Source organism: Acanthopagrus latus, chromosome 18, assembly GCF_904848185.1.
Source record: "Acanthopagrus latus isolate v.2019 chromosome 18, fAcaLat1.1, whole genome shotgun sequence".
NCBI lineage: Eukaryota > Metazoa > Chordata > Actinopteri > Spariformes > Sparidae > Acanthopagrus > Acanthopagrus latus.
In genome coordinates, this window is record NC_051056.1 from 15,287,160 (window position 1) to 15,523,860 (window position 236,701).

The window sequence follows — 236,701 nt, forward strand, 5'->3', positions numbered from 1 at the left end:
TTGACCTAAACTATCGCCACAGATTTTAGCCCGATCATCCACCCGGTGTTTGTCTGCTGGACGTGATGTGTCTTTTGTTTGTCAGTCACACTCAGGCCATGTGCCCGCTATCAGTCGCACCGATCAGCAATATGCTGCATTCTTCACTAACCCTCACAATCCTTGCCCTTTGTCCAGCCACACGGCCAGGGGAAAGTACACACACACACACACACACACACACACACACACACACACACACACTCACCATCCGCCCTGTAACGCTACGCTGCTATCTCCACCCATTCCTGCCTACCTCTGTTCCGTTTAGACCCACATTCCCCTCTGTTTTCTCTGCCTTGCACACACTGGTTTTCGCAGAAACAGAGCAGAATAAATGTTCTGTGTCCTTCAGCCCTCGCACAGCCAATTGCATGATCATATGTGCGGGGCAGGGCGGATATCAGGGTGACTTTGTCATGGTGCACTGCGGGGGATGGGGATACACAATCAGTTCCAGAGTTTATATTTAACTAAACAGGCAAAAACACACACACACACACACACACACACACACACACACACACACACACACACACCTCCCAAAGAAACCAAAGCAACACTGGCAACACGGGGGATGTTTATCTGCCAGATGGAGATGGATGTGACCCAGAAAGAGGGAAAATGTGAATGAGAGGTCACTCACACAGGTGAGGGCGTTACAGTGCACTCGGTGGATTGCTGTGCGAACTGTTGGGCAGGACTGTGACGGCTCTGCACCTGTGGAATGAACATGAGCGATGTATCAGGTATGGACCCGACAATACAAGCCAGCTGATTGTTGGCACTCCAGATCTTCTTGTTACCTCGCGGGTATGTCAGACCAAACTGGTGCGACTGGTGTTGAAGAATGGGGAAATAGACCACGATTAGTTCTGACAGAGTGACGGAGAGTGTGTGTGTGTGTGTGTGTGTGTGTGAGGAGGAAAGAGAGGGAAGAGAGAGAGAGGAGTGTGGAGGAGGAGGAGTTAACAGCAAAAAGAAAAAAAGAAAAACTTCCTCAGTCAGTCAGCGACATGCCATCTGGGATAGCCTCTCTCTCCCTCTCTCTCTCTCTCTCTCTCACACACACACACACACACACACACTCTCATTGACTTTGCACATTCATACTTTCTTTTCTCTTTTTCCTCTCCTCTTCGCTCCTTACGGGCTGATGGCTGAGAATGTCGGCAGCTGTCATGGGACGCAGCTCAGCAGCTAAATGCTGAAACCACACGCACACACACACACACACACACACACACACACATAGGTACATAGATACACACACACTCTGCCACGCACATGAGGAATGAATTGAGAGGGGAGAGCTGGCAGCAGCACAGAGGTAAGAGCTGTTTTCTTTTTCTGCTCTCAGTTGCCGCTAACTGCTCTGTTCCTGTGGATTTCTCGTGTTTGGCAGGTTTAACCCTGCTGTACTTTGTACTCAGGCGCAGGACCGTAAAAGTTGCTGTCACTCCACAGTGTGTAGGAACTGTCATGCAGTGATTGCAGTTCCTTATTCTGTTCACTATTCAGTGGAGAATGCCTCTGAATGCCTCCAAAGTAGCAGAAAAGAACTGACTTATACATGACAATCTTCAGTCTTCTTCTACTAAAGGAAAGAAGAATTAAGTCTTGATCTGAATGCTTCAGTGCCACAGTGTGGGAATCTCCCTGCAGGGAGCTCTGCCGCAGACACACAGGCATGTGAGTGAGCTAACAGGGGGTTAGTCTAAACTTAGAGACCATAGCCCCTGTCTCACGTTACTGTCCGCTAACTCCTGTACCGCATTTTCCAAAAATCTACAAACCCAGACTGCACACACACACACACACACAGAGTCACAAACAACCCCCTCTTGTCATGCCTTCGAACACTGCTGACACCATATGTTTCTCATTAGATTGAATGCTATTGTCACGGACTGCCGAGTGTCACAATCGCAGTCCGCGCTCTCGCTGAGGGCTCAGGCCGCGTGGAGGTCGTTTATGGTACGCGGTCCCTGGACTCTGTCATTACAGGCGACGCGTGCTGTGTCTGTGGCTCAGATCGTCTCTAATCAGACGCGCTGTTTGTGTGACACTTGAGTAATGCTGTCCACACTGTGGCTGCTGTTCAGAGGGAGAAGGGGCGTGACGCTCACAGGTGCTCTGATTCACTTCAACGCAGCCAAACCGCATTACATTACACTGATTTTATTGACAGTCTGTGTGTGTGTGTGTGTGTGTGTGTGTGTGTTTTAAAGTGGACGTCAATGGAGACAGCCGCTGCCCCTTGTGCAGCTTTCAGTGCAAACAAAGGGCCGAGCATGTGACCGCACATATCAGCCTTGAACAGCCCTGTGTTTATTAGATTAGGCAGAATCTGTCGCACTATGGGGAAAAACAAGCAGGGGAGGCTAAAGAGCGTCAGGATATGCCCCGACACGCCTACATTCAGCCTGTTTACGGCTCTCCGCTTCACAAGACACACACGCCTCAGATTCAATCATGACCGCTCGGCCCGCCACATAAACAAGATGCAGAGGCCCGTTTCAGACACGGATGGCAGCATGTTCAGGCAGGGGAGTTGTTGGGGTGGGGTAGGTGGAGGCACTTTAAGGAGGCTAACAAACGTCACATAGTGCATCATTCTGAGAGCATCTCTCCATCTGTGATGCAGCGCTTAATTGTTTTCTCCATCGGTTCAGCTGACTTGCCCTCCTGCTGTGTCTAATTAGATATGTGTGATATGAGATATATTCATATACCGGCCATCAGTGTTTTGGAGGTAGTAAGTAGAAGTTTGAAAGTTCTTATTGTGCAGAGACTCAGAAGTCCCAAGAGTTTTTCCCACATAAGCATTAAAAAAATCTCCCAAATCTCATGTAATAAAGTTTGAGGATGGCAGCAGGAGTTGCAGACTTACAAGTTTTAAAGGTTTGGGGATTTATTTGGCTGCCGGAGTCGAAGAAAAGAAGCTTTGGAGATGCATTGTGGGGAATGTAGGCATCACAGGTTTTGGGGGCAACTGTTTAGGACAGCTCTGCCTCCGTGACCTCAGTTTAGAGTGTTCTTTTATTTGTTTTAACCACAACTTTAACAAACTGCAATACTGAGTAGGCCTTTATAGGGAAATACGCTATAGCGAAAGTCAGGAAGTCCGATATGATCGTAGAGAAAAGATAGTTGTATAAAAATAAGGTGTCCTGTACCTATCTACAGTGTTGTGTATCTTAAGAGGCTTGTTCATCCAAATTCAGTTCCCTTTTATGTATAAAGGAATACGCAATAAGTGATACATAAACTAAGCAACTGAAAAGTAGTGAAGTATTTAAACACACACATGTTGACTTAATGATCAACGGTCAAACATTTCAAGCTCAGGAATATTCTGATGCTGAATCTATACAGACGTAGAGTTTAGATAACCTTCAGTAACATTATAGGCTCTGCTAATGTTCTATTTTAAATCATTACGTTACATTCCAAAACTTTTTGCTCATGAAATGCACATCGTTACAGCCAGTGTAACAGGAAGTGTAATAAGTTACTCTTTACTTATTACTCTAATAAAAAGTAATAATAATACTTGCTTATACTAATTATTTACGTTGCATATAATATGTCTATATGACTTTAAAATAGCTAAAATCTCCTCCTTGATATACCCAGTGATGAGCTTCGTTAGATCTTGTTCACTCGACATCTCCTCAACCGTGTTCCTTTTCTGAAATCCAGTGTGAGAGAGTGTTTTGCTGCTCGCTTGAATTTTGCAACTAACTAAGATTGTTCTGTGACTGAGACAAACTCAAAATAATGACAATTCTTCCGGCTGTTGAACGTGTACCTCTCCCCCTCATCCTGAACTCTTTGGTTCATATGTTGTCAGCTATTTAGCCGATAGATGACGTGACCTGTCACGCCTACCGGGGACAAAAAACATTGCGTTCTGGCAACACAGTAATGCTGCATTAGTACAGTTACTCTAATATAGTATAGGAATATAGGAATACCTTAGATGTCTCGTTATTAGGAAGAGTAATACATTATAGTAGCAAGTTACTGAGTAATATGTTACTGCCCAGCTCTGGTTACAGTCCAGTCTAAATGATTTAGTAACCTCTTGTATTTATATATTATGATTGAATCCATCTTAAATAGACTGATTATTTAGGTTTAACTGATCATTCTGAAGTTAATGTTGATTTCACAATTTAATGCTGATACTATCACGACACCATCAGCTTTAGGTTGGTTACCTTTAGCGTTCACGATGCTATTTTGTCGACCACTGGGCATGAAATCACCTGCTAAAATGAAGCTGACGGTATCCTCGGCACGACACTTGAAGAATGTTTAAATTGATGTCGAAGTCATCATCTTGTGTTGATTCTACAGGATTTATTAGATAAGTGAGCATTAGTCGGTAATCTGTAATTATGGCACAGCCGGATCAGAAACGCCGCACCCAACAAATCCGGCACCACTGAGGCACTTTGTCACCGCCTGAATGAGCACATTGTGCCGAGGCATCACCGACCAATTATGCCAGTTCTCCGACAAACCATAGGGCCCTGACTGCACCGTGTGTGAACTCAGAAGAAGAAGTAGTCAGGGAGCCACTGCTGCTTTACTTCTCCCTGGAGGTAAGGGGTCACGCGAGGTCAACGACTCTGACCTGCCAATGACAGCACAGTTTGTAGTGAACACATCCCTCTCCAGTGTCCACATCGTGACAAAGCCCTGCACTGTCAAAAAAAAAAAACGTTCACAGACTCTCTCGCCATCCGGTCTCCGACTTCGATCTCCTTTTCTCTCCCTCGTGGTGACCCGACAGCGCAGGGTGGTGCTGTCGTATCGTCTGTCCGTTACCCGTCCGAAGGCAGAGGGCAAGAGCTGTGTTGAGCTGTGGACAGAGGAGTGATCCGTGATCTATGCCACCGGGCCGCTCTCGACCCCGCCTCGCTCTGACCTTGCAGCCCGTCCCTGTGTGGCATTGCCTTACAGCGCCTCAGCAGTTTGCTCTCCCAGCAACACGCACAAAAACACACACACACGCATTGTCTCTGTGACACACATTCTGTGCATATTTTCACCGACCTGGACTCACACACGCACACAGTCACACACATACCGTGGGGAAAGGCACGGGGAAACTCTCACCCCCCCCCCCCCCCACACACTCCATACCAATAGCAGAGAGTGCTTTGTGCATTCACTGACTGACTGGGCAGCTAGTGAAGAGAGGGAGAGAGAAAGAGAGAGAGAGAGAGAGAGAGAGAGGCTGGTGGGGTGGGTGGGAGGAGGGAGATGGAGACAGCAAGAGACAGAGGGATTACAAAGAGAAGCCAGACAGATACAGAAGAAGAAGAAGAAGAAGAGGAAGAAGAAGAGATAAGGCTCGCAAGAGGGACAGAGGAAGGGGACACGTCCGGTGAACACTGGCTGCTGGAAAGACACAGTGAAACGGGGCAGGAAAGGGAAAATACAGGAATAGGAAGGGAAGCGGGGCTCGTCCACCAGAGAGGAAAAGAGTGAGTGAGTTGTTGTGAAAAGAGGCTGAGGGGGAAACTGATGGGATGGCATTGATCTGTGGGAGCTGCCGGCTCCTGGGCCAGATGGCGTCTTGTTGCTGCAGACCGCTGCTCAACTCCTCCTGCTGTGGACCGTTCATCAAAGTGTGCCTCTCCTCCTTCACAGGTCTGTCCCAGCCCCGCGCTACTCTGCTACGCTTCCCCCTGCGCCGTCATGAGACGGGCCGCTGCGCTCAGATAGACAGGAGCTTATAGGTGTAGACACAACATGGGTAACACGCTTAGCCAAGAAGGTAACCGGGGGGCATGGTGTGCTTCTGTGGCAGCATGACTGTGCTTGTCTCGAGCAGTCCTGCTGGTGCTAACTGCGCTCTGTGCTGTGGGGCGGAGAAGAATAGGCTTCTGTCCTCTTTGGCCCTAATGTCATGTTGCATTGTGTTGCCAAGTCGTCCGCCCTGTTGTGTTGTCGTGAATGCATCAACATAATACTGCTCTGTTGTGTGTTTTGTTTTTCTTGGGTTTTTTTTTTTCCCACACTGACAAAGCATGGAAGAAAAAGTGACAGTTTCGTTAGTTATTACTTTTTTGTTTGTTTGTTTGTTTGTTTACTACACCACCTTCCTTTTTCATTTTTTTATGGTGTATGACTGCAAACATGTGACGGCGCTGACATAGAAAGTGGAGGAGTCAGGGGCAGGACGGCTGTGTGAGCCTGGAAGGTTTTAACGTGATGTCGGAGCAGCTGAGTGTCTCTGCCTGTGTTTGATCACCGTATCCTCCCCCAACCCGATTAACTCCTCACACTAACCAGTGGCTTGAACTTGACATTTGAACTGCTTCACCCGTCTCCCCCCCCCCCAAGTGACGTTACCTTACCCGCTCCCCAACCTAGAAGCCCGTTGTTGACATTTTGGCAAATTTTTTGCTTTCGTGCAAAGACGAGAAGATTGAAACCAACTGGACGCAGACTGAAAGCTAGAACCACATCTAAAGCTCAATAATTGACATGTTACATCTTTGATTCTTAATCCACACAAACCTAAGTGCCATAATTACAATCGCTTTTAAACAGAGGCTTATTGGCTGAACTTTTTCTTTAGTCAGGAGCAGAGGCTTCACGGATTATCTGCTGAGATCTGCTGAGAAATAGTCTTGTAAGCCTGTATAATCCTGTAAAATGGCGAAAATGCTGTTGCACTTCGGTTTTCATAGTAAAACACGCTCATCTGTGAGCTGCAGCCGTGCTGGTAGTCTTGTGTTTTTCTTTTGGGCCAGAGCCAGGCTGCCCACAGGTGGACTAACAGGGGGAGCAGTCGGGGAAATTGTTTCCTCCTGGTGCCCATGGTCAAAGAAATGAAAACTAAAATAAAGTTTGCTTTGAGTCCGCCACTGAGGCCAGCCATTTCCCACTGATCTAAGCCTCAGTGCTAAGCGAAGCTAACTGGCCGCTGACTCAAGCTACATATTCACCAGACAGTTTGTAGCAGGGTATCAATCTACTCTTCTACGTCTTGGCATGAATGCAAAATTTGCGTGTTGCTCAAAATGACAAATGATTCCTGTCACGCAGTTTAAACTGCATAACACCTTTTGAAGAAGTTGATGATTACTGTAACTGACTGAAGTGGAGCATAAATGGGGGCTGAATTAGTATTTGTTGTTTACGTTCAGGTCCACAAACTGATTTTCTTTCCTTACTTACAGACATCTCTCCTGCTGAGCTGGATGCTCTCTGGAGGGAACCACCGTATACCCTTGGTGGTGCGAACGAGCACTTCTCCGGACATGACATCATGACTCAAGGTAGGCTATTGTGTCGCTCGACGCCTACATCTCTCTGAAGTCGTGTTATTTTTTTCAAATTCCTCCGTAAAAGTTTGAGCTGTGCGGCTGTCCGTGTGGTCACAAAACTGGAGGAAGTGTTTGGGACATCCTTTCTGCACAATGGAACAAACCCGAGGGGAAGCCCGTCACCACAACTGCAGTAGCAAGCTATTTCGCATCCATCTGGCTGATATTTATAGGTTTATTAGGATCCTGTTTATGTGCTGACATAAAGTTAAGAGTACTAACGCCAGTGATTCCCAACCAGGGGCTATTTTTTCAGTTGCCAGGGGATCTGTGGAAAAATTATGGGGGACTGACTGAGCTGAAACATCTAAAGAAAAAAAATACATGTTGTGACTGAGAGTGTGAGAAATCTAGCTAGCAGGCACGTAAGGAAGTCCAAAAGGTTAGCTGAAATTTAATGGATCATTGGTTGGCAAAGAGAGCTACAAGCATGGATAAGTGGCAGTGGACAATTTCTCGAACCAGCTTAAAAGTAGCAGATAAACAGGTGAAATTGTTAGGTAAAGGGTTTAGATTACTGGTGAAAAGCTAATGGATAAATGGATAAAAAGGATATTTTGTTGCTAGGTTGGCTCATCAGCCTTCCAGACAAACCAGACGGTTTTGTTTCCCCCGCTATACCAGAATAATACCAGCGAGACATCCCTCTGCTGTAGTCTGGAAGCAAACTTAGCCAAATCCACCTATAATTGACAGTCTAGTCTTAGAATCAAATTATATCTCTGACGGTCTTTTACCACTGAGCCATTTCCAGCCTCTCAGGCCATCAGGTGGGTGTGAACTGTCCCCAGAGTTCGAACTAAGCACGCTGGAGCAGCATTTAGTTACCAGTCACCACAAAACTGGTACAACTCCCGAGGGATATCAGACTTGTGAAAACACCGTCCACCTTTAAATCCAGGTTAAATACTCCCCATGAGCCATCTCGCCCTCCAGTCGTGTATTTAAGTTTCTCCTCTAACTGTTTGATTTCCTTTTAAACTGCTTTTCAGGCATTTCCTTTATGCTTGCATGTTATAATTCTTTGGTTCTTTTCTTTTTTAAATGTTTTAAATGAATTATGCAAAACATGTTTGATTGCCTTTGCGTATGAAATTTGCTGTAGGCTTACAGATTTTTAAAAAAAAAAAATTGCCTCACTTTGCCTGTAAAATAAATATTGTAGAATTTAATAGGGTCCAGTCCATTTTGAAATTAAATTAAATTCACGCGGTTGGAATTAGTGTCACGTACGGATTCTGATAAAGGGACGTTTGAGTTCGTATGAAAACTCTGTTCGGATTCACATGTTCAACCTTGAACCACATGACTTCATACTGGCCACAGATGTGTTTTTCTTTCAGGGCATATCTGTGATTGTCATCTTGTGTCAGCTGGTAACACTCCCAGTTAACATCTCCACCGCAGTTGGAGACTTGCATCGTAATTGCTGCTTATCAGAAGAGTCCTTTTGATGACCCTTTGTGATAAAGCTGTCTCCGCACACGCACCTGTCTTTATCGCGTGGTTGCTGTTTAGCACACACGGGCGTAACCAACACCGGATTAAGTTTTTGTACCGCAAAAAGTCACGTATGCTCCCCTTTCGCCATCTAATCAGAGGAGAGGAGAATCTGAACTCGGTCCAGCCAGCACTTTTATTTCCAGACTTTGCTCCTTCTTCCAGGCGCAGGTGAGGAGGAGGGCGGTCCGGCGGTGGAGTCGGGTGAAGGAGGGGTGGAGCCCGACAGCTACTGGAAGAAGAAGGAGGCCTTCCTCAGAGGAAGCACCGTGTCGCTGGGAGACAAGTTCTCCTCAGGTACATTAAAGATGCATCACCGTAAACCAGAGTGTGTTTCTCCCGAAAAGGCTTTCACATTAGCCAGTCCAAACTTGTTATCTTTTACATGCAGCAGCATTTCCCATGCATTATATTTACGCATACTGATGAGGCACATTTCCCTGTCTACTAATGTTTTACCCGGTCAGCAGTTTGGCTCCATCCATCACGTTCCCCCAGGTTTCTTCCCCTCAAATGGATTCAAATGGCCACACTGAGAGTCCAATAAGAGGCCCTAATAGCTCTGTTATTCCTCCGGGGACAAACATTGTGCTCTCACTGAAATATGAGCCTTCGCAGGAAAATCTTTAATGAACTCTTGAAAGTTTTGTCTGTCTTGCTTGTAGAGACCAGACATTTCATTCCTGCTTCTGTTTCGATGTGCATTTCCCTTTCTGCTCACCGACTACAGCCAGAAAAACACGACGACTAATTAGTGCAAGTGTGATGAATTAGTGAAAAGTGTTATGAATACATCATTCGTTGTGTTCCTTTACTGGTTAATTCTGGCAGACAACGGGTGAAGAATCCTCCCTCCCGCTGTATAAACTCATTTTCCCTCTAAGCTCATTTGCATTGGATTTGTTTGGGTTCCATATTGTTCCACCAGAAGAGACAATCGAATCTGAGAGTGAATAATCAAGGCATTCTTCTTGTTTCTTTTTTTCTTTTTAAATCTGCCTAGAAATTGTGCTGCTGTTCACGGGGCGGAGGCGCTCCAGTGCGGATCCTGACCGGGCCCTGCAGGAGGCGCTGCGCACCCGGCTCAGAGTGGTGGAGAGCAACAGCCAGGACGTCATCCAGCTCTTTAAAGTGAGTCAGACCTGACGACCTGCAGAGACTGCACAGGCGTCACTGCACTTACTGATCAACCCCTCTGATAACATAACGAAGAGTCCATAAAATGCACCGTGATGTATCATAATGTATACGCTGGGCACTGTTTCCTGAAACATGAGACTTTGTTTTTGCAGGACTTGTCTGCGCGCCTGGTGTCTGTCCACGCTGAGAAGGACAGCTTCGTGCTCACATTCAAGACTGTGGAGGAAATCTGGAAGTTTTCAACCTATCTAGCATTAGGTAACAAACTATGAGCGTATTATATCTTAACGGCCCTGAAAACAACAAGAGAGTTTTCTGTGTTTCTTCTGACTGGTCTAAAGCGAGCACCAATCCAGATTTAGCAATATTTCAGTAAATCTTAAAGGAGACCTATTATGCTTTTATGTCTTTTTCGTTTCCTTCAGTGTTTCAGGTTCTTGTGCATGTGAAAGACCATGAAAGTTAAAGTCAGCATCAACAGAAGCTTCTCTCTCACACAGAACACACTGTTCCTGAAACACCTCGTCAGTAGCCAAGCCTTTATTACTGTGACTTTGTGACATCACGCCACACATAGTTTGGCACAGAAGACTTGATTTGGCACAACTGCTCTGTTGTTGTTGGCAGTGCTGGCTCAGGCGTGTGCGAGCTGACCAGTTAGAGCAAGCCTAACCAGGCCTTAAAGAGACAGGAGCTAAAACAGAGCGTCTCAGACAGAGGGTGGGGAATAAAGGACTTGAGCATTAAAAAGCATATAAACCTATTCTAGCAGTAACCCAAAATAAAATGATGAGCATAATGTCTTTAAACTCAGTGACAACACTACCTTAAGACTCTAAAGATTGTTGCTTATTTAGAACATTTAATGTGCAGAAACCTATTTTTGAGGTGCTTTAACATCACAAACACACACACTCACTCTTTGCTTTGCCTTCTTGTTGAGGATGCAGTGATATTAGCATAAGGAGTGTAAGTAGTATTTATACATGAGCTGCATGTGCTCTGTCTCAGGTTACGTGGCTCGCTGCCTGGAGAACTTCCTGTGTGATCAGTCCTTCTGGCTGGACCCAGAGCTGCTCAGCGACCTGCAGATCAATGTGACCGTGGATGAGGAACATCTGGCAACCCTTTACCTGGGACTCGTACTACAGGAGGGTCAGTTAACCTCTTATCTACTGTTATTACGCAACTTCCCCCCCCACGCTGGGATAAATAAAGTGTTTCCGATTCTGAGTTTATGGAAGCTTGGAAGTGGAAGTTCACCTTTTATAAACAGTTTGATGATTAACAGTGAGGTTCAGAAAGTGAAAAAAAGGTTGTGCACAATATACTTTACTATACCACCATAAGGACTGATAAATTCTAACTTTGTTAGAGTTAAATGTGAGGTATTCTTGCCCTTGAAAGAATATTTGACGTATTTATTGTCAGGGGGGTCTTGAGTCATGTCACTGCAATTATAAAGTAACGGACAGCAGCTGCCATTTGATGCCACTCTAATCCATTTCCACTGACCCCAATTAACACTGTGAAAGCTTAAAGTAATACACTTCCACACATGACTTTGGGCAAATATTTAATATAACAATGGATGCTTCGCTACCATTAGTAGAGTTTACGTGCATCAGTGTGCACAGCCAATGTCTGAAGCATAATGGACTTCTGACTTTAAGGCAGAGGGATGATCTAATTCCCATTTATGGCCCATTTTTGTGGCGTTCAAGTGAATCAAGTTAAAAGTGGACATTGTAGCAATCTACTTGAATTCTTTTGCGCACTTATTGTTCTGCAAAGAAGCAAAAGTATTACGCTACCTCCATCCAGAATGTGTATTGATTTCCTGTGGCTGGTACACACAGACCCTCTCCTGAGGCAACAAGCTTCACGGAAACATATAATAGGACTGCAGTGCTGGCAAATGAGAATTACATTAACTTAATAAGGCTGGATATAAAACATCCATCATTTGCCGTGACTGAATGAGGGCGCACTTGCTGGAGCACTTCTGCTGATCTTTAACTTAAGTGTGGCGACTTTTATCAACAAAAGTGCTGACTGGAAACACTTTGCGTGTCTGGATTCACACTTGCTTCTTTCCACAGGTTTTTTTTTCTCTCTCTGTTCGCTAATGAGCCGATCTCTCTGCAGGGTCCTTCTTCGCTAAGGCGCTGTTCACAAGGAGTGAGGAGGATGAAGACGATGAAGAACAGCTGTCCTTCAAGAAGAACGACCTGCTGATGGTGAGGGACACGGGGCAGGACGACACGTGGGAGGGCACCCTGCTGTCCACCGGAAACCACGGCCAGGTGCCGGTCAACGCCATGCAGCCGCTGCCTTACCCCTTCTATCAGTGAGCCACTGTATTCTCCTCAGATGTTACAAAATGCTTGGTCTACACTGCGCGCAAAAGCGTGATTAACACACTCTCTTGGTAAAACACATGTGGTGGTGGACATTCGGGCACGTGAGCTGGTTAAACTTTACTTCCTGTTTGGCCAGGTGGTTCCTGAGGAAGTACCCGGGCAACGCTGGATGCTCGCCAACAGAAAAGGAAGCATTCGAACACTCGATCGGTAAAGCCATTCTGCCTATTGCACAAATTCACACATACAAGATCCTGTAGCGTCATACACTCGCATGTGGTTCAATGAAGTCAGGCACACATACTTTCCACTGAATGTGGGAAGCTGAGACGAGCTGGCTGAAAACTTCTCCCGTCGGAATCAGAATATTTTATAATCTCCTCAAAATGTGTTCCTATATACGTATAATGTGGGTCTTGTCATAATATTATTCATTATTGTACACAGAAGAAGAAGTTGCTCCTAATGATGATCCTACAGAGAATGTTTCACCTAAATCTGCTGCTCTCTTAGGCTTGACAGTGATTTATAGAGAGCTTCAGGTTGTTCAGATGTGCAGCCCACGGCTTTACTGTTGATTCACTCTCACCGCTAATAGTGTCATTTTCAGACACAGCAGGCAGCTGAATTCAGTCCAAAAAACCCACTTTACACTACCTGCTCAGCACCACACAGCCGACAGGCAAAAATCATACAGAAATGAGAGCGAATGTTAGAAGTGGACACAAACGGAACGTCAGGCGAATGCTAATGTCGCTCGATGCCAGATGTGTAAAAACATAAATGGAGCGGATGGTTGTAGTGATAGTTTCTTACAGATTCTTTTCAACTTCTGCTGGACAAACTCAAGGAGGCTTTTATTATCGGCTTTCTGTTGTGTGAGATGAAGAAGAGGCTCCTCACAAAAGTCAGGAGAGTTGGTTAATCTGTACATATTGCTCTGGCAGACAGGCGTTTTTCAACATTAAATTAAAATGTAGAGTTTGGCTGTTGACTGTTGGGCCTAGGGCGGAGGTATGCTCTCTGAGTGCTGCTCTCATATCCTGTGATTCCCTGGCAAGACGTTTTTTTAAAAATACTTTCAATTTGAAGATATTATCCCATCATAATATTCATGACAATGTTCTTGCATATTGATCTCAATACTCTCATGTCTTCTGCCTGTCCTCCTCCTCCTCCTCCTCCTCCTCCCCATCAACCCCCTCAGTGACGGGTTCCTGTGTAGCAGTGGCCGACTACAGTCCAGTGGGCCCAGATGAGCTTCAGCTGAGACAAGGCGATGTTGTGGGGATCCAGGGTCTGCTGGTCCGAGGCCTGGGCGTGTTCGTAGGAAAACACGCCTCCACAGGGCACACTGGTTTCGTTCACAAGGCCCATGTCAAACCTCTGGACGCTGAACCTCTGTAAGAAGTTACTCTTTCTTTCAGCTGTGTGATGCCTGTCTCGGTCTGATGATATTGTTTATCCCGATCAGATCGACACTGGTCAACTCTTGTTTATACCGCTGTGCTACTTGTATGAAATCCTGTTTAGTGTGTCTGCAGTCTGGACAGGGCGGATGGGGCTGAGGAGTCAGACGGAATAATGCTGCCTTTGTTTCCCACGCACAGAGACGGACAATTGGTCTTTCTGACTGAGGAGGAGAGGGCCAGCCTGGCTCAGGTTAACCCGGGCAGCTCTGAGCCGAGTGACAGTGGCCTGCTGGAGAGACTCTTCTCGTCTGACATCAGCTCCGTGTACAGGCTAGGTAACCGGGCAGAGCAGGAGGCGGCGTAATTTATGTAGCTCAGGGAGGGGCTGTGTCGCCACTTAGCCATGATAGAAATATAGGTCATGTTTTGATGTGTTTGTTTCCTAAATAGCGGCGCTGTTAGTGATCCAATCTGGGGAAATTTGTTTTCCATCCCTCTCCCCAGCTGGAAAATTGATGCTTAAATTGATTTACCTTGTGTGTTTCCAGATAGACTGGACGAGAGTGACTTCATGTACATCAGGAGTCGGCCAAAACACGGTAATGATTTATAACTCGAGGAAAACAGCTGTTTAAAAACTTCTCCAAAAAGTCAAATGTGTTCATCGACTGTGTCCTGCCTACCTCCAAGATCACAACGTCCCCGGGAGCACCCGCCAGAGCGCCGTGTCAGAGAGGAGCGGAGGGACGCCCCCGTACCACTCCTCTCCACGCTCCTCTCTCTCCCACTCCCATCCTCGCCTGTCCCTCTACCACTCCCACAATCCTCTGCCTCAGGAGGGAGAGCGCCTGTCCTTCACGCTGGATGACACATTCAGAGAGCTGGACGAGTTCCAGGAAGACCCTCCCCTCTTCTTGGAGGAGAACAGCTGGGAGGGGGAGGACCCGGAGCGCAGTGACCCCACACTGACCCTGCTCAACTGCCAACACTTCCAGGTCAGCAGAGGCACGCTTCAGAATTTGATTTATTTATTACGGCGGACAAGCACAGAAGCAGAGCAACAGATTGTCAGCTGTTATGTCACCCTGTTTCTATTTTGCTTTTTATTCTACGCATATGGTGTACTATTTCATTTTGATATTCTTTTGAGGTTGTTAAAATAAAATAATGTTTGTTTCACGAAAGTGAAAAAAAGTTCTCTTTAATTAGATGTTTTTTCAAAGTAACTACTAGCCGTGGCTTCCGTTAGCTAGTTAGCTCAGTTAGCCGTGCAGGTAGCGGCCTGGACTGGCAGCTGTGTCAAAATTCTAATTTCTTCACATTCTGTCAATAATCTTTATTCATTTTTGAACGTTTTAAACTTTAGTTCTTATATTTTGCACCTTGAATAAATATGTGCTGCTGTTTTTACTCACATTATTCTAATCTATCAAAAGAGAGACCTTTGACATGCTGTTACCTTATTATGACTAATCAACGTAAGTCTGATCACTACACACATCATAACCAACATTTCCCAGCCTTTTTTTTGTTTTGGGGTTTTTTCCTCTTGTATGTGTACAAATGTGGGAATTGTCTATGTGTGCACAGACAATAAGGATAAATCAAAACCAAACTCATCCTCACGTGATACATAAACAAAATGCTTCAGACCCCTGACTTACTGCTTAAAGATGGATGAGGCTTCTCTCCTTTCTACAACTGTACAGAAACGAAGCCAAAATATCGCAATATGAGCGCTGCACTATTGTGATCGTGACATCATTTGAAGCCAGAGGCTGCACAGTATTGATCAGGTTGTGGAGCCGCAGTGTCGAGTTCCCGTCCAGACACCCTCTCGTCTCTCTTGCAAGCAGCGTTCACCCCCTTCGATAGCTTCAAACAAAAAGAATAACATTTGAACACGCATTTGAAGAAAATGTCAAAAAGAAAAGTACATCTATAAAAAAAAATTTTTATTGAAGTTTTTAGTTCATGTCCTATCTGCTGACAAGGAGGGGGCTGGATTTTGACCTATACTGTAGATGTCCACCAGGGGGCATCAGGAAGTTCTGTTTTCTCTCATGTAGAGCTCATGTTGTCCACCCTGCCATGCGTGAAAGATGCTTGCATATTTTCCAGCTTTCGCCACTTTTCACACGTTTGACACTTGAACTAGAATCCATTTTTAAACACTGAAGACACATTAGTTATATTTAGTTCCCATATGTCTTATTAACTCTTCTTCTTGATTCTTTTGTTCGTTGTTTCTTCTAGGAGGACTTCCTGCCTCTGTACGACCTGCAGTATTCCTTCCTGTGGGTGACCTTCAGTGGTAAGACTGAGGATGAGCTACCGGGGCACCTGGAGAGTGTCAGGGAGTGTGCCAAGAGGATGGGCATGCACTGGGCACATCGACGGGCCTGCTTCCTCCTGGGAAGACTCTGCGCCCGGAGGCTGAAGTTCTCCCAGGTTTGTGCTTCATGACTTGCATTAATATGTGTTTAGTGTTGATTTTGATCTGCTTCATTCGCCCCGAAAGCGGCTGTTTAATGCATGTAACCATACTTCCACAATATTCATTCTTAATTCTTTTCATTCCACTTCCTCTTCCCTCCTCTCCTCAGGCTCGGGTGTACTACGAGGAGGCTCTGAGTGTTCAGGTGGACAGTTTCTCTGACACGCCGCTCCTCGTCGCTCTCTTCACCAACCTCACCGCTGTCTACCTGAAGCAGCGTATGACGGACAAACTGCCTCAGACTCTGGAGAAGGCCGGCGCTCTGCTCCTCTGCCTCCCTTGCCACGCCTTCACCTCCACGGACGAGGTCGAACTGCTGAATCTGCTCCTGAGGAGATCGGTGGTGATGGGGGACAAGCACCTGGAGGCTCGCGTCTGCTACCTCACCTCCAGCCTCTTCCTGCAGCTCAAGAAGACGGACGATGCCCTTCCGTTTGTTGAGCGACTCCAGTTCCTCTCGGCGACCCTCTCTGCCACCGACGGGCATCCTATAGCTCCCGTGGACCTCAACTGGCTCCTGAGCTGGCTCTATCATCGTAAATACATGCCGTACTTGGCGCTGGCCTCTCTGAGCCTGGACACGAGACAAGACCACTCCCTTAGCGATGCTTTCCAGAGGATCGGGCTGTTTATCAAGAACTCTGTTCGCCTCAACCCACGCTGGAAGGAAGGAACCTCCCTGCTCCCTGCACAGATTGTGGTTTACCTTCAGCAGGCCCTGGCTGTCGCCGAGCGAGGGGAGGACATAAAGACCCAGAGGGACCTGTGCCAGGGCTTGGCCTCTGTCTACCAGCAGTACAACGCCCTGGATAATGCAGTGCGCTGTGCTCAGCAAGCTGTGGAGACGGGGGGCCACATCAATGAGGAGGAGGGCTTCGAGGCCTCCGTGCTGCTCGGGTGGCTGCTGGTGTTGACGGGCCAGGCTGAGAGGGCCCAGAGCATCCTACAGCCACTGCTCACATCACTCCAGGTACGGCAGACACTGCAGATCCCCCAGATAGAGGCTCTTCAACTTGTGAAAACTCTTAGCTATATGAGTTCCACTATATGAATATCATGTACACCTTTCTCAGGGCACAGACAGTCCCACGCAGCGAGGAGTGATCCACAACCTCTTGGCTTTGTGTCTGAGGCGGCAGGATCGCATCCCAGAGGCAGGCTGGCACCTCCATTCCGCCCTGGTGATCTCCAGGGAAAGTGGAAACCAGAGGAACCAGGCCCTGGCACTGGCCAACCTGGGCTGCCTGGCACTGGATGCGGGAGCGTCTCTGATGGCGGAGCGCTTCCTGGTCAGGTTAGATAGCCGTCTTATTGTGAAAACATTCCCCCAGGGAAGTTTGAACAAAATAAATGTAGGGTTTACAAAGGGTTGTTTATTCTGGTGATGATTGTGTCACCAGATCCCTCCGTCTTTTCCTGGAGCTGTGGGAAAGCCCCACGGACGAGGAGCACGTTCAGACCTACCTCTGGCTGGGGCGGAGCTACAAAGACAGGGGGCGGAGGCAGGACAGCAGGGCGTGCTTCGAAATGGGGCTACTTATTGCACTACATGCCAGAAACCTACACAGTGAGTACAAGTTAACACATTAAAAGCAACATTATGTTCCTGTCTTGCGGTCATTTTTAAAGCTAAGCTAGTTGGCTGCTGCTGGTAAAGTGGCATCAGTATTTTCATGTGACTCTTTGCATTTCAAAGAAAAGGTTGAAGTATACTTTTAGAACTGTGACATAACGTAAAATCACTTATCAAAAGCAACACGATCTTCTGTCTCTGTTTGCATTTTTACTCCTGACTAAGAGTAAAAGCAATACTCAGTTAGTGAGGTTGATATTTGTGATATTTTTATTGATATTGATATTTCTTACAAATGTTGGTCCCGTGGTGGATAAATGATTTAATGGCAACTGTGTTTCTAAACAGTCTCAAATATACCCTGTCATTTCTTATGATGATAAGCTGAGAAATAATAGCAGCCATGTCTGTGTACAGACAAGTTCAGGCTTTTTTTTTTTTTTTTTTTATAGTTTTGCATCAATATCATAAAAGCTATGAGTTAAGTGTCTCTCTTCGCTGTATTTTCTCACAGGTCAGATGGTGGTGGCCAAAGTGCTGAGTCGGCTGTACGCTGACATGCTGCTGTACGGCCAGAGCATCGTCTACAATGAGCACTGTGTGTCCGTATCCAGAGAGCTGAAGGACAAGAGGCTGGAGGGAGAGCATCTGGAAATCCTCAGCAGCCTCTACCTCTCACTCAACACTGAAAAGTCAGTTTCTGCCTCTCCCTCCCCCCTCGCCCTTATTCTCCATCGATATCTTCCATAAATCTTTCTTTCTTTCTTTTTTTTTTTTTTTGATTAAGAACCAAAACAGTTTCAATTATGGGTTGCGTGTTGCAGATCGTCTCGTAAATCTCTGGACTATACGAAGCAGAGCCTGAGGATTTCTATCGATCTGGGCAAGAGGGAGGAGGAGTCGGAGACCTGGCTGCAGGTGGGACGCATCTATTACCTGGTCCAGGAGGACGAGCTGGCTGACATGTACCTGCAGGTGAGGACGACAGTGGTTAAAGTCTCTTTGTTGTCATTGTTCTTCCCTTTGCTCCTCCTCGAAACTGGCATTTATTGTACGTGATCACCCTTTATTCCTAATCAGCAAAGATCACGTCCTCACCGGGCTGCCAGCGTTTCAGTATCCTGTTAGATATGTCTTCAGTATTGACTGACCGTTCGTTATGACTCATAGGCAGCAGTGAAGACAGCCCTGAGGATGAATGACGCTCACTTTGCCATGAGCATCTACGAGGAGGCAGGAGACGTCTACTTCAAGGGCCACAGGAACCGGATGGCCTCCCTGCCTTTCTACAGGGTAAGAGGACGTGAAATAAAATACATCTAAATGCATTTTTTTTTTTCCATGATGAACTGTAGTAAGTTTGATTTTGATTACAGTATTTTTTTTTTCTCAATCAAATGATGAATGTCTGGTCTTCAGGACGGCAGTCTGCCATTTGCACGGAGCATCAAGGACATCCACTCAGAGTTCCGTTTGCTGAGTAAACTGACGGAGCTGCTGATGAAGCAGGGCGAGCAGGAGGAGGCGCTGCAGTACGCCACGCTGGCCGTCCAGATCGCCAGCAAAACAGGTAAGAGCGTCACCTGTAGCAGAGTGAGTGCTTTATGACTGCTAGTTAACTTTCAATGAGGACGTGAAGCCAGTTCTAATGAGCGCAGGCTGACTTAAAAACTGCTGTGTCAGCAGATACCACTGTTGTTTTTTTTTCCTCAGGCGTGCTTGCAAACGAGAGGACAGCCTACCACCGGCTGGCTACAGTCTACTACAGCCTGCAGCAGTATGAGATGGCGGAAAACTACTACCTCAAGTCCCTGTCGCTCTGTCCGCCCGTCATGCAGCACCCCAGGGAGGCTCGATACTACACCAAGATCTACTGCAGACTGGGCAATCTCACGCTGCACAAACTGAAGGTACAGCAGATGAATGGATGCGTGTTAGTGTGGCATGAGCCTACACCGCAGGTTAACACAAGATTTAAAGGCATAATAACTCCTCTTGGATGTTAACAGTTTTAGTAACGCATGGCTTAAAGTAAACAAAGTCTTATGTTCAATAACGATTATGCTAAAATAAATAATTTACTTTCAATTTCTGAAAGCACAATTATTTTTCTTTCCCATGTGTTTTCATTTTAGCTTTTTAGAACAGTAAAATACAAAAAAAAAGTCAACAAAAGACAAAGATAGTCTCCATTTTGGCATTATGATCCCTCCTACACATCTGTTATCTTTTGCCTTTTATCACGCAGTCCATCGCACATATCATCACAGCAGTCAGGTACTTGTTACTGTCTGGGTCATGTTGTGAAGTGCTTACTTCAAATCATCATAATTGTCCTGGCATTCATTACGGATCACATTTTCCAAAGCTCTCATTATAGAAGAGCCGCAGCCATCAGTCGATATAAAACAAACTTTTATATAGAAGATTCTCAAAATGTGGCTCTGGCTGCAAGTGAAAGTATTGGCATATTTTGAAAATCTGTCCCGTCAAAAAAGGTCTTCAGACCATGGCAGAGCAACAGAAACATCGGCTTTGCCTTCTTCGTCATGTCCAGCTAAAATGATCAGATCAGATCAGAATCCAGCCTTCAGATGTGAGGACACTGTGTTTAATTCAGAGGAGACCTGTGCTGACCTCCGTTCTGTTCACCCTCTCCAGGACGCCTTTGATGCAGTGGGCTACTTCCACTTAGCTCTGGCGGCAGCCCTGGAGGACCGAGCCAACCCCGAGGCCCTGTACGTGGTGTACATGAAGCTGGCCGAGATCCACGGCAACCACATGCCCGACGCTCAGCTGTGCCAAGTTTACAGAGACAGAGCCCAGACTCTGAAGAGAGTTCTGGCTGGAGAGGACGGAAACGTGGACGATGGAGACACGGGGCCCGGCCACAAGACGGAAAAGGACTCCAATGTGGAGCGTGCAGAAATCGCGGTGAGGAGAAATGGTGTTCTCACTTCCACACCTGACAATAACAACTCATTTCCAAGAACTTGTGTAATGCGTGGAGACACAGAGGACGCGCGCAGAGACGCTAACACTGGAGATTCGAATGGGAGAGAAAGTCACAGCACGAGTCCTCCTGACGCCGACGGCCCTTTTGTGGACGCCGAGACGGATTTCATCACCAGTCGGTCGTACAGCGAGAGCATCTTTACAGAGTCCTTCGACACGGCGAAGGAGCAGATCTCAGACTCCAGCAGCTCCACGGACACTTTACAGACCCACCACAATCAAACAGGCGGGGGAGACTGTGATACCGCCCGCAGCAGAGCGCCCGCTCATATTAATCACGCGAGTGAGATCACGAGACACGCAGGCGCTCCAAACACAGATTCTGAAATCCGGGACGAAGAAAACAGCCTCTCTAAGGAAACGGACGCTCCGGCTGATCAGTCCGACGCTGACCAATCAGACACTGTTAGCATGAGCACTGACAAAGCAGAACACATGGACCTGGATGACGTCTACACATAGTCTCCCAGTGGCACTTTGTACTTTGTACATTTCCTCCGGCCGGTCACGTATTTTCTTCCCGACCAGCAAACCGACCCCGACGTTCCAGCCACGTGGCACTTATTGTAGGAAAAAGATTTCAGAGATGTAGTGACTTTAAAGCATGTGCCTTTCATTTTGTATAATATATTATGTGACTAGTACAGTGCACTGTGCTCGGAATATATGTTTTTTCTAAGTGTATTTGTTTTGTATCTCTGGAAGATATGACTCAAAACATAAAGAATGTTATTTTGTTCGCCGAGTGTTTATTGGTGCTTTTGTTTACGGATACTTATGGGTGACATACTGTGGCCTCTGGGTGCCAAACAGGACAAAACTAATCAGAACTTTAAAGAACTGGATTAATGCCACTGTGCAAAAAATTGGAGCTCTGACTTTTCTCTCAGAATTCAGAGATTAAAATCGGAATTAGAATAATAATAATATAATCTTTTTACAGTGACTGTTATCCTCATCCATAGAACAGGGTATCAGGAGAAGGAAATGTGTGAAAAGACACGATGGGATTTTATTTTTTATTTCACTTTTGCTTTATTTCCTTTAATCAAGTGCAATCGTACAGTGAAGTCAATTCACAGACGCAGCTCATGCATGGACGTCTTCAGAAATGTCAGGTGAAAAACCCCTGAAATATGCTGCAGACTAACAGTGGCAAGACAAGACGTCTGTTTTTAAACAATGGGATTTTCAAGAAACACATGAAAAATGTTTTTTACTTGCTGTCAATCAGAAAAATGATAGTTCAACTTTTTTTTTTTTTTTTTGGCTTTTTTTTTTTAACCAAACCATCTGCGGCTCTCAGTCTTTTGAAAAACAAGCCACTGTTAAATATTCAACACAGCTGGTCACTGTCATTTTAAGCACCGTATTCATCAGGTTTGTTGTGCCAGTGAGTGTTTCAGTGAGCAAAGCAGAGAGCATCAGGCAGAGCAACAATCCGCGAGGGGCTCACTGGTTCTGAGTCACCTTCAAATTTGTTTTACATAAAACACAAAAAAAGGTTCGGAAGGATTTGAATTTCTTTCCACACTGAACAGCCCTGCGCCCCCGGAGCTCTGATTGGATGTCCAATGTTTAGTGAGCTTTTTTCGTACTTGTTGTTGCACCTCAGAGCCACCACACACAGAAAAAAAGACGAGGCAGTGAATATGTTGGGGGCTTTAGTTCTGTGTCTTCAGAGCGCCGCCAGAGAGAGCCACCCTGCTGATTTTGTGCTTGGCCGTGAGAACCATCACGCTGCTGTTGTTCCTCAGTTCGGCCACATGTGGGCAGTCAAAGACAACAGCTCAGCTCGCATCAGCTGCAGCAGCCACCTCCAACAGGTGAGAGAGAGACGGGAGGATAGGAGAGGAAGTTTTCCATCGTCTGTCCGGCAGTGGCGGCAATCCAAGCTGCGCACGACGGAAAGTGTCCTCGAGTTACACGTTTGGCTGAGGTTTACATAAAAATCCAGTGATGACGTCCATTTTTCCAGGAAGGCGCTCGTGTGTCACTGTGAGAAGAGAAGAATCAGGTGTGGATTTAATATTGAAATGCATTTCCTTGACATAGTATCTACTGATTTTGAGGAAGCCACACTTTTGGAGGGAGAGCGTGCCTAAAGGCGCGGTCTCCAGTTACAGTAATAAGATATTAACTAGCGCACGTTTTATGGACCCAGCGGAATGGAAAATGGCAGAGGGATAGCATGAGTGGACGTTCAGGCAAGGCCAAACAAAGGAGAGCTGCTCGGGATTGGCTTGTTGTAAAGCAGAGAGCAAAAAGGAAGAACTGTGAGCGCACATGGTCTGCATGCTGAATACTGTCGCAGCACTCCCCCCCCTTGAGTTTAGCACGAGTTCAAAACACATCCAATTGTGCCAAAACAAGCACTGGATTGTTCTCCCTTTTTAAGTATTCCCAGGGTTACTCTCAAATGATCTTTGGGGACTTTTCCCCCTAACGAGTTTGTGCTCGTCGCGCCGCCAAACACTCATGTGGAGCCACGGACGCTCATTAAAATGAACAGCAGAGGTAAACACGAGGTTCAGTGATCTCATGCGACCCAAAAACATTCCGCCAAACAATAAGTGAAACCCTGAGGGCACGGATGTATTATTCTCATTGTCCAATTCATTCGGCGTAGGAGGGAGCGAAGGTTGAAAATTGAATTAAATAGGAACTGCTCATTAACGGGTCCTTCAGGCCATCAGTGATGCTTATGAAGGATGGCTATGAAGGTGACCTGCTGTTGATGTTATGAGCTGTATACGGTACTATAAAGTACTTTAGAGTACTCTAAAACAAGATCGCCAACGCTCCTTTGTCGCAGATGATCGTCTCAGGCCGTGAAAAAAAAAAAGAACAGCGCCACTCGGAAACCCAGAGAGCGATAAACTGCAGGAGGGCTCCGTAACCTTTACTGCAGGAAAATGCCAAAGTAATTCAGAACGCAGCGTGTGTGTTGTCGTAACTGTGACACACATATTAGTCAGCTGGGAGCACGAGTGAGCAAAATATTTCTAGAAAATAGAACATTGTGATACGAAAGCCTTCTTTTCACGTCGCTTCTGAACAAACACTGTGTCCAAAGCCCTTGCGGCAAAACCAAAACTAGAAGCTCCACAAGTACTTTAAAATGTGAATCGAAGAGTAACTATTAAAGCCTCGGAACAATGTAAGTGCAGAGCAGGGATGCTGGAAGTCGGTCACAGTTGGAAGAGCTGAGAGCCGGTCTATGCGATCACATCATGTGAAGGTGCATGACATTCATGTTTTTTCTGTCAGGATGACATATCTGATAGCTATTAACAGCAATTTATGACAATTTGAGGATGCTTTGCACAACAGCAAACTTGAGCACGAACATCGCGTAGGTCAAAGCAGCTAAATCAACCATGGTAAAAAGCAGGGGGTTGCAGAGGGAGGGGAAGTCACCAGACTCCCTCGTGAAATTGCTCAATTTTGTGAATTTTTCTGTTTCGAGGACGTTAACAGACTTTATAAAACGCTGTCACTGACGAATTCTTGATTATTTTGACCTTCTTGTAAATTCGGCATTGAACATAAGACATTAAGTCATTTCTTCTTGCTCCCTCTTGCTCACTCATGAGCTTTCTCTCTCGCACTCTCTGTCACACACGTGGTCAGTTAATGTTTCTTACAAAGCCCCGTTTCGGGAGGTGCTGCAGCCCCCTCAGCACCCCTGCTTCACTGTGCTCGTGGTGTAGGGACAGTGTGCGCGTGTGTGTCTAACTTCTGCATATTCACCCTGATATGACGAGGACTCTGGGACCCAAAACAAAGGAGGGGGCACAGAGATGCTGAAGCTGCTTTGAGTTCAGCTGAACTGAATTACAATAAGCAGTGGACGGTGGATATTTCAGTGTGAGGAGTTATATTGTCATCAAATATTCTGTTTGAACAAAATACTTCAAAAGACAGCGAGGAGACAAATGCAGCAGACTAAAACAGAAGCTAATGGCTAATTACAGTGGCTGGTGAGTTTAGTTGCGTAGCTCAATGACTGCATGTACATGAAAACAGTGTAAATACATACATATACTGAACATGCAAACATACAAGTACGCATATGCATGTACTTATACAACATGTGTACATTTTAGTGTCAGTGGATAACTCTGATTTACATACATGTAATAAAACAAGAACAAGAGAACCACAAATAGCAACAAAAGTATATTTCATGGTTCTCAGGGAAGCATCGTGATTCTTGGACCTATCAATCATTTGTGGAGAAGTAACCCTTCAAGAATTATTGTCCGCATTATCAGTTTGCAAAAATAACCAGGAAGGATGTTGGAGAGAGAGAACACCAGAGCCAAACCGAGTCCTCAGGACGGCCGAGACGCTGCCTTTTTTGGGGAACTTTTTTTTGTTTTCGTGACTTTGATCCACTCACAGAGGAGGAGTTATTTGTCTTGTTCACACAGCATAAACAGGCTTTTACAAATAAAATGCCGACGCTCACTTAGTCATCTTAGCGTAAGGAACGGAGTGTTAAACATCTCTGGGAACATAGTGGGCTGATTTGCCACGGTTTAGTTTCAGCACCATGCTTTGACAAAGATGCACTCTTCATAATGATCCTGAATGTCTGAAAATGTTTCAATACTCATTTTCTGCACCGCTGGTACAGAAACTGCAGTGCCCACAAAGCTGGTCCTGCCTCCTCACTCACTCACTCACTGCTTTTCATCTTCTCTTTACTCATCTCGCTTGTCTCACGGTAAGCTCACAGTTTTAGCTCATGAAACATGGTAGGTGCGGAGCCTCCCTGAAAGACTTTTGGTTGACGGAGAGAGAACGTCAGTGCTGTTTGGAAACACTTTGCATTTGAGACAAATGAACAAAGACATTCAAAGGAAACAAGCAAGTCAGTATGCAAGCAACGCTACAGAGCGGCGCTGACACAGCACCTGAAGGACGACCAGTCAGCGCCTATGAAGAGTTTGGCAACAGCTCCTGATTCAACATCACTGAAGCGTTGAACAAGATGGTACTGAATGTTGCTATTTTTAAAAGCATTGTATCAAAGTTAGACGCTCCAGTGCCATGACAGCACTACTTTAATGTACACCTCAGGCCGTCCTTCTCCAGCACACCTTACATTCACCGCGACCATAACTCTCTTCCAAGGCTTCATTATCCTTCACTGTTTTAACAGGCAGGAGAGTTTCTCATATCTGCCATGACCAATGTCCCACACTGTCTATCACGCAGTGCTATCGTGCAACCACAATAAGGTCAAGGTGAATAAGTAGAGCAGCCTGTGATGGAGGTCTGGCCAGCAGGATTAACTGTGGTTTCAATCCGTACAGTTTTTCATTATAGAAGGATCATTTTGGCAGGAACTGACGCTTCACACTCCTGACCCAAGTATGAAGTTGTAAATGTCAGGGATGGTTTATTGTTCCCACAACAGGTCTTTCAAGTTTCCTTGCTTTTGAACTTGTTTGAACATAGTTTTCTTCACACAAGAGGATGTTTGTCAAGGTTTCCTCAAGGCTCAAGTTTCATTTATTCCCCATAATACAATGCAGGGTTGTACAATTGAAACGTTTGGTAGCGTCCAGAGAATGAATTGAGTAGTGTCACAGCATGAGGAAAAGAAGCTGCTCTGTAGTCTGGTGATACGGAAGCAGATACTTCTGCGTCAATTGGCAGCCGGTCGAATGGGATGTTGCCAGGGCAGGTAGTTTTGGTTGCTGATGCACACCACATTTCATCTGATTTCTCAGTTCCCGAGTATGTTTGAAAATTATATTCAAAAACATGGGGCCTTTCAAGACAGGCCAGTCACCGGACTATAATGTAGGAATCATGGTGGCGGTGCTACAGCAAGGACAGGTGGCTGCCAAACCAGAGCCCAGTGTACACGATTTTTAAGCATGAACGCACTGGGTATTTCTGACAAGAGATTTTCCAACATGATCTATAACGAGCCCGTCTTCATCAGAAATCGAACAGCTGAACACCCTCTGGGGGCTGCAGTAATTATCACAGCTACGAAAGAGGAAGAGAGTTTAAGCCATATAAAGAATCCAGTGAGTAAAATCACATACGTAACGTAATGTAGGAAGTAGTATAGGTACATTTGTAATGGGAGTTACAGACGTAACGTAGGCATTTCCACCCAACCCAGAATGTTTTCATAAACCTAACTGTGAAGTTTCCTTGTCTAAATCTAATCAAACAGCAACCGCGCAACAATGGTCCTCTGTGTGTCACTGCAACAATCGTGTTGTTTTGAAAGACGCTGACAATTGACCTATTCAGTCACTGAGTTATGTGGATGTGTAGCCTCATGACCATAACCAAGAGGTGTATTTTTTTTTTCCTTAACCCTAACCAGAGCGTAAGCCAGAGCGCTGTCACATCATAAAATTTAAAGCTGTTGAAAGACATTCTGGAGTTTATTCTTGTGTTGTGCACGATTCAGACATTTGGTCAGGCTTTCAAAATAACAAATACATAGCAACTTTATTCATTTTTGCTCCTTTTTGCCACAGAATTACTAAGACTATGTCCATTGATTGATCAGATTGAAAAAAAGCTCCCTATGTGAAGTATTTGTTGTGTTTTGAATTCAATTCATAGCTTCCACACGCCTTCGACTGCTGCGCTCCTCGCGGTTTACTCTTGGATATTTCCTTGCCACAGGACATTAACCATAAGCCCATAAAACCCCACACACGCACACTTGGACACACTTGTTAGTTTCCTCTACGCTCCGGTATCTCACTTCATCCGTATCTGTAGCTCCTTATTAGGCATCTGTTTACTCTACTGACAAGCATCTTTACTTCGGAGCATGTCATGAATGCCGGGGTACGTAATTCTGGTGTCAAAGGGATAAAGAGAGCGGTGACGAGGCCTGACAAGTCTGGCCGTGACAGGTCCGAACAAGGAATTTCCACTCCTGTTAGGACACTACAAAAATGTGACAGTCACTCCTTCCTGCGTTTGTGTTTCTTGTTGGTTGATTTACAACCTGCGAGACTTCCAGTTATTCGACAAGAGGAACATTTTATAAATGGATGTTTACGCACATCCACCTGTGAGTGACAGCCTGCCCTTCGTCACGCCGCTCCGACTCATCAGTCCCGGGTACGGAGCGGTCTTGTGAGCCGTGATAACAAAGTGGCGTATGATTGATGTGAGCTTTCCATTTTAGCCGTCTCGCTGATGAGCGTGCGACGGGGGGGTGGGGACAAATATGTGTTCAAAAGTCAATCCCTGCGGCTCTCAGCCATACGACCCCAGACAGAACCACAATGCAGCGTTCCATCCGGCAGCAGGGTAGCTTCAGAAAAGTGGCAAAAGCGATGCTTTAACAGAGCCATCAACAAACACAACTGAAGAATACAATAAACTGGAACTGACGTCTCAGAGTCAAATTGATTATTTGGAAGCAAATCATGACGGTTATTTTGTCAGATAATTGAGCTGTTAGGAGAGAACAGGAGGAGAAAAAAAAGACAGCTTAGGCACATTTAAATGGCGTCATTAGGCTGCATCCTTGCTGGCCTGCGTCTGTGTGCCAATGTATTCAGATTTGAAACCAAAAGTCAGCCGCCGCAAGTGGAAGAAAGAGACGAATATAGCCCAAATCGCGAGGCTGACACTTGAAATTAAGTCACACAACACTCTCTGCTGACCATTATTGTTGCTGTGTGCGACCACCCGTACGCGCACTTCTGTAAACGAAAGCCAGAATGACTTTTTTTTTTTTTTCATCACAGAAAACCACAAACAGATGTATGCAGTTTGCAGGCAGTCTGTTCAGAGGAGCTGCTCTGTACATACCGCAGGAGAGTGCACTGGGCGGGCTGTTGTGTTATCCTCATTTGGTCTCTGGGAGAGAGGGGGAAAAAAAAAAAAATCAGGAACCAATAAAACCTCCCAGTCAGTAACGAGGAAAGCAGCAGGCACGAGATCGTATTAGAAAAGAAGAAGAAAGATACTTTATAAAGTCCTCGAGGGAGAGTGACATTTTTCTCAGAGCATTTGACATTTTGTTTCATAAGAATTTCAACATATACAGTGTACGTAAAAATTTAATAAAATGCCTCAAAAATACATTACTTGCTGTAGCTTCAAATAGAAGAAGTAGAAAATAGCGCAACAAGAGTAACAGATAATGAAAGCATGCTGTTTGGACCGCTGTGACATAACATTTGTGTTGATGTGTCCCAGAGAGCTATGGAGGGAACATCCATCTTGTGATTAACCCTTAACCTCCCTCCATCCTATATTGGCTTCACATCGCTAATGTCACATTCATCCCATTTATATCTTGGTATCCGCCAATTGATTTGCACTGCATGGCATGTGAACGTGGATTTTGTTTCTTTAGCTGTGATCTATTTTGTCACCAAGGGGACCCAGGGAAAAGAGCTGATACGGCAAAAATCCAGAGTCTCCGGTCTTATAGAACAGGACATGAATCACTGTCAGAGGAAGTATTCTATTATATATTCTAAGTACATACGTCCGGCTGAGGAAAATGAGTACGATATAGTGACAAATGAGAACAAATAAGTGTGGTTTGTGGTATAGCAACAAGCGGAGTAAAGTGCGTTTCGAGAAGTGAAATATTTTTGAAGACGTGCTTTATTGCATTTTCTTTGGCCTTGAAAACAGTATGAAGCACATCTTTTGAGTTCATGTTTGCTCTCATAACCTCAAGTCGGGTGGGGCACGTTTTTTCAAATGCACGCGCATACGTCCACATGCTCGCGAACACACACACACACACATCTTATTAAAGCCCTTGGGAGCGAGGGGTCTGCAGACATCGTGGTGCCTCGGTCACTACAGTCACCAAAGTGCCAGGGGACTTATCGATCTATCAGAGACAATGTTTTCTTACGCAATATGTCGTGGCCATGATTAACATATCTGAGAAAATATTCATCCTGTGCCAAAACAGACAGAGTTTCCCTCCCCGTTCTTTACAGCTGACAACATGGTAGGTCTAGATATGGGAAATTGGCCTTTCTTCTATCTTGCGTTTAAGGACGTGAGTCCTTGAAGAATAAGAATAAATATTACAATTTGAAAGCCTGAGCAGACTATTGGCAACAGAAAGTTGGAGGCGAGTTCTTTTAGTTTCAAAAAAACATCTGCCATCAAGCTCCAGAGAGCATCTGCAAGATCTCTCATATTCAAGTCTGCACGCATTCTCAGCGCATGTCTAAACCCCTGAAAGACACGGAGCATTTGACTCGAGTTGAACTGACGCTGCGGGGGAAAACTGAGATTAGAGGGCAACGGGCAGTGAAGAGCTCTTTTGTGCAGCAGCGGATGCATTTACATTAGGGATGCCTATTGAAGGCGGAAACAGCAGCGAGAAAGTATGAATAATGAGTTGATATGTTGGAGACCATTTACATAATCATAAGTAGGTCTTGGGCTGATACTTGAGCGCTTACGTTACTCCATAGATCACTGCATTGCCCTTCCCACCATTTTACAGTGATAACAGTGCCATTTTTTTAACAAACAGACAAAGTGTTGATAGCAGTTTTTAGAAAAATGAGTCATGAATGATGAAATCATCAACAGAGTGGGAAGGAACAGCAGTTTTGATATCATGTACGGTGTTTGCGAAGACGTCAGCTGAAATTAGCATGTTTACCAGCTAGCACTGACAATTTATTCATGTTATCATGATATCAGTTCATGTGAATTGATAACACTACCCCTCCCCTAACTCTAACCTTCGTGTCTAAGCAGATGTAATTGCTTATCTTCATAGGCATCACATGTTGACAGCAAGAGGCCACAGTTTGATAGCCCAGCAGTTTCAGCAGGCAGACATATATGCTAGCTGTTAGCGTAAGAAAATAACCAAAATCAATGTCAAGACATGAAAGGCTCTACTTCTATTTCCCTTACTAAACAGAAAAATACAACCATCCACCTCCTGAATTCAGGTTTCTCTCTAGAGCCAGGAGCTAATTAGCTAACAGTAGCTAGCTACAACCAAGGCTACAGTAGGCTACCTAGCATGCTACTAAGTTGTCAGCTACTCTGGTGATATGCTGTCAGTTATGTTTATGTTCATATTCTACAAATTACATCTTCAGTGTTTGTAACGGCAGGATACTGTCAAGAAGTTTGGTTGTGTTAGCTCGAGTTTTAACCCATATCTAATGAAGAGCAGGACAGAGCGAAGGTTAGCCTGAACTCTGATAACCAAGAGTGCACCCACACAGTGGATGGTCTATTGTGAATGGGCCTTTTTTTTTTAATGTGACCTGACAAACTAATGTGCCATAGCATTTCTTGTCCCTGAAAGTAATGCTAGCTAGATGTGACTAAACATATGAAACAGTCTCATTGATCCTCACAGCCGGCTGACACAGTAATTTCACAATAATTTGGCAGAATGAGCAATTTGGAGACGGAAAATGCAGGTGACCCAGTCATGCAAAGTACGACTTGTCATATGGATTATATTGGTAAATGACCTCACTGTGTCATATGAAGAAAAAATAAAATACTGTGCCTGATAAAAGCACAATGTCATTTAAAAATACTGTTTATTGTCCCATGCCTTTGTTTGCAATGAAATCCAACCGTATTAACTGATTAACAAAACCTTTTAGATGTTTAACTGCTGTTAAAGTTTTTAAACTTTACTCAACATATGAACACATGAGAAGAAAGAAACATGAAAAGTCCTCTCCACTCCGGCCGACTGAGTGCCAAATATTAAGACATTTTTATGGCTCTATATATCTCTACAGTCCTCCTCCCATGGATTTCTGGGATCAAATTAGGTGCTCAGGATGATATATGATAACTTGAAGCACTAAGCAGTTTCAAAAGGGGGATGGAGACATTTTCATAAAATCCAGATCTCCCCTCTGTCCATCAATCATTCTGGATTGCTCGCTGATGATTGGTTAACCCAAACTGAAACATGCTTAACTGTTGTGTCAGATGCACTCAAATGACCCAACTTATCCTTCATATTTTTTATATTTAGTTGGGATCTACCACTCACTGTTGTACTATTCAGTGATCATAAAGGACACGGCAATGAGAGAACATGAGGTGCAACATGTACATAATTTATTTCAATACAAATGTTACAGCACATACACATTGCTTTTTTCATAAATATCACAGGACACCACATCTCGTAACTGGCTTCATTTACCTCAACAACAGTGACAAAAACTTGTGCGAAAATAGCTTGCAAACATTTAGTAAACATTCAGCTGAGTGACCGTTTTCTTTCCACTCTGGCCATGAAAAAAAGGTTCACATACGATAGGTTTACTTTTTGACAGCTAAAGCAATATTTAAGTTCCATAGAAAATTCACATTCACGTACATCGATTTGTCAGAATAATCCACCTTCAGCCGCGTCCGTGCGGAGGTTCTGCAGCCATCGCCTCCCTGTCTCTCCTCAGTCTCAAACAGGAAAGACGACTTCCACAAAAATATTATGGTACAAGAGAACAGGCCCGATTCTCCGGCCGTCAATTGTTTACAGTTCATGAACTCGAACACGGATTCAGTTGTTCATAAAAGTCGACAAGTGTGTCATGAAAGTGCTATACAGTGCTGCTTGAAGTCCAACATGGGGAGTTAAGTGACTTATTTCAAATCTTGAAGCCATGATCAGGTCAAAAGTGGTCCGTCTGAATCTCTTACAGTGAAAATAGCTCTTCTAAGACTTGTTTGTCAGCCAAAATGAACTTTTAAAGAACCTTTGATGTTTTGCAGGGTTGACTTGAATATCGTTGGCAGAACCAGACGTTCGTTGAATGCATCAGTAGACATGGTTTATGGCTCTTAACCACCAGCTGTACTTGGAATGGAATGTTTGTAGTGTCAGCTAATCATCTGAGACTCATTGCACGTAACTGTGTTGTGTCCTCCAGCGTGAGGAGGTGAAGACATGAATTACATTCCTTATTATACAGGCGTATTGATGAAACAGTAACCGTTAATAACTCTGAGACAGATGAGGTGCAAGGAGAGACCACTGCCAGGAGGGAGCAGTGTGGATATACAGTTCACAACCTGCTCCACGTGGGCTAAAACAGATCGCTTTGAAAAGGAAAAGGCACCACAGTCCACAGGTACATCACCACGAACACATAGCAGACATGCAAACCATCACATGTGAATCAACTCTAAAAAAAAAAAAAAGGCAGATGTGTTAAATACAGACTGTTTTTGTTTTTGTTTTTTTTTAAATCCAGCTGTGACTCATCGATTAAGTGCAGTAACTGTGAATGAATAAATACATATATCAAAATCTTGGTCTTGATTCTGTCTCTGTTTTGTGCTTTGAGCATGCTGTACAGCAAAAATGTGGAAATAAATTTTTTTTTAAAAAAAGCCCTGGAGTCCCTCTGACATCCAACCCCTGCATTTACTTTGCTGTAAATCCATGGAAAAGAAAAACAGGAAAAAGATCAACACACATGAAAGAGTTTGTTTTTCACATGGCAAACATTGACGTATGGTGACAGCGTGACTACGCCGATTCCTGACATCTGGGACAACAGTGCCGACCAAACCTGGCGGATACAGTACATGGAGATTCCTCTGAGGGAACAAAGTTCACAGTTTTGACGGTGTCAGCCGACCTCATTCCAGAGGCGACGCTACATGAACTAAAACACAGGTCACTGACACCGATTTAGACTGGTGGAGAATCCCTGCGCTCCCCCCTCCGTCTTCAGTAGCCACATTTAGCGTGCTGTCACTTTGATTAGAACATGTGCAAGATTGCCAAACAGACTTCAGAACGGGGGTTACATCTGCAACAACACCTCGGTTCCTGCCCTTCAGTTTAATGGTCTTACAGTGCAGCTATTTAGTGGGGGAAAAGTCATCTGATGAAAGCCGTGCACTGCTGCTCACCTGCTCACCTTTCATTAATGCTTGCCGCAGTCAAAGGACGACATTCCTGTGACAAAAGCATGTGATCTTAAAGCTGCACTATGTATTTCTGGGGAGGAAACTTTAATCAGAGAGAAATATCTCCATTGACCTTAAAGGGCGACACAGTTTCATACTGATTCACTGTTTATATTTGGACCCTGCCACCTTTCCAGCTTCAAACTGGGGAGCTTATTGTGTAGTGTATTAAAACATGTATACTTATGAGCTTGTATTACTACCTCATTAATATTGTAAATATTCAAATTCAGAGCTTTCATTTCTTTCTGCAAAAATACATAGTGCCCCTTTACAATGGGTGATAAAATTAGTGAGTCTCATTTCAGGTCAGCCAGTTGGACCTCGTAACAACCTGTAAATCGGTGACTTTTGTTATCAGCCAACCTATTTCCGGCGTTGTTTTTGCAACGGCGCTATCTGATGCCCCAGCAAACCAGAAGAGATAATGGATTTGTTCGTGTTTATCGGGCTGGGCTCAGCATTTCCTGGAGACCGCAAACCAAGCAGGCTGAAGTAAATTGACTGAAACAACTGGAACAGCTGAGGCACCGTCTCCTCAAAATGTGACACGGATTTCATAGAGATGGAGACATCCGTTTACAGTGAGGGGACTCTGGGAAATGTCAGGGAGCGGTGAGAAAGGTGCGCGGCTCAGGACCGTTTTATCATCTCGGCCTGGAACTTTGTTATCACTCGGCTATTTTGACACACTGTTTATTATTGTGTGTGTGGTTTGTACCCTTGTGCCATGACTGAGGAAACTGCCTCTCCGGTTTCAGTAAACACAGCAGATGCTGAAACGCAGCGACCACATAACGTAATAAACAAACACGGCCTGTGCAACAAAGGGGATCCATAGAGCGGGGACAGAGGGTGAATAGTTTGCGTTTTGCTTACGTGATGGCTACATAATGTACTAAAAACTGATTTTGTGTTGCACAGATGAACCCAAGGACCGAGTGCAAGACAGGACTTGCGGGTTGTGCAGTTGCAAACTTTCAAAGAAATTCATTTGAATTCACTCATATGACAGCTGCAAGCTTTAAAACCCAGGATTAACCACATTAACCATCCGCAGAGAAGGATATCAGATATCATCTTCAGGGCTGATAATGGAATCTGGCTGAGTATATAATGTATATGAACTTGCACATTTTACTATTTCACTAGCAGAGGATAACCCCAGGCGTTTCTCATTGCTCAGCAGTGGCATGCAGAAAAGTTCATATCTCAGGTGCTATCTGCTGGCAACAGAAACTCCCAAGCAACAGGTTGTAAAACACTAGAGCACGGAGGAGGGCCTCGCAGCATTGCTGAGCAGCGAGGGGAGAGACAGACAGACAGACAGACAGCACGAGAGAGAGGGAGAGAGACAGGTTCTGCCACACCTGTTGTTGATCATCTTTCACACTGAGGCAGCACATCAAAGAAAAATGAAACCAAAATGAAGCCAATTTACATTTTTTTTTCTTTGATTTGGAATGTGTTCCATCGAAACAAAAGCACCAAAGAGGCATTAAGTTTGACCCTTCCGTGCTCCTCGTGCATATTCTGATGGAAATAAGAGCTCACTGTCCGCGCCGAATGGAATTCATGGCCTCCGACAACAGTGACTTTGAATTTTAAAAACTATTTTTTATGTTAGTGTGTTCCGAGACAGTTGACCAAGAGATAAAAACACATGCTCACAAATTCAATTGGAGCCAGATCATTAGCAGTTATAACAATGCACAGACCATTTAGTAGCATAAATACCCAGCTGAGATATTGTCCTCCTGTGGACAGTGAGTTTATGTGATCTATTTTGACAGCCAGTCTAGAAAAACAAATTTAAAATAAAAGAAAAGTGCAATGAGGTAGATGGAAATTAAACATTAAATGTAACAAAAGGAAAAGGGCTCTACCTACAGTATTAGAAAGAGGAATACTCTCCTTAGCTGATCATGATTATTTTTTAAAGCAGTCTTCAGAGACGCCACCAGTCACGTCGACTGGTCTTACCTTCACGGGTCAATTTGAAAAAACCTTTATGATAGCAGTGTAAACACATCTGGATTGGCCTTCTTAGGGATCCTAGTTTAAAGGACAGTAGTTACAGTCGACAGGCCTTTGCTGCAATTCCCGTTGGGGTCCACCGTTCTGTCCACACTGCAGACCCCCGCTCCCTTCCCCAGACACCCTTCATTGGTGTCGCTGTCCTCCGAGCTGCCTTTACTCCTCCCTTGCTGCTCGCTTTGCCAGCTGTGCCGGCTGTAGATGTATCCGTTCACGGGCCCCGGGTTGCTGAGGCGGTTCCTCTTCATGCAGAGGATTTCCTTGAAAGCATACCTGAACTCTGGACTCCGACAGTAAATGAGCGGGTTGAAGGCAGAGTTTGCGTATCCTATCCAGTTCAGTATCCTGAAGGCGAGGTCGTTGTGCTGCTCCTTCCATATGGCCACCACCACGTTGAGCAGGAAGAAGGGCAGCCAGCACAGAGTGAAGATCCCCATGATGATGCCCAGGGTCTTTAGGGCTTTGTGCTCTCGCAGGCAGAACTTGGCCTTCTTCTGGCCACGCCCATTGTTGGCCTCCAGAGAGTTGAGGTTGCTATTGTCGCTGTTATGGAAACGTCCAACGCTTTGGTCAATCTTCTTGAGCTGGCGCTTCGCCTCCTGGAAAACACGGCTGTAGACAAAAACCATGATGACCAATGGGATGTAGAAGGAAATGATGGAGGAGGTGATGGCGTAAGCCATGTTGGTGGAGAACTCGCAGCAGTTAATGTCCTTTATGCACTTCTTAGCATCGTCATCATCTGATATCCACCACTTCATGTGGATGGGCAGGAAAGATATCAAGGCGGCTATCACCCACACCAGCACCACCACAATGCGGGCTCTGCACTTGGTCAGCATGGACTGGTAGCGGAAGGGAGAAGTGATGGCCAAGTAACGGTCTATAGCTATGACGCACAGGGTCTCGATGCTTGCCGTCACGCAGAGCACGTCGGTCGCAGTCCAGAACTCACACCAGAAACTACCAAAGTGCCAAGTCTTGAAGATGATGTAACAGGCACCAAAAGGAATCACAATAAGACCCATGACCAGGTCAGCGCAGGCCAAGGATGTGATGAAACAGTTGGTAACATTTTGGAGACGCTGGAAGCGGGCGATGGCTGTAATGACCAGGATGTTCCCAAAGACGATGCACAAGACGAGTAAGGACATGATCATGCCCAGCAGGATCATTGTTGCCTCGCTGTAACTCTCCTCTTGCTTTGCCGGGGCTGGTGTGGTGACCATCTCTGTGCTCAGATTAAGGTACCCTGGGGGGGTTGCACTTCCCATCTGATGAGACCATATGTGGATAACACACACAAACACGGAGTCACAATTTAAATCTATGAAAGTGGCCTGATAAGAACAGATGACAAAAGACTGTTCATAGACATGATATACATGTAAAACTAGCCCTAACAAATATGCACAGATGTGAGTGTTGTTGGATTTCTTCTCACAAAGAAAGAGAAAAGAAATGACACCACAAAACAAACTCATTACATATTGTAGGCTTCAGCAAGCACAGCTTATGAAACATGTTAAACAAGCTGACAAAAAATAAAAGAACAAACCTCCACAGGTTGCTGTTTGCTTTCCTGCCTCCCATAAAAAGTAGAAATGTCACTGTTCAGGTACTTCCTGACAAGTATTCACTGTCACATGTCCTTCTGCCGGCCGACTGTTATTCTTAATCTCCGTGAGCCCCCTCACTCAGTCCCTCAGTGGAGCAGTGTTTCTTCTAATGTGTCTCCCGGGCTATTTGTCAGAGCCCTTATAACATGCAGTGATGACATCATGGTCAGGGCTCAGCCAATCACACAGCCCGCCTGCGGAGGGTGCTGAGAGCTCCCAAGAGTTTGAACACATTGTCCCTGCAGCCGCTGCTGCAGGGCAGCAGGAGTCGAAGGCTGCAAACACAAGTAAAGGTTTTGTTTTGACTTATAGATCCAACATGGAATCTTTTCAAAATATAAATGATCTTAAATGTACTGTGCATACACACTTATTTAGAATGCATTTTGTCCAAAGTCGAGTTAAAAACATTTAGTCCAGCAGAGCAGTATCTTCCTGTTCGTCTGGATCAAACAAAAAACAGGTGAAGCTTTTTCTGTGAATCCCTGTAAAGTGAAGAGAAAGTTAACCTGACCTCTGCGTATCAGTGTGACCTGATTCTCCTGCCATGTAGTTTTACACAGAAAATATAGACCACAGCATTCACTAAAAAGTGAGAGTTCCTGAGCCTTTTCAGATGCATGAAATCAAAAACATTTGTGTTTATGTAATGCTGCAGTGATAAATATCTAAAGGTTACAGACTACAGAAATGTCCCTCTTATTTCTGTTGCAGTCCTGAGAGTCTGCCCTGCAGGACACAAACACACTCTCACGCTATCTCGCGTCAATGCGGAACAGTGTTTCTTATGATCCAGGACAAATTTGCATGAATGAAAAGCTTTGAAAGTTGTGCCTTTTTCCGACTGACAGGCACCATCCTCCGCTTGTACTGAGTCAGCATGTTGGACTAACACTTAACAACTAGTCCTGAGTCCCGACACCACAAAGCTCTCCAAAATCTGACAGGCACGCACTGTAGGTTGAGAGTCATTGATTCTGTATTTACTGCATGTACATCCTCGTCGTGGGCTCCACTGTTTTTGCGTTTGCTCTGCTTAGGATTTAGACGCCCTCACCCTCACACTAGATCGCTGCAGTAAAATGATCAATGCTCTTTCAGACACCCTTCATCAATAGATAGAACACACACACATATATATATATATATATATATATATATATATATATATATATATATATATATATATATATATATATATATATATAATTTATTTTATTTTTTTGTTAGGCATTTCTCGTTATATAATGATTTTAGTGCAGTTCTCTCTGATAATAATCACGAGTCGAGGCAATTCAGATGAAATACAGTCCTGTGGGAGGTCGCTGAGATTGTGAATAATATAACCATTATGATGGAGTGTGGATCATAAACAGGCTTTTGAGTTAAGTAGGTGTGTTTAGTTCTGTGTGCATGTGTGTGCATGTGTGTGTGCACTCAGCTCTGAATAAAAATAAATAAATAGAGAATGAATGCTTCAATGAGTGCAGATGCCACAGGCTCTGTGCAGCGTCCATGTACTGTACGTCACAATGAGCTCTCTCATACAAGTCCAAATGCCTGCTAATGATGCAACAACACATCGGACCAGTAAATCCACATGTTCAGCTCAATACCCAGCATTCATGCAGATCAGGAAAATCACTTTTATGATCTGCTTTAGCTCAGATGCATGCATCGACTCCTGCTTTGAAACTCAAATTGCTCCGGGGTCTGATAGAATTTTAACTTGTGTTCCTTACTTTTGGTCCATCACAAAGTCTCACTAACTAAGGAAACATTACCATTAAATGTGCTTTAGATATTCATGGCGCCCACTGAAAGACCCTGTACTTACTCACTTTGATGCTCCTTGGCAGGTTTCCATGAACATGGACATTCATGATTTCAGATTTAATTCAAATGTACTGATGACCTTTCTTCTGGCGCTACTGTTGGTCTGAAATGTTTCCACTTGTGCCACAAAAATACCAAACATCTCATGCACACTTTGTTCTGAAATTGAGAGAGCACATCTCTGCTCTCTCTAAAGGATAAATGTCAACACTGCTGCTAAGATTAACTTGAAATTGTCTGAGTACATTAAAGCTCCCAATTGAATCATGCCTGGAGATCTCACTGTCTCCCACGGCCTTATCTGTTGCACTTCGTACAGGACAAGCCCCACATGTTCAGCCTCAATCCTGATCAAGCTCAAAGAGCGAAAAAAGGGTCTGTAGGTTGTCTGCACTTACATTACACTTACAGTATATTGTGTGGCCTAATCAACATTTCTTTGGATTAGGCGTACTTTAAAGAGACATTTCACATGTCTGCTGATACTGAAAGGTGTTACTGATAACATTCATTCATGTGGTATTTCATTGCCCTTCTTCCATTCCATTCCCGTCACAACACCGCTGCCATTCGAATCATCTGACAATTTGCTGCAGTACTTATCTTGGCTACCACTGACTAGCGAGCGTTAATGTCACTAACGCGAGCTAGCAAGCATTAATGTCAATGCCACGATGTAGCTAACGTAAACGTTGCACACACTAGCTAGCTAACATTAACATCGCTAACGCTATAGTTAACATTAGCGTAGCCAACAGTAGCCAGCAAGTGTTAAAGTTGGTGATACAAGCTAACGTGAATGCTGCTAACACCAGCTAGTGAATGTTAACGCTACTAATGCGAGTGAGCTAGCGTTTACATTGCAAGCTGACTTGTATTATGGTATGCTGGCTGCATAGAACTGTGCGCAGAGCTATAAAATTATTCATTCACAATCATAATAATGTTTTTTTTATGGAAAACACTCATCTTAAATGAATTGTCCACTTAAATTTTTAAGGCATATTTGCATTTCACCTTAAAAATAGATTCTATGGATGAACAAAAAAAACGTTATGACTAACCTGGTTGATCACATGATTTTATTTTCTGAAAGTGATAAACGACATATTTATCTGGGAATGCTGGCTTTGAGCCCTGAACTCACTTCATACTGGTTACTTTAAATAAACCTCAGTGGACTACTGCACTTGTTGAACGTCCCTGCTTTGCTCTACAAACCCTAAATGTTGTGTAAATGTAAATTCTGCTCAGTGCCCTGTTTCAGTCTGCTGTTGGATTAATCATGACTGGTTTCCTCAGCCTGTGACATCTGTCTTCCTGTATCCTCTCACTCGCAGCCAGAGCCAAATCACATTCGGATAACCCTCTAACTGTCTCGGGTCCTGTCTCCTGTTAGATACAGTACACCGCTCTGTTTAGTCAAACACTGTTACTGTACAATAAATCTTTCTCCCCTGCACACCGTGTCTTCTTGGATTCCCACTTCATAGAAAGTGGTGATGTTGACCTGATGACCTGGGCTGCACCTCCCACCTCCCCACTCTATATTTTTCCGGTTTGCTCCGAGGAACAATACATGGAGACATTGTTCCTCCAGGGAAAGCTTTCAGGAGCATGAGAGGAAATGAGAGAAAACTAGACACTCTCTCTAACTTGTTCTCCTAAATGTCAAAATACTCTATTATACGCCCTGTTGTCACATGTCTGTGAAAATAGACAACACCAAAGAAAACACGTATTCAGTTTCTTGCTGAGAGTTGGATGAGAAGATTGATCACATGCTCTTATTATGGTCACTAGTTAGCTAGTGCTACAGAATAGGTATGTAAAAACAGCAAGTTGCAGTTTTATGGCAAAAACTAGTAGAACAATTGGCCTCACAGATTTTGCCTTGCAAGGCAACTGGATAGTAAGATCACAAGAGTCCACCTTGCCAGGCTTCAAACTTTGCGCTTGTGGCAGATGTCCTGGCAGTGACTCAGGTGTGACGACAGAAAGAGAAGGAACTTTTTGCTTTAAAAAAAAAACAATGGCATCACCTCAAGGGGTTAGCAGTGCTGCTAAAGCAACAGGCTGCATACAACAAAAGACTCCTGAAAACCCTTAGTTTGTTTCCTGAATGACAGCTTGTTGTGGTTTTGTTTTGTGTTCAGCAAACTGCTCAAAAAACTTGCCCCTCCTGGGATTGATAAAGTCAGTCTCTGTAGATGTCCTTAAAAAGCCATGTTTCAGTCTGCATCAGAGCATCTGACTTGAAGATATTGTTTTAGGAGGACCATACCATTTAATGCAGACACAGGGGGGTGGTCAATATGGATGTTATCTTTTTGCCCAAAACAAAAAGTAAACAACTAACTAAAAACAAAAAGTAAACAACTTACTAAGACCATTAGCTTCAATACTATTTTTGTTTACCTAAATATTATGTGAAATATGATGGCTTGATAATTTGATATTGTTCTTCTTGTATTTATTTAATTTTTGGCTTTATTTTGAATCTATTTAATGGACAAGAGGCTTGTGCTGGTGACAGCGTGGGATGTAAACAGAGGCAGCGTCCTCAGAGGCTAAGCTGCAATGTTAGCTAGCTAAGTAAGCCTAGTTAGCTTGCATGTTGTCCATGAGTGAGCCAGTTCCATTATATTTGGGAACAGCAAATATGTCTAAAAGTCACATCTAGATGGACAAATAGCTCTACAGCTTAAGGGAAACATGTATATACTATTGATTTAAGGGTGAACTGTCCCTTTAAGTGCACTAGATTTCCACTAGATTTGAAAAAAAAAAAAAAAACAACTTACATTTTACTGAAAAAAAGACAAATAGACACAATGACATCATCAAAAAAAAATGCATTTCTAATTGAATGTGATGCTGCATATTCTTCCGCTGCTGACTGTCCAGCCATGTCTAATCCACTCAATCTCTGACTCAAGGAATTACAGTCCAGGCCATTAACTCATTGGAACAAAGACATTCCCCCTGGGATTAATTCAGACCCTGAGCCACTAATTGGGTCTTTGGTAAAGGCCCCTAGGGGTTATGGGTGAGGTCCACCCATATACAAATGGGAGTATAAACATTAAAGACCAAACACCCTCCACTGTTTGCACTGCCATGAACCTGTAGAGGCAGAGTGCGTTCTTGTTGCGAGTGGAAAGCATCCAAGTCGGTATTTTCAGTTGGACAAAGCTAAATGTACATTTCGGACGGATCGGACCGGAGTTGAGTCATTGTTCATTCACTTCACTCCTGATGAAGTTCAGACAGAGGAAGAGGTCGTAAAAACAATTTACTGAACTATTCAACAAACATTTGGGCTCCAGACAGAGTTCGACATGCACAAAAGATGAAAAAAAAATCGCGCTGGGGGTCCGACCAATGTAACACATGCAGTATTTTACACATGATGCTGTCGTATTTTACAGTTTTAATTTCTGAATGCGTAAGCTTGAGTTTGTTTCACCCACACTCTCCTCCAGTCTTGTATTTCCAAGCAGGAATTCCCCGACATTTGTCCACCACAAATCAACAAACATTTCCCTGCATGATATTTATGGTTATGAAAATAATGTCTACCCCGCTGCACAGTAAACCCTACAGTCAATGAGAGAGGGCAGAACGGCTACCCAAAGCTTTCCTTCGCTTGGCAGAAAAATTGCTGCTCTCACGGGAGTCACTTTGTTTGTCTGTCTTATTGATCGTGACACACACAAAGAGAAACACTCACAGCGGGGATTAGATTTATTATTATACATGTTTGAGAAGGTCAGAGGTTGAAATGCTGGGACTGACCTATTATGCTAACCAACATTTCCTGCTGGACGTTTCTGCCCAAACTCTGAGACTTAATGCAGGATTTATAGGGTGAATTATGCAGGCTGGGCCCGTGCTGATTATTACCTTCGTTTAACCCTATGGGAAGAAAAGTAATTCATTACTGTCCTTGAGAAGATTTAATTAATCTGCACTAATTTGCACCATTCAGCAGAAAGGTCCCTGTAGACCTTCAGTCAACATAGAGAGGAATTATAATCCGTCTTTGCTCAGAAAAACTCCAGTGATCCAGACCTGTACTACTTTAAACACACAGTGTGTAAAGCTCCGCTGCTGAGGGTCTCTCAATCGAAAACAAGACACAAGTGGCGCGGGATCATGGGAGTTTGCTGTCTTCAGTGTCAAACAACCACGATTGCTAATGATCTACCTTCATGACTAAGGCAGAAATGTTAATGGACGCAGAAACGTTTTAAAGTCTTGTTCGAGTTACTTTATGTTTTCTGTGGAGGGCTGTTTGTTTAGTTCGAATGCAAACTGAGCATGTTCTTCTGCTGCATCTTCAAATTATAAGCATTTACCTCACGAAAAATGACTTGACTTTTATTTTGAAGTAGGCTAATCACGAGAAATGCAATATTTCCAGTGAGCATAGCACTTCTAACTTCTGTCATAAGTAAAAAAAATAAATGCAGCTACTGAGCAAAACAACTGTATGTTTAAGTAAGTTAATTTCAGAGTGAAGGAACAAGGAGGAGCTGTTTGATGAAGAGCTGCATATTGACACTGCAACTGTGATATTTAAATAACTAAATATTGATATTGTTTTAATAATAAACCTTGATAATCCAGTCCACTGGAAATCTGTTACTGTGACAGCCTTATTTAAACATTGTTGCAAACAGTACATGCAACAACGAAGTCCTTTGTCTAATAGTTCAAGAAATCTCGACAGCATCCACTGACACGCTTGTGGTCTTACGCTCCCTGATCATTATGTTATCATATGTTCTCACTCACTGTTAATGCATATAGGCAGCAGTGAATGTCAGGTGATGGTGGTACAGTAAATAGAGATATAAATAAATGAATAGCCACCATTTTGTCCCGCAAACAGGCTGAATATAAGTGATGCGTGAGCGGCCAGTCCCAGAGCTGCCGAAGATATGAAACATCTGCATAAATTTCTGGACACCATTTAGTATTAATGGAATGGAAATTAGGATGCAAGCTGTTTTATCCTCCTGACCCTACGGTATGATCCTTAATCCAGTCCAAAAGAGATTTATAACTTCTGTGCTGTTGTAACCCACAACTTGTAACTTTTTAGTGTTGTCTGCACTAAAAATTGAGAACTTTCATATCTACAAGAGTGTATTCACTTTCCTAATCGAGAGACCTGGGAATAGAGTAGCCGACCCCTCGAATTACAGATCTTTGTTCTCCCCACTTCCACAACGATTTAGGTGAGAATAAACGGGGCAGTGGCTAATTTCTTTCTCTTTACCACTTAAGGAAGCTACCACTCCCGTCCTGTCTCTGTCCCCTTCAAAGCTCTGTGACGATCTCACCCATTCCATACCAAGTGAGAGAGACGTTCAAAGCCAGCGACCATTCCTGGTTTTGTTAGTTGCCATAACTTTGGCAGACAACCAGCTTGTATAAATAGCTGCAGACTTGGATGGTTTCTGTCCGCCGAAGTCATGCGATGGAATGAGACATATTCACAAGAAGTGTTTACAGCGAAAGCAAAAGGCAAAGGGCACACCAGTCATGACGGGATCTTTATGTTTCAGTGACAGTACGTAGGAGGAGTGTCACTGTGTAAGCTGAAAACATTCACTCAGTCATTTATCCCTTATCTATCACTCCGTTAGAACCTATCACCCTTCAACATATTCTGTACAAGTAGATGTAAGACTGGTAGTGATTAACAAAGATGCCTCTCAGTGCTAGTCTTATATTTACAGCCTCGAATTAGAGGAGCAGAGCAGAACAGAGCACATAATCAACCCCAGAAGAAAGTGAGAAATGAAAAAGCCCCATTTAAATTAACTGTAAGAGATTTCATAATAACTCTGCACATGACCCAGAATTACCTTCTGGTGCTACAATTGCTGTGTGTGTGTGTGTGTGTGCAGCTGCAAACATAAAACTGTACTGGTCTTTTGAATTGTTATCCTGACAACTTCTGCTGGCAATTTAAACACCTTCATGTGCATACACAGGATCTACAGTGATATTTACAAGTTAACTGAGGTTAAAGGAATTCATATATATATATATATATATATATATAATTTTTTTATTTTATTTTATTTTATTTTTTTTTGCCTTTTTTTCCCCAGCAAGAAATATAGATGGCCCTGTGTTCCCTGCAGCTTGTGTTGTTTCGGGCTAATGAGATTAAATTAGATGGGGGCTAAATGAATGGGGAGAGAGGAAATAATTTACTTTCAGTAGTTGCCTGAACAGAAAACAATTGCACGTATACAATCGGAAGTATACAATCTTGTGAAAAGTTCAGTGACCTTGTCCAAAAATGAGGTTTTAAAAGTCATAATTATGCTACGCATGTGCAGGTTTCACGGCACCATTTACCTGCAGCGACGTGACGTCGGCGGCTCGTCCCACTGGATCACGTGAACAACTGCGAGTTTAATGTCTAGTGTTTGGATAACCTCACCTTGCTTGGTAATCCTGTGCATTAGAGTGATATCCTCTTCCCTCATGCCTATTAGGAGTTGACTTATCACTTTTAAAGCCCTTCACGGCCTGGCCCCAGAGTATATATCGGAGCTGCTATCCCCTGACCGCCCTGTGTGCAGCGTAGGATCCTCAGGCAGGAACCTGATGACTGTTGCCAGCTCACGACTTTAAATAAGAGGGAACCAATTGCTTGCCGTCAGGGCAACTCGGCAGTGTCCTCTTTAAATCACTTCAGTCAAGGCTTGATTTTATCGGGTAGCCTTCCCATAATGTATGTTTAAAAAATGATGATGATGTTAGAAGTCCGTGTGTAGCTGCACTAAAACTGTTGAAACTGTTGTGAATCTCAGCTTTGCGCTCACGTCAGTAATACCTTTACCCGGCTCCTAAGATTAGCTTTTGGGGGAAAGCGGTATGGCGTCACAGACTTTCTTTATTCACAATGCCTTAGGTGGTCTATCTCTTTCTTACACTGTCCCTGAAGCAGCATCCTAACTTGGAACTTCACCCTGAATCAAGAAATTAAAAGATGGTGTTTTCCAAAAGTCCGGGCCAGCTATTAAACCCCGAATGATTTATCTTTACTCTGTTACACTGTAAGTTTTTATTCATTTCTTTTACAGGCTGCATTTTATCACACTGTTCTACTTTTCTAGACATAGTTACAGTTGAGTGGAGGCACATACTGTATTTTCTCTAAAACAGACCGGATAGTCCCTGAAAGTTCAAATTAGAGGTAAATTGTTGAATTTAGCAAATTAGCTGCTAATCTCACTCTGAAGAGAGGAGGTGGAGATTTTTTTCTTTGGATGTTCTCAACATTTTGTTTCTACAATCTTACACTACCAGCTTTGAGTCACTAATCCTGTCTAAAGTTATCTATATAAATCATGATCTTTATATAATTCAGGTTCCTTGTATTTGTTGCTTTTGCATCTGCAACAAAATCGAGTGCTTGCACCGTTGGAAGTAAAATGCGGTGCATCATATTTACATTTATCTTTTCAGGAGGCTTCAAATGTAATTTCTTTGCAATGAATGTTGCCTATATGACTCTGCAGATCAGCCCAGTGAAGCATGAAATTGCAGATGCTGCTGGCAATCCACTCATTTCTTTTGAATGAAGAGTAATGCGCCAGAAGAAGCATGAAATTCACGACAAATGTGGAATTAATAGATTGAATCGAGACATTAACTAAAACATAAACAAGTAGCTTTTTAGTAGCGATTACTTCTTATGAGCCGCAAGCTTTTGCATTTGTAGCAAACAGAAGTTTTTTTTATGTTTTTTTAAATCTCTGATAAAGTTTTACGCTCCACATAAATGGTCTGAAAGAACTCAGAAGGTTTCTATCTCGTAAAATAGGCCAAACTGAAGAGGACAGCCATATATAAACAATACAGCTATTATCTGATCAGTGCTTATTTTCAGATACATCCACAGTTTATCCACTTCTGCTTTCACAGTGTGTCTTTATTAGATAAAGACCTCTAACACAGCTGTCTTGGATCAGCCATATTGCGACGTATTCTCCATGTTCAAGAACAACAAATCTGATTCACTAATCAGATTTAAGCGGCTCCACTAAAATAACTTGTGTTTTTTATGACATGACAAGTGCCATTGTTGGATAATGTATCAAACAATAGCATATAAACTGCACTCCATGAAAATAAGCATGGTAATCAAAGAAACCTACAATCCAAATAAGGAAGAAGAGAATGTCTGTATACTGGTATTTCTCTCCGAAGGATTGCTTTTTCTTCTTGGCTGCTTTTGTCTCAGATTTGTGGTGTTATGGCTCAAACACTTTGACGTAACCAATGTCACTCCCTTGTTGGATTTAACTGCTGCAGTGCAGCACCACTGGCCACTTTGGGAGTGTATTTGTGATGAGACAGCACACTATGATAGATCGGTATCAGAGATAGCTCACAGGGATCCTGTGGTGATGGACGGAGATGTGCGTTGCAAACTTTGTTATTCATACTTGTCTGTTTTTCAGTTCAGCGTTTTTCTTTCACTCTGAACCTTCATCTTAAGGATAACAGAAAACTTGATTCATGCCCAGAAGAATATTACCATATAAAGTCCTCTTAGGTCGCCTCATCTGATCGGTTGTCATTACTTGACAATTTTGGACTTGGAGGACTGTTTTCAGTCTGTCTTTACACAATGAGCTGCTGCTGCCAGTGGGTCACGCTCCTGTCTAGCATTCAGATGAAAATAAACGATCAGGTCCTGCCCCTATGAAATATAAATATACTCAGTAGCTGCTGGAATTGAAAAACATACATTTGGTTGTTGACTCTGAAGGTTACAAAACTTGAGTCATGCAAAACCTAAAGGTATAATACATCAATGCAGATTAAAGTCAAAACCAACAGCTTCCAGTTTGACTATTGACCTCCTGGGGATGATGTAAGCTAACAATGCCACTGAAACCAGGAAGTTGTAATGGTTCAAACAGAGGACATTTAAGGCGGTAAAGGAATGTGACCAATGTGTAATTCACTGCTCAATCTATGCCATGTCGACAACGATGAATGCATGAGTGATTTTATTGGCAGTCACACTACATTCACTTCATGTAGCAAGACTGCGAGGCTCATGTAAGCCGCTGATAGAGAGGCCTAAAGCCTACAACAATAAAAATGCAACCTGTACTTCTACAGGTTTCTGCACTGCCATGTGGGACAGTACTATTTCTGGCCGACATGATATCTGATGTTTTTAATGAAATAATTGCTTTACTCGTTCGTAATAAGTTCTTTAATGTCACTGCCATATTGCAATGAATTGTGGGTAATTAAATCAGTTTGGTGAAGTCAATGGTAGAATGAAATATGAAGTTCTCCCGTCATCAGTGTGACGCAGGACTGATGTTTTTTATTTCTACTGACAGCGGTCACAGGGTCAGAAGGTCCTGTTGGCTGTGTGGAGCGGCTCACAGGGGTTAACACTGGCCAACAACGTGCGAGAGACCGGTTCAAATCCAATCTGAATAAAGCCGGCGTAATCATCCTGTGATATCGTGTGAGAGATGAGGTCTCTGACAGCGTTAACGATTGTAAAACCAACCGAGTGACCAGAATATTTGATTGCTGCATTGCAAGTGCGTTCTCGTGTTGGGACACAAGACAACAGCGCTGTCGTCACAAACCATCTGCCGTCTGTGTTTGTGTTCATCCTGCAGATGTGAGCGACAATGAATTAGCATTGCCTCTGCAGCCTTGATTAGTTGTGCTTTGCTGACTACCGATCAGGCACTCAACTGCACCAGCCACGAGAGAGGCTCAGAATCGGCTGAGCGGTAAACATGCATCAGAACGAGCCCCGACCCTGAAATCGCAGGTCAACAACCTCATACTGCCTTTGAGCCCACGGTGGAGCCGCCTCACTTCGCTGACCCTGTCTGCGTGACGTAATGGAGATAAATTGCGTCTTAGCCGTCCTCCCACCGATGAACCCCTGTAATCTTGGCATGAGAAGGATGGGACGAGCCTGCAGGATGAGGCTAATTAGAGGTCATTATCACGCTAATGACTTTACGGCACAATAAAACAGCCTCGCAAAACTGTGCAAAAATCACAGGTTAAACCCGACGGCACTTGTGTCCTTTGATTTTCTTTTCTTTCTTTTTCAACACAGCTAAGTGCAGTCACTCATTCTGGTAAATTTATGTTAATGTTTCCAGGACACAGCTCTTTCATTTCCTCGTCAGGCTCAGCCTCGGCACTAAACGTGGGAACATCATGTTGTCGTCCTCATCAGAGATACCATCAATTAATCTCTGACCCTTCTTCTGCAAATCTGACAGCAGACACACACACACAGATGAGGAGAAGGCAAAGCATTTATTTGGTTATATTTGAGGCAATAAGACAGTCTGGGTCATGATGAAAGAATAAATGAAAGGAAAATGGTTAAAAAATGTTTGCCTCACAGCCAAACAACATATGAGCTCTGAAGGTCCCCAGACAGACTAAAAAGATTAATTTACTGCGTGAATAGCTACTGTATAGTCACAGATGTGGAAACAATCTTGTTTTATTCCATGCATTCAGTTGCAGTAACAACTGAAGGAGGTTAACCCCTCCTGGCCGCCTGTGACGCAACTTATGACTTAATGGAGAAGAGCGACTACTGGGATTGAACAGTTGAGCACCAGAGAATCAGAAAAACACACTCTTGTTACTCTCTCATTTTGACAAAACAACAAACATAATCATCGACCGACTTGGCAGAGTAAGGTGCTACTTCAACTGCTGAGAGAGATCAGTTAGCTCGATGACCGCCAAATATCAAGTCACTGGCCCATCACTGCCTCCTGTGTGAGCTGTCTCGGGAGATCCAGCTGCGTTCAGAGCTGTAATGTTGCAAAAAAGCTTGAATTTACAGTCTTGATTCGCATGTGCACAAAGTCATTAGAGGCTACATTATAGAAAGTATAGGTGTGTTGTGTTTCATATGAGTGAGCCGACAAGTAAAAATATTTATTCCTGCCTCATAATATATCAGACTTTGATCCTTTGTCCGTCTGCTCATCCCCGTGTCCCAGGCAACTTGTTTTTTTTAAAAAGGTCCCACCCATTTTATTGTTCTATAGATTATTTGGTGTTTTGTTTTTAAGTTACAAAAAAATATCACTCTACGCAGACTGTAACATCAACAAAATATATTACTTTGAAATGAAGGTAACTAGTGATTTTCAAAGTAACTTGCCCAACACTGATGAGAAAGAAAAGGATCACAGTTTGCCCGTGGGACCGAACAAATTCTGTGTCATCCTCATGACTCACAAGTGGTTTGAAAGGTAAATTGACTGTTATTATATCAACGCAACGTCTGTCAGCATTCTCTAATAGCTGACGCTGGTGTCAAGGGCTATTCTGCCTTTGTCATCCGCTCATTCTAAGCAATAAACGCACTCAAACACCGATTGAGGAGCCACTGGCAGCTAATTGATTTTTGTAATGACGAACGTGACGCATGAAGGGGAAAAACAGGAAGGCAATCTTGTCCGCAGATAAAAGGAAAAGGAGTCAGACATCTATTGTGAGCAGGTTTGTTGACGTTTTAGATGCCTGTATTGATTAATGTGTGTTTAGTTAATTTCAGTTAATTGAGCTCAGTGTGGGCATGCTAACATTCTGCATGGTAGCATGCTAACATTTGGCAATTAGCCCTAAACTAAAAGTACAGCTGAGGCTCATGGCTGATGTCTTTAGCTTTGCTGGCATCATAAACCGTATTATAAGAGGAACTGAAATGCTGATCTGATAGTGGTGCTCGAGGTCTGTCTGTATAAACTCACTGCAACTCATCCAACTCTTGAGATATTTGAGTCTGGGGCGAAGTGGTGACCTGACAAATGGACGCTGCCACACCGCTACCCTGGTTTACTGATCTAACACAATGTAATCAAAGTGAAAGGTGAGTCATAAAAGAGGGGAGGACCATGATGTGCATGAGTGTGTGTGCGATCACCCTTGGGAACAATGTGTGTTGAGTTGCTGGAGTGAAAACATGTCACACATGTTTTATTCTGTGACATTTTATATCTCTCTCACCCATTTTATTTAAGGTTGGATGTGCTGTGTTAAAGCACGTTATATAACACTCACTTTATTGGTGCGCAACTGAAAAAAACTGTGCGACAGGGAAACAGTTTTTCTCCCTTAAAGCACACTCCGGAAGTGTTGATTACTAATCTTAGGCTGCTAAACTGTGTGACTGGGAGGTGTTTCTTTATTTTTTCTGCCTCACCCTCACTTCTAGTTCCTCTTTTCTGCTGCCAGGAGACACACAGTTCAGCACTTATCAGATACCACCCAGAGGAAAAGGCAAATTGAGGTTACATAACCATTTTTCGCAGGGCCTGGGTTAGCATGGGTGCTGCGGTCGCTGCCGTATCCGCCGGTGGAAATATGTCAAGCTGCAGACATGCACAGCAGACGCACAGATACCAGACACTTAAACATACTAAAACATTCTGAATACTTCTCCTCCTGTTATTCTTTACCTGATAATTGAATGCTTGAGGAATTTCTAACACATTATCAATATTGAATGATTAGTATATTAATGCCAAGCATCATGGTCAACGGACATTAGCATAATATAAATTGTTTCACACACTCTTTATATTATATGTATTTGGACTATTTGAACTTGTCTCGAACACCCACACAGAGGTTCTAAAATGTTTGATAACTTTTAACTGCTAATTCTATCTGTATAAACGTGTATAAAGCAGAGTTTCTCAGCCGTTGGGTGATATCACTAACATCTTTCTTTCATTCAGGTGAGCCTGCAATCGTCCCATTGTTTAAGACTTGTTGTCTTTCTTTGTTTTGGGCTGTTTTTCCAAACTCCCTAAAAGCCTAATTGCAGGGGATTCAGATCACCTGTGTGCAGGGTGGAGAGAATGACTCCTGATGTCTGTAGTTTGTGACAGCTTTTGTTGTCCATGTTCAACGGATACACCTTTCTCTCTGAAAAAGTAAAGAAAATACAGGATTACACCTCCGTTTCACTGGAAAACACCTCGAGTGATGTCACATTGAATAGGTATAACTTCCTCAGGTTCACAGTAAAAAAAAACAAAAAAAGTTCTGGTAAATTCATCTACTCTCTGACAAAGCAAATGTAAAACTGGCAATTAAAATTCAGCTAGACAACAGTGTGTGTGTGTGTGTGTGCATGCCTTAAGTCAGCATCCTGTCACAGACCCAGATCTTTAAAATAATCCTAAAACACTTTAAACCAAAATGAAATAAACCTTAAATAATTTTGCGCTGTTAAAATATTGTGCAAATTTAAAATGCGTGTGCTGCACTTAAACTGTGCCTCGGCTATTTATACGCTCTTTCCGTAGCCCGTGTTGTGTAACAGTGTGACCATATGGATGGAATTTTCACATAAAACATTCACTCACAGCCATTAAATACAAATCAATGACTGTATGAAGTGTACCCCCGCCACCCTTCCCCCCAAAACCCCCACCACACCGAGCATGTACACATGGCCTCTTCCCACGGCTCCGCACTACGGAGACATGAATGAGGTCAGTGACTTGCCGCTATTGCTCGGCTTGGGTCAGTCACCCGTGTTTTGTTAAACATTGTATGGATCCAAGTCTTTCATGTAACGATGAGTGATAACAGACAGGCCAATGCATCACAAGGCTCACAGACAGATTGGGAATGTTCACCACGTTGCGTGTACCCAACATTTCCCATCAAAGTGAGAACACCGCATGTACGGCATATTTAGGGATGTTTGAGCGTTTGATGTGTGACATGCGGAACAGCCGGACTCTCTGCTCTTCACCCAGAATAAACATGTCGGCTCACTGGCAGGTTGGTGCCTGGTGAAGAAGAAGAAACGGTGCAACCGCAGTAATACGCTGACCTCAGGACACAAAACTGGGCAACACAACTCCATAAAAATGACTGCAATTAAATGAAGTCTAATGCTCTTAATTATCGTATTGAAAGAGCACCAAAGATTTGTGTGAACTACATCCATTCTCTGCTTGTATGGGCAGATCTCCATGTGTACTTACCTTTCTCACTGGGTTGCCACAGATCCCAGTATCCACAATTGCTTTCACCTGATCACTGGGGTTGGTCAAGCTGATTCCCCTTTTGCGTCAACATGTTCCTCATCATTATATTCTTATTGAGTGTGTCACATATTGCAGTAAAACCACCACCTCTCTGCGTCATGTCAGTCTTCCCTGACACTTAATCGACCACTTGAAGAGCTCCTCTCTTGTCGCTTCCACGGTCAGAGCCCGGGTTCAGAGAGCGCTGTTTCCGCTCAGCTGATGAAGATTTAATGTGTTTCTCAAGGATACTTCAACTGAATGGAGTTTATGCACGAGGACAGATTGGTCTTGCTCCCGTTGAACATCTTCTTCTTCTCTCTCTTTCTATTTTTTTTTTTTTTTTTATCATCTTTGATATTTCATCAAAGTACCATAAGTGATATACTGTGTCTAACACGAGGACAGAGTATTGAAAGGATTTTAAAGAAGCTGAGACATGAGTGCCCAGGTACACACACTGTTCAAGTTGTTAACTATATGGAGGGCCATGAATGTGGGTCTAATATAATAAGACAAACTGTCTGCAGCCATGCTGGCAGCTCTTTGAGGCGGTGAGGCAGTGTCTTGGCATCAACTTCAACTTCAGCTTTATTTATTTATGTAGCACCTTTCATACAGGAATGCAGCCCAAAGTGCTTCACATATATATATTATATAAAGCTAAGAGTCAGGACATAAAAACTGAGAACTGAGTGACAGAAAAATAAATAACATAAAAAAGATTTTTTAAAAACAAACTAAATGATGAGGCACCCTAATTAAAAGCAAAAAGATGCCAGATGTTTAAAAATCTCCACAGAGGTCATGCTTACAATGACACTGTTAACATGCTGGTGTTTGGCTAGCTTACATGTTTGTTAATTGTGTAATGCCAACAAATTCTTATCAGCACTTTATACAATATACATCTGAGGTCAATGCTTGAAACTATGGGAAAAACTGACCTGGTGATGGCACAAGAGGAAAAGTCAGCTCAGCTCATAATAATCCCTCCTATAGTTAAGAAAAATACCTATAGCGAAGCAAAGACGTGGACTGATCGACAGGCCGACATTGCTATTGTGAGATTAAAAATAACAAGTAACGTCTAGTTATGCGTTTTCCAAACCAATATCAGGCCATAATGAACAGATAAACACAGTATGTCACAAGTTTACTTGACAACCAGGAAGCATCAGGTTATGACATGACAGACGGGAACCACTGGGAAACTGAGCTGTACAGGTGTGTGGTAATATGTCATTATTCTGAAAACCCCACCGAAAAATATCCCAATGGACTGAAAGCCCCTTACTCCGAAAACACAGATTGCACTGATATTCTGAAAATTCACACTTTGTAGTTTATCGACTTGTGTACGTACGTAAATTAACTTTAACCCAAAACGTGATCTTTTCCTCAGCCTTCAGAACAATGTGCAATCCCCTGATGTACAGGGCCGACTGCAAAAAAGAAGCTAAGAAAATGTTTGTCTGAGTTCACATCATACGTCTTCATAATCCTGCGCGGTCTTCGACATTTTCTGCGATACTCCTCCACCGGTTGCATCATAAACTTTGCATTCTTGGATGTGAAAATCACCTCAACAGCAATGAAATCTAACAATGTATATTCATCTCAAAATCTCTTCTTGAGGGACTTCCTGTTTCAAAGGCAGACCATAACAACATCCCTCTGTATACTGACACAGTTTGTACCATTTGATTCCTGTTTGTAAGCTTCTCATTTCCTTATTTTTGCATTACTGCTGCCACAGTTTGTGCACGACTAATCATACTCTGATCTCCTATCCAGCCCCACAAATGTTCCCTGGTCAGAAAAAGCAGAAGTGAAAATCCTGGAAAAGCATGTGTTGCTAGAGTATGCATGCAAGTGCTGTATGGGTGCGTGTGAAAAACAGTGATAGTTGGAGAGAGAATGATACACAAAAGAAAAGAATGGATACCACGTCAGGTTTTGGCACTCAGAGGCACCAACACATACACATATTTGTTCCTGTAATCCCTGGGGAAGGGGAGGAATACTTGCTGTTCATACAGTGATGGCTTGCTGTTCGCTGACACAACTTCAATCTGTGTTTCACCCTCTTTTTGTGTTCCTCTGTACCAGTGCAGCTGCTGGTTTGTACACTGACCACAGCACTGATTGTTCTCCTTGTTTGGAGAGAGATAGGGTGCAGCCGGAGCCACGCATTAAACTTTGACTGTAGCCAACAGCTTGGGTAATTGGAAACCTCATTTAGCAGAATGGTGACATACAACTCTGACGTGCCTCGGAAATATTCACACATGGGCACGCATCTGCCAAGACACACACACAGTTGTAAATCCACCCACGAGGATCACAGGCCCTGCTATGTTCAGTCTGGTCAATGGCTGTGTGGAAGTGCACTGACCAAGATCCAGGAGGAGGTTTCAAAACGTAACTTCTTGTCAGTCAGTCATGCCTATTCTTTGAACATATAGTAGTATGTAATTACAGTTCCTCTACCAGTGAATAAGCAAGCAAGGAAAACTTTTATGTTGCGTACTTCTACTCCACTGCATCCCTGAGGCAAATATTGTCCTGTTACTCCCCAACATTTGTCTGCTGTCGTGTCGTGTATGTGTATGCTAACCACTTCACGTCGGACTGCTTCAGTAACGAGGGTCAGTACAAACCTGGTTTTGCCTCGACACTGACCCTTGTAAAAGTATCAGTCCCAACCATACCAGGCCCAGCAACTGCCTCCAAGCCACAGGTGAGTGTCGCCGCGGTTTGATAGTATTTACAGTCGCCTACGAGTATGGTGAAGTCAGCTGGAAACTGGCTAACTGGTTAGCTCCACTTCAGTCTGCTATGCAATGGCGTTTGAAGCGAGTTTAATGTTAATGATATTACGAGGGAGCTCGGTTGTCACGGTAAAAAGTCTGGAAACGTGCAGACTGGAGACAGAGACGATGCTATAACTGTAACAACACATAGAACAAACTAACATTATTCTCTTCTTCAGGAGCCTCTCCTTCTGGGTCTGATTCTGGGTCAAACTGGTTCAGTTGAACAAATAGCGATACATGCATATTGAATACAGTGTTGTTGGACCTCTGACAGCTGTGTGAAATTGATGAAAAACAGTACAATATGGGACCTTTAATGTTACTGCTAACTGCTGATATCTATCTAATGTTTTATTTTTCACAATCATTGTAAAATACCAGTCTAAATGTCTGTGTACACAGATGTTGCCCCTTCTGTTAAAAAAACACATTTGTATGTATGCAATGTCTTACAAACACTTCGATAAAGTCAGCTTTTCTCCACAACCCCCTCCCTGAATAACTACTGAGTACAAGGGAAGCTGTAGATTAAATGCTCATTTCAGCTCATCCTGCTGACCTCAGAGGAAAAAAAAGTTAATTTACGCAAAGAGAAATCCCTCGGCAGTCTCTTCAGACAAGGACAAACAAAGTGAGCTTCTACTAATTAAAAAAAAAAGAAAAAGATCCCTCTGACCTTCTTCCACAGGTTCAGATTGGCAGGAAGGGAAAAAAAACTGGTTCTGTCTGGTCTTGCAAGGAACAATGGAGCCCTTTGATTTTACTCATTGAGAGATAGACTATCATTCTTTACAGCACACTGATCAATATTGCTCTATGAGACGGAGCTTTAATACAACTCCTAGCCACGTATCAGATACTGTGGCCTTTCATCCTCCCTAAAAACTCATCTCTCCTCATTACAGAGAGAGCGTGCGTGAGTTTGGACCTTTTAGTGATTAGTCAGAGCATTGATATTAATTTTTAAATGGGCCCTAAGAGCTGCACTGCAAATGTTCAGCTACAGTAATCTTTAGGATTTAGAATCAAATGCCACATGAGTTTGTATCAACACATGTTGTACAAATGTATTCATATTTCATGAAAATTTTCCAAAGTCAGTGCTTCTTTTACGTAGACTTATTTGAGCAAAACACTCAAAATTAAGTTGTTTTTTTTTAACTATACAGATTTCAAAAGCACCTACAATATAGTTATGTAAAATGATATGACTGTAATCTTCTGTGGTTTTGTCAAATAAAATAAAGGGTAGACGTGACAAAAAAGAAAAACCTAGTTTGCCATTGTTGATTTCTTATTACACTCTGACACCAATAATATCGATACTACCAAGGCTAATGCTGAAAAGTTTGAATAGTAGGACAGTTGCCCAAATTAGCTTTTCCTAGAGAGCCACGGTTCATTAAGCAAGTTCTTCAGGTGCATGCTTCTCACGAAAGAACACACTATCTAAGTATGCCATGTACACGCAATTGTCACTCAATGACTGTGGGTGACACCAACGCCCACAAATGTATGGAATTTTGGAACTGCACAGAGCTGTACTCGTGAGCTCAGATGTTCAAGTTTCTATATTTAGGTTGGATGCAAGCAGTGTTTAACAAGTGTGTATACTCAGGGGTAAGCTTTAATGCATTTAAATCTATACATATATACTTTTTAAGGCCATGATTACAAAGTTTCTTCAACAAGATGGGCAAAAAAGGTGTGTGCATGACGTCTGCCCATCTGTGTGATCACAGCAGGTTCACTGTGCAGTGCAGTTAAGTTCAGACTGCTATGTAAAAGTAAAAGCGGGTCAGTAAGAGAAAGGACAACAGACCTTCTAATGTCCTTTGTCTTACTGACAATGATTTGATAATGTTGGTTTTCATCATGTAACATTTTACATACCCTATACTGTAGTTCCCTACAGAAGCCAAGCAGTTGTGCTTTCAATTATTACTTCATGCTGATATCTTGGGATCACAAGTTAATAATTTGGTCAACTCAAGAAAGTTTTTTAGAGAAAACAAAAGGCCATTTCTTGAGCTAACGAGATCATTTATTACGAGATAATAACTTTTGTTATCATGGGAAATGAGTGTCTGGTGCATCGATAAACACCAGACTGTGACTGTCAGGGACGATTCATAACTGAAGTTATAGCACTTAAGTGTTGACTAAGGTGTACTAGTCTGTGAAGTTGTAGCGGGGCTAGCATTATAAGTAAAACGAGGAAACAACCTTTGGTTTTCGTGCAATAACAAGTTAATTATCTCATCATCTTAAGATGACAAAATGATTTACTAATGAACTTGAAACAAGGGCATTAAAAGATCATTGCAAGCACAACAGACTCGCGTCCAATTGTTCACTTAATCTGAATATCTTGCCGTGTTTAAAGACAAGTTCATTAAGAAATATAACTTTGCTGTAATTAACCCTATTTTGGGCCAAATGACCTACTTCCTACTTATCGAAAGGCCGTAATGATTACACAGCTCATGTTTTGTCTGTCACACTGACATTCTTTTTTCTGTCTGGTGTGCCTGTCTGTCAGTGAGTACATGGCATAGTTGTGAGTAGCTGCACAGGTTAGTGTTAAACAGCCTTTGAAATGTGTTGGGAATGTCCGACCAGATAGTCTGTTGTAGATATAAGTGATAACGGTGGTTTCTCTTCCAAACCATGGTGGTAAGACGGTAACAGGGTCTGCACAAATATGTATTTAAGACTGTGAGAATAGTGGTCACCCCATTGTTGACCCTATCATTTTCTCATCAATTTTTCCATAACCTTATTTCCTTTAGGCCACAGTCAGTTCCTCTACCCACCCTCTTCTCTTGTTTTCTAGCTCTCACCACTCACACCCTCGACCAGGTCACGGTTCCTGTCCGGTCCGACATTGTGAATGGGGAAATACAAGACATGAACTACACATGACTGGGTCAAAAAAAGTAAGTGCATGAGATGGACAAGGCAGATAGTACTGACAATACTTAAACTCCAAAATAATCTTTTCTGGTTTTGACAGTTAAAGCAGCTTTTTTGTTGCGTCTGCACACTCAGGAAAGCTAGGATCATGATCATTGGTTGATCCAGGCCAAAGTGTGTTTACGCCTTTACTCCAGTTTTTCAGAGGTCTAATTGCTGCCTCGGGCATCATCAGCCCGACCGAACAAATTAGCAATTCAAAATGTGCGAACCTGATGTCCTGATGCCGCAGAACAGAACTCCTGGGTTCTTGGAAACCTGTGAATTAGGAGCCATCGCCAGATGTACTGCATCCAGGCCCGGTCCCATCATACTAATTTAAAATAAGGATAATGCACGTAATCAATTTGTCACAGTTACAGACGGGGTCTCACACATCGTGGAGCAAGACGGTGAAAAAGCAAAGCTCATAATTAACTGATGATAATCAATTATCCTCGAGCTGTAACATGACATCAAATGTATTGAATTACAAGAGCAGTTATTGTTTTGACAATTTCACGCTCAAGGAGAAGCATGTACAAAGGAAACTAAAGGAGAACATTGCCTTAATACATTGTTTATTCAAAGCCTATATGATAACATCACTTTCCCTAAGTGAAAACAGGCCACACAGACACTGTGATATGCATCGCACTTCCTATGTTTTTCTGTAGTAATACAGAGACTGTGATCCTCTTCCTCTTACGCAGTTACAGGCTTTCATCAAGTCCTGACTATGAACCATTACTACATTTCACCCCTGCGCCCTATATCAATCATATTTTCAACTCAACCGATAAAGACTTATTGAATGGATGTATGGATCGGGGGAAACGGCTTATCCTGAACAATTTGTTTCATATGTCATTAACCTTTTCACTTGTTTCGCAGCAAATGTCACAGCAAGGTGATTGGCAATTATGCAGTAAACAGTTGGTCAATACCTGTGATGACTGATAGCACCTGAACTTTCTCCCATAAGAAGAAATTATTTCAAGTCCAGATGACCGGAAGCGTGTTAAAGCCCTTAAGATATCATGCTGAATGTGGGTAGATATGGTGACGCTTTTAGGCAGGAAATTTGTGTTGTATGGTGCATGTAAGTAGTATTATCTTACACTAAAAAAATATTGTTGTTAACATGTAAATTGTTAAAATTACAAAACTTTCTAAGGTGTACAAACATAAGGCTTTGACATGTTTAAATGATTTACTGCTTTGATACCATTTAAAGGGGCTCAATGTAACACTTTGTAGCAGTTAATGTGTATTTTTTGTCTTGGCTCCTGACATTGTACAAGCTTGCAGATGTTTAGTTTAAGGCAGAGAGCAGCAGTAGCTAAAGTGAGTTCCACAGAGCACCTTTAATGAAGAATAACATCAAGCTGACAGGACTAACGGTGCAATCATTTGTTGTCATATTTGTCAAATCTCTCTCAGGGTGATGAGCAGCGGCAGCATGAGCCGTCTGATTGCTGATGTCATCGTTCCATTGAAACCCCAGCTGCCGCCTTCCACCTCTGCCACTTCAAACGACTGAGGCAGCATTTAACTCTTTGCACAATTCAGTTAGTTTCTAAAAGTAGAGAAGAAGCTTTCTGGTTTCTTGTCTTAGTTATAATTGCCGATTTGTAATATATGTTTGAATATATGTTGTGCGTTGGAGCAGTAATAGCAGCAGTTCAGCAGGAATGGGAAGGCATTTTTCTCATGTTACAGATTTTTTTCAGTTAAAGGCATGTCATTTATTTCACTTTTCCTTTTCAATGGGGAAATGTTGCACTTAGTGTTGTTGGGACGATGTTCATCTCTGGTGTTGTTAATAATGAAACTGCTGCTTTGAACTTCGAATCATACTGTGCAGCGACCATTTGAGAGTCGTTGGAGTGGGCGAGTCGCACAGCAGGGTATTGTCTAGGTTGTTGTCTAGACAAGACTGAGAACATAACAACCTTCTTACTTCCTATGACACAACAGTCTAAATGTATGTGACATGAATGGATGCCAAGAGATTACACAGATACATGGTCACAGAAACAATAATGTTGAATTTGGTCATTTTCTACGTATCTTCAATACTTTCAAACAACCCTAAATTCTTAATGAGCTAAAAAGCTTGAAGCATATTCTCACCTTTGCTGTGGGGTTCATCAAATCTAATCAACCAATTACTATGACTATAGTCACTTCCCCTCCACCTGTCAAGTTTGCATTCTAGCACAACATATCTATTTTCAATGCTAACCGTGGCACATTTGACCCTCAAAATTACTTGTGATTTATAAACAATGGGTCAATGATTTAAGATTCATTTTTAGAAAGATGTTAGCTTCTGTGGCGGGCTAATTATTTAACATTAAGTCAGTGAGTTGGACACAAGTATCACTTATTAGAGCCTCATCCACATTGCTTTGATTTATTGAGAAATCCCAATTTTTACAGCCTAGCTGCAGTTGCTAAGCTATGATTCAGTTCTTTGGCTTTAGCAGTCTATCAGTTATGAGACCTATTGGCAATAACTACAGGTAATGAGAGAGCATCTGACAGAGAAATCCTCCTCTCATCCTGGTCTCCTCTGTCACTCTCTTGCCCCTATCCTTTTATCCCATGAGGGCCAAGAGGAAACACGCCCACAAGCCTCAGCGGATGGAAATAACCTTTCCAGATTGTCCCCACTGGAGATATAATTATCACAACAGGCCTGGCAGTGGAAGCGCTCCACTGGCCCCTGAATACCTTGCCAGGTCCCTCTGTGACGCTGGTTTCCCATGGCCGCCCATCATAACCGGAACATACAAACCTTGAACAGGAAAGAAATGAAATGAGGTTCCTGCCTCACATACACTCTTATGGTCAACCTACATGATGGCAAAAGAACAATTTTTGTCTCTGATTAGGGCCCGGCAAAAGTACTGAATCACTTTGTTCCACTTGTTTTGCTTGGTGCTGACTCACCACTCTGACTCTGATCAGTCTTTTACTTGGCAGAGGAAAAAAGAAAAACAGTGAGATCTGTGCTCGTCCACTGAACCCTGGATCTGGAGGTGAACATTTGGTGAGAGCAATGTGCCAAGCAGCAAGAAGGAAGCATGACAAGCACGCATAAAGATGCTAGCAGATGGGTGGGCAGCTTTTAATCAACTCTTATGGTCACAGGGGCCAAAATGAGCTTTGTTGTGGGAATCACATGGATAGTGAGTCCGAGTGAAGGGTGAATGGGTCTTTTTCTTTCGCTGAGGAGAGAAAAAAGTTCTGTCAATTTGAAAAACAGTAAGAGACTGAGAGAGGAAAAGAGATGCAGGGGGCATATGCTGAGCATTCATTTCCTGGAGGCAGAGTGAGTGATGCACCAACTGGCTGGTTTAAAGGAAGGACAGCTTCTGTGTTGGGGCATTCATGGGAATTCAGATAAACCCTGTGCTAAAGAGAGGTCAGATGATGCTTGTTACTGTTCAGTGAAGCTCATAAGACCTATGGATAAGACCCACTGCACTTGTGCTATGCACCAACACAGAAAAAGTTGTTCTTTACAGCCCAGCGGAGGAAACTGCAACACTGGAACGAAACTGCAACACAAAGAAGCTTTTCATTTCTCTCATAAAAAATAATGTCGAGGTTTGCATGTCCTCTTGTTGCAGGCTTTCAATCCATGCTTTTATGCAGCCATGGCAGACACCATATGACTTAACACATCCACAATACGTACAGAGGGCACCAGGGGGGTGCATCAAAAGAGAAAGTGTGTATTCAGCGTCCGTGATCACATGGTGTTGCAGAGGGAAAGGGATGAAATTCAAGGCCAGGCTTAAGATAAGTGCCGCATGTGACGTTACCAGAGTGGTGTGAGACTTTAATTTATATTCACAGACACACAAGAGTGTCTGTGTGTGTGCCAGCTAATGCAAACTGGACACACATGCTTGGGTCTTGCTGGGTGCTGGCATGTCAATGTCTCTGCATGCCTTCATCTGAGTGGTGTATGCCACCTTATCTCTCTGTCGCTGGGCACATGATGCTGGTTCGTCATGAGCAGACAGCATTTGCATTTCGATGAGACGAAACCTTGTACCCCTGAGTGTTCCTGATAGTTGGCAGTTCAGACCAGGACAGCACAGGGCCAAAATTACTTCCAGACAGTCCTACTATTTATACCTTAGGCTACTTCCCTCCTTATCACATGACAGCATGAAGAAGTTACAATTACTTTAGTTTAAAATGAGAACATACAGTACTTAGTGGATGCATGTATCCTATTTTACAGTGTTTCTGCAGTTTTTGCACTTTGAAGAGCAGAAATGGTCATTCAGTAGAAGTTTTATCCAAACAGTATAAGAGTAATTATGTAAAACAGGATAATAGATCATTAATAATAGAGAATTACACAAAGGTTTCAGTCGAGGTTTCAGTGATGGAAAAAGGGACAACAGCGAGACCCTCAGTGATGGAAATGTTTTTTATCCTTTATGAATACATTTCTCAAACCAATTCATGAGTTCAGGGTCCTTATTTATCAACTGACAACAAAAGCAAGAGGTGGAAAAACCGCAAATAGAACTGTCTTTTCACAGAAATGTTTGGCACTGATGCAGCAAAATGACGTCAGCTCACGGTTGTGGGCCTAGTTTTCATTTTCCCTCACTGTGATGCTGTAAAAATAACCTTAAAGAAAGACAAAAAGTTTAACTCGTTGTCTCACAACCGCAAGCAGCATTTGTCACAATATGCTTTTCCACAGCACAAATGATCCAACTTCGGCCCTCTTGCGTCAGTGTGCTATTGACACAAATATATTTTTCAGTCATCACCTCTGTCTGAAGGCTCCACTCCAGTTTTTATGACCTGGAACACTATGTGAGCAGCCAGCGGGTAGGAATAGAAAGGTGTGAACAGGTCTGGCTGGTCTGATGAGTTCCTGCTGTCTGAAACTGAACTTGAACAGCTACAACAAAGCTCCCAGGTAACGTACACCTCTGAAAACATTCACGTGCACACTTGACAATGGCGCTATGTGTGGATCATGTGCTGGTGAATGTACTGTGGCATGTGCTGCATGTAGACTACAATCGAAAATCAATGTATTTTAAATGAGAGGACACTCAAATTCAAAAAATATCCGGAGACCTGAAGGTGCGACTTTGAGTTTAAAGGAGAGCTGCATTGCGAGGCTGCTTTTAATGAGGCCAACTATAAACACATGCCTGAGTGAAGCTCTCAGAATTGGAGAGCGCTCTGGTAATTGCGTTACAGAGATGCTCTCCAAACATATGCTATCTTACTTCCTGCAGGTGTCAAGCAAGGCAGCCTTAAATTACTCACACTCCTATTTCACATCATTTTTTTTTTTTTCTTTCAATAACAAGCCGAGCCGAGAAGTTCACCGAGGGAGAACCAAGAGAAACAGTGTCGGGAAAACTTAGTGCGAGAAAGTTGTCCTAATAGACGTGTTCATCTCGAGATACAAAGATACGAGTCATGAAAAGAAAGTTACTTTAATGTGGGTGTTTTATTCTGTAACACGCTGTGTGCTCCCTGGTGTTTCAAATGGATGTTTAATGAGGGGAGGCAGCCCCTGACTATACTGCGCTCATTATTTTTGACACAGTACAACAGTTAAGTAATGAGAGCAAACACAGATAACTTCTTTCAGGGGTTAATAGAACAAAGCTGTGTGAGGTGACCAGACGGCAGAGTTTCAATTATTTTTGACTCATGCATGGGAGGATTCTGAGTAAATACAGCGCACACTGAGACAAACTCATAATACTGCATACAGTCATATATTGTCGCAAATGAAGAGGTTCCAAAATGAGTGCTGATCCAGTCTGTCTGACTATAAAAACCTCATACAACCTATTTCTTTACATTGATTTGCTCATTTGGTTGTAGCTGAGGGTGACTCACTCTTTTCTTTTTCTCTCACCTTTATTGCTGCTCTGCCTGGTTGCCATGCCCACATAGATCCATACAGAGAGCAGAGAGTTTGGAAAACATCAGCTCTGGCCATGGTGGTCTTTCACTTGGTGTGGAGGGGGGGTGCTTAAAGTTCTAAATGACAACAAAAGAGCAACAACAAATATCTAGATGTGTAGCATTGTGCAGTATGCTTCAGAAAAGCAGATCACTGTGTAACATTTCAGTCACATCGCAACATCACTGTTTTTTAATCATTTCAATGACAATCATTTTGGACCTGACAAAATACTTTGATTACTTTGATTTTAAATTATTGATTCACAATCATGATAATGTCTTCAGGGAACAGATATACTTTCATTCTGCACATTTCTAGAAGCTCTGTGGATGTACTATTTTTATGAATATGTTATCAATATGATCTTTAACATTGCGTGGGGTGAGACTTAAAAACGATAACATCAAGCCATAACCACATCACTGACACCACTGATGCAGTTCAAACGCAACTTCTGCAGAGCTTGGGTGGCCCCCACATGATCTTCGACACAAAGACCTATGTACCGACGCTTCTTCCTGGAGTGGATAGTCCAGTGAGCTGGCTTTCTTTATTCTGGAAATCAAAAGCGTCATTGGGGCCACAGCCTTGACAAAGACGCTCTATTCATCCAACAGATAGGAGGCTCACTGTCCTCCCATGCACTCTGCCTTGCTTTGTTAAAACTGTGATAGACGTCCGTTACAAACTAACAAAGACGCATCAACCCCCAAATCTAGATTTAGAACATCTTTGGTTGAGCGTTGAACTGCCTCTCCGTCAGTTTTGTGTGTTTGAGTTCGGTATTGAGGACGGACGCGCTAAATGTTTTTGGCAACCAGTGGACTGAACATATCTGTTTGCAACTAATGAACGGCAGTCGCTAACTCCAACAGTTAATGAGGCTCATGCACTGCATTATAAATGGATGAGGGTAATGTTTTACACATAGCTGCATTATTATTGATCCCACTGCCTCTCTTGTAGAGACCCACTCTAAGATTGGTCTCCCACGTCCAAGTCATAAAAACAGCCTCTGATTGGCTGATAGACTCAAGTTTGGAATTGCCAGTGGGTGGCGAACAGTCATGCTAACAACAACGGATGTTTTCAACACGGAAAATGTATAAATATTAACAGAAGAAGACAAAAAGACTGCAGTTCGTGTCTGCATTTGAAAGCTGCTCAGAGGAATAGGATCACATCTGAGCCCCTCACTGGCACAATGGTATCCTTCTGGACAAAAAGAAAAGCAAGTCACCAACAGCATGTTGTATATGACATATTTTTATATAGTATATGACACAGTGGACCCAAGGCGATGAGGTCGGGTGGTAACATGCTGGTTAACACTGTAAATTCAACAAACCAGAAACCAAACCAAATGGAAGACATAAACATGAAGTAGCATGTGTTTTGGGGCTGCGTTTAAAACACAATATTGTGAATCATAAACTAGTTCATTTTATTTTCCCATTCATATTATTGTCCTTCCTGTGTGAATTGAACTTTCAGCCAGTGCTTGTGAAGTGTGAACTTGCTCACCACTGTTCACAGTAAAGGTCTTCCAGAAATGTCTCCAATTACTGCTATACTCCTAATTTAGACTGGGCCACACACACCAAAAGGAATCCGATTAATGAAGACAGCAGACTATGGGCTCTGCAGCATCTGATAAGTTGAGTGTTTATACCAAAGGCAGATTATTTTTATCATACAAAAGTCTGGTCTACATCTAGTGCTTCGTGGTGCCACTTTAAAACATTGCATAACACACAATTCTCTACAGAACAGACGTCAGTAGAACTCAGACAAAGCGGGGAAAATGGGACCTTAACAGAAAGGCCACGTTTCAGTGTTTTTCCATGAATAGCGAGCAGAGTAACGTAGGAGTATTAACAAGATTTCAAACGACAGCAACACCTACATTTATTGTCTGTGTTTGACTCTATATCCCTGGGTGTCACCATCCAGTACTGAGCTGCTGATTCACTGCTGCTGTTGTTTTCGCTGAGGGACACGGCGGTTCATGTATAACATCATTTCCGTTCACGACAACCACATGTCATGACACTGCTAACCTGAAGAGGATGTGGACTGTGATTGGTTTTAAAAACTGAGGATTACAAAGAGAACCAGCGGACTGGATAAATTAAATATTGCCGCTAACGTTAACACTGATTGTGTTAAAAATTCATCAAGGCAGACGTTGGGTTGTTAATAAAAACCTAACTCCTACAACATAGCAACATTGTGTGGCTGCACACGGTATTTCGCTGAAAGACACGAGGGCTTGTGTACATCACCCCCACTCAAGACACAGGCATGAGATAAAAGCAAGCCAGGCGCGATACAGTGAGGGACAGAGATGTTCTGTTTCATGGTTCAGATAAGCAGAGCCATGAGTTATTAACAATGAGGAGCTGTTTCATTATCCTGCCTGTCACTTTACATCAAATATGATCAACGTGACCTTCCCGCTCGGAACAAGTTTGTGCTGAGAGCGCTGTGGTATGTGCAGCTGCGTACCACTTAATGAAAGTGCACTGAAACATTTTGTACTCTTATGCTGCTGATTCTCAGATAAATGCCAACTTACTGAACGTCTTTTTTATTTTAATTTTTTTTTAACGTCATGGAATTTAAAATTGTTATTTTAGCCAGTTATTTTAGGTTTGTTTTTTTTTTTTAATCTCGGCATAATTTCTCTCTTATTGGTCCAGTTCGTCGATAATGATTGGAGCGAAGTGACAGCCAAACTGAAATCTTCTTTAATGAGCATCTGGCATTGCATTTTATGAAGTTGTTTCAACTCATTCGGTGTTGGTATGTAGACATTATATCATCGCCCAGTTTTCACAAGAATATTTCTCACTGAAGTGGTGAAGTATGCTAACATCAGAGAGCAGCATTGGAAAACAGGTGTGACCTCAGAACAGAGTTGTTAGCTTGAATCGTGTGGGGTAAGCCATGATGAAATTCAAGGGTGGCATGTTGTCATGGCAGAAAAGGTACCAAAATGTCTACGGAAACTTACTTTAAAGTGTAATGGCCCACATACCAGCTGTCCATCTGCTAGCTCAGTACATCGTAACAATCATAAACTCACCTAAATGACATTCAGTACACTTTTTTTAATGTCCTGTTGACCTTTTAAAGGCCTGTGAAGAAGAAAACTACAAGCCACTCTGCACATTCCATAGTCCAACATACTCCAACTGTAAATCTAATTCTGAAAACTGCTCTTTTTAAGCTGCATTTATTGTGTGTGTGTGGGTAAAAGTTATCTTAGATCAGGACTATTAGCCTGTTGTTAGCTTACCAATAATCAATTAGCTGTCAATTTATCTAACCTTTTCCTTGCCTGAATGGCTGAATAGGTACGCCTGTAAGTGAAATTTAAACTCAGCACAACATGGTAGCTAAAGTTAACAGCTAACTTAGTAGTGCCTTACCTTATGAGAACTGTTCGCTTAGGAGTAGTAATTGCCACCATAACATGCCTCCACTGCAGAGATAATAAAGTAATACACAGAAAAAAGGCTAGCAAAATTCAAGCCATAAACAGTAATCGCTGTACTTTGTAAAAGAAGTGTTTTTCTTTTAACATCTGCCGCTAATTATGGCCACTGCTTTGGCTAATTCCTGCGCAGCTGACAATGACAAAGGCAGCTTCTATGATAAGAGAAGTTAGCTGAGTTTCCATCCAAACATTGTTGTCGCTGTAAGAAACTGCACCACAATTGAAGAGAACTGAAACTGACACACAGGCCAAACTTTTAAACTGCTGAATGTTTTTTTTTTGTTTGTTTTTTTTTTAAATAATTCTATTATTCAGCTTCTGCTAGCTGTTACCAGGTCACCCAACATAAAATGTATGAAAATGTACACACTATGTAAGCTACCGCAAACCTTTTTTAATTGATAAACAAGATGCTTACATTAACATTTTTAAACATATTCTAAACATATTTATTGCTCATGTTATACATACAGTAGGTTTATTTAAAATTACAGTAGTAACATATCCAAGAGAGGGGCATTAAGAGGCAATAAAGCATCTCTGTATCTTTCAAACCCCCCTCAGTTCAGGGAAAATGGCTCCCAAGCCTTGAATGAAAGAGCTCAGCTTTTGCACCCGTTTTCTGTGCCAAGATCGTGAGTGATAAATAATGCACCTTTTAAATTCTGAATTTAACTGAAAGATGCATTTGCAGAATCTGTACCATTAGCGTTGTGTTCCGGAAGAGGGCTGATATAATTATAGAATATGATTGCTCTCCATCTCCACCATCATCTCTGACGTGTTGTTTACGAAATACAAATCAAAGGGATAATAGACTAGCACCCACCTGCTCACTCACCTGCATATAAATGGGAATATTTAGCAAAGAAAAAAAACTGAATCCCAAAGAACCTGTGAGTGGGAGGGAAGACAAAGAGGGAGAACGTTCCAGGCCCTTTCTCTCCGCTCCCCGCTACAGCACATCTAGGCCTAAGTAATGACGTTCGACTGAGACCAAGACTGAGCAGAGTTTAGAATTTAAAACAGTTGAAGCCAATACCCCGAGTCCTACTTGAACGTTATTCTGTGTCTGACACTTAGAAACACACGGATATGACACCGTGTCTGTTTTTCTGCCTGGATGCGGGCTGCGGCAAATATTATAGTAAATTACTGCTGATATCTGATGCTTTTTGTTTCTGAAGCACAAATTACACGTGATGTAAGCCTCTCCCCGACACCGGTTGCTATAGCAGCAAGATCACGGACAAACATGTAGGGCAGACTTTGTCCCTCCAAAAAAACGCATGTGTTCTCGTCAAACAACACATCACCTACCAAACAAAACAAACATCAAATACACACGATTCCACTTTAATTGTACAACTCTTGAAAACATGTTGTTTTGATTAACATTTCAGATTAAAAAAAAGATTTGTTTTGACATGTCAAAAGATTTTTAAAGAAGATATAGAGATTTGGTTTCACAAAAAACATAACGACAACACACACCAACAACCAGATTACCTAAATGCGTAATTTTACCGTAATGCTTCAGTAGTAAAAAAAAAAATGTTCTTTTCTTTGTTTTTGCACTGGATGACAAGTTACAGGCAAGTTACTTTATTTGGTATGCCTTGACCTCTAAATGTCAAAATATGTTGACTGGAAATCCAGTTCTGTGGGGGTTGACGGAGTTTAGGTGCTTTAAGACATTTACTGCCCACTCATTCAGTCGTGGGGCTGATGTTAGCAGTTCCATTAGCTCACTGACGTTAGGGCCCGGGTTGCCGGAAACCAAAACCCATCAAGAAAACCGTCCTGTTTTTCCTGGTGTCGAAACGGCAGCTATTGTCATGTTGTCCTCATGTCAAAATGTGATTACAGAGTATAAAATAAAAATGTGATTTGTAGTTAATGGGTTTCAGCACAAAACCACAAGTCAAAGACATGCACACATTTTCCATGGGTGTGAAGAGGATCTGTGGATATGTGTGCGCATAGCAAAGATAAAAGCGGTTAGACCAGACACTAAAACTTCAGACAAACACATCCCACTAAATATGCGCTGGTATGAGGAGGATTTATATGAACCGGGCTTACACATTTACAACACTCATTCAATAATTGGTAATTGCAACAGAGCAACATTGTAATTATGTTCTGCTCAACAGTGCCATGACATTTTTTCCTTAAAATGCTGTCCATAAGTTATCATTACTGTCCCAGCTGACAAGCGTCCTAATTCGTTGCTTATTTTTCATTAGTTGGTGTTCCTTTATCTCCAAATTTTAAAACATCGCGTCACAAAAAGCTTTTCATTTACTGATGCTGCTTTTGAGATTATCTTGAACCAGAAGTCTGACGTTAACCGCTCACAGCCGTGCTGTTAACTCGATGACGCTCTGTGAGAATCTGCAGACGAGGGCCCAAGCTGAGAGCCAGACAAGCGGATATTTTATCACCTGCTCAAAACAGGACCATGAACAGAACCAGGACCAGCGGGGGCCTTATCCTCATCACAGCTCGAAAGAGAACCGGAGGCGAAGCGAGCCTAAATAATGAGTTGCCGGGACAACATAACAATTTAACATGGCTGTTTTGATTTTGGAGAGCATCTGCATCATCGCCGGTCTGATGGAGCATTTATGCCTTGTAAACAACTGCAGCCCGTCGCAGCCCCTCCAACACTCCTTAACTTGAAGCACACTGAACATTCTCAAACATTGCACACATATAATCTATATAAGTGCAGCAGCCTATTGCATCACTGCTGGATGGGAGGCAGAAACCCCGCAAGGAAAAATACGGATAATTGGGATATAGTGCCGGAGGAGAGCATTGCTCGGTGAACCCAGTGGTGGCGGCTGTTTAACAGCAGAGCAAGTATGTATTATATTTTCCAACCTAAACTAAATAAATTCCCAGCGGAGTGGGAGTTAGATAAAAAAAAAAGGGGGGGGTAGGAAAGAGGTAAAAACATAAATAATGACATGGAAATTGGCTGAAACAACAAACATCTGAGTTCATGTAAGGACAGACAAAAAGCTTACTAGAAACTTGCGTGAGTTACGACCATGGGAACATTTTTTCTTCGTTGTGTTAACTGACTTCTAATTCTTTTAAGAAATATTAAGTTTTTCACCCTCTATGGAGAAGAAAACAAAAAAAGATTCTGCACTGTACGGGTACCGAAGTTTGTAATTGTATATCTGGCCTTGAGGAAGAGGCTTTGAGGTGCTTTCTAGGAGGCCCAGAAGAATATCACACACGTGTCTTTTCTGTATTTTAAGACGAGCACTTCAATTCTCAGAGCACAAACTTGTCGTCTAGAAATTACGTTTACATATACCATAAAATACAATCATGCTGTAGATGGCCCAAGCAGATAAATGTAATTGGTTGTCAGTGAACATTTTGCAGACACGGTCCATATCAACATTTTGAGACTACGCAGATACATGAAAGCGCCCCCTCCGCTCAGACATGTGTTGTATTCATTGTATGCACTCAGATGTTTGATCTTCACTGTGCAGAATGATGTACAGCAGACTTCAACACATGAGGACCGTTCTCACATTCGTCTGCTGAAGGCGAAAGTTTATCCGTGCTCATCTTGAAACAACATTATGTGGCTCTTTCACCTTAAAATAGAAAAACGGCCTCAAAATCATTTGAGCACCGGCTATTGGTGATTTTGGTGGAAGTGAATCATACTTTAGGGAGAAAATGTTTTATGGTTCTCCCTCTGATGTCCTCCAGCTGCTCTGCCTGAACTTTCTTTTAACTGGAGTTACCTGAAAGCAACCTGTAGCTGCTCAAAGCAGTGCAGAAAGGGGACCGTCACAATCAGTCTGCTAGCTACACATGTGAAATTAAAGATATTTTTATATTCACAGATTCATTTAAAAATCTTTTTAGCATAGTCACTGAAACTCTTGAAACATATCAGACAGGAGTTGCTTTTAATCTCTTAAAGGTCGTAAACTGTTTCAAGATCTTTAATTAATAACAGGAGGAGTTTTTCTTTGAAATGTTTTTCAGTTGCAAATTATTAACACATTCATGTTGTTTGCTTTTAAATGAATTGTTTTGGGGGTTTCTTTGTCTGCTGCTGACCAGTTTTTTTCACTTCCAAGCACACTGTAACGTAAGATGAGCTTTCAAAGCGCAACGCGTCATCTTCACAACGCCTCAGTGTCTTCTCCTGACGTACATGAAATCCAATAAGCCATCGACACATGGAAAAATGCTCAGCGCAGTTTGAGGTCATTGATGCAAGTATAATGAATTGCTTCCTGGACGGCCCTGCGTTTTGAGACAGGTTGGACTCCGTTTCCTGTTGTTTAAATGAATTGTGAGTCTTTTCCCGTGCACTTGCCCAAGCTGTTCAACTAGCGAGAAGGAGAAAACAACAGCATGGCATGACCCTTTGAAGAGGCAGGCCCAGTGGACGATTGACATTCCACTGGCACGGCATCACAGGTCTACTTCACATATCAGCTTGTGCAGCTCTGATAATACAATGTGACTTGACCAAAATAGTCCATTACTTTGATTGTGTTGGCACGCACTACCACCAATTACACATCCCTCTGTGATCCCAAATTATACCTGAATGCGTCTGAGATATGAAGTCCTGCCTTTAATCAAATGTACAGACTAACTTGTAGACTCTTCTTATTTTCTCCCTCTCACACACCACCTCTTTTCGCAGACTGACAGCTTTGGGCTGACTGACAAGAATAAGCTTCGGTAATTCACGGAGCGGTTGCGTGTGCCCGTTCACGTAGTCATCATTTCTGAGACTTTCAAATTATGATTGCTTTCACCGTCACAGACACGCGCTGCTTTTTAAGGCCTTATCTGGACTCCGCAAAGATTCTTCAATCCAGCTGGTCGGAAAACAAGCACGTCTACACAGTTGAACAATTTTTTTTTTTTTTCTTCAAACACACAAGGAGGTCAACCATTGGACATACTGTGTAATAAGAAATAAGCTGTCTGTCACAATTTTACAAAAAGGGACCCAAACACTAGACGCAATTGCAGGATTGTAAATAAGCAAAAGTGAGCGTTATAAAATAAAGCTGACAAAAACCCAAAGTCTGTTCATTCAACCTGGAGATTTAACTTTAAATCGATTAAAGAAAAAGTAGTGGACAACATGGACCTGTTGAGTAATGTGTATACTCTCTTGTCTTTGTATTTCATCATTTGCATACGGGTGTGTTTCGATGTGTGCATCTGGCACAAACCCTCTGAAAAGACTGTTATAAGCATTGGCAGACCACATGTGCTGCACCATTTAAGTTTTTAAGAAGAAATTTAAGAGGAGAGATTTTATTCTTCTATTCTATTTCTCTCCTTACAAGATTAGATTGTTCCAGACTATGGTTTATAATTTAGGTAAAAAAAAATTATTCATTTTTTTTCTTGATCCATTATTGTGTTCTGTGATGTGCTATGCTACATACAAGTACTCTCGGTGTGCGTGTGTGTGCATCCTAATACACAGTCGAACAAAAGAGAGTATCCCTGGCTACAGACACAATTACCATGAAGGTAAGAGGGCGAAGCTGCTTTTGTCGAACTAACACGACAGTCATGTTCCCTTTGTCTCTGTGACATCCTTTCATCATCATGACTGCACATGCAAGAAGGACTTGACGTTGCCCGGGTGAGGTTTTGATTACTTTGCGCATAGACAGGGACAGATTAGCCCATTTTGCCTCCGATTTCACTCGTTCTGCTTCGGGCAGAATGCCAGGACGCCCGATGAGAGTCCAGACATTTGCCCTGTGCCACTATCGGGACACCAGAGCCGGAAGAAACACATTAATTACAGCAAAAATGTAAAACAAAAAGAACAAAATGTGACGCTTCATGTAGCGCTTGGCGCCGTGCCTGACAATTAGAGGGCCAGCCAGGCCAAAGGTTGAGTTGTTCAAAGTGACTCTATCTGGCAGGCTGAAGTCACTCTTACGGGCAGGCACTGAAAATAACACTTAAAAGGAAGTGATCAGTGAGTCACTGAGCTTATTTGTCCTTTTTTAGTTTAAGTGTGTGGTCTTTATGCACACACACAGACACAGACAGCAGTCACTGACCTCATAAAACATTCTGATAAAGTTGTCAGACAGAAACAACAACTTCTTGTGCATGAACCAGCTCCTTTTTATATCATACCACCCACAGATTGAGGCGAAAAAGGGCTCTCTCCCACACACACCATGCGTTCTTTGAAATGGAAAACCATCCTCCTAAGGAAACTATCCTCCTTAGGAATAAGGACGATATTCAGACATTAAATAAAATAGCCCTGCGTGATCCACTGAAACTACTCCTGTGCATTTCAATATTCAAACCCTTGGCTAAACCCAGCTGTAGCTCAGAGCAGAGCAGGTCAGCTAGTGATCGGAAGGTTGCTGGTTTAAATCCTGGCTCCCCGTGCCGAGCTGAGCTGCATGCACGTACTGAACCCCTTGAGCAAGCTCCTGAGGGCCCTGCGATGAGCTGAGGACTTGTCCGGGGTGTACCCTGCCTTCACCTGGAGACAGCTGGGATTGGCTCCAGCAACAAATCCCCGCGACCCCTCGAAAAAGGGATAAAGCGGTTACAGACCATGACGTGACATGACCCTTGGCAATCCGAATGTCAGAGTAATATGATTCCAGTTATTGCTTCCTGCCATGTGAAATCCCCTTAAAATATAGAGCTCCCGTACTATGTCAAGTAACTCGTGCACGTATGTGAAAGGGAGGGAAGATGACAAAGAGCTCTGGCTCTGTCCTCTGTTCAAAAATACCAATTCTGATGGTAACTTTGTAAGATTTAACAGTTGGCAACAAAGCTGTCAATGTGCACCTCCCCGTAATAAGCTCTCGCTCCTTCATGCACAATAGGAAAATCAATTCCCTGAACATTTTCTGGTGTGACTGCATTCTTCAATTGATTGTTCCAGTCCTCATCTCTTGTCTACTGAGAAAATGATCAGTTCCTCTTGAGGACCCTCTTTGTTACGCACAAAGGGCCTTTCTGTAAAGTCAATCCATCAGGTCATTTGATCACAGGCTTATCCAATACCCTTACATAACAACAATATTTTTCTGTCAAGTGTTTGGTGAGAAGACCAGAGTAAAACTTCAATAAAGGGCCTTTTCTCCAGTGGTAGAAGAGACAGTCTGGGGAAAGGTGATATAATGCCTGAGAAATTCCTTCTACCTGCCCTTTCTCTCCAGCAGGCTACCCCTCGCTGATGCTGTTCTTCTGAGAGAGGATGATAAACGAGGAAAGCACCAGCCCGTATTTCCCTGAGCGAAGGCGATACCGACTGTGGCACCGCGGGACGCAGTGTTCATTAATAACTCTTCATCTGCAGCGAGAGTCCCGCATTAAAACTTACTGAACCCTGGGAACCGTACTCACTAACTCCGAAACAGGCTCTGGTTTTGGTTTCCCCCCCTTGACTTTTCCCAAGAGATGACTTGACAGAAAGTTACGAAAGCTAGAGTCAAGAGTTTTTGTTTTGGGACGTTAATGTGAATTTGGGCACCTTTTATATAATTCAGAATACAGTGATTAATCAACAGTCTGAATGAGCAAAGTGCCATTTTCCAGCGTCTTAATGGACAACGTGCAGAAGGATGCAGGGCCGTTTAAATTTATTTACTGAATGCACCCCCGTGTCAAATTGTTCATAAAGGACACAGAGATGAAACTCTGCATTTAGCAGTTATTCAGTGTGACGTGCGGAGAATGAGTTTGAACCCTTTTTGTTCAGTTGTGCCAAAGTTCTTTATTTGTGTTTCTAGTAGCTGTGAGGATGACGCAATGAATCTGGGAGCTGTGAGGATTTTTGCTGTTACATCAGGCCATCAGTTAATCCACCATACTGGTTCACACCAGAACACCATATTCTAAATACTGTTCAAATAACATTTTTGTCCAGGTTCTCATTGTCCCCAGATGAGGGATGTTCAAATGTACTTGTACGTGCTCCAGCTGTCAAAGGCACTTCAGTACTTACATCAGGAAGTGAATGCGTCACTGTTAACACCACTGTGATGTTCAGTGCAGTCTTCAGTTCTGTTCCAAGTTGTTCAAAATCAGTTAGCATTTTCGCACAGACGGTTCCCTCTGTCATGAGTGTGTTTTCCCCTCCTTCCGGTGTTTTTTTCCTTTACTTCCTTCACTTGTCCATTACTTGCCTCACTCCACCTGTTCCTCATCCCCCTCATTAGTGTGTGTGTGTGTGTGTGTGTGTGTGTGTGTGTGTGTGTGTGTGTGTTTGAGTGTGTGTATTTAGTCTAAAAATACATCTTCTGTTGCAAATTGGTTTAACTCTACCTTTACAACTTGTAGATTTGTAAAGGAAACAATTTATAGAAAACATGTATCGTAATTATGGAGTAACACGCTAAGTGGTGGTGATGTTTAAATCATGCGACTGCAATCTAGTTTGTCCATAGCCTGAAAATAGCTTTTTACTTGTAGAGATTTAATTTAGGCTTTGAAAATCACTAAAGTGGCGTTCATCTGTGAAGATTATCTGGCAGAAGAGTCCCACAAGCTGTTAGATGAGGGAACTGGGGCATTGCTAACTCGGGTTAGCCTACAAAAATATGTCACCGCTTTGCCATTCTACAGGCTAAGTACTAGTGAGTAATGTAAAAGTCTTATTAGCATGTTGCTGTTAGCATTTAGCGCAAAGTGCTGGTGTACATTTAACCTGTCAGAGCTGCTAACAGGGCTGTTTTAAAAAATAGCAGCTCTGATGCTAGCATAAGAGTGCCCCTGCACTCCGAAAACAAAAGTACAGTAAATCTTAAAAGTGCCTCTTTAGTCAAAATTATGCTTTTACACAAAGGTTTGACTCATACACATTAACAAATAAAGCCTAGGTTGCATTTTTGTGAGAGTTTCACTTTAAAAAGCAAAGTAAAAACTGACAATGACAATGAACAGATAAAGAGGGAGACAGATAGAGACACACTTTTACTACTGCGTGGTTCAGTCACGACACACTGAGCTTGAACCTGAGGGTCCATTATGCAGGGTCAGATTACAGGAAGAACGAACGAGAATCTGCCGTCCCCTGTCAAAACTCCTCTGGCTTTCAGGCTCGCTCACATGCTGGAAATTCCTGACTTGACAGTTTGACTTCATTGTTATTCACAGTAAATCTGGCCTTGTACTAATAGGTGGTTCTCTGCTCAGAGGAATGTTAACAGTTGGGACTATTTCACATTCCCAGTCAGAGAAAGGTCCATGAATCTGTGAATCTGTACACAAGACCAGTCCCCTCCTTTTACAAATCACAAATCTTCCAAGGGGTTCCAAAGTGAATTTGCATAAACACAGACACACACATACACCAACAAAGCAAAACAAACCAAATGCCACTGAGGTCCATCTATACTGAAAAAACAAATCTGTTGTTGCTCAGCATCACAAAGGGCTGCGTCAATAAGAGAGAGGGGGGCTGTGGATCCGGCCGCCGAATCCACCACTTTATCCAACTTGACCTTTCTGTACCTCCGTCCACTTCACACCTCCTCTCTCTCTCTCTCTCTCTCTCTCTCTCTCTCTCTCCCTCTCTACCACACACACATTACATCACCAGAGTCTTCTCCTTTTTCCCTTTTGTTTCCCTACTTTCCACCCCTCTCGCCGATGAGATCATCGCACTGATTTCACTCCAGCTGTTATGGTTTTTGGGGGCATCCGGGAAACGTTCCAGCGCGCAGCCACAGATCACAAGCACATAGAGAGCCTCTTGCCCAGCTGTGTAATTCTCAACAGCTGCAGAACAATGTGCTGTGACACTTGAGCAAGGACACTAGCCATACTCAATTAAATCCCAATCTTCCCCGAGCTAAAGTACACTCAGCGTGATGTAATTGTAATGCTTAGACTGTGCTGACTGCATAACTGCTCAAACCACAGGAACCTCATATGTGGACACTCTGAACTACTACTTCAACCGATTGGACAGCTTTTCATTTCGGATGGAAACCTTCATGATGTCAGTTGCAATTTAATTTAGGTAGCACAGTAAACTCAATGTGCTTTACATTGAAAGACAGAGCAGGCATTCAGACTGGAAACATTACAAACTGACATGAAGGACATGAAGGCTCTGCAGCAGGTAATTAAAACCACCCAGAACATTATTGGTACCCTTTTGCTGATCATCAGTGATTTCGGTGAAGTGAGGTTTGCACAGAGCCCAAAGGAAAACACCCACCCCAGCCAAAGTGTGTTCACCCTGCTGCCATCTGACAAAAGATACACAAGTACTGCTGCCATAGCGCCACAGTACTGAGCAACTTCATTCCTGGGGCTGTGAAACTCCTTAATTCAGCATTCATTCCATCATATACTTCATTTTCTAAAATAGATGCAGCACAGAGAAATCAAACAAAGTTTGCGGGTTTGGTTTTTAACCCCTTGTGTTTAAAGTTACAATAATAATGACAATAGATTTATCTCATGACCTCGTAACTACAGTGGGTATTAAAAGTTGCCCAGAACATCACTGGTACCCATCTATGAACCATCAGTAATATGGGTGAAGGATACTAAAAGACAACACCCACCCCAGCCAGAGTCTGTTCAGTGTGCTGCCATCTTGAATAATGACAAGTTAATTTTGAATCTGAATAGAGTAAAATACAGAAACACTTCAAACATACATAAAATATACCACACGGTAATAAAAAGCCAAAAACATCCAACTCAAACCCAGAACCGTACAGTATTTAACGACCGACATGGGAGAACAGGACCGTTCTGATTTTGTTTTTCACCGTGGTCACCGTTGTGATGGACCTTTAGTCAGCAGGCATCGTGATCCAGATAGCAGGAGCGCAGTAACAGAAGGCACTCTCTGTTATAATCAGTGAGCATGTCAGATATGTGCTGAGAAGCCAAACCATTAAGTGCTTTATAGACTATTAGCAGGATTCAGTAGGTGATCTGCATTGTACTGTGAGCCAGTGAAGTGATTTCAGTAACGAGTAATGCTAAAAATGTCGGCTGCTGCATTCTGAGGGGTCTGGGGCCGCCATAGTGATTGTTTGGATAACACTGCCAACACAAAAGCTGCAGTACCTGCTGAGATGATGCATGAAACAGTTTCAGTGATTATATATTCGTTATGTGATTTCTGAAACGGAGATCAGCATCCAAATGAATGCAAGGTTTCAGACTTGTGTGGTGTATTTCAGAGACGATGATACCAAGTATGAATACATTTTCTGTTTTTGACTTTTAGAATCAAATTTTGACGGTCTCAGTCTGTATTCAGCTGTGAACGTTTGCTGGACAGCCAGCAATAAAGATCCAAAATACACTTAACCAGTTTGTTAACAGGACCGAGATCACCACAGGAAAGTGAAATGTACAGCCATAAAGCGATCAGGTCTTATATGAAAACACCTACAACCCTCTGGGGACATCTAGTGGTGAAAGATAAACACTACAGAAGATTATTGTTCTGCTTTTCATAGAAACATCCTCTGTATCTTGTGTTTTGTTCACATTGGTTTTACTTCCTCATTGTTTGGGGTCTCACAGACTCCATTGCTGTATGTGTAAAAAAAAACAACATACTGATTGCAAATTTAAACATTTTCTTTCTGATTGTTCTTTTCTTCCGACATTAATCAAAGCAACATAAAGACGAGAATTGAATTATTTATTTAAGAAATTCTCATTCAGTTTGGAAGAGTCATGAAGAGTCAATCTGATAAAACAACTCTTCATAGTTTTTGTGCTGTTAAAGAGGGCCCAGGCTCTCCGGGACCCCCAAACTACAACATTAGGAGTTAATTTACGAGGGTACACTTTTTTTTAAATTTACATACATCAAATTTAAAAAATGTGATATATCTTTGTCATTGTTTGAGTCTTCACAGATTACACATCGACATTAACGTGGCTGTTGGGAATTGTTCTCGTTTAATATTTACAAAAGAATGCAAGTGAGAAGCTACAGCAAGTGTTTAAGTACCTGAAAGGAATTCACATATTTGTTCAGGAGCTGAGTTTCACACGACCGGCTTCATAAATAAAACCTCGGATGATCCTACAGCAAGATTATAACATTCAACTCAGGGATGCAATTTCCTCAGAAGGAAGTTAAAAACTGCCACTTATCGAGCACGTTGTCTGTTTCGATCATACACAGATGCTCATTGTAGACATGCACGTGACAAAAGGGAACAGGGTGAGACAGATTTACACTGTGATCAGTTCCTTTTCTGCTGTTCCTCTGACCCACAGGGTTACAGCAACCACATCCACAATTCATCGAGACTAGAAACAATGAGTTTCATCTCTGTGTGGTTATGATACTGCCTGACATTACATACATAAAAACCTTTTGTGGTGTAAACAACATTGGTAATTTCATGATTATATTCTTGGCAGTAATAATGTTGGTTTATGTTTACAGTGCTGCACAGTTACAGGTATGTTGACACTTACAGGAAGCTGGAATTAATATATACTGCTTGTGAACTTCTGTCACTCAAACCCTAATTTAAAAAAGTGTACACAGACAATAGAGATTAGGGAGATCCAGGTGACAAAAAAGTGTTATCATTCAAACTGTTCAATACATAAATAACAAATGACTAACAGAAATGTTAGAAATGTTAAAATTAGTGTCTTGTCAAATGAATACTAAAAACAAATAGGGGGTTACTTAGTGTTAGTGTTGGTGTTGCTGTTAGCTCAGGAGCTGTTGACAGAGACTGACTGGGGCTAGCTGGTTAGCATGCTAACTTTAGTAGATATCTCTGTAACACAGTACAAAGACATCATAATTTCAAAACCCATTTTTTGCTGATAATTCATTAGTTAATTTGTTTATGTTTTTCAACTAAAATCTCACATATCTCTCACATATTGCACCTTTAAATATCCACCTGTAGGCCACGTTACCTTGCAATATTCATCATATAACCTCAAACTGCTGTTTTGTCTGTGTATGCGATATGTTGCTTTGTTCAACACTTTCGCAAGGTGTGAACAATCTTTTCAGTTGTGGCAACATCGTAAAAAAGAAACAGCCCTTGAGAAATCTGGTCCTTTGTCTGCCTGCCTATTTGGGCCAAGTCCCATCTTCAGACCGACTCATGTTTCTTTTCATTTTCCCATATTTCAGTCTCATTGCCCCATTTGTTTCCTTGTTTCACCTGGCCAGCCTATTCTCTTTTTTCTTCCCTTTCCTGTTTCCACTTTGGGGTTTATGGTGACTGAGGATTGCCAAACCAGTTTTAAAGATCACACACCACTAAATGGCATGTGGTTAACATGTCTTGGTGACATCATTGTGATACTAGAAAGATAAATAACATGCAATGATAATAAAGGATGCGATCACGAATGTAGTGACTTCATCTTGCGGGAGAAGTTCCCAAATTCTTGTGTTTGATCATGGATTTCAGGCTAAAAAAAATCCAAGGAAATCACAAAGTAATCAGAAGTCACACAAATGCAGAGGGGTGAAACTGAAACCCAAATCACAAATAAATGAATCATAGAAATGTGTTACTCCATGTATCTGTTTACATACCGTTTTAAATATTTCTCCAAGGCAACTCTAAAAATGATTCACCTTACCTAGGTGAAGAACTGTTCAGGTGGATGCTCACAACTCTAAAGCCAAACTCAGTGGAGCAGGTCAGTTTCTTTAAAGACTGTTTTTTGTGTTTTGAAGCCCTGCTGCTCCCTCTGGGTTTTTAAAAGTGCCTGAGTCACCCAGCACCACTTTTATCCTCAAGACTTTGGACTTTGTCTCACTTAATTCAACCACACCTATAAAGGAGTTGCTTTATTATAAACACCTAAAAGCACAGTAGAAAATTTAAGTGATCTATTTTGCTCTAAAGAGACAAGAAGGTCACGGGTGGGCACAGCCTCCAGGTCAAGGATGTTAAGTAAAGACAAAAGGGTTTTTCTTTTTTTTAGTTGTGGTTTACGAGGCACACAGACAGCCACTGACTGCAGCGTCCAGACTCCAGCAGACGAGGAGGTAGAACTGTAGCACAGAACAACCCTGTGGAGAGCCTGTCTGTCAGCTCCAAGCATAGACGACTGGTAAGACACTGACAGCAGAGAACTGCCTGTTGCACCAGCTCAGTGACTACTTGAATTAAAGTCGGGGTTGCAGCTGGTTAGTTTGACATTAAACATGTCAGTTTAACATCAATACACCATGCAAAAAGCTTTTTTTTTACTCTGCTGAGGAACCAGGAAATATTGTGAGCTTTAACTTACAATATGTTAGACGGTGGGTTACATCTTCCATGGAAAGATTGCACTTAATTATCCTTTACATCTAAAGTGAGCAACATGTGCACTAGCAGTTTAAATTATAGTAGTGTTAGGGCTATTTGTGTTGTTTCTGCAATCAATTCATTCTCGTCACAAAGTCATGCAGGATAAAGAAATTAGAGGGCTTGAGGCCAATTCAAGCTCTTGCACTGTACCACCTCGAGACCCCAAGGGCCAAACTGCACAAAGTGTGTCTCATTCTCATTGAGGAGGTACCGTACACACTTTCTTCTTTGTATCTTTGTTGCCGTCGTTGTGTCCACTAATTTAAAAATGCACTCATTTGGCTCTGATGCAGATCAGATTAATCTAGAGGGGGAAAGTGGGATATTTGTCTCCAAAATGTAGTGGAGTGTAAGTAGAAACTAGAAAATGGAAATACTCAAGTACAAGTAGCTAGAAATTTTACTTAAATGCAGTACTTGAGTAAATGTACTAAGTCACCCTTGTTCACTGGTAGATAACATAGTGTGAGAGAACAATTGCAGACATTCTACCCAAATAATTTGACTTTCTTACACACATAGAGAGCCAAAGTCATACCCCATTAAACCTTATTTCAGAAAGACTTATGCTAGTGAATGGAGAGAGACAAATCATTTTTTGATCTCACTTGAATTATGTTTGTCAGTTAAAAAGATAATTTTCCAAGTCATGAAAGTCACAGTTGTGTTACACAGTGTCATTATTTAAGTTAAACACCATTTAGCACTGTAAGAAACCGCTCAGTGAACTGCATCGTCTTAACACGGCTCAGCACACATCAAGCAACACCAATATGGCTGCCACCTCCGCACAGAAGAAGTACTAAGATGAAAATCACAGCACATCTGGTAAAATTGACAACTGCAGTTGTGAAAGGAGAGTTGGTCAGTTCGGTGGGCTGCTAACACACAGGACCAGCTCTACAATGTTGAAGTCACGGGTTTGGTGACCGTTGGACAAGACAACATCACTAACACGACTGTTAAGTATTGTACATCATCAACTTCATGACAAACTGCTGCGTTTTCAAGATGACAAATTATCTTTTAAATTGACAAACATAGTTGCTGTTATTACTCACCTCCACCCCTGGAATCAGCTCTTTTATTCTGAAGGATTTGGTCAGGAAGTCTTGTTGGTGTTACTTCCGGTGGGCACGAGCAATTAAATGGTAAAATAACAGTCAATTTGTTTGGATGAAATTTAAGTTTTGCTAATACGGCGAAAGAAGGACTTTTTTTTCCTTTTCAGTTATAACAACTTGTATAGTTTTCATCTTTCCCAAAGCCAGGTATGTCAGAATTTTTACCTACTTTTTAACTTCATCTGTCATCATGTGAGCAGGTAAGCTAACGTCTCCTAACATGATCAGCTACAGCAGACTTCTGTGTTTTCTCACTATCTGAGGCGTGTGGAGCTTTCGTTGTTTTGCTACTTTGCATCTTGTTTTGAATAAATATTGAATAAATAAAACGTAATACTCTGAAACAATGATGTCATGAGGTAGAAATGCCCAGTGGGAAAAGGGGGCATTTCGGAAGGCATTCAACAGGTACGTTAATGGCCACAACCAGTGTGTGTGTGTGTGTGTGTGTGTGTGTGTGTGTGTGTGTGTCATCCCTATGGTGTAACAAAAGGTGCAGACCAAAATGAAAATGAAATAAGAAACCCTGAACGTAAACAAACAGGAAGTGGACGTAGTAGCTACAGCTAGCAAACAACGTCGTTATTAAAAAAGGTACTAATGTGCTCCATCAGTGCTCCATCAGCGAGGCACTCACTGTAAGTGGAAGTGAGTACAGAGCGGTTCAGTACCTCTGTCCTGGCTGGAAAGCGAAGTTCCTCTGGACTTTTTCTATTCTTGGCGATGTGGGGAAATTCGTCCGCGAAATGTCAGATCATCACTCACTTAAAAGGGCGCTCACAAGCGCAAGCCTCGCCATTTATCGGGGACACCAGTGCCAAGGTAAGAAGACTGTTTACTGACTTGTTAAGCAGTTGCTTATTTATAAGTTTAGCAGTAGAGAGGATGTGAGATGAATGTTTAGCTACAGGTATAATTGTTACTTTATGTCAAACGTTTAACTGTGCATTTAATAACATTTTATATTTAACCACTTTTATTGATAATGGCTATTGATAGATGGCTGGACTCAGATGAAAGTTATTTATAAACGTTTTTGGCGTTTTGTTTAAGGTTTGCATGTTTGTTTGTAAAGACTATGTAACTTTGGTACTGGAGGTGTACTGAGGCTATTTTGTATATTTCGTAATGTCAGAAATGTAAGCTTACTAATTTTGTGAGCCATGTTTTTAGTCTTTTTCTTTGATGGCTTTTATTTTTTCCTTAATTTACACTTTAGATATTATCATGTTGTGGGATTGTTGTATTTATGGACTAACACTAATATACTGACTAATCACAAAAGCAATTGTACTTTTTCTGTGTCATCAATTCAAGATTAAATGCCTTTGGCCATGTGTCCAAGAGTCATATCTGTACTGATCTAATTTCACCATGTTACTTCCCCCCTCTCTGTCTTCTCTGTGATATGCAGATGAAGTTATTTATTTTCAGCATCGTCTGTGTGCTTCTACAAGTCACTCGCCAAAATCCCATCAGCCACTGGCCTCTGCTACCTCACAGTATGTTTGATTGCTATGAAAACATGTTACTGACTCCAAGCTCAAATGATTCTTGTTTAACCGCCTTGTGTTCCTTTGTGTCTTCTTGTTAGTTTTGGTTGTGGAGGTGGACGGCACTAAGGGCCAGCTGCCCCTGAGCTGTCTGGAGACACCAGAGGAGCTTACGAGGAGAGACAGCAAGAGTCAGGATATTTTATGGATGAAGAACGGAGAGGAGACAGCTCAGAGAGGAAACTCGTACGTGGTGGAGCTGGAGGAGAGCTTAGGAGGGGCCAACTACACCTGCCACAGCGAGGACAGATCACTCCTCAATCACACCGTGGTTCTGATCAAAGAGGACGACACTAAGAGGGGGAAGATTCTTGTGAAGGCTGACCAAGGTATTCTGATTTCATTTAAGACAAGTCACTGCTAAACGGTAACTAGAATTGAACCAATAAAAACATAATTCAACTGATAAATGTCCTCTTATTTATTTGTGTGTGTGCGCTGTCACTCATTAGAAGACTATTTGAAGTGCTCGGCTCAAAATTACGAGGGAGCGTTCCACTGCACTTGGACCTGGCACCGCCATCGCGTTGGCAAAGTAGCATTCATCAAAGCTCGACGGTAAGCTCACAGACTGCTGAAATGTTTTCTGTGTTGCTCTCCAATAATAACACAGTGTTCAGACTCATGTCAGAGCTAAGACTACACAGTGACACCCATAAATACCTCCTTATGAAAGAAAACATAACAAAGTACTTTTTTAATGTTATTTGGGGATCAAGGCCATGTCACGTCAAAGACCTCTGAGGGATATATGTTTTGCTTCTGCAGTGCTTTCATAAGTTACTACTCCTTCACTTATGTCTCCACGAGAGGTTGCTTTTTGGCATTAAAATCTGAATCAGTGTGAATAACAAATTTTTCTGCAGGTTTTCTGACGACATTGACACTGAGTGTTCTGTAGACACCAGCGGTCGGAATTGGGCATGCTCCTCAGGTCAGAGCAATTTTTTCTGTACGGTGGACGACAGCGGTAACAGGATCTTGTGCACGGACATGCAGCACTGCCCCTACGCTGAGGAGAGCGAGCCGATCCTCATCACTGTCTATGTGAAGACGGAGCACTTCCTGGTGGAGAACTACTCCAAACAATTTTTCCTGTCAGATATAGGTGAGACATCTGTGACACTGCGACGTGTTTATTTTTCAGCACACAGCACCCTTGTTCTCTTTTATCTCCTCATCTTTCCCCCCTTCTGATCTTTGTTTTAAACACACTCTCATCTTTTGCTTTCGCCCCTGATAGTGAAACCTGACAAGGTGAAGATCAGTAAAGTCAACACTACAATGATAGAGTGGACTTACCCAAGCTCCTGGAGCAGTCCCTTCTCCTACTTCCCTCTCACTTTCCAGATTGCTCTGTTCAATCGGCCGTGTAAAAGCTGCGATAACCCATGCACTGACTCGAAGGCCACAAAGGTAAGAGGACCTGAATGATTGTAATGAAACTTTTCTAAAATGAAATGTAAGTGGAGTCTATATTAAAATAAAAAGTGACAGGAAATCCCACAAGTCATAAAATAACTGCACGCTGCACAATCACATGACAGAGTAAATGTTTCATAACTTGAGTGATGTCATTTATTTTTTTTTATTTCTCAGACCTTGACAGTCGACTTTGCAAACATTTGTCAGTTTGAAGTCAAGCGCAAGACTAAGGCCGTCTGTGTCCGAGCTAAGGACGCTTTCTGCAACTCACCATGGAGCGAGTGGACCCACTTTGGGTCAGTGCATACCAGTGGTTTAAAGTGGGAGATTCAGCCTTTATTTTCAAACAAAAACAGAACAAACTGCGTATACCTTTTCACTATGTGCCTCATAGCTTCAGTGATCCAGCGCTCTTTTCTCCCTGGTCTTTTTTGCTTCCTGATTTTTACAAAAGCTAGATCTCAGAATAGGCTCACGGGATGTAGACAAGGTTGCAAGTTTTGAATAGTTTTTGTATGAACATATAAATACTGTTGTAATATAATTGTAAGAGATTTTTCATGCTAATCTGTTTGCGTTCCATCGCAGATTGGAGAAGGACAAGAAGAGCAAACATCAGCGAAACAGAAAAAGAGCGTGAGAGAAGAGAGAGTCACAAACCTGGACATTGGAAATAACGTTATATTTATTTATATGGTTTTATATATATATTTCTATTTATCGTGGCTTATGTCATGGTGTGTAATATGTATCTAATCTTAATGATAAGTCCAATGAAATTCAACAGTCTTTTTGTTTCATGTGTAATGCAGAACACCATGACATTTGATCTTCATTTCTTTCACAACAACCATTGTGACCATTGAATCATTGAGCAGGAACTTTGTCAAAGTCTGTCTTGTAGTCTTGGGAATTGGGAGTCTGTGGGAATTTTGAAAAATATTTTCATGTTACCTTCAACACAGCCTGTGATACACACTCCTAACACCTCACCTCTTACCTTAGAGAACAGAAACCTTAATGATTGGTCCTATTTGACCAGTAAACAGTAGGTTGAAATGTCATCAGCTGCTCTGAGTGTTTTTGGCTTTTCCCCCCGACCTAAAGGTGAGAGCGTGGCATTTTGGTGGAAACCCTCTTGCTCACACTGGAACAAATCACAGGACTGTTGTCAAGCTTTATGTCTGCTCTGTGGATGAAGACATGTGGTATTTCCTCCGTTACGCACCAAGAAACACATGTTATTTTTGTGTTGTGTTCTTCTCACATCTCTTTATTTTTCTCTTTGTCCTTCTCCTGGGTGTAACTGTGTATTCCTCTGCAAATAAGGGTTGTGAACAACTGCAATTTTCTATGAAATCATCTGAAAAAAGAAAAACTGTGTTTTCTGTTCAATTACAGCCTATATGCTTTAGTAAAGGAGGTAAATAAAGTAGGCAGTACAGTAATATTAATCTCACTGCCAGGCATCGACCTCTAAACCACAAAAGTGGTTGCTCTGGTTATTATTACTGAACGGGACCCGTCACTACTGACATCCCAAATACGGGTGACTTTCCCTCTGACAGGAGAGGAAGTGTCTTGAGTTACTCAGCCTCATGAGAAAAACTGTGATTAACCGCAGTCCAGCAACAGCATGATGGTGTTTAAATCCAGTTATTGTGACCAGTGCATCACAGTGAGGAGGACAGGGTTCGTCTACGGCGGTCTTACGCAGCGCTTGTGAAGAAATGTCAGTTTGTGTACCCCCCTCACAGGTTGTGGCCTTAAAGTATTACAGTATCTCAGCTTTTGCAAGTGAAAGGGAAAATGCTGTGGTAAATCTAGCTGAATGTGACATAATGTAACAGCAATATTGTTTTTACTGTAAATCCCATCATTATCAACTTGTGATCCTTCACTTTCGCATAAGAGAATATAAAAAAGTACACATTTTTGGTACTTTTCCTTTTTGTTTTCATTCTATCCTACTTTAAACTTATACTCCATTACATTTCAAAGGAAAATATTGTACCTTATTGTCGTTCACTTAGTAGTTTCTTCTCTGATTAATGAAGTGAAATATATAATCAGTTTATAAGATACGCGTCATAGATTAGACTACCAAACAGCATAAGATGCTAAAACTAGCTTTACTCTCAGGGCATTTAAATGCTGCTTATATCTACACTTCAATAAACCATAACAATATCACAATGATATAAACTGTATGTTATTCGGCCAATTTTTCTTAATGAGTACATTTTAATGCCATTAATTTTGTACTTTTAATAGAGTAAGATTTGAATGCAGGCCTTTTAATTTGCATATTCTTTTCATGCAAATACTGACACTGTGGGATGGCTGCTGGCCGGACCTACAAACCCAAAGACTCAGTTATCGAGACTCAAAAATTCAAATTTGTTACAAATTGGACCTTTAAAGAAGTCAACTCAGTTCTCCTTCCATTAGGGTCCCAGTCCCCATGTTGGTGATTGACTGAGTGCACACAGTTAATGTGGATTTAGTGTCTGAACTAACAAAATACCACAAATGATGACAGTGCTTTATCAAACAGCATTCTGTATTCTTTCCAAAACATATGCATTTACAGAAGGTTGTGTCATTCAGTGTATAGAGGAAATGTACCAGGCACAAATATGGAGCGTCAAATTTAACCTTTGAGAAAAGGTCATGGCTTTATACACAGCTAATCAGTGAAAACAAATAAGTGAGTAAGTATTTTTTCATGTGAACTAATCAACCTTCAGAGAAAGAAAATAAGATGCAAAAAACTTAAAATGCTAGTTGTGAGTGAAGTGGATACACAGATTAATTTGCAAGTGAAATTCCACATCACATGTAAGAAAAACCCAAACAAACACCTACACAATAGTAAGTCATTCCTTTCAGTAATGGTCTGAAACTTGTCTGGTCAGGAGTTTGTAATGTGCCTTGACTTCCCTCTCATGAAAAGCAGAAGAGTTAAAGAGATAGAAGCACTTTCAGGGGCCAACACGCCATATATATTAAACCTGACTCACCTGACCTTTGATTATTTGGAGTTTATGTTACATTGGGCACTTGGCGTAGTTTTTGGGAAATGTTGCTCCTTTTGTCTTTGCATTTCCCCACCATTTGAAAAGTCAAAGGTAAGAACAATGAGATTGACTGTAACTAGAGGGATGCGTGCTGTGTGGCACCGCTCACAGTGACATTTCTCAGTGAAGGTTAATTCGGCTACATGTTGGCTTCTAATATTAAACAATTAAAACATGTATTGATGGGTTCAAAGCAGGGCTAATCATGTTGTTATCATAGATTGATTTGTCAGTTTTTTGCTTAATAAAATCGATTAAACATCTTGACCAAAGTGTGTCAGAAAATTGTTTTGAGAAATGCCCGGTCCAGTCCCAAAAAAGATGAGAAGCCGTTGTGTAGATAAACTGGGGAAACTGAGATACAGTGGACAGTGATTGAGATGGTTCATTGTACATTATGAGTAATGGTGAGTCAGACTTCACCCTGTCACCAGTCTCACTATTATGATGTATGGAATGCCACATATGGCATAGTTTCACTGGAACCAGCAACAGTATGTCTGGGGTGAATAGAGGTCAAAGGGTACAAGTGAAATCAGAGTGTTTTGACTGTTTTTACGCAGCCATCCATGCACTGCACGTTCAGCACGACCACAACGTGTCATTATAAATGTAAACATAAATTATTGAGTCTAGGCTTCATTGGTTTGAATTTTTACAGTTTGTTTAGTCTAACCCTAACCCTAACAAACCAAAACAATGAGGGATTTTCAGTAGTCACAGTCAAGTCACAGGCCTCTCAGAACACTTAAACCCAGTATATCTATTTTTAAAAAAGCATGGAATACATGAGTCGACTGTGACACATCTTTTTCCAACAGTAAACCCCTTCCGTAAATCTGATCTGTCTCAGCAGAAGAACATACAGTGGGGCAAATAAGTATTTAGTCAACCACCAATTGTGCAAGTTCTCCTACTTGAAAAGATTAGAGAGGCCTGTAATTGTCAACATGGGTAAACCTCAACCATGAGAGACAGAATGTGGGAAAAAAAACAGAAAATCACATTGTTTGATTTTTAAAGAATTTATTTCCAAATTAGAGTGGAAAATAAGTATTTGGTCAGCTACAAAGAAGCAAGATTTCTGGCTGTCAAAGAGGTCTAACTTCTTCTAATGAGGTCTAACGAGGCTCCACTCGTTACCTGTATTAATGGCACCTGTTTTAACTCATTATCGGTGTAGAGGCTAAGCCAATGCTTTAAGCCACTGAGGCTTTTCAACAGGAAATATTCTTGACGCGCTTACGTTTCCACGACTGATGAATAAAAGTCCACTTGCTTTTCTTTTGCGATGCACAAAATCCATTTATTTCGTATCTTAAACTTGAAGATCACACTTCTAATTAAGCAAAACATGCATCGAGCACAATAGCTGAATAGCGGTCAAAAACTGTTTTTCCTCTTCCGATTGGAAACACCTGCCTAGACACAAAGGTTCCTAGGTTATATAGGCAAAACCGCCAATTAACATCAGACTCACTACAAAACAGTCGACATCACCATAATCTGCTCTTACACACCGGCCCCTAATTGTCATGGCCGCCAGACATGACAATTCAATACAAAACAATAAGAGCAAGATAAATGTATGAAAATGCAGATTCAGTGACACAATTTTACACTTCTTGTACCAGGCAAAGTTTAGTCACAGGTCTCTCAATAACATTGTTTTTAGTCTGTAGCTTCACAGAACGCACCATGCCTTTTGCATCGGGGAAAATCTCCAACACCTTGCCAAGAAGCCAGGAACCACGGGGAGCTGATGAATCCATGATGACAACTACATCCCCAACAGCCAAACTCTGTTTTCTTTGATTCCACTTCTGTCTTTCTTGCAATAGTGGCAGGTATTCCCGAATCCATCGCTTCCAAAACAAGTCTGAAATGTACTGAACTTGTCTCCAGCGACGCTTCACGTACATGTCAGATGGTTTGAAAAGTCCAGGTGGTAAGGCTGGCTTTCCTTTTAAGAGAAGGAGATGGTTGGGAGTGAGTGCTTCCAAATCATTTGGGTCATCAGACAGCTTAGTAATTGGACGGTCATTAAGAATAGCTTCTACCTCACACATGACAGTGTGGAGTCCATCGTCATCAAGTGTCTGCTGGTGCAAAACTGAGTTCAGAACACGCCTCACTATGCGTATTATACGCTCCCAAACTCCACCATGATGGGACCCAGCTGGAGGATTGAAGCTCCATTCAACTCCAGCCGAAATTAAAGCTCCTTGAATTCGCTCATGATTCAGCTCACCCACAGCTTCACGTAGTTCTCGCTTAGCTCCAATGAAATTTGTTCCGTTATCTGACCTGAGACTGACCACTTGACCTCTCCTGCTGATAAACCGCCGTATAGCATTTATGCAAGCATCTGTTTCCAGTGAATGTGCTACTTCCAGATGAACTGCTCGGCTGGCCATGCAGGTAAATAACACTCCATAACGTTTGCAAGTTGCTCTGCCTCTTTTTATCTCCACAGGCCCAAAATAATCCACTCCAACATTTGTGAATGGGGGCAAATCGGGAACAATTCTCTCCTTAGGTAGATCTGCCATCTTTTGTTCCATGGCCCTGCCATTAAGGCGTCGGCAATAGCTGCACTGAGAAATGATCTTCCTCACAGCCCCATTAGCATTAGTTATCCAATATTTCCTCCGGAGTGTAGATAGTATATGATTTCGCCCACTGTGTCCCAGCCGTTGGTGGATATTCCTGAGAATAAGTCTGGAGATATGCTGCTCCTTGGAAAGGATAAGGGGATGTTTTTCCTCTGACGGCATTGCTCCTTTGCTTAATCTCCCACCTACTCTTAAGAGTCCGTTTTCCAAGATAGGATCAAGCTTGTAAATACAACTTTGTTTGCTTACTATACCCTTCTCAGACAACAGTGAGGAAATTTCAGTTGCAAACCTTTGCTGCTGACAGTAGCCAATGATAGCCAGTTCAGCTTTTTCCAAATCCTTTGGTGTCAAAGAACTGCTCCTCAGTTTTACAGTGGCCTTTTCTCCTCCCACTGGACCAGTTCGTGGTCTAGAGGCCTTTCTCTGATGACAGCGCTCCCTCAGATAATTTTTTAGTCTCAGAAACCACGCCACTGACACCATAAGCTTTCTCCAGTCTGAAAAGTAACTGATGAGGTAATCAGTGGCATTCAGTGACTCATGAACAGTGGCATTCACACAGGCCTCCTTCCTGACCTCTGGATCATCCGACTCTACCTTGACATCGTAATTACTTACTGGCCAATCTGCCTCAGACTTCCTGAGAAAACTGGGTCCCTCAAGCCAGCTTTGATTTTTCAGAAAATCGGATACTTTCATCCCCCTGGATGCAGCGTCAGCAGGATTATCTTTGGATCCAATGTGCCTCCATTGAGAGGGGTTAGAGATTTCTCTTATGGCTGAGATCCTGTTTGCAACGAATGTGTGAAACCGCTTGTCTTCATTACTGATATATCTCAAAACTGACGTACTATCCGTCCAAAACACAGACTTATCCAACTGAATTTGAAGCTCTGCCCTTAGCATAGCATCCACTCTGGCAGCTAGGACGGCAGCAGTCAATTCCAATCTTGGAATTGTTACAGCCTTTAAGGGTGTGACTCTGGCTTTGCCCAAAAGAAATGCAACATGAACATTACCTCTGGAGTTCCTCAATCTAATGTAACTTACTGTCCCATAGCCATCTTTGCTGGCATCTGCAAAGTGATGCAGTTGGCTGCCTAGGGGTTCACCAAAGCCTATCGGTTTTAAACAGCGTTCAGCCTTAAATGATGAGAGCAGCTTCACCTCCTGCAACCACATTTCCCACCGCTGCAAGATGTCTGTTGGTATGGTCTCATCCCAGCCACTTTTTCTCCTGCAGAGCTCTTGTTGCAACATCTTAGCAGACAGCGTTACTGGTGCCAGAAATCCCAGAGGATCATACACCGAGCTGGTTATAGACAACATCCCCCGTCGAGTTAAAGATTGCTGTTTCACTTCCATCTTGAACTTGAATGAGTCTGACTCGACGCACCAGAGCAGACCTAAAGCTCTCTCGATGGGAAGTTTGTCTCTATCCAGATCAAGCTCTTTTATGTCCTTTGCCCACTGATCCTCAGCAATGGTCTGCAGTACTGAACGACTGTTGCTCACCCATTTCTCTAAAACAAATCCACCTCTCTTACAGAGAGCGCTGAGCTCTTGGACTCGTTGCATGGCTGCCTCTTCTGAGCTCAGACTCAGCAAACAGTCGTCCACATAAAAGTTCTGTTTAACAGCTAGAACAGTTTCTGCAGAAAAGTCAGCGCTATTGTCATCAGCAGTTTTCCTTAACGCGTAACTAGCGCAGCTAGGTGAGGACACTGCCCCAAACATGTGCACTGCCATTCTGTATTCTGCTAGTTCTTTGCTGAGGTCTCCATCCGGCCACCAGAGAAAGCGCAGAAAGTCTCGGTCTTGTTCTGCAACCTTCACCTGATAAAACATGGCCTGGATATCACCCATACACGCCACAGGCTCCTGCCTGAAACGAGTGAGGACTCCAAGCAGTGAACTGGTAAGATTTGGCCCTTGCAACAGTTCATTATTCAATGACGTGCCTTGATATGTTGCTCCACCATCGAACACCACTCGAAGGGAGCCTTTTCTGGGATGATAGACACCGTGGTGAGGTATATACCACACCTTTCCTGGTCTGCCTTGTGACTGTTCCAGAGGAACCTTTTCTGCATATCCTTTTTCGATGACATCATTTAGAGAATTTGAATACTCCTTGTGAAACTCCGGGTTGCTCATAAACCTTTTCTTCAATCCAAGTATCCTTTGCTTTGCCACTTTGAAGCTGTTGGGCAGGTGAACATCAGGCCTCTTAAAGGGCAACTTAAGGCAATATCTCTCTTCCTGTAGAGTTGCAGAGGATTCCATAATATCCAAAAACCTCATGTCTTCTCGAGACATCTCTTTGTCCTCTGAGGGCCGTTCATTAAAGTCATTCTTATACTGATTGTTCAGCATGACTTCCAAGTTTGACACCGAAATTCTATTTACTGCCACAGAGGAAGGCTTACTTTTATCAATGCCGCAATTTCCATTTAAAGGCCCATTGATGACCCAGCCCAACACTGTTCTTATAGCGTATGGACCAAATCCATGACTGTTCACAACTTCCCATGGTTCCAATAACCTGGGAGCATTGGATCCTATTAATAGATCGACATTGGCCTCTATGGTAGGGACGTGAACCTTGGACAAATAAGGCCACCTTTCCAAATCAGCAGCAGTGACAATGTTGTCTGGAGTGACTGGTATCTCCTTCTGTGTGAGAATTTCAGGCAAGGGGTAAAAACTCTTTCCTGCAAGACCTGCAACCTCCATTCCAGACACAGCAAAGGTGGGAACAACCTTTTCTTGTCCCATTGTTTTCAAGAGAAACTGAGTTCTTTTTCCTGTGATGTTCAGTCGCTGCATAAGGTATTCAGAGCAAAATGTAGCTGTGCTACCAGGATCCAAAAACGCATATGTCTCAATAATTTCATTTCCTCCTGTGGACTTAACCTGCACTGGGACAATGGAGAGAATGCAGCGGTCATTTCCGGCCCCTGTACATCCACATATCTGGGAAGAAGTTGATGAATCTACTTCAGGTGGCTCACTTCTTTGCTGTGATTCAGTATTGGCTTTTGGGATATGAAGTGCAGTGGGATGCTGTTTATCACAAACCTCACAGACCAAGCGCTTATTACAGTCACGGCTGATGTGTCCAACTCTTAAACATCCAAAACATATTCCTTTTTCTTTTAGGAATCTGATCTTTTCTCTGTGTTTTTTACGTAGGAACTGTTGACATTTCTCCAAGAGGTGAGCACATGAACAGCAAGAACAACACACAAGATCCTGTTTAGTTATGTTATTTGTGTGAGCATTTTCTTCACAGGAGTTGCCAGGCATTACTGTAGTTGCAAAACTGCTTCCTCTCCCTTTGAATGTCCTTGTTTGCATTTTTAATTTGTTTAAGGGTTTTAAAGCCGTTACATTCTGATGTACATGTGCTTCAATATTTCCAAAAATTGGATCAGAAAGAATCCTCACTTGCTTCTCCAAAAATGCAACAACATCAACAAAATGAGCCCTTTGATTGTATTTTTCCATTATATCATGCGCAACAGCTCTCCACCTTTCACGAAGTTTGTACGGCAGCTTATAAACAACTTTTCTCATGTTGCTTGCCATGTCCATTTCCTGCATATGAGGACACTCCTCCATCACATTGAGGCATCCACGTAGAAACAAAGCATAGGCTTGCAAAGATTTAACATCCTCTGACTTTATTGCTGGCCAGGCTAAAGCCTTTTCTATATATGCATTGGCGATCTTATAATCATTGCCAAAATGTTCCTGAAGCAGAGCTTTAGCCACAATAAAGCCACGTTCCGGGTCCATATGTTGACAACTTTGCACTAGTTCCCGTGGTTGCCCTCTGGTGAACTGTTCCAGGTAGTACAAGCAGTCAGCCTTACCTGCTTTATCCTCCACCCCTTGCTCAAATGATTTTATGAAAGCTTGATATTGAAATGGATCTCCCTCAAAGACAGGAATGTCTCGTGGTGGCAAAGATATCAGGCGTTGTTGGTTCACCAAAGAGGCTGTGATTTCGTTTTGTTTGCACATTATACCTACAATATCATCAAGTGAAGTCTGAGCACTTTGTCCATGATTCATGTGTTGCCTCCTGGTTTGTGTTATCCAAGCAGTTGTTTCATCATGCTGCAAACCTTGTGATGTTTCCACAGACTTTGGATTGTGTGGTTTATTATGGTTTGTTTGCATGTCCATTGCGTGTTTATTTTGTTGTATTGAGCAATCCATTTGCTGTTGTGGTTTACCAGCTGTAGGCTTATATTCCTTTGCCATTGGGTTGAGTGTTTGTTGTGCCAGCTTCCTTTTTTCCTTTTCAAAATAAGAGTTCATACCATCTGTTGGTGCCTGAGAGCGCCTTTGTCCATCCATAGCCTCCACAACTGCCAACACCGCATCAGATGCAGCAAGTTCAGTCTCCAACTCGAGCTGTTCCTTTTTCCTTTTTATTTTTTGCTCCTGTTCTTCCAGTGCGTGTCTTTCCTTTAAGGCGGCCATTCGAGCCATCACTGCAGCCTTTTCTGCTGCTGCTTTTATTTTTACAGAGGAAGTGGTGCTTGACCTGTGACTTGTGACACTTTTATTTGAATGTTTACCCACATTAGAAATACTGTCATTTGGATTTATATCATCATTTTTAGCACCCATATCACAATTATTTTCAGTTTCAGACACCTGGTTTTCATTACGTTTCACCCATGTTTCAACATCATCAATGAATTCATTATTGAACATCATTTTAGCCTTGAACCATGTTTCATGCCTTTCTTTTTCTTCCTGTGGCAACAAAATCATTAAAGAATCATGCAAACACCTTATTTCGTCACACAATTCAATAAACCCAAGAAGAGAATTTTGTACCTCAGACATCTTAAAACTTTGCATAGAACCCTGTATCATTTTCTTTAAAGCACTTGCTTTATTTAATTTAGCCTTTCTACCACTTTGCAGCCGGTCGATCTTATCCGCGAGCCCTTTAACAGACAACTTGACCACTCGCTGACTTGTCCGCGTGTCGCTACCGCCGGCCACAGTGTCCGCATTACCAGTAGCATCAGGCACATCAACACCTGACGACGTGTCAACGTTAAGCACTAAATCCTCCATTTAAAGTCCGACCGTCAACAATAGTCAATCAAAACCCAGTCAAGTTGTTCCACTTCAGCAACCAATGCATTGGAATTACGCCCTTATGTGTGCACACTTTTTAGATTTAGATGGCCATCTATACTAGTGGTAGCGCTACCATACCTATTTCTGAAGATCTTTATCAAAGCTGCGGCCGGTGAAGTCTTCTCGGCGCCCTCACCAGCGTCTCCTCTCCCGGCGTCTCCTCTCCCCGCTGTCTCCTCGCCTGGCTTCCCCTCACCGGCGTCTCCTCTCACCGCTGTCTCCTCGCCTGGCTTCCCCTCACCGCTGTCTCCAATCGACAGGTGAGCATTCAGCTGATGCGTCGATTACCGCACAAAGCCTCCACCATATGGCTCTGTCTTCCTCGTGTCCACCATTTACCGCGACAAATCCAGTATATTGTTGTCAACCATTCAGACAGTTTTTGACTTGATTTGTAGAGGCTAAGCCAATGCTTTAAGCCACTGAGGCTTTTCAACAGGAAATATTCTTGACGCGCTTACGTTTCCACGACTGATGAATAAAAGTCCACTTGCTTTTCTTTTGCGATGCACAAAATCCATTTATTTCGTATCTTAAACTTGAAGATCACACTTCTAATTAAGCAAAACATGCATCGAGCACAATAGCTGAATAGCGGTCAAAAACTGTTTTTCCTCTTCCGATTGGAAACACCTGCCTAGACACAAAGGTTCCTAGGTTATATAGGCAAAACCGCCAATTAACATCAGACTCACTACAAAACAGTCGACATCACCATAATCTGCTCTTACAATCGGTATAAAAGACACCTGTCCACAACCTCAGTCAGTCACACTCCAAACTCCACTATGGCCAAGACCAAAGAGCTGTCGAAGGACACCAGAGACAAAATTGTAGACCTGCACCAGGCTGGGAAGACTGAATCTGCAATAGGTAAAACGCTTGGTGTAAAGAAATCAACTGTGGGAGCAATTATTAGAAAATGGAAGACATACAAGACCACTGATAATCTCCCTCGATCTGGGGCTCCATGCAAGATCTCACCCCGTGGCGTCAAAATGATAACAAGAACGGTGAGCAAAAATCCCAGAACCACACGGGGGGACCTAGTGAATGACCTACAGAGAGCTGGGACCACAGTAACAAAGGCTACTATCAGTAACACAAGGCGCCGCCAGGGACTCAAATCCTGCACTGCCAGACGTGTCCCCCTGCTGAAGCCAGTACACGTCCAGGCCCGTCTGCAGTTCGCTAGAGAGCATTTCGATGATCCAGAAGAGGACTGGGAGAATGTGTTATGGTCAGATGAAACCAAAATAGAACTTTTTGGTAGAAACACAGGTTCTCGTGTTTGGAGGAGAAAGAATACTGAATTGCATCCGAAGAACACCATACCCACTGTGAAGCATGGGGGTGGAAACATCGTGCTTTGGGGCTGTTTTTCTGCAAAGGGACCAGGACGACTGATCTGTGTAAAGGAAAGAATGAATGGGGCCATGTATCGAGAGATTTTGAGTGAAAATCTCCTTCCATCAGCAAGGGCATTAAAGATGAGACGTGGCTGGGTCTTTCAGCATGACAATGATCCCAAACACAGCCAGGGCAACAAAAGAGTGGCTTCGTAAGAAGCATTTCAAGGTCCTGGAGTGGCCTAGCCAGTCTCCAGATCTCAACCCCATAGAAATCCGTGGAGGGAGTTGAAAGTGCGTGTTGCCCAACGACAGCCCCAAAACATCACTGCTCTAGAGGAGATCTGCATGGAGGAATGGGCTAAAATACCAGCAACAGTGTGTGAAAAGCTTGTGAAGAGTTACAGAAAACGTTTGGCCTCCGTTATTGCCAACAAAGGGTACATAACAAAGTATTGAGATGAACTTTTGGTATTGACCAAATACTTATTTTCCACCATGATTTGCAAATAAATTCTTTAAAAATCAAACAATGTGATTTTCTGGGTTTTTTTTCCACATTCTGTCTCTCATGGTTGAGGTTTACCCATGTTGACAATTACAGGCCTCTCATCTTTTCAAGTGGGAGAAACTGCACAATTAGTGGTTGACTAAATACTTATTTGCCCCACTGTATACTACTACGCTAAACTAAGTTGTAATCTAAGCTTTTATTGCTCACTTGATTACTTGATGAATCGAGTCTCTCGGGCCTCTAAAAGTGATCTGATACAAGAAAAAATGAGTCTGACCGAACCAGTCACGACTCACAGGCATGCAGCTGGTGAGGAGGAGCTGCAAACAGGCACGTTGCTTCATTATATTGGGTCACAAGCCAAAACGGTTGTGATGCACTTGGAGGAGTAAATCAGCAGTCGTATTAAATCTAGTCTAAAAAAAATATATAATTTGTGATAATAAAAGCACATGAAGTATTGGCAACAAAAGCCTGTGTTTTGGTCAAGTTGAAATAGCAGAAGTATCTCTTGATTCAGAAACCAAATAGAGAAGTCAGTGGGTATTACATGATGACTTTTCCCCGACCGCAAAAAACACAAATTTATACCCATCTTGACTCAAAAAAACTCACCTCAAAACACAGATGCATTCATTTAAAAGAAGAACAGCAGGGTCAAGAAATTTTGAGAGGATCTGGTGAATTCCGTGTTAACACAACAACAAATTTGAGCTGAGTCCACATGATTAAGCAGTTTATCTTCTACAAGATCAATTGCATTCACAGCTTGTCCTCACACAGTCCCACTGACCTTGTCCACATGTGTTGACCATGTTAATTAACGGGCACAGATACTCAGCGATTTGGGCAGATGGCATTTATCTGAATTCCACTTATTGTGCATGTGCGTTTGAGAACACGAGCGACTTTCAACTGAATTGATTCGTGCAACGTCCTTTCACAGCCACTAGATGGCAACATTGCACTAAATTGTGACTGGAGTTTCTGATTTAGGGGTCTTTGAGTCACCTGAAGTAAAAGTGGGAGAGGTCATGAGGAGGAAGTCTGACAGATGCGTTGCACAGAAAGTGAAAAATTAGAATGACTTTGTTACAGTTTATTTAATACAAGCAGTGCTAACAGTTTCTCCTTGTTTGTCCCTGATTTAATCTTGACATCTGTTTTTTTTTTCTCTTTCATTTTAGAGCGGTCGAATATTTACTTGCATGTTTTTACAAACTATTTAAGTCTACACACTCTTGATAACAATGTGTTGTTTTTTTTTTAATGTAGGTATCAAGGACATCACATTCTGGTGGCATCTTGTCTACATGCGGAGATGGTTAACATCTATATTTGTCTTCTTTTATGTCGACGAGAGAGCATATTGTTAGACATAAGGTCCATTCTCATAAGCATATGCCTGCTTTTTTTTTTTTAACAACTAGTCATTTTTATGAGTCTTCAATTCAATCAGGCCATTATTATCACCAGCCCAACCTTTTGATTTACGGGAACATCTGGTGGTTGTACAAGCGGCGCCTACATCTCCTTTCTGATCACTTACTTCAAAATGTCTAATAGAGTTATAACGCGGGGGATTTTTAATAGCCTTTCCATATGTGGACACTTGAATAGATGTCGTATACACACACATATAAACACACACACACGCACGCACGCACGCACACCCAAACAAACACCTTTACATCGCTTACGTGGCGTGCGCATTCCTGCCTGCGCTTAATGGGCAGAGATATTTCGCCAACCTTAATGCCTGGCTTCCACGGAGTTAGTGAATCACAGTATTAAGATGGGTGGATCATCGGGGCCCCAACTGACATCTCTGTTTTTGGACACTGAGACGGTGATATTTGGGCTAACAGTGTGTGTGGGTGCTCTGGGATATAAATATATGCCACCTCATAGCGGGGGGGGGGACTTGGAGTGATCGCGCTGGCCCGCATGCCGACCAAGGCAGACGGATCGCGCTGCGAGAGAGCCGGGCCACAATCAAACAAATGTGCTGAAGGATGGCCCTGGCCGTGTGCGTGTGCGTTGAAGTGTGAGTGTGACAGAGATTTTATCTCACGTTGCTTTTATTTATCACTATTTGTTGTATCGTGTACTCACGTGGTGGGCCGCTCACATTTCTCCTCCCACAGCAGGAGACATAAATAAACAGCTATAGACAATGATGAGATGATTGCGGGGGTGTGGTGTCAAACCTTGACCGTTTATGGCATTTATTAGACTCCGCAACCGGCTGAGACTCTCATGCGCAAAGTCTGCAGGCTGCACGGTATATACGAGGGTTTGTGCAACTAAAAAAAAAAAAAAAAAAACCCTAAAAAAAAAAAAAGTCACGTCATTGCGTAAATTAAAGTACAAGTCATTTTTTACTTTGTTAAGATAACAAAAAAATCTAATCGCTCTGTGCAAAATCGCGTGAAATATGTTATAATTGTATCCAAGTTCATTTCTGAGGGCGCTTTTAGCTGCGATCCGAACAACACCGACGTGTCAAACTGTTTCATTTCAACAATTCTTGATAAAAATCTTAATTTTTTTCAGAGATGCTCCTCTCTGATAAAAAAAAAAAAAACATCCTTTCCTTTTCATTACAATAAACCAAACAGTACTTATTGAACAGATGGCCCCCAGACAATTCAATTTGACAATTTAGCAATGGGTCTGTAATGATGTGGTGGTGGTGGTGGTGGTGGTAGATGGGGGGAGCAGGACTGATGGAGAACATGCGGAGAGCTGCAACATCCTCACTTTTCTGCAAGCTGCTCTCTTGGCTCTGCACTTTTCATGCATACGAGCTCCTCCACCGTGCAGCCTCACGCTTCTGTGAGCAGCCATGCAAATATTGTTTTTTCTTCTCCCTTTTTACTTCACACATTTATTTATTTTAAGTTTTTTTTGTTTTGTTTTGGTTTTGGCCCTGTTATTTTAGAGCGTTTGCAATTTTTTTGGACGGCGGGACACGGCGCGGTTTAGCTGTAATCCTCATATTTATGTTGGATTCAGCACTTAGTCCCGCAAGATTTATGTAATGCATCTAATCAAAGCTAATTTTCAAACCATCGGGCTGGAGCAGTGGGGAGAAGAAGAAGAAGGGGGGAGACTGTGCGCAGCGGCTGCCAGGCTTTTTTGGTTGAGCTGAAACTTTTTTCTTAAGCTCATAATCTGCAAGAGTTGATACTCTGAATGAGCACTTACACTGTTCAACACAGTTGGTTGGGGGGTTATTATGGGCAAAAACTACAACGTTTGCAATTCCCTTTAAATGTTCAAATTAAGTCGTCACTTTTTCTGCGAGTCCTCAGAGCAAGTTGCGCGCAGAGCCACTAATTATAAACAAAAATACGGATGCTCATTTGTTCGTGTTGTATTTTATTTGTCGCAAATCTGCACACGAGTCCTGCAAAAACTATTCCTCAGATTGTTTCAATCCTCCTCGTTGTGCTTTTCGCGCGTTCTTTTTTTCCCCTCCCTCCTCACATCATAATGAGACAAATATGTGCCTCATCTGATGCTCGTGTAGAGAAAAAAAATAATAATAAAGGGGGGGGGGGGGGTTCGTCTTGTTTTCGCAGACAGACGCGGGCACATTTTCATAGCTGCAGCTCAAGTGACAAACGCGGCGAGCGAGACGGGGAGATTGTTACAACCGCCCCGGGTCTCCTCCTCAGCCTGCCCTTTAGTCTCACATGGATTAAACTAATGTCCTCCCCTGAGCTGATGTTTGATAGTCGTGAATGCATTAATTGTCAGACATGAACACACACACACACACACACACACACACCGTGCACAGCTTCTGGCTAAGTGGCTGGGGCGGGACGCTGCGTGGGACGAGGCGGGGACAGCAGGCATGCGGGCGGGCAGCGTGCTGGTCGGGGTTGGTGGACAGCTGATTGTCCGTGTTATTAACTGTGTTTGGGTGGGGGGATGGGGGGGGGTTGAAAGGGGGGGGCGTTCCTTCTCGACTCGCAGACCACGCCTCCCTCACCTACTAGTTCTCTCCTGTTTGGCATCCCAGAGATGGTCCAAAGTGATTCCTCAGGGAAGAATAGAGCGCAAGTCAGCCGAGCAGGAGCTTGACGAGGAGCAGGAGCCGCCGTCGCCCAGGACTGCCTCTTAATTGCGCGTAATCTTCCGTTTCATTCATCAGAGCGAAAGGAGAAGACTTTGTAAATAAAAGACGAGGGAGCGACGGAGGGCGAAGCGCGTTTTCATCTCCCTGGTTTTTCTCCCTCTCTGTCACCGTGGACTGTTTGTTGCAGAAACTGACATTTCGCTTGTGTTCCTGTCAGCTTGCACCTTGATCCGGGGGGACCGTCGCCAACTCGGTGCAGGCTCTCATCCTGCGCTTCCCCTTTCATCGCTCTCACGTTGTTCATCTTCACAGCCCGCCGCTTTCACCCCCTCCGCTATTTTTCTTCTTTTTTTTTCTCTCTCTCTTCTTTTTCTCGCGGAGTCGCTGACATGAGGTGTAGCTAACCCTGGATGCTGACAGCTCCCCTTTTTCCTTCCACATGTCGCATCTTTTGTTTACTTTGAGAAACACGCGCGCAACTAAACGCCAAGTGAAATAGACCACGCCACTTTTTGCTCCTCTGACAGCGCGATCAAATAGACGCAAGAGGAGGGGAGGCAGGGAGGAGAAAGAAGAAGAAGAAGAAAAAAAAAGGAGGGAGCCAAGGAGAGGAGGAGAGAGAGAGAGAGAGAGAGAGAGATAGCGACGGCGTGAAGGTGCGTTTTGATGTTTGGCATCCACGAGAGCATCCAGAGGAGTGGGAGTAGTATGAAAGAAGAGCCCATGGTGGCCGGGATGAACGCGGTTCGGACATGGATGCAGGGCGCCGGAGTGCTGGACGCCAACACAGCCGCCCAGAGGTGAGCCCGAGGCGGCCTTGGCGCTGCGCTGACACCGGGGCGTGGAGAGAGGCTGCTGGAGGGGAGGTGGGGGAACAGAGAGCGCGTAAAAGATGAGCGGTGTTAAAAAAGACGGAGCGGCTGCATCACTTGGGGCAGCACGCGTTCCCAGAGGACGCAGTTGTTGGATAAACCGCTGCTCCTGCTGGCTATAGAAGTTTTTGGAGCTCTCAGTCCAGCATGATTAAATCCTGCATGTGGCTCCAAGTGCTCCGATGTAGGCTATTTTACTGACGGAGAGCACAGTTAGGGGGGGTTAAATGGAAGATTAACTTCTGTGCTGTGAGTTTGTGTTTAGGATTTTCTGGCTCACTTCGGTGGGTGTTTCTCTCGGTTGTGATGTAGCAGAGCCGGTTACTTTTCCCACACAGCACGCATAAATCATTTCCAGCTTGAATTCAGCAGTTTGTCTCTGAAAATAACAATAATAATAACGATACAATTTTGCTGTGAATCAAGTTTCATATGAAAATGTCACACTTTTATCGACAGCATGAAAGCAATTAATCAGCTCAAATTATGCTTGTAACACAAATTAGCATTTTACAATTTTAGGCCTGTATTTTAACTTAGGCTATTTGTTTCATTATTGCTGATTAAACTGTAAAGGGCTTGTGCGCATTAGAGGTTTTGATTTAATTATGGGGCTACCGAAGGGGACGGATTTCAGAATGGACAGCCCGGAGTTTTAAGCGCAGATTTTCATCTTGTGTTGCATTTCCCAGCTGAATGAATTACTTCTTTTTAATCGCCCCCCCTTCGTTGTGGATGGTGCTGGTCTGTGCTTGTGTCCGCAGCGGAGTGGGTCTTGCTCGGGCACACTTCGAGAAGCAGCCGCCCTCCAACCTGCGCAAGTCCAACTTCTTCCACTTCGTGCTGGCGTTGTACGACAGACAGGGTCAGCCGGTGGAAATAGAGAGAACCACCTTCGTTGACTTTGTAGAGAAGGAAAAGGTGAGTTTGCACGCATATATATATATATATATATATATATATATATATATATATATATATATATATATATATATATATATATATATATATATATATATATATATATATATATACATACACACACACACATCATTATTTTTTTCCCCCCCATGTGAGACTTTATAATGAATCTTTTAAAATAAGCCCACACTGCACACATTTCACCGGACTGATGGCTGACACAGAACACCGGCCCCGTTCAGGCGGGGTGATAAATTAGCAGACGTGTGTTAACAACGTGGCCAGACGCACACAGCAGGACTCGGGTCCTAAAGGTTTTCCCCCTCGTGTTATTTCTTTTTTTTTATTTCTTTCTTCCTTCTTTCTTAATACACATGTGGTTTCCTGAAAGACTTACAGACTTCTGATTATTTTAGCTTTTCTTTATAATTATAAAACCTTCCAAATCAATTTCACACTAATTTACTTAAAGCAGTAAATCACGTGCATGAACACTTTTTGCACTCAGCTGCCACTAATAATAACAGTGAATCACATTTTTTATGACGCCTGAGCGCAGCGTGGCGCCTCTTCCTGCAGGTGTTGTCAGACGGGATATTTAATTTTTTTTCAAACAAACGTCAATATTTGTGTTTGATACGTAGATTCAGCGTGATATTGATTCTGTTTGCAGGCGTCGGTGGGAAAGTGTTTTTACTTTAAATGTTTGTTTTATTCATCAGCGTTTGGCATCGGCTTGTTTATTATTTATTCAATCTAAATGTCCTGCTGCTGGTCAACATGTACAACGCGTTTTAATATTACGCTGCGGTTTGTTGGATTATAGAAATAATAAATAGGTCAAATTATTATTTTTGAATTTTTAAGTGTTTATCGCCTCTTTCTAAACATTTTCCATTTCAGAGTGTGTGTTGATAAAGTTGTAAACATGCCTGTTTTTAAACATTTTTTCGCCATTTGTTTTTCCGGATAATTAAGACGACACATATTGAATAATATATTTAGACTGATGGCACAAAGAAAAGTTTGGGAATTACAAACAGAACCTTTTTTGGTGGGGGATTTGGTAGATAGAAACGAAGTGACTTAAATCAGATCACATTCCGAGAGACGTAAATAATCTAAAAATATCAAGTGGGCCTTGTGGACGCACAGTAAAAGTCCCAGGAGGAGCTGGTTTGCTCGCTCTGACCGGCTCTGTTTGGTTTAATTTTCATAGGAAACGACGGGGGAAAAGACCAACAATGGGATCCATTATAGACTCCAGCTCCTCTACAGTAACGGTGAGTCTAGTTTCCATAATTTTTATGGGGCAATAACAAAAGCAGTGAGTGAATGATACGTTAAACCAAAGAGGGGAAACTCAGGAAGGACATGTTAGAGGAGGTCACATCCAGTGTTTTGTTTAAGGTATTTATTTGTTTTTTAAATTGTAAAATGATTTAGGCTATTATTATTATTATTGTTATTATTATTATTATTATTATTATTATTATTATTATTATTATTATTATTATTATTATTATTGTTGTTGTTGTTGTTATGTGCTTGCTGATTTTCTACAGTAAATATATCCTCTTTAGTCAGACAGCAAAATAAAATGTTTCCTGTCCTCCTTTTTATTTTTTTTAGTCTTTGAACCGCCACTGAATAATTTAACTGTGTTAATTATAATTTTGGGGGGGAAAACCTGATGAATGCATTTTTAACATTGAAGTTCCTAATAATTGTTTTCAGAGGTAAAATCAGCAGGGGGAATGAAGAGTAAATCAAAATATTAAAGTTCAGCTTTGAGACAGCTCGCAACAAATACTGAAGGTCATTAGCAAGAGTTTCGACTCATTCAGTTTCCATAAAGCACTTCACAGTATGAATAAATCTTGTGATCTGAAACATCCCCAGATTGGGGAAAGATTAGCCTCAGATGTGATATGAATCCTTCTGGTTACATTATAACTCTTTCTCTCTTTTTCTCTCACTCTGTGCCTGCAGGGATCAGGACAGAGCAGGACTTATATGTTCGACTCATTGACTCCATGACTAAACAGGTGAGAGGTTTGCGTTAAACTATCAGTTCAGTTGCTTGTGTTGGTCTGAATGTTGCTCCCGCTGCCCCCCTCTTATTTTTCCTCCTCCTCCTCCTCCCCCTCACCCCACTGCATGCCTGTGTCTGAGACCCTCAACTTCAGCACAGCACAGCCGGCTTGATAAACGACCTGTCTTACCTGTGGAATACATTTACAGAGGCCCAGAAAAGTAGAGGACATGTGTCCTCATACTCTGCACAGCAGCCTGTAAGTGAGGCTGGTGTGTGTTTTTATAAGGCAGTTCGTATATGTGTGTGTGTGCGAGTGTGCGCGCGTGCATGTGTGAGGGTGTGTGATTGTGATGGTGTGTGAGGCGTAGGAACTGTTGTGTGTTAGTGTTTGAGAGAGACAGTGATGCATGCCAGCTCACTTTTTGAGGACCTTGACCCTCATTTCCTCAATGTGAAACAGAACAAACTATCCCTGAGTGTGTTATGGCCAATACAATCACACAAAGAAACACAAAGCAGCGCATGTGGGCTGGCGCATACTGAGGGAATTCTTCGTTTGGATGAATTAGATAACGAAGAAAATAAGCCGCTTCGACGCTGTTGTGATATCTGGTCTTTTGTTTTGCCAATTCTGCCTCTAGTGCCATTAGGCTTGAAGAGAGTTTGCCTTAGAATGAAAGGAGTAGGAGGGGATGTTGTTTGTGCGAGAGCGTGTGTGTGTGCATGTTTATCGATGTGTGTGCACGCTTGTGTTTGTGTGTGTGTGTGTGTCTGTGTGTGCAGGGTGATCACAGCCCTGGAGAGCATGTTGAGTGGGGTTGGAGGGGTAACCAGACTAGATTTTTGGACGCTGTGCTGTATGGACCAGATGGTGCACTATACTCCAGTCTGGCAGTCCAACTGCTCACTGTACACAGCATATAAACATACGTGCACGCACGAACACATATGAGCACGCAGGAGCGCACACATGCACGAGCACACACACACACACACACACACACACACACACACACACACACACACACACACAGAAACGCTTTCTCTCTCACTGTCTCTCTCAGAACAGAGCGTTCCTGTTCGGCAGGACTGGATTCCCACGATACACACATTTGCCAGATAGACAACACTACTCCCAGATGAAAGACACGCACGCTTTTCTGTTTTTTATTTGCCCCTGCAGCGTGGCTCACTTTTTTTTTCCTTTCAGCATGCCACATTAAAATGAAAAATAAAAAAAGTAGACAGTTATTAAAATTTATTGTGATTTCTTTTTTCTTTCATCCTTTAGGCGATTGTCTATGAGGGCCAGGATAAAAACCCAGAGATGTGTCGGGTCCTGTTGACCCACGAGATCATGTGCAGGTAAGACAAAACACACCCATCTACAACTGTCTTGCCAGTGTTTTATATTCTGGATGAAGATGAGAGTTTTTCTCAGGTTGGAGGTGTCTCTGTTGGTGCAAAGAGGAGGCAAAGACATGAGGAGCACAGCTAAATTACAATAGAAATCTTATCATTTTCCTCCAAAGTGGGTTGGGGAGATGGGCCCTGGCCTATTTCTGTTGATAGGGCTGTGTGTGTGTGTGTCTGTGTGTCTGTGTATATGTGTGTGTGCATCCCTCTCATGTTCAGCTAATTAGGACAAGGAAAAGCTCATTACTCAAACCCATCCTCCTTAGTCTGTGTAATACATGCAGTTTGCTGTGTCCTGACAGTGAGCTATGTGCAGAGGGGGACAGACTCGAATTACACATAATACACACACACACATACACACACACAGTCAAATATACTAAAGCAAGCGTAGATCTCACGGGCCGTTGCGTGCATTTACAATCAATAAAAGCATCACGCAGCATGTGACTGTCGTTTGCAAACCATCCATTTGGAAAGACATGGAGAGTTAACGTGTGGAGAAATGGCTGGTGGCAAAATGTAGCCACTTCCTGGTTATCACACAAGGCAATTTAGACCACTTGTTTTCATATGCTGCAGGAAACGGTCGAGATCAGAAATCTGATCTGGCTCTCCAAGCCTCCTGTCCTGAGGGACTCAAGAAAGTAAGGGGGGAGGGTCAATCATTCTCCCCCCTTCTCCCACTCTCTCTCTCTCTCTTTTGTGCTTTTCTCCATCTCCTCCCACACACACACATACAGTAGATGCACATAGGTGCACACACAGAGATGCATACTGTAGGCACAGACAAGCAGACAGAGAAGAAAAGGTAGACGGGATGATACTTTTTGGGGGAACTCGGGGGAGGAGGGGGAGGGAGTGTAGATGGTACACAATACACTGTTACATTGTAGTGCAGTCAAATGATTCAGAAAGAACTCGTCACATCAGTATGCAACCCCCTTCTACCCAGCATGCACTACTCCCCAGGTCCAGTGGGACCACTCTGTGACCCACTTCTGAGAGAGAACGAGCGAGAGAGAGAGAGAGAGAGGCGGGATGGAGGGAGGGGACGAGCACTGAGGAAAAATAGAGAACATAAGATGTCTGGTTGTGTGATGTCTGACAGAAATGGAGCTAACCTGAGCCCTGGAGGCTAATTCAAGTTTGTATCCAGCCCCATTCAGGCTCACAGCTTTTGCGCTTCTCCTCCAAACTTTTTTTTCCAAAATAGCCCCGCTGATCTCACCTACTGTAGCGCTAGAGCCCCCAGTCTTACATGGAAAAGCCCGGCAGAAATCCAATCTGTGCTGTTTCTTAAACTCCAGCAAAGTCTCACGCCCTTTTACTCTTCTTTTACTCTTTCCTGTAATGCTCATCTGACTTCCTCTTCTTGTCTGGGCTTTGCCTTATCCTGCTTTTTGTGTTGTTCACATGTCAGTGACTAACTCTCCTTTGTCTCTGCACCCCCTAACCCGCTCAACCTCCTCTTCTCTCTCCTCCCTGCAGTCGATGCTGTGATAAGAAGAGCTGTGGCAACAGGAATGAGACCCCTTCAGACCCTGTCATCATCGACAGGTAAGCAAACTTTGGCCTTTACCCCTGTGCAGTCATCTCAAACACAGCTCGTATGACTGTGCGCAGGCAGCACAAGTTGCCGAACACATTATAGATGTAAAAATCCTGACAAATTTAAAAACTTAATGAAAGCTGTTATCAACATGTGATTTGGCTGGGAAAAATAAAACCTGCGGGCCTAATAAAGGCAGGCCGCAGGTTGTTTAAATCTCAGCGACCATAATTGACTGTGTAAGCAAAATGTGTGAAACAGCAGTAAATAATATTCCAGTGGTGTGTGTGTGTGTGTGTGTGTGTGTGAGAGAAGTGTGTGAAGTGGAGGAGCAATCACAGAGCAGTTGAGCTCAGCTTCAAGTGTGGTCAAACAGTGTTTGTGTGGTTGGGCTGATGACTTAGCTGATGAGCAGTTAGGGTTTCAGCTGCAGCCTGCGAGTGTGTCTGTGTGTGTTTCTGTGTTTCTGTATATAAATTTCACTCTGTGGCAGTTGAGCCTGTCTGTCGCTTTTTGACACACTCCAACACACACACACTTTTCTTTGAGTGTACACCTTTCTCCTGCCGTCATAAACTACCTCTGACTGATGCAGTGGCGCGCTTGATTTACGGTCAGTCGGAAAAAAGAGAAGCCCTGCAGATTTACAGTCCGCCTTGCGCTTTATGTGTGTGTTTGTGTATGTGTGTGGTACACATGTGGAGGTTCTGTCTGAGGGAAATCAGTTGTTTATTCTTGAGCGACTGTTGGACCGTGCAGATTTAACGCTGCTCAGAGTACAAACAGTGATTTTCTGACTGTATTTGCGATCTATAACCTGCCCAAAGAACTGCACCATCACGTAAAAATGTGCATTGTGGGTACTGAGGTTTTATGTATGATTTGAATTTATCACATTTGAGTGTGCTTGTGTGTGTGTGTGTGTGTGTGTGTGTGTGTGTGTGTGTGTGTGTGTGTGTGTGTGTGTGTGTGTGTTAATGAGGCAGTGACCTGTGCTATCTGATGAACACAGCTGTCCTGTTCTCGCTGCCGCTCTGTCAAAAGCTACTCTTTACCTGCGTATGTATGTGTGTGTGTTGTGTGTTTATGTGTGCGAGTTTGTGTGCGCCACCCTCATTCCGCTCCAGTGAAGCGGAAGGCCTCACCTCAGCGCTCCCTGAGACAGCTGCACCCCACCACGTGGCCTCAGACAACACGCCTGCCCATCACTCTGTGCCATATTTCTGATTTTTGTTTTCACATGTGCGTACTTGTTGAATTCCTCATGTGTGCGCTCTATTGCTCTGTGTCTTTCGGGCGCCGTCCCGGCTCACTACGATTAAACTTTCCCCCCACTTTGCCGTAGTTTGATCAGAGCCACCTTGGCGAAACAGGCCGAGCTCTGCCGTGAACAGCTTTCCCACGCTGAGCATGTGTTGTGGCCGCTCGCTTGCAGTATTCCCCCGGCGCCCAATGGCTCAGGTGTGAGGGCAGCATTAACGAACAACAAATTAGAACAGGGGGAGGGAAAACAACAGCAATATCTCCGTTTTTCCTCTCCAGCGAGCACTCTTTCTGGACAGGAAAATAGGTCAGGTGAGGGGAGAGCGATTGGGGGGGCTGGCTTGTTGTAAAGTGTGGGACTGAAGGGGGAATAACTAGAGGAGGGTTTATACGTTTGCTCATTTAGTACCAATATATTCTTGGCAGTTGTAATAATCAGGGATTCATAAACAAACAAACAACTGTGAGGGTGAAACTGACTCAATTACCATGAGTTCCCCTCCTTCAAATTCATAAAGAAATACCATCAGCAGCCCCTCTCCACCCTTGAAGTTATTTAGTTCGTTAAATAAGGGCTCGTTAGCCCTCTGCTGTTTCGCAGAGATGATTAGATTTTACAGCCCTAATTAGCTGGGCTAGCTCTAACTCTTCTGGAAGAGTAATGGGTCTGATTGCCTAATTAGCTCTCTCTCGTTAAGATGGGAGAAACAGGCCACTGCAGCAAAACCGCAGGAATGAGGAAAAATAAAGTCAGCTAATGAGAAACTTATTTGATTGTTAGGAGAACAAATCTGGTACAGTGTGGATCGGCTGCGCTCTGGGTACTGTACTCGCTCACCGGGAGAATCTCTCTCACCCCGCTCTTAATCTCGCCTCCTGTTGAAAAGAGAATTTGTTTTGTCTACAAGGAGCAACACGATACGGATTTTAATTATGAAGTGTTGTTTATTTAGGCTATGATAGCAAAAAGCACTTTAACATTGATTTTTTTTTTTTTCTTTTACTACTGAAGTTTAACGAAGACACATCTCCAGCAATCTGTCCTCTTTTAATGCCATTCAGTTTTACAAGTCGCAGTTGTTATCATCTCTGACTCGGATTTTTCATCTGATCTCCATCAGTCAGACAACTCATGCCATATTTTATTTGTTTAACCTCCAAGGTGTTGAGTTCTGAAATTCAAATTCTTGGCATGACGCGCTGTGTCTACGCTTGACATTGGGCAGGGGAAGCAGCTGAAAGGTGAGAAGCTCCTGTGTGCCTCTCTATGTCTTCCCCAGGGAAACATGTGTGGTCCACTTTAGCCTCTTACAGAGGCAGGATAATATGAGGGGAGCCCTTAACCCCCCCACCTCCACTTCCACCTCTCTCTTCATCGCTCCCGGTAAATGTAGGGTTAATCATATGCAGCCACTGCGAGTCAGTCTATCATGTGCCTGGTTGGGCCTCAAATCACAAACACATTTCCCTTCGCACAGCTTTTCTGAAACTCATCTCCCCACAGAACTGTTTTTGTTCATTTACTTGCTGCATCCATATAATTGCACACTAATCTCTCCACCCTACTCGCTTTGGGGGTATGACTGTCCCTCCGGCCCCAAGTGTCCTCTCTTGCCTCTTACCACCTGTGTCCCGTGGCCCTTTCCTGCCCATCCAGGTCCCCCAGGCCTGCCGCAGGGTGTCCCCCAAGCAGGGAGAGCCCCTCTGGAGGGGGGGGGAGATACTCTCTGTGACCAGAGATAAGGATCCACTGGATATATCCCGTGATTCCTCTTTCCAGTCACGGTGTAGGGAGCGGTGGTGTGTGTATATGAGTAGGGGGTGGGGGGTGTCAAGTTTACATGCACAGGCAATGTTATTTCAGGTTTATAGCTGTTTTGGAGTGTGTGCCTGTGTGTGTTTGCGTTTGCACACACTCCTGCAGCCCGCCGTTGATGTGGCCCATTTCCTTGCATGCGTGTCTGTGCCTGTGTATCCGCGTCGATGTTGGTTGTTTCCCCAGGAGTGTGTGTGTGTGTTGATAGAGGCCATTTCCTGCCGAGTGTGTGTGTGACTTGAGTGAAGAATGTTGGGCAGGAAGTGCTCCTCCCGGGGAGGATGATGTCATGGCCGACAGTTTCCTGTTCTGCGAGCCAGTGAAACAGACTGACTCTCAGCTTCACGGTGGGTAGTTAGCACTTGTGGAGCCCGTCTTTGGTGGTTTTGCTCCGGTTAAACTTCAGAGCTAGCAGTGTTATGAGGACTGCTGTTTCCAAGCTGATAGATTTTGCAGCACAGCTTGTTTGTCAGTCTCTCCCTCTTTGTCTCCCTCTATAGTGGGGAATCCCCTCATTGTTTTGGTTGTTATGTTTGGATGCACTTCCTGGGGTGAGAGGTCATGTGTTGCCTTGGCTGGGCTAACGTGCGCTAGTGAATAATGTATGTCATTGACTTTATGTCAGCCCTGCCAGCCCCCCAAGCCGAGCCCACCCATGTTTAATTCATCCATCTCATTTGTGTGTGTGTGTGTGTGCCTGCGAATATGTGTGTGTGTCATTTAGAGGCCCAGTCTGCACCTGTCCAGCCATTAGCCCCCTTCTCATTTGCATTTGATGCTAATGTGGTTTACTGGCAGCGCCTTCCGTCCCCTCAGCTTAGTTTCACTTTCATATCCATGACTGTGTTAGAGAGAAGGTGGAAACACACTTACAGCACGACTATGCTACTTTCTTCTGAGTGTATCTGCTGATGTGTCTGACATCTGAATGTTGAGGACTTCATTTATATATTTTTTTCTTTCCCAGGTCCTGGATTTGTTGTGTTTTATGCAGGATTTTTACTTTACTTTTGCAATTTGTCTTAGAGAGAAACAGAGCCGTGAGACCCCTTAGCTGACGGGTATCTTTTGGTGTTTCTCTTTGGGGGAAAATAGATCTTTGTCTTGATTGTTCCCTGATTTATGTTTTTTTTTCTTCTTTTTTTTTCTCGTAGATGTGTAGTCTTCGGGGGGACAGCTGCATTAGATGTTATGGGAGGCTTTGAAAAGGACTGGCCCTGAGCTGGTGGGGTGTTTGTGCAGGGCTCAGGGGCAAAGAGGCAGAGTTGCTGGCTCATCGATATGCAGGCAGAACTCCCCTCCCTCAGGTGTTGGCTGCCTCACAGATCTGCCTCACACACACAAGAAACCCCCCCAACGCACACACACACACATAGACACAGATGCATCCCTCACCCTCAGATAAACTCATACACAGTGCACAAATGCATGCGCAGATACACGCATGCGCAGTTTTTAAGAATCCACAGGCGTGCAAAAATATAACGCACACATGCATAGACACACATTGACCCGCTGCTCTCTGCATCTGTTTGGTTGTGTTCTTTTTCTTTCCCTGCGGTGGTTTCTCCCCCCCCAGGGTTGGAGGAAAGCGCAGCCCCAGGGGACGGACGGCTGCGCTGATTGACAGCAGGGAGTTTGGAGGTCGAGAAGCCTCTAAAACAGCGCTGCCTCTTTCTCTCTCATCCAGACCTTCAGCACTCTCACCCCCCCAACTGCTGGCTCCCTTTCATTTGTGAACACCTCACGAAAAATTACCGCTTCATTGTCTGAGTAAACATGGGTCTGTCTCTATGATATGAAATTTTAAATTAAGCCAAGCTGTTTTTGTTTTGTGGTGAGGAAACAATGAGGAACACACTGGAAATAAGTGAGCTCGAGTTTGAGTGTGTGTTGCATTGTTGTGTTTTAATTCTTTCCCCAATAAACTAAACAGCGCTCCTTTATAGGTAGTTAAGCTAATGCTTCCCAGCTGAATACAGGTAACAAACAGTTTATTAGGGCATATAAACTGTAATTTACAAATGTCATAACGGTGAAAAGTTCTGGGTTTCATGACTCATTCATTTTTTGGCCAGAGCTACTGTAAATAGCGCTCTATTTTCTCTGCAAACTGCTTTGTCATTACTGCTTGACATTCCCTGCCTGACCTGGCCACTCTCCTTGGCCGTTCCCTTTGCCTTTGTGTCAGTGTTTGTTCTGTCCCAGAATGAAGGGGTTTGGCCAGCCAGATCTGACCCAAATGAGTAGCGTCCTACTTCTCCGAGAGCTATTTAAGACATTTTTGGTGTTGGAAATTGCAGGATGGAGAGATAGAGATAGTAGGAGATTTAAATAGACTGAAGATATATTTACCATATGAAAGGTTTCATGCATGGTGTGTGAGCATGTGTGTGTGTGTGGTGCTGCGAGTGAGGAAAGAGTAACGTTTTCCAGGATTCGGTCTGTGACTCGCCCTAGAAGATGCGCTCAATTTGCTTTTCAAATGAGGCGTGAAGAGCGCGAGTGTGTGCCTCTCCCGGTGTGATGCTATACGTTCGGACGGGCGCGGTTATGTGTGTGCGGCAGGAGCAATGCTTTGTTTTCTCAACGCTCTGATGTGTGTGGACAGTCTAGCGCATGGCCCACTAAGTGCTCTCTCACAGCCAATGTGTTACACGGCTGCCTGTTTTGCTGCCTGTAATTGAATAGACACACCAGCTCCTCTCAGTGAAGGATACTCAGGCCTCCTCTCTCCTCTCATCGAGCAGCCTGATCTCAGCCCTTACTGATGATTCATTGTTTGCTGATTATTTCTGCTAAGTGAGAACACAGACTTTTTACGCTTCATGCCAGCTCCATGTGCCCCCCAGCCTGGCGTCTCACTTCCCATCAGCCAGTTTCCGTTCCGTCCCCTCTTCTGGCTCTCTTACCTCAGCGCTCGTAGCCCAGGATGTAGGTCCAGGTGTCCAGGATGAGCGCTGGTGACCTGCTGTGCCCGAGCAAGATGTATAGTCTGTTGATTGTTTTCCATCAATCTGTCCAGGAAGAATGGATCGCTGGCCAGGCGCTGTGAGCGCTGCTCTCAGTTTCACACGCCACAATGGAAGGAAAACCTGCACTGCATGGGGGAGACAGGGAGGGACAATATGGAGGGTGATAGCTGTGGTTGGACTCTGCAACACAGGAATGATCCTTTTTAATATATACTGATGATTTTCTTTTTGTTCTGTAGGATGATTCTTCTTTTTCTTTAACAAAGCAGTAAAACTATATCATTATTTCCAAGTTCAACCTTTTCATATCTGCTCCTGTATGCGAGTTTTGTGACATTGAGCTCGACTAATTTGAGCTGGAATGTTAAGAGACAAAAGAAAATCTTTCAAGGAAGTGTCTTTGCCATAATTAAACGTAAAGCAGCGACGTCAATATGCAGACAATTATGGTCAACAGCATTGCTCGATCAAAGGGATGATATATTCTTACGCTCCCAATATATTCTTTATACTTTGCATTAATCATCAACAAATGAGACCCAAGCACATGTCACTGTTCCACTTCAAAAAGCCGAGCTGAATTTAAAGGCCTTTGTTTGTGTTTATGTAACTGATGAGGGGAGACAAAGTAAGGCGTAGGCAATCGACTGAGACACTTTGTTGTTTTACACCGCCTCACCCCCTTTGTGTGCGCAGCTAACGTTGTTTGTTTGTTTACTGAGTGGCTTGACCTCGCTGGGAGGAATGTTCACTCGTTTCCTTTTCTTCCGCGCCTCCTTCTGTGTTTGACTCTCTGATATTTCTCCATCCATGTGTCTCTCTCCTTCATCTCTCTGTCTGCCCCTCTGTCTAGTATGTGTCTTTTTCTTTGGTCCTCCCACTCAAAACTCCAGATTTAACTCTGAGGGGTTTTTTGGTTAATCACACTTGGAATCTTCCCCTGCGTTTGAACGCTCTTTCCTCAGCGGCGGCGTGCTCTTCCTCGATCTCTGCGTGCGGCGCCGGAGAAAGTCGCGCTAATTATCCCGGTTATTGGCTTCTCCAACGCACAGGCTGTGATTTACATGAGGTGACATTCAGTTCAAACGTCCAGACCTTCGCAACCTTTTTCTGGAAAACAATTAACAGCCCCGCTTTCTCCTCAGCCTCCCTCCCGTACCCTCTTTCTCTCTCTCGCTTACCACTCCCTCACTCTCTTCCTCTGGCTATTGTCTTCACACAAACAGAGAAGATTTACTGCCAAAAGAGTGAGGGCTGTGCAAGGAGGTGAAACTGTTGGTGTGTTTTTTTTCTGCGGCGAGTGATTACTTGCTTGTTAATTGACTGTTATTCTTTGCGGCAGAAGTCTGGAGCGAGGCCGACATGGAGAAGGTATTAACTTTGCTTTTGCAGGACTGCAGTTGCTGGTACTCCTTAAATTGTGTCGCATTTGTACAAGAAAAGCACCCAGCGTATACAGATCCTCCGCGTTTTCTGCCACTGACCCGAGGAAAAAAAATCAAGAAAGGGAGAGACATATAGCCCACACATGCACGTTCAAACACGGAGACAAACTTACAAGTGCGGCGTTAATGAAGCGCATCTCTCTTCTGTCATGACGCCCGTGTTAGCATGACAAGATGTTTACACACACAATCACGGCCGCGCCTCTGATGTGGGCCGGGATGAAAGAGAGATGAGAGGAAGGGAAAAAGAGGAGGCAGAGACGTGACGGTGAGCGTCAGGTACGGACTGCTTTTCTCCATTTGACAGGAGGACAGTTGTAACAGTACCCCACTGAGAGCTGAGAGAGAGCGAGACTTAGAGAGAAAGACAAGCAGAGAGCGAGGAAGATGTACCTGTGAGGAAAATGTTCTGAAAAGGAAAGACGCTTTTCTCTTTTCTTTCCCTCTCTGAACTCAACCACATTCTCCAATCCGGAGGAAAACAATTACATCCGCCCGCTTCCCCTTGTCCCGCAGTGTAGATTACAAATGAGCAAACCTGGCATTTATCACATCACTACAAACATTTATTAAAGCCGGTTCCCCTCTAAAGCTGCAGAGATAACAGTGGGTAATTGCAGAGACTGGCTCTATTAGTTAAGTATGCCTAATGTCACTGCCTCAGAGCATTAATGGACGCCGTAGTATTATGTTCCTGCGCTCATTACCACCCCACTCCCCTTCAAACAGATACACACATATTCACACACCCTCTCCCCCTCCATTGACCCTGCAGCAGGAGTCTGTGCCACTCTAATGAGAAATGGAAAACACTGCTCCGCGAGCTCCAAGACACACACACATGCAGGGACGCACACACACGCTCGGCGGGAGCCATTACAAGGGGACAGAGGGGTACAACAGTATAATCACACACGCCCAGGGAAACAATTGTGCCGTTATCAGAGTGATCACATTATAAAAGTTTAATAAACACCAAACGGCCTAATGGTGAATTAGCCTGCATCTGCCCTGTGTTGTGCCAGGCTATAATTAGTGATTTAACAGAGACAAACAAATGTTTTTAGCCAGAGCTTTTCACAGTCAACAGATTTCCTCTTGGACGTAAATTATGTCCAGAATTAAAAGAAAAAGCGCGTGGCTGCCGGGGTGATTTGTGAGGCTTTCTTCTTCTGTGATCTTGACTTGGAGACACCAAAAAAGTGACACACAAAACCAGACAGTCACACAAACACAGAGCCACCGAGAGCAGAGTTTGGCTCTAGCCCCAGTCTGGTTTTCTAAGTGGCACTTGAGATGTGTATGGAGAGGGGTGGATGGGTGCTTGAGATTGTTGAGGAGGAGGAGAGAGTGAAGGAGGGAGGTGGGGTTGAAAGAAGAAAAGAAACAGGAAGAAATGCCGGTGAATGACGTGGAATAAGTTAGTCAAGAGGACAGGGGGAAAAGGACTCTCTCCCTTCTCTCCTGGGCAAAACAAGCAGTTGTGTGTCTGTTTTGATACTTGTGTGTGTTTGTGTGTTTGTGTGTGTGTGTGTGTGTGTGTGTGTGTGTGCATTTGCATACATGCGTATGTGGGAAATGACGTTAAATCGATGACAATTTATAATCTACAATCACAAGGACCTATCACTTTTTATAGGGCCTCCATCCCCGCTCATCAATATTACATCAGGACCCAGACTCTCAGTGTGAGGCAGCAGGAGGGTGAGAAAACGGCTGAGGAGAGAGAATATGGCTTTGGTCCAGTGTTTGTGCGTGTGTGTGTAGGGGGTGGTGTGGGCGGAGGAGGGGGAGGAGGAGGTGGGCATCTGCTGAGGTTGTAGAAAACATCGCTTCCAGCATACACAAATGTGCAAACGCATAGCCTACCTCGCATGTGTGCATGTGTGTGTCTGCATCTGGCCAACTGTTTTTGTGTGTGTGTGTGTGTGTGTGTGTGTGTGTGCTTGCCAGCTGAGTGACAGTTTGGTATTGATCTGTGGGAGGCCCCAGTGTCATTAGACCCAGTATGGACCAGCAGGCACACGTGGAGGTCAGGGCATGGAGTTTGTGCATGTGTGTGTCTGTGAGATTGTGTGTGTGTGTGTGTGTGTGTGTCTGTGTGTGCGTGAGGAGGAGTGGGGGACCAAGTGTTCAGTCGTGACAGGCTCAAGCCTCTGAAAGAAAATCAATCGTGTCATAAGAGGAAGGTTTCCTCCAGCTACTCCCGCTCTCTCCTCCCCTCCTCCATCTCCTCTCATCCTATCTCCTCATTTCTCCCCTTCTCTCCTTTTTTTCCTGCTCTCAGCTGGGAGAACCTCCATTTATACGTTTACACCTCCTCTCTTCTCTGTCTTTCATCCTGCTTTCGAGCAACTCTGTTTTTCCTGCCAAACACACACACACACACACACACACACTCACACAGAATCTAGCAGTCCTGGGTCAGGACAGGGGTTGCATGTGTGATGCATGGATCAATCCGTGGGGTTATCCTGGCAAAAAGGAGCCATTAGTGACAGAACTTATCCTGGATCAGCCCTCATTAACTAGAAGGGCACAGGGGCTGTTTGTCCAGATAAAAGAACTGACCCTAAACCAGGGCCAATTAACTCGGAGGGCAGAGACTGGTTAGATTGATGGCACGCACTGTTTTGGTTTAATGGAAGTTTGATTCGAAAAGAAACTGATTAGACTTTGTTGTATTGTGAATTTAAGCTGTCCCTCAGTTATTTATTATTAAGCATGAGCGCATACACACACACACACACTCTCTCACACATACACACACACACAGGGCAAGCCTCCACCTGTTCTCCTCTCTTCTCTCTTGCCTGAGGGGACTAGTATGGTAGATAACAGTTTGAGTGGGCCTGCTGCAAAACACTAATCAGACCTAACACTGCCTAATTAGCACAGAGTCCGCTGATTGGCTTACAGCAATAATTAACACAGGTGAGAATAATTAGCTCCCCATAGACCTGTTTGTGCCTGTGTGTGTATGTGTATGTGTGTGTGTGCATGTGTGTGTGTGGAGGATGTTATTATGCAGTCTTGGTCCCCCGTGAGACTGAGGAGGTAGAGAGAAGAATCAAACTCATTACTGAAACCAGGCCAACCTGTGTTAGGTGCTCTGCTTTCCCACACCCAGAGAATTAGCCACTGAGAGATCTACCTCACTTCTCTCTCTCTCTCTCTCTCTCTTTCCCTCAATCTCTGCCTGTGTGTGTGTGTGTTCTTCTTGTCTTTCTCTCTCTCTCGCTCTCTGTCTCTCTCTCTTTCTCTCCCTCTCTCTATGTGTCCCCTTCTCTTCAGCCCCCCTGTGCCGATGACTGAAGGTGCGTTTGAGGAATCTCACCGCTAGGTGAACCTGCTAAGATAAGATGAAGCACAGACACGGGGCATCTTTCTATCATTTTCTGTCTCTCTGGTGGTCTGCTTCTCTCTTTTATCCCCTGCCCAGCCTTCTTTCAATCTCTGTTCAGAACAGTAAGAGCGACATAGCGGGGGGAAAAATGTTGGCGAGCGCTGCCTTCCTCTCCATATAAAAAAGCTCGAGCATATATCCTCTCCCTCTCCATAAAATTGTATACCGTACACTCCATGAACTACTACTTACCGCCAGGCTGTATAGACGATATTGAATCATGCTCAGCCAACACCTCATGTTGCCTCTCAAACAGAGAGAGAGGAGATAATGAGAAAGACTGAGAAGGAGAGACAAAGAAAAGAGAAAAGGGGGACAGTGTTTTGCAGAGAGACTGGCCGTCGTTCATCAGTCTGTAAGCAGCATGGTGTCCTCCATCTCACTCTCCCTGGTTATTTTTTGCCAAAGTGCTGCTTCTTTGATCAAGCCGACATCACAGAGAAGAAGACGGGCATGCAGACATTGAGAGGGGGGGTTAATATTGGAACACAATTGACGGCTTGTCACTTTTAGCTTCCAGGCACCAACATCGCAGAGTAGTTAGTTAGGTGCTGGCGAGGGGAGATGGGGGGGGGGGGGGTAACACACATCGCACACACATAACACACACAAACACCTCCGAGAGGCTTTTTGAGTGCTAAATAAATAACAAGCGACGATGTAAATTGGTGTTTTCCTGCAGTGTGTGGCTGCTTCTGGGATGTATTTTTCATGTCAAGACATTTTAGAGTGGTTTAGAGTGCAGGATAATGAATTAACCCCCCACCTAAACTGTGCACAAACACACAGTTTTGCTCTCTTACACACACACACACACACACACACACACACACACACGCACACACACACACACACACACAGGGGAAAGGAGGCAAATATTCACCTGACCACAGGTGCATGGCAGCATTAGTGTGAGACACATTCAGGCTGACTCCCACCCTCTCATCTCCCTCTCTACACTATTGTTCTCCGCTCACGGGGCCCGGGGAGGTGCCAGGGGTGACATCAGCCTATAACCAAACACTAGTAGAGACACAGTGGGAGAGGAAGGCTCATTGTTGGCTGACTGATCTCCAGTCTCGCGCTGACAAGCCTCCCATGTTCACAAGATTTGTTTTTTCTTTGTGTGTGTGTGTGTGTGTGTGTGTGTGTTGTGTTCACTCTCAGTAAACACTTGCCTCTCAAAACAGGCAGCTACTACGTCTGTCGCACCACGGCTGTCAACTCAACGCACTGTACTCCGTATCACACTGAGCTGCACGGACACACTGCAGAGATGTATGTACGAGCTAAATGGATGTACTCAAAGGCAGCTTAAATGCATACGAGAGCTGTTAAAGCGGTGTTTACGGGAGGCATTTGCATAGTGTTCATGGCACTCTCTGGCTCCTGTCTCGTTCCCACACACACACACACACACACACACACACACACACACACCCATGCTTTTCCCCCTCGAACACTTTCAGCAGGCCTTCCTGACTAAAGAAACAAAATGAAAGAACGTTGATTGAGGCAAAACAAGGAAGGTTGTTTTTTTTTTCTTCATATTTCCTGTTTCAATAATTAATATGCATGAGTTTTATGGCCGCTTAAGATGCGATCAATTATTCATTAACAGCATGTTAATTGCATCCACAGTCGTGAATATTTAACCGAACGCTAAATCAATGGGGTCGAATGAGCAGCAATATGGACATTTTATAAGCTTTGCCAAAATTAGGTTAGGCTTTAATGAAAACGGCAGCAGAGAGCAGATTGAAAAGGGACAAATCTGAACTTCGCCAAAAGGATGGAAGCTTGTGTTTGGAAGGCAGACTATATGAATAAATGCAAGGTTGTTGACTTGTAATAGTAGCGTCAGTGACTCTTTGCCTTTTCTCCTGCTTTGTCTCTTTATCCTCATCTCCTCCTTTTTTAAATGGAGAGGATGTAATCGCTTCATCTCTGCCCACTGTAGCCAGCCTTTCTCGCTCTCAAAGACTCCAGACTCCTTTGTCCTGGATCTTTGTGTACTTGTGTGTCTGTCTGTGCAGCTCTTGTTTGTGTGTGTGTGTGTGTGTGTGTGCGTGTGTGTGTGTCACAGCAGTGTCTGGACGTTGACATTTCTCTGCTTGGATAACCATCGCGCCCTCTGTCCCCCTGTCCCTCCAGCCATGACGCAGGGTAATGTCACCTGTCAGTCTCAAACTCCTACTTACAACCGCTGTCCCCCCCCCCGACTCCCCCACCCCATCCACATGGAACACCACCGCCACCACCACCAGTCCGTCACCCTCTCACCCCAACCCTAACTTCCCCCTTCCCTGGACCTCACCTGAGAGACAAAGCCCATACCAACTCCCTTTTGTCTTCCTCTCCAGAACCTCATACGACGACATATCCTGCTGCTCTTTCACTATCCAAATGGCAACCCAACTCTTCTTCTCTCTTTACATTTGACCCCCACGACGCCAGAATATGGAAGACAACCTATAAAGTGAATGGGAAAGTCAGGGGTGGGAAGTTGACTTTTTGTCTGGACTTCATTCTGCGTCCTGCGCCTGTTTTCAATTACTCTCCCAGCACAGGCAGGGTGGAGGTTTATGCGTTATATGGGAATGTAATTGACTATAACTGCCCTCTTAACATTAACCAGGTGTACTAGCTGAGTGTGTGAGATTAGGCCCCGGGTCTTGGCCGTTATGGAAGGGGTGTGGACCGTCTACGTGTGTGTGTTGTTGTTGATGTATTTATACCCTGCTCCTGTGAGGTGCTGCCCATTAGCACCGCATTTAAATCTGACATTTTCCCTGTGCGTTTCTGTGTTTGTGTTTAAATGTGTATGTGCATGTCCTTTTCTGTAGGTTTCATCATGCGTCTGCCTCCGTGTGCATTTACAAATGAAAGGGAAAGTTAAAACAAAAAAAAAAAAAAAAAAAAAGGAGGCAGGATACAGATCCAGTCTGCTTCAAGGGGGGGCCTGACTTTACAAGGACAAAGTCAAAATAGGTCCATTCACAAGGCTGACACACTGTGATTTGTATGTATAGTGCTGTGCAGCCTGCGGGGCACTAGCCCAGGGGCTATCACTGACACCCAGACCAGTGCACACGCTGGGGGAGGTGGTGGAGGCAGGATGGGCAGTGTGTGTGTAGTCGGAGAAGGGTTGTGTGTGGAAAGAGGGGCATCAACAGGCTGTCAATCAAGCCCCGGCCACAGCCTGTCACTCCTCGATAGAGCTCGTCCATGGGAGAATGGGAGTCCCTGGGACCCTTAGAGGAGAAAGGAGGAGGAGGAGGAGGAGGAAGCAGGGTGGAGATGACTGTCTGTCTGTCTCGGTGACTCGGGCTTGATTTGATATTTGATACCGAGCGTGTGGCATTTGAATGCAAATCTATTTTGATTGTCCCACCGTCTGATAGGGTTAAGAGGAATCTATAGGGGATATGCATGTGAATCAAAGACACACACACACACACACACACAGTGAAACAGAGAATTATTCAGATGTATTATATTACTCACCAATTCACTTGCATTAGGCTTTTTGTTCTCTAAAAGCAATATAAAGATATTTAATCAGAATAAATATATAAGATTATGGGTCAGGGGTTACAAAAACGAATGATTCTTGTCCCCTTGTGGTTGAAATAGCTCTATCTATGTGGACACACTTGGCAACGTATATATTCTGAGCGTTACTGTGTGTATGTGTGTGTTTAAAAAAGCACGTGTAGGATAATTATTTTCCCTGTGTGTGTGTGGAGGATTGTGTTTAAAAGCAAGCATGCCAAGTAGGTAGACAGACAGACCGACAGATAGATGGGCAGATAAAGCCGGTATTACTGCAGTATGGAAATGCGAGGCTCAGTTCCCTCCCAATTAGAGCAGTGACTTCTGAAATGCCATAATACCCATTAATTAGCAGGCTGCTATTTTCTCAGTGATATGGCTAATTAGTCTGCGAGGCTCTACACTATCTGGACCATTATTATTGGGTTGAAGCCATGCAAACACACTCACATACACACACTGGCAAACACCAGCGTGCTCATATACATACGGTAGGGGATGAGATACACATGCAGCGCACATTGCAACAATTTCCCACAGTTGAGTGACCCTAATTTAAGTGACACCATTATACGCTTCAGTGGCAGCATGGCACAGCATGAGAGAGTTAATGGTGAAGAAGGGGATGTTGATGAACAGTTACAGACCTCTTCTTCAACTATACCCTCCTCATAACATGTTATTATATACTGATAAAACCCAGCAAACAGCAGTACTGCCCCATCCCGCCTGTGTTAAAAACAACAGGGAAATGTTTCAGCCTCCATGTAATGATTTGGCGGTACTATGTGCGTGCATGAGCGCGCGTGTGTGCGGTGCTCTCCCTGCCTCGACAGTCCATCAGTGTCTCCCACCGGACAGACAGGCCACTGACACAGCACCACGAGGCCGGGAAACCTTTTCAATCACTCCCTCACTTTTCCCTCTCTGTCAGGTGGCAGAAAGGCGTGATTGATCTGTTGTTTCTCCACGGCGGTAAAGGAGTGGAAAGAAGTTGTGTTGGGTTAAAAAAAAAAAATCAAAAAAAAAAAAAAAGGTCTGGCATGTGTGACAACCACTTTCATAAGTTTATTAATCATCTTCATCAATAATGCAGCCCCAGCTCTGCTGTTGGTTGTCATGCAGCTTGTGCATGTGTGTTTGCATGCATGCGTGCGAGCGTGCGTTCTCACTCCTCGCAGCCCGATGAACTTCATAAGTGTCCCATCACCACTTTAATCAAATTACTTATGAACCAAAATTGACAGTTTTCATTAATTATAAAGGATTATTCTAATTGCGATTCAAATTTATTCATTTAGAACAGACGGCATTCAGTAATGTTTCAGGAAATTTGCATATTAAATGGAGAGGGTAGGCCATTAGCTATGCTAATGTATGCATGATTCCTTATTTTGTGATTGGTGGGCCATATGTAGCAGGCTGGGGGTGTGCAGGTGAGGAATCTAGAAGGAGCTGTAATATGTTTGATAAACACAGAGGGATGCTAAGGCCAAAACACACATGTGCTCGGGTCCACATACGCGCACACACACACACACACACACACACACTCTGTAGGAAGCAATACGTCTCTGTTCAGTATCCATCTCCCTCTTGCATTACCCCGTCGCACACATTCTCTCTGTCTCCCAGTCTCTCCCACTCTCGGCTCCCAGATTCCTCCCTCAAGACCCATTGTAGGGAACAACTTTTCACCCGAGAACAAACGCGGCACACTAATTAAGTTTCTGATTTCTGATCCTGCTGCATTTAGAAACATAACCTTGAGCCTGTGTACAGTCACAGTCATAGATATGATTTAATACGGTGCTTAAATGGAACAAAAAGAAAGAACTTTTGCAAGCGGCACATTCATCCCCACAATGTATGGGGCTGGTCCCTGGCTGACACAATGCTCTTTATCAAGCTATATATAGTCGATGCATTATGCATTAAGTTTAACATGTGCTTAAATCAACACTATTCAATATGAATACATCAGTTTTCAACTAAGCAAGAGAGGGGAACAGTTAGGGTAAATGACTGCACGGGGAGGCAGGCATAAGCACACGGTCACACACACACATGCGGTCACACACACCCTTCGGCGGTGCGGCAGCGTCTACCCAGGCTGATGACAGGGCCATTATTCACTGGTCAGTCCCACGAGGGCAGGGTTTGGGCTGGACAGGGTAGCAGAGCGTCCCAGCATGGCAGGACAGCGCTGAGGTGAGGGGGACCAGGACCCTTCATTACTCCGGCGGTCTGGGGCCTGGAGCTTTTCCCTCTCTCTCTCGCTCTCTTTGTCTCTGTCTCCATCAGATTAATGGGCCAGGCCCCGACAGAGGAAGTGTTTCAATCAGCACCGCCTGCCAAGCTTGTCCATCACCCAGACAGCCTCTTATTCATCATGGCTTTGATACTCGCACATTCACACACACACATGCACAGATGTTTATTTGGTTTTATTTTTCCCCCTGGTGTAAAGCCAGGCCACAGGTAGCGATGTTATCAGGCTACAAGTTGTCGGACCTGGCACTACTTTCTCCTACGCTGTTCCGACGCAGGAGAGATCTTACTGCCTGTCTTTCAATGCTCCCTGCACAATTTCTCAGTTGAATTTTGAATGATCCTTTTCGGATGAAATGGATGAAACGCAATTGGTTAAGTGTCTCTGGGACTTCTGTCCCCAAGCTGGGACTGGAGCTCCGGCTTCAGGGGAAGCGAGGAGCGATCTCTCCCAAGTGGGGCCTCTCCCCGAGCGGCAAAGGCACAGCACAGATCTTCCCCTGAACCACTGCCTCCCTCCTCCAGGGTCCATTTGTTCTGAGAAATATTTAACAACGGGGCAAATTCAGCTGACATGACATGCGCACACACACACGAGCAGATACAGACGAGGGGCAGGATGCGACGATGCACAGAGCGAGCTGGAAATGAATTTTTCAGCGCAGTGAGATGTTCTATTTAAATAAATCATGACACTTAAGATAGACATGAGGGCAATATAGAGGTGCTCGCTGCTACTTTGAGGAGTAGCACTCCAAAGGAATGGAGCGAAGTGTGTGTGCGTGTGATGCTCTCTCTTTGTGTGTCTGCCCCCGTGTTTCAGTATGTGTTCCTGCATGTTTTCTTTTATGATTTGTCGTTTTTAGTCTAGGTATCTATCTATCTATCTGATATTAGTAAGGCATGTAGAGCTGGATGTATCCCTCCCAGTAAACTGGGCCACCACAGCCTGTTACAGCCTGGTGTCCGAGGCCCAGGGCCAGGCCCAGAGACAGACCTGGTTCTGGATTATTAATGTCCCCCCCTGTGGAGCCAGGCCCCCTCCTCCTCCCAGTGCCCCCCTACACCCCTGGGGTCAGCCTGCATGGCTCCTAGTGCAAGGCCCCCCTCATAAATCTCCCTAAATTAGTGTGTGTATGTGTGCATGTGTGTGTATGTGGGTGTGTGTGTGTGTGCCTTAAACATATACTGCAGACTGGGAGACAGGTCACCATGAAAACAAGCCAGTCAGGCTCATGGTTGAAGTGTCAGTGATGCATGGCGGAGAGAAGGAGTTGCAGAAAAAAGAAAGACCGCGAGAAAGGAACACAAGAGGAGGAAAAGAAAATACACAAAGCACAAGTAGAAGAAGATATTTGGTTCTCTGAGAGCGCCAGACTTAATTTCTACTTCAGTTGCCTATTTGTCACTCCTCTCTTTCAGCTGTAACATTATATTTGCTTACAAATATTTACACTTAATTTGAACCTGCCTCTGACTTCATTAGGATCGATTTCCTGAACAAATCTTAATGCTTAATTGCTGAAGTGCAGGATCCTCCATTCCTCTACCTGCTTAGATTAGTTCAACATGTCCCACGGTGGTAACAGGCATGGGGAAGTGCTGTTGTGTCACTTAGTTAACCCCCGAGACAAATGGCTCCCCTCCGGAGCACAGTGAATTACACACCTCATGAAGCATATTAGGAGCCAGACACAGTGCTTTTCTTCTGGAGATGATCTGTATGGCAGGAATGGATGGAGGGAGAGGCAGAGGAGCGGGCTGAGTTATGGCATCACCCACAGCCATTTTTACAGCGCAATCGGCATCAGAACAAAACAGAGAGAGCAGAGAGAGGAGGGGCGAAGAATAAAGAAATGAGGCACAGAGATGTACAGCACAACGTGGAACAAAAGGCTGATAAGATGAATAAACTCGAACTACTGAGGAAGATAAAAGCACACCGTTCTGAAGTTATCCATGTTAAATTTGACAAGGAAAACAACTCTTTACCTCATTTGTTGCTAATGTAGGAAAATTATTAGAAAATATAACAGAATTGTCCCTCGGAGGCTTCCTTGCTGTTAGCTAATCGCTTAGACAATCTTTATCACCACAGTAATAATATTTAGATGCTACAGGGATTACTTAAAAGTTGTGTTATAATTGCTTTCCTTGTTTTCTTTTTTATGGGCAGAGGGTGATTTTGTGTTTAATTGCTCCAAAGTGACAAATAATACGTGTTATGATATGATGAAAGTGTGAGATCATTAAATTACCACGGCGACCGGCTGCATGTGTTTATTCGTTCGCTTTTTCGCTGTTACAAATTTATGCCATGAGGCTTCAAGAGGCCAAGCAGTTATTTACACAAATTCACTTCCACAGCCATTCCTGGATTTGGGGGTAATTACGTGAGAGCAAAATGGTTTTATTTCATTTAATCCGGCCGCCGCAGCAATTTGTGCTGGTAATATTTGTAGCTGTGGAGTCTGCACAGTAAAACAGCTTGAAACCAGCAAGAGTCTCAAATACAAACAAGGTAGAGGGGGCAATAATCAAGGCAAGAATTTATGCAGGAGATGGTATTATCCACACAGCAACTGAAAATCCATGTTTCAAGATGAGATACGGTTTAAGTGTACACGTTATCTGTCAGAATTTGAAATAATATATGTAGAGCAAAGATACTGAATATACTGAGGAGTCCAAATGACCTCCCACCACCCCACATATACACCTTTGTTTATATGTGATTTTCAACAATTTCTCAGATTTTCTATATGTATGTAATTGGTAAAAGTTATCAAAAGACATTGATACTGATATCAAAGATTTTATGTTTAAACGAGAGCAGAAAAGTTGCTAATAGGAAAAAGTGGAAAGATTGTGGAGTGGCACATTTAAAAGAATTCAAGAATAAATATTCACATATTTGTTTATAGAAGAAAAAGACGTTTCTTGACACTCTGACTGCCCAGCACACGCCAACCTGGGTCAGTTATTTTGCCATTAAGATCGCAAAAACATCACTTAGCAAGTTAGAAGGGAAAGGAAACATACTCATAATTTAAAGATAAACCACTGAATATGCTTAAAGTAATGGATCAACGGTTGGGTTTGCTAAAAAATTGGCAAATAGTTGGGTTGTAGCTATACGTGATGCATGAAAAACGTGCTGTAACACATCCACTTTTGTTGTGCTGAAAAACGCCCACAATTAGATGAACACATTTGAAACACAGCGGGTGTAACAGAGTGCTGGAGCTCATCAGAGAGGGGTGTGGGGATACATCTGACAACAAAGGCTGAGAACCACTGATATGAAGCCAAACAGAGCAACAATTGTGAAGCGATAAATTATCCTTTTTATTGATTAAAAAGCAAGGAAAACATGATAATAGGGAGCTTAACAGATCAAATGAGAGAATTATGGGCTATCACCAGTTATCTGTCCATATTTACTGGTCAGCTGTCAATCAGATTATCCATAAATCCTTATGGTAATCTCCTTGTGACTGCATATCAACACGCGCTGGTCTTTATCCCCACCCCCCACCCCTCCACCACCGCCACACAACCACTGTCTGTTGATCCATGTAAATGTGTGCAGCGGTGATTCTGGTCCCCCGGCTCCCGGGGAGATGAGATAGAGCACTGAGGAATCAACATGCTACAGTTTTGTAATGTTTCCGTGCGGCTGACTCCAGACACCTTAAGTCGTGTAAATAATGAATCAGATGATCCACGGGTGCAGGAGATCGAGGGGACACGCTGACATATGGCAAAGCGAATGAGGCATGCTGACTCTCTGACTTACTGTCTTCATCTCTTTTTCGCACTCAGCACAGTCTTACCTTTTACCTCCACCGCCTCCTCCTCCTCCTCCTCCGTCCCATCCAAACTCTAATATTTAGCCTTCTGATTTGGCCACCTCTGACTCTGGTGACCCCGTCTTTCCCGAATCCACTTATCCACCATCCGTCCATCATGAATACCTCAGAGGAGGAGGAGAAGGCCACATTGGGGAATGAATGGAGTTGATGAATTAAACAGGAGGTGCAGCGAGGAAGGTGGAGTGAATGTTGGACAAGTGGATGTGGTCCACAGCTGTCTGCGAGGCTGCTCTCTGACCTCGAGGAGATAAGAAAGTTGGGAGACCCTCAGCCTTTGGGGTCCAACAGCCACTGTAAAAAAAAAAAAATCCATCTCAGTGCTTCATGAATTATTGAGATATTGGCCTACAGCCTCTAAAATATACAGGAGGGTGGTCTGTCTCTCCTTTCGGATTTCACATACTCTCCACCGCGTCCTTCTGTCTAACTTTCTATCATTTTCTCCTCTCCCTCCCTCTCCCTCTCTTTCCTTTTCCTTTCCTCCTTCTCATTCGGATTTAGCCTTTTGCAGCAGCATGATCGTAAATCAGAACACAAACAAAGCAAAAGAAAAAAAAAAGAGGTGCAGCAGAGAGGGACAGTTTGTTTTTCACATCATGCAAGGCTTTTTCTTCCTCACTTGAAGAAGAGCGTCGACCACTAACCAGCTGTCATGCATTTAAAAGTTGTCAGGGATAAATCCACGAGCTCTTGTGTTACATCAGATGCTCGTAATGCGCACAGCAGTTGGCCAGCCCTTGAAATGAGACAGAACTCTGGTCTGTCCATTTATCTTCTTTGCTCTCTTGTGTTTTGTTTTTTTCTTCTACTAGAAGCAATTGTCCAAGGCACGCTGCTGCTGCTTACAGTGTTTCTCTCGACATGTCTCTCTCTATATGTGTGTGTGTGTGTGTGTGTGTGTGATGCCTCTGCTCGTGCATGATTATATCTAAGGCGGTTGGCTCCAAACACGCTGCCCAGTGCAGAATCCTAGCCATAACAAATGAACAGAGGGTAGAAAATAAGACATATGAAAGAAAAGCTGAGCAAAGGAGTGATTCTCTCTCTGGCTGGTGGAGATCTGTATTGTAAGCAGTTTCAGCTGTCAGCATTTCTTTGAGCTACCTCAAAGGGAGGAGGAGGAGGAGGGCGGGATGTTGTAGTTTTATTTTCCCCCTTTTGAGGGTTCCTGTTTATTTGTACACGGCGCTGTTTATTTTCGCGGTTCATTTGATATCTTTTTTTTTCCTTACCAGCGAGGCAGACAATGTAGAAGGGCGAGTGGAAGAGATGTACAGCGCCGTAGTTTCAGTTAAAAAAAAAAAAAAAGAAGTTGTCCGGCTTCAAGCCTCGGGGTGGGGCGAGGGAATAAATTGTCAGCCGTCCTCTTTTCTGCTTTTCAGGTCTCCGGTGCCTCCCCACACTCCCCCCTTTACTCCTTCGACCCTCCCTCCTCCCTCCCTCCCTCATTAAGTATTGATGTGGGTAGCCATACTTGCCATCTCAGCCTATTAATAATGCATGGCAGGTGCTGTTGATGTGGTCTCTCACACTGAGATTGAGAGAGGCAGGAATGGCAACACTGTGCTGCATAGTAGCTACAGCACAACCTCCGTCACTCTGCAGCTAGGGGTGGGTTGGAGGGGGGGGCATGTCTGCCCCGGTGAGTTTATGGCAAGCTGTGACAGCAGCTCGGAGATGGATATACAAGGTAGCATCTTACTCAATATCCCCGAGCTGTTTTTACATAGAAAACTGCCTTTGTCATAAACATCTGATGGATGAGGGAGGGATAGTGTATGAGGCTTGTCTGCCGCTGCTGTTTTATTTGTTTTATTTGTATTTTGTGTTTTGTTGAAGTAGCTCATGCTGTACTTTGCTCGATCACAATCTCATTTGTCTCCCTTTCCGCCTCTCTTTCTCTCACTGTGCAGGTTCTTCCTCAAGTTCTTCCTGAAGTGTAACCAGAACTGCCTGAAGAATGCAGGGAACCCTCGAGACATGAGGCGTTTTCAGGTGAGATGCAGCTGTCTGCATCTGTACAGTGTGTGTTGCAGTGTGGGCAAGGACCACACGTACTTAAACCATGTTTCAGATTTTTTTTTTTTTTTTAAGCCCCTACATTTGAAGAAAAAACAAGGTTTTTACAGGCTCTCTCACAGAAATGTTCTCTGTGCTGTCCCAGAGAAAAGAGCAGAGAGGAAAGAGAGCACAGGGCACACTACCGTTATAAAAACACACATGAAATCACGATAAATAATTGAATAAATCTGTTTCTGATGATTTTTACAGCAAAAAATATCAAAAAATAGAGTGAATATCGGGCTTAGAATAGGTAACTGTGACTGTAAATTCACCCTATCAGTGTGAAAGGTGTTAGGTTCAGCGTCTCCTAAATATCCAAAAATCTGTTACTGCAGGTTTAAAATAACGTCAAAAACATCGTTAAAACATGTGAAGTCAATTTGCAAGGGCAAAGTCCAAAATCATAAATTAAAACAAATGCTTGAATTCCTGTCTATTAATGCTACAACAGAACATATGTATTCCATTGAATCTGTTAGCAACTCAATCCACATTAGAATTTACAGGAGTTTAAAAAGTCCTGGTCATAATTTGGGGCAACAACATAAACACTACTACATATGTAATCTGCAGGTGTCTATAACACAGTAAGGCTCATTTAAGGCTGTATTTTCATGGTTTCTCAGGTGGTTGTGTCGACTACAGTGAGCGTGGAGGGTCACGTCCTGGCCGTCTCCGACAACATGTTTGTGCACAACAACTCCAAACACGGGCGCCGAGCTCGAAGACTGGACCCATCGGAAGGAACACCATCCTACCTGGAACACGGTATTAAAAGCTGGAACAAAACACCCGCTCTTTCTTTGTCTTCCTCACTTTCTTTCTGTCTGTTCAACCCCCTCCCTCCCTCCCTCCCTCCCTTCCTCCCCCCGTCTGGCTCCTCACCCAACCCCTCCTCTGTCTCGGCTCTATCCCTCTCAAACCTGCTCTCTTGCCTTCTTTCTTATCTCTCTCCTGCTTCCTCCCAGATTCTCACTTTCCTCTCTCGTAGGGTTTCTAAGTCGAGCTAAGAGAGGAGAGAGTGGTAGCTAGTGAGTCTCTTGTCTCTCCCTGGTGGCTTGCTCCCCTCAGGTCTCTGCCTCTGGGCCTTCTACTCTGCCTCGCATAAGCACTATGTGTCTTATGAGGTCTGTTCTGCTTAAAGCCAACACTGGCTTTATTTCCTCGGAGACCTGCTTTTATCCTCCAGCCCTCCATCACTCCCCATCCCTCAGGTTTTCAAACACACCCATGCACACACGGAAAAAAGCCCATGCACACACGTACACACAGTCAGACCCAAACCTTTAATACTTCATAATGACATGTGCACATGATTTAGGAGCCCGCACTGATTCCCAAGTCCCTAATCCAGTTATTTTCTCATTTCGATTTCCCAGACATTGAATAAGAGAAACATATTTTTTTTTTCGTTGAGGAAAGTCAACCTCAGGGATGATAATGACAAAAAAACTAAGAAGGGATTTACATGATGGCCTACAGTAGATTGCATTAAGATTGAATGTTGTGGTTAAGTCTTTCTAATGACTATCCTCCAGAGAAAAGGTGGACCGCTTGTCCCGGCAACTGGTCTCACAGACGATTAGAAAAGTTCACAAAGACAAGACATATTGGAGACGTCAGCGGGACATGGATCTTACACAGAAAGAAGTGTACACACGTTGCGTTAACAGATGTTCCCTGTGTCAGAGAGATTTGTTTGGGAATTTCCTCTTCTCTGATTTTCTATTCTCCTGGTGGCTGGGGTTGGACAGGAGTGAAAGAACAAGAGAGTTTGGGGAAATAGAGAGACACGATCAGAGGACACCTTAAAGAAATGATGAAATGACAACAAAGAAGACAGCGGTTCCTTTCTTTCTTTATTTTCTTTTTTTCGTTGTTTCCCATGTGTGTTGAGTTTGTGTGCAGGATACACAACTTTGGGGGCCCATTTCAGGCGGTAATAGATGAGCAGCGCGTAGAGTTGAACAGATGGCACCGAGGAACACCCCAAAGTATAATCCTATCACATGGATTCACGTTCCACCATCTGGTTAATCCACACACACACACAACAACACACACGTCCACACATGCACATGGAGCGCACATAATATCAGCGGCTGTGAAAAGGAGGCATCTTAGGCCATGATTACGGCCACAGATTGCTGCTTGGTGAACGTTGATCTCTGCAGGCGTATCAGGGGGCTAAATATCATTCCAGCTTGTTGGGGAGGATCAACAGAACAGGGAGTCAGGCAAAGAGCAAAGGCTAGGCTTCAGGGAAAAAAACTCAGCCCAGTCTAAAGTGGATTATGCCGCTTTACAGAATTACAGCATGTCTGACAAGCTGCATATCTGTTAAGGAGAGGAGATTTAGCCTGTATAAACATGTATTTTCCCAATGCTGTTCTTTTTCCTCAATCACATCCAGTAATCTCCAAGTCCATAATACCAGGAGATAAGGTCAAAAAGCCCTTGGAATACCAGTTATTGAAAATGTGTTTTTCTGTTGTTGTTCCATGTACTCTGTCCGATATTACTCGAAGAATATGCTTTAAGAGAAAACATCGAAAGCTTACAAAACGCATTATGAATATCCGATCAGGAGCTGAAATGACCCCGTGTGTGGTCGTGTGCGCGCTGAGACATTTCCGCCGAGATGTACGAAACCGACAGCTGAGCAAGAGCTAAGTGTTTGGTTAATGAAGGCGGCGTATTCAGAGGGCAGAGCTACTGTTGGCTCTGCTCTGCTCCCCGGTCGCGTGGCCTTTGATCAGACACTCAGCACACCTGACATTTACACGCCTGCACGCTTTGCCACGTGTCATAAAACAAGCGCACCGCCGCTGCCCTCACACACAGGGCAGGGGTGATGTTTAATAACGGGGTGCGTATAATCACTCTGATTAGTATTCCTCGCTCGCCCCCGACCCCTGGGAGAGAGGAGAGAGGTGATGTGTGTGTGTGAGAGAGTGAGGAAGAGGAGACTGTACGTGGTGCCAGTAGCAAAAGACCTTTACGGGCTGTCATTAGGTTAGTTAGCATCTAATCTATTTTATCTGTGAATCTTGCAGCCACCCCCAGCATCAAAGCCATCAGCCCCAGTGAAGGCTGGACCACAGGGGGTGCTACTGTCATCATCATCGGGGACAACTTCTTTGACGGCCTGCAGGTCATCTTCGGGACCATGCTGGTCTGGAGTGAGGTTAGTCACCATCTGGTCTCCTCAAAGAACAAAATATTTCCCTTTTAACACCGTAAGTTGACTAATAATGATCTTGTTAAAATCTTTAAAATGACATCTACTCCGTCTTCCTCCTTAAAAAAATCCTGAATCTATCAATATGCAAATATGTGCCATTTCAAAAGTTTAACTACACCAGAGGAGACTTCACTGTGAAGTCCATTCTAAGCATACTGTAATTTGTAATTTACTCAAATATTATTTTAATGCTAGCAGACTACTTGTAATTGAGTATATTTCAGGGATATATCTGTTCTCATACACTGAAAGAAATATATTTCCTTCCTCTACTATTACTCAGAACAAATTGTGACTCCCTCAAATATACAGCATCTCCGGATTCATTGCTGTAAATGAGCTGAATCGCTAAAATTAAGAGATAACTTGATTTGGTTTTATCATTCTTTATAAAATATTTTATAAATTCATATAAATCAGTTTAAATTGAATCCACTCAGACATTTTTACTGTTTTACAGACAAACCTCAGGCATCACCAAGGTCTCTGTAAACTTCCTATTTGTGATTAATTTTCATTTTATAGACTAAAGAATCATCACATAACTGAAAAAAGTAATAAATAGATTAATTAATAATGAGAATCATCATTAATTGCAGCCTTGCTGTAAACCCCTGCTGTCTCAGTTCTCTGTAGCAGCTATTATTTTTGTCATATCTCCTTTCAGCTCCTTTCCTGTCTTTTTATTATGTTGGTATCTGCCTTCTTGGAGTATGTGCACACCGTACAGTATGCTTCTCTTTGTAGGGAGCATCTGCCACATGACTAAAATGTAAATGTAGTGTATGTGTGAAATTGAAGGTCAGTGAGCGCCGCAGCTAAACAGCTTTCTCTTTAGTAAAGGAATAATTCTATAAAAAGCTCTTATATTATCTCGCTGCGAGGTGAGTGGGGCCAGACAATGGTGGAATAAAAGCGTAGCTAAGTGAGCAATGAAAGGGACAGTTATTACCGCACACACGTACACACACGTGTGCGCACATACACAAGGCAGTGGCAGCAGCATTGATAGCTTTTGAGCGCTGCTAGCTTTGAGTGCTAGTTCACTATAGTGTGCAGAAAACGAGCTCTCCGTGAGGTCTCATCTGTGTTTTGTCTTGTTACCGTTTTCCTTCAAAGACCCTTCACCATGCACACACAGACACAGACATACGTAGTGAGGAGGCTCATCAGCCACACTAAGTGAGCCTGTTTAAGACACAGTGGTGCTTTAATGTGGCTAACGGCAGCTAGACATCCTGAGCTGACAGACACAGAGACGGGGGCAGCGGGGACGAGCATATTATATCTGTACTTATACTGTGTAATAGACGTATGCAGAGGAAGGTGTGTTTTATTCATAAACAGATAACTGCTTTTGAACCCCCTCTTACAGAGCCCGTGTCAGCACTGATAACCATCCTAAGCCTCACAGTGACATTGCCTCGGGCTACGAGGCCACCTGAGGGCTTTAGCGCTAACACATCATTTTCAGGCTGATTATACAAAGAAAGAAAGTCAAAAGCTGCAAAGGAAAAAGGTCTGAGGCGAGCCGAGAATAGTCCCCTGAGCACATGTTTGGATATGAAGTTTCATTGCATTAATCTTTTTGCCCTCTCTGGCTCCCCGTAGCTGATCACCCCCCATGCCATTCGTGTGCAAACTCCACCCAGACACATCCCCGGGGTGGTGGAGGTCACGCTGTCCTACAAATCCAAACAGTTCTGCAAAGGAACACCTGGACGCTTCATCTACACAGGTAACACTTACAGTACGCACGAACACTTGCTAATGACACTAATTTACAGAGTAATCTACGGAGGCTGCAGACTTAATAATGCAGTTTTTTCTGTTTTTTTTTTCTCATTTTCCACAAACAACTTTTTTTAGAGTAATATAAGAAAACACTATAATCACATAAAAAAGTCACATAGTGGCTTCAAGCTTTATTAGGATCTTATATTTGCAATATCTGCTAAAAGTAAGCAGTTTATAAGATGCCGTTTTCTCTACATTGTTTCTGGAGAAAAATGTGCATGCTAAACAATTTAAAATTCAATAACATGACTCAATAATTCAGGAGGAAAAAAAGACTCCTGATCAGAGGGGGAAAAGTGTTTGCCCTCTTTTATGAAGCAGGTGAAGGTCAGGGGGAGGTTTAACCTTTTGACTAGTGGGATTATTGAGATTTAACCCTGTCGAAGGCATTGTTCGCACAAGGAGAAGTCCATGAGGTGGGTGTGATTTTTGACATTGCGTGCAGGAGCATGAATACCTCGAGTGTTACATCAGAGAGCGTGTATTGGTGCAGAGTTATGGCCGTGCGGCGAATAGAGCGGCAGGGAGAGTGAATGTGAAGCGGTGATTAACCAACGCGAGGCCACAGGTCCCCAGGGAGACTGTGAATCACATAAATCTGTCTGTAATCTCAACCACTGATAGACTTAGGCCGTAAGCCCCGGCTGGAATTGCCAACATTTGACAAAATCACAGTCGCGAGAGAGCGTGTGCATCACGTCAACGCCGGAGTTTTCTGCATCTCCTGTGTGTCCTAATTACTGCGCGTGGACACAATCCATGTCCATGGGTCATAATTATGACTCTGTGTTTGTGTACTTGCGGGAAAGGCTGCGATAGGCTGTCTGTGTTTGTTTATACGTACGTGTGAATGTACTCCAAGCACACACATGCACATTGACAAGTAACTGCATTATGAAGACAGAGGGCAGATGGGTGGGCAGCCTTTGCCATGCCAGAGCTGTCCAACAGCCCACACCCTGCCAAACCCATAGAGCTGTGTGTATATATAAGTGTGTATAGGTGTGTGTGTCTGTGTGTGTGTGTGTGTGTGTGTGTGTGTGTGTGTGTGTGTGTGTACGCAGCCTTTTAATGTGCCAGACATGTGGGAACCGTATGCATAAACGCCCTATCTCTTCCCAGCCCTCCACTCTTTTCCCCTTGTCACATTCACTTATTCAAAACTTGCTTCTTTGGATGAATTCATCCTCGCTCTCTCTGTCTCTCGGCCTCTGGGCTTCCATGGAGGCACATCGAAGAATCTCAACAGGTGAGAGGTAGCAAGAGGTCATCCACTGGGAGCTGAACACACACACTGTGCTGCTGCTTGCCAAGCCCTGGCACCTTCACGGTGACACAGTCAAGCGTGTCGAGGCATAGATCCCAGCTCTACTCTTCACACACTTCACTTGAGCCACTGCTCTGCAACCTCGGCGGGTATTTGTACCTCATTCACAGCTCCGTTATCAGGACGCTTTAAAAAAAAAAAAAAAAAAAACATTGCGAGGAAGAACCAGCACACGTTTGGTGCCTCGAATGAGAGAGTGACGACAAGAGTGTGAGCAGAGCATTTGGAGCAACAACAAAAATCAATTGATGAGAGTGGTGGATGAGAAAAGGGAGGAGAGGAGAAGGATGGGAGAGAGGGATGGAGGATTACCATGGGCCATGTTGCCCTCCTGGGTCTGTTTGGCACCAGTTTGAGCCCAGTTGCCAGTGGGTACTAATCATGGAGGATTGGCAGCACCGCGTGGCAGCTGGCAGCTAGCGTCCACACACACACACACACACACACACATTAACACAGCACCGCACTCACAGACATGCATATACTCATATATTACTTGTGCACGCACGATCACACACACATGCGCACACTGAATTACATTGGGGACAGCTGGCATTGCTAATCAACTTCAGCTGAGGAGAGGAAAGCGAGCAGCTCACAGACCTAATTAAGTCACCACATACCCAATACTGCTGCTACTGCTACTTTGCAAACATAACCAACACGTACACACACACATATAACCCGTCTATAGGTTTACTCCACCCCTCCACCCTCCTCTATGTGATCATTGATAGTCCGCGACCGCCCGTTGCTGACTGGAAACGTTTCAGCTGTAGTTCAGGACAAGCAGGGGACTTTTGGTGCAGAGGAGATTCGGAGAGAAGCTATTACAGTAATGCGTCCTCTGTCGTCTCTGAGGACTCCTCTGCCATTAGACTTCAGAAAGCTCCAATTAGACTCATCAAAGGCAATTAAGCTCTCCACTGATAAGAATAAAAGAATGTTTTTTTTTTCATTCCCTGCTCTTCCTCTGTCTTTTTATCCCCTTATCCCCCTTCTGTTCCTCTCTCTGCCCTCTGCCTTACCCACCTCTGGGGCTGAGAGCTCTCCCTAATCTCCCTCTATCTCCCTCCCTCACTCTCACTCTCTCATTATCAGGTCATTGCCCCCCCCGCCCACCCCCCTCTCCCCTGTACAAATGCATCTCCATGTTTGGTTGTGTATCACCTTTTACTGGATTGCTGTCTTTGTAACATTCATCAGTGAAGCTCTCCCTTTTTCTTTTCTCCATGCAATATAGAGTGATAATGCTCTCTGCCACTATGGCCCATAGTGTGTTGTGTGTGTGTGCGTGTGTGTGTTTGTGTGTGACGCAGGGATACTGGTCATAGATTGGTGGAGTTGATGAATCACCCTTGTCGTTCAAAAGGCAATCCCTCCCTCCTCAGTATGCAGCCTTGTCTGCTTAGTGCTTCCGCTACAGCCTCTGCTGATATTAAAAGGCTCTGCTGGCTCACATTAAGGCCGGCACCACGCGCACCAATGCGCATCCGCATACACACACGCACAAACATTAGGGGTAGTTTTTCAGAACCGAGTGCAGATTAGGTGTGTAGGAAACATCACTCAGTTGCAGCAAACAGCGAGGGAAAAGACAAAAGTCAAGAAGAGAATTTAAACCAGGCGGGATGCTGCTGACATTTCTCTCTGTCTCTCTCTGCCTGCCTCTGTGCTCCAAATTAGTTTTAGGAGTGGAGGAAGGACTGTCAGTTGTCTGTCATTTTATACACTGCAGACTCTGGCGTGAAACACAGACGGTGCCACTGCAAGTGAGGCAAGCGGGAACATGCTCTGCAAAGTTTCATCCCTAATGAAGCTGTTCACGCACATTGAGAAAGGCTGTTTTACTCAGAGTGCTCCATTTTAGTAATACATCTGATGCTGATTGTGTTGACATCACGATGTTGGAGCAATTTACAGGATAATCAGTGAGAAAATCTATTGCCTTTTTTACAGATACAGATATATTCTGCATCCGCATGCACATGGGATACATCTACACCCACGCATGAGCACATCCACACATCACAGACACACAAATGCAGCATGTAGTCATCTGGCAATAAAAGTGGGGTGCAGCCACGAGCTGGTCAATTACTCGTCTTGCTCCTATTTGTGAATGCTGTCTTTTATTGAGCTTGGGTGGAGGCCTGCTGTTGATTAAAACGGCCGGTCTCCAGCTGGAGACAGGGCCAGCTGAGATAGCTGCACACGCTCACATTTACGGCGCACAGTCTTAACAGTGAGGAAATTCACACCTCTATTTGAGATTGAGATTAATTTTCTGCACCATGTGGCTTGTCTTCCCTCTTTAGCATGCCACGTTCTTATTACAGGAGCATCTGGTCCATGATGATGATGTAAATGAATTTCGAACGTGGATTATTTTATACCCCGCTGAAATGAGCGCCGTTCACCAAGGGGAATGATTTCTTATGTTTTCTTATACCTTAATTCAAGCGTGCACTTTTCTTAAAGATTTTCAGAATTTGCATTTTTCCCAGTGAGGATCTGTGCTGTCAGGTATTGTTAACTGTCGATGTGCACTTTTTGCAACACATAATTAGAGCTTAGGTTGTAGTAGCATCCACACCTCCATTGATTTGTAGAATCTCTTAGCACCCCCCCCTTCCCTCCACCCTCCCCTCCCCTCTCAGCCTCTTCCTTCCTTTAGGAGCAGAAAGCTCTACTCATCTGTTTTCTGTGTATGAATTTCCAGCCATGCATTAGTCTCCCTGACATGTTCAAGCGATGCTTTATTTAGCTTGTCGGATTCTGCAAATAAACGCAATCTCGGGGTTTATGGAAAAATGGATAAAAATTAGATTGTAAGGTATTGATCTGGATTGTGAGTAGTCAGTGGGGGTGTTGTGTATATGTGCGTGCGTGTGTGTGTGGTGGTGGTGGTGGTGATGGGGTGGTGGGGGTGCAGCTCTCATCTGTGTGAGGGGGGGGAGAAATGAAGCCGTAATTCAGGGCTATTGAACCCCCTGCCACTGGCGGCATCGATCGCCAGGCAGCGCTTATGAGATCACACCTGAGCACTGGAGACTGCAGAGGGGAGGAAAAAAGAGGTTGGGGGGGTGGGTGTGGGGAGGGAGAGAAGGGAGACGAAGGAGTGGAGAGGGAAAAAGAGAGAGAGAGAGAAACAGGGGGTTGTGATATGATCAGCCCCTTACCTACTGTCTGAGGGCCTGTTAAGGTGTTAACATCAAGCCTCAGAGCCAATTACCTAACCCTGCAAGTACACTACCTACTCACTGCACACACACAGTGTTGTGACACAGGAGGGGAAGGAGACGGGCTACCGGACACTTACTGTAGTTTCCCCTTCTCCTCCTCCTCCTCCTCCTCCCTTGTGTTTCCAGGACGACTCCACCGTACTGACCTCTCAATTATCCCTCATCCCCCCACCTACTCTGTGCACCCCAAACACCCACCCCCCCCCCCCTCCCTGACGTATTCTTCCCCCTAAAGCTCATACCTCCAGCACCCCTCCACCCCTTGCCTCGTCTCCTCCTTTTCCTACCCCCTCACCCCTTCATACACACTCCCCCTGCGGCTCTGTGGGTTATTATAGTGAAATATGAAGCGGTGTGGATTCTAGGCTTCATGAAATTTCCATGAGCATTGATCTGATCTGATGTGGGTGATTGCTAGGTGAATCCCTCCAGTCCAGGGCTGTTGCTCATCTATTCATTTATTTATGGCAGTTATGTTTTACTGGCTTTGATTTGCTCTTCTGGAGAGCGACAGCTAAGGATTATAAATATACCTGTATGGGAGAGTGTGCTTTGAATCCTGGAGTCTACCGGCACACCACTCCTCTTTCGAGGCAGACAAGTTTTTTTTTTTTTTTCTCCCAGTACTAATTCCTGTTGTGAAGTGTGAGATATTGAGCATAGATATATGAGCATAAAACACCAAGATAATCCCCAAAGAGACGCAGCCAGGTAGTTAGTGGTGCGCATTGTCCCCCACGTACTCCTCCTCTGGTTTATGGTCCTTGAAAGCGAGCAGAGACAATATCACTTCCTCTCTCAATTACCAAAATTGTCTCTTTTATTTGTAATAGGGGGTATCTGTGTATGTCTTGGGGTTTTTATGCTATTGTTCACTCGAGGCTCATTTGGCACATTGTGGAGAACTGATAAAAAATTCATCATAAAAACAAAAGCCTTTGAGACGAAAAGAGAGGATGTTGTCGGAACAATCCCCTCCTCAGACTGCAGGCCTAATCCAGGGCAAATCCTCCTTAAGGCTTTAGAGAGATCAGAGAATAGGGAAGTAATGTCAAATATTTGTCCTCAGAAATAATTCATACTTATTTGTTGCATGTGATCATCTCATTGTTTTGGCTTATTTTATCAGTGGACCAGCTGGCCTGTAATATGTGTGTCATTCTTCAGAAGTTGAGCCTGCCTCTGGCGTCTCTACTCCTACTTTTTTTTTTCTCCTCTGCACTGTCTTTGCTTCCAGCTATTCACCTTTCCTTTCTTTCACTCTTATGGATTACTGGAGTGGTCCGCTGGGAGAGCTGTCCAAATACGTTTGTGTTGCCAAAACAGAGCATCGCCGATTCTCGCCCCCTTTGCTCTCTTTTCGGTTTGTGTGTCTGAGTGAGCGGCTCAGGAGGAGCCATGGTGAAGTCACTAGAGGTCCAGCAGGACAGCTTGTACTCATAGCCTCTGGGGGCCTTTTTTTTTTTTTTCTGGGGGCCGCCTAGTCAGCCTGGCTGCTCAGATGTGAGGCGAGCAGGGCATCAGCCCTCAGGAAACGTCCAAGCTGCGACCCACAGGGGAAACAGACGGACGGCACAGACACATACAGTGCCTTCTCTTTCACTTTTTACACACATGCAAGTACAAATACACACATGCTCAAGCTGCAAACTCGCAACAGAAGCAGCGTCTTGTAGGCTGCAGCCCAGAGAAGTAGTCAAGACTGTTATCCATGTATGCGCATCGACTCCCCAGGCTACCCACAAAGAGACACAGGGGGGAGGAGGGTAAAAGACAGAAGAGAGAGAGAGAGAGTACATTAGGAATGAATTATGTGGAGAGAGCACTTATCCAACAATCCTCCTCTGAAGTGTTTGTACTATAAGCCTCAGATCTTCATTGTATTTATTCTAATGTTTAAATATTCATGGTAAATCTTCTCATATTCAATTACCGTAGCACGACCACAGCATGCCGAGAGAGTGCTTTCTCCCTGCTGCCTAGATGATCTGACTCTGTGTGTTTGCGTGTGTGGGTTAGTGTGTGCCTGTGTGTGTGTGTGTGTGTGTGTGTGTGTGTGTGTGTACGACTGTCTCTACGTGTGTGTGTGTTTAGCTTGTTCCCCGGAGCGATCAAGCCTTTGTTATATTGGAACCAGGCTCTGTAATTGCTTATATTAGTCGCTGATCAACGCAAGACCACAGGACACACACATACATACACACACACACACACAAGCGTGCACACAAACACGCATACACTGCGCCTGATTCCTGACAGTCTTTTTATTAAGCACCAAAGCAGGCGACAGAGAGAGATTCATTACATCACAGGCAAACAAAGACACGCACCAGACTTAATAGAGAACACCCACATTTTTCGGCGTGTTTGGTTTAATGTTGAAATATTCATGTAAAAACTGAGCTTAATTCAGTCGTTTCTACCGCAGGAGAGAGTCACTCGTTCGCTCCTGCTGTATCTTGAACCATAGGTGTTTTCATTATTGAGAATCGAGCATTAAATGCTTTTTTTATATGTGTGTGTGTTTCTTTTCTGTCTCTCTTTAGCGCTGAACGAGCCAACCATAGACTACGGCTTCCAGAGGTTACAGAAGGTCATCCCCAGACATCCCGGAGACCAAGAGAGATTACCCAAGGTACTGCGCTCCTCTCGTATGTCTGGTTTGCCACATGCAATTATTTTATAGGAATTTGTCTTGAGAGCGGTATTGACAACTTCTAGAGTTTCATAGCATACATGGATATACATGGCACAAGGGCAGCGTGACCTCACAAACAGAGGAATGACTGTGCTCTAGACAGGAGGCTACACATGACACCACCCAGGACACTTCAGCATTTTATCATGCGTTCATGGTCATTTTCTGCTCAAACAAACACTTTATTTGCATAGCGGACGCACAAGCAGCTCTATTCATCCTTCCACTGAGTGTAAGGTCATTTAGACTGGCAAAGTAGTGGGAGAGGAAAAGGGGATGGATGGAGAGAGGAAAAGAGGGAGGAAAGGAGGTTGAGGGGAGAGAGGAAGAGAGAGGCAGAAGCAGGTTAGGTGATCCATCATAGCTGTCCAGTCTTACCTCCTGCTGGGTCAGTGGATCGAAGTCAACCCCGGGTGGACTTTATTACTTCCAGCACACACAAACACACACAGAAGCACATACACACTTCTCTGCGCCTGTACATGCGCACACACATACACTCAGTGGACGGAAGTCACCATGAGGCAGAGATGGAGAGCCCAGGTAGATGCAGAAGGAAGATAGAGAAATCACTTGTCCTCGCCGTGTGTCATGTCTGCTGGATGCAAGACTTGTCCTGGTGAGTTCTGGTCTTTAGCCTATCAACCCCCTGTATCTCTCTAAATATCTTTGTATCCATCCATCTCCTCTCCTCCTCTTCCTCCCTCGCTCCGCGGTGTCTCTTTCTCCTCTAAATGAACAGCGGTAGCTGGCAGGCCCGGTTGTTCATTTCAGCTCTATTGATTTGTGCCTTTATTGAGGTAATAACAGTTTGTTGACCACACTTCTCTCAACTGTTGGCCTCAATCATGAGAGAGAGGGGCATGCACTGGCAACTTCTTGTGCTACAAATGTCCACTCATGGCTGCCTTGGCAAAGTGTTTGGCTTTTAATCGGGATTAAATTGATTGGGAATATAATGTATTCCTCTCTAGTGGCACCTTTATTGAAGGGATTCTTAATGAACACACACACTGAGCAGGGAACAAGCAGGATATCTGCCAATGCCTGTTCTATCTCTGTATATCGTGTCCAGCTGAAAACAGCCCCCATACTGTGCCGTGGCTAATAGTCATGCAGTCAGAGTGAGCTCAGGCACAGCCAGACTGCAGGGTGTTTAGCTCAGGCTGTGGTGTAGCTGGGGGTCTGGGGCCGGCTAATGAGTGACCGCCCTGCCAGACGGGGCCAGGCTCTGCTCTGGATCAGGTTCCCCTTCCTGTTGACGTCTCTGTGGGCCTGACTTTACGGGAAGAGACCCTGCGCCCAGGAAATGGTCTCCCCTTACAGCAGCAGAGCTGGGGAGGCAGCGCGGCGCTAACCACATTTATCTGTTTATCAGAACGACTCTGGAGCGCTGCCTAATCGCGTTTAGCTACTGGACAGATCCCCTCTGCTAACGAGAGACTGATAGGTACAGACAGGGCACAGGACCACGAGAGAGTGATTAATAGAGAGGATGGGAGAGGAGGAGAAGAAGAGAGGAAGTGGTTTGTAGACGCAGGTGAAGAGAGAGTGGACATTAAGGATGGAGATGCACAGACAGTCTGGAGAGAAAGGAACGGCGCTGAAAGGATGTCAGGCTCAAAAATGTTGAAGATGAAGTGACTAAGGTTTCTCATGTCCTACCTGAACACCATTACACTCCAGCTGCTGATCTGTTTGTGTCCTAATGCTTCACACTTCCCTCATTTCCCCTCCTCCTCGTCCTCCTCCTCCTCCTCCTCCTTCCGCCCGTCATCCATCCATCTACCTATCTAGCAATCCCTGGGAGGCACAGGGAGTCGAGGAAAAGCAGAGAGAAGGAAGCGAAGAGCGGTGCATACATACTAAAGAACCACTTACCTTCCTAGGGCCTCTACATCTCTCAATCACCTCGAGCAGGCCTCCTCTCTGGTCTCCCCTCTTTCCTTCTCCTCCCCCCCGCCTCCCTCCCTGCCTCCCCCAGATAGTGCTAGTAATGGGAGGTTAACACAGAGGCAGCGCTCCCATTATTGAGTGAATTTAGCACCTCGGACAGCGCTCTACAATCTTTATTGCTTTGCTGACCCTCTCGTCATGTCCTGGGCGTGCTCGACAGCCTCTGCATGTGCGCGGCTGCGAGCGTGTGTGTGTGATATGAGGTCTGATTGAAAGGCGGTGTGTCACGGAACAGAGAGCACACATGCTCCAGGGCTTGTTCACAGCGAGGGATACACTCAGGAGGGTATGGCGCACAGCGTGTGTGTGCGCGAGTGGAAGGAAAGGAGAGAGAGAAAGAAACGAGGAGAAGGTTGGAGGGGAGGTGGGGGGGGCTGCAATTTTCTGGTTGTCGCGCCTCCAGCATATATCCTGGCCCCGGCACATTAACTTTTAAAAAGGGTTTCGTAGGGCTGTAGGTGTCTACATCACACACACACACACATAACGACTGCCTGGAGTCACACACTCATACACTCAACGAGGGGAAAGAATAGAGACTGAGAGAGAGAAGAGGGTAAAGGGGTAGAAAATGAGCGCGGAGAAACGGCAAGGCTACGGAAAGGATAAATGTTTGATGTGGGAATTCCACTCGGCGGTTTTCACCTGAACGATGATGTTCTACATTTATCACACAAAGTGGATGCGTGGCTGTTCACGCGGATCATTACCGGGGTTAATGCAGGGCAGGGGACGGGTGTGTCCCGGCATGACGAGGGGAGTTGTATCGCCGTCAACCTGATGATATGTTGTGTTAAATGAGATTGATGTGTGATCATGTGCGGTAGATTCATGATTGGGCGCTGACAGCGGGGAGGAGAAGACGTAGAAGATGGTTGACTGATAAAGAGATATAGGCTCATGTTTTATTCACAGATAACAGTATCTTACCTCTGCTCTCCCAAACTGCCCGGCTGGTAACAAAGTGCTGGGACAGGCCCATTTCTCTTCCTCTCTCTCTTCCACTGTCTGCCTCCTTCCTCTCTCTCTCTCTCTCTCGCTCTCTCTCTCTCTCTCTGTCTCTCTCTCTCTCTCTTTCTCTTTCTCTATCTCGCCCTTGCGCTCTCTGTTCTGCATTCACAGCATAATGCAAGACGTGAAATGTAATAAAAGTGACTGAACTCCTTGAGCCGTCACACTCATGATCAATCCCCTTCCTCTTTCTGCGCTTGATTGTAGGAGGTGATCTTAAAGAGAGCGGCAGACCTGGTGGAGGCTTTGTACGGGATGCCTCACAATAACCAGGTAAACACGCACACAAACATCAATATCTTCCCCTCAGATGGAATTATGTTTGTGGTTTGGACCACTGGCGGCATCAAAGGCGGAGCCTCCGCTGGCCCTGCAGCACCCCGCTGAGCTCATGCAAGATCTGGGACCCACAAACACTCACGTGGGAATAAGTTTTGCTTTTATCAGCGTGTATGTTGAGGAGGAGACGCACAATGGAAACTAAATGTAGGGGGAGGAGAAAAGAAGCACTATGAGGAGGAGGAAGAGGAGGAGGAGGATGGAAACATGGATCGGGGGGGAGGAGGCTAAAGATTTGATGAGTCTGTTAATGAGGCTTTCCTCTATTTACTGGAACCAATCCCACCACTCCCAGTGACCACTGATAAAAACCTCTCTGCCTACTAGGTTTACATGCGCAATATCTCAAGTGGAGATGTTGCATTCTTGTGAGACCATAAAGCCTGCATCAAGGGCATATTTTCTCTTCTTCTCCTCTCCTCTCCTCCACTCTCTGCTGCCTCTCTTGCTGACCACAGCTCTTTTTTCCTTTCCTCATTGTCAGGAGATGATTCTGAAACGAGCGGCGGATATCGCAGAGGCCCTCTACACAACAGTGCCACGAGGGCACAACCAGCTAGCCAGCCTTGGCAGCGGCTCCGTCCACGCTGGCATGATGGCCGTTAACTCCTTCACGGGGTCAGAGGTGGCACAAACAGCCAATCAGGGTGAGCAAACTCAAACGGGAAACAATTAGAGTCTATAATCATGGGAATCATGTGGTGGGGATTTTTTTTTTCTTCTTCTTCTTCTTCTTTCTTGATGGATAGTAAAGATGAGTGGTGCAATGGGAACATTTTATTTTTCATGTGGGAAATTCAGGGAGGGTGATTTAGGAGCACGGGGCAAATAAAGAAGGTTCTGAAAAAAGAGGACAGGAGGAGGAGGAGGCGGTGAGAAACAGGGAAAACTTGAGAGGAGGGAAGAAGGAAGGCAAGAAGAGTGAAGAATGGAGAAAAAGAGAGGCACGGATGGAGTGCAATGGAGAAATATGAGCAGGTCCTAGGGGTGTGTATATTAGACTGGGGTCGGCCCCTGTCTGACAGAGAGAGATGTGGGTGCAGTCAGTGGTGATTCATCACATGTATCAGGGGAAGGAGAGGAGAGTGGATGGACCGGCCTCTGGATATGTCTCAATACTTTCAATGAGCTTCCTCGCCTCTTCCTCTGTCCTCCATCTTCATCTGGCAGCATGTTCAGATGTGAGGAAAACAACAGATATCAGCCGCGCAAAGTTTCCAACTCATAACAGATGAGGAGGGGGACCTAATTATCACGAAGGGAGGCTGCTACAGTGGAGATTCCCGATGTTCAATTCCAGCTGTTTTTTTTATTCCCCAGCGTCAGCGCATTGGACCTGAGATGTATATTTATAGTCTTCTTTCCATCTTGTCCGCTTCTCTGTTCACTGCCCCTGTAGAGCATAAAGGAGAAAGAGGTCCTGTCAGAAATACTGGCTTCATTCTTTATAAATTACCGGAGAGCTGCAGAGGCCTTTTAGTGTTAATTGCCTTATCAATACATCTAATTTTGGAGAGGAGCCAGTGAGGGTCAAAGGCCTCTTGTTTCACAGCTCGTTCCCCTCATATCATTCTTCCTCCGCTCTGTTCATGGCTTTCTCCGCTCTGCCATATGCTGTCTAAGATTTTTCGTAAATTTCTTTTGGCTTTTATTGCTGTGTCCATTAGCCGTGTAAGGAAAAGAGCATTTGGCAGCATTGCATGTAGGACCTTTGGGTTTTTTTTTTCTGCCTTCTGCTACACCCCTAACACCTATTCTCTCTCCATATCTCCCTCTCTTTCCCCGTCCATAGGTTTCAGTAGGAGTACAAGCAGTGTGTCCCCTCACGGTTATGTCCCCAGCTCCACCCCTCAGCAGAGTAGCTACAGCTCTGTCTCCAATAGCATGAATGGCTACGCTAACTCTGGCATGGCAACCTTGGGCACCTCGCCCAACTTCCTCAATGGATCCGCAGGCAACTCGCCCTATGCTAGTGAGTAAACACACCACATCCGATGTCTGAAACCAGGAGGGGATGCCAGAGTCAGAGCATGCAAAGCTGTAAAGATTGACTCGGAGCCCTTTGAACATAAAAGAATACGTGTTTGATAGGAACTGAGAATAGGGGTGGGCTGGGGGGGTGGAAATAAGAAGTGACACTCAAGGAGAAAGTCGTGCAGTTCAGCTGGCTCATCTGTTTCTTTAAGAACAGAGTCAAACGCAAATCCCCACTTTATTGGCCAGGGGAGCAGATCACCTAACACCCCCGCCCCCCCCCCCCCCCCCCCTTCGACACACACACCCCACCACCTCTGCTCACACACACACACACATTCACCCTCTACATTAAAGACCCTTGATTAAATCAATAAACTAATTGCTAGAGAAGCAATTCCATTTCAGCGCTTTGATTCCTGGGTGTTAACAAGTATTTTAACAGGCTCATCGGCCCCACACAGACACTTTCAATCAATGGCCCCTCGGCCTGCCTTTGTAGGTCCAATTTTCATTAATTGATTAGTTAGGCCCCTTCATAAATGGATTATGACTTTATTGCGGGGATTTGTCAGGGAGAGCCATAAAAGCTAAGTGTTGGATAATAACAACAATAAAGGCAGAAGCAGATATCAGAGGGCAGGTGAAATACGACTTGGTTGATTGTAAAATCACTGAGGGGGAAAATGCTCTTAGTATATTAGAAGACAAAAGACAAACCCAGGAGAAGAGGATGGATGGGATGATGTCAGAGGGAGAAAGGATTTGGGCTGTGAGGATAACCTCCCACTCAGGGTTTGTGAGTTACGCAAGGCGACAACTCGTCCAGCTAACAGCCAGGCCGAATATTTCACAGAATTTCTGTTTGGAGCGTTTGTCAGAAAGCTGTTTTGCTGTCTTATGTGTTTAAACCTCACATGATTGAATTCTAATGATGATGGATCGAAGGCTGAGGATTTTCAATTTTAAGGCTTTAAATCTTGGCCACGCCAACTTTAACAAAGGCATAATTCTGCTGAAAAATCAGTCTATTTCTGTAATTTTGTGGTGATCAGCTTTTGAGCCATTATTCAATAACAAGCCCCTCAGACAGTGTTGACATTTGAGGGAACGGATAGACCAAAATTGATAGAGCTATCATAGCTTATTAGCTAAGCCTTCAAGATTAATTGAACCCTTCTGACACAGTATAAACTTTTCTCACTACATGTAAAACGACTGTTTTACATGTAGTTCAGACAGGAGTCAATGGTACATACCATACACTGCATGTCGATAGAACAATCTGTATGAGCAAGTTTGTTAGCTTGCTAGCTTCAATTAAAATTTTTATTGAAGAAAAGAAAAGAAAAAGTAGTAGTGTAGTGTTTGATTTTCATTGAGATCTCCTGCAGAATTATCTTTTTAAAGGTTAAAAAAAAGGTAACCTGGGGGAGTTTGTAAGGTGCCTCAAAAACAAATTACGGGTACAGCTCCCCTAGTTAGCGAGGAGTTGTTTACAGAGCCGCTGCGCCCCTTGAGCAACAAGATGAGTCATCAAAACAGACTGATCAGAGGGGGGAAAAGGCTTTGGGGTGTTTTTTCGGTGCAAGTTTCCAACCAAACACTTTTTTGTCTCAGCTATGGAATATTTAATTGCCAGGTGATTGCTTAACAACAACATTTAATTCTGAGCCAGTTGATCTGAGACCAAAATATTATCCCTCCTGCCATCGTCCATTGATCAGTCCCTTTCTGTTCGTCCCGTCTGCCCGTCCTCTGCCCTCGGCCCTCTCTCTAACCTCGTCTCTCCCCGCTCCGTCTTCATCTTTCCTCCCTGTCATTCTTCCCTGACGTGCTCCCCGTGACCCCCTTAACCCCCCCTCCCGTCCTCACCCGTCTCTCTTCTCTCAGTCGTCCCATCGAGCCCCACCATGGCCTCGTCGACCAGCCTGCCCTCCAACTGCAGCAGCTCCTCCGGCATCTTCTCTTTCTCTCCAGCCAACATGGTGTCCGCCGCCGTCAAGCAGAAGAGCGCCTTTGCCCCCGTCGTGCGACCCCAGAACTCCCCTCCGCCCACCTGCACCAGCGCTAATGCTAACAGTCTGCAAGGTAAGAGATAGATAACATTTATTTATGTCTGATGAATTCTGTTTCGTGTAAAAGTATACTGCCTGTCTCTGCCTCTTCACCAGGCTTTAATCCTGCTCTTCTCCACCTCCTTATGACAATTTCTCACTTCTACTCCCACTTCTTCCTCCGATTTTCCTTTTTCTCCCCCCTCCTCACTCCCCGTTTTTTTCCTTTCTGTACCCTCCACTCTCCTTCCTTGCAGTAGATCAGTCTTTTGTGGACTCTAGCAAGTACTCATCAGCCAACGCTCTGCAGGGCCTGGCCTTCTCCTGAAGTACGTTTAATGCCTCTCTTTCATTTTCTCTGTTTCTTTCCACGCCACCACTATCCCACGCCGCTCATTTGCACCACCGGCTCATCCTGCCCTGCCCTTCCTTCTCGTTTCTGTTTTTATTTGTCACTCTTGACTTGTCCGAGAGAGCGGCATGCCACACCATATGTGTTCCATTTCCTGTTTTCACTTCCTGCTTCCTGCCTGCGCTCCGGTGGGTGTCTCTGTGGGGAGCTGGTGGAGGGGCGGGGTGTTTGGGGGGGGGGGGGCGTTACACCACCACGGGTCATTCTGCTCTCCCATATCCATGCAGTGCAGCGCGGGGTCTGTTCGTCTAGGCAGGATGTTGTATGGTGTTGAGATCCTGAGAGAGAAAAAATGATGGATGGGAATCTTTATCAGAGCCCCAAGCTAAGCACTTCCTCACTTCCTCTGTCGGCGTTGATGAGCGCTGACCACGGTGACCCAAAGGCCATTGGCCACTGTGAGCTGATCACGCTGACACACGCGCGTGCACGCACACACACACACACACACACACACACACACACAGCCAGAGACACTTAGGAAATAACCAGGGAATTAGTGAATTGGAGAGAGAGGGGGGAATCAATGGGGAGCCAATATGTTATATGAAAAATTCCTCCCTGTGATGGCTTCTGTGTGAGAAGGAGGGGGAGGGAGAGGGGGTGAGGGGGGTTGTGGGAGTGAGGAGGTGAAGATGTCGGATCCAGAGAAAGGCAGAGCGCGCTACAAGGAGGTAAAATGTGAATAAAGGCTCACGGATTCCATTTCCATGTTCGAGTGTAGCGCTTAATTTCACCGCCTCTGTCAGCCCACGTCACTGCGCCTCTCTCATGTTTGAATTATGCTCCATGATGCACAATGGGCTCACACAACGTAGCTGCTAACAATTAACAGTGGCAGCTCTTGCATGAAACTATTCAGAGAGCCGGCGAAAAGTTGAATGATGTCGTCGGTGTGCGCCAAGTTAGCGGCGCGGCGGGGAAAAATGTTTTGATTTTGGGGCCTCGGAATGAAGAGATAATGAGGGAGAGTCGTCTTTGTTCGCCAGATGCTGGAGCACATTTCTGCTATGTGACTGTTGTGATGACAGATGAAACCCAGCAATCACATGACTGACCTCTCTCTCTCTCTCTCTCTCTCTCTCTCTCTGTCTCTCCCCTTCTCTCTCTTTCTTTCTCCCCCTGTTTTCCCACAAAGCAGCGATTCCCGGGATGATCGTTCCTCCCATGTAGAGGATCTGGGATAGCTGGAGACTTGGGAATGTTGAGAGGAAAAAAGACGCAGTAGCAGAGTCTGGCGAGTCTCTGTTACGCTCCGGAGCTGAACTGAAGGAAGTCAAGATAAGACACAGGACTCTGTTAAACTCAGGCCTTTCCATCGGGATTTCATCTGAAGGGATAGGGGAGGAGGAGGAAAAAAAAAAACAACACAAACCTTTGTGACGTTATTTCCCTCTTGGTTGAATTAGTGTAGCTTCTCTGACACCGCGTTGGATGGAGTGTATAGAGACTGATAGTTTACCCAGAGTGTGACACTGACCTCATGAAAAGAGCATTTATTTATCTTTATGTTTATGCCTGTAAGGGTTTGGGTTTGATTACTGGAGGGCCCCCACGCCGTCTCTGCAATGCGTAGCTCGCACAAACAACAGTCAAGTGTTGGTTTGGCCATGAAGTTTACATAACCTCTGTCACAATAGAAGATGCTTTCCCTAGCTCAGCCTCGCTTGCAAAAAAACCACATAAAAACACACTGGCCAAATGGGACGAAGGTCAACGACACAAAGAAACAAAGAAATACAGAAAAAGAACAAAATCAACCCTCAATTCTGCTGCTAATTCTCCCGTAAATCTAGAAGTGGTCTCACGAAATCGCCCTCTGCTAGTTCAACATCAGAAAACATGCCTTTTTTTTTCTTTTGTCTTTTTTTTGGGGTTTGTTTGTTTGACTTTTTAATAAAACTGTGAGGATTGAGCTGTTTGCAATATGCTTTTCTGCTTGTCATGTGAAGAAAAAAGGTGATGATTTTAGCCAATTTTTTTTTTTGTTGTTGTTGTTGTTGTTGTCGGAGATTTGAGCGAAGACTTGAAAAGCCAGAGGATGTGTGCGTCCAGCCAGCACTGTACTGAAGGAGTCTAGCAAATATCAAATTAGAAGAATCAAAAGCGTGATATATGTGATATATTTTTGTATATATAAAAAAAATGTTTTTCATTTGAGGTTTCTTTTTTTGTTTTTCTTTTTTGCGATAGCTCTAGTTTGAAATGTAAACATTAAATGTCTTAAGGCAGCTTCTCAGTACAGAAGATAGATTTACTGTGTCTGTTGTCAATATCTCATCAGCTAAACATGAGAAACATGGATTTGGATACAAAAAGGGGATTCCTGTAAAATATCCTATAAATAATGTATTTATCCCTTGTATTTGTACATTGCCTCTCACCCTCGTTTAGTTGTGTTGTGTAAGTTTAATACAGTAAGTGAACATATTTCACGGTGTTTCGTTTCATTATTTACTGTCGTCTCTCACTATTTAAATGTCACTTTTTTATCTCTTTTGTTTGTTTGTTTGTTTGTTTTGTACGTTGATTGTTTGTTTGTTTTTTTGCACCGGTATACCGTGCTTTCATTTGTTGATTTCAAAAACATGCCATTGTCTATTTTTGTATTATTTGTAAGTTAATAAAAAAAAAATCAGTTTTTTTTTCCTTATGAAAATGTTTATTGTATGGCAAAAAAGTAGCATCTTATTCAGAGTATTTGGTTGAAGTAGATTTTTTAAGAATATATACACACATTAATATATACTGTAAATCTATATCTTTTTTTTTGTTTTGCGGCTTTCAGATTGATGCTGTCCTTGAACTGATAATATGCATGAGTTCTTCTCTTGAGTGACACTTTCTTTTTGTGTGTGTGTGTGTGTGTGTGTGCAAACCCAAGAGAACTAAGAAATTGCTCTGTGTTTTTCTTTCTCTTTGAGTTCCTCTTTTTCTCCCCCCTCTCTGTTCTTTCTTTCTGTCTTTCTTTTCCTGTTATTTATGCCTGCTTACATACTGTATCTATATACTCTTTCTTTTTTTTTTTTCTGTCACTGTAATCTTTACCAGCAGTCTAGATGCCTTAACAATGCAAACCCATTCTTCATTCAATCACGTGTACAGTTTTCTACCCTCACCACAATTGTCTATTGCCACAGAGGAATTCATGGGAAACTTGGGGACAAAGCACAAACCCACTCTGTTTGGTGGTGAAGCCAGACGAGAATACAAAGAGCCATAATTCAACAATCACACACACCCCGATGTACTATAATACTACAGCAATGGCACGCTTTGAAGGACAGTCGACGCTGAGAGGGCCCGTCTCAGCTGTGCTCATTGCACTTTAGTGTTCACAGAAACACTTTGTCTTCTTCTTCTTTTTTCTTTTTTCTTTTTTTTTTTGTTGTAGCGATTATGTAGCTTTTTTTGTTGATTAATGAAATAATTTCAACCGCATGTTGGTAATATTTCTCATTAACCACGGGATCGCGACGGTGCGACAGCACAGAGCCGTGTTAATTGTAGTACAGAGGGGCGCACAGTGAAGACAAGCACTGTCACAGCACAATTTTAATCTCGCACACAGAGTCGTAGGTCTGACTCCGGTGTCCGACAGTCGATCCCCCCGGTCCTTCTCTCCCTGTATCAGCCTTTGGGACAATACAGCTTCATTACAAGCTAAACAGAACAAGAACAAGTGAGGAAGCATGAAAAGGGAGCTCCTTGGCCCCTCAGCCATTTCTGTAGTCTTTTCTTTGTGTCTGCCGTGTGTCTTCAAGCTGTTGCTGGACAGAGAATAGGGCTTTTCTCTCTGCTTTTCTTTTTCTAGAGCCTGGTTTTGTTAAGTGGGTAGAAAGGAGCGTTTTTAACAGAGGCGCCTGCTGACAGACGAGCGTTTTTCAGGCACTTGTGTGCCTGTGCTGGTCGGGGCCGGGGCGGGAGGGGCCGCACCATATCTGTTTCAAATGAACTACAGAGGTCTGTTGTCATACAATGGCTTCTTTGTAAGCAAAGTTCCATCCTGATTATGAATATTGGTAATGGGTGACAAAGTTTTGTATTTAGGTAACAAACAAACAAAAAAAAAAGATGCAAACCAAATAGCTGGTGTCTATTTTTTCCTCTGTTTTGTCTTTGACTGCAAATACACTGAACAGCTCTATGATATAAGGGAAGAAAAAAATTCTACTGTATAGATTGTTATTGTTTTTGATGAAAACTGAGCTGTAAGATAACTTTTGGACTCTCACAATGTTGAATTAAAGTTACCTCTTGTCTGTGACTTTGTCAGTTGTCATTTTGTTGTTTTGAGACGCGACGCCTCTCGGATATCTTCATTGTCAGCCCGCGACGGGTTGAGGAAGATGGTTCTTTGTGACTTTCCTCATGATTTTTGATGGAGAGTGTCTTCTCCGAAACAGCTGACGGGCTGTCGACTAAGAATAGAGGAGACCAGGCGAAGCTCTAATTCCACAGGTCAGGAGCAGGCCTGCATCCCCTCCCCCCGCTGGGCTCCTCTCTCTCTAATGAATCTAATTCATTAATGCATTACTGATGGCATGGTGAACATGGTTAGCCTGACAAGTTTCCTCCTAAACATATTAGTTAATGATGATTCCAAGGTTATTAATTGCGAACGCACCAGCCCACCATAATTGAGTCATCATTTGCATACCCGGTCATCAGCAGAAAATTAATTTCTTTTTTATTTTTTGCATATCTAATTTAGGGGGCCGGCGATTGGATTAGCCTGTGAAAACAGCGGATCCCAGGATTCTGCTGACCTCACAGTGTTGCAGGGTCTCCACGGTAACTGGAGGCTTCCGTAGCGCCTGGGGGGGGGGACCTGGAAGTACTGATGAAGTAAGGGCTGGTAAATACTGAGCGCGCTTGTGTGTGTGTGTGTGTGTGTGTGTGTGTGTGTGTGTGTTTGTTTTGCGCCTTAATTGCCCCACAGGTTTGTAACTGCGCTGGGGCTTTTTTCCCCTCCAATATATCTAATAACAGAGTTGATAGTTTGCTGACAAACACTAAAGTGGGCTGTAGCGTGCACGGTTTAGCGGTAAGAGGTGGGATATTGAATTATGGAGGTTACACAGTCAGTGCTGGAGGAAAATGAGGCCCGGAGCCTAATGTTTTTGATTAGCGATCCGGGGCACCGCAGCCGCGTCGTGCGGCTCCAGGGATTCCCGCTCGCGGTGCGACACACACACACACTCTCGAACGCGCTCATAAATCATAAACACACGCAGACAAAAGGTGAGGCCATTTCGCTCTTTATTTCCAGCTGCTCCTCAGGCCCTGATAGACCGGTCAGAGTGGGAGGAGGACAATGGGAGTGGGAGGCCGAGGGGCAGCGCGGGGCGGGCACACCTCGGCCCTCTCCGGAGACGTAGCATTAAAAGACGCTATTCCTGGAGAGCTACTCCCGTGGATGGAGACGGCAGAGCGCCTCCGTACCCTCAACATGAGGCGCTGCTCAGGAGCCTCCGTGCTACTATAGTGTCCTAATGAAATATATTAATGCACATATTCCTCAACATCTCCTTTTTTTTCTCATTCTCCTCCCTGCATGGACACATGAAGGGAGGAGAGGCGTATTTGAAAGGGGTAAAAAAAAAAGGAGTCCCCATGGGGGTTCCCGGAAAGAGAAAGGAAAGAAAATGGAAAGGAGAGAGGATGGGAGTGTGGGGAGGAGGGGGAGTGTATCAGGCCTAGACAGGCTGAGCCAAAGACAAGGAAGAGGAGGAATGAATATTAATAATGCTCTGTGTCGGAAAATAGTCACAATGGACATCATAGAGAGATGAAGAGAGGCAATGGGAAGCAAAGTTTCATTGCTGGGCCCGCTCGCAGGTGCACACGAGCCGCCTTCCCTGCAACACCAGCAAGACAGAGCGTGTCTGAGCGCGGGCCTGCACCCGGAGCGAGCGCCGCACTCACCGCATTCAGGTTTCTGCGCTCACGGAAAGGTGTGTGGTCGTTTCCCACAGTAATTATCCCCGGCGACTGTGGGTGTCTGTCTATGATCTGTGCGGTACCTGTCAGAGGGAGCCCGGCAGAAGCCTATGCTTTATATTCCCTGTAATTGCTGCTGCTAATTTACTGTGCGTTGGCCCTAATGAGCGGGGAGGTGAGGGGGCTGGGGTATGTAATGGATGTTAGAGAGATAGCGATGGAGAGATGGATCTCACCACTGCCGGCAGATAGAGAGAGAGGGAGGGAGGGAGGGAGGGAGAAGGGGAGGAGGCCGGCGAACTGTGTGTGTTAAGCAAGCATGTCGAACACTTATCTTTATTGTTCTACTAAAATGAAAAAAAAAAAAAAACAGAAAAAACAAAAGATAAGCATACCCCCTCCATCCCTCCCTCCTGCTTTCCTTCTCTCTCTCTCTCTCTCTCTCTCGCTTTCTCCCCCCCTCCATCCTCCCCTCAGCTGACAATGCAGCGGCAACTGCAGCGAGCACATTAGACGAGCTTTTTGTTATGTTGATTAATGATAAAAGCAAATCCATAAATAATATAGATTATTTATTCCATTTATTCACATGCTAATTAGAGCTGGGAGCAGATACCTCAGAGAGATGGCTTTTTTTTTTTTTTTTTTTCCCCTCTCTCCCCTCTCATGTGTTCCAGTGGAGCCGGATAGACCGACTGACTTTCAGACGGAAGCAGAGACAGTCACATATTAATGTCATTCACACTTTTGAAGCGCCAATGGTGTCTCCGTGATGGGGACACGTCCACCCTTCATTTCTCCCTAATGAGGTCAGGATAGAGGCCAGCGGTTTCCGGCGCACACACACCCTCTGTTTTTCCTGCTCCTGACGAGCGCTGGATTGACAGGGTCGTCTTTGATTGATGCACGGCGGCTCCTCCACATGTTCTACAGCTCACTCATTTAATTATGTTTCCTAAGCATCATTAAGTACCATTATATTCTATCATATTCTAATGAGAGAGGTGGCCAGTCGCAGGACAAGCTAATTGGTGATTAATGTTGTGTATCAGTGAGAGACAATGCAAGATTGGCCATTTAATGACACAACACTGTATTTAAGTGCTGAATATGTAAAAACACACACGGAGGAGGAGGGGGGGGATTAGAGAAGCTGTGATTGAAATCATGAAGATATGGGCTCTCACAGGTCTAATTTCTCACTTTTAACTCGAGGCCTTGCACTGCACCTGACTGTTCTCTCCATGCTCTACACACACACACACACACACACACACACACACACACACACACCCTCACAAGGTTCTCATTTTCCATGACTTATCTACAAAGAATGGCCATCTGGTATTACATTATTACATAACTCCTGGATAGTTTGATCAGTTCAGATGTCCATGCTGTTGACACTTAAGATTCCGTAACCTGGATCCTCCTGAGATGAACTTCCTGAATCCAAATCCTATCCCAGCTCAGGTTGGGATGGCATTCAGGAGTTTTGATGTTCCAGAAACGTTTCATCACTGGATCACTATCTCAGGACAAGAATTTAGCCGTTAAAGAACCATCCAAACTGAAGAATTCTTTAGTTTGCATGGCAAAGACGATGTCCTAAATTAAAAATAACTGCCAAAGCTGGTTGTTAGCCTGTCGGAGAAGCTGACACAGACGTTAATCTATTGAAGAAGCTAACACTGATGTTAGCCTCTTGGAGAAGCTAATACCGACATTAGCCCGTTAGCTTTCAATTTCCAGTGCCAGAAACTATAGTAGTCCATTATCCCCTCCTCCACCAACACTGTAAATGTCTCTCAACTAACAGAAGCTTTAACTGAACACTCGTCTTTTCTTGTCCATTACTGACAGCCAGTCTTACATCCTAAACAGAGTAAACATGAAAGGAGTGCCAACTGAATGACCAAATTTATATTTCTAGTAAGGCTTTCTTAAAATGCGTTCGCTATAATGAGGCCCCTGATTAGGATGTTCGTGGTTGGGGGTTATGGGGTTGTTCAGTATGTAGGTTGCAGAATGCAATGTAACACCAGCATTGTATTCGTGAACCGAAATTTGAGTCCTTTTCATCCAGTGTTTTAGAAATAGAGCAGTTGAGACTTTTAAAGTAACCAGATGAAATTATGATTGTTAGATATTTATGTGAGCAGGAATAACTGGTATCTGGTGAAATGTCCTTCATTTCTCTATAATGCAGAAAAGTAAACCACTGCAATGTCTCTTCTTTCCAACATGATGCCGCTCTAACACACACACGCACAGCTCAGACACACACGCCCTACATTATTCTGAATTGTTCACCTCTTAGCCGCATTACACACACTTACTCAGATAATGCCGGAGACCGTCTCGGCAGGCATAACTCACCTGCTCCTCGAGATTAACCACTAACTCAGTATTGATGCACCGCTTCTCAGGTGCGTCTGAGAGCACGCACATACACACACACACGCAGACGCAAACACACACGTCCTCATCTGGTATTGACATGCCGCGCGGCTGTAGGTGTTTCCATTTAAGGTCAGTCGATTGCCTTAAGTATGTAATGTTAGGAGGGGGGTCCGTAAACATGTCAAATTAGCAGTAATGAATGACCAGGCACCGGCAGGGGGAACTGTCAGGGTGCACGCCCAGGACAATACATTACCCTGAGTTATCCTAGTCTGCCCTCCGCCTCACACACACACACACACACACACACACACACACTCAGACAAACTAGTGTGACCCATTGAGCGGTCACACAATCCGCTTTAATGGGCTGTATGGCTGATTTGTGTCCGAGAGATAAAAAAAAAAATGACAGACTTTACAACAAGAAATTGAGCGAAGAAAGTTCAGAAGGAAAAATCTCTCTCTCTCTCTCTCTCTCTCTATATATATATATATATATATATATATATATAGATATATAGATATATAGATATATGTACTCAAAGCTGAGAGATTGACAGGACAAAAATGATTTAGAAAAAGAAATGCATGAAAACAGATAGATAGAGATAGATAGATAGCTGAGCCAGAGGGAGAGAAAACAAACTGTGGTATTTATTTTTTCTTCTCAGTGTTGAAACAGGAAAAGGACCTCTGGTTTAATAAACCATGAATCCTTTCACAGAGGGTTTGTATGTTATTCTTCGGAGAAACAGATACGTGGGGAGGGAAGAGGGGGGAGACGGGGAGAAAGAGAAGCAGGGAGCAGCGGGGGGAGAGGGAGGAGAAGAAAAAAAGAAGAAGAGATGCTCTGCAACCATATGAATATGTTCTCCCTCCACACACACACACACACACACACACACACACACACACACACACACACACACACACACACACACACCTCTCAGCCCACTTCCAGGCTGTATGTTAGTTTTGGGTTAGAAGGAGTGTGTGGGATGAGGAGGAGGAGGAGGAGGGGGCTCAACATCCTCTCTCTCAGTCCAGCCTGAGCATAAATGAGAAGTAAAACAGATATACTTCCCATCTGCAAATGTTTAAATCCCTCTCCTCTTCCTCGCAGCGTTTGTGAGAACAACGCCGACATATATTCGCTCGGCCACAACAATGTGCGTCCGTCAGCGTGCGGTGCGTAACAAGGCTTTGTTTTCAGAGTGACGCGCCTCGGACAGAGCGATAAATAAACATGTACACAAACGTGAACCTACTGTGTCTGTACGTTGTCTCCTCACCTCCTTCCCTCACCTCCCTCCCTCCCCCTCCCCCTCTCCTCTCCTCTCCCTCGCCCTCCTCTTCCTGTAACAAAGGTTACATTGATCATGTTTCTAAAAGAGACTCTGTATTTCCACATGGCCCCGGCCTCTGATATGTTTTCCTTGGCGGGTCGGACATCTAACTTTTGTCATTCACTCAGCATATTTTAACAAATTAGAAACATTAGAAAACCGGGATCGCGGCAAATGTTTTGGTTTGGGTTTCGAAACTCTTTACGGGTCCCCCCACAATTATATTTCAAAACACGGGCGAATTGTTTGACAGCCAGGCGGAATGAAAAACCCTAAAACAACTTTTTCATTAGAAACACATGCTCTCGCAATTAGAAAAAAAAAGAAAAAAAAAAAAAACCTGCGTTACGTTAATGTGTGCCTGCGCCGGTTCATTTATTGTCGTGTGAACGGTGACGCCGCGCGCTCTTACACGTGTGAGGGTGTGTGTGTGTGTGTGTGGGGTGTGTGTGTGTGTGTGTGTGTGTGTAAGGGACAAAGGGACACAGTGCTCCACATAACAGCATTACAGATGGCTGTTGTGAGTGGTTGTGACAGTGAAAGCGAGTGAGTTCCCACTCCATACAGATGTACTCTGAGTGACCTTACGAACACAGTGGAACTAAAACAGGCCCCCCCTACCTCTCGCTCTCACTCTGGCACACACTGTCAATTCTCACTCAGCCCTTGCGGGGCACTAAAAGTTGTTTCCTGAGCCAGGAATACATCAAGGGCCAAGAATATATAAGCGCGGAGCAGCAGAGATGCATAGCTAGGGTCCAGGAAAGCATAACTTGGACTGAGTAAATATTGGACTGAGGGATTAGTAGCTTTTGCCACCTATAAAAGCAAGACAGGTATGCCAGCCGGAGTTAACGACCACACGCTCCGACTTTGCCCTGGATTGTTTTACCAAGGAGCTGCCGTGGACAAAGAGGACATTTCAACAAGTTCACTTTATGGACTGAAGGTGGGGAAAAACTAGAAATGACTTTACTTTGCTGAACAATTCCCCCCCTCCCCCTCCCTCCTTCAGTTCACTGAGTTAGGGACTGTATATAAATTACTTGAGTTGAGCGGAGGAGTGAACTTTGTGTTTCTGCTTGACTGAATTTTTCTTTTGGCCCCTCCCCTTGATTAGGAGAAAAGAAAATGCAGTACACGACCCCCAGATGTCTCAAGGTGATGTAAAAGTACTACATTTATTCAGTATAATTACCTCATGGTAAGGAGGTTGTGTTTTCACCCGTTTCCGTTTCTTGGTTGGTTTGTTGGCAGGATTACACAAAAACTACGGATCAGATTTACGCCAAACTTGGACGGAGGACGAGTCTCAGCCCATTATAGACCCCATTAACTTTTGGTGCTGATCCAGATAAACTGACAGATTCTGGGTTATTTCTTTCTAACTTTCTTTGCATACATCGCGTGGGCTATTTTCAACATCTTCATGAATTTCTCGGGAAATAATGCATCGATACTGACACAAAAAAAAAATCAGATGGATGTAGGTGGCTGGTGTTGGGCCATGGTGGAGGTATGCACTCGCCATTGTAGGTTTTAATTTTACCGCTGATGACTTAGATATTCTCAGATGATGCAGCTCAAGTTAAAGTTGACGTTAACTCTCTGGGGTCAAGGGTATAACTGGCTACGTGGCTTGTTCTTGACTGCTTCTGATTTTACCTGTATATTACTTTATATTTGTTGCCTTGTTTGGTGTCATGTTTTTCAGCACAACCTCACATGTGTGACTTTACAGTTATTCTTTTCATTTTAATATATTGTATCAAATCACTGGACCTAAAATCGCACTAAAAACATAAAATCCGACCAGGAAAAAGTTTGATTTTTTTAACTGTGAAAACCACAAACATGTTTAACAAACCATTTTTATGACTTGGAATGTAGAATGCGACTTTACACATTAAGGTCTGTCTGCAGGTCCTGTGGACGATGAGTTTGAGAACCAAAGGAATTTGTGAGCTCACGTTTCATTTGCTCTGGCAGATCCATCTGGCCCCCCTGGCCAATCACAACTGTTTAGCCAATAAACGACGGGCTTGATAATATTTACTTTATATGTAGTCTCTAGTTTGATGCAACGCTTTGTGAGCCAGTGGGGTTTGTGCGTGAGTAGTTAGGGGCCGTTGTCATGAGGACGCCTGCAGTAAGCAAAATTAAACTTATTTCACCCGAGCAGTTCACAAAAATCTGTTTCTGAACACATCTGAGACAAGAAATAAGAAATCCAGCTGCTGCGCCTTCATTCATGCTGGATCAACAAGGACTGGTTTAAAGGTTTGTTTCAACCTTCGTAAAGCAAGAGCAATACTGCACTGCAAGTGTTTTGGGTTAAAGACACGATAAAGATATAATGTGTAATGTGTTAATTCTGCATTAAAATGACCAGACCTTTGTCATATATTTAGTTGAGTTGTGTACTTACACTATCCCAAATGTTTCCAACAAAGTTAAAACCGGAGAAATCCACAAGTTTACGGTGTATTTCATCAGGACGCTGTCACATCTTCCGGGAGAGGTAAGTCGGCAAACTTCACACAAGTAACTTTTAAACAGTTCCTCGTCTGTGAACATCTTGTGCCTGAGTCCCGTCACATTTCTGTCATCGGCAGTTGTGGTAGCTTCATGGTGTGTACATGAACAGTGAAGCGAGTTTGACGGCGGGAACATTTGTGTTTATTTGTGTTACTCATGCAGTGTTTATCAGCCCCAAACAGCCAGTTTACTTCACTGTATGCCAGCCGTAAGCTAACATTAGCGAGCAGCGGCACGCACCAACTGTATGTGTGTGTGTTTGGTTAAATTCAGGACAACTCTCAGTGAATTCTGGTTCTCACCAAAGACTCGGCTTCTTTCTCTTCTTACCCCCTCTCCTCTCCGTGATGTTGTTCATGAGGTAAAGTACATTTCCACTCCAGCTCCAGACACCCTTGCCAGCTCTCAGCGGCTTGTACTGTTGCCCCATGCTCCGGCCGGCCCTCCACGCAGCACCCGGCAAACACCTTTCATCTTGTTTGGATACAGCAAAGCAGCAAAAAAAAGTTACATATTGTCGACTGAAACATTCTAACACTGTCGAAACAAGCAAAGCAGCAGCAGGCCGTGATTCACGCTGCTCTTGGTTCTAACATTAGCGGTAGCTAGCTAGCTTTCCCGAAACTTCGATTGAGTTGGAGCTCTTCCGTGACCGGTTGGAGGTCTGTTCACTTGCTTCCCAAGGCAATGTGGATTGTGCCTGATCAAAACACCACCACACGTGAAAAATGCTGTATAAAGCATATTGCGGCTGAGTTGCATTGTGGGTCATTTAGGCGCCAGGTTTTCACAAGGAGGAAGAATCCAAGGAAATTAATAAAGACAGCATCTCTGCGTCTGCTTCATCGATTTCAGCCATTTCTTCACTATTCTCCACACGTAACTATTTCAATGAAGCGACAGTTTTCACTTCGACACCTATTGTCGTCGTTGTTGTCCTCTGCGTGTGGTGACATAAGCCTTTTATGAACAAAAGCAGTACAGCTTTTTTTCTTTTTTTAAATTTGTTTTAAATCTTACAAGGGGAAAAGTGAAATAAAATATAAATCTGGCATGAGAAACAATTAAATCATGACTACGCTCCCCACAGCAAAAACAAAACAGAAAACATATCATCCTTCACACTTCTGACACCCCTAATAACTTTTGTACACTCCCTTATTAGGCCCCTCGCTCTTTTTTCATGTCCAAATCCATTTTTAAAGGTTCTGTCTCGGAGCATTCCTTCTGCTTTCTGTGAAGCTGAAGCTGATTTTGATTTTTGTCCTCGCTTGCTCATTCTTTTATTCCTCCTCTGAGCCAGCTCTTTTTCTGGTGGTGGATTGTGAAACAACAAGAATGTTTTTTATCCCCCTGCGGTCTCACCCACAACATTTGTTTCCCATTTGACAGATTTTGGAACAGGAATTCTTGGGAGAGAAAATGATGGCTGCATGATGGTTCAAAAATAAGCTCTTTACAGAAATCCTCCACCTATCCCTCAAATCTCTCTCCCTCTCGCTCTGCTTTACTTCCTTCAACCCCCCCACACCACCTTCTCCTTTTTCCCTCTGTTGGTTTAAGTCCAAACAAAGTCACCTCATCGTGTATTGTGGGAGACATTGTAAAGTTTTCATTGAGCCCATGTGGAAGTGATTTAGCTGTAATCTCCAGTAATTGTGACTGTAACACAGAAACAGGGCTGGAACAGATTGGCCTCATATTTTTCCTTCAGGGTCACCACGGGCTTATCTCAATATTTAGCGTCTTGCCTGATTGAGTTATCATATCACATTTGCCGTTAAGAGCTGAGCGATGTCAACAACTGTAACCAGAGAGCATGAACTGTTGCCTTAAATCACGAGGAGGAAGGTTCCTGTTTGAAGAAAGGCGCGCACGTCAATGTCAGCGCGACCCTCCGAGACCTGACTTTTTTTTTTTTCCAAACGCATGACATTTAAGAGATGTGAAACAAAAAAAACAAAAAAACGCTGTTAAAAACCCCCCATTACAGCGTGACCTATCCTAGATCTGAACCCGGTTTCGTGTCACACGCGCTTTCTCTCTCTGCGCAGAAGTCCGGGAGCACTCTGCTCGGACGCCGCCGAGGTGCAAATGGTTCGTCTATACGCCTCGCTGACCCAACACCGCTCCTTCACCTCCTCTCTCCACCGCCTGCTCCTTCTTGACTCCGTCCGTCAACGCTCCGCCTCAGTCACCTCTCTCCTCTCCTCTGCACTTTTTTTTTTTTGTCTCTGTGCCCTCTCGCTCACATAATTTGCCTCTTTGTCCTCTGCTCGTCACAGTTTCCATTTTTTCCGACTTGTTGTCTCCCCGCTCCCCTCGGCCTCCTCCCCCTGCGCGCGCTCACGCGTCCTGATGAATGAGTAATCTTGTCGCATTGTACTCAACCATCCTTGTCCGTGTTCGATAATGGCTCATTTGATTCTTTCCTACCAGTGTTCGGCGGCTGGCGGCGACTGAGAGCTGGGAGCCGTGCAGTTATCATAAAGAGCGTGTCAACTGCGAAGCCACAAAGCCTACAAGTGATTAAAACCCTTCAACTCAGGGTTACTTCATCACAATCATTAGTCTTTTCTTGTCCTACCTTCTGGCTGTAAAACCCACAGAGCCTCACCCTCCCCGTCCGTTAATAATATTCACTCTGCCTCTGATACATTAGCCAGTGAATGATAGGGCAAAGCCCTGGCCTAATTGCTTTCTTCTTGTAAAGTCTCAATTCATTTCTGCTGAGGAGACACAGTGATGTGCGCACACACATGAGTCGACACACACACACACACACACACACACACACAGAACAGAACCCTGGCGCGCGCACACATCCACGCACTTACATTTACACTCACACACACAACCCCACCTTCCCCACTGCCGTTTTATGATGGATGGGGCTGAGGATGCACAGGGGAGGAGGGGAGAGAGACTATAAGACTGTATGTGCGTGTGTGTGTGTGTGTGTGTGTGTGTGTGTGTGTGTGTGTGTCGGTTGGAAAAGAAAGAAAAAGGGAGAGAGAGAGAGAGAGAGAGAGAGAAGCTGAGCTGAGAAGCTCTGATTAACGACACAGAGAAGGGGTCCCAGAGGAGCTGGGGGAAGAGCAAAACTATCTAGGGCCAGCTGAGAGAGAGCGAGAGAGAGTGTGTGTGTGTGTGAGAGAGAGAGAGAGAGAGAGAGAGGGAGGGGGGGCACAAAAAAACAGAGGTAGAAAATGGGGGCGGGGGTGTTTTCTTTTCATATGTATCATTAAAACAGATTCACAAACGCACGAAACTCTGCATATCCATCATCATCACCGTGCAAACAGGAGCACGAGTTCCACTCCCCGTTAGCCTCGCTGCTACGCGGTGCATTCCATCTCGCCTGCCTACCAGATAGGACACACACCCTTCAGATTAAATCTCCTCGCCCTCGCGATCCCGGAGCCCGCTGCCTCGGGCTTCTGTCCGCAGTGCTGTCAGAAGGGGGGAAACAGGGTGTGTGTTGCCAGAGCGCAGGCCATCACCTCTCCCTGATTGCACATGAGAGTAGAGGTAATGGGAGTGTAATAGCACCTTAAGTACCCTGCTCTCACTGACACTGGCTGTATAGCATTACCCCTTGGTCAGACTGTGTGTGTGTGGGGGGGGGGAGTGTGTGTGCATTGGCATATGTGCAAAGTTTCTTGTGTTCCTTCTGGTGTATAAGTGTCAATCTGTCCGTCTGCTGCGGATAAGTGTGTGTGTGTGTGTGTGTGTGTGTGTGTGTGTGTGTGTCTGCCGTGGGAGGAGGTTCGAGTGTGTTGTGTTTTCCCAGAGGGTCGTCTGAGCCGCGGCGATCAAAGAGAGGGATGGAGGTTAACTGACCAGACCCGAGAACCTCCACAGAAGGACCTGAGGGACTCCGCTCTGTTAGCCCAGGTACCAATCATCTGACACACACAGACACACACAAACACGCACAATCAGCGGAGCGGGAGAGTGTGGAAGGGGGCAGTTTGAGTGATCCAGAGGGAGTTAAAGATCTGTAAGGCCCAAACTAACTTTGTCACTTCGCTCATGCCGCCATAGCCTTTCACACAGTATCCATTACCTCAGATACGTTTGCTACAAAACATCAAATAGCTTTATCCCGACTCCTACCCCAGCGCTCTCACAGAGAGAGAGAGAGAGAGAGAGAGAGATGCCTTCCACTGATATGGAAGTCCTGTAAAGTGAGTATAAGTTATATAGCAGGGGTCCCTGGAGAGAGACTCAATGACTAGTCTCGTACTAGAAAGTTAGACTTGCATTTCCCCGAGTAGCTCAAAGTGACGACTCCCGCTGAAGGACTGAGAGTGGCGCACTTCTGCTGGAAGTTAAGCTGGAAGTTGTGTTGTCAAAAAGACAGGAGAGGAGAGGGGGAGGGGGGGTAAAAAAGATAAAGCGTGTTCAAGTGTGCGAACGTGTGCAAATGTGAAAAGTGCGCGAGCGGTGCAAAACGTGCGCGGGTCTGAGCGTGTGTGTGTGTGTGTGTGTGTTTGAAAATGAATGAGAGATAACCATCACAGGCAGCTGCCGCGGTGAAGAGAGACGACCAGCACCAGCTCCGTGCTGCAGGGAAGGATTCTTGAAAAACAACGCTGAATACTTGTTGATTCGTCGGATGCTCACGTCTATTCCATGTTGTCATGCAAGACAAAAATTGTGAGGGCTTTAATTCCAGACAGCCTGTCACGCAGAGATTCACATTAACACAGTAACGATATGAAAAAATGCTCTGACGCTAGTTAAAAGGAAAAAAGTTCTCGTCGTGAACAATGGTTCTGTTCAGAGTGTTTTATTATTGCAAATACATTATAATCTGAATAATTATCACTGAGGCATCAACATGTCGAGCTGAGCTTTAAATGAAAACTTGGCAGTTTTCTGTATTTTCATTAAACACCCAAAATCAACAATAATATGATCCTGCTAACGAGAAGTGTCGCCGAGGTCTTTCTCCTAAATAAATCTTTCTCTTCTTTGCGGCGGAGTAGCATAGTTTAAATTGTCAGACACAATAATCCGAAAAACAAATCCATGCTGCTCTTGCTGACATGTTCTTTCATTACCATGAACATGGGCACTGGAGTTTATTTCGAGTCGATCCCACTTCCATCCTCCTGTTGCTGGAGATGCTCATTCGACCACCAAGTATGTATTAATCCACTGCTGAAAATAGTCCCCAGCGAATGCTCTGTTGACCCCTGTTAGAGCTGCATTTGTAAATAAGTATGGCGCCCAGCTGTTTTTAGGAAATATACTGGGCTGTTTATAAAATTGAAATATGCATTTTTTTAATCTTTTTCTCAAGGATGTCTTAGAACCTGACTTTGCTGCTACTTAACACGTCGCTGCATCACTTAACTGGAGGCAGTGCTGTACTGATCGAGGCACCACATGTACACAGTTTCACTGGTGGGTGTGATTTCAATTGTTTGTGTATGTTTTCGTCCTTAATCTTTATTTTTTTTTTTTTGACCTTCTAATTATTTATTTTAATGTTTTCTTAATTATATCTTGTGTTATGTATTAGCTTTTATGATTCATTTGGTTCAAAACAATCTTGGGTGTGTGATGCGTCATTGTGTCCACGTCTGAGGGCCCTGACACTCAGTGAGCATCTGCGGCTCTCGTTTTTGTGACCTGCACCATCATCATTTATTTGATGGTGTTTACTTGTTTTTTGTAAATGTCTCTTATTTTTCCTATTTCTATGTTGTTCTGTGTTTCATCAACATTTACCCCGTTACACTTTTTTATTAATCTATTGTTTTGGGTTTTTTTTTGTCATGTTACTGTAATTTTTGAACCGTTAGCGGTAGTCACAGAAAAAGAAAGGTACTTTCTCTTGAACCTATCACTTTAGTACCCACGGTTTCACCCATTTATTATGTTTTTTTACTCATCTTTCGTCTCCGCCTCTTCACCAAAGCAACACGATACTTTTTATCAGACATGTTCTCAATAGAAAGTGACTATATTAGTGATAGTCTGTGTAAAAATGACGCTGCTTTATCAGAACAATGGTTAATTTATTTGCAATCAAAGTCAACTCTGACTCTCCGATCTTTCTCAAAGAGCGCTGTATAATTTTGTATGCAAAAGTCTCGTGGAACAGCTATATAAGACTTTACTCACATACTTCCGCACACCTGGTCAGTCACAGTGGAAAGTGTGTGACAGCCGTCAGGGAGTCTTGGAAAGGTACAAAAATGGTCCGACACGGCAGCTCTCTGTTGAAACATCGGGAGAGCGTCGTTAGAGAAGCTTCGGATGCTGCTGAATGATCCAACGAGATCTTTGTTTAAAGCGGAACGAGACGATCATCCTTTAATGTTGGCAAATTGCATCTTTGTGTATGTTCGAATCCTTTACCTGTGATAATGCTCTGATATGTTTTTTTACCCCAGTGTTGCAGAGCAGAAAAATAAAGATGTATGCGGGAGAAACACTCTAGCAAACTCACTCAAAGAACAGTACTTGAGTAAATATACTTAATTACTTTCCACCACTGCTGCGGTGTAGTGTGACTGTTGCTGCCTTGCTGCATTTCCTGTATGTGAGGAATGGTCAACTGTCCTTTCCGTGAAATAAACAAAGTATATCCTCTTCTCTCAAGTTAAACATGACCCCGACGATGACATTGAGAGCCAGGCTGTTTGGATAGGTGATGGTGGCATGTGTGTTTCTGTGTGTGTGTGTGTGTGTGTTTGTGTGTGTGTGTGTGTGTGTGTGTGTGTGTGCATGCATGGGGGTGGAGGCACAGGGTCCTGCTGCTGGGTAACATCTCTGTCAGGACGGCTTTGCTCCATCAGCGCCCTCGCTCTCCGCGCACACACACACGCACACACTCCATCAGCACCCGCTCAGGGCCCATCAGTCGCAGCGGAGCACATGTGGCTGGAGTATTCCAAACAAAGCTTTATAAAGAGCTCAACTTAGACGGCTCGATGTGACAGTCAGGGCACTAATGACGCCTGGAGACCGCTAAATACGCCATTGACAGACCAACGGCCTGCATGCCATGCACACACACACACACACACACACACACACACACACACACACACAGACACACACGCACATCAACACACAGGGTCTCGTTCTGGCATGCACCGACAAACTCTTGCAATCACTGTGGCCGGGGTGGAACACATGCTCCCCGCTGCAAACACACAAAAACCGACACACACACCTTGTGCCCAAGGGCATCTGTCCGCAGCCTAAGAGCTCCCAACTGTTGAGGAAAAACAGCTCAATTAAGCTCAGTGGAGGAACTAACGAAATACATCTATACATGCGCACACACACACACACACACATACACACACACACACCACCCACTCGCATACACACAGTCGCGTTCGCATTGATCCTTTCCCAGTCTGTGGCTCTAATTGGTGTGTTGATGATACTGTGAGAGTGTGGGATCCTTCAGGCAAACATAGAATGACTTCCAGCTCTTTATTTCTCATTTAAAAGTTGAAATACACCCACAAACCTCTCCCGGTCGCATGCTGCAAACTATATTCCACCTGATATTTTTTTCTTTTGAGATTCCTTTTCTTATGTCTGGGGTTTAATCTAATTTCTCCCAGTATGTGATAATGCCAAAACCCGAGATCACTCCAGGATCACAAAAACAAAAAAAAAGAAAGAAAACCACAGCACGGCAGCACACACTCGGCAGCCTTCAAATCAGAGCATTCGTGTGCCATGAATATCTAATAGCTTGATGATTTTGTTGCTCCCAGTAGATTGAAGAGTTGTAAAAAAAAAAAAAAAACATCTATCCATCATGTGCATGTCCATTAAAACTACACACACCAGTGTTCAGTGAGCAACTTCGCTTTGAATGCACACGCATGCATGCGCACGCAGAAGGTTGCAGTTCAAGTTATCGAGAGCAAATGGGGTACAGTTATTTCCATAAAGGGTCTCAGTGGGTCTCAAGGATCTCTACTCCCGCCGACTGGGAGCGATTTAGCGTAGCACACACTGGTATATTAGTAACTGAAGATGTCTGGGGACAAGGCTGCGCTCTCTAAAACCCTACCCCTCCTCTGTGACCTCCAGAGCATTCACAACTGGGACCGGGAGGCACTCTCCATCTTTTTGCCGTCTCTCTTTCGCTGACTCTCTCGGTTTTGTTCTCTCTTTTCGCTTTGACTTTTGGTTCCCTCTTTTTTAATTTTTTTTTTTACTTTCTTGAGAGGAGGGTTATCTTTTTTTGTCCATATATACATATATATAAATTATTTTTCTCCTTTCTCTCTTTCCAGTCCAACCACCCTATTTTTCCACATTTCTCTCACTCGCTCTTTTACATCCATCCTCTCTCTCTCTCTCTCTCTCTCTCTCTCTCTCTCTCTCTCTCTCTCTCACCCCCCCTCCCTCACTCCCTCCTTGGCCCCAGGGACGGACTGCTGATAGACTGTGTACACCAGCTGCCCAGGGGCTATTTTTAAGGAGCATTTGTCCTTCTCCTTCCCTCTGGAGACTGACTCAACCCAACAACATCTCGTCCGCGCACGCTCACATGTGCACACTAACGCATACACACACACACACACACACACACACACACACACACGGGCATTAACACATGCACTCATTAGCCCATGAGCATGCATGCCCCACACTTTCTCTCTCTCACACACATCCTCCGTCCAAGGGCATTCTGTAAATGTGAGGGCAGCTTGTAGCGCCGAAGCCTGCTGCTTAACTGCACAGGAGCCCAGGCGCTCCCCGGCCGGCCTCAGAGGGCTCATAAAGCTCCCCTCCTCCTCCTCCCAGGGCCTGGCTAATACTCTCCCTTGTTCTAACCCTGCCTAACAATAGTTTGTGAAACAATACTGTAAAAAACTGTTGCCGAGTATTGCGTCAGGCTGCTTTCATCACTAAACCCACAGCAGCCAATAGGGGCCCTTGAATAATGCATACAGGAAGTCGGAAGATTCGAGTTCCGCGGCAACCTGCAAACTGCAGCTTTACACCGCTGTGCGTCTGTCTAAATTGATCCTGCCAATTTAAAATGGACGGAAATAGACTCCTAAAGCCTAAAAATACATAGCAGAGAGAGTGGTCGAGGAAAATGTTCTGAATAATGTAATTGCTGCCGACACAATCCTGAAGAATTCGGAATTTATTTTTCGATTTTCATTTGTAACCTCGGTGATAATAGTAAAGGAGTTTTGTTAACAAGCCGCTAAATTATGTTCAAAGCCTTGAGATCTAGGCTGCGAACCTCACTTCTCTTTGTGTCGTGTTCAGCCGACGCCGCTCAAAGCAAATGTAAAATGAATCCTCAAACAACTGCTCCAGCAACCTCGTTAAGGCATTATTTACTTTCATCGTTAGCCAAAGAAGAGGACACTAAAAATCTGTCAGCAGCCCCGAAACGCCTGCTCGAGTGTCTGAGCACTGTTTAATTGTGCCATTTATCAGCCAAAAAAGCCTACACACTCATAAATAAACACAATGCCCGTGCAGAGGAATTATAAAAATGTCACGGCGAGCCCCACGAGTGAGGCCAGCGTTGATGCATATTAAGCGATTTAGTTGGTGAAGGAGTGGAGCAAAAAAAAATATGATGGTTAATTTAAGAGTCATTAAAATTGTATGAATGTGCATTGCGCTTGCTTAGAGTGGGATTTTCTCTGATCGGTAACGAAGAGGGAGAAAGAGCAATACAAGCTGCCACACATTGTGGTCTATAAACTCACTGATTGATCATGGTGGAGGCGAGCGAACCTGAGAGGGAGGCCCAATCAATGTTTCTGAGACTGGGGAGTATGTGTGTGTGTGTGTGTGTGTGTCTGGGCATGTGTGGGTGCAAGTATGTGTGAGTGTTTTTTTTTTGTTGTTGTTGTATGTGCGTGTGTGTGGACTGTTTTGTCTGTGTCTGTTTACAACCTTGTGAATTTCATACATATTGAGGCGCATGCTTGTGTGTGAGTGCATGATTTTGTGTGTGTGTGTGTGTGTGTGTGTGTGTGTGTGTGTGTGTGTGTGAGATTGTGTGATTGTGTGCTTTCCTTCATTTGAGGAAAGACAATGTTCTACATTCCACAGGGGAACAGAGTCATTACCGAAGCAGAAACTCAAGCCTGGAGGCCACGGCTCTGCATGTAGTGTGAATAGATCGAGCTAGTTTCTCGCTGAGACGTGCTGTAGAACACACACTCCGCCATTACCAGTGCCCTGCAGTTCAAACCTCACTCCCACCTTGTTGCAGCTGGGGGAAAATAGGTAAAGTTGACGGAAAACAAAGTCTCGCCGTCGCGGCTCTCTCGCTGAGGTTCAGGCACAAACACCGCAGACTCCTTAGATTATTGTAAATCAGATCTAAAGTGAGTGTTGAGTGGACGTTTGTGAGGTGACATGTAGATCCAGAAGCGGATCCGTCTGTGGGCTTGTTTGACCCACCTCAGAGGGGCAGCAGTGAAGCCCTCTGCTGCCCTCTGTTGGTCGCCAAACCTCTCCCTACACACCCTGCCCACACAGCCAGCCAGCCAGCCAGCGCAGGTATGGACATATGGCAGCTGTCTATCAGCACATTAACAGGTGTGTGAGTGATTCCTCCCTCTCCCTCTCGACTCCTCTCCCCTTTGTGAATTTCCCCTCCTGGCATGAAGCAAACAAAGTGTGGCTTGGGTTAATTTCCCCTGTTGCTGACAAACACAGGTCATTAGCATGGCCCACAGGAAACTATTGTTCCATCATAATAGATGGCAATCAGAGGTGAAGTCTGATAACGCCTGCTGTCACCTGATGCTCCGTCTGTTTTGAGCTCTCGTTCCCACTCGCTCACTTTTTCCCATGTGTTAAAAAAGCACAAGTGCAGCTGCTGTGCGATCGACTCACACGCGGATTGTACATTTCTCAGTAATTTGTAGTTGTTGTTTTTTTTCTTTTACTCTTGTACTCTTAGACACTAAATTAGGCATGACATATCTGGGTTGCGATAGCCCTATAACACAATAGTTAATGCCTCTATACAGCCCTGCATCTGCTTTGATAACACACACACACAAACACACACATACAGACACACTTCCTTTTATAACCTCCATCTGTGCCTGTTTTTAAAGAATTCTCTCTTTCCATTCCACATACATCCATTCACATTTCAGACCTTTTTTTTTTTTACTTCCTTGGTCCAGATCCCTTTCTGCATTTTTCTGGCATCCTTCTAGTAGCACCGACGTGTTTCCAGGACCTGCAGTCAGAAAACATTGTTATAGACTTCCTGTATGCGCGCAGTGTGGCACAATAACAGTTGATTTTGATTGACACCCTCGGTGATGTGTAAAAAAAAAAAAAGATATGAATATTTACAGTATTAGTATTAGTCATGGTAAAAATTCCAGTCACATCACATACGTACGCTTAAACCACCCTTGATCTATAAACAGACTGAGAATGAAGGGCCTTGATTGGCTGAGGGGATGATTGACAGCTGAACGAGTGGAACCTTTGAATGTGAAACTCAAAGGAAAGATGGGAAGCGTGTTTGTGCGGGTCCCAAGGGGGGAAAAGCCTGGGTTTCACACACACGCACACACGCACACATGCACATATGCGCGCGCACACACACACACATTGTGATCTTGCTCTACTTTGGGCTGTGCTCCACATGAAAGCATCGATGCTTCCTGCTGTTTGAGACGAGCTGTGTGTTGCTCTGCAACAGAACATGCAGGTCTGTATATACATGTAGACGGACAGGTCTGTGTGGAGACCAGAGCAGGTGAGATTGTACCCATACACAGCTCCTTGGCCTTTGTGGAATACCTCATTTCCTGTTTCTCTCATCCTCTGAGTCTGTCTTTTTATATTTCTTTTTCCTCTCTCTTTCTTCTTCTTTGTCTTTCCTTTTCATCTTCTTCTTCTTCTTTCCTTTTCTTCTTCCTATTTCCTTTTCTTCTTCTTCTTCCTATTTCCTTTTCTTCTTCTTCCTTTTTCCTTTTCTTCTTCTTCTTGTCCCCAGAGAGACGATGAATGAGTTTCATTCACATCTTCAGGTAACTCAAAACAGCAAAATAACATTTTTCCATTCAGCTTTTAGCATGTATCTTTCTCGTGCTCATTCTAATATGAAGAAAAATATCCAGATGTTGTATCTACAGATTTAAAATCAGTAACATTTCCTAACGCGGTGTTTCTCTCTGTCAGCCTGCTACTGACTCATCATTCCCTCAAAATACTATTTAATATAGGAAGTGAACGCATCACCGTGTTCTACAAATGGCTCTCCACAAATACGGAGGCTCTGTGCCCTTGACTATCCCCCTGCTGAAAGTGAGTCTTAGCCAATTAACAACGTCTTCCACTAGGTCTGCACGCACGCACGCAAACACACACACACGTGCACTTGCGCACACCCAAAACCTCGCAGCTCATGGGACTAAACCTCATTAACTGCTCTGAGACAGACACTCTCTCTTTAATCAATCCTTTTCTAAGACTTGCGTGCACATGGAGGAACGGTGACAATACAACACAAGCGTGCGCGCACACACACACACACATAAACACACACATATGTGGTGAGAGAGAGGCTTGGATACATTCACACCCAGATCTCCCAGAGAGAAAAACATGGTCATTTGCCAGGGTGATTCAACTCTAAAACACCCTAATTACATCGACAAAGCCACTTTGTTTTGGTGCTGGATAAAATGTGAATGATTTAGCATATTATTATTATGCCTCTGAAATATTAACCAACCCCGAGGGACTTTATCTGCTCTTTTAAATATATGCAAATTATTTTATTTTGGTTTGGTTTGTTTCCAGTGACTTTTGTGAATTGTGTTTGGATAATTAAATGAGTGCGCGCAGATGTAGAATCGCAGGCAGTGCCGGCACGATATGATGATCTGCCAGATTAGCATACAAAGTAGGAATGTTGCACCTCGACTGCTAATCGACTAACTTTTGTTTTCGCTTCAACCTTGACCTATTTGAAACACCCACCCTGCGTCTGGCCTTGGAGTGGGAATGTAAATACCGCTTCCCTGACTTTTAATTGATAAGACTCATTTGATATTGTCCTTCATTGCGAGCGCCTCTCATTTCGCTTGTGTCAGGCTCTTCCAATTATGACTGTGCTCCTATCTCTCTCTCTCTGTCTTTCCCTCTCTGAGCTTTTTCATACAGCTCCACTGGAGATCTACTGCACCACGCACTGACTTAGCACTCTCAACGCAGAGCGAAAATGCTCTCGGTGAACCAGGTACAATCATCTCCCGTCCGAGGTTGAGAAGTTCTCTCGAATGACGTAGTGGACCTGGAACAGTTGATGTGCAGAGTGCCAACATTTCAGCTCTGTCTTACTTCACTGATTGCCTTGTGAATCCCTGATGGGTTCCGCTTCGTACATAATCATTTCCCTAACATGGGATAATTTCATTCTATTACTCTAACAACAGCGCAAACAAATTGCCTACGTAATTTATTGTGCCAATAATAGCAAAAACAGATGTGGTAATGGCACTGCGGCTTTCCAACCTCACATTTATATGGACTTAAACCAAACTGGATGTAATCGTTAAAATACATTTATGAACACACAACCTCAGGCTCACACGGAGCATTTTTGTCTGTGTCCGAGCATGCGGAATTATGTTTTTTTTTTTTGGCAAAGTGGTCATCTTCAAGCGTCTGTTTCTTGGTTGCACCCAAGCAGCTCCAGGTCTTTTTCCCTAACAGTCCCCCTTCCGTGCCCGGCTTCTCTCCAGGTCTTTTATCACAACTTCCCTTCAGCTTTTCCACAGTTTTCTGCTTATCGGGATGAATTTCCTGTGAGGAGGTTCGAGACACAAACAACATCCATGTATCTCTGCGGTTGTGTTATCTTTGCTCGTACTGCGCCTCACTTCCTACCGTCCCTCTCCCGCACTCTCCCCTCTACCTCTCCATTCACCGGTGTTCCATATGCCCTCTAAAGCCCTCTGCTCTGTCCCATTTCTCCCATTGCCTCAGGTCCTTTTTGACACCCCTGGCACGTTAATGGGCCAATCAGAGACACTGTCCTTGAGAATCTCACTTTGGCTCATTTTCATATCCCCCTCTTCTCTCTCTCGCTCAGATTTATAACCTCTGCTGCTTACAGCTCCAGATGTTTTGTTCTGGGTTTTACTCTCTGTAATTGCTAATTCAATCTGGTTGTAAAGGAGCAGATGCTCTCAGGACTTGAGCATACCTGTGTGGGTCTCTCCGCGTGCATGCGCGTCGGCTTTCTCGCCCCTCGTACAAAAGCAACAGGATTTACTGTAACGTCCCGACTCATAAACATAAGCCGTCGCAATTACACCGAGCTCATTTCCTCATGTAGGGGGAATAAGACAACGGCGGTTTCGACTTGCAAAGTATTGCACACTGGCATCAACTTCCATTATACTCTGAATTACTGTCACCCTTAAATCACCGCCGCTGAGGTTTGCTGGTTTAGCAGGACTGACAGTTGGCTTCGGAGGTCTAAACTGTGGTGGGAGCCTCTCTCATCAGCCTCCTCATGTGTTTTTTTATCATCTTCCATCCTTTTTCTCACCAGGGAAAGTGGCAACCCGGTCCAGTTTGGAGAGAAAAATAAACAGACTGGTTATCCACAAGAATGTGAATGCTACTTTAGCCCCATTAGGAACATCTGTGTGTGCGGTTTGAGATCACACTGGGTTGTCTGCGCGACTTTGAACGTATGACAAGCGGCCTCATTGTTTTAGCATATTCAATACATACTGCGCCAGATCTGCTTGCACACATATTTACTTACACATTTACATGAAAGTGCCCGCACTCACACACCGGTCTCCAGCTCACATGCCCACACACATGCACCACAGTGGACCTGTCATGTGTCATGGAGACAGGGGTCAGATACTGTGTGATGTGTGTGGGGGTTATATCGCTTGGGAACAGGACTAAAGATCTCACCGAGGCTGCAGGAGGGCCAACAATAACAGCCTGAAATATAACAGCAGCGAAAGAAACCTCGCTCTGACAGGAGGGAAGCTGGGCCCCAGCGAGTGACTCCACAGATCTGCGGGCACAGAGATGGGCGGGAGCGTTAATTCATAGCTAATGTGCAAAACAAAGAACATTGTTTTCTAATGACATTGTAAATCTGGAGAGAGAGAGAGAGAGAGAGAGAGAGAGAGAGAGAGAGAGAGAGAGAGAGAGAGAGAAGAAGTGTTTCAAGAGATTGGAAGCACATGTTCGCGGAGGGAGAATAAAAGGGCCCAGTCTGTTTTGTGCACATTGATGTTCTGACCACATTTGTCATGGGAACTTCAGTCATGTAAACACACAGCCTCGACCCAGCGGTCGCACCGACTGACACATACACACACACGCTCGACATTGAACACACTCACCCCTCCTGTACCAGAGAAGTCAGAGTGCCCCCTAGTGCTGCTTGTGTTACCATTACATCATGTTTATGTGGCTTACTTTTTCATCTCCTTCAACTCCAAAGTTGTTAGTGACAACTTGGTCTCGGTAGACCAAATTGATGATCAACCAAGGAGCGAGATGATGAATGGAGCACGGTTATAAAATATGAAATATCAAGGAAAGGCAGACTTTTTTGTTCCCCCCCCCCCTTTACAAAGACGGAATGTGGGTCTACAAGATTTCTTACAGAGAATGTTTTTGCTTCCCTCTTTTTTTCTAAAATTAAAACTCAGCACAATTTAACCACATAAATATTGTTTGAGATCAGGTTTCTAGCTCAGTTGCGAAGGACCACGCTGCGTTCAAAACAAAGACCGGCCACAGCAAACACACACACACACACACACACACACACACACACACACACACACACACACACACACGTCCCATACATGAGTGTACAGAATTCTGATCTTTAAGGACACTTGGGGGTTTTTCAATCAAAGCTCTGATTGAATACTTTGCCTTCCTCAGCACTCACACACTCACAAATACACGCACATTGTTGACAGAGAGTGTCTTGAGCAACATCATTTGCCACTTAGGCCCCTCCCCGAGGACCGTGCCATTCTTAATGCGTGGCAGATAGGTTGATAGCTCTGGTTTCTGTCGAGAAGTGCACGTCAATCAACAGCTCGCGTCAACGTCACCAAGGCAAAGTGTTTCTGAAAGATCTTTTTACTGAGTGCCTTTTCCATCCATCCTCCTCCAACCCACACACTCACACATGCACAAACACACACACACACACACACATACGCACACACAGCCATTTCCATCTCGGCAATCACTTCTCCTAGAGTTCTCCTCTTCGGACGTGTAACAGTAATTGAGGTTGCTCCCTTGGGTGCGGTGCATTCTGGGCCGTTAAGTGCTGTTTCTTGTTGTTTTTTTCTCAAATGGGTTGTATTTTGGCTATTGTGTTGTTTCTTCCTGCTCTCCTATAGAAGTGTAAGCCGTGGGCCATATTTACACGTATCATTAGAGAATAGAGACCCTGTCAGATGCGAGGCCATCCGAGGGGCTTATCTCACCCACTGGAATATCAATCAATACGACAAAGAGTCTTAATACTTCTGGTATACGCCCAGTCACAGGAGAATCAGGAAAACATCCCGGCCAGGATGAGTCGTTTAATTCTGCCTTTACAAAAATGGACAACTGTGGAAAAACTGTTTTTTTTTTCTTACCCGTGTCTACTTAAGATGACACTCAGTCAGTCAAGGGTGTTCTCTCGCCACGCTGACCTCCCTGTTCACCACATCAGGCCTGGCTTGAGTACACCCCGTGACCTTTGAGTGCGTTGATGACGTTGTCCGTCCAGAAGAGGGAGTGATTGATCTGGATTGACACAAACAGCTAGTGCCCTGCCTGGCCTGTCACACAGCATCACTGGGTCATTGTAGCATGCTTGAATGCCAGATGAGGAGGGGATGGAGAACACACGGGGTGGCGACCCGCTGATGAGGAGGCAGGAACGCCTACAGCTTCTGGAGAAGCTGGAACACATTTGGACAAAAAAGACAGGTTTTACAACAGAGCACGATGAGCAGCGTGGAGGGAAAGTCAGAGGAATGTTGCCTCTACATGGGAACAATAAATACAGAATTAAATGTTAGAAAATTGGCTGGTCTGGATAATACAGCCTAACAGGTACTTTGTTTCTAAAGCAGATACAGATCTTAATATTCCATAGTGTAAAAATAATCAACTTTTTTCATTTTTTGTATAAAAACAAAACACACATTTCTGATAAGGTTAAACGTGTCTTTTCTTATTCTCTTTAAAGAAAACGTGACACTTTGAAATATAAACTTATCAACGCTCTTTGACAGAGGAACTCAATATCATTACCATTTTGAAACGACCTCAAAAATATATTTGGTTATGTTTGATCTTCATTTTCATGTTATGGATCAGCATGTACAGCCGATACCAACGTACCTGCGCTAACACAGTACCACTCATTTTCTACTGGATCAACCACTTCATGCATCACTAGCACACAAAACACAGCGCCTGTACTTTGTCCTGTTAAGATCTATGCAAAACCACAACACGACTGCCTCTTGGCCCGCATATCGTAGTTAAACTAAAGTAGCAATAACGTAGTGTAGTACTAGAACTCCAGCATGTACATTTTAAGGGAAAAGTACAAAAGTATTACCATCAATATATACGTAAAAGTACCAAAAGCAAAAGTATACAATATGCAGAATGGCATATTTCAGAATTATGTATTTACATGTGTGCAGTATTTTATTGGATTATAAACAGTGATGCATTAGTGTGTTCATCATTTTAATATTGAAGCCGGCAGTGTTGTTTAAGGTACCCAAAAGTCATATTTGAGTACATTTTCCATATATTTACATGTAAGTATATACTGAAATACCTGCAAAACGCAGTATAAGTAGTAACTTGTAAATAAAGTTATCGAATGAATGTGGTGAGCAAAACATACAATATTTTTCTCCAACATGTAGCGAAGTGGAAGTGTAAAATATCAGAAAATGGAAGTATAAAGTATTAGTTCCTCAAAATTTGAGTTAAAGTACAATACTTACATTCCATTACTGGAAGATGATGAAGGCGGTTTTTACTTTAGCTTAACTGCTGGGTAGCTTGAGAATTATAAATAGTAAAAATAAAATAGTATTTTTCTATCAACATTCTACTTTGCATTATTGAATTTAATCTCCAGTAAATCACATACAGTACAACGTACAATATTTGCCTCTGAGCTGTAGTGAAGTAGAAGTGCACAAGTACCTCAAAAATAATGCTTATTACTTGAGCAAATGTTGTTGTTTACTTTCCTCCACTGATGCTAAACCTACTTACTCCAAACAAAAAGATCCATGACATTGATTTTATAACAGGATATTTCAGTTTTTGATTAATTTTAATGTAAATGTTGTCTAATCCAGTCGACCCCAGGGGTCCGTGATGGGAGTCCAGGAGCTGCTTAGAAACTTTTATAACACTATTCCTCTTCCAACATGTTACTCTCTAATGTTGTCATCTCCCCGTGAAAGGTTTAAACTGTTTACCAAGTTAGTTGAGCAGTTTCCTTGATGTGTTTCAACAGGTTTATGTACTTACAGTATGGTGGCACCTGAGTACTAATTTAGAAAACTACAACTCCAATGCTGCTCTACGTAAAATGACGTCGCAGTGGCATTTCCCGTAGTAACCTTTCCTGTCTGTCTGCTGGTGCGTTTGCGCCTCCTGTCTTGAAAGAGGTGAAGAAGAGTTTACTTTCCAGAGAGTTCAAGGTTTGGTTTCGGTGTTCGTCTGGAGTAAAAGGGTTTGCCGAGGCAGAAAGCCCCTTTTCACGGAGCCAAGATGCTAAACATGTGGAAGGTTAGGGAGTTGGTTGACAAAGCGTGAGTATCTCCTGACTATATTACCCACCGTGTGTTTGGTGTTGTTTGTGCCCTCACTTTACCTGTTTGAAAGAGACACGTACCCAAAACTTTGACGTCACGTCACTCTAACAAGTTAGCTAGCCCGAATGCTACTAGCGAGTTAGTTAGCTGACTTTGACAAAATACTAGTTGCTTTGAGTGTGAGAAACTGCTCCTTCGCTCTCATAGCTATTGCGATTGGGCCTGTGGTCAGTGTGAGGGCACATTCTCACTGCTGTGAGATTAGTGAGCGTGTTGTTTGTGTGTTTTTCGCCGACACTCCAAGCTAACACACTTAGCTAACAAGCGAGCTAATTACCTAGCCTTCTGGCGAGGTAGCTAGCAGACCAGGCTAGCCAGCTAAGCTAGTTTGACAGCTCTGGGGCTGAACAATCGGCGGAGAATGTTTTTCTCTTAAATTATTATACATCAACGTACCTATCGTCCCAACCTAGCTTGGTCACCACCGTGTTTACATCATTTTACAACTTCATTGAGTGTAGAAATGCTAAAGGTTACCCTCCGGTATGATTGTTATGACACTTGTAGCTAGGTTACACTTAACGTTAACGTTACAGTATCTCTACTGTAAAAGTCGGTTGTTAAACCTACGACCACACCACATGTCTCTGTCACCTCACAGACAAATTGTCATTTTTTTCTTGCGCTCCACACTGCTTGTCAAGTACAACTAGTTACTCAGACAACATAAACTCACTCAGGTATCAAAATGTCTGACTTTAAACGAGAGATACTAAGCAGCGATTTCAAACAGCCACAGGTGCGACTACAAACCCGTTAATCAAATCTACAATATATAGCAGTCGTATCACTGTTTGGTTAATCAGTAAGTAATATAATAATTGGTATTACATCGTCATTTTATTGTGATTTGTGACATCTTTGATCGAGATAAACAGCATTGCCTCAACGGGCTATTTATTAATCAGTGACCAGTGACCCTGCAGTGTTTTGCAACTTGTTGGTGGATTTCCAGCTGCTGGCTTAATTGCAAAAACTTGATGATTTAAGTTGGACTAGAACAGTAGTTGTTGTTTACCTTTTCCACAAGATGTTTGGTCGGACTTAGGAGATGGATAGTCATGCAAAATACACAGGAAGTGACCAAAAAGCATGTGTACACTGTCCACTGAGTCCTTGCAATTGTTTGTTGGTAGTAGTTCTAGTCAGTGTCTGCGTAACCGGCAGCAGTAATTCAACACCTGAAATCATGTACCAGCCAGCAGCGAACTTTGGCAACACCTCTGTGATTGTGCATCTTTTGTTCTGCTGAAGTTTACTTTTAGCTGCTGACTAAACGTGAGCATGCTGTCTTGTACTGTGGGGCTATGGCACACTATTGCACAATATTCCTTCCTTCAAATGCTTAATAGCTAATTCTGCACACCCAGACAATAATGTGTTCTTAAGTCCATCCAAGAACACATTCCTGATGAATGCACTTGTCTCCCTGGAGTGTGACCCCCCCGCCCCGAACATGGGTCACTTTCATGAGAGGGAGACAGAAAGGGGGGGGCAGACCTGGAGAGAAAAAAGAAGGAGATTGACAAGTTTCAAAGATTAGAGGACAGGAAGTTTCAATTTTCATTTTCCCAAATGTTTTTTTTTATGTCAAGGGTTAAGGAGCTTGTGTTTGTGACATTCTGAAAGTTTTTTGTATTTACGCAATTCCAAAGATGATTTTCATGAAGTATCACCAAGCTGCAAGTCATTCATCGGTGTTGCATAATGCAACATTTCCTGTTATGTGATGAAGATGTGGTTTTTGCTAAGATAGAACATGAAAGCAGATGTTTTATTCAGTTTAAAATGCGTTTTGCAATGAATGAAAGCAACACTTACTAAACTGGATTCATGAGAAACTGCTAACCAAATTCTTTTGCAGATAAAGCACTACAGAAGTCTAACGGAAATCTGTGTGGTAGTGTGTCACTGTGAAAGCATCACAACTTCCGTTTGATCAACCTGATATCTAGGGCAAGGCCCAATGTTAGGAAGAGATAAGAGGTTGCTTTACCACATCATTTCTTCTTTTGTTTTGCCTGCAATTCATGCAAATATTAAGCTCTGTGCAAAATCAATAACACAGCTAAAGAGACTCAGGATGCATGAAGTTGACCTGAAACCGGAACTAAAATGTGACAGAATGGGGAATATTACCATCACAATTCAGTTTGATTCAGGATAAGGCTTCATGTCTGTCTAGGATCTCACAGCACATAAAGTTACTGTATGCCATGGTTCAACCTGGAGGTTCATTTTGATCAGCTGTGAAAAACTATCTAGCATGGTCATTTTCAAATAATGTTGTTGGCATAGACTAAATCTTACAAACAAGTGTATGTTGTCAGAGTGGTAACTGTACCCTGCAGTAATACAGCCTTTCTCCAGAACCACAGAGACTATATCTCCACCCCTCGAATCAATGCTGCTCTTTCAGGCCCTGTGCATTTTACTGCTGATGTGGCAGTAGTGAGGGAGCAATGAGGAGGTGCAGGGTTCAAATGTTTTGGCTCAACATGTTTTGACTGATGCTGTGACAGGGTTCATTTAATTATCTGGAGTAATAAGATGCTTGTTTGGTTATAGAGTACACTTCTGTGGTCCTGTAAGAAACCGTTCTTACTCAAGCTTACAGACAACAAATTCAAATGCAGTGTGGTCTTTTGCTGCAGAAAAGGGCTTGGCTATATGCTACACATGCTCTCAAGACACTGTATTGGAAGTCTGCACACTATGCAGGAATTGGCCAGGTAACCACATTATCGAGTCATTGCAGAATAGATGTCAGATAACATATTAGTTATCGTAAATAGTTTTTCAGGAGTAGTCCAAGTTAGATTGAAATCTCTTTTTCAAAGCTGTCCTTTCAAAGAAAAACTCACATGGTTTAAGTAAACAGTAATACACCAGAAATGTTCCGCATCCTTTATGGTTTCTAGTATAAACATAGAATCATGTGTTCCTCTTTTGTGACATACCTCCCCAACAGACTGGACATTAAATGGGGGGAAGAAAAAATTCTGTCCTATAATAAGTGCTGGTTGTGACAGCATGTATGATGACATATTGTAGACCTACAAATAGAGGCTGCAATTATTTTTTGTTGTCAGATTGAAAAGTAAAAGTTAGTTCTTAGTTTGCTTTCTATTGTTGCGTAATCATTGTGATCCTTGCCTAACATTGTATATGCTTGATTTAAAAACAAATAAATAGGGGCGCCGCATAGCTCAGTCGGTAGCGCGCGCGACCCATGTGCCGAAGGCTCTGCAGCGGACCCGGGTTCGACTCCCGGCCCGGGTCCCTTTGCTGCATGTCACTCCCCATCTCTTACCCTGCTTCCTGTCCTAACTCTTCAGCTACTCTGTCAATAAAGCCGAAAAAGGCCAAAAAAATACTTTAAAAAATAAATAAATAAATAAATAAATAAATAAATATAGAAGCCCAGATATTTAGATACCAACATCTTTATTAACATGAGAAGCATTTCTTGTGGCCTTCACTTTTGAGTTTCCTCTTTCTTTTCTAGTCACTTTCTTAGAAAGTCAACAGGCAAGTAAGAGCTTACCCATACTGAGCACAGCCCTGAATTACTTAGTGCCATTTTTCTGTCTCATTTATGTGTTTATGGTGAACACAGATTTGTATTTGCTTGTTTAGTCACTTGTTTTTGGTGGTTTGGTGGTTAGATCAAGAGCACAGATGCACATGCACACACAAAGAGCACTCCCTATTGTCCCACGGTCCATTTAGACTCAAAGGACGAGTGTCTGGGAGTGGCTGTAATGAGAGTACCTTTCATCTATTATTCTCCATGTTGTTGGTCTCATTGGAGGCCATATATTTTGAACTGAAATGCCAAATGCCTTGTAGGACACCTCACATGAGCACGATTAACGAAATTATGTTTGTATTTTTTTTTCTTTCTCCTGCTCTATAGAACCAACGTTGTGATGAACTATTCAGAGGTGGAGTCTAAAGTAAGAGAGGCCACCAATGACGACCCCTGGGGACCATCAGGACAGCTGATGAGTGAAATCTCAAGGTAAGAACAACACGCAGTGTTGTACAACATGTCCTGCTGAAAATCGCCTCCATTTCAACTATAGGAACTCATTTTAAGTTTAGGTTCTTGGCCGCCACCCACAAAAGTCCAAAGTAGTAGTTATCTGCCAGCTGGAAATGACAGCACTACTGTAAGCAGTACTGAACACAAGTCTCACAACTGCTACAACATGTGTACAGTATGTACAGCAAACTGCTGCATTACTGATTACTCATTGATTTAGACATTACAGTCACACAGCAGTAAATTACTTAGAATAAGACGATGACATGACCTACTAAATTTACAGACTTGTTGTATTTACTTTGTCCAAGGTGAAGTTAATAATTAACTGATATCTTTTATTGGTCTGATTTGCGTAATCCTTGCCGTTCTTTAGATTCAGTTGGATATACAAACACAAATGTACTAAAGGAACCCGTAATTCCTGAAATCCATTAAGTTTTATTCCTGGGGGTTTGTTTGTATAAGAGAGTCCTTTGGTCAAAGGCTGCAAAAGAGCTAACGAGTCCAAGTGTTGGTTATTGTTCATTGCAAATAAAAACCTTGTCAGTAAAAAGATGTCTCCCTCTTTTGCTGTAATCAGAGCCACCTTCATGTACGAGCAGTTTCCAGAAGTGATGAACATGCTGTGGGCCCGCATGCTGAGAGATAACAAGAAGAACTGGAGGAGAGTTTACAAGGTCTGCCACAGTGCTGTTGCGACATCCCACAAACACACATGCTTAATTATGACACAGTGCTTGGATGCCTTAGCACTAAGTACAGTCGTGATTTGAGCTAAAATTTTTGGACCAGACCCAACTCAAACCAACAGGGCTTCGGTGTGACCTGACTCAAGCTGGTACACTTTTAAATGAGCCATCTGTTTATATTTAACTTTAGAGTTTGAGCTCATTACTTACAGGCAGAAATTGGGTATCAACAACAAACTCTAATAAGAAAACCTTAGGTGAAGAGGGATGTTTTAATTGAAATTACATTTTTTTTTAATAATTCACAAAACAAATACTGTTGGCCTTGAACAGAAACAACGAGACACCTAATGTCTGAATTAAAGGGGAAAAAAAATTCTGGTGAATAAAATCATACCCGTAACAGATCCAGTTCAAGGCCACGGGAGAGAAAAACAGGCCAGATTGACTCCAAGACTGAAATTAAGAAACAAACCTCCAGCACTTTTTGTTCTAACTACTGTTATGTTTCTGTTTCTCAGTCATTGCTACTGCTGGCCCATCTAATCAGGAACGGATCAGAGAGGGTTGTTACCAGTGCCAGAGAACATCTGTATGACCTGAGATCATTAGAAAGCTACCACTTTATAGGTGAGTTATCATCTTTTATTTTTTTCTCCTGTATACCATCATTTTCTTTGCATGTTGTAACCAAACAAACATGCTAAACAAAAAGCACTTTTTCAGTTTTAGCTTTGATTTAGTGAAGCCTTCTCTTCACTCGAGCAATGTAGTGTTTTGTGTTTATTAACAAAAGCTTCAGTGTGAGCTGTGATGAAAGGACGGGGGCCCTAAGCACTGCTTAGTCACCAAACCCTTAAAACACACACACACACAAACACACACTCACAGCCCTAAAGCTACTTTCACTCCTCCCAGCCATGTGTGTAATCAAGGTGCAGTTTACAAACAAGAACATTCAACTTCCTCGTAGGGCAATTTTCATGTTTATTGCCTATGTGTGTGTGGTTTCAGTACATTTTAAAGTTAACACAAAACATTGCTGATTCGTTTGAATGATTTTATTAACGTCTGTGTTTCTGTCGCTAGATGAGAATGGGAAGGACCAAGGTGTGAACGTGCGTCAGAAGGTGAAGGAGATGGTGGATTTTGTCCAGGATGATGACAGGCTTAGAGAAGAACGGAAAAAAGCAAAGAAGAACAAAGACAAATATATTGGGGTATCCTCAGACAGTATGGGATACAGAGGTTACAGTAAGTCTCCAATGCAATGAGTAATATAAACCAACTGATCATTAACGGAACGTTTGGATTTTAATTCAGTTCGCGTCCTCTTCTTTTTGCTCCTGTCTCTTTTACCTCCAGTGGGGGACAGGTACGACTCCAACGATAGCGGGGGAAAGTGGGATGATGACTGGGACAGGAATAAAGGGCAATTCCCCTTCAGTGAGAAGCTGGGGGAGATCAGCGACAAAATCGGGAGCACCATTGACGACACCATAAACAAATTTAGGAAGAAGGAGAGAGATGACTCACCAGATCGATTCAGGTGGAGACAGACTATCTTCTGAATATAAACAAAACAGAAGCCCTCGCAACCAAAAGTGAAAATTGGCATCACTCTCACGCTGTTTTTCATTAAAGAACGAAAAGTAACTAGGCCAAAGTTATTTTTCTGATGCTGTTAAAGGTTCTTATATCAGCACAGCTTGAAAACACAGCAGTGACTGGTCCTTTATTTTCAGTAACGATTGGACAAAATGCTTTTCTTAATTTATAAGGCTAAACTTTTCAATTATATTTTGATTATACCTGTGAATTAAGCAGTCTGACATGGTTCAGATATTTGCTCCTTTGGTTTTTTGATGGATATCTTTTGCACAAAGGAAATGTAATGTGTCCTCGCATAACTTGTTGTCTTACTGGAACCGTTATTGTCTCCATAGTGACAATGAGGAGGAACGGGGTCGCTCGTCTCACAATGGCCAGTCAGGAAGAGAATTCAAAGATGAAGAGGAGACTGTTACCACCAAGAGTGTTCACATAGTCCAGGCAACAGAGACCACAGCGACACGGAAGAGAGGAGTCCCGTCCAGGAAAGTAGACTTGGGAGCTGCAGCCAACTACACAGGAGACAACAGCCCTGACACTGCCACCAAACAGGTAGCAAGAGCATATGAGATAAGACTTCATTGGTATTTGTGATGTATGGGCAGTGTCCTGATCTGTCTTTGTTCCAGCCCCAGCCAGCAGCCCCTCAGCCCTCCAGCACCGGCCTAGCTGACCTCCTAATGGTAGACACAACGCCGAGTCAGCCAGCTATGACAGGTATAATGAAGTAATCAAGTAATACTTTGTCATTTTGTAAAATAGGAGCTAACTGAGAATATTGGTATCAGTTGCAATTTTGTGGTTCAGCATGGAAATTGATCCAAAACGTGCATCAAAGGAAAACAACTAGTCTCGGCCCAAAAGCGACAATTTGGCTTTCAAATAGCAAAACATGTTTCATTAAGGTCTTCTTATATTTGTAGCTTGGAAGCTAGACACCAGTAAATCCATGAATAACCTTTTGATCAGCGATACAACATTGTACAGAACAAGGAACTCCAGAGTGACTGCAGGACTAGACTCAGCAGTGACAGTGCCCAGCTGCTGATGCTAGCTTCATGTTTTGGGGACAGCAGGGGGAGGGAGTTGATGTATAGGAACTAAGTGCACCAGATGTTTTTGGAGCAGTCCCTGGTGGATAGAGAGGGCGGGAGCGCTGAACAGATGTTTGGTCTTCTCCACCTATCTACTGACACCACCCCTCCCCTCCCTCCTACACTTGTGACACTGAAGGAATGCTAACTATGGTAGAGTGACACCTGGAGCACACTTGTTTAAAATATAGATGTTTATTTTGATTTTCTCATTGCAGACCTGATCGGTGGATTCGCTGACTTCTCCTCACCTGCTGCGTCCACTGGCCTCTCCTCGGGAACTGGTTGGTTTCAGGACTATTTCTTTTTTTGTTAGTGTGTGCATGTGTGTGCTATGCTGTTGCAGCCATACTGCTAGAATATTCAGAGGGATGCTGGGAGGAAGCCCTTGCCATATGGAGCCTGCTACCTGCTCTGCATAACAAGAACAGACACACATCAACTCCTGTTATGGATGACAAGGAGACTGGGACAGAGGAAGAAGTTGGAGGGGGTGGAGGCGGCTGAGAGATTGAGAGTACGGATAGAGACAACAAGCAGGGTTGCTTCAATGAAAATTTAAAGTGTGGCACCAGTGGTCACTGTGCATGCCCTGGTTAAAGCTAGACTGGCCTCACTGAACACTCAGCTGCTTAGTCTTAATTGTTGTGACAGGTTTGAATTTGCTTGCGTGACTTTCGTCTGCAACATCTTGCAATTATTTACACAGCTCACCATACAAACATCACCGTGTGGATGGCAAACATAAACATCCATGCTACTGTCTTATTGCAGCCGCACCAGCCTCCAGCAGCAACGGAGAATTTGGAGAGTGGAACGCCTTCCCTGGAGGTCAGATGCCAACATCTGCTCAGACTGTTGACAACAGCGGAAATGACCTTTTCGCAGCCATGACAGCAGGTCCTGCCACTGGCCCAGCCCCAGCCCCCGCCCCAGTCTCTGCTCCAGGCTCTGGTCCCGCCTCAGCAGACCTGTTCGACTTGATGGGGCCAACTCAGTCTCTCACCTCCTCCCAGAGCCTCAACTTTAGCATGAGCAGCACACAGAGCATGAGCTCCACAGTCCTGCCCCAGTCTAGGTCACAGGTATGCATGATTACTCTCATATACACACACATCTGTTTTTTAATAATTTATTGATATACATATCATTACAAGACTCGAGAAGGGGGGGCTTAAATGATACAGGTGGAGACAAAGAATCCTCAGGGAAATAACGACACACTTTATGATTTTACATTTCATGGATACAGAGCTAGACTGAGATGTTTTTAGAGTTATATTTTTTTAAAATCACATGTGTTGGCGTGGCAAAAATACAGCACTTTCATTTTGATTAGAACAGTTAATTCTATTGAAGTTGTAATGGTTTACCAGTTGACAGCAGTATTTAAGATATCCAGCTTAACCTTGTGCATTTAAACAATGGTGAAACTGAAATGTGCCACGTGTGTCAGGGTGAGTAATACACCGCAAAGATGTTGGTGGTGTTGTGTGGAAGCCCGTAGTCAATCTCAGTCAGCCATTGCAAAACCTGGAAAATGACACTGTACTGAGATTATGATAAAATTTCAGTGTGACAAAAATATGCATTTAATGCTTCCAGTGCAATGGCTTTGTTCTGAATGAATCTTTGAAAATATCTACATATATTGAATGTCCTATGGATTTTTATCTAAATATGGGTCCAATGGGTGAAGTGTACACCTCGGTGCATAGTGTCCACTGGGGTTTGGCAGAATTCCACACTTCATTTGTCTGGTGTAAATTTAAGAACAAAACTTGAAAAATGGATCAGACTTGGTCTTGCAGCTTGATCAATTGCGATCTGGGGATATATGTATATCTGTGTGTATATATTTATAAATGTATGTATGTGCATCACCAAACTAACTTATTTTAACTAATAATTTTTATTTTTAAAGCAAAAAACTAAAGAAAGAACAACAGTATTGCAATATTAGATATGTCAAGTGCCTTTAACATTGGAGAATATACCAGATGAAATGATTTATACAAGGTGTTGTGGTTACAAGCTTTAAATACATGACTATCATCAGTATTAAGCCGAGAAAATTACTCAGGTTATTTGTACAAATCTTGTTGTCATCAATTTCAGATATCGGTTGCAAAATATAACTGCTCTGAGTAACCTTCTGGCATGTACACACAGAGACCCTTTTTACCATTCTAAACACGGAGTGGGAAATAAATACATTTTAAACGTTAAAATACTGTAAACTTAAAGTAGTATTCAAATACAAAGACTGAAAGATTTCACAGATGTACTCATTTGTTCTGTTCAAACTCACTCGATGTCCTAATCCGTCAGTTTGCCCATGTGATGAAGACGTAACTCGTGTGATTGAGAGATGGAGGACAGGCCTGATGGTAGAGGGTTAACATGCAGCCTCACCAGATGCTCATCTCCCCCTGAGACCGCCTACTAACCACCCACTCCTCCTGTTACTGACATACAGAATGAGAAGAATAGGTTTTGAGTTACAAAAACATTACAAAAGCTTCTGGATGTCAACTGTATCTCATGTTAAAACGTTGTTGACCTACTTAAAAAAAAAAAAAAAACCTCAGTCTTTGTTTCACTGAGAAGACACCCACCACTGCTTTTTACTGTAGTTGTCTTAATGAGTTTAGAAAGGGAGAGTAGATTTTCCTATGACTGTACTGAGGTTAAGTGGGTCAGGCTTAAGGTTTAAGCCCTTGAATTAAGAGAAGGGACTGTATGTTTTCATCATGTATTTCAGGATCACTGTATATTATTTTATCGTGGATTAGCTCTTTCTCTAACAGTGCATCTGCATTTTCCAGCCCCTCCAGAACATGGGGGGTCCTCTACAACCACAGTCTGCCATGCCCCTCCAGCCTGTGCAGCAGGGAATGGCCCCTCAGGGTGCCGGAGCCAAAGCGTCCCTCCCCTCCACCTGGTCGGACACCTCAGTTAACATCAACCTGGATTTCCTGGGCCCGGGCATGCAGCCACCCAAGCCTAGCCTGCCCACCCTCAACACCCTCCAACAAGGTGAGAGGAATTGTGGAGCTGGCACGAGCCGTGACACTGCAGCCAGGTTCTCCTTCAAAGCACCCCGCCGATCAAATGTAATTTAAAATTTGGCGCTTTTTGTTCATTGAGTTTTTTCTGTCCTTTATAGGCAACCAGGTACCCGCCAACATGCTCTCCCAGGGATTTTCAGCCATGAGCCTTGGACCTGCAGCAGGAAGACCGGCTGGAAATCCCATGATGCACCCTGGTGCTGGCATGGGAATGGGCATGGGGATGGGAATGGGAATGGCCCCCAACCAGGGCATGATGGGGATGGGCATGAACATGGGGATGCCTGGTGCTATGGGAATGGGAATGGGAATGAACCCTGCAGCGACCCAGCAGCCCAAACAAGATGCCTTCGCTGACTTCGCTAACTTTGGAAAGTGATGGAGCCAGAGAGCAAATGTAATATGGTGGAGTGGTGTTGGTCTCTCTCTCTGTGTGTCTCTCTCTCTCTCTGTCTCTCTCTCCGTCCATTGGTGAAGGATTGTTATGAGCTGCAAACAAAGAGTACTTGAATAATGTCAACTGTCACAATACCAACTTCCCACAATCTCCTTAATTTTTTTTTTAAGTAATGCTGCGTAATAATCTGGATCTAAATGAATGTGTGTGTGTGTGTGTGTGTGTGTGTGTCATGTTTGAACCAGTGGTCTGTCTGGTCCGGGGCCATGGTCAGACACGCACTGATGACAGTGTGCCTTTTTTCGGTTCTTAAGCCAGTGAGAGGAGGGACGAGTGTGCCACCAAGAGAACGTCAGGGGGACTTTGCTTTATAACCTCAATCAAGTGAAATCACCAGAATAGCAAAAAATATATAAGTAGCTGCATAATTTTGTTTTGACATGCATTCTCAGTAACTTTTACTGAATGAAGTTTGAATAACATGATCAGCCATTTTAACTTTCTAATGTACATTTAAGAATGTCAAGTTACCTCTTTTCCTGTGTCCTTGCTCTTCCTTTGACCTGTAAATAGAAATCTGGAGCCCTTACAGATAAGTTATGAAGTTGCTAAATGAGAGGAAGTGACAGTGTGAAGAGGTGTATCATGCAGACCAAATCTGATATGAATTAAGACCTATAACAAAGCACATTGACACCTTCTCTGTGTACATAAATGTCCACACACTCCACATGTTGCTTGACAGTGCTGCAGTTTGAGTAATGAGCGAGTGTTTGGAGTGAAGACGATTTATTAATTTGAGGAGTTTCTCCTTCAATAGACCATCATTTGTGGCCTTTCTTATTGGTATATATATATATCTATATATTTTACTTATGAAGAAGATTATAATCAGTTTGCATCCAAATGAGATAATCAGTAGGTAGAACAAGCCTCATCCAGGTTGGGGTTGTGGGTTCTTAATTACCGCACACAGAGTGCCTGAATGACCTTTTGCCTTTTCTCTTCAGTTGACCTCTTTGAAGGAGACAATGTGACTGTGCAGTGTTGAGGACGGACTGCCGTCTGTACTGTGTACAAACGTGTGTTTGTACTGATGCCTCAAGCCAAGCGTACTGTCTTTACAGATATATCAGATGCAATTGTATAATTATTTCACTCAATTTTTTTTTGTCCCATACACAGTTCAGTTATTTCCACTCTGTCCAAGCTGGTGTTAACTTCAGCGCAAAAAAAAACAAAAAACAAATTCTTTAAATTTATCTGAGCTCAGCTTAAATCAACACCTCAAGACTGTTAAAGATTCCACCATGCGTCTGTCTGTTAAATGTGCACCAGTTGTCTTGGTAAATGCTGCCTTCTGCCATCTTTTTTAAAGATCCCATATGTACACATTTTCAGGGTTGTACTTTTCTGTTCTTTTACTGTTCAAAAACATTTTTTTCCTCTTATGGTCCTTTGCTGCAGCACCTTTATTCATCCTCTGAATGGCCGGTGTTAGTGTCTCTTTAAGGCCCCCCTCCTGAAAAGCCCAGTCTGCTCTAATTGGTCAGCTCTCACAAGCCTGAGCAGGGTCCGCCAATCAGGTTTCTGCTTCAAACCCTGACATTAAGGCCTTGCTGGGGGCGTGGCCAAAGGTGGCGACTGTATAGTTGTGACATCACAACCTCAGAAATCCTGCCAGCTCGTTTGAAGCAGTTTCTGAAAATAGGCTGTGTACATTTGTCAATTGAGCATTTTTATATGTCCAAAGTATATATACATCAACTAAACATCTTAAATTAGAAAAACTTTGTACAATATGGGACCTTTAATGTAACACGTTATAAAGAGCCATCTTAAACAGTCTTACTGTCATAACTCTCATCAGTCCAAGTCTGACTGTTTCTCAACTCATCAGAAAGATTGTGTGAGAGGAAGCACTTGAGAAGCAAGTCTGTATACACAAACTGTACATTATGGTGGCTGGAGGAAGATGTGTTGTGGGATTTTGCATAAGCCGTGTCCAGCTGACCTGTTAGATGTGCAAAACATTGCTCTTCAGTGGTTCAAGTGCCTGCCGACGGTTGTAATTGAGTGATTGATAAGTAAATCTCAGCTGCCTAGCATTTTTGGTTTGTCACACATTGGATAAATAATTCACTGACCAGAGGAGAAGGCAGTGGATTCTGCAGCCCCAAGAGGATTTTAAGTTGCGTTGTCTGACTCTCCCTAACCCTCAAGAGGCTGAGCGCACTAACACGTAGTAGCCTTGCATCGAAAGCCTGGAGCATTAAAATGACCAAAATCTGTTTGCTGTTCTTATTTTTTTTTTTCTAAAATATATCAATAGTGGTTGTTTTATGCATTTGTTTTCTACTTCAAATTATTTTGATCTTCTCTAAAATGGGATTGTTACTGAAACACTAGCATATGCAAATGTAAAGAGAAAAGAGATCCTTTGAGAACATTTTTTTTTTTTTTTTTGCATTATTCCCATTTTGATTTGATTTACACATCGAGATTCTTTATCTACAACATTAAACAGTTGATTGAAATTTGTTAATGGTGTGTGTTATGTGGTGTGCTGTGTCATTAGCCTCATTCAAAAGAGCTTCAAGCAGCAAAAGTGAAGCCACTGCCCTCGACTTTTCAAATTACATTTAGTTGACACGGGCTTGTTAATTCTATTATTTGAGGTAATAGAGGGAGAGGCCCTTTAATAAATATATTGACAAGGCAGACGAGTCAAGAGATCAAATACAGGGAATGTAAACTCTTAACAACACATACTAATCAGCTGTAAATGTGTGTGAACTTGAAGATCTGTTTAGAGAAAAAGCAGAACAAGTCAGCTGATGTAGCACTACTTAAATAAAGAGATACCTGATTCTTACTGTGACAGCTGCTGGGGTTGATCGAACGCCTCAGTGATTCAAACGTTCATGTAACAGCAACTATCATTACCAAAACAGCTACTGGTATTGTATTTAAAAAACTGTTGATACTCCATGTCCTTAATGCTTTAATATTCCATCAACTGATTAAAATTACAGTTTGTCCCAGTGAGATGGATTGGCCTGATTACTCTGCTACAACACACTAAAGAGAAAGGTTGTGTTGTCTAATTGTGGCGCCGTGCCCTTCTCATATCGTGTGAAGGTTTGTAGGAGCACACTAGTGTGACAAACACCACTAAAACACAGCTTGCATTAAACAATTGACCCCGTTTTCACTCTCTAGAGAGGATGATTGTTAAATGGGCTATACTAATAATATTCTGTTACATTATATGAACAGTGTATAGATGCACAACATCTCAGCGACCGCTAGAATTTGTCCTATTTAGAGATATATAGAAATAGGGTCAATTAAACTCTGCAGTCAAATTAAGAAAAAAAAAGAAAAAAAAACTCAAATAAGCTACAACTCTGACTCAGACCCAGAAACATTACAGCAACATATAATCACTCTGTGCCGTTCATCATCCAAAAGTAACCTCTGCCATTTAAAACGGGGGAAAAAAAGCAACATCTTTACAACTTCCACGAGATGCAGTAAATTGTGCTTTTATGGGTAATGTGCCCATTAAAGAGTAAAAGCAATCCGAGATGTCAAGACAAATGACAGATTTTGAGTGCCATCTGCAATCTCTAGCTTCACAAACTCAATTATTCATAATGCATTTATGAAGTCCGCTGAGACTGCGCTGTCATTCCTGTTCAAACTAACGGGAAAAGCAACATAAAGGGACAAGTTCTTTGAGATGACAATGGCCTCACAGATGGCACTAATGTGTTTATGCTGCCACCTGCTGGGTAATAAACATAACACAAACGTTGCTATTAAAGCGATGTCGAAATAAATATCCTTTAGTGGCTGTTGAACAAAAGAAAAACAAGACAAAGAATTAGTGTAATTAGAATTGAGAAGCTTTTATTCCTCAAAATAAAGAAAAAGTCTCTGGAGTGCAGAGGAAACCTCCATATCAATGTGATATAACAACATTCTTTCTTTGATTCTTCTGAATCTAAATCATATCTATCTAGCAGTTCATCTTCAGTATGTCACACCAATCATCATTCTTTTATCCAGGATGAATATCAAGCAGAAAACTAAAGTCAGAGTGGCTGTGGGTTAACCAGGAGGACGTTCTCACCCCGGATGAAAAGCTGGTTGATGTGCCGTGTGTGGATCTTGCCATACGTCTGGGACTCTTTCTTCCGACAGACCTCTGGACCCTGAGCCTTCCCCGAGACTTTGTGTTTAGTTTTAACAGAGTCTGACAGCTTGGACGCCGTCCTGCTGTGCCCTCTCTCGCTCGTACAGTCAGCGGGCTGCTGCTCGGTGGTCTTATCCCGGGCGCCGTGCTTCTTTTCCGGCTCGTCACCTGCTGAGCTCTCTTGGAGCTTCAGCTTCTCAAAGAGCTGTACAGAGATCAGAGTCACATTAATATTTGTGGATTCAATTCAGAGCATGAAGTTCTACTTTTCATCAAATCAAATCAAATCCCATTTTCGATGCCATTTATGGTCAGCATCTTTCAGCAGGAACTGTTCAACATATTTGGTTTCTGTGGGCAGCGTCGGCCATTCCCTTGTAAGTGATAACAGACTCGCAGTTTACTGAGCTGTTGTAAAGGGACAATTTATCCAAAAATAAAATATGCATGTTTCCCGCTGTCACCCGCTGAGCTATTTATCCATCTAGACTGGTTTTGGTGCAAGTTGTAGAGCTTTGGAGATGTCTGCCATAGGGTTGTCTGACTTCTCTCAAATACAGTAGAACTAGATGGCTTGTGGTGTATTCAAAAGCGTTGTGAGCACTGTCATGTAGGAACTATTTTCTTTTTACCAACCGTATCAGCGCACTGAACGAAATGTGCATCCACTAATGGAAACGAGGCCCGAGCTCATCACAGCACAATATGTAAACATCAGTAACATCTTCCTAGGCTGAGCTGTAATGTTAGTTAGCATAGTTAGCTAGCTTCTCGTCCGTGAGTAGACGTGTGCCATGCCATCTGCCATGATACGGTTGGCTTGTGTCAATGAGTTGAAACAAAATAGCTCCTAGTTTTTCAAATGTATATTTTCATACAGTAGAAGGTAGACATATTTACAACTCCTTACAGCAAACCACATCAAAGCAATTTAGGGCGATAAATTGCACCCCAGGTAAGAAGAGGAATATGTATTTTTGATTTTGGGATAAACTGTCCCTTTAAATGACACAGGGAACCTTTCACAGGAAACCAAATGAGTTTGTGTGGTAAGAGCTGACAGAGCGACCGCTAAACAGGCCAGGAGTTTCTGGTCTTTTTTGACAGCAGATCAGTTTCAAATATTTCAGGCCGTAATGAAACAAGCTGCTTACATCAGACTCCTCAGCAAGGTGACACATTTTACTGTACTGCCAAATCAAACAGGACTGGAATCTTACAGATTGTAACTTTAGTATTACCAAGTAGGAATCACAAGCGGTGATAAGTAAAGTTCATGGCCTGAGGTGCAGCAAGTCAATTTCAGAAAACCTAGCATTTGGTTTTAACCTAGCATATTGCCCTCCTGCATTTACACACTTGGTTCATGGGTCATACAGACCCACTCTTCTTAGACTACACAATTCCACAGCAGGAATAACTTCATCATCACAGTCTAACTGGTTATTCGTCTTGGGCACGGGCTTGTGGTCTGAGGTTGCCCAATCAGAATAGGTGCTGATGAACGAGTTCAAAACTGCTTTCCTAGATGGCAGCCATTACCCTCTGGGGAGTTGTGGGCTAGAGCATCATCACAGACAGTGATCACTTGCAGTATTCAGTCACAGTCAAAGAGCTGAATTGCACATTACGAGAGCTGTATAACTCCTACATTAGGCAATGAGCATATCACTCACCCCTTGTATATTTCAGTCAGATAAACAATGGAAACTGGTCCCTACCCGTGAAATGGTGAGGGCTTTCTCATGGTAGAATGCCTCTCCCAGCAGAGGCTCTCTGTATGTCTCGTCTACATCTACCATCGCCTGACAAAGAACAAAAACAAATAGTGACCAGATAATACTAACACACGAAATTCACAGTAACAGATTCAGCATATGGCAGCTGTCACATGACAGAACGTGAGTGTGAGAGCTCACCATGTTCCAGAACTTATCGAAGGCCACGACAAAGCCAGAGCAAACGCCCCTCAGCCCCTTGAAGGTCCTGATGTGAACTTTGACCCTTATCCTCTCCTCGACGCATCGGTACAGCTCCCCCAATGGACTGCCTTTACATACTGAAGACAAACAAAATACACAAATAACAGAAGGAAATCACCTGAGGCACAAATGACTTCTGCCCAGAAAAGGCTAAACATGCAAAAGACACTGCTAGATTTGAGATGTGCAAAGTCAGAACGTGAATATTTCAATGTGATGAAAGTGTGTGGGGAGAAGTGAGGGCGGCACAACGGGTCAGTGAGTAGGCTGATGAGTATGAAAATCAGCACGAATCAACCCACTCATTGCCAATAGAAAAGGTTTGGACCAACATCTTCAAAACACCAAATGAGTAGAAATGAGTTCATCAATGAACAAATGAGGCATAATTTAGTTGTCCTAGTACTCATCATCCTTTATCTAACCTAATATGTATCTGTGATGTTCCCAGTGAGGGGCATTAGCTGTGTTTTAGGGTGGCAGGGTATTTTGAGCAAAGAGGACAGATATGCATGTATCTACAGATGGGTTGATTTGAATGTTTCCGATAAACTGAAGACTTAAGTGTTCCATTGTGGGTTGAGAAAAATGTCCTCCTTCTTCAGAAAAACAAATGCAGGGCTGTTTTTCTAACAACATTAAAAGTCGACTTTTTACACATCTGTGGTTCTCACAGGACAACCATGCTACAAATGTACGATCATATAGAATATGATGCATCATAACTGTGACTGAACTACTCAACAGTGTATAGAAAGTAGTTCACAGTAGTGAGTACATGATTTTATCAGTTGACCTGTACAATAAAACGTGGGTAAAACACATGAAAGCCACATCTGCAGATCTACTTGTATATATGAACAGATAACCTTTACAAAAAGTTAAGCTTTCAATTCATTTACATACAATTGCAGATTAATGACTTCTTTAGTTTAATGGTAACCATCAGCCCTGATGTATTCTGACAGACCTTCTCAGCTACATGATAAAACTGCAGGTATGGTAAAATAAAAAACAAAGAATCAGTCACTTGACAACTACACAGGACGAGTAGAAAATGTTTGATTTAAAGAGGAGGACATGCTCCCCTTCAATAAAGTGACTCTAGAAGGAGGAGGACGTTAAAGGTTCAGTATGTAAGAGTTTTAGATGAAAACGATTCAGACATTATGATGTTTTTGAATTGTGTATTGAGCTTCTGTGCCAGCAGTGTAAACACCACCCCTGCTCCCCCGATCTGGACCACTAGCTGCACAGCAAACTGGGCTAACTGCTAATTGGCAGCAGCAGTTAGCGGTCACCCTAGTGATAAGCTGCCCCCTTATTTGCTTTGAGTATGAATATGATAGGTGGCCAATTCCTACGTACGACACCTTTAAAATCTCCATGAAGGAACTGTAACTTATTTTAAGATGTTTCACTGACACTGTTACTTCTCTATATTAGCTCCAAGTTAGTAAATATTGTAAACTGATAAGTCAGCCTACTGAATGACAGTGAATGGTCCCTCTACTAAGTATTTAGGTGTTAATGTAGTAGCAGGAGCGGTGGTGGTGGTGTTAGTAGTTACTGAACCTACAGGGCATCCTCGTCAGGACATTCTTCTTGGGCTTCTGCCTCCTCCTCGGCGCTGAGCTGCTGCCCTCGCCCTCCTCTGACTGAGGCGTCGGGTTGTTCACCATCAGCTTCTTCAGCCTCTCGATGCGCTCCGGGTCCACCACCCCCTTCATCGCCTTGAGCCGCTTTTTCTCCACATTCTCCGGCTTGGCTCTGCCCCGGCCGCCCCTCAGAAAGCTCTCGTAGGCCGAAACATTGTTAAAGCACTTGACATTTGGAAACGGAACCTGCACGGTGGGCGAGTACAAGGCCAGAAGAGGGTCAAACTTATCAGAGCAGACATCTATCTTATCTGCGTCATCGTCCCCGGTTGCACCGCCTGCCTCCGGTCCACGCTCCGGTACTGGTGGCGTACTGGAACAGGATGGAGTTGCCGTTTCTTTACGGTTTGATTTGACACTTTTTCTTTCCCTCTCCTCCATGTTTGAAACAGCCGCAGATGAGCACACGGCGAAGCGAGGGATTCTGGGAAGGTTTTGTCGCCGGTTGAGGATGAGGTGTCACTCCGCACCAATTTGAAAACACCCTAAACATCCGACACTCATGTCCGTCCTGTGCTGCATTTTACTCCCGGAAGTGCTGTTTTTGTGTGGTTTTTTTACTCTAGTAATTTCACAGTAGTGGCTCATTTATGCGCATATATCTTTTACAACTCAACAAAAATCCAACAGAAAAGAACCAAACCCATAACTGGACTACAAGTTCTTGTTTTCTGTCATCATCGCTTCCTCATACACGATCTTTGGTAACATTCTCTCCTTCTTCACCACAAGATGGCGCCGAAACACAGACCGTGTTTTGTAGCTGAAATGTAAATCGCCTCGTTTTGATAGATTGTCGCATGTAGCAGCACAATAATGAATGGATTTAAAATTATAAATATTTTAAGATGGCGCTCAATAAGCAATTTGTTTATAATGAATTGTTTGTTAATTTAGACACCGGAACTTTTGTTCGCTGAGTCTTCGGTACCACTACGACAGATGTCATTGACGGACTGTACACAAACCAACACATGTGAGCTGACAACTGTCTTGATTAAATGTGTCTATCAACTGACATTATATCGTTCACACCTTGTTAATCGCGCTAGAAATATTGGTCTCTGCCTAACTACCGAATTAGATTGATATAAGCGCATGAAGTGGCTGACATACTGGCTGGTGAAGAGGACAAACACAACACATGACATCTAAGTGTAAGTAATAACTAACGTTACAACGGGACGGAATAAAATGTAATACTAATTATCCCTTGTCATGAGTTAGACTTATTTTTAATTTAGCTCTAACGCCCCATTAAATTCATTTATGATCCTGTTTTGTCCGAAAATGTGACCAATCAGTTCTTTCTGGGAATGTGTTAGCTTAATTTCCATATTGCATTTTCTTTTCAGGAGCATCCTCATGCTGATTGCAAGAGCCTGCAGATTTGGTGGACGTGTCAGGTCTTGTGTTGTCAATCCCTTAGCTTGTTTTTTCACTAGTCCCAGCATGGCCAAGAGTAAGTTTGAGTACGTCCGCAGCTTTGAGACGGATGACAGTTGTCTGCGAAACTGTTACATTGTTGTGAGACTGGATGGACGCAACTTCCACAAGTGAGTTCCCTTTTTCGTTAGAGTTATGTTGTGAATAGATGGGTTGATGCATCATTAGTAACCTTACTTTTGTTGTTGTTGTTGTTGTTTTAGGTTTTCAGAGCAGCACAAGTTCACAAAGCCCAATGATAGCAGGGCTTTGGGCCTGATGTCCCGGAGTGCACACTCTGTCATGGCTGAGATGGAGGATATTATCATCGCCTATGGTCAAAGCGATGAGTTCAGCTTTGTTTTCAAGAGGACCTCCAACTTGTTTAAGAGGAGAGCCAGGTACCAAACTGATGTCATTCTCACACATCAGTTTCACACGTCAATACATTTTGTCTCACTTAATTTTTTCTTCTTGTTTCTCTCCGGACAGTAAGCTGATGACCCACGTGGCCTCCCAGTTCTCCTCCTCCTATGTGTTTTACTGGAAGGAGTTTTTTGGGGAGCAGCCCCTCTTGTACCCGCCAAGCTTTGATGGACGTGTGGTCCTGTATCCTAGCAACCGCAACCTCAGAGACTACCTCAGCTGGAGGCAAGCAGATTGTGAGTGCATACTGTCCTCGACCTGTTTCACACATTTGAACTTTAGGTGAATATGTTCATTAGAAAGCCCAAATGTAAAATATGTGAGACTGTTCATGTGTTTCTGTGTCTTTCAGGTCACATTAATAATTTGTACAACACAGTGTTTTGGACGTTAGTGCAGAGGGGAGGACTCACCACCACCCAGGCAGAGGATCGCTTAAAGGTTAGAGCAAAAGACATTCTTCAGTTAATTAACATGTGTTTGTGTTTACATGCATAGATGCATGCATTCATGTGGCTTCAGGCCAGCCATCGTTAAAGACTGACAAAGTGAGGGAAGTGTCTCATAAATGACATGGATGATGCCATATTTGGTCCATAAACTGAAGTAGAGCAACCAAGAGGTGGTGCTTAAATTTGTACCAAGTGGAACTTTTTATAAAGTGCTATAAATAGACAAGGGCAACAAGAAACGTAATTAAAAGCATGGTAAGATGTTCCATGATTTAAAAAAATAAATCTATTTTCAATAAACAGTTGACTGTAGTTACAAAACTACACTATTAATGATTTATTGAAGAAAATGGAAATTAAGTTTTTAAATCAAAAAAACAAAACAAAAAGGTCTGTTCTTTTTTCTGATAAAAATAACAGTATCATCTCTGGACTGCACTTGATCACTTCTATTTAGGGGTTAAGAATAGGAGAAGATCTTTAAAAGATGAATGAATGAATGAATGAATTCATTAATTAATTAATTAATAGGAAATGTGTATTGTATATATACAGCATATGTAGATGTTATAAACATGAACAGATTCACTTAGATGTACCTCTGTCTACTCATGATCACCCAGCATTTAGTCCGGAGAGCATTTTCCTAAACGGATACAGAACAATTCTCCAGATAAAGAGCGTTGTGGGTCAGGATCTCAATCACAACACATTATAACTGCATCCATATGATTATAAACAGTCAGCGGGTACATTATGTTTAGATTAACAAGTGGACACCGGGGGAAACACTTTTAGGAAACCTCACAGATCTCAACACCATGATGTATACTGTCATGCCTCTTTTGGAGCTGCAGCGCCGGAGTGTGTATGAGTTGACACACTGCTGGGCTTTACACTGGAGCTACTTGGTTCAGTGTGAACAAAAAAAGGTGTAGAACTTGCGAGCAGTCCTCTCAGCTGTTGGCGTGGTGATCAAAATGTAATTTCCAGAATTACAAAGACTTACAGGGAGATGATAAAATCTATCTGAAGAATATCAGGCCTGGCCTATTCGTGGAAGCTGCCACTGACCATCACAGCTGTTCTCTGGAAGTCACCTCATTCTCTAGTGGGCTGTGATGGAAACTCAGATGATGTGATGACAGCTGACGAGTTGTGGAAATGTTCATTGTGGCTAGATGTTTGGGCAGCATGAGTCATTCACAGCCCATCAAACCTTTGCACTTCCTAGTTCCTTTATCACTATAAAAATAGTAGAACTTGTGGGTTGTGTGGTAAATGAATGGTTTTGCGGATGGTAGGAACAAACAAGTTGTACTCTGTGCGCCCCTTGAGGCATCTCGAATGAGCTGATGTGTGTATAATTACATTCTTGATATAATTACACACATATGTCTGACTGTGTGGTGTCTCCTCCCAGGGAACATTAGCTGCAGACAAAAACGAGATCCTGTTCTCCGAGTTTGATATCAACTACAACAATGAATCTGCCATCCACCGGAAAGGAACTGTTCTCATCTGGGAAAGGGTGAGCAGCTTCCTACTCTTTATTAGTGGATTTGGGAGGAATGACAGATGGAGTCCAGCTCTGTAATAAATGTACAGCCGTCCAGGCTACCAAAACAAAGAACAGAATATGCTCAGATTACACCACACACAGAGGAAGTGGGACATCATTCTCTGTTCAGGACGCCATTACTTCACTATGTCTTCACATAGCAAACAGTGATCAAGTATAGCAAGTAGTTGGCTGTTATATTAAAGGTACACTATGTAGTTTTGTGCAAGACATTTTAATTAGAGGAGAAAATGTCTTTTTTTGCCTAAACAAACTCAATAAACCAACTCTTTCTTTAGTTATGGAAAAACAACCGTTTGAGTTTGCATTATCACTTCATTAGTATTAAAATTCTGAGTTTTTGAATTTCCTCACCAAAACTACGTCAGCTTTTGAGGTTTATTTTGTGTCGTTTTGGTCATAAACTGCCCTCTCACTTTCCTGGATTTCTTGATTATGCCAGTCGACGTAATACACATGATTATACGTCATGTCCACGTTGCGCATCTGTGCTTGTGATCATGCACTAGAACCGTACTGTGCCAAAGCACAGCTCATCCAACCGTGCCAGGGCCAAGGAAGTGTACCGTGCATGGTACAGAGCACTCACAAGTCAAACACACTGGACTTCTGGGGTATCGATTGATCACTGTGAGTGTGCCCTAACAGGACAGCCATGCATGTGTGGAGGACAGCAATCAACAGGCACTTGGCCAATCTCCCTACCTCTTTTTGTCCAACTGATTACCAGGGCCACAAGAGTTTTTATGAGCTACCAGGACCATGAAGCCATCAAGGCGTTCATCATGTAAAACCAACAGACTCAAGCAATTCAAAGGCAGTGAAGGGTGGGTCTTACAAGAAAAGCAGTGGGATCCATCATAGCGTGAAACCAGCAGCAGTTTTTTTTTTATGTGGCTCTTTATGGATTTTTATTTTAAAGGAATTGTTTGAGATTTATGGAATAGCACTTACATGGTTAAGATTGACACCACTCTGATAACTGTCTTAAACATGAAGCTACAGCCAGGAAACAGTTAGCGTAGCATATGTTAGCATATCTGCATTGTTTGGTCCACACAAGAACCATCATGTAGTTATATGGAGGTCATGTGCTGGACTTTTTCTTGGCCGAGTGCTTCCTTATAGTCCAGAGGATTTCAGGCAACCAGCAGAGACACAAGACAAATATGAAATCTACAGATATTGGAGTGGTATATTCACCTTTAACTGCATTGATCATATTCCTCATTCTTTGTGTCCAGCGAGATGAAACTGTCACTAAACGCGTGAAGCTACCGAACGAAGAGGAGAAGGAAGTGCCTGTGACTCGCAGCAGGAGGAGGGTGCAGGACCACCACTGTGATATTATAGGAGATCAGTTTTGGGAGGAACACCCGGACATCCTGGAGGACGACAACTGCTAACGGCTCTTGTGCTGCTGGAGGAGAAACTGTCTGAACTGTGGTCGAACCAGAACGGTTGATTTGGATTCAAACAAGCAGTGGACAGCTAACAGCACGAAGCTTAACACATTTGAATTCCTTGAGAGAGCTTTTTGACTTTGTGCGATTACTCTCTCGCAGCCGAAACAGTTTCTTACTTTCGTGTATTAAACTTCTGTCATAACTTTCCTAACATCGTAAGTTTTCTGCTTAAAATTGCGTGATGTTGCCTGTCATGTTCAAAGCGAAGCAGATGATTTCATAATCTTTTAGCTGTAGGTATTGAGGACATGCACGTCAGCGTGATAGTTCATACTGTCACAACTTCTCAGGCATCTGCCCATCCCTCTCTAGCTTATTCTAGGATTGCTTCTCCAAATATACACCCTCATTTGATACCATGAATGACATTTATGATACTACCATCACTTGATCTTTCGGCTTGTTTCCTTTTGGCCCACTGCCTAGTTTTGCGGAGGGGTTTTTATGTGTGTATGCGGGCAGTCTGAGTCTCAAAAGTCTCCTTTTTTTCCCCTCAATGTTTTAATGAGTCAGGATCTGCAAACTGTTCAATATCACTTCCAGTTTGACGTAATAAACAGCGCATCTGTGGGGGGAAAAGGCAGAGTGAAGCAGAAACCAATACCTTGGCAGTAACGAGTGGCCTTGTTTTGAAGCCAGGACACCTTTTAGAGATGTGAATGGATTTAACGGCCTGCACTGTCATCAGGGCTAAGAATACCTCACGCCCTGCGTACACTCTATCCTCCTGCCATGTGCTCCGTGGCACATTTATCATCACACTTATAAATGACCGGCTAAGTATGAATGGCTGCTGGGGGCTTGAAGCGGCAGAAGCCTACTGTATTTTGTTACTGTAGTAGGCTCGGTTACTGTCGGGTCTTAGTGTATTTTTGGTTTGCTGTCCTTGTTAAAACCATGTAGCCTCTGTACTGTACTTTATATAACCAGGATTTAACTCTTCCATTCACATTTGGGATCAAGTTCCTTCAAAGAAGAGCTCTATAATGAGCTAATGCACTATTACATGCTAATAAACAAATTAATGACATAGCCTAACTTGTGTGTGCCCGGATCAGTTCACTTGGACCATCGCCAGACTCACCATATACAGTGACTCAACATATGGCCCGTGTATATAAACCAGAGCCTGTTGAGGCAAGTGGTGCAGTTATTTAAAGACAGCATGTGCATGTGATGGAGTAAACAGAGGAAGTAGTTTACACAAGCTCAGTTTAGTTATTCTTTGAAGGTGCTATTCGTAAGAAAGGTAGTGCATCTCATTCCCAATTCGTCATGTAATGAATCTCTGGGATTATAGGACAGGTCTGCCACCATCCCGAGCTTCAGTTTTTAAATCTCTTCTAAAATGTTTGTAGTCCTCAGTTATAATTGTTCAGACGGCAATTACAATCAAACACGTATGATGTTCACAAAAGATGGAATGAATTTCTGACAGCAGCAAAACTTTGTCGGAAGGTGACGCTAACATGGAAGCGAAAAACACTGTCGTTAGCTGTTAAATAAAATCGTCTGTATGTCATTATAGTTGATTTAGCTGATTTAAATGCAGATATACTTTGTTTTTAGCCATTTTTAATTGTTAATAAACTACTGCTAAATACTTTACACAGCAAAAATGGCCAATTGAGCCAGTCTAAAGGTGTTACTACTAAGCTAGCAGTAATGATAACCATCTATGTAAAAACACAGAGGTACTGTGATGTCATGATCAGACGTCGGTAACTGGACTACTTTTCTAAAGCCACAAGGTAGCTACGGCCTGAAGCATACCCAGCTTTATTTGTCTATTCACTTCTGAACAGGACCAGAAGTTACTAAATGAACATCCTGCTGTGTTGAAGAAGACTTGAAACCAGCGAATGAGACCACAAACTCATTTTGTTTGTTGGGGTAATCAGTCTAGTTAGAACTATGCTCATTTTCTCATAAGCTTACATGCAGTCAGACTTATTCTGGAAACCAGCGGAGTCACATCCCCTACTGGCCCACAGAGAGAGTGCAGGTTTAAAACGGCTGCATTGGCCTCCCTATCAGATTTTTTAAAAATATATATTAAGTCTGTGTTTGTAAGTATATATATTTGCTGATGTCACCGTGATGTCATCGGGTTTGCTCACTTTGGACTTGGAGACTACACATTTATGACATAAAGCATGTGCTAAAGCCTGGAGATGTGGAGTTGGTATAGTATGGGCATCAACGGAGAGCAGGGAGGTCGGATGGGGAAAAAGTTGCATGATGGGAAATGTAGGATCCAGCATTTTTTGTTGTGGTTGTTGTTATTAGTTTAAAGCACCCCACTGAGTAGAAGTAAGAATATCTCGGTCTCTGCTTTAATGTTTTTGGGGGGGTTTTTTGGGTTTTTTTTGTACTTTTTTTAATGCTTAGGTGGTAGAAAATAAACATAATAAACAGATTTTTTTTCCCTTTTCTGCGTGTTTTTCCTTTTTTGTATAATTGTTGCGTCTTGTCTCTCTGACATCTTTTCATCATATCCTGGCTGCTCTTGCCTCACCTCGCCGGCACAGTGTGTCTCTCCCCGTGTGCGTGTGTGTGTGCGTGCGTAATGAAGGGGAGGGGTTGAGAATGAAGGCGCTGTGTGCGCCCCACGGTCTGCGAGCATCTCATTCAAGCGGCAGTAGCTTCTCACCATGTCACACTGGCGGCGATCCCTCCTCCATCTGATGTGAACGCACACCGCAGACCGTCCACTGTCACATTTATGTCTCAGTTCGGCAGATCTACTCGGAGCCTTTTGTTGTTAGAATGCGTCCAGGAGCGCGTCCTCCTCCTCCTCCTCCTCATCTCGACGCGGCGCTGTCCTCCTCTCTGTGTCTCTTAGTTTTGCTCAGCTGTGTGGAGGCTGCCGTGTCTGAAGGCGGTGTTTACAGTGGTGAGTGTGATCGTATTCTCGGGGCTTTGGGATGATCGGGACGTCTCCGGAGCGACGAGATCAGCTTGGCATTGCATCAGAATATGAATCAGTTGTTGTCTGAAAATGCAAACTTAAGGTGTGCTGGGCATGCGTTTAATGTCAACCAAATTGTTTTTTTTTACATCCAATGCAGGAATGAAATCATATTTTAACAGCCTGTGATTCAATCACTTAAAGGGGCACCGTTTTTTTTTTGTTTGGTTTTTTTTTTGGAGAAGAAATTCTCAAACTCATAATTTTACTGTTTGCAATGTTAACGAGGTAATAACGCAAACATGTTTATTGTTTCCATATTCCCAGAACACTGTTTGAAGCTAGAAAGGTGGCAGGGTCCGCCACATATCAACAAAATGAAACAGTACGAAACTGTGCTGTCCTTTAAAATCACTTTGTATGTCCAGTTTATTCAGTCATGAAAGCAAAGAGACTTTGCATACATAGTTTGTTTAGGCATGAGAAATGATAAAATGTAATCCCCAAAACTACAGTGCGCACCTTTAAGTGCACACGCTGCAGATCAACTCCAACATGGTAGTTTGCAATGCGTCCTCCCTCTGGCACTACAATGCTTTGTTGTGTGTGAAAAATCTATTTGGCACTAAACCGGATTCTGTCTCTGATTTTCATTCTTTCTGTTTTCCATTAGGAGTAAACCAGCAGGCTTCACTGAGGAGCGTCCTCGAGCACGTTCACAGTTATGAGATCACTCGTCCCACATGGCTGCATCCTCACAGGCGCAGGAGGTCTGCCAGCGAAGAGGTGAGTCCATCGGAGTCAAAATGATTTAAAGAATATGATAAAATATGTCAGCTTTCATTTACCCGATCTTATTTTTGTCCTTGTAGCATCCGTCAGAGGCAGTGGTTCAGATCTCAGCTGAGGGCCAGGAGCTCAGACTGCACCTGGAGAAAAACGAGTGAGTGACTGAGTACACCACGCAACACTGCAGTGAGTCATACGTGTGATTAGAGATTGTACAGCGCAGACACTTGTGTAAGAGACTCTGGTAACAGTAGTGCTTCAACCTCTTTACTCACGTAAAGTAATAAAGTGAAATTTCTACCAGACATTTCTGTGCGAGGCCATCCGAGCCTCACGTCGCGCTCATGTCATCCAAAGACTTTTAAACTTGAACGTAGAATCAGCAGGATTTGTCCGAGCTGTTCATAAACGCAGCGGAGAGATGGTTGATGGTTGACTGCGTCCCGAGCAGCAACAACCTGAGAAAATCAGAAAATCCAGGCAGAGGGCTGCAAGTGTCTCTGCAGATACAAGTCACTAACACGCCTTTTCTGTCTGATCCCATTTCGTTACATCTGTTTACACCGCACCGCACTGCCAGGTTGAAATGGCGTAAGGTGGCGTGCAATGATGCAAAATAAAGACAGTCGAACAAAACTGTTGGCAATGTGAGGGGTAGAAAGATTTTTGTGTTCACATTTAAGCAGTAAAAGTACAAAGTTGTCGGCAAAAATTCATCTTCAAGTAAAGTGCTGACACCTGCAAAAAAATATTCTCAAGGACAGTCTGGCAACTTTTGGAACAGAAGTGCTTCATAGAAAAAGAGAGACACGACACCCAAAAGAATTCAAATTGTTATCTCTAATTAAATCTCAACATCAGTGTCTCCTGAGACATCTACAAGATGCCCCAGCTCAGCCCCGCGTGTTTGACCAGATGGTAGCCATCACACAGACACATTTATAAAGTCGGTGTTCCTCTGGGTGTGGAGAGGGGGACGAAGGGAGGAAAGCAGTGTGATGGTTTTTGGGACGACAGAAGGTTGACACCCGATCCGCGCGCCTTGGGCAAACAGGAAGTCAGACCGTGACTCTGCACCTAACATCCTCTAATCTGACCCGAGTGGTTCCTGCCCAGGAACAATGGGATGGCGATAGGAAGGGGAGCGGAGCATCTGACTCTTCTAATGGACGGTGCCACGGCCGGGTGGGAGATGTCGGCGGTGACAACAGAGCTGCGGTCTATCACTTTTGGATTCGAGCCAGCACACAAGTGGAACGGGAAGCTTTTATGAAGTCCATTTTTACCGTGAGATAGGCGCTCTCTCTCAGTCGTCCATTCACTCACACATTAGCAGACGGTGACTCCGCTGTGTCTGACCGACTGTCCCCTCAGGGACTGGCCAGCCCCCTCTGAGCTCCCTCCTCAGCAGGTGGTCACACTGTTAGATTTCCCTCTGGGCAAAGGAATTTCCATCAATCACTCACAGTGTTTAGAGAGAGTCAGAGACGAGGGGAGGACAGTTGAAAATATTATTACAGTTTTCTGAGTTGCCCAGCGTGAGGTAGAGATGAATCACTGCGAAGAACTGATCATTTCTGTTGTTGTAAAGAAAATAAAAGAGGAAATAAAATGTAGTAGAGAATGTAATTCCTTGTACTCAAATCATTTTGAAACCACTTCTTGTGAAACTTCTCGACGGTTTCCTGGAACAGGAAATGTGTGAACGTTTGTTCACTGGTGGGAAACACTGGTGCTACAGTTTCAGTACGGGACGAGTAAAGTGATGAGAAAAATGTTTTTAATAGGATTTGAACAAATTAATGTAGAAATTAATCTTTTTTAAAAAATGACAAAGCATGAATAGATTGGGTTAATACGAAAGAAAACACACCCTTAGTATTGATCCTTTAATGTATGTGTCTGAGAGCTTTATTGATCAGGATAAAAAGTCGTGTAAATACTTATTTCTGCTCCAGTCTTTAAAAGGGGCCTATTAAGCTCATCTCCAGCTGTATAATTTTACTCTGGGAGTCTGTTAGAGTAACATCCATGGTCTACAGTTGATGCAAAACGCTGCTGTCAGGCTTTTAATACATACAAAGAGAGCTTGCGACCACATTACACCGATCCTTACCGCCTTTCGCTCGTTACCTTTGAGTTTTGACTGCAACCTTGAATGGTTAGGCTCGAGCCCGCTGGAGATCCTCTGTCACCGTCTCACTGATGGTCCCACAATCTCGTTTGGTGCGCCTCAGCTGTTAATCTCAGTATTTTCCTTCAAATCGCTTCTTAGAACTCACTTTCAGCATATGGCTTTTTCTTAACTGATGCCATTTATTGATGGTTTTATTGTAGAGCGCTTTTTAGCTTTGTTTTTGAACGACGCCACATCATTTAAGTTTATTTATCAGAGGAGCTTGACGTGATGCACAGGTAAAAAAAAACGTATTTATCTTACACTGGCCCTTTATGATGCCCCTGAGTTCATCCTCTGTCTGAAACACTCTAGAGCCTGTCTCTTTAAGGCCACCAAGCCAGGAACAGCACTGGGCTTTGAAGCCAATTTGACACAGAGGGGCCAGTATAATTATCAGTATAATTACCTCACATGATGCACACAGGACAAATACACTTTTTTCCCTGTGAGCTTGCATCGTGAAAGGCTGTAAAACGCTGAACACATCGCAACCGCCATGAAACGAATCGGAATCTGGTGTGATAACATTTGGAAAGTGTAAAAGAGCCATACCATTATATTGTTTTATTGGAGGGCCTAACTGGAAGTGAGTTGGCTCGACTGACAGAAGTCTTCAGTACGCTCGCTCGGTGGGAACAATGCGTGTTTACAGAGCTGTCTGGTCGTCCTGAAAGCAGAGGAAGAAATGTGGGAACCATAGGCCACACTTCATATGAATATCTGACATTTGATATATGACCTAAAATAAGAAAAAATGTAATTTATCTATTAGGTGAAGACAAGGGGTCAAAAAGGCAGAGGGTTATGTTTTAATTCTCTTTTTCTAAATAATGTTTTTACACTTTTCTGTCCACCATAACTTCTAATGTGCAATACGGTCCATATTATGAAAATTACAGTTCCATTCCACTAAGTTTTGTTTTGATAGTGCAACATTTGAATTTATGTGTGCACCTCAACCGTTGTGACCAAACAAGTTTAGCAAGGATAGTGCATTTTGAGATTTTAAGGGAGAAAGTGTTTTCTCTTAGTCAGGGGAAGGATCTGTTGAATAATTTAGTAAAGCTTTTTTTAGGAACATTGCACCACAAGGGTTCAGAGCCCCTCGCTCCGTTACGTAAGTGTTTTTATCGCGTTCAAAGAAAGAGCTTGCAGGCTTGTCGTTAGCTTGAGGTTCACCACCAGCCAGTGCTCTCCCACTGTTCGAGCCTAAACATCAGTTCCCTGGGTTACTGTGATCTGTGATTCTTCCTCTGTCAGCCTCACATGGAGACAGATCTGTCTGTGTGAGACTATAGGGGGTCTGGAGAAGACAGCGGTTTTTGTCAGTGAAGATCAATGTCCGATCTTGGAGAGAGGCCAGAGAAAATGCTGCCAGGGTCCATCTCTGAGCCCTGGCTACTCCCTCTTGTCCTCATCGCCCCCGCGAGTGTTTCTCTGACAGTCAGCAGATAAAGGAGAACCTAAACTCGCTATGAGATGGTCTTGATCTCGTCTTTCTGTTTATTCTCCTGCAGCATTTCAGCATTTCTCAGTTTTTTTTCCCCCCGATGCACCTTATCTGCACTTCACTTAATCTATCACTTAAGCAAAAGCTGGAGAAAGATGAAGCTGTAAATTTTTTTTGCGGGCATCGGTACTCCCAGAGGCTGGAGTACACACTCAATCCATTTACGTCCTCCCCGGTCACACCCGTCAATGTACACGTATGCTTTTTTTTTTTTTGGGTTTTGTTCGTGCAATCCGTGTGAGTGTCTGCGTGTGGCTGCTTGAGCTTTTACCTTAATGAAGGGCCGTGCCGGTGCCTGTGGAAGCTTGATTTGGTTAAGAGCCAGACAGAGGCTAGTGTGCTGACTCAGAGTGCAGGAAAAGGGATGTGATAGAGGGAGGAAACGGTGTAAGAAAATGAATGATGGACCGGAGGAGAAGGGTTGAGGTGAGAGAAGTCATGGAAAGAGGAAAGTGGAGACAGCTGGGGTCAGTTTGGGTGTGAGTTACGAACCGTGTGGATGTCCTTTGCTTCCTCCTCTGTGCGACTTTCCCTGCCCCTCTGTTTAATGCCCCGCCGGCACAGCCTTAAGTGCATGAACCTGAATTAAGCACTCCCATGGGAAATGTGCACATCATTGTTCCTCCTCTCCTTCTCCTCACCTCATACGTCTTCCACTGTCCACTCTGAAAACGAGCGCCCCGTCCTTTCTTTCCTGATCGGACGTTCCCCAGGGCCCTAGTACAAATATACATCTCCCACGCGCTCCCTGCGGTCGGGGGTTTAGCAGACTGTGGCCACACGCAGACAGGCGACACACTTGCAGACACACAGCGAACACAAACAAGACTAAAAGCGCGGACCTGATGGATCGCAGAACCGGAGCAGGGCTGTATTTGCTCGCCCTTGCTGTCTTTGTTTCTATGTTTAGTCTGCTTGTATCTTAATCCGGGCCAGTGTGTTGGGGAAACACTTTGAGGGCTTCACACAACAGAACATTGGCCTCCCTGTGCAATAAAAGCCTCTTCATCATCCAGTGCTGAGTGCTGCTTTGACTTTGCATCAGGCCCCCTCTCCCTCCCTCCGCCCCGTGCGCGGTGATGTCATCCGATACTATGAGAGAATGCGACCCACTGACCCCGATGCATTACCCGACGTCCCCTTCTCCTCCGCTATCTCTCGAGTACATTAGCATTACTCCCCCGCCGCTTCTCTCCCCTCATGAGGCTGAACCGAGCCTTTGTCTCGGCCCCACTACTAGACAGTCCTGATTCAGCCAGTATTCTCGCGCTCCTCAATCACGGCATCTGTCTGGACACTGGAAGACGTCCAAACTCTGTGCAGCGCTCCCGCCATCCCACAGAGGCTTCTGCAGTCCCAATTAGAATGCTGTCGCAGCATTTGCCAGCCTGCAATTAGACTCGGTGGTTTGGGATGTTCCAAAGCTGGTAGACTCAAAGGTTCAACATTTAGGGAAAATACACCAGATAAGAAAATTGATTCCACTTGTATGTCTATCCTGTAAATATGACACTACAGCCAGCGGCGGGTTACCTTAGCTTGGCACGAAGACCGGAAACAGGCGGAATCACCAGCCAGCTAACATTTTATATTGTGTTTGTTTAATCCCAACAAGAACCAAAGTGTAAGAACAACACTTTTTTTTAGATTTACGGGCGGTTATTTGCTGGACTGTTCCTTGACAAAGTGCAGTTAGTTCCTGGAGTCTCAGCCTGGCAGCCTCAATGTGACCACAAATGCACCCAGCCAAGACACAGTCCACAGCCCCAATAAAACCGAATACACAATTACGCTTCTTCTTTTTGTTGCCGAATATAACAAGCAAACAAGATATTAGGGTTTTAATTAATGAGCTTTAGATATGCTGGTTGAAAGACGTAGTCACCAGACAGAGCCAGTCTAGCTATTTCTACTCTCAAGGCCAAACTAAGCTTACTGGCTGCCTGCTGTAGTTTCATATTTTCAGTAAACGCTATACTCAGAGAGAAACACAAGTGTGCAACAGTTCAAGTACTGCTTTCAGTCATTTCCTGTCCTTTAGAGCAATCCCGAACATCTAGAGTTATTTCTGCAGGTGGGTGATTCCACCATGCAGAAGCATTGTCTCTTATTGATAAAACAAACAAACAAACAAACAAACAAAACAGTATACAGAATTTAACAAATGTCATCATACTGAACTGGATGTGCATTTTTGTTGTCCTCATATTTAGCACCCACTTAATTTTGTTGAATTATATATTTTTATCCTTGGCAAAACATTTGAAGCAATGCTGTGAGATCGCACCTGCTGATTTTGGGCTGGTTCCTGTGGTTGCTTCTTCATACCGGATGGCAGTTGTGTCGATTCACCTCTTGGCTTGAATAAAATACCGGCACAACTGCAGTGGTTATAGAAAGAGATATCACTGAACCCACAAAAGCCGCTTTGAATGTGACAAAAACAATGGTTAGATTTTTCATCAGCAGTAATATCACAGCACTAAGCTGGTATTGTGCCTTCAGCAGTGGTAATTGCCCTGTTAATGGCATGTTGTGTCTAAAATGTCACATGGTGGCAGGTCATCGGTCTGGCGTGCACAGCTGCTGACTTGCATGTGAGAATAAAGACGCTCGGAGTAGAGAGAGAGTCATTATGCATCTCCTTGTGGAAGAAGCGATTCCCGTGTCACTATAACAACTGCGGAAGAGCAGCACGGTTAAGATGAGTCAATCATCAGCCTCTCTGCCATTAATCCTGTCTGTTAGAGTGACAGATAGCAACACAGATGAGAGGAGAGCGTGGTGGGAATATAAAGGGGAACTTAAATAAGGAAAGCTAGAGGAAGGCCGGATCTAAATGAGGTTAGAGGGTCAAATCACACAGTGGGGGTTACCCCGTTTAGGGTGACACCAGCGGGATACATTACCAGTGAGTGATCATTTTTAAGTTTTCCCATAGACTAGTCTTGTGCGTGAGTCGTACCCCCCCCCCCCCCCCCCCCCCCCCCAACCCCAGAGTGGTAATCTGTTAAAGGATGAAGCAGCCGTCTTCTATCTATGACTTGCTTTTCTGGCTGATTGCATCAACAGGCTGTCATTGTTTCAAGAGGCTTGTCTCCTTCAGGGCATCTGACGGGAGAGAAAAGAAAAATCCCCATCTTCCCTTCATTCGTCTCCATCATCCCTTAAAAGAATAGTTTGACCTTTTGGGTCGCGTTCTTGCCAAGAGTTAGATGAGACAATTGATACTGCTCTCATCTCTGTGCTCTAAATAGGCTATCTATAGCCAGCAGCTAGTTAACTTAGCACATGCTCGGCTTAATTGTTAATCCCTTTTCATCTTTGTTGGATTTAATGAGTGTAGGTTAAAGTTTAATTAATGCTGAGGTATTTTGAAATACACTGAATTGCTTTCCAGCAGAGAATAAATAGGCTACAGCCAGGAGCTAGCTAGCTAAATTTAGCATTTAGACTGAAAACATTAAGAGTAAGAGCTCGCCTCGCTCTGTCCGGCAATGACAAAATCTGTTATTACCTTTTCATCTGTGTTGGATCAGTGTAAGTCAGTGGGCTGAGGTTTAATAAATAGTTCCGCATTTTGGAAAATACACTAATGCTTCCCTGCTGAGAGATGAGAAGTCTGATAGCCTACCACTCCCATGTTCTTCCATTAAATATATTTAGGATAAGCTGCAGCCTAGCTTAGTTAGCGTCAAGACTGAAAACTTAAAGAGGGAAAAGAGCTAGCCTGGCTCTGTCCAACACTGACAACATCTGCATACTATTGACTCTAAAGCGCATTATTTAACGCATTACGTATCATTTAATTTCCGCGAAAAGTTGCAGCTCATAGTGCTAATGATGCTGTTTATTCGACTTCACTCAACTGATTTAGACTTATTTTTATCGTTAGCTTAGTCATTACCCTGTGATAAAGCCACAGGCTTAGACAGAAAATAATGTATGAAGATGCATGATAAATAATAAAATCCTAGCAGAGCATCTTTGGGCTATCTCATGTTTATTTCAGACTTGCGGCAGTAAAAAGTTTGACGTGTCGGTTCCTCAACAGCCTGAGTTCACTGCAGTTGCAGCCTGTTTAATGGAGGCGAGTCAGACTGTGGGAGGAGAGACGAGAGGAGACAGAGTAAAAGAAAACCAGCTGGGAGGAAGAGCTTATGAATGAGAAACAGGAAGAATGGATTGAGACAGAGTTGGAGGAAGAAAGACAGGAAAATAAGCATCTGTACGAGATGTAAATATTGAACCGGTATGGTGACAGAAGCTTGACAGAAGCAGCCAACGTCTGAGGACACTCACTCAATCACACACACACACACACACACACACACACACACACACACACACACACACACACACACACACACAGATGGAGAGGAAGAGGAACGTTAACAGTGAAATTCATGTCTCTCTCAATTTGTGCATGTTTTTGCCTGATGTATTAGCCTCTCTTGTGCAGGTCTGTTAATGTATACTGATGGAGAAGTTCCAAGTTATGCAGAAAAATTTGGAAATTGGTAAATGTCAAACAAAAGGAGCCTGGATACACCAAAGAACTTAAAATCTGAGTTTCCATGATATCCTACTTCATCTAAAGTCAAAAGGGTCATTCAGGAAAGGCACATATGGATTTTATTACCGTCGTAACATTCGTCTTTGTATTCCCTCTTATCTCTGAGAGGATCTCTGTCTAAACCTTTAAAGCGGTCTGGTTTTGTAGAGTGTCTCTGTCAGACTAAATGTTTTACGACCTCTGAGCTACTTTTCCATCTCCACTGTTTCCCGCAGCCTTTACTCTCCTGTATTTTTCAACCATTGCTCCACCATATTGCTGTTGCAGGAGATTGAATGTCTGGCGCTACATGTAATCTCCACAAATTGTCTCTGAGTTTGTGCCGTCTTCCACCAGGCAGCTGTTGGCCCCCGGATATCAGGAAATATGGTACACTCCCGATGGAGGCCGCAAGTCGTCGTCTCCCGCCAGCACTGTAAGTCTGTTGGACAGTTTGATGTTCTTAAACTGCAGTGGGGAGTTATAAATGATCATAAAAGAGAAATAAATATCAATCCTTCTGTATAACGGGCTGAAAAATAACAGTGTGGACATAAAGTTCTACATTTTTTTGCTCTCATAACAAGGTCCTCTGGTTGAATGACAGCCTCTGTTATCGCTGCCTCCCTACATGGAGCGCTGCATGTTGAGCTTTAATTGTTTTTGTCTTCCAGGGAAACTGTTTCTACCACGGGGAGGTTCAGGGCATCGAGGGCTCCAGTGTGGCTGTCAGCACGTGCTCAGGACTCAGGTATGTCAAACAAACATGTTGTATTCATAGGTTTCTAATGAGAGGACTTTTCTGTTTCATCTCTTAAAAAGGAGTGAAGAGTTGCAAGAAGTTTTCCATACATACACAAAAGCAGAGAGTTGGCGCTGATTGAATCACGTCGGGATGATGTTTGTGATCGATCTTATTAAAAATTGTGTTTGCCACACGCAACACACATTAGCCTCATAATGGCTAATTTTACAGCCTCGGTTTATTTGTTTTCAAGCTGACACGCTCATTTTGGGCCAGCAGAACAAAATTAATGGATGCACAGCAATTTCCTCAGTGTTCTCTGAGTCGTTGATAGAATACCCAGGCGGCTACATTATAGTACACATAATGTACTGTTGTTCAATTGTTGTGTCTTGCCAAAGAGACGCAGAAATGTGTTCACATGTTGAGCCATTTTTACTGCTTTGAACATCATCCCTTTCCTGTTTTTATAGTTTAAATGAAACCTGGTTACACTGTTTGTGAGCTTTTAAGTCGTGTTGTGGAAACAACATGGGCGCAACAAAGTAGATGTGCCATATTTTATTGCCATGAGTGTTTATAGGAGACCTATTAAGTTTATATTTCCCTTTCTTTCGGTGTTCTTTTCTTTCTGTTCTTGTGCATGTAGACAATCTTGAAAGATAAAAGGGTCCATGCCAACAGAAGCTCCTCTCTCCCCTCAGAAAACATGGCTCCTGAAATGCCTCGTTTATGTCGGACAGCTAGTTTGGAGCTTAAGATCTGATTCAACACCGCTGTTCTGTCGTTGTTAGCAGTGCTGGCTCAGGCATGTGTGAGCTGACCAACCAGACTGACTTGTTATCAGGTTTTATGCTAATAAATACCATTTCTAACTTATCTAGTTTACTCTACATGGACAGCAACGAATGGCTACATACTTTTTTACATGGGAGCAAACCATGTATATGCATTATGTTAATTAGTTAAACATGTTCTAACCATTGGCCAAACTGGAGGAGTCATTCACATTAATTTTCCCAGTCGGGTTTTTATTCTTGAAATTGTTCCAACACCACATGAATGCACTAAGACTGTGCAAATACACAAACAGAATATATTCTGCCAGTGTCAGTCAATCACACGTTACAAGCTGAAATGCCATTGTGTGGATTTTGAATCCTAAATCCACACACTGGGTTTTTCATAGTAGATGCCGAGAGTCGTAAAATGCTTAAGAGCGCTCCTAGAGAATCCAGATGTTTTAGATGAATGGAAGCTGTAACCACAGCTTGCACAACAGTTTATCCTGGGATTAAACTGTAGCTCAGTAGAAATGTGGCAGGAAACAGTTGTGTGTAGTGTCTTGTGCTGTCCAGCAGGTTAGTAGGTCATTGAGTACAGCTCAGTATGGAGATCCTGTGTTGTCTTCCTGCTGTGGATCCAGGGCAGCTGATCTTTCCTATAGAGACAATCAGAGAGGAGAGGCCGGCAGTGGAGGAGGAACTGGCAAGTGCTGACAGAAATCGCAGCCATATGTGTGTTTTTGTGGTTTGAATTGGAGGACGGGTGAATGAATACGTCTTTCTACTAATGTAGATTCTCTGGAGAAATGCAAAGCAGCATAGAGGAACGTGACATGTGGGCGTTCGACCTCTCCAGATGTTTTCTACAGCTGTTTGACCTGCTGCTGTGTGCATGCTCATGAGTTTGTGTATAGATGTGTTCATTCTTGAGTAGTTTTGTGAAGGGGCCAGAGGATTGTGTATCACCCAGCTGATCTTCATTTATGAAGGACAGTAAATCACCTGAGACACTTCCTCTGCTCCACCCATCCATAAAACAAATATTTATGTCTGATGTGCAACCATATGGTTTTATCACGCTTCAAGACTACTATTAGAAATGGCTTTAAGCTTGGAAAAGGCGCACACATTACGATATTGGCTCAAAAACAATGACTTCCACATAAACAGACAGCAGCGTCATTAATCCACATTGATTTCCTCGAGCTATGATTGGATGGAACCATCAGCGGTGTCTTGTTTCCCCAGGGGACTGATTTCCCTGAACACAAGCGTAAGCTACCTGATAGAGCCTCTTCCGGCTTCCGCGGACGTGCAGCAGCACGCCGTGTTCAGAGCCGAGAGTCTCCGTCTACCCGGAGGTAGCTGCCTGCATCACCACGGCAACAAAGAGCATGAGGAGGGGCTTAACGGCTTCATCCATGGGATGATGTCACCACGGAGCAGGAGGGTGAGTTTGGACAGGACTAACATCGATCACCTGCCTGTAGTACTCTTTTTTTAAATGCAAGAGTCCTCCCACATTTTCTGTCTCAAACTCTTCTGTCTTCATTTTTAGGAAAAAAGGGACCTGAGCAAAAATATGAAGTATGTGGAGCTGCTGATAGTGGCAGACAAGGCCGAGGTAAAGACACAGATGTGGATGTGGACATACGTGGTTACTTTATAAGCAGACAGAAACCATTAAATGTGGGTGTGCAGGATGTAGATTTGTGTGTTAAAATGATAAATTTTGCATATTGGCCTTTTTAAAGCTAGTCAAATTCAAACTGATTTGGCACTGAATCACATCCTGTTTTTAATCTTAAGTGTGAAGTTTGAGGTTTAGAATGCCGTATTAAGAAATGTGGGTGTGTCTATTTAGAGTGTAAAAGTGCGGTTTATGTCGTTTGCAGTTTGACAAACATGGGAGTAGTCTCGACAAGACAAAACTGAAACTACTGGAAGCGGCCAACTTAGTCGACAAGGTAACATTAAGCGTGAAAACCACAAACAGACACTCGCGCTTTTATTTAGGTGTGACAAGTCTAATCCCTTGTCTGTCACTCTCTCTTCCCCTCCCACAGTACTACAAGCCTCTGAACATCCGTGTGGCCTTAATCGGTCTGGAGGTGTGGACCAGCGGGGACATGATCAGCGTCTCAGACAACCCTCACGGCACTTTGGCGGCGTTCCTGTCCTGGAGACGCAAACAGCTCCATGCGCTCCCCAACGACAACGCTCAGCTCATCACGTCAGTCACTCCTCCTTCACTTTGTCTCTAACACTAGTCTCTCCCCCTATATCCTCTAAGCCTCTGGTCCCCCATGGGGTAGAGCCCTTAAGTGATTTCATCTACATTGTGTGAGACAATAACCATCACCAGTTGTTGTATCCCAGTGAGCCGTTGTCCAGCTGGAACTAATCACCGGTGGCGTTTTGTGTCTCCAGGGGAAAGGGGTTCCAGGGCACCACCATCGGACTGGCCCCTCTTAAAGCCATGTGCTCCGACTACCAGTCTGGCGGAGTGAACACGGTGAGAGACATGAGTCTAGGCAAACACGAATCCTCTACATGCACTTGAGTGGAAATGAAAACTCAACTCACATGTAAAAAAAGTACGATGGCGTTTGAGTTCCTGATATTTCAGTGGAATGCCTGCCTGTCCTCCCAGAAGTTAATTTGACATGATTTTTACCCATCCACCTAAAAGATCAAACTCCTACAGATCTTGAGCTCTCTTTGACTCCTCTGTTGAACCAGGACCACTCGGAGTCAGCGGTGGGTGTAGCTGCCACCATGGCACACGAGATGGGCCACAACTTCGGTATGAGCCACGACAGTACAGGCTGCTGCCAGGCGAGGGCCGAGGACGGAGGCTGCATCATGGCTGCTGCTACTGGGTACGAAACAGACCTCACTGTGAAACTTTCCCAGCTGATTACTTGCTTCAAGACAGTTATTTTTTTTGTTTTTTGTCTGTTTAAATACCCAAATTACATGTGCACCTCCCAGGTGATGAACAATGCTGTTTTTTTGCTATTTGGCCTCAAAGAGAAAGCAAGTTGGATATGTGCAAAGCCGTGCAGGCTGAGCTGAGTGTGCATGGTCATTCACTCATGAATGAAATCATATCTCTGTGCAAAGATTTACTGCTTAATTATAGTTTGAAATGTCTTTTTGGCTGTGTTAAACGAAAAAAAGAAAGAGCACACTGCAGCAGCCGTAATTTTGTCTTTGCATTAATCTGATAGATCCCATGTGAGGGAAGCAATATTGGCCGTGCATGACAAAATGATATTTTCACCTGTAAAACTAGACACTTCTTACTAACTGCGTTCGTGCTTTTCCTCACCGCAACCCAGGCACCCATTTCCGCGTGTGTTTAACGACTGTAACCTGAAGGAGCTGAAGAGCTACCTGAGCTCTGGAGGAGGAAAGTGTCTCTTCAACATGCCAAACACCAGAGCCATGTACGGAGGGCAGCGCTGCGGCAACGGTTACCTGGAGGACGGAGAGGAATGCGACTGTGGGGAAGAAGAGGTGTTGTGTTGTGTCCCTTCGTTGTTGCAGTGCATATTCTCCCTTTATGTTCTGGCCAAGACTCACAGCTCTGCTCACTGGTGTTGTGTAGGAGTGCACCAGTCCCTGCTGTAATGCCAACAACTGCACCCTGAAAGCTGGAGCCGAGTGTGCTCATGGCGTCTGCTGTGAGAACTGCAAGGTACTGTCATCTAGTCAAAGAGAGCCGCAGAAATAATGTCTCTTCATCTCAGTTTTTTCCCTCCTGAACTTCCCCTTTCTCTTCTTCTCTCTCTGTCCAGTTGAAGAGTCCGGGTGTGCTGTGTCGTGCTCCCTCAGGGTCATGTGACCTGCCAGAGTATTGCGATGGGAAGGCGGAGTCCTGTCCTGCTAATTTCTATTTAGTGGATGGCACGTCATGTGCAGGCGGGCAGGCGTACTGTTACACTGGCATGTGTCTGACCCTGGAGCAGCAGTGTCGGTCACTCTGGGGACGAGGTGGGTAAACTGCATGTTTATAATCTATAAATCTGATGTTCCAACATGGGATATATCCTCCATTTTGATCATGCAATTGCATATTTTCACATTCATGCACACTTCATCAATGAATTCACTTTGGTCTAGTCTTTATAAAAGGAGCTTCCTTCTGATTTTCAATGCACAATCACATCAGTCAGAAAGGCTTTGATAACTATAATGTCACATTGGTTTTAAAGCAGTTAAACATCCGGTGGGTGTTGGAGCGGAGAGGCTGGGCAGAGTTAGAGATGAGCCCTCAGTGGGTCACAGGATTAGGAACTGTTATTGGACAGTGTCCATGTTCACGTTGTGACAGAGCCTCCCTGGAGAGCCTTTGTAGTACCACAGGAGCCACACAGAACAGTAAGGGACGCCATCTGGTCTCCGTCAGGTGGTCTCATAACACACTGTGCGTGTGTGTGTGTCATTGTGTGTCTCTCTGCGGCCGTACTGATGTGTTCCTCTTCTTTGACCCGCAGAAGGCCGCGCGGCCCCTGATCTGTGTTTTAAGAAGGTGAACGAGGCTGGAGATATGTACGGGAACTGTGGCAAAGATCTGTTTGGGAAGTACAGGAGCTGCAAGGACAGGTGAAGATCGAAAACATTCAAGTTCATATACTCCAACGGATCTACGCACTCTAAACAACCTGATGATACCATTTTTTGTTATTTCTGCCAGGGATGCCAAGTGCGGGAAAATCCAGTGTTTAGCTTCAGCCTCCAAGCCCATTGAGAACAACGCTGTCCGCATAGAAACCACCGTCAGCGTGGGCAACAAGAAGATCCAGTGTATGGGAACACATGTGTACAAGGCTGGGCAAGGGGACGAGGAGGCACAGGGGGACACTCTGGACCCAGGCCTGGTCATGACGGGCACCAAGTGTGGCGCTGACTCGGTGAGACGCGCACAGATATTACAATATATTAAAAGGAATTCACTATTGCATGCATTAGATCTTTGTGTGTCTTTTACCTGTCAGAAGTTCTACCACTTATGGGAAGAAGAACTCAGTCCCTTAAACAGTTCTCCGACTCTCCTCCTCAAACCCCTCCCTCTCTCAACAGATTTGCTTTAATGGAGAATGCCGCAATGCATCTTTCCTCAGGGCTGATGAGTGCAACGCCAAGTGCCATGGACACGGGGTAAGTTTCTCTGTGCGTGAGGACGGATGCTGAGGAGATGGATTTGGCTGCCAGCCCACTTTTATGGAAAGATGGCAAACTTGGCAGTGGCGCAAAAAGTATTCAGACTTTTTGCTTAATTAAAAGTAGCAGTACAGCACAGTAAAAAATACTGCAGTACAAATGAAAGTCATGCCTTCGAAATCTAACTTTAACTGGCAATAGACGGAGAAGATTTTGCTTGAACTTGTCATTGTGAAGTTAAAGTTGTTTGCACGATGTAATGCCAATAGCATAAAGACACCATTCATGTTTAGATTGGTTCCATAAACCTCGCTTGCACCGCGCAGTCTTGTCTGCCACCGGTCTTTAAGTCTCCCTGGAAAATGATGTAGGCTGGCAGCCTGGCACCATATTTATCTGCCTTCATGTCCTCATTAGAGACTAGATGAATGAATAAACTCACATGGGGTGGGGTTTTCTGTTCCGCTTCACATAGAGGTACTAAAGTGTTATCAGGAAAAAAGTACGTAAATTATCAAAAGTAAGAGCGTTCACGATGCAGCAGGGTCCCTATCAGTGTTATTTCTGTGAAGTTACTACAGCTGTCACGTAAGTTGACTCTATGTAGAATGAATCCTAAGATGTTATTCACGTTAGTATAATGAATATGAACCTTTACATTGTAAATTTAGTCTGTAATTTGTTCCTTCACCAGCTGTGCAACAACAATCATAACTGCCACTGTGACGCAGGCTGGGCTCCTCCTCTGTGTGACCAGAGAGGCTCAGGGGGCAGCGTGGACAGCGGACCTGTCATCAGTCAAAGTGAGACAGCTGTGATTTCCTTAAACTGACAGTTTCTAGTGAATAGTTTTTGAAATTATGCACATTTCTGACTCTTGACTTTTTTCTGTCTTCCAGTAGGCAATTTCCTCCTCCTCCTGCTGGTTGTCCCACTGGTTCTCTTTGTGGTTTTTGCTGTCGGCCTGTGGTGCTACTACAGACATAAACTCCGCCCAGTGAAAACCTCCGCCCCACCTCCAGTACCAATGTATGTAATTCTGACGGGTTAAAGGGGCCAAATTTTACAAACTGAGACTCCCTGTCCTCTTCAGTTATAAAACTGTTCTGGCTGTTAACAAATACTGTGAAATTATTAGAACACTCTATCTATGGAGAAATGCACAAAGCCAGTTTTCAGAAACTGTGTGTTCATATGAGCCGTCAGGATTTCTGTTCAGTTGTGATGTCACTGTCAAAAACAGCAACTGAGCTGATGCAGACACACAACTGACGGTGCCTGCTCATGCCTTTGACCAATCGGAGCAGACTGGGCTTATCAGAAGGCGGACCTTAAGGAGACAGGCACGCAGATAGAGGGTGAATATAGGAATGGACAATATGAGAAAAAAAAAGTATTCTTTGAACATTAGAGGAAACCCAAAATAAAAGTATGAACCTGAAAATAAGCAGAATGTGAGATGCTGTATTTAAATACCATCTGATGTTGTGCTTCTGCTTTAGTCTCTGTGTATGTTGTATAGATGGACCCATGAATGATGAGTACGTACTTTTGGATTTGTGTTTTACACCTCAGTGTTTCAGTCCCCATCGAGGACAAGCCTCTGTGTGCCGACAGTCAGGTGAACGGTCACGCCAACCCAACCTTCTTGCTAAAGAAACAGGACTCCAGTCACCTGGTAAGAAAGCTCTTCATTAACCAGAGAGTGCTATAAATCTGTATTGTTTTTGTAATGTTAGACCAAGCCACTGAACTTTGTAATGGTTGCATTCTCGCCCAGGGTAAATCCTCTCCTCGTCCAAGCCCGTCTTGCTCGACCCGGTCCAGACATGCCATTGTGCGTCCAGCAGTGAAGCCTCCTCCCGTACCTGCATATGCTGCAGAGCAGAAAAGGCAGATGGCCCATCCACAGGCACAGCCTGCAGCCTTTCCTCAGAGACAATACTCTCCTCAGGCAAACACCTTTAAATCTGAGCAGAGACGAAACCAGGCTCCCCCACCGCCCTCAGGACCTCCACCTTCACTTTCACTGGACACCAAAACACAGTTGCAGAGTTCAACAGGACACAAACCCCTGCCAGACCCTCCAAACAGACCTCCACCGCCTTGTCCCGTCAAGCCATCAGTGGTGAATATCTTTCGTGTGTTTTCAAGTTAAAAAAAGTAATTTCAGTTTTAGTGAGCTAAAGGTAAAATGACTTGATTTTTTTGTAGGAACAGCAACAAATGAAAGGCCTGCTGGTGACCACTAACGCCCTGCAAAGAGGAAAAGCTGCTTTGGCTCCATCTGCTGGACAGAAAAGGCCAAACAGGTAATTCATCTGCTGGTTATTTTGAATTTCAATGATTTCAAATTCCTTATTAACTTCTTTCTTTTTTTCCTTTGCTTCTTTTAGATCCTAAGAGCTCAGGGAAATGTTGAAGAACACCACCTGCATTCAGTAATGGACTGCCTCAAATGTATTTTTATTAGCAGCTTTAAAAAGGAAAGGTGGCACTGTAGGTGATGATAAATACTTGACACTCTATAGATTACAATGTCTCGAAGGGTCGAATTATAGTACATATCACAATGAGTAAGACTTAAGTCTTCAAGGCTTAATCCATGTTTGGTAAACAACTTGAAACAGCACGAGCTGTGAATTTATGAACTTCATCTTTTGTTTTCATTGTTATTATTGTCCCAAAGGTTAATAGAAATGTGAAATTGTTCCATGTGCGCAGCAATGTTGAAGCACTGTTGCAGGAGTATTTATTCACAAAGAAAAATGAATGTTTACAATGTAGTCTATGTACTAAACTTGGTGTCTTCTGAAGAGCATCAGCTGTAAAGGAATGTCTTATATTAAGAAAAGATGCCAGTAATGAAGTGCTTACGCTGCGTGTGTGTGAATATGGAAGGGGGTCTACCTGGACTGGAAGCCCTTCATGCATGCTGTAAGTATATGCTTATGATGAGAGCTACATGTGTAATACGTAGCAGGGAATGTTAGGGATTTTTCTGTTGTTTATTACTTGTTTTGTTTAGTCATTTTATATTGGTTTTGGTTTTGCACTTTGAACAATCTTTTTAGTATCATGTTAGTATCAAATACCCTCTGATGGTGTTAGTCCACAGTCCGCAGTCACCTGTCAAGCCTACAGGACTTGAGTGTTTGACACCATACAGATTTTGGGGAGACTTATCACTTTAAGGTCACCATTAAAGCTCAGTCTAACCACAATGCATTGTCATGTCTCTGACAATCAGTGAGTTGTCTTTTCAAATCATTTCAAGAAAGAGAAAAAATCAAATGTCTCAAAATTGCAGCAAAAATGTGAATATTTGTCGGCTCAGTGGGAGTTTCCTCGTGACCAAAATGCTATAATGCTACTCCTCTATCAGAGAGGGCTGTGTCCGTTACCGTTTTGTAACGGTGATCACTTCGGCATTACTGTAAGATACTGTTGGAAATCATGCTCCATTTGACTGCTGGGGGGATGACCTGTTTTTTTCTGTAATATGGAAATACAGTCTGTCAAGCTGCCATGTTTTACCTTCTAATCACACCTATGCAAACCCTGGCACAGTGCGACACTGTGTCTTCAGCTGGAATTCAAATAAACACGGAAAAAAAATTAAAAAATATGTTTTAACTGGTTGTGTTTTGTGATCTTGTTCCCACTCACACAGCTCACTGAATGAGCAACACTGGAGTTGTTGCACTGTTCAATAAAGCTGCTACAGAACGTGCTTTTCATTAAAACATTCTCTGCTCTGAGATGTAAAAGTAGGTCAAATGGGTAAGAAGAATGATGTCTATTCATTATAAATGACTGTCATGGAGCTGCATGCCGTAACACTGGAATTTGTATGTTTTCAGCAGTCATTATCTTAGGAACCTGAACCTTTTCCCCACATTTAGTCAATACTGGATCAACTTGTTGGAAAAGGCTGAATGTATTGGAAAATCATCTGAATTTTAGTTTCATTCATTTCTTAAAAATAACACTGACATAACATGATATGGTTATGGTGCCATTCTCTGTCCATTGTCTTACAACTTCTGAGGAAAAATATCTTTTTACATTCAATTACCCATTTTTCACCAGCTACTCATTAACTTTTTCCTGTCTGTAGTTTGGTGGAGGACAGGTAGGTTTACTATAAGTCCTGCACGGGTTTAATCTTGCGAACCCACCCACGCCCAAACCCACCATACTTAAAACCGTATCCGACCTGTTTTCATTCAAATTGTGCGAGTAAGCTAAACAGGTTGTGTTATAGCTGTGCTCGATTGTTGGTTTGTTGGTTTGTCAGAAGGATTACAGGGACCAAACAATAATAATAATAATAATAATAATAATAATAATAATAATAATAATAATAATAATAATAATAATAATAAATATGACATTGATCTAAGCTTGATTCAATTATAGGGGACTGTTGGGCCTTGGCAGAGGTATGCACTCTACTGAGTGCCATTCTAGTTCTGTGTGGGTCCTTCACCACAAGCCAAACACTATATGTGGTCATTTCATCCATTGTGAATCCAACCATCAATTTATTGATCTACTTTAAATGATCTTAATGAGCAAAACTGATAATGTGGTGAGCATGTGTTGATGATCAGGTCATTCTCCCTACTCAGATGATGTGATTTATGGCATCACCTCCTTTTAGAGCCGCAGTGATAACTGATCAGTCCATTAATAGTAAAATATTACTTTAGTTTGATCAGTTTGAGTATCCACCTTTTTAAATGTAAAATATGTTCTAGTTTCTTGAGGACGCCATCTTGGGTTTTTGGGAAGACCAACACTTACCAGACAGTTTCTAGAGGCAGCCTTTGATGTCAGTGCACATCCCTCTGCTTTTGAAAGGCCCAAATCGATAGTGTATAGGTTTAAATGACACCCCCTCTTAGCACTGCTGGAAATGCTGAAAGGTGCCTGCCCTTTAGTTCTCCACATCCTTCACTGAGATGAAAGCTGTCTGATTTATTCTAATCAAAAGACTGCTAAATACCAAGGTCAGACCCCCTGAACCAACCTTCCCCAAACACAAAAATAACCACGCACACACTCACACACACCATGGCTGGCTCTATGCGGACTGAGGATCCAGGTGATCTTCCACAGGACCAAAGGGAGGGGAAGGTAGCTGTGACTCAGAGGGAGACGCAGTAGTGGCAGCCAACAGTTTTAGCATGTGGCTTAATTGCAGCCTCTCCTGCTGAGCATAATTAGTGTTCGCTGGCATGTCACTTCCTGCGGAGTTTCATTTATTAGAGATGATGATTGGCTGAGGGATAAAACGCGGGGGTGACACCCCCGCCTCACCTCACAGCAGGAGGGGGAGCAGCCAGGAGGGCAGTTAGGAGAGGATCTCACCTGCTGAACGCTCCCCTGCTTTGTGAAATGACCCAATTAAGCCTAAGTTGTTTTTCCACTCGTAATGTGAATTATCACACTCAAATTTGACACCAATTGATTTCTCTCAATCAATCACTGCTCTCCCAGATGTTTCATCCTGAAATCCATTATCACCTCTTCATTATTACTCTGCATTTTTAGAAGTCCTTTTCTTATTGGCTATGCAGCATAAACATCTACACAATAATTTTATTTTACAACACGAGAAAAACTAAATTCCAGTTGTACATTTTGCATCTTAAGTAAGTTGTCAGTTTGTTTTAAGGGCCGCAGGCAGCAGCAGCTTGTGAAACTAGGTGTTGCAACTTGCCTCTGATGCAGAAAGTCGTTCGTCACGCTTTGACTTAACGAGGTTGAACTGGAAAAATGCCTCGTCACCCTGCACACCTGCACGGATGTTTACAATAATTCTGCCGATTACACTCAGCTTGTGTCTGGGCAGAGTTGTGCTGAGAATGATATGAGTTCACAAAACTACATCGCCTAATGATTGTGCATCTGTGGAAAGTAAACTGCAAATAGGGACTGATTTCAGATACAGATTGTTTTAGAGTGTCTGAGTTCTAAGTGTAAAATGTGTGCATGGTATAGTGCTGTGAAAAGTTGCAATATGTAAGAATTGGCTACCTATTGAATTTATAGTCCCAACAAATCAAGGCAGCAAATCACCAGAGAAACTGTTAACGGCTGTTCACTCTATTGCATGACTGAAGCTACTGTTAGCTTCTCAGCTCAGTTAGCTCTGTGGCTAGCCCGATTTCCTGGGGAGTGTTTTGTGGGAGTGGTTGAGCACTGTTAACACAGGACCTCTGGAGCAGTGAGGATTCAAGCTTGGGTCTAGCTAGTTAGCATACTAGATATTTCTGCAACGCATTTCTAAGATGTCTTACATAATGTCATTGTTGTTTCTTTGGATTCTGTCAATAATGATTTTTTTTAATAAAAAAGATTCTTACATATTGCACTTTTTAAATATCATGTAATATAGGGTGAGACTGAGATGTAGTGTCCATAGCAGTACCTTTGGTAGATTTATGACACTGTACCTGCCAGTAATGGCGCAAAATGATGGTCACTGTTATAATCAACACTGTAGTTATTTATATTTATGGCAGTAACAGTAAGTGAATTATTTAGGACACAGCCAGTATGTAGGAATTCCTGCCCATACATGTGCAACTTAAGTATGAGGAATGTGAGGAAGATGTCACTGTCTCATGATCAGGCACAGTATGTGTAACATAGATGAGAAGGGAATTCAAAATGTTTGCTAACCGACTAAATCAAAACAGTCTGTATGGACAGTAGTGCCAATAAATACCACTTCATTAATAAAAATACTCATTTTGTGATTTCCCTTTCTTTCTGAAAGTATATGAGACTGATCTACAAATCTAAAAACAAAAGATTATTGCTCACCTTAACAAATGTATTTCTCAGAATATTGTTGTGTAATGTAACAACACTGGCTATTACGTTGTTTTGTTGTTGTCCCCTGTAAACCTATCTTGTTTACTGTGTTGGTGCTCTTTTACTAATAAAGTTTTTTATTTTTGTTTTTTAACTGAAAAAAGTTGACATTAAAATGTCGCTAGGCACTGCTGTCTTGACGTGACCGAGACAGTTAAACTAGCAAGAGGCTAACTTATTGTAGGTAATGCAACAATAAAGAAACAATGGGTCTTCAGGGGATTTCAGCATTTTTCTCTGAAATATTAAGTTGCGGAGAAAACCTCTATACAACCAAAATTACAATGTTTTTATTAATTTCGACTTCCTTCGCCTCCATCAGTTTCCACTCGTTAACCTCCGCTCCGGAAGTGGTGGACACCACAGGAGGACGTTCATATCGACCCATCTCGTCAACACGGTAAACTGCTCTCGTTTGAAGGCAACGACATTGTGTTTTGTCAATGTCAAGTTTCACTGTCAGTGTGATCCAGGATAGACAATTTCCATGGCGGACAATTTCACCTGTCAAAGCAGACTCTTTGACGTTAATGACGGCTTCATTCCATTTGTGTGAGCGTGTTTCATGCTTCTGGTACTGCGCATGCTCACTCACTTGGAACATAATGGAATGGAGCCATCGTGAACGTCATTAGACGCACCTGTGAAAAGAGTCTGTTGTAGTGGGATTGATGTCCCTTTATACAGTCGTATCAACATTTCATTTTACTATAATACTTCGCCTCTCTTCTACACTCAACTACTAGACATGAATATGAAGATTTATTGTCAAGATGTGTGACCAAAGGAATTACACTGAACAAAAACATAATCGCAACACTTTTGTTTTTGCTCCCATTTTTTGAGCTGAACTCAAAGATCTAAATCTATTTCTATGTACACGGGAGATCCATTTCTCTCAAATATTGTTCACAAATCTGTCTAAATATGTGTTAGTGAGCTCTTCTCCTTTGCTGAGATAATCCGTCCCACCTCACAGGTGTGGCATATCAAGATGCTGATTAGACGGCATGATTAATGCACAGGTGAGCCTTAGGCTGGTCACAATAAAAGGCCACTCTGAAATGTGCAGTTTTGCTTTATTGGGGCAGTCAGAAAACCTGTCAGTGTCTGGTGTGACCACCATTTGCCTCACATCTCCTTCACATAGAGTTGATCAGGTTGGTGATTGTGACCTGTGGACTGTTGGTCCACTCCTCTTCAATGGCTGTGCGAAGTTGCTGGATATTGGCAGGAACTGGAACACACTGACGTATATGTATCGTATACGTGAGGTATCCAGATCATCCCAAACATGCTCAATGGGTGACATGTCTAATTATTATCAGTGTATGCTGCTAATTAGTATGTGGTTGGTACTGCATATACGTAGTATGTGGCGTTGTTGTGAATGAGCGGGGAGATGTCAGTCAGTCAACTTTGACACATTCCTGGACTCATCTGGGAGAACACTTGGGCTGGTGTTCCAAATGTATGTAGGAGCTTTAAACACCATCCTTTATGTTTTAAATAGAAGATGGCCTGGCCCCAGATTGCACCATAGCATGCCAGTGATTTGAAGCTTCAGGCCTTTCTACTGAAATGGGATGAAAATCCTACAACTGCAGATTTACTGACTCATTTACCAGAGTAAATGCCTTAGCCAGAGGGGTCAACCATTCACAACTGGATATAATGGTCCCATAATGTATTTAAAGAAAATTATGTTAACAGTCACTGTTTTTGTGTTTCACTGTACAACAACCCTTTAATAATATAAAATAATAGCAGTGTTTATGTAGTGAAGGTTACAATTTCAGTCCAAAAATTAGTTCATAGCAGTTTGCCTGCAGTGTTTATGGTCGGGTCAATACCTCCGGGACTGCTGGTGGGTTATATAGTTAAGTAAGTGTTGCTCTGATTGAGGCACTTGCCTCTGGCAATAAAAGGTCGACATGAATGATTAATGAGAGGAAAATGTCATAAAGAGGAGGCGGAGGGGGCAAAGAAAGGTGTAAGGTAACTGTGGTGCTTACATTTTCTTCTGCTCCCTTCTGAATATATTAGATTCCTGATTCCTTCTCATGCTAACTTCATAAATATAAACTCAAGTTAGATTAGTTTACATCATTACAGAAAAAAAAGTTGTATTATTTTCACGTGGCTTTAATGTTCAGCACAGTCGGGTTGCTGTTACATCAGACGGACAGATCGATAACAGATCATCTCAGGCACAGTTTCCTCGTGTTGTTTATCCCTTTCACCGTGACGTTCTGACCTATCGTGTGTTTTCAGATCAATGCAGAGAGAATTCCTTATGAGACTCCCACTGAAACGCCTCCGTCTGAGTTCACGCCACAGTTTTTTTTTACCTCTAATTAGAACCCATGGCAATTCTAATGGATGAAAATATATTTAATGACCTGTTGTCAGCAGGAGATCATCCGCTGATATCTGATCCATCCTATT

General features: G+C 43.6%; 8 protein-coding genes and 4 long non-coding RNA genes across 27 annotated transcripts; 6 read left to right on the forward strand and 6 right to left on the reverse strand.

Moving 5' to 3' along the window:
• The first annotated feature begins 631 nt into the window (after positions 1-631).
• On the forward strand, positions 632-21,622 carry sh3tc2 (SH3 domain and tetratricopeptide repeats 2). 3 transcript variants are annotated; one of them, XM_037077347.1, is made up of 22 exons: positions 632-788; positions 7,245-7,343; positions 9,057-9,188; positions 9,895-10,022; positions 10,184-10,289; positions 11,043-11,186; positions 12,180-12,381; positions 12,531-12,604; positions 13,602-13,797; positions 14,005-14,141; positions 14,355-14,405; positions 14,497-14,801; positions 16,063-16,257; positions 16,413-17,273; positions 17,377-17,597; positions 17,704-17,870; positions 18,391-18,568; positions 18,701-18,851; positions 19,047-19,169; positions 19,296-19,446; positions 19,590-19,786; positions 20,538-21,621. In XM_037077347.1, the coding sequence occupies exons 1-22, from the start codon at positions 767-769 to the stop codon at positions 21,351-21,353; spliced, it is 4,656 nt and encodes a 1,551-aa protein (XP_036933242.1). In that variant the 5' UTR covers positions 632-766; the 3' UTR covers positions 21,354-21,621. The 3 variants fall into 3 exon arrangements, with proteins under 3 accessions (XP_036933242.1, XP_036933241.1, XP_036933240.1); XM_037077346.1 differs by lacking the exon at positions 632-788 and adding an exon at positions 1,057-1,369 and having other exon boundaries at positions 20,538-21,622; XM_037077345.1 differs by lacking the exon at positions 632-788 and adding an exon at positions 5,340-5,706 and having other exon boundaries at positions 20,538-21,622.
• Positions 21,623-22,160: 538 nt separating this feature from the next.
• LOC119007840 lies at positions 22,161-30,603 on the reverse strand. The gene is made up of 3 exons (XR_005071244.1): positions 28,983-30,603; positions 28,704-28,751; positions 22,161-22,887 (listed from the first exon to the last, which is right to left on the reverse strand). It is a non-coding gene; the product is annotated as an uncharacterized LOC119007840 (long non-coding RNA).
• A 2,990-nt stretch (positions 30,604-33,593) lies between these two features.
• Positions 33,594-37,722, reverse strand: adrb2a (adrenoceptor beta 2, surface a). The gene is made up of 2 exons (XM_037077761.1): positions 37,441-37,722; positions 33,594-37,156 (listed from the first exon to the last, which is right to left on the reverse strand). The coding sequence occupies exon 2, from the start codon at positions 37,154-37,156 to the stop codon at positions 35,906-35,908; it is 1,251 nt and encodes a 416-aa protein (XP_036933656.1). The 5' UTR covers positions 37,441-37,722; the 3' UTR covers positions 33,594-35,905.
• Positions 37,723-52,237: 14,515 nt separating this feature from the next.
• On the reverse strand, positions 52,238-68,895 carry LOC119007841. 3 transcript variants are annotated; one of them, XR_005071245.1, is made up of 3 exons: positions 68,622-68,895; positions 65,137-65,261; positions 52,238-52,324 (listed from the first exon to the last, which is right to left on the reverse strand). It is a non-coding gene; the product is annotated as an uncharacterized LOC119007841 (long non-coding RNA). The 3 variants fall into 3 exon arrangements; XR_005071246.1 differs by lacking the exon at positions 52,238-52,324 and adding an exon at positions 61,808-62,016; XR_005071247.1 differs by lacking the exon at positions 52,238-52,324 and adding an exon at positions 62,336-62,449.
• Positions 68,896-82,625: 13,730 nt separating this feature from the next.
• ebf1a (EBF transcription factor 1a) lies at positions 82,626-157,733 on the forward strand. 8 transcript variants are annotated; one of them, XM_037076970.1, is made up of 19 exons: positions 82,626-84,293; positions 101,130-101,178; positions 103,888-104,744; positions 105,581-105,737; positions 106,957-107,020; positions 107,730-107,785; positions 109,067-109,140; positions 110,683-110,751; positions 133,263-133,344; positions 134,040-134,181; positions 136,470-136,600; positions 138,269-138,395; positions 145,573-145,661; positions 148,899-148,964; positions 149,515-149,677; positions 150,823-151,002; positions 152,898-153,095; positions 153,319-153,390; positions 154,615-157,733. In XM_037076970.1, exons 3-18 carry the CDS (start codon positions 104,611-104,613, stop codon positions 153,387-153,389), a joined length of 1,803 nt encoding a protein of 600 aa, XP_036932865.1. In that variant the 5' UTR covers positions 82,626-84,293; positions 101,130-101,178; positions 103,888-104,610; the 3' UTR covers position 153,390; positions 154,615-157,733. The 8 variants fall into 8 exon arrangements, with proteins under 8 accessions (XP_036932865.1, XP_036932866.1, XP_036932873.1 ...); XM_037076971.1 differs by lacking the exon at positions 101,130-101,178; XM_037076978.1 differs by lacking the exons at positions 101,130-101,178; positions 103,888-104,744 and having other exon boundaries at positions 82,630-84,293.
• Positions 84,287-91,063, forward strand: il12ba (interleukin 12Ba). 2 transcript variants are annotated; one of them, XM_037076980.1, is made up of 9 exons: positions 84,287-84,346; positions 84,761-84,968; positions 85,561-85,648; positions 85,741-86,028; positions 86,152-86,257; positions 86,566-86,807; positions 86,943-87,115; positions 87,299-87,420; positions 87,713-91,063. In XM_037076980.1, exons 2-9 carry the CDS (start codon positions 84,870-84,872, stop codon positions 87,762-87,764), a joined length of 1,170 nt encoding a protein of 389 aa, XP_036932875.1. In that variant the 5' UTR covers positions 84,287-84,346; positions 84,761-84,869; the 3' UTR covers positions 87,765-91,063. The 2 variants fall into 2 exon arrangements, with proteins under 2 accessions (XP_036932875.1, XP_036932874.1); XM_037076979.1 differs by having other exon boundaries at positions 84,300-84,554.
• LOC119007362 lies at positions 149,698-185,348 on the reverse strand. 3 transcript variants are annotated; one of them, XR_005071108.1, is made up of 5 exons: positions 185,014-185,346; positions 182,356-182,664; positions 180,647-180,752; positions 176,844-176,927; positions 149,698-150,423 (listed from the first exon to the last, which is right to left on the reverse strand). It is a non-coding gene; the product is annotated as an uncharacterized LOC119007362 (long non-coding RNA). The 3 variants fall into 3 exon arrangements; XR_005071109.1 differs by lacking the exon at positions 149,698-150,423 and adding an exon at positions 180,486-180,560 and having other exon boundaries at positions 176,609-176,927; positions 185,014-185,348; XR_005071107.1 differs by lacking the exon at positions 149,698-150,423 and having other exon boundaries at positions 176,609-176,927; positions 185,014-185,332.
• On the forward strand, positions 184,346-198,067 carry clint1a (clathrin interactor 1a). The gene is made up of 12 exons (XM_037076969.1): positions 184,346-184,554; positions 188,537-188,641; positions 189,249-189,345; positions 189,879-189,987; positions 190,447-190,611; positions 190,723-190,906; positions 191,304-191,520; positions 191,598-191,685; positions 192,281-192,346; positions 192,837-193,147; positions 194,891-195,101; positions 195,232-198,067. Exons 1-12 carry the CDS (start codon positions 184,514-184,516, stop codon positions 195,510-195,512), a joined length of 1,875 nt encoding a protein of 624 aa, XP_036932864.1. The 5' UTR covers positions 184,346-184,513; the 3' UTR covers positions 195,513-198,067.
• Positions 198,068-199,419: 1,352 nt separating this feature from the next.
• On the reverse strand, positions 199,420-203,908 carry lsm11 (LSM11, U7 small nuclear RNA associated). Its single transcript, XM_037076981.1, has 4 exons — positions 203,293-203,908; positions 201,651-201,790; positions 201,453-201,536; positions 199,420-199,936 (listed from the first exon to the last, which is right to left on the reverse strand). The coding sequence occupies exons 1-4, from the start codon at positions 203,750-203,752 to the stop codon at positions 199,631-199,633; spliced, it is 990 nt and encodes a 329-aa protein (XP_036932876.1). The 5' UTR covers positions 203,753-203,908; the 3' UTR covers positions 199,420-199,630.
• Positions 203,909-204,015: 107 nt separating this feature from the next.
• thg1l (tRNA-histidine guanylyltransferase 1-like) lies at positions 204,016-209,323 on the forward strand. 2 transcript variants are annotated; one of them, XM_037076982.1, is made up of 8 exons: positions 204,016-204,141; positions 204,269-204,528; positions 204,727-204,927; positions 205,021-205,197; positions 205,289-205,458; positions 205,575-205,663; positions 207,098-207,205; positions 208,501-208,662. In XM_037076982.1, the coding sequence occupies exons 3-8, from the start codon at positions 204,737-204,739 to the stop codon at positions 208,660-208,662; spliced, it is 897 nt and encodes a 298-aa protein (XP_036932877.1). In that variant the 5' UTR covers positions 204,016-204,141; positions 204,269-204,528; positions 204,727-204,736. The 2 variants fall into 2 exon arrangements, with proteins under 2 accessions (XP_036932877.1, XP_036932878.1); XM_037076983.1 differs by lacking the exon at positions 204,016-204,141 and having other exon boundaries at positions 204,309-204,528; positions 208,501-209,323.
• Positions 209,324-211,341: 2,018 nt separating this feature from the next.
• On the forward strand, positions 211,342-231,001 carry adam19b (ADAM metallopeptidase domain 19b). Its single transcript, XM_037076968.1, has 23 exons — positions 211,342-211,618; positions 212,307-212,419; positions 212,506-212,576; positions 221,024-221,102; positions 221,341-221,417; positions 223,445-223,646; positions 223,755-223,820; positions 224,092-224,163; positions 224,263-224,429; positions 224,627-224,711; positions 224,939-225,078; positions 225,541-225,718; positions 225,810-225,899; positions 226,000-226,195; positions 226,699-226,807; positions 226,899-227,115; positions 227,285-227,362; positions 228,060-228,168; positions 228,265-228,394; positions 228,941-229,043; positions 229,146-229,493; positions 229,580-229,677; positions 229,762-231,001. Exons 1-23 carry the CDS (start codon positions 211,492-211,494, stop codon positions 229,766-229,768), a joined length of 2,862 nt encoding a protein of 953 aa, XP_036932863.1. The 5' UTR covers positions 211,342-211,491; the 3' UTR covers positions 229,769-231,001.
• LOC119007363 lies at positions 212,432-219,866 on the reverse strand. The gene is made up of 3 exons (XR_005071110.1): positions 219,629-219,866; positions 218,399-218,492; positions 212,432-212,562 (listed from the first exon to the last, which is right to left on the reverse strand). It is a non-coding gene; the product is annotated as an uncharacterized LOC119007363 (long non-coding RNA).
• Positions 231,002-236,701: the final 5,700 nt, after the last annotated feature.

Coding starts and splice junctions, on each gene's coding strand:
- sh3tc2 (XM_037077345.1), top strand. CDS start 5,586: ATGGCATTGATCTGTGGGAGCTGCCGGCTCCTGGGCCAGATGGCGTCT. Junction 5,707..7,244: donor GTGCCTCTCCTCCTTCACAG/GTCTGTCCCAGC, acceptor CCTTACTTACAG/ACATCTCTCCTGCTGAGCTG. Junction 13,798..14,004: donor CCTCTGGACGCTGAACCTCT/GTAAGAAGTTAC, acceptor TCCCACGCACAG/AGACGGACAATTGGTCTTTC.
- adrb2a (XM_037077761.1), bottom strand. CDS start 37,156: ATGGGAAGTGCAACCCCCCCAGGGTACCTTAATCTGAGCACAGAGATG.
- il12ba (XM_037076980.1), top strand. CDS start 84,870: ATGTGGGGAAATTCGTCCGCGAAATGTCAGATCATCACTCACTTAAAA. Junction 86,258..86,565: donor GCATTCATCAAAGCTCGACG/GTAAGCTCACAG, acceptor ATTTTTCTGCAG/GTTTTCTGACGACATTGACA. Junction 86,808..86,942: donor ATTTTTCCTGTCAGATATAG/GTGAGACATCTG, acceptor CGCCCCTGATAG/TGAAACCTGACAAGGTGAAG.
- ebf1a (XM_037076970.1), top strand. CDS start 104,611: ATGTTTGGCATCCACGAGAGCATCCAGAGGAGTGGGAGTAGTATGAAA. Junction 105,738..106,956: donor ACTTTGTAGAGAAGGAAAAG/GTGAGTTTGCAC, acceptor TAATTTTCATAG/GAAACGACGGGGGAAAAGAC. Junction 134,182..136,469: donor ACCATCCTACCTGGAACACG/GTATTAAAAGCT, acceptor TGAATCTTGCAG/CCACCCCCAGCATCAAAGCC.
- clint1a (XM_037076969.1), top strand. CDS start 184,514: ATGCTAAACATGTGGAAGGTTAGGGAGTTGGTTGACAAAGC. Junction 189,346..189,878: donor ACTGGAGGAGAGTTTACAAG/GTCTGCCACAGT, acceptor TCTGTTTCTCAG/TCATTGCTACTGCTGGCCCA. Junction 189,988..190,446: donor AGAAAGCTACCACTTTATAG/GTGAGTTATCAT, acceptor TTCTGTCGCTAG/ATGAGAATGGGAAGGACCAA.
- lsm11 (XM_037076981.1), bottom strand. CDS start 203,752: ATGGAGGAGAGGGAAAGAAAAAGTGTCAAATCAAACCGTAAAGAAACG. Junction 201,791..203,292: donor TGTCCTGACGAGGATGCCCT/GTAGGTTCAGTA, acceptor GTTTGTCTTCAG/TATGTAAAGGCAGTCCATTG. Junction 199,937..201,452: donor AAGCCCTCACCATTTCACGG/GTAGGGACCAGT, acceptor ATCTCTGTACAG/CTCTTTGAGAAGCTGAAGCT.
- thg1l (XM_037076982.1), top strand. CDS start 204,737: ATGCTGATTGCAAGAGCCTGCAGATTTGGTGGACGTGTCAGGTCTTGT. Junction 204,928..205,020: donor GATGGACGCAACTTCCACAA/GTGAGTTCCCTT, acceptor TTGTTGTTTTAG/GTTTTCAGAGCAGCACAAGT. Junction 205,459..205,574: donor CAGCTGGAGGCAAGCAGATT/GTGAGTGCATAC, acceptor TGTGTCTTTCAG/GTCACATTAATAATTTGTAC.
- adam19b (XM_037076968.1), top strand. CDS start 211,492: ATGCGTCCAGGAGCGCGTCCTCCTCCTCCTCCTCCTCATCTCGACGCG. Junction 223,821..224,091: donor TAGTGGCAGACAAGGCCGAG/GTAAAGACACAG, acceptor TGTCGTTTGCAG/TTTGACAAACATGGGAGTAG. Junction 227,116..227,284: donor CCAAGTGTGGCGCTGACTCG/GTGAGACGCGCA, acceptor CTCTCTCAACAG/ATTTGCTTTAATGGAGAATG.